This window comes from Myxocyprinus asiaticus, chromosome 11, assembly GCF_019703515.2.
Source record: "Myxocyprinus asiaticus isolate MX2 ecotype Aquarium Trade chromosome 11, UBuf_Myxa_2, whole genome shotgun sequence".
Lineage (NCBI taxonomy): Eukaryota > Metazoa > Chordata > Actinopteri > Cypriniformes > Catostomidae > Myxocyprinus > Myxocyprinus asiaticus.
Genome location: NC_059354.1, coordinates 22,307,082 through 22,595,439, shown reverse-complemented (window position 1 = coordinate 22,595,439; position 288,358 = coordinate 22,307,082). Strand labels below are relative to the sequence as shown.

At 39.1% G+C, this 288,358-nt stretch overlaps 5 protein-coding genes across 18 annotated transcripts; 3 read left to right on the top strand and 2 right to left on the bottom strand.

Annotated features, from left to right (window-relative positions):
• Nucleotides 1–35,215: 35,215 nt before the first annotated feature.
• LOC127447939 (transcription factor Sox-1a-like) lies at nt 35,216–37,054 on the bottom strand. The gene has a single exon (XM_051710180.1). The coding sequence runs from the start codon at nt 36,820–36,822 to the stop codon at nt 35,803–35,805; it is 1,020 nt and encodes a 339-aa protein (XP_051566140.1). The 5' UTR covers nt 36,823–37,054; the 3' UTR covers nt 35,216–35,802.
• A 104,008-nt stretch (nt 37,055–141,062) lies between these two features.
• LOC127448378 (rho guanine nucleotide exchange factor 7-like) lies at nt 141,063–176,023 on the bottom strand. 5 transcript variants are annotated; one of them, XM_051710852.1, is made up of 22 exons: nt 175,540–176,023; nt 170,969–171,052; nt 164,949–165,033; nt 158,832–158,965; nt 157,864–158,065; nt 157,678–157,766; nt 157,432–157,526; nt 157,084–157,179; nt 155,053–155,175; nt 154,825–154,963; nt 150,370–150,429; nt 150,063–150,209; nt 148,551–148,637; nt 148,304–148,382; nt 148,022–148,161; nt 147,440–147,661; nt 147,215–147,308; nt 147,046–147,135; nt 145,429–145,599; nt 143,648–143,747; nt 143,438–143,492; nt 141,063–142,330 (listed from the first exon to the last, which is right to left on the bottom strand). In XM_051710852.1, exons 1-22 carry the CDS (start codon nt 175,702–175,704, stop codon nt 142,208–142,210), a joined length of 2,580 nt encoding a protein of 859 aa, XP_051566812.1. In that variant the 5' UTR covers nt 175,705–176,023; the 3' UTR covers nt 141,063–142,207. The 5 variants fall into 5 exon arrangements, with proteins under 5 accessions (XP_051566812.1, XP_051566808.1, XP_051566811.1 ...); XM_051710850.1 differs by lacking the exon at nt 145,429–145,599 and adding an exon at nt 169,311–169,565 and having other exon boundaries at nt 141,068–142,330; nt 175,540–175,558; XM_051710848.1 differs by lacking the exon at nt 145,429–145,599 and having other exon boundaries at nt 141,065–142,330; nt 175,540–176,018.
• A 4,100-nt stretch (nt 176,024–180,123) lies between these two features.
• On the top strand, nt 180,124–202,453 carry LOC127448439 (AF4/FMR2 family member 2-like). Of its 6 annotated transcripts, none has more exons than XM_051710954.1 (18): nt 180,124–180,340; nt 187,778–187,855; nt 187,940–188,021; nt 188,852–188,909; nt 189,482–189,533; nt 190,148–190,185; nt 190,551–190,740; nt 192,875–194,920; nt 195,602–195,717; nt 196,148–196,307; nt 197,757–197,890; nt 198,000–198,063; nt 199,418–199,554; nt 199,647–199,718; nt 199,815–199,908; nt 200,332–200,381; nt 200,482–200,675; nt 201,394–202,453. In XM_051710954.1, exons 1-18 carry the CDS (start codon nt 180,272–180,274, stop codon nt 201,513–201,515), a joined length of 3,756 nt encoding a protein of 1,251 aa, XP_051566914.1. In that variant the 5' UTR covers nt 180,124–180,271; the 3' UTR covers nt 201,516–202,453. The 6 variants fall into 6 exon arrangements, with proteins under 6 accessions (XP_051566914.1, XP_051566915.1, XP_051566917.1 ...); XM_051710955.1 differs by having other exon boundaries at nt 180,125–180,340; nt 187,988–188,021; XM_051710957.1 differs by having other exon boundaries at nt 180,248–180,290; nt 187,988–188,021.
• A 6,364-nt stretch (nt 202,454–208,817) lies between these two features.
• Nucleotides 208,818–237,733, top strand: LOC127448102 (M-phase phosphoprotein 8-like). Of its 2 annotated transcripts, none has more exons than XM_051710397.1 (14): nt 208,818–209,248; nt 219,763–219,912; nt 224,487–225,521; nt 228,693–228,774; nt 228,878–229,354; nt 231,392–231,514; nt 232,592–232,680; nt 233,168–233,308; nt 233,471–233,557; nt 233,665–233,819; nt 234,472–234,629; nt 234,739–234,863; nt 234,980–235,063; nt 236,314–237,733. In XM_051710397.1, exons 1-14 carry the CDS (start codon nt 209,150–209,152, stop codon nt 236,353–236,355), a joined length of 2,847 nt encoding a protein of 948 aa, XP_051566357.1. In that variant the 5' UTR covers nt 208,818–209,149; the 3' UTR covers nt 236,356–237,733. The 2 variants fall into 2 exon arrangements, with proteins under 2 accessions (XP_051566357.1, XP_051566356.1); XM_051710396.1 differs by having other exon boundaries at nt 208,819–209,248; nt 224,484–225,521.
• Nucleotides 237,734–241,429: 3,696 nt separating this feature from the next.
• LOC127448212 (zinc finger MYM-type protein 2-like) lies at nt 241,430–273,785 on the top strand. 4 transcript variants are annotated; one of them, XM_051710580.1, is made up of 23 exons: nt 241,430–241,507; nt 243,969–244,809; nt 246,093–246,381; nt 246,555–246,720; nt 248,260–248,472; nt 249,080–249,227; nt 249,580–249,695; nt 250,192–250,314; nt 250,414–250,564; nt 250,815–250,987; nt 253,163–253,328; nt 253,438–253,469; nt 253,610–253,739; nt 253,839–253,966; nt 256,067–256,229; nt 259,650–259,784; nt 260,060–260,169; nt 260,362–260,551; nt 261,714–261,856; nt 262,761–262,875; nt 265,397–265,639; nt 267,692–267,827; nt 272,619–273,785. In XM_051710580.1, exons 2-23 carry the CDS (start codon nt 243,984–243,986, stop codon nt 272,803–272,805), a joined length of 4,083 nt encoding a protein of 1,360 aa, XP_051566540.1. In that variant the 5' UTR covers nt 241,430–241,507; nt 243,969–243,983; the 3' UTR covers nt 272,806–273,785. The 4 variants fall into 4 exon arrangements, with proteins under 4 accessions (XP_051566540.1, XP_051566542.1, XP_051566541.1 ...); XM_051710581.1 differs by lacking the exon at nt 241,430–241,507 and adding an exon at nt 242,269–242,692 and having other exon boundaries at nt 261,726–261,856; XM_051710578.1 differs by lacking the exon at nt 241,430–241,507 and adding an exon at nt 242,274–242,692.
• Nucleotides 273,786–288,358: the final 14,573 nt, after the last annotated feature.

The window sequence follows — 288,358 nt, the reverse complement described above, 5'->3', positions numbered from 1 at the left end:
GACATGGCAGCAATTATCGATCATGAAAACGATGATCGATGATGATAATGCATGATGTGACTTTTCACTTAATTTGAAATTCACTGACAATTACCTGACAATTAAATACAAATGTGTCAAAGAGGGAGCTTATTTTAAATTTTGAGATTGATTACGTTGTGGTTTTGATTGTCAGAGATGTCTCATAGCAGCCAAACTGATAAACAATAATCAAAAGAGAGTGTAAATAACCGTGTTTTGAACACCTTTCTCTGCAAAACGTTTGCTAAACACGATTTATTATCCTTTAATGTAAGAATTTTGACTCGTTAATGGATATTATTTAATATAAGTGAATGTTTGTCACTGACTGTAAACTGCCCTGCTCTGAGCGCCGACATGTTTGCGTGATGTAACACACCTGCATCTTAACAAAATGGGAGTTGAAGATTTCCGCTTGAGTTTCCAAGTTAGAAGTCTGACATAATGTGTCATTCCGTTGCACTTTACCCAATTAAAAGGTAGAAATTCCGACTCTGTGAATGGAATGGAGCGCTTCATGAATCATCACAGCAACAACAATATGGAGCATCGCGGCTTTCCCCACAGGAGCGAACACTTGGGGAGACACACACGCACACCAGGCATGTGGCAATGGACTCAATGTGCTGAAGCAGCACATATACAGCAGGCGAGTGTTTCAAACAGATAGATAAAGTGCAGCTAAATGGATCAGAAAGCAGTGTCTTCAAAACTGAACTTCAAGTTAACATGCATATTAAAAACGCAATGGTTATGGCGTCTCCTTTTTAAGCCAACAGCGATTTGAAAATAGACGGTTCAGATATTCACTAAAAAACTGGTCCGCACTTACTAAGATTACTACAGTAACCTGAAGGAAGAACAGACAGACGTGCGTTGTGCACATTCTTTCATTGAGTTGGGCAGCAAATCTTCACATAATGACAAAATATGATGCAAGTTATTTTGATTATGCAATCTTTTGTACATTTTGTAACAGATTATTTTATAACAGCCTATAAAAATGAAAAGATGATACACTGGAAATACAAGACGCAATGCAGCCAAAGACATTTGTCAGACATGTGATAACTGTAAATATAGGAGTTATGTACATGTCATTGCCCTTCGAGTACTCGACGAGTAATTAGTCAAGAGTACTCGAGTAGACAAAATGAAACCAACATGTCCATCCCTAGTCTGTGCAGCCACTCAATTGAACAGAAGTCATGAGTCAAGCACATTGAATGATGTGTACCTTTGAGGAATTCTTTTCAGTGCCCTTATAAATTAATAAATAGCATGTGCAGGCCCCTTCCCTTTTTTATTTGCAGCCTTATCTGTTTCACTAAGTTCACTAATCTGAGTTCACTAATTACACAGCGTCTACGGTTTCAGCAGGCGTGTTTGATATGAGTTTATCAGAGCTGTCCGTCAAGCAATTAAGGTCAGTGTTCAGCACTCTCTCAATAGCACAGTCACGGCCTCAGCAAGCCGGGAACGGATCAGACCAGCACAGATCAGGTGAGGGCTCTGGGGCTAGGTTTCCACTACCGCCATCCCACCATGACAATGCACAATGGCTGTGATCAACATTGTACCTACATGACTGTTCACCCTGAGTGACCCGTCCTAATGGGCTATTAATGCTTGTTAGAAATGACACTGAACTCAGATAGATCAGCAAGTGGAAAATTAAAACTATGATCTAAATTATCTCAATGAAATTCTCCTGCTATTGTAAAATGATCCCTGAGCTTAACTGGCACTTGGCCAGGTCACACAAAGTCCCTGAAGCATTTAGATGACGTGTGGGGGTGGTACAAGGCTGTACAATTTATTATCGTCTTTGATTCAGTAAAATGTTGAACACCACAGTGTGGCAGGACACAGCATCTGTTTTTCTTTTATAATAACTGAAGAATTTGTTCCATTCGGCTTAATTTCATCTTGGGTAAGGCTGTTGAAGAATTAGCTGAACAGTCAGATAATGCGACTATGTGGTCAGACAGTAATAAATTGAAACGCGAGTAGGTCATTCGCTCTGCGGTGGTGTGGATTGCCTGAGCAGTTTCACTGCATTAGGAGTGGTCACATTTAATACAGCTGTACGTGTGTGTTTGTTGCTTCGTGTTGTCTGTGTCATGCTGTGTTGAACACAAGATTAACTGGGTGACACTGTGAAGCTGAGTATCGTCAAATGCAATGGAGTCCTCTTTCAAAACAAGACTTCTTCCTCTACTCTCCCTCCTCTCTGACTACAGAGAGTCAGTAATATGTCAAAAGATCTGCTGAGTCATCCAGACAGTACTGATGACATCTCATACACTTTTCTTTTTTTGTGTGTAACCAAACAGGAATCATGGAAAGCAATTAATTCATACTGTGATTCACTAATTACAATGAATGGCCCATTGGGGGCACTAAAATGTTTGGATTAAAGGTGCACTCAGTAATTTTTTTTCTTCATTTGAAAAGTTTTACTTAAGAAATGAATAGTAATTTTGAAATATATGTATAAAATCATGACCAATTATGTGATATAAAGAGATCAGACATATCAATAGCCTTATAAAAGCTCTTTTATTCTACACAGGGCAGGGGCGCCTCATGGGGACTGCCATGTTAGGATCTCATGACCAGCTGAATACTACTTGCTTAATCTCAGTAACTGCCCTGTTACTGGACACTTTCATTAATGGAATAAATAAATCTTGGCTTACTGTGCATAGTGAATTTCTACAATGGTATTGGTAACTGAAAACTACTGTGTTTGAATGATGCAGCATCCATAATGGAACATGTTACTAAAAATAGTTGTTTTGAAAAGGAATCTGAAATAAGTTTAATAAGTATACAAATAAATGCATTTAAAAATTTTCAACCATATTTTGTATGCCTATGTCACTGAGACTACTTGACCCACCCCTAACAGAATTCATACCAGCGGTCTCCAGCATGAGGGTCGGATGCACATACAAGGTGGCTATAAAGGGCATGGCCTCTAGCCTCGGTCGCTAGTGCATCACTTAAGGCCAGGAGAGTGAGGTTTACACACTGCACAGATATCATGTACCAGCTGGCTACCGTAACACCCACATATGAAATGTGAATACCTATGGTGCCTGTTTTCCTAGATGCCAGACTCACAGCACACAGCAATAAGAATTAAACTTCAGTTAGTAAGATGACTTTATGGTAGGCATGTCATGTTACACCTGACTTTTTACATGTATGCCTACTTTCCATATTTACTGCTCATGAAATATTCAGCAGTAAATATCTGCTTTATTCATATATTTTAGCATATAAAATGTTGTCTTGAATTTGACTATTTGGCTGGTCCAGAGAGGACACAACAGCCCTGACATGCCCAGAAAACATTTGGGTGGTACTGTGTGAAACGAGGGTGTGGCTGCACAATTAGTATAGAGAGCAGACTAAGCAGTAACATTGTAAAGGAACTCTTTGAACACCTACTTTGCATCATTACCGGTCATCACACCTAACTCTGTCACCCTGACCATATACCTCAGTTCCCCTGAACTTACTGTGGATTTGGAATAGGAGGAGGACCAGGACATTCAAAAACATGCCCACCTGGAATTCAGAGGGGGAAAAAAAGAGAACTGCAGCCAGTATAAACAGCAACCTGAATTGCAAGTAAAAAAAAGCAAATACGTAGGGGGCGTATTGAAAGGAAGGCTAATATGCAGAAACAACAGGCAATGAAGGCAATATCTCATCATGGCCTAAGAGCACATGGTGGGACTCTTAAATGAGTCTTGATTGTACTGAGCAATTTGGAACTCAGCAGAGCACTCAATTAAGGCAAGCGATTAACAGTGGATCTGACTTGTCCTGCTCCCTGTGATGTCACGGTTCTTGGAGTGTGGCAGCCATAGCAGGTGTCTGATTTGACCAAAGCATTGGCCAGCAGCTTATACCATTAATAAAGCCCAAGACTTGGCTTATCAACACTGCAGTACACTCCATTTTATGCCATTTTCTCCACATGTGGCTTTCCTTTCTCCTGTTTTGCTTTTAAATAAAGTCCTAAGAGAACTCATACTTAAAACCAACATGCCTCCTGAATTAATTTTGTGGTAGACATTTCTATGTAGTGCTGAATGGTAGAATAATCTTACTTCATTTTGAGGAGACCTTTTCAAAAACATAAAATGTGCTATGATTTAGTCTCCATTGGCCATTTTTGAGAAGATTAAACTCTAAAGTTTGTCCAAAAATACAGCATTGTTGGGGAAGCTACTTTGGAACTGCAGTTTTCCAGGCTACAAGTTTCTCATAACTTAAAGTATTTAAACTACAGTCATGCTGCTCTTTTTAAAAGGTAGTTAGCAGCAGCAGAAAGAACTAACAAAGTTATTAACAAACAGTAGTTAACTACATTAAATCTATTTATACACTGATGGACAAGAGTTTGGAATAATATACAGATTTTGCTCTTATGGAAAGAAATTGGTACTTTTGTTCACCAAAGTGGTATTCAACTGATCACAATGTATAGTCAGGACAATAATAACATAGTAATAAATGATATTTTTAGTAATAAATTACTATTACAATTTGAAAAAAAAAAACTTAAACTACTTCAAAGAGTTCTCATCAAAAAATGCTCCACGTGCAGCAATGACAGCTTTGCAGATCCATGGCATTCTAGCTGTCAGTTTGTTCAGATACTCAGGTGACATTTCACCCCACACTTCCTGTAGCACTTGCCATAGATGTGGCTGTCTTATCTGGCACTTCTCATGCATCTTAGAGTCTAGCTGATCCCACAAAAGCTCAATGGGTTTAAAATCCATAACACTCTTTTCCAATTATCTGTTGTCCAATGTCTGTCTTTCTTTGCCCACTCTAACCTTTTCTTTTTGTTTTTCTGTTTCAAAAGTGGCTTTTTCTTTGCAATTCTTCCCATAAGGCCTGCACCCCTGAGTCTTCTCTTTACTGTTGTACATGAAACTGGTGTTGAGCAGGTAGAATTCAATGAAGCTGTCAGCGGAGGACATGTGAGGTGTATATTTCTCAAACTAGAGACTTTGATGTACTTATCCTCTTGTTTAGTTGTACATCTGGGCCTTCCACATCTCTTTCCTTGTTAGAGCCAGTTGTCCTTTGTCTTTGAAGACTGTAGTGTAGACCTTTGTATGAAATCTTCTTTTTGGCAATTTCAAGCATTGTTTAGCCCTCATTCCTCAAAACAATGATTGACTGATGAGTTTCTAGAGAAAGCTGTTTCTTTGTTGCCATTTTTGACCTAATATTGACCTTAAGACATGCCAGTCTATTGCATACTGTGGCAACTAAAAAAACAAAAACAAAAAACAAACACAAAGACAACGTTAAGCTTCATTTAACGAACCAAATAACTTTCAACTGTGTTTGATATAATGGCAAGTGATTTTCTTGTACCAAATTAGCAATTTAGCATGATTACTCAAGGATAAGGTGTTGGAGTGATGGCTGCTGGAAGTGGGGCCAGTCTAGATTTGATCAAAAATGACATTTTGACAGTAGTGATGGTGCTGTTTTTTACATCAGTAATGTCCTGACTATACTTTGTGATCAGTTGAATGCCACTTTTGGCCGCCAGTGTACTTACAGTGTAAGAAAATATTTTAAAATATATAAAAATTAGACTATATTATTTAATTGGGCAATCAGAAATGTAATTTGGGTGACATTAAATTAAACTTATTTAGATTGAATATAAACTAAAAAAGCTAGAAAACACTATTTTATCAGACTGATCTCAGTGAATTTGAAAATTGCACAACAGTTCTTCAGCACAACTTGGTCTTAGCTTACCAAAATTTTAATTACTGCCCCCACTGGCTGAAGCAGGAAGTGTTTTTGAAGAGAAGGGCTTGCGTGAGCTCCAGTTTCAGGGTGAAATGTCCACAGAGATGTAATGCAGTAAAAAAGGAAAACGTCATGGTTACTTGCGTAACCTCCATTCCCTGACAGAGGGAACGAGACGTTGTGTTGATGTAGTGACACTAGGGGTCACTCTTGGGAGCCCGAGACACCTCTGGTCTTTGATAAAAGGCCAATGAAAATTGGTGAGTGGTATTTGCACGCCACTCCCCTGGACATACGGGTATAAAAGTAGCTGGTATGCAACCACGCATTCAGGTTTTATGCTGAGGAGCCGAGACAAGGTCCGGCCATTTCAGCGGGTAGTTCAGCATTGTGGCAGGAGGGACACAACGTCTCGTTCACTCTATCAGGGAACGGAGGTTACCCAAGTAACCATGACGTTCTCTATCTGTCACTCACTCGACGTTGTGTCGATGTAGTGACACTAGGGGTCCCTATACAAAACACCGCAACTGGCTAAACTGTGGAGTTTACCGCCACATGTGGAGCACCAACCCCAGAACAGGGCTCTTAGTTAGCATGTGTACTGGGCCGGCATCGAGTCTCTCCGAAGACTCGACTGCCACAGGGCTCGGAGGAAGTCAACCAGGGAACATAGTTTGTGAACACTACTGGGAATTAATGGTGCACGTCTTCAGCTCAGAGGAGGTGAAAAGTGCTATGTGCAAGCAATATACCCGGCCGGCTATCCCGGGCTTATCCGTTTGTATTGCGTGCCACTACCCTGAATGAAACCGGTTCCACCCGGAGGTTATAGAACCTCGCAAGGTGTTGGGTGTTGCCCAGCCTGCTGCTCCGCAAATGTCTGTTAGAGAGGCACCCCTGGCCAGGGCCCAGGAGGCCGCTACTCCCCTGGTAGAATAGGCTCATAGCCCTACCGGGGGCGGCATGTCCTGGGTGTGATATGCCATAGCTATGGCATCAATGAGCCAGTGGGTGATCCTCTGCTTGGAGACAGCGCTTCCTTTCTGCTGTGCACCAAAGCAGACAAAGAGCTGCTCAGGGATCTTAAAGTTCTGCATGCGATCCAAATAGGTGCGTAAAGCGCGCACCGGACACAGCAACAACAGGGCTGGGTCTGCCTCCTCCTGGGGCAGCGCTCGCAGGTTCACCACCTGGTCCCTAAAAGGGGTCGTGGGAACCTTGGGCACATAGCCTGGTTGGGGTCTCAAGATCACGTGAGAGTAGCCCGGACCGAACTCCAGGCACGTTTCTCTGACAGAGAACGCTTGCAGGTCTCCTACCCTCTTGATGGAAGTGAGCGCAGTCAGGAGGGCAGTCTTCAAGGAGAGTGCCTTAAGCTCAGCTGACTGCAAAGGCTCAAAGGGGGCTCTCTGTAGACCCTGAAGAACTACAGAGAGGTCCCATGAGGGAACGAGGCACGGTCTGGTGGGGTTCAGTCTCCTGGCGCCTCTCAGGAACCTGATGATCAGTTCGTGCTTCCCTAAGGACTTACCGTCCACTGTGTTGTGGTGTGCTGCTATAGCAGCAACGTACACCTTCAAGGTGGAAGGGGACAGCCGCCCTTCCAACCTCTCCTGCAGGAAGGAAAGCACTGATCCAACTGTGCATGTCTGGGAGTCTTCCCGTCGGGAAGAACACCACTTTGCTACAGACGCCACTTAAAGGCATACAGGCGCCTTGTAGAGGGGGCCCTAGCCTGAGTGATCGTGTCTACCACCATGGGTGGTAGACCGCTTAGGTCTTCCACGTCCCATCCAGGGGCCAGACATGGAGATTCCAGAGGTCTGGTCACGGGTGCCAGATGGTGCCCCGTCCCTGAGAAAGAAGGTCCTTCCTCAGGGGAATTCGCCAGGAGGGGGGGGCTGTTGTGAGGAACGTGAGGTCCAAGAATCACATCTGGGTGGGCCAGTAAGGTGCTACCAGGATGACCTGCTCCTCGTCCTCCCTGACCTTGCACAGAGTCTGTGCAAGTAGGCTCACTGGGGGAAACGCATATTTGCGCAGGCCAGGGGGCCAGCTGTGTGACAGCACGTCTATGCTGAGAGGTGCATCGGTCAGGGCGTACCAGAGCGGGCAGTGGGAGGATTCTTGGGAGGCGGACAGGTCTACCTGTGCCTGTCCGAATCAACTCCAGATCAGCTGGACCACCTGAGGGTGGAGTTTCCACTCTCCCCTGAGGGTAACCTGCAGTGGCAGCGTGTCCGCTGCAGTGTTGAGGTCGCCTGGGATGTGAGTGGCTCGCATGATGGCGGGCAAGTTGTGACATACAACGAAAGCGCAGACCACCTTGGCGGTTGACATATTCTACCGTTGCCATGTTGTCTGTCCGAACTAACATGTGCTTGCCCTGGATCAACGGCTGGAACCTCTGCAGGGCGAGCAGAATTGCCAGCAACTCGAGGCAGTTGATGTGCCAACGCAGCCGCAGGCCCGTCCATAAGCCGGCGGCTGCGTGCCCATTGCAAACAGCGCCTCAGCCCGTTTTGGAGGCATCTGTCATGACCACGACGTGCCTGGAGACCTGCTCTAGGGGAACACCTGCCCGTAGAAATGTGAGGTCGGTCCAAGGGCCAAAGAGGTGGTGACAGACTGGCGTGATGACCACGTGATGTGTTCCGCGGCGCCATTTACATCTCGGGACTCAAGTCTGAAGCCAGTGCTGAAGTGGTCTCATATGCATCAACCCGAGTGGGGTGACCACCGCTGAGGATGCCATATGCCCCAGGAACCTCTGAAAAAGTTTCAGTGGAACCGCTGTTTTCTGTTTGAATGCCTTCAAACAGGTCAGCACCGACTGTACGCGCTCATTCGTGAGGCGCGCCGTCAAAGAGACTGAGTCCAACTCCAAACCGAGAAAAGAGATGCTCTGATGCTTCCCAGTTGACCCGAAGCCCTAATCAGCTGAGGTGCAAGAGCATCAAGTCCCTGTGTGCACACAACATATCCCAAGAGTGAGCTAGGATTAGCCAGTCGTCGAGATAGTTGAGAATGTGAATGCCCACCTCCCTTAACGGGGCAAGAGCTGCCTCTGCGACCTTCGTGAAGATGCGAGGGGACAAGGACAGGCCGAAAGGGAGGACCTTGTACTGATACGCCTGACCCTCGAATGCAAACCAGAGGAAGGGTCTGTGTCAAGGTAGAATCGAGACGTGAAAGTACGCGTTCTTCAGGTCTACCGCTGCGAACCAATCTTGATGCCAGATGCTCGCCAGAATGCATTTTTGCATCAGCATCTTGAACGGGAGTCTGTGTAAAGCCCAGTTCAGTACTCGCAGGTCCAAGATTGGCCGCAACCCACCGCCTTTTTCGGTACGATGAAGTAGGGGCTGTAAAACCCCTTCATCTTGACCGGAAGAACAGGTTCTATTGCACCCTTCCATAGGAGGGTGGCGATATCCGTGTGCAAGATAGCAGCGTTTTCGTCCTTCACCAAGGTGAAGTGGATACCGCTGAACCTGGGTGGATGCCTGGCGAACTGAAACGCGTAGCCGAGTCGGACGGTCCGGATCAGCCGTCGCGTCGGATTGGAAAGCGCAAGCCACGCATCCAAGTTCCGCGCAAGGGTGGGGTCTTGCGGCGGGGTGGAGCTCGAGGTGCTGCACCATGTCGTGGCCGTGCTGAGTCTAGGGGCATCGAAGCACTTACCTGGCTACTTGTGACCACGGAACAGACTGGGACGGGGGAGGAAGAGGCCTGTCCTCGCAACCCACGGAGACTGTCACATCGGGGGTGGATGTGTGCCACAGCTGGGCACGCAGGGGCGGGGAGACCACCGCTGGAGCGCCAATCCTGTAAGGGTAAAAAGGTGGACGGTGGTCGTGATGACAGCCGTGCACACTGGATATGTGACCCAGGGAACAAGGAAACCGCTCTTGCTGAACTCTTGGGTACTGCAGCCACTTGGGCATGCAGCACAATTAAATGCAAAGGTAACAAAAGATTCTCCTCCTGGTCCTCGACCGGGGAATGGAGTGGTCTGCTTACCAGCTCCCAAGAGTGACCCCTAGTGTCACTACATCGACACAACGTCGAGTGAGTGACAGATAGGGAACATATTTTATCCCCTAACTCAAACCCTAAACCTAATGGAGTAAAAATGTAATCTTAGAGGGAAAATGGAACTTCTGCATCATGCTTGTGACTGATTATGCGTACTGCGTAGACAATTACACTGATTATGCAAAGGTGGGACAAGAACCCTAGTCTAAGATGCTGCTCACATGATGCACTATTGGTCGCGGCATAGGAAAAGGCAATCAAATTCAAACTGATGCAGAAATGTCTGATGAGAGATGCCGCTTGTCAGTTACTCGGCAGAGTTGGGTTGATGTCAGGGTACTGGAACATTCAGTAGGAACATGTTGACTTCCTGTGTGATCATGTTGATTGTATAGAACTTAAAATATAGTGTTGATACAAAATATAGAGAAAAATGGCAGCAACAAACTAAATGGCTTAAAAAAAGAAGCCTGGAACTAATGGCAAAGTCCCTTTAATGCTGTGCATGTGCTCAAGTGAAATAGCGAATCATAGTGTATATGTGAACTAGTTCATTCACATTAACCATCTGAACAAACAGACTCATAATTATATTTAGAGTTCTCAATATTTTATCTGAAAGAACCGATTCATTTACTGTATGATTTCAATGTGATCACACAGGAGTTCGGCATGTTGTTTCCGACACTTCCGGTACCCTAGTATCGGCCACATTATGGTGACTCTATGACAAGCGGCATCTGCATTGGCTCCAATGTGTTTATCTTCCCTGTGGCCCGTTATGTCAGCAGTGTGGGAGACCCTGAATCGGATGCCACATTCAAACCAGAAAGTTATCTAGTTTCCGCGTTCAGTGACAACCGTGATTCAGAGGTTGCATTTTCCCTTTAACATTACATTTTCACTACACTGACTGTTATGTTTTGGTTTGGGGTTTGGGTTGGGGAGTCTAGAAAATATGCATTCCTTTTCACTGTATTACATCCTGTATAGCTGAAAACAACTCACTTTACAACTTGCTTTTGCCTACCCTCCATGGACATTACATCCAGAAAATAGGGCTCACATGTTCCCATACACCCAACAACACTTACTGCTTTGGCCATTGTGGGCAGTGTTTCGAATTTCGGTAAGTATACCAATTTTAGCTAAAGAAAAGTCAACCTACTGTTTTCAATTTCACTGTGAGATCAGTCTGATGATTTGGATTTCCCAGCACCACACATGAGAGAGAGAATGGTTTCGGTTAACACGTTTGATTTCTGCCTCAGTTCCATTGCTGCGATCACAATATAATGTGGCAAATGTAGTATTTTGTGATGCTACAGCGCTTCTCATTGGAATATGTAGCTTGTTACTGAATAAGATACACTATTGTGAAAATAGCTTAACTACTGCCATGCTACTGAAAATGTAGTTAAAGGAATGTGCCGGTTTCAGTACAAGTTAAGCTCAATCTACAGCATTTGTAACAATGTTGATTACCACAAAAATGAATTTCAACACGTTCCTCCTTTTCTTTAAAAAAAAAAAAAAAAAAAAGAAGCAAAAATCAAGGTTACAATGAGGCACTTACAATGAAAGTGAATGTGGCCAATTTCTGGAGGGTTTAAACACAGAAATGTGATGCTTATAATTTTATAAAAGCACTTATATTAATTCTTCTGTTAAAACTTGTGTATTATTCGAGCTTAAAGTTGGTTAAATTGATATTTTTACAGTCATTTTGGGGTTTTAGGGTTTGTTGACATTACATCATTGTGGTAACCAAGTTGTAAAATTGGCTTGTAAAAGTGATTTTATAACACCAAAATAATGTTTACACGCATATTGTTTATGTCTTGTGGCTACACTTTTTAAACAGTGTATTTTAATGTTAAAAATTGGCCCCATTCACTTCCATTGTAAGTGCCTCACTGTACCTCGATTTTTGCTTTTTTTTAAAGGTGCAGTATGTAAGATTCAGAAACCCTGGCCGTTAAGTGAACCGCATTGACCAAAACAATGACATAACGTACAAAGAGACAACGTGATCCACCGACATCATGCTGACAGATGAGGTAGCATAATTAAAATTACACAGTTATGATGTTTTACTACAAACTTTGAGACTGTATATTATATTTGACTCTCCAGTGCTGGAACAGGGCTAAAACAAAGTGTGGATATAGGTCTAGCTATGCAAGACTGTAGTTTGAAGTAATCACTTTTCTTTGCATGATACATTGACTGCATTTATATGATAGCCAATGTCGGCGTTAGCTAGCTAGCCAGCTTTATCAATAGCTGTTAGCTAAATTTGGTGGATGATGATAGTAGCTGTTTATAAAAGACTGTACATTATAAATATGTTGACACAATTCAGTATTGATGTGATTCCATCACAACTGTAATTTTGATATATCGATGCGCTATTGTTTTATAATAATAGAATGTATATATTTTCTGTACAACCAAGTTACATTACACTAATCAATGGAGCTTTTTGCATTATCTTGAACATTGTCTAGCATTCATTTCATGTATTATTGTAGTTTACCTTGCTGAATAATTACAGATTAACATTGACATTAACCTGACTTTTAGTATAAAGAGAAGATCATTGAAATTATTTGAAAGAAATGCCCTGCCGATGTTCACTCTAGTTTTTGCTCGACCATGATCACGTTCCCGCTTAGCCAGATGGGATTCAGTAGAAAATTTTTTATTTTTTTTTTGACTTACTTGGAGTTTGTGTAGGAGTCGGTGTTGTGCTAGGAGCCGGATGTTTGCTGGATTCCAACGTTACATAGTGTTGCAGACTGTCTGTTGACGCTGTTGAATAGCGGAAGAGAAGCTACTGTCTGAGGCAAGGCTCTTGGGAGCGTGCATAAACGTCACATCCTTTGGATTTTCCCGGCAAAAGCGACCCGCTAATTTCGCATGAAAATCAGTCTACAGGCTTTAATAGGCAACCTAGGAAGTCCGGGATGGGCTAATTTTTTAAGCTGCATTACAAGCCATTCACACATTGGCAAACATTTTTTTTTTACATATTGCACTTTAAAGAAAAGGAGGAACGAGTCGAAATAAATTTTTTGGTAATCAGCATTAAGCCACAAATGCTGTCGATTGAGCTTAACTTGTATTGATCCCGGAACATTCCTTTAAGTTACTAGCATCACTGCTTTTATTTGGTTACTTCCAAACACTGAAAGCCAGTGTACCAAGATTAACTTTCGTTAGTCAAGTATAGATATTTCTGTTTAGTGGTTAGTGATATAACATAGTAAAAACTAATGTAAGCATTAGAAACATACAGTATGTTTCTTTTCCAGTTTATGAGAAAATAAGCTCTATGACAGCTGAGCATATAAATACAACGGTGCTCATTTCTCCTTTTGTGTGAGCAGCCTTAAAATCGTGTGTGTAAGTGTGTGTCGGTCGGTCGCTGAGAGTCAACCAGTGCGCACTACCTCCTTCAAATGTCTTCCCAGTCAATGGAAAAACAAAGGTCAGGACTCTGGAAATGTCACTCAGTCCCTGGCTTGGCACTTAGAGGTCCAAGGGAACCCGGAGGGGGGGCTTGGCCAGGCTGCATGTTCCGGGGGGACAGAATAATGTGTCACACGGCTGCCGCTGCTTCCTCTTCCCCTGGTGGTTGGGGGCAGGCAGAGAGGCACGGTGGGAGCTCATTGTTACACTGCCTTTTCCATCAACTGCCAGGAGAGCAGGGAGCCATGCTAAATGGGCACTCTAAAATACTGCACGCCAGGGAGTTGGCCCTCTCAAAAATATACAGTATACCTAGCAATCGGAAAGGCTAGATTTAAAGCTTTATTTAATCACAAAAATGACATTTATACATTATGCGTAATAGTGCTTCTTACGCCCTCATTTTAATTTGCGTATCATATGTGCTTGTTTGTCAACAGTGATGATACAGCAGTGTGGGTGTAGGCATGCATACTGTTCCGTTACTGAGAACCAGTGTTGTATAAAGTATGCATAGATACCTTCATGAAAATTGACTCAAGTAAAAGTTAAAGTAGCTCAAGAGAAAAATACTTAAGTAAAAGTATTAAAGTAACTGGTTTTAAATATACTTAAGTATCAAAAGTACAAGTAAATTGAATAAATTACGGGACAGCTAATTAAACCCATAGCAATTTATTAGATTGGCGGTGCTCATCATTTACTCACCCTCATGACATCCCAGATGTGTATTACTTTCTTTAATCTGCTGAACACAAATTAAGATTTTTAGAAGAATATGGTGACCAGAAATTTGAAGCTCCAAAAAGGAGATATAGGCAACATTAAAGTAATCCATATGACTCCAGTGATTTAATAAAAGTCTTCTGAAGAGATCCAATTGGTTTAGGGTGAGAACAGACCAAAATATAACTCCCTTTTCACTGTACATGTTGCTATTGCAGTTTTCAGACACAATCATGATTTCAAGCTCGATTACACTTCCTGGTGCTTGATGCATACTCAGAGCGCTAGATGGCACTGTAGGAAGTGTAATCAAGCTTGAAATCATGATTGCCAAGAAGACTGCTGTCAAGATTTATAGTGGAAAAGGAGTTTTGGTCTTTTCTCACCCAAAGCCAGCTGGATCACTTCAAAAGACAGTGATTAAACCACTGGAGTCCTATGGATTACTTTATGCACCCTTAATTTGCTTTTCGGAGCTTCAAATGTCTGGCCACCATACCCTTCCATTGAAAGGACCTACAGAACAGAGATATTCTTCTAAAAAAAAAAAAACATTGTGTGTGTTCTGCAGAACAAAGAAAGTCATACATATCTGGGATGGGATGAGGGTGTGAAAATTATGAGAGAATTTTCATTTTTGAGTGAACTATACCTTTAATGAAGTGTTCAAGTCACGTCAGAATTATATTATTTATGAAATTAGTGTACATGAACACAACCACAAAGTCGTAAATCCAGTGAGATTGTCTTGGAGTGCAGATTTTCTGAGATGGGGGCATGTCAATTTAAGAAGCATGGCAAAAAAAAATCAAGCAAACTGGTGACTATGCAGTTTAGATTGAAAGAGCACCTATTATGGTTTTTCAAATATTATTTCATGTAGTGTGTTATATAGCTGTTTGTGAATGTAAGAAAGTCTGCAAATGTTCAAAAATCAAAGTGCACGAAATATGGAGTTATTGACACCCAAAAAAAGAACCGATTCTGAACACCTGAAACGAGTCATTAGTAATTCCAGACTTACTTCCTGTACTAACCTATGTAATTTGGTAATAAAAAACCCACCTCTGGTCTGTTTACATGTACAGCCAGTGCACGCTGTTGGCCTGTTAGCTGTTAGCCTCTGCTAACCGGCTAACTCACGTTATTGTCAAACAACATATAAACTTACTACTGAGAATCGTCCTGTTCTATAAAACAAAATTAGGCACGTTTAAAAACCATAAAAGGTGTACTTGAATGTATTTTTGTCCTATTGATGAAGAATAATGCTTGCCAGAAAATAAGACTCATTTAGCTCGTTTATATGAGGTGACAGTCTTGTGCAACAAAATAACATTTTCCATCAGTATATGTGGCCACACAAGAATGATCAAATAAGACACCTACAGTGGCGAATTCTCAGGGCCAGCAATGCCTTCTCTGCTGGCATAACATGTCTAATAAATACATATTTTTTCATCCTTTCATTCTCATTCACCTTTTTGCCTATTTATTTTCAATCGCTTTCCACTCCTAATTCATCTAAAAACGAATAGCAAACAATGAATAGTTTATCCAGTCAGAATTTATTCCTTGATCCTTGCAAGTGAAGCGTGAGGACCGGTTCACAAATCGCATGTCCAATGCGAGCGCTTTAGCCGAAGCAGAGTCTGAGCTCCACCTCGTTAAGCCTTCAGAATTTCTACAGAATCCCTCAACAGTCCAAGTGAATAGGCACCTAAAGTCATATTGTCAGATTCATCAGCCAATCAGATTGATTTATTTGTTCTTTGTGGGTGTGGTCTTTAGGATATGTCCCAGTCGAGGCCTTCAAGCTGGCCTTGAGTGACGCAATCACGCTTTAAGTGATGTACATAATTTGAAAACGAAGAGCGCGAGATCTAGCTGGCGAGTCGGCTGTCATTACTGCCGCCATTGTCATTGAGAAAGAGATCCTTATGGATTTAAAATCCTGAGATGTAAACAGGAAAGGAGGGCTGATTTTCACTTCAGGTGAATTGGTAAGTGCTTTTTGCATTGCTATAGCAACATCAGGAGTGTTCTAAATGTAAATTAGGCTGGCTGGAGCAGTCAGTGTCAGTTTAAGTTTTGAAAAGTAACCACGTACCCTTACAAAACAAAAATTATTGCAAGCAACATTTAGATTGCAAATATTATTAGATGGCTTTTTCCTGGTATTAGACCTTCTTGGTTTTGGCTTTCGTGCATGGACGTGTTTTAAAAATGTCAGTTGGTATTATTATTTGGCTGCGATATAATGTATGATGTCCATAGGCATAGGGTGTCTTATTAATTGTGAAACAGTGTTTTCTTAATGGCATGAATCGCACTGAAGGCCAAGACTTAAAATGCATGGGCCGCCACTGCACACCTAATATGCCGTGTGCTTGTGAATACATGTACATGTCATTGCATTGGTGCTGAAAAAGCTTCCTGCTTTTTCAGAAAGTGAAAAAGAGGAAAAATTGCAAAACGGGCCCATTCTGTCCAACTAAAATCACTTGAACTTACAATTGAAATGACAAAATCTGAATTTGTAAGTACCAACTTCCCAGGAGGACTTAAGCGCAGTTTAAACCACAACATAACTGAAATAGTCCTTATATTGGCTATGTGTTAAACATATGGATTAGACATAACATTGGGAGGGACAGTCCATAACAAATTGCAACACTGAAGGAGGGACATGAGCCATTTTTGGTGACCAGAACAGAGACTTGTGGAGTGGGCTCTTTTCATTTGATCCAATAAGCAACCACCCAGAACACCCTAGTAACTGCATAGCAATGTGCTAAAAACAACAGTTAAAACAACTTAACAACAGCATAGCAACAACCTGACAACCTCTTAGACACCCTAGCAACTGCAGAGCAATGTGCTACAAACACAGAAAACAACAGCATAGTAACAACAATATACAGCAGCATTGTGCTAAAACATACAGCAAATCACCTTGACAACTGCATAGCATGCCCCAGCAATCAACCAGAACACCCTAGTAACCACATACTGTAGCATCAATGTGCTAAAAAGCAAAGAGAGCACTTTAACAACCACCCAGAACACCCTAGTTTATAAAATAGATATTGTTGGACATTTCCATGGGCGCTGGTAATTATTCATACATATTGAGATATTATTTTTAAGTAAATTGTAGCATTTGATTACATTATGTTTTGTAATTTCTCATACATTCTTTATATAACATCCATCCCTTGCACACTTTTGGCCTCTAGCAGGTGAGGCTTTTCAGACAGATAAACAGCAGCACCGGCACCGTGAGCGAGAGTGTTACTGTAGCGCTGCTGGCAATAACAGGCAGACGATGACGATGAAGTGAAGAACCCAGGTACAGTTTATTTACATGAAGCATGAAAACCAAAAACATGACTACAAAACATAAACATGGACTTGACTTGACTTGACTTGACTTGACTTCCAAACAACGTTAAATAAACACAATACCTGACAATGTACAATGGCAAACATGAGGCTAAAATACATGGACAAGGGATAAACATGACAATGATAACCAATGACAAGACAGAACTGATAACAAGGTAACAAGACAATAAACCAATGAAAGCAAGACACATGAACATGGAGGGAAACATGAAATCACATGACATAGCAGGAAAACAGGAAATAACATGACATGGAACACGTGACTATAAAACAGGAACTAAACTTCCAAAATAAAAGACATTAACACAAAACATGAACAAAAATGCATAAAACCATGACAGTTACACACTAGGCCAGTTTATTTTTAACAAGAGGGGAGAACGGTTACGGAATTTAACGCAGGAGTACAATACCAAACTGATGCGTATTGATAGAAGAGCCCATCTTTGCGCGATGGTGCGAGGAACCGGACGGCACGAAAAAGATTATGTTCAGTGAAAAGTCAAAAGAAGATCGCAATGTATGTAATTGTAACTATATCAGATATTATTAATAAAACACAGGAACTCTTTGCGTGGGCATTTTTTGTCCCTATATTTTGAATTTCGGGGATATTTTTGTCAATTTCTAAGGCCCCGAGTCTCCGTTACTTTCCGATACTATTGGCATTGTATCTTTCTAAGGTATTTAAAAAGTTTGTTTTGGACATATAGTAGCAAGTAAACAAGACATCCCCACATATTTGTCAAACTACAATGTGTTAATGTTTGACACAGTTAAAACATTGCTTACCTTAAAAACAAGTGAAGTTTAATCAGTGGTTAAACGTGTTCAGATGGTTCCCTCATACCTGAATGAACGGCTCCTTTCCAGAATAAAATGAAATATGCAGAAAACCACAGTATTACAGTTCTTGTGTAATGACAGGGCAGAAAGTCTTGGAGGAACTAGAGAAGAGAGGACAACGGCGGAAGTTTATGCATGCTTCTGTGCTCCTGATGCTGTGCCCTGCATGCTTCCATTGTGCCGCGCTAATAACTTGCCGATTTCTGACATTAAGGAGTTTGGAATCGAATGGAGGAATGGCGCTGGATGTGATTACTCTTGAGATAAGTGTACGAAAAAATTACTGTAGGCAGTCCAGCATTTTGAATGCATTGCCAGTTTCAAGTTGGGACAACTTATTGACTCTAGAAAACTCGTATAAGATGGTACAGTTTGTTCACAGGATCACAGTACATCGGGTAGAGTACTTCTGCATCATAGCATTGTTTGTGGAAATGTAACTTCAGCTCATCCCACTGCCCTAGTACATTCACAGAGCAGTCATGTATGGAGAGCCATCTAGTGCCTGAAAGCTGCACTAGCATCAGTGGCGTTTCACCAGGATTGATTAACTGGTAAATTTTGTCATATTCTCTGCACCTCAGTGCACTGTGAGAAAACCAGTTGTGCGAGTGTGAAATTAAAAACTCGAGGTTGCGAGGCAGTGTTTCAATGGCTTTGCTGGCACAAAGTTGAATGGAATGACACACGCACTTAAGCAGTTGTAGTTTCTCATTCTTTTTGAGAAGGTGAGTATAAACTGAGTTTTTCCTTCCAACCATGACACAACAGCCATCGGTTCCGATGCCTACACACTTCTTGAAATCAAGACCGATGCTGTCGAGAAACTGAGTCAGTGTTGTTGCAATTGCTTCTGCCATTTCTCCCTGCATATCCACTAAGCCCAAAAATTTTGAAACAATTTTGTTCAATGAGACACTGTTGTACTACTGCACACAGCTGCTTTACCGCAGTGACGTCTGTGCTCTTGTCGATTACCAGTGAATACTGAGACTCTCCGATATCTTTTAGCAAGTCTTTGAACATGCAGGGGGCTATGACATTGCTGATAAGTACATTTTGTACAATGGATGCTCAAGTCCTTTACAAAGGCTGAACTGCACCCAACTGCTGTGTGGCAAGCAATCTGAAGCTCAGCATTTTGATTCTGAATTGTGGTAGAAGGTTTTGACACAGTAAAACCGATGTCTGTTAGACATGCTGAGGAACATGGCTTGGCATCCCTCTTGTGTTTATCTGTGCTTGCATGTTGCAGGAGGTCTGCATGGTGAGCACGAATCTCCGCTTTACAGTACCTGCCAAGGGCGTAGATTCCGGGGGGGATGGGGAGGAGGTAACCCCCAATAATCAAAACAATTAAGTACAACCCCTCCCCCCCCCCCCACCCCCCAATATTTATACCATGATCAATGGAAACATGTAAATGCTTCATGCTGCAACCCCCCAGTGTTCAAGCCAAACCTACGCCCTTGGTACCTGCACATAGCTTTACTTTGTTCACCCACCACTTGACCTATCCAGTCATCCTATTAAGTTGTTTATCCTTTTCCCAGTCTGTGTTGTACTTTTTGCCATACTTGGCCCACTTTGTTTGTGGCATTGTTTGTGAAAATGTACATCTGCCTATCTATGTCTACTATACTAACTATCATCGCTTGGATACAACGTGATTTTTGTCCAATGAGGGGGAGGAGGGGGCGGGATAGGTCCACGTGGTGATTTGTGGGAGGGTGAATTACACTATAGCCTGATATTATTGTGAGGCTGTTAGCAGACAGTGTCAGTCAATGCATTGGAGAAAACAGTGACCATAAATGTAAAAAAAAAAACAAGTCGCTTGTCAGATTTTCCTAACAAGCAACGATATTTTTTAAAACAAGCCCAAAACACCACAACCCGTAATTTTTTCAAGCGACTTAAAAAAAGAAGAAGCCCAAAGTTGCGTATTATAAGCGGACTTGGCAACTCTGGTTATCTGGCACGCTTTGCTTGAGATTTGTGATTTTGATTCAGTTTCATGATTCGCAAAATGAATAATTCAGAATGCTTTTTGAATATTTTTGATCGGTTCAAAGGAATCCAATGTAAAAGATTCGACTCAAATGATTCTTTCATGAATCAGACATCACTATCACCGATCTGCATGCAATTTACACTTACGACTATGTTATTTTTTGTGGTGTTCAGTCGCAAATGTAATGAAAGGGTCTGGAGAAATTTATCGGAGTAAAAGTATCAATTTTCTCTTCAAAATGTAGTAAAGTAAAAGTCCAAAGAAATATTTATACTCAAGTACAAATTAAGTACAGTACAACAACTTAAGTACAGTAATGAAGTATTTGTACTTCATTACTATACACCTCTGCTGAGAACACTTGAGCGAACAAATTAATTCCGAACAGGAGGCGAAAGAAGCATTTCAACTCTCTATTCAGAGTCCCTGGATGTCATGCTGCATTTTCCTAATATTCAAAACACTATATTGCACTATGAACTTGCAAAAGCTTGCATACTAATAAGAAAGCACACTTTCTCTAACAGAATTCTCAGCTTTAAGTTTAAAAGGAGCCTACTTTCACTCCATACACACTTTCCATATAGTGTTAGAAGTCTAGTGTTAAAGGATTGTACTGTGAACCAGAGGAAAGTATACACCTCAATTTCCCATACAGTTACAATATGTTCCACTGTCATTATTTACCTTATTTACCTTATTTATTCATTTTGATTCAGAACAATGAAATGAGAATGAAAATACTCACTGTACTCACACTATACAACAAAGAGTGGAAACAAGTGAGAGACAGAGAGAAACAGAGAAGGGAGTGAGGGAGCGAGAAGATAGTTGATCAGATGATTATTTCAGCGGAGGAGGATAAGTGGGTGAAATGGAGCCTTGTTTGTCGCTGCGCTGCGGGTGATCAAGGTGAAGAAGGAGAAAAGGGGCAGCCACACCCCCAAGCACACCTGAGATTGCGTTACCTGCCGTCTCTCAAGCGTCATACTGGGAGCGTGGAAACCCGAGTGCAGCCACGAGAAGAAATCTGGCCGTCTGTCAAGTGCCTTTGTTTGCAGTTCTTCGAACAGGCCGGATCTGGTTTCTCTGCTCCAGAAACAGGGAACCTAACCAGGGAAACAGCAGAAGACCTCTGAGTTGAGCTACTCTCATACTGTCAACTCCAACTACTAATTTCCCAGGCTAAACCATATGTCACTACAGAATAGATTTTTAAAACAAATTGGAATAAATTGGCCTAAAATATCTCAATTTATTTTGCCGGTATCAAGGTCAGTGTCATCTTATTTTTTGACAGGTTGACTGCAGCTTGTAATGGCCACGTATTCAATTATATGTGGCCATTGCACACTTTTTTAACATAATGTAATGATAATGATGGATGGAGACATATTGCAGATATTACATTTTGGCATTTTATGCACCACTGTAAAGAATAGGGGCAACTATTCACAAATCTCAATCTGTGAGTAAGCAGTGCTTTTGAATTACTATGATTTACTGTTGATAAATATCTCAAGTTTTGAACACACATGGAGACAATGATGTCAGTTCATGGTCATATTGAATTCAGAGAGACTTTAAATAATTTAAATATTTAATCTTCTGCAGTCATTCCCGAGGCACGGAGAAGACGTTTGAAGGAGATAAAATGAAATTATGCAAGATATTTTATTGTTGTGAAATTCATGCAGTTGAAATGAAGATATTTCATTTTCTTTCTTATTCACTCAGATTGAGTGTTTTAAATGGAACATTGAGTGTTTTCTAAGATGTGGATGAGAAAAATCGATTTCCTTTAAAAAAAGGAAAATTCTCTCATCATATACTCACCCTCCTGGCATCCCAGATGTGTACGACTTTCTTTCTTCTGCAGAACACAAATTAAGATTTTAGAAGAATATCTCAACTCTGTAGGTCCATACAATGCAAGTGAATGGTTGCCAAAATGTGAAGCTCCAAAATCACATAAAGGTAGCATAAAAGTAATCCATATGAGTCCAGTGGTTTAATCCATAACATCTAAAGCAATATGATAGGTGTGTGTGAGAAACAGATCAATATTTAAGTCATTGTTTATCATAAATTCTACTCCCTGCCTAGTAGGGGGCGATATGCATGAAGAATGTGAATCACCAAAAACAGAAGGAGAAAGTGAAAGTGATCTGTTTCTCACCCAGACCTATCATATCGCTTCAGAAGATATGGATTAAACCACCAGAGTCGTCTGGAAAAAGTTTATGTTGCCCTTATGTGGATTTTGGAGGTTTAAAATGTTGGCATTGTATTGTATGGACCTACAGAGCTTAAATATTCTTCTAAAAATCTTCATTTGTGTTCTGCAGAAGACAGAAAGTCATACACATCTGGGATGGCTTGAGGGTGAGTTAAAAATGAGAGAATTTTCTTTTTTGTGTGAACTAAACCTTTAAGGATATTGTAGGACAAAAGAAAGATGACAAGTTTGGGATTGAAAAAGGAAGTAATTGATTAGAGAAAAGGTGCTGAGATGAGAGCGAGAGAACCAACTAGAGAATAAGAGGTAGTGGAGAGCAACGGAAATTAAGCATCTGATGTAATAGGACACTGTAAGTAGGCAAGTGAAAGCCTCCTCCTTTCCTCCTTTGGGGATAATTGTTGTTTAGATATACTTTTACCCGTATCTCACTCTCAGGTCGAGTTTATACAACTTGTTATTGTGGCTTCTCTTTGCATTTTCTCCCTCTTTTCTTTCTCCCTTTTCCTCCTTTTCTTTATATTTTCTTGCTAGGGGAAAATCTGAAAGGCTTGCTCACTGGTGCCAGCAACAGTTAATCCTTTACCAAAGCACCTTAACGATGCTGGGAATTCTGCAGATGCTAAATAAACAACGGGAACAACCATGCACTTAACACCAGCTCACGCTGGCAAGACTGCCTCTTTCTTCAGATGCTCATTTTTTTTTATAAGTAGTTCAAAACAATCTGCTGTTGTGTGATAACTGAGTGTTTCTCTTGAGTGAGCTGGGAGCAGGGCCACGCTGGGTTCAGCAGCACTACCTTTAATCTCATTATGGCCGTTCAACTGAGATTACATAAAATAAATCAGAAAATATGGAAGGAGGAAATAAGATGTTTCTTCACAGTAGTTGACGAAAAGTGTCAAGGACTGATGACCATCACTAAACAAATCAGGGTTTTATGTGCATTTTCTGTTTTATCGCAGTCATAACTCTCATGTAAATTATCCACAAGTAATAGTAATTATATAATTATTTTAAAAAATATGAAATATTTGTTTGCTTAGAGGGTATTTATCTACATAAACACATCATTGCTTCTGTAAAATAAACAATTATTTATTTTATTTTATGTCATTATGTAGTACTGCTACTGCTGGTAATGATGATAAATCCATTGCTTTAAAAAAAAAAAAAAGGAACATGTTTGCAACTGTCTTACAGTTAAGATACTAAGATGAGGGATTATAATGTGATCAAATGCACCTATGAGTTTTTTCTGTGCTTTTTGTAACCTGAAATGCAACCATCAATCAGTCATGTTGTTTTGAGATCAATACGATTTAGTGAACTCTCACTCATGTAGATTGGGTTAGAGAAAGAAACTGTAGGAACAGGTGTAGTTTCAATACACTGCTCATTATCCTTGAGTGATGACCTTCAGTGGCATACTGTACTCCTCTGTAATCATCCTTCACTCTCCATCTCTTTCTCTAAATGCTAACTGGAGCCTTTCAAAGCAGCCACTGAAAGGCAAAATTGGCCTATTGAAGAAGTTTATTAGAAATTGATCTACACTTTTCAACTCACACAGGAGCCTGAAGACTTCAAAAACTTGTAAGGACATGACACGATCACAGCTCAGTCGCATTAATGCTTTCTTTGAGGAGTCACCTTTCGAACGACAGGTCAGAGTACTGAGATATGAAAAGACATAAAGCACATACATGTACATAGTTTATTACAGTAATGAACTGATTGATTCTGCTGCCCAACAGGTTATCTGGCAATGTAATTGAGGTTTATACGTATTTGTGCGCTAAGACATTTATATTCCGTTATTGGAGCTGTACAGTATTTATGAATATTCTATATGTTAATCTAACTGCATGGTCAAGGTTATCTTATGAGGTGGTCTGATGCTAGTCAAAGTTTTACCTGCACCCAAAGACATTTTCTCCAGCTCTAATCTTTGGGGAGCAAAAAAGGGGTGGTGCGGGAGCAAGGGACAGATAAAAGGGATCACAAGACTTCATCTGTGCCTGTACGAAAAAAGAGAAAATGAGGAGAAGAACAGCTCCAGCTTCTCCGACTGGGATGAAACTTTCTCAACTGAAAGAAATCTACATGTCTTTTATATATATATTTGCCTCTTGGTAGAGCGCTTCACATAACTCTGTACTGTATATATATATATATATATATCAATAAAAACAACTCTCTACCAAGCATTCCTTTTTTTTTTTTTTTCAAACCTTTTTCAGTACTGATTGGGGTGGGTGATAGTGTGTGTGTTTTAACTTCCTATTTGTGATACGTTTTTAGAAAGAACCTGCTTATTTTAGATCAAAAGGTGGCAATGCTCAAAAGACAAGAAATTATGTTTTGATACAAACTGACCCCAGTTTCAGTTATTTGTCCCAAAGGGCATCGATGTGTCATTATTTAAGGTCATTGTTACAAATGGGCCCTCTTTAGCTACGATTTTGGTCCTCATTTAGAGATATATTTCAGTTACCCTCGTAAAAAGAATCATGTGTCCATGACATCAGTGTTGTAATCTAGTCCATCTAAATGGCAGTGTCTGTTGATCACTCACTGTAAGGGGTGTCAAAGGTCAGCATTAGTAAAAGCTATCAGTGACATCCAGAGGAAACCGAGTTGCTGTTTCTTATGGTCACCTTCTGACCCCTCATTAACCTAATCTTCATGACTCAAAATAATCACCTGCATGCATAAAACCAATCCTCATATGTATGTGCTTGTCTGTCTTTTTGATTGAGAGAGAAAAAAATGCCACTGGATTTTTATTGCATTTTTGTTTGCATTGCATACACTAAAAGATTTCTCGCCTAACAGTCTAAAAGGATTGGCTTTCTCAGCTGTCTCAGGTATTGGCTCTTTGCCTGAGAGAGAAATAACAGATTTTTCCTCAGCCCTGTAGAGAAACACAGCCACATTAGCAACAGAGGAACCACAGCAGTTCAAAACTGCCCCACTCTCGTATTAAGCATATTAAGTCTATCAGCCATAAAGTCATCACTGTGTTTATCTATGGTCACTCTTTACAGAAACGGCATTCCTTTCATTTTTGTTCTAGCCACATTAGGTGCTCACTGAAATAGAGACCAGCATGTGCATGAATCATTGTAGTAATGGCTCATAATATTCAGCTCTCACTGAGTTTTTTAACAGTGCATGTGTGTGTGTGTGTGTGTGTGTGTGGTACTAGTGTGGAGAGATTACTGGTAAATGATTATAAAGATGAAGTACTGTTTATAATTTCTGAAGTACTTAATAAAGAGTGGATATGAAAAGGCATACTTTTATATTTATACGTTACAAATATAAGAAAAGGGCTTGCTCACTTACTTTCGACTCCTAAAAGTTTTTTTTTATAAATAACCATGTGGTTCATGTTTCGACACACGCAAGAGTCTTTTTCAGAACAATCCTTGGAACTTTGCAATGTCTATTTTAATATAGCATCCTATGGTTCCCACAGGTGCTCGCAAAATTGCTATTAATGGCTCCACCCTATCTAACGTCCTAGGATGGGTACATACTGTAAATACATCAGAAACAGTTTGAGCATGCTTACATACATATGGACCCAATTTATACACAAATATACATAATAATCAACACCCATAAAATATAAAAAACATCACTCTATGAGGCCAGGTGGCAGCATCCTACCCTTACCTCATACCTGCATTGAAAATACCGATATATTGACGATACAAATAAAGGCAACAAAACATCAACCCCACATCCTCCCATGACTGAATATCTTAAAGAAATGGTTTGATGTCATTAGTACAGTCATTATATTCATTCATTAAATCTAAGAGCAGTCTGAATTCACAGTATGAATATAAAAAGCTGAATACTGATTCATTATTAGAGCCATTTGATTCAAATCCAAATTGTCCTGTGTTGCTTCAAATATAATTACTCATATATACTAATAAATACACACCATTCATTTTAAATCCTGTGCTGACTTACCTCGATTTTCTTTTCTTGTGGTAGGAGAACTTAAAAGATAGGAATGGTTTTATGTTGTACACTCTCATCCAAACACATGTACAACACAAGCTTGACATGTTCCTTCACATAAAATTAAAGTTATTAAAAGTTACAAATAAATAAAGTAACAATTAAATAAAATCATTACATTATTTAGGCTGCTAGTTACTGATTTGCTTGGGGTCTGAGCCACTCTCGAAATGCATTTTTAAGAACACGAGGAAAGTAACCAGTAGGGTTATTAAACCTTTGTATATGAACTCGGGGAGTTCATCTATACAAGTTTTGAAACAATTATAGGGGAAAAGCAGCTTACTATTCACAATATGAGTGTGACTGTCCAATCATATAGAAGGACGGCATGTATTGATCCTCTTTTTATCCTAATATTTAATACAGTTGATTTCAAAAGGAATAGATCTTTTGGTGCATACGTTTTGTGTACAACGGACATGTGAGGCACAAACTCATTTTTGATAACTTTAAACATGAGAACATGTGTCTGAGTCATACTGAGGAGGATCTCATTTAAGCTCGGTGTAGAGCCCCAGCCTTCATCTGTGACAGACAGGCCATGTCCTCAGCAGGAAGCGAGGATGGTGCAATGAAGCTACTATAGACACGCATAAGCTTTTGCAGTGTTGGAAAAGAACAAAAAAACGATGCATCCAGTTTCTGTGTATTCTGCCAGAAACCTATGTATGCTTGAAAGTGAGTGTCTGTAATGCATGTAATCAGACACTAGTAAGAATAGGGAAGAGTGAGAGACACAGGGACAATGAAATAGAAAGAGGGGGCAAAGAAGTATTTATAAGCCTGACAAAAGAGGACACAATCAGGAAGTTGCTGAGAGCACCGAGTGCAATGAAAACGTGGCAAAAAGCCCCATCCCATTACAATGTAATTTCAGCCTAGCACAGTCTTTAAGTAATAACACTCAGTGGGGTGTGTCATTATCACCCCTAACCCTGCTGCCCCCAATCCGTCACGCAGTCCTCAGGGCAGGTACTCCATCTGTCAGTGACTGTCCACGAGGACAGTGTCCACTTCAACAGCTTTTGCCTGCACTGCTGTACACACTTCCATATCCTTGCCTGTCTTTATTAAAAAAAAAGGGCCCAGACAGCCAAGACCAACAAAATCAATGACCAATCCATAAACATCAACTTCTTTTATTGTTGTTTCTTTCTGTCTCTCGCTCCCTCTTTCAGATGTAAAAGCAACACAATCAGGCACAGTCAAAGTTTATCCCATCACAAAATACAGAGGCACAGTTGGACTCCAGCAGCGGTAAAACACAAACAATTCTCAGACCTATTTACTGACCCCTGCTGTGAGGAAGGGCACCTTGTGAGATGGGTCAAACTAGAAGCGAGGAAAAAGTAATTTACAGTTAAAGTTGTCATTCTTTTATATAGATTATTTTGTTTTGAGACTGCAAAAATGGGAGAAAACTAAAATAACAAAAACCAAAAGGCTGATCATTTATGAATGGCTAGGCTTGTAAAAGGGCACAGATAATTCATAAAAAATATATACTATTAATTTATGTCTTTCGTTTTACTAAAATAGCCATTATACACACATTGATATGTCTATTATGCCAATTTTGTTTGAATCTGTTTAGTTCAAGACATTAGCTTTGACAAGCAGGCCTAATATAAATTAGCCTATAAAATACGTGCTGAAAAAACTGGAAAACGCAGGTTGTCCAATTTACTAAATTATATTATTTGTGATCTACACAGCAAAATTTTGTTTCTCTTCTAAGCTTGTTTTCTTTGCTTTCAGTTAATGTAATTCTCTAAAATGAGCACTCTGCAAGATTAAATTATGTAGGGTGAATTTGAACCAATCAATTATGTTCCGTAAAATGCTTGTTAAATTTACTTAAATACAGTTAGCTAATGCAACACAATTATTTTCACATTTTGTCCTAATTAAACTTAAATGAACTTAATGTCATTGCAGTCAATCAACTTGAATTTGAACTTAAATGGAAGTTCACTTAATCCATTTGTGTTGGGATTACATGAATACTTATTGTTGATATAACTTAAACTTGGCATATAAATATAAAACAGTAATGTGACAAAAATATTGTGTGAAACTAAAGAAATTAATCATGTTAGGGACACAGAAATTAGGTTACTTAATTGGGTCATTATAAGTAACTATTCCATTGTGTTTAAATTACAAAACAAATGATGTTTTCTGACAAAGAATTAATGAACTAAACCAAGCATAAAACATATGCTGCTGTAACTCCGATGTACATGATTAAATCTCATAAAATCAAATATTTTTTTCAGTGTGTTTTCTTCAACAGCCTGAAGCACAAAGAATTTTTAATTCAAACAAGTTGCCAATAAAGGTCAGCTCTAAGTGAAGGTTAATATCTAAGTATAAAGATACAAAAAAGAAAATAAGAGAATATTTTAAAAGATCTTTCGCTGGTGAAATAGCCAAACAGAGAGGATATACAGGTCGCATGATCAGACCTGGAAAGCTCAAAAACTTTAGTAGCACGGCGAAGTCTCATTTATCTCTCAAGTGGTAGACTATGTTACAGATCGGGCTATTGTTTCTGATATGAAATATCAACTTCTGTGGGAAAATATTAAAACTCCCTTCCTGTTCATATAGACTTATACTTACAGTACCGCTGCATTTGAAGTGAATGAAGAGTGTATTGGGAGAACAGTAGCATTGCAGCTGTGCTGAGCTGTGAAATTCGCCAAACAATTGGGATCACTGTTCATCTTCCTCTCGCCTTTCCCCTCAATTAGCATAGTCCGTTGAGGTTGATTGACTACCATAGCCAGGCCACATAAGTGCTTTTGTCCCCTAATCACACAAGGACAGCAGGGGTGACAGGACACAGGTGAGGCCAAGATTGTAATAGATTTATAGCATATTTATAAGGCAAAGCATGGGAAAGGAAACACATTTCATGACTAAATCTCAGAGATCTTTGCCATTTGTATAATTCAAGCCAAAATGCTGATCTACAACAATATGGTAAGGCTACTTCTGAATTCCAAAACCCAGACAAAAAGACTCAACGGGGCAATCCAGGGCACAGGAGAAATTGATTGTGAATGGGAGTTTGAGCCCTGCTGATCTCAATTAGCCCTTGTTGACTCTGTGGAGGATTAAATTAGCTGCATAAAGTGCCACTGAGCCCTCACTAAATCTGCGCCTAAATGTTGGCAGGACATAGCCTGCACATGAGCAAACGGTATATTTTGATGTCCAGTAATAAAATATGCTGTTGGAAACAATGAGATAGACGTCCAGAAGAGGAGCACAATCTTAAGCCAAAGAAGACCTGTTAATGTAACTGTGAGAATGTGTAGTTCACGAAGATCAACGGAGCTACCAGTGAGTCAAAATAAGGAGTTATTAAACTTCTGAGAGGCAAGAAGCGGCGAAAATAGGCAGATGCGTTCCCGCGCCATGATTATTTTTCGCGCCTGTCGCTTTGCTGTAATGAACGCGGCGCGGCCGACTGTTGGCGCACTGATTACCGGTCCTTGGGGATTCTGTGTTTTTCCTGAGTAATTGATAGTTAGACTCCGCTCTAATTAAATACGCTGTCTGGTTCATTGATGTAGATTTTTCGCACCAGGCAGATGGAAATGAATTGGACGCAGTGAGGAGAGCAGGCCTTTACGTTTTAAGAATCATCGTTAACACTGAACCCCCCCCAACACATTTTATATTGCCAATCATAAGACACTACTAGTCACAACTGGACTATTCTGAATGCATATGGCATTCTACATTGTAAAAATGAACAATAGAATATATGTGTTTCAAGACGAGCTGTCCAGTCTTTTTGACGTTTTAGTTTACTGTCCTGTAGAGACTGTGCATCGTTAATCGACCATCGGAAAGTTTCTCCTCCCTTCTCTTTGGTTTTTAAGAGAGAGGACATTTAAGGCCTCAAAGGTGTTCTTTTCTCACCAAATCCCTGGCCGCTTCCCGGGAAGTTTTTGTGTGGTCTGTCGGCTTGTCATGCTCTGCCACTATACTCTGAAGTGTTGCCCCGATTTCCCGCACACCTGCGTGGCTGCCCGGTCCCTTCAGGAATTCGCTGGGGCTTGTAATCAGCTTTGTGGAGCCATTGAGTGCACGGCTCAGTGAAACTTCCCAACCTCACAACGCGCTGGACCGCTGAATTGGCGTCACAGCGTGGGGCGCCTCTCCAAGCACCGGGCCTGCCAAAGTCCAGCAGAGTCTCTCACAATCATCCTTACACAGACCTCTCTGCCGAACACGAGGGCGAGAGAGAGAGAGTTAAGGGACAAAGGGTAACAATCAATAAATGTATTAATCAACAACCACATTGCCACATAACAGTTAAGTGCGTTGAAAGTTAATTTAGCATAAATAAAGCGGTCTTGACCAGGGTCAGTAAAAAGGGGGATCAGGACAGAAATGCCACCAAAAATGAATGAATAAATAGATAAATAAATATGCCAAAAATAACCTCGTAATGAATTATTCTTTTTTATTATTTCTTTTTTATTTTTTTTATTTTTTTTTTACATCTGATAAAGTTATTCATATTATATTATAGTCCCAGCTATACAGAAGCCTATTATGGCATAAAATATGAGTTGATGTTGATTGAATTTGTTGGGAAGAGGTAATGCATTTTCATTGTGCAACTCTAGGCCTACAGGCCACACAGTGACCCACGGTGGAGGAGACACTCTGCACATACAGAGAGCATCCATGGACCATCATTGCATCCTAGGACAACAAACCAGGGCTGCCTATCCCAAAAGCATCGTAAACTTATGTTGATCGTAGAGACCATTGGTGCCAATGGTTTCTACGATCAATGTAAGCTTACAATTAATTTATAAAAAAAATGTATTTATCACACATTTGCAGTGAATTTTTTTTTTTTTTCCATGTATCCCAGCTAAGCTGGGGTCAGAGTGCAGGGTCAGCCATGATATGGCACCACTGGAGCAGATAGGGTCAAGGGCCTTGCTCAAGGGCCCAACAGTGGCATCTTGGCAGTGCTGGGGCTTGAACCCCCAACCTTCTGATCAGTAACCCAGAGCCTTAACTGCTGAGCCACCACTGCCCCCTGATGCTTGGGACACTTGGGACACTTGGGATGCTTCCCAAACGACACTTTTGGGAAACACAGCCCAGTTCTCTAAAAACATGGATGTGATTCAGTGGCGTAACTTGGATCTTGTGGGCCCCAGTACAAAGAAACTGTCGGGCCCCCTCCTTGGGGGTCCTTGGTCGTTTTTCATCACCCCTCGGGCCCGCAGTCATTTTGATGGTTTCTTTTGGTTGACCGTTGAGGGGCCCCTCTCAACCTGGGCCCTAGGGCAGCTGCCTACCTGCCCTCCCTTTAGTTACACCCCTGATGGGATTGCAGTGATGGGATTGCAGATTGTGGTGGTGCCTGCCACAATGACCCTGGATACCCAGACTAAGAGGGGGAGGGGTGGAATATTAATTGTTTTATACAATTCTATATCTGTAATGTTATTCCCCTGTGTTTTGTATTTGATGTTTGGGTTACTTTCCCCTCTTTTTTAACCCTGAAATTGTCATAGACTTACTCAAACTGTATAGCCAATATTTCCTTTACTTTCTCAGTCTTCTACTGTTTAAATTATGTGTATTATTGTTATTAAATGCAAATAAAAATAAATACAAATCTCAATGTTGAGAATTTTTTTAATGAATTGATTAAATTGATGTCAGCGAATGAGACAGTTTGTTGTAAATGGTTAGAAAAAAAAAAAAATGCCCTCATAAAGGTAAAAAAAAATGCCCAGGGGCAAATATTGCCCCTTAATAAATAAGGTAATTTCTGACACTGGTCTCGACTTTTTAAAGAGCAGTCGAGAGAAAATGAGAGAAAACATGTGAAAAGCGATCCCATGTGTTAGTTCTCATTAGTTGACTGAATTAGTCTTCCGCTTGCTACAACTTCTTCCGAGCAATAATGACGCAGTTGAGACACATCTTAGCAACTCAAATTCATGACTGAACATGCGACAAAAAGAAAAAAAGGCGCCCATAGCGTTAGTTAGGTCTGTGTTTGCGAATGTTGGTCATGGTGCTAAACAAATGATTCCTAATTAGCTGAAAGACAGCACAATTTTGGTCAATAAAAGTTTGAACAAAGTTGCTTTTTTCGTTGCGTTCTGCATTCATGCTTAAATTACTGCTCTGTAATCGCAGGCTGCACAAAGTACGGCGCAGCATCTCGCCTCTTGGAAGGGCGCAGGATTAAGAGGCAGCAAGATTGTTAAACATGTCAACGTGTAATTGCACGATAAGGCCCTCGCGAGGAATTTATTGGCCCAGTTGCTATTTCTATTCCTCCCTAATCTCGTTCAGCACATTCGTTCCGTGCAATCTGTCTCCGTAATCTTCTGTGACAGAGCAGCGACCAATAGCAGCGTACCGGGTTTTTTGGAGAAGGGAGAAAATATGCAGAGGCGTGATAAAGTGATGCTAATTATCCCCATTTAGGACAGCGAGTGCAAGAGATCAGGAGTTTTCGTACGAGCCAGCAGTGCTGATGGCTTCCCAGCACGGAATATATCGGTGGCTACAAGATAAGGGTAACGCACGATGAGACGATTTATTGGTTCGAGTCCACCACCCCTCCCACCTCTAGTTCCATTTCATCCTTTTCACCAATCCTACCCCGCGTGCTCTCCCCTCTGTTGGCTCGGTAGTAAATTATTTTGGTTAAATTTACCAGAACGCCTCTCTTTAACCTGCCAAGTGCCGTGACTTGGTTCTGCTCTCTATTTTCGGCGCTAATCCGTGGAGTTTTTCATCAGCAGATAAATACAAATTGCTTCTGAGTGGACATCCTCATATATATACCAACAGAAACGTGAAAGGGAAAGTGTAGGATCAGGATTATGGACAGTTTAATGCAAGATGATTTATTGATTTATTTTAAGAAACAAACAACTGAAAAAAAAAAAAAAAACCTGATTACTAACCTAGCATTAATTAATTGATTATTAAATAATGCATTTTAAATAAATAAAATTTTCAAAATACATTTATTTGTTTTAAATAAAATTATTACATAAATGGTCATGCAATTGAGATCATTCAGTTTATTAAGTGTATATCACATATATAATACTCCTGTTATGCTTAATATTTATTTCAAGTGTAGCCTAGGAAGTGGCAATTGTCGACTTGAAGGCCTCACGTGTGCATCCCCATAAGAAAAAAAGAAAGTCTGGTGCCATAGAGGGTTGCGTCTTTGCACTCCTGACACTTGTTGCTAAACCTGACCCTGAGAGACTGCAGGCAATTGTAATAACCTTTGACTCTCTGTGGACTCAGAGGTCAGCGTATTTGCTGGCTGATCGGTTGTGATCGGAATCAGAGGCAGAAGTGGAGGAAATGCCTCTGATTCCGATCACATCACACTTAAACCATGTAATTACGACAAATTCTTCACGGGGAATCAGATATATAAAAATGTGCAATTTACATACAGTCTGAGGCTACAGAGTTATTGCACTACAAACAGAACAAGACAAAGTTCGTTAGTAAATTAAGCCGAGAACTTGTTTTGATTAATCGGTGCCTAAACCCTTATTTTATATGAATCGTTCAAAGATGACTTGTTTATATATTTACAGTAAATGGTCTTGGTAGCATCTCGTGTGTGGCCTAATAAACCTCTTACGTTAGATTTCTACACGCAGCTTTACTCTTTTACACGGGTGAATATTTTCCCTCACGTTTAACGAATGGTGTTTTTACAAAACCAAATCTACTTTGTATACAAGCTTTATACAAACATTGAAGCATTAATGCCCAAATGAACTCATTCAGGGTAAATTTAGGTTTGTATGAGGTAAAAATGGCAGCTAAATTAACTGTCAATTGTTTGTTTGATTTTAGGGCACGAAACGTGTGTAAAGAATTATGGTGTATTTTCGTGTTTCAATCTAATTGTGAATTTTAAGTAAACAAACAACAACGCAAAAGGCATGGGCCAGTCATGAACATGAATCGCAACTCTATAGCTATCTTTAGTAACTGAACGTTGAAAATTTGAAAGGTTTAATTCTGACTTCAACAATGTTAATCTAACATTTGTAATAAATGTGTACTATTCTTAAAAGCTATTGTTTTGAATGATTATTACATTAATCGACGTACCCAGACGACAGCTGTGTTCAAATAAAAATGCTTTACAAATCATAATCTAATGATAAACGCATGACACGCAAAATGTCTAATATTCAGCACACTTCAAATCAACATTAAAGGCCTATGTTAAATTATTTAACCACACACAAAAAAATGCATATATTGTCAGACATTTTTTAAAATTGTTTAAATTAATTAAAATTATAAGATTAAATGTTTTCTATTTAAAAAAAAAACATTAAAAAGCAATAATTAAAAGCAAAATAGAGTATTAATATAAAGTTTGCCGATTAATAGTTTGCATACAATCAAAAAAGATTAAATGTTCACTGCGTAGCTTGAGAAATCAAAAGACACATTAATATGAAAATCTGATGAATTAGGTGACAAGACTAACACCAAAAGTTTGGCAGAGTAACTTTTTCTTCAATTTTATTTAGACCATGAATCAACGCAATGTTATAAGAACTGGCAGGGATGCATGTCATCAATTATATACAGCAGCAGTGACGTGCCAGTCTTTTGAAATATTAAAACTTATTCACAATTTACAAGAAATATTACAACATAAATCTGGTACATTAATTCACGTATACAAAGGTTTTGGTAAATGTAATAAGTAGGAAACTCTTTATGGGCTCTCAAAACATTTCATTGAGTTATTCACGCTAGACCTTTGTTATTATCAACTCAAAATTCAATTTGCACAGAAAATTCAATAATTAAAGAATAACAGTATGTCGCATATGTCTTGGCATGGCCAGAAACGTTGTCAGATTCATTTGTAAAGACGTCATAATTAAACAATGTTTCACTGAATGTGGTCTATTTTTTTTTTTTTTTTTTTGTTTGTATTTTTTATTAGATTTCAAAGTTTTCTCCGAACTGCAATCGAACCAATATTTACCTTTAATTTACAAGAACATCATAAAACATTCTGTACAAAAGTAGTTAAATGACAATCTAAAAAAGAGGTAACTATTTTTGGTGGAGTGTTTCTGAATGCGCTTTACCAATCACTTCTCTTTCTTTAGCTGTTTCAGATATGCGTCAATGGGACAGTTCCGTTTACTCCAGCAGTTGTGCTCTGATAGTGCTGCGGTAAGGCATGCAGTCTGCTCTGCACAGACGGATCACCGGACTCCCCGGTCGGTAAATACATGCTAATCATTTCTCTCAAGTCTCCGGTGCAGTGGCCTCGAGAGTGAGTGTTAACCGGAGGGCTTATATTCGGTTCGGACTTCACAAGCGAACTCAGCGTACCGATTGCGGCAGAAGAAGCGACACTGGAGTTTTGATGCTGCGTGTACGATATCCCACCGTAGCCAGACGGAGAGGCGCTCATGTAGCTCTGGGAGTTGGAGATGGGGCTGTACTGAAGGGCAGTCATGTCATAGCGGTGCATGGGCTGAGGGTTGTGCGGGTGATGGTGATGGGCATGGTGATGATGTGACCCACTACCTGGGTGCTGGCTGTACGCTAGCTGTGCCTCCTGCATCATCGCAGCCGCTGCTGCTGCGGCGGCAACCTGGCCGGAGTATGTACCATTCGCCCAGCCGTTCATGTGTGCGTAACCAGCGCTGGCCGATCCTCCGTGACACCCAGGACTCTCCAACCTCTGGCCGACCCCTGCAGGACTCATCCCGACACCGAGACCCCCACCACCCGCACTGCCGAGCAAGCCGCCGGCCAGCGAGTACTTGTCCTTTTTAAGCAGGGTCTTGGTTTTGCGCCTCGGTCTGTATTTGTAATCCGGGTGTTCTTTCATGTGCATCGCTCTCAAGCGCTTTGCCTCGTCGATAAAGGGCCGTTTTTCTGCCTCTGACATCACCTTCCACTCTGCACCGAGTCTTTTGCTAATTTCAGAGTTGTGCATTTTGGGGTTCTCCTGAGCCATTTTTCTGCGCTGGCCCCGGGACCACACCATAAAAGCGTTCATGGGTCTTTTTACGCGGTCTTGGTTGGCTTTGCTCCCCGAAATCGGACCAGTTTGACCCGGATTTGTGTTCGTTTGGTGTCCCTGGGAATGAAGGTCCGTTTCCATCATCATGCTATACATTCAAGTGGCTTAAAACTTCTCAGCTAACAGAGAAAAAGCATGAACTTTCGGCGCTCTACAGTCAACTTGAAGCAGCTGCTTCACAAGCCAATGAAGCTCCGGTTGAAATGTGGAATTCAGTTTAATCCAAACCGTTTGCTGTTAGTTACTGTGTCTCTTTTTGCTTCCGCAGCCTTTTGAGTGTCGTCTCCGACTGCCGTTTCCCATCCACATTAATTGAACGTGCATTTGAGTTACTTTTCCTATAGTGGAGTTGAAGAGTTTGTTACAGCAGCGGCCATATGATGCGTTTTGACAGCGATTAAAATGAGCGAGCGGCCAATGGCGTTCCAGTTAGGAGAGATTTGCATGGAGTTCGGTCCGGTGACGTAGACAACTAGGAAAGAACTAGTAGGCGGGGTGCATGAATGGTCAACACCACCCCCTCTAAAGTAGAGTAAATACTGAGGTAGCAGTTTGGGGCTCTTCAATGGTTGCAATAAATGAACAACAGGCCAAATGGTAGATTTGATCCATTTAGATGACATTACAAGATACAAGATCTAATTCTTTATAATAACTGTAATAGCTTCACCGCTCTTTTGCCAAGTCTTTGGTTTACGGCAGCTAACTTGCCTCTATACAGTTGACTGCAACCTGTATGCATGTGAATAAAAACTGCTCAAGAAGGGAAAAACGGTCAAGATGAATCTTTCACAAAGAAATTTTGTTTTGTAAAATAGGCCTATCAAAAAGTCAAATGGGAGCTTCTCGTAGTGTTTCACATCATATTCTATTGCATCTCATGAATTTCCTTGCTACAGATAAAAACACACTTGACACAAAGACTTTTAGAATGAGTTGCTATTTGACTGAACATATAAAACAAGACATTTTGAGAATAAACGACACTACAACATGTTTCTTAAATCTAGAATAGTTACTGCCGTCTGGTGGTGCACTGCTATGATTTGTTGCGCGTAAATAAGGTGGTTTTAAATTGGCATGACAACGCTGAACAACTTCAAAGAAACTCTGAATTATCTCTAAATAAAAGTCTATATTGTGAATGGAAGGTAGACATGAAGCCCAGTCTGGAAAATCTGAGTTTGTGTTAATTATTTTAACTAAAGGAGGGATAATAATTACACAACTTGATGTCCAATTGCACGACCATCCATCCCCGATAAAAACATAACAAGCTGAAGGACTAGACACCTGCACCAACATTTGAATATTTGAACATTTAATAAGATCTGCTTATGTCTGGTCTCATTATATGCAGTTATTTGTGGTGACTGGAAATGGTGGCCAGCATCTAACAAGACCGATGCAACATAAAGAAAAAGATTTTAACAAGATGAGAAGGGCTTGTCATATAAGTAACAATAACACATGCTTTCTCTGTAATGTCTAGCCACGAATCTACAATAATGCTGCTAAAATATTTCAATTGTTTCATTATTTCTGTTATAAGGCTTACAATATTTTTAATTCTATGTTTTACATTCAAAATAAATCTTAACATTTCACTAAAATATCAAAGGCTTCAGACAGCAATATTTTTTGTTTTAAAATTTCCCACACCAAAGTGATGGTGACCAACCACCACGAGCACCACCAGCCACAAAAAATAATAATAACTATAATAATAGAAAATTAACCTTATATATATATATATATATAATGACAATTAACCTATGTATCGAGTGTATGTCAGCCTTAACCATTGTTTTAATTTCAATTCGTTCATTTTATCAGTTTAATTGTAAAGATTTGGTAGATTTCATTATGTTTAACTTTTATTTTTATAGATTATGTTAAAAAACGTTATTTTATATATTTTAAATGTCATTCATATTAGAGCACTAATCCGCATTGTGACCCTCCTGAAACAACGTACCTTGTCAGATCTCATTTTGCATTATTGCCGCGCTCTTCAGAGAGCCTTTGTTTTGCACGCGCTGGGGGCAATAGGTCACTGTTTGCGCACGTGCGAGATTTAGGGTTACAGCAGCGACCCAAAACACACTATTGTAGTCAAAAATAATACAGAGCTGTCATTTTTATTTGTAAAAGAACGAAAAGTGAAAATGAAATGAAAGGCAGTAAATAGAGAAAAATAAATCCAGGTCTACAGAGCAAAATTAAGCTTTATGTTTAAAAAGGTTAAGTGACAATTTTGTGAAAAGTGTTTTGCAATTCAAATGTGGACGAAAACGTTAAAACTACAATAAGATTTCCCTTAACACCAGTCCTCAACATTAAAAATAAATACAAATAAGCCCTTATCGGTCTCTCATATATAGTATGCTAAAGCTTCAGTAAAATCTGAGTCTATTCAAATGATGTGTGTGAAGAGTGCAGACAGTTTAACAGTTATCTGTCAGGTGTTTGCGATGAAAATACAGCAATTTTTCTGCTGTCGGGAATAGGGGGAGGGAATGAGGGGTTTGGAAATATATTGTTTAGGATAAAAAAATAAATTAAAAAAAATTGCAATTGATTATTAAATCAATCGATGTCATAAAAAGGAAAACGTTTAACTTTTCAGTGTTTTTAGTCCAGACACTGTAGCCCTTGACTATGAGCTTTCAAAATGTGTTTAACGGTTTGTTACTAGAAAATTAAAGCTTCTTAATCTTTGTTGTTGTTGTTGGCTTGTTTAACTAAATTTGGTGAAGTCGTTAATATGGATCTACTTGATATAACAGGGGCTGTGCAAATTACATATCATATTGATTATTATATTACTCGATCTGTTCATCCGAGCTGATTTAAAATTGTCACATGACCAAGCTTATTTTTTTATTTTTTTTTTTACAGAAAAAAAACCCCAAAAAACTTTAATTTGAACGTTTAAACACCATATTCACGCTGGTTTAAATGTCTAAATTAGAAAATTGTATATGTATATATATATATATATATATATATATATATATATATATATATATATATATATATATATATATATAATTAGTCTGAATTTTATGAAATACATATCTAATATAAACATTTAACATTGAAACTTTATTACAAAAATAAATTACGGATCGGTTAGCTGATGTGTACTTGAAGTCTGTCTCTAAAAAGTAGAGTACGTTAAAAGGGATTATAAGGCTTAGCGGGTTAAACTGGCTGGCAATGCATCCCCCAAGAGCGCTTAGTGCTGTAAACATGAACGCGTGTTATTGATTTTAGACAACTGTTTCTGAGTCATTCATAATATATAAAAAGAAAGAAAGAAAAAAAAAACATTGTAAAACTACACTTTACCGACACTGACAACAACCTTAGTATTTCTATAGAAACCGCAGATGTTCACGTTAATTTCTCTTATCAGAATATATAGTTACAGACAGTACATATATACCGATCATGTAACTCAGCAGAACTAATGACAATCACAGTTTTCCGTTAACAGGCTTTATGGCGCTTCAACGTATCGAACCTTTTCCTTAATCCGTCAATCCGGCGATGTCATTGTCTCAAGTCAATATATAGAAGTAAATTTGAGACAATTAATGTTGCAACGTTTAAAATACCCATAAGTGAGGCTTTCCCCCAAACACAATACATAACCATCTATTTTTTATGCTATAGCTATGAACTTACGTTCCGCGGTCCCTCATTTGCAGTGATGTAAAATCGTCCTAATCCGTTCTACCGCTGTCCTAACAAGCCAAAGCCACTCGCCAGACCGCCATCCTTGCTAAATATTTACACTTAGTGTGCCAAGGCCAGCCATACCCAGCTCCCAGTCACACCACTCACTACACACTGAGGAGAGAGACAAGAAAATGAAATTTATTATAGACTAAAGACAATTTCAAGTTATTGTTTCTCCCGGCGAAAGGGTTCCTTCTCACATAATAAAGCCCCCTTTGTGTGACGCGGAACAATACAAAACAAGTATTCTAATAAATAGCCACTTTTTTTGTTCCCTCTCGAGGATGAATGGAATTGAGCAGTTGGGTTTGAAAGCAGCTGCTCGCGCATTCAGGAGAAGAAGGCGGAGCCCTGGCGCGAGGCGTCTCTTCTCCTTGGAAACGAACTTGAAGAACGGACCCGACAGCATCACCTTTTTTCCTCACTGCATGCTTTTCAAAATCAAATTTCTTGAGGGTAACTGTAGACTTTAATGGGCATCATGCAGATTTCAGAGCTTATATACATTTTTGTTACATCCAGGGCTGATGATAACCAAGTCGCCAAATATGCATTCAATATGACCACAGGCACAACTTTCACTATGTAAAAATAGGGTACACACTCCATCACTGAATGATATGAGCCACAGACACATTTTCAACAGCCTTAAAAGCTTTCGGACTGGAGGTTCTGAGACTCAGCAGCACAGCTTGCCACCACATGGTTGTGACAGGCTTTCAGAGAGTGGAAAGCTGTTATGTAGTAGTTTAGATGAACACATTGAGAGACATCATTGTCATATGATGGCGCATATTTACATTACTTTGGTCATGTAATGGCCTGTACTCTCGATGCATATTTTCAGTCACTCCCCAAAAAGACAAGAAAAGCTAAGGCTAACACATACATACATGAGCATGCTGCATGTGCAAGATAACATCTAAATTACTCTTCCACAAACTCACTTGAAAACATTGTCTTACTACTCCTAAACCTGAAGTCTTGAGGGACTTGGAAATATGTATGTAAAAGAATCGTGGTCTTGGGGTGAGAAACGAGGAATCGGGAATGGTGAAATTCAACTCAAATGGTATGTTTAATTATGAATTAGAACAAAAACACTCTCTCGCAAAACACTCTCATGCCACACAGGCTCAGCGGGTGTGTGTGCGGGTCTCCTTTCTCCTCTACTGGCATCTGGCTCGCTTTTAACTCCATCTCCACTCCACTGCAATGACAAACAGCTGTTAGAGACAATCATTGACAGGCGATGATCCTTACCATTCTCATCTCCAGATCTTGCTCTCCATTCCCAAGCCTGCGCTCGACCACGCCCCCACTACCTCTCCCCAGGTACTCTCCCCATTCCTAGAGAGGAGGTCCACAACAGCCATCTGTGCCCCCGGCCTGTGAATCACCTCGAACTAAAATGGCTGAAGAGCCAGATACCAACAGATTATCCGTGCATTGGTATCCTTCATGTGATGGAGCCACTGGAGCGGGGCATGGTCCAAACAGAGGGTGAAAGCCCGTCCCAGGAGCTAATACCGAAGAGTGAGGACCGCCCACTTGATGGCCAGACACTCCTGCTTAATGGTGCTGTACCTTGTCTCTCTCGCCAAGAGCTTCCGAATGATGTACAACACCGGGCGCTCCTCCCCCTCGACCTGCTGGGACAACACGGCTCCCAACCCTCTGTCCAACACGTCGGTCTGTAAAACAAAAGGGAGAGAGGAATCAGAAGCATGTAACAACAGCCCACCACAAAGCACAGCTTTCACTTGCATAAAAGCCTGTTGGCATAGCTCCGTCCACTGGACCAGGTCTTGGGCTCCCTTTCTAGTGAAATCAGTCAGTGGGTTGGTGACGTCCGAATAATTAGGCACAAACCTTCTATAGTAGCCAGCCAGCCCCATGAACTGTCTCACCTCCTTTTTGGTCTTGGGTCTTGGGCAGGCCGCAATCGCTGCGGTCTTATCAATTTGGGGACGCACCTGCCCTTGACCCAAGTGAAACCCCAGATCCTGTACCTCCACCCGTCCAATTGCGCACTTTTTGGGGTTTGCCATGAGTCCCGCCCGCCGCAGCGACCTCAGAACCACCCTCAGATGCTGCATGTGCTGCTACCAATCATTACTATATATAAAGATGTCATCCAGATAGGCAGTGGCGTACGTGGAATGTGGTCTGAGGACTCGGTCCATAAGGCGCTGAAATGTAGCCGGGGCCCCAAACAAATCAAACAGAAGGGTCACGAATTGGTGTAAGCCAAACATTGTGGAGAAGTCTGTTTTCTCATGGGACATTGGTGTTAAGGGGATCTGCCAATATCCCTTTGTCAAATCCAGTGTCGAATAAAAATGAGCCACGCCCAACCGATCAAGCAGTTCATCAATACGAGGCATTGGATACGTGTCAAATTTAGACACCGCGTTGACCTTTCTATTATCCACACAGAACCGGACCGAGCCATCGCTCTTCAGAACCAGTGCCACCGGGCTGGCCCAGTCACTGTGGGACTCTTCTATTACCCTCACATTGAGCATGGCCTTTAATTCTTCCTGAACCACCTTTTTTTTGTGTTCGGGTAATCGGTAGGGACAACTGCATACCACTACCCCTGGGTTTGTTTCGATATGGTGTTCTATGAAGTTCGTACAACTGGGAAGGGGCGAGAACACATCTGAGAATTCTCTTTGCAACTGAGCCATGTCCGTGAGTTGCGATGGTGAGAGGTGGACCTCGATTTGCTTTTACATTCACCTCTAGCCCAAGCTCCTCCCTCTCCAGAACCACCATCGCCAAGGACAAGGGGATTGCCTCCCTCCAAGTTTTTAAGAGGTTGAGGTGGTAAATTTGTCGTGCTCCACTCCATCCGTTAGTTTAACCACATAATTGATTTCCCCGTCTCGCCGTGTGACCTCAAAAGGCCCTTGCCACTTTGCGAGTAATTTAGAGCTTGATGTGGGTAGTAATACAAGGACTTAATCTCCCTGTGTAAATTCCCATAGCCAAGCTCCCCTGTTATACAGCCGGGACTGACATTCTTGAGTCTGTAGCAAATTCTCCTGTGTTAATTGCCCCAATGTGTGGAGTTTTGCTCTCAGGTCAAGAACATATTGAATTTCGTTTTTGCTGTTTGAAGGTCTCTCCTCCCAATTTTCCCTCATGACATCTAAGACACCGTGAGGTTTATAACCATACAATAATTCAAACAGAGAGAACCCCATAGAGGCTTGCGGGACCTCTTGAACTGTGAATAACAGGGGTTCAAGCCACATATCCCAATTTCGAGCATCTTCGTGCACAAACTTCCGAATCATGTTGTTTGATTAAACCGTTCGACCAAGCCATCCGCTTGCGGGTACTACATGCTTGTCCGAATCGATTTAATTCATACAGCTCGTGTAGTCTACGTGACATGAAAGTAGTACTCTGATCAGTGAGGATTTCTTTCTGAATCCCCACTCGGGAGATAATTCTGAAGAGTGCCTCCACAACACTACATGCTGAAATGATGCGCAAAGGCACTGCTTCCTGACATCTTGTTGCATTGTCCACCAGAACCAACACAAAGCGATGTCTGTGTGCCGTCCACTTTAATGGCCTGACGAGGTCCATACCAATTCTTTCGAAGGGGACCTCGATCAAAGGGAGTGGGCGCAATGGCACTCTTGGGATGGCCAGCGAATTCACCAGCTGACATTCACGGCATGCCACACACCACCTGCGAACATTCCCATTAATGTCCGGCCAATAAAAAGGGGCCATTAGACGGTTTAGTGTTTTTTCTCACCCTAAGTGACCTGCCATTGGATTATGAAGGCTCTGCCTCCCCAGCCAGCGCATCACAAATCCCACACTGAGATGCTTTGTTACAGGACCCATCTGCACAAATTTCCCTTAATAAAGTGGTAAACACTGGCCAATTTGTACTCAGGATTAGCGGATGGGTGAGGCGGGGACTAACCACCACCTTGACACTACGCTTTTGCCCCCGGAATTGAATCGTTATGGTCACTACCGGATAATCGTGATATCCCCATGCACACACCTTACCTCCACCTTGTGGCTTGCACCCAAAGCCTTGTCTTGAACCAGGCATTGATGGATGGAGATATGGCTGCAACCTGAATCCACCAAGGCCTAGTATGTACCCCCCCTCCCCCAATACTCACAGGTATGCGATACGTCCCAGCTCGATCGGGGCAGCTTGTGGCATGTCAGGGAGCCGGACCACGGTCCCCACCTCCATCAGCGGGCATTGGTCCTGGAAATGTCCAGGCTCCCCGCAGCACCAGCGAACTGGCCCAGATTCCACGCCCACAACGTGGCGGTGGATCTGTCGACCAGTGAGTGAGAGTGGAGAGGGGCAGGGAGAGGGACAGGATGAACTGGCAGGCTGCGCAGACTCCGCAGCCGGGGAGCCGGTTTCGGAGCCACGCCCGCCGGTCCTCCATTTGGGCCCAGAGGAGTTCCTGGAATCGCTCTTCCTGAGCCAGGAGGGCTTGGTGGTGAGTTTTCTGAATCTCCGCAAGGGCATGGATGAGTTCACCCACTGGGGAGGACTCCATGGCGACCCTCTTCCTCCTTTTTACCGGGTTTCGGCACCAGTGTAAAAAAATTGGGTTCTTGGGGTGAGAAAGGAGGAATCGGGAACGGTGAAATTAAACTCAAATGGTATGTTTATTTATGAATTAGAACAAAAACACTCTCTCGCAACACTCTCATGCCACACAGGTTCAGCGGGTGTGTGTGTGGGTCTCTCTCCTCTACTGGCATCTGGCTTGCTTTTAACTCCGTCTCCACTCTCACTGCAATGGCAAACAGCTGTTAAAGACAATCACTGACAGGTGATTATCCTTACTGTTCTCATCTCCCGATCTCATTCTCCATACACAAGCTGGCGCTCGACCACGCCCCCACTACCACAATGTAATAGCATCTTTTACAGGTAGGTTCTCCCTAAACTCGGAGTGAAATTACATACTTGTCTGACTTCTTTAGGGATGTGATCATTGATTGAGGGGGCTCAAAATAGTCTAGACATTATCAAATGCCTCATGACAGTGAAGGGTCTTTCAGAGTCCTGCAAGACTACTACAAGACACGCCCACTACAAGACAGGCATACTACAAATAACCAGCGAAAAGCTCAAGTCTTGCACCAGTTGGATGTCACATTCATTCACTGTTTGTAGTGTTTATTTGGAGTTCCCCAGCAGCCTTATACCTACACCTATCCTTACCCTTAAACCTAACCACAAAGATTAAAAAATGAAAAGTTGTAAAATTATTAATTATACCGCAACTTAAAAGTTCAAATGAATAGAATCATACCGACGTATCAGTAGGTGGTGACAGTGAGGTGAAATTAGATGAAAATTAAGAGAAGTTAGTGGTATGCTAAGCTAATAGGCTAACTGGAGAAAATAGAACAGATGTTTAATTTCACCATTTATATCTTCAGTTTAATAATATATATCACATGTAATTTAAAGTTTTTAAAAGTAATTAAGTTTTTCTTTGTTATATTTACACAGTCATAACAACATGAGTAATACAGTGATTGCATAAGATTTTAAAAGCTCTTTCTGGCAATAGAATTGCTATATGATCCAAGGGGGGCATTACTAGTGATAGGCGTGTGTAGTGAGTGTTCTTTTGTGGATACATTTGTCATGATACAATGAAAAAAAAAGTCACTTGAAAATATCTCAAGGCAACATATCTAGCAATCAGTATGATTTCAGTATGAAAATCAAATCATCATGCTCAGACTCTGAGTAACACAGTTCCTTATTTTACTTTTGATAAAATTTGATTTTGCACACAAAGTACTTTATTCTTCCCTCATGTATGGAACATTGGAATGACTGAAACATATAAGAGGAACAATATAAATGTAAGCCTACTGTATACAGATTTAACTAAACAACCAAAGCAAAAGACAATGAATATATTGAATGCCATTAAACTCTAGCACATAATGAATAGTGTTATAAAAAAGTAGTTACATTCTAACAGGCAGCGATTCGTTTTCTCCATTGCTAACTGTTTTATATGTGCCGAAATGCATGGTAGAGGAAGACACAATCCAATGCCATGGTGTTTGCGGTGTCTTCACGGAACCATTATCCCCAAACAGAGACTTGTTGAGCCCCATCAGAATTGTACTGTTGAGCACGACTCATCACTGCACAGTTCATTAATCTCTCACCATGGCTTTTCTGGCTGCCAGTGGTTAAACACCCCTCTCTGAGTATAGCTCTCCTTCACCAGGATACCGCTGTGTTAATTTCCTCTCTCTATTAGCACTGCACGGTTAATCAGGTTTCCTCTCCCCAGTGGTGGCATGAGCAGGAGAGCCGTGAGCAGGTGTCAAGCCTGTCTGTGTTGCTTACAGCAGCAATCTGTCTCCCAACTTTGCCACTGCAGGATAATGGAGGACTCATATGCAGCTGATTGTGCCACTGCTTTTGTGTCCAATCTGTTGCATTAAACACTTGGCAGACATAATTACAAATAATCCTGTCTTGTTTCCCTTTGCCACAGCTCTTTCCAGGCTCTCTCTCTCACTCTCTCCTCTGTAAACAAACACAGTAACCCTTCACAAGCAGGCCTAATTAGTATATGTCGATATCACTCCACTGGATGGAATTATTTGCTTGTTTTTAGGCAATTACACTCTTTACAGTCTCATTACAAGGATTACTTTGAATGAAGTCACATATGTTTGGAGACATTTAGTTTAATCAAATGTTCACTCAATTCATCAATTTTTTATCAGGGTTTTATTCACTCCCAAGGTAAACTTTCTGTGGTGCACCTTTTAAAATGGTTTCATGCTTAAGATGCTGAAACCATTAGTTTAAAAAAACAGGTTATGCTGAAGCCAAAAAAAAAAAAAAAAAAAAAAGAACATAAATCATAATAGTTTACATAACTGAAATAATAGATTCACATTTAGAACTAATTAAAAAAAAACATTTAGGGATGCAGTACATGGTGAAAATCACATTTGATGGCCAGGCATAACTACATTGGTCTGTTTACTGATTCATTTGGTGGTGCCGAGAAAAGCTCCCTTGCGCCCTGTTGATTTATGTATCATTAGCATAAATGCAAAATATATTAAAAGGCATTACGCATTTCGGCATAACCCTTTGTACTGAGATGAAACAGCAGTCACAACACCGCTTTGAAGGCTCCCCATATCTCTGTCCAGAGCTGTCTGCTGCCTGGTATGTTTAAAGACACAAAAAGAGAGATGAGGCCATGGGACCAAAAGGGAAGAAAAAATTGTGGGGTCAAATCTAAAAGCATTCAGGGGCTTTTAAGTCCGAAAATGTCCATCCTGTACTCTACAAGCCCACCATCACAAATATCAACTTTATAAGTCTTGTTTGTCTTAACTTACCCAATATTTCAAATTAAAGATAAAATGTCATTGGATAAGTTGGATGTCTCAAATGAAGAGGACAAAAACAGAATTTTCTTTCTGATACAGTTAGAACACTTGAAAAAGAATGTCTCAAAGAGTTTCAGTTGAAGGGACATATTTACCCCTTCCACTTTGGCCATTTGATGTGCTGAATATATTCACTTGCAACTGTTATAATCAAAAGGTAATCAAAGTATTTGTAATCATGTGCATTTATTCATGTTATGTTTATAATTATGAATGTTACAGGTCATTTGTGTATTTGGTCTCTGAGTCTTCTTGGGTAACTGAGGGTCTGACCCATAGGAATGCATTAACAGTGCTTACTCATCTAGCCTGGCTCCACGAAAATATATGTGTCTTTGTATTAATTAATTCATTAATCAAATTATGATCAAATTAACCATGAGTTGAATTGTGTTTGAGTTTTAGGTCACTAATGTACCACATGTACTTGTTGGCACATATGCATTCTTAGCATTTGTAACTAAAAGTTATTTCAGTTTAAGTTTGATCTGTTGTGTGTGTGGATGAATTGTTCTATCTTAATATTTTATTACAGCTGTAATATAACACCCTGTTTACACCGGATGTGAATGGTGCATCCCGTCAAATGCATATACAGTAGATCACATTATAATTAGTGAAGCTTACTACACTGGAAGAGTCTGCTGTGGCGCGGCGTGTCAACAATAAACAGATGTCCCAGTGTAGACAGCTTCAAGCCGTTGCATTGTGTCAACAGACATGCCCAGTGTAGACAGGATGTAAGGGCGTACTCACACTAGGCCCGGTTGCCTTGTACCATGCCCAAGCATGATTGTCCCCACTCTTCCGCTGGCCTGCACTCACATTTGCACTTAACGTTCCGGGCCTGAGCATGCTTACGTCATTACGATACGACTTTTTGTTTTGAAGAAAACAGGAAGAAAAGTGCTCTTGCACAGCACAATGGAGTCCATCATTCTAACATTACTTACTTTGTGGCTTATTTGGAGTCATTTGGGGCACGGTGACACATGGCCCTCTTACATGCCTAATTGTCGACAGCATCGTACCACTGGAATTTATCCTTTTCGTCTGATGAGCAGCCAGATTTACTTTCAGATACTGACCCTGCAGTTTTTTTAACTTGTCACGACATTGCTCAGTGGATCTTTGGTATCCATGAGCACAAAGATAGTCGCGAATTTTACCAAATATCTCAGAGTTCTTGTGTGTTGTATCCAGTTGTTATTGTATACTCTCATTGGCCCAAATTTACAGTAAACACTGCACCTATGCCGTAGACCAAAGTGATCCCTTTGCCCAGTCGCATCATTGACATCATGTTTCATCGTGGTTAGCGATCACACTACATGCGTACCATGCCTGAGCCCACCTCTTCAAGTGGGCCAAGGCACGGTTCAGCGTACCGTTCCCGGGCATGGTACAGAGCGATCACACTAGTCAAATTGGGGGTCAAACGTGCTCAGGCACGGTACAGATCGCCTAGTGTGAGTACACCCTAAGTTAGTTTCAGGTTAGAACTTCAACTCATTCCTGTTCTCTCTTTTGCCTTTGGAAGAACTTTGTATTCAGTAAACTCTACAGATTGAAACTCGACTTTGACTTGTGGTTTCACTGTTCATATTGGTCTCTCTAATGGGTCATGCTGTATTCACCTGTGCAAAATTGTTAAATTTCCCTAGCTTTCTAAATTTCTGCCAGTTGTTCTCACACTATTCTAATAGCTTTTTGTCTTCATGGAAAAATTTTCTAACTGAATTATTGAAGGTCCTTGCTGAAACGTCTGCATTAAATTCACATAAAATGTAAGATTTATACAAAGTGCAAGATTCATTTACTACATGACAAATAATGAAAGCATGACTCTAGACTCTTCTTTATTCCTAATATTTTTAGCAAAAACAGGAATATTTAAAAAGAAAAGTTAACTTCGCTAACCCAAAAAAAATGCTACAGTGTTTCTCACTGAACATGTTAAGGTATTGCTAAAGATAATTTCATTAAAAGTCAGAGGATGTTCACTCAGAAGCCAATCATCCATTATGCAAGAAAATCTATCCATCACACACGGAGCTTATATACCCATTATCCAGACATCGATGGGGTGTTTTTCTTATTTTCATTTTTTACCCATCAATTACAGCAAGATTTTAAGCATTGTTCCACTCCTCAATTAGCCGCAACACCTTTTCCTTTGATTGATCCATAATGAATGTAATGGTTTTAACAGACCACAGACAGATCACTTAGAGGAGCTCTGCTAATGGCAGTGGCAGCTCCGGGGCTGGAGTGATGTCAGTTTCTCCAAGCCCTAGCTAATTAGACACTGTGTCGCTCATTACCCAGGTAATAAGCCCTAACGCTAATGGGTATCAGGCAAGACCCCCAAACACTAGAGAAAGGCAGAGAGAGGAGGGCGTGAGGGAGGGAAAGAAGATGAGGGGGATGTTAACATGGAAAGGGGGTGTGAGAGAGTGAGAGAGAAAGAAAGATGGAGACATGAACATTTAAGCAAAGAAAAATTGAGAGAATTACTGTGATGGAGAAAAGAGTGAAAGATGAACATCTTAGAGTGCTAATGTATTTCTATGCTGATGCCTTTTAATGTAGTAGACCACTCCTAATGGTCAAGAGTAAACATGTCATTTTAAATACAAGGTAAAGGCACAATGGTTGCTATGCACTGGATGAAGGGCTGTTGGAGGGGGGAGTGTTGGGGGAGGAAGGGAAAGAAGGGAAAGCCAGAGCTGGCATTAGAGAGTCAGAGCGATGGTTTCCTTGTTAACCACTTTCCCACTTAGGCCTTGTTAGCACTAGAGTTCTCAGCTGTACCTATTATTGGCGGCGGACGCTATGCTTGACTTTCTGAGAATTACACAGACACACAGTGCTCCAATGGATTAAGCCACAGCAGCCTTCAACTCAGGAGAAATAGCTCCTACTGTTTATGAATCATGTGATGGTAAATTAAAGATCCTTTACACAACTGTACACCAGTCAGGAGATTTAATAAACTTGTCAGAATATGTAATTATTTTGCTCTATTTAATTACATAAATAGCTTTATTTACACACAGGACACACAATATTTTTTCGTCATTAATTTAAAAGTTTCACTTATATTGATCGAAACTGTAGAAAGGGGGCAGGATATTATTGGGAAGATATATAGAGAGAGGTAATGGTACCACACAGTGCAGGCTAAATTCAAACCTGCCTTACATGCATGAGCACCACAGCTCAACATCTTCTAGGCCATGCCTCTGACAAGTTAATCACTTTTCTTAGGCAATCCTGCATGATGGAAATAGCCAGAAGTAAAACAAAAATGGTCATTTAAATTATTATGATGTTGTCACCATTTTTTATATTTTAAGCTGACAGATAAATGAACACTTAAGTGCACTGCATGCATGTTTTTAGAATATTATTTTAAAAACTGATTCTTTAGTTCATTTGTTCTCTTATTGGGGGCAACACTATTGCTTTCTAAATGTTGCTAAATGTGTATTTATGCTTGTCTAATTATTGTTAAGAACAGCCAGTTTCTGTAAGCTGTCCCAAGGGTTCCTGAGCGCATTGAAAGCTAGTTCCAGATCTAGTCAGTTTCCTTAGAATTTACTATTCTTTCTAACAGTGGTTGGTGTTTTATTGGAGGTATTAAGCTTTGAAGTTGTATTAAGCTTAAAGTGGTTTGAAATTTATTTTCTTGTCATTTGGTTAAAATAATTTTGTATCAGCAAATTGCATTTGCTGTAAATGCCAGATTCCACAGCATTCAGGCTCAACAACAAAAATTTTGCTTTTTACCAATTCTTTGAGACAATTTTTATTAGACAAATTTCAACATTCTCTGTATGCCATTTTAATCTGTCATGAGGTTAAACTGTAACAAAACATCAGTATTACAGAATTTGCAACTTGAAATGAGATCATTGTAGCATTGTAGCTGAATATGAAGTGTCTCAGTTAATCATCATCAGCCTTAGCTGATGTCAGCTTAGTCCGTCAAGTGCATTTGCAGTCTTTGAAAGTGTGATCAGAGTGGTCCTATGCAAGTACTGAAATGAAGTTCATTTTCAAAGAGGGAGGGGACATAATCCCCCATTTCATCTCCTCATGGGGTCATGGCTCACACCTCTCCTAATAACCTTAATCTTATTACACACACAGGCAGAAAAAGTTATCCTTCAATATATGAGGATTTTCAGCATGAGACTAATGCGGCTTATAATTCATTTATTACTGCACCCAGCTAAATGAAAAATAACAGTGAAATACCCTTCCTGAACTCATAACAGACTCTGACTTTTATCAATAAATTTCATTACTTCAAATAACTATTTAGACATTAAATAATTATAAGATTGAATTATTTCAATTTAATCTTCTAGTCTAGTCAGTCAACCTTTCACCGTGTTTTGGCCTGGAGAAAAAGTACAAAGACCAGCTGAGTCTCTATATAGTTTTATTATTATTATTTATAAATTGCATTTGGGAAAACATTTAATGAATTTAATCTTTAGCTAAGAAGAAAATGTCTCAACTAAAGTCTGATCCATTCATGACAGCAATGAAAACTGCACACCCTGGTACACCAAAGGTCTCTTAAAGAGCACCTAATTAACAGTAACAATCAAACTCTGAGGATCCAAACTGTGAGTGAAGGCATTAGTGACAGGGATACACTGGAATTGTGACTGTGTGTGAAATGGCTATTTAACATGCCCATGAGCTGAGCAGCGGGGTCTGAACACTGTGTAATCTCATTTAACCCTCACTACACAACACTAATTAGAGCTGACACGCTAACAACACACAGGCTAAAAAGCCTCTCAGCGAAAAAGTTAACACCAGCCAATGACCCAGCACGCTTCCCCTCGCTCTGCCCCAAACCTCTGCTCTCCCTGGGGAGGAGGCACAATTTTAGCCCAAGGATAGCAGGGAGTAGCCCGTCCCTTAGCAGGGGCCTCCCTAGAGCCAAATTAAAGCTCTTTGGTCCCTTCTCCCCCTTTTTTGGGAGAAAGGGTCAATGTGTACCCCACCATGTTTAGAGTGCGTGAATGTGTGTGTGTAACCATCCAGTGGGTGAGTTCTGAGCACCTCCTTCCTCTCTTGGCTCCCAGCGTTTCAAATGAGGTCACCATTGTAAAGGAGGTCTGAGTGGATCAAAGCTCCCTATCTACACCTGTCCTTTTCTTCCCTCCTTGCTCTCTATCTTTTCTCTCACTTCTCATTTATGTCTTGAAGTTTCCTATTGACTAGTAGCTTCTAAGAAGCCCCCTGATGCCCTGAGATGCCTGGTTCTCTAAAATGCCCCCACTAAATTTTTGCTTACGGCTATATTTTCTGCCACTTGGCTGAGGTTTAAATTGTTAGAGAGAAAAAGCCACCCACTAATTCACTTATATTCGATTACCCACTCTGGGTTTTTAAAATTCATTTTTTTTTTTTTTAAATGAAGCAGGCATTGACAGAAGTGATGAGATGGCCTCTGTTGCAGATAAGGCCTCTAATCAGCATATTTCACTTTGCTGTGCGTTTTTAAAATTGTGAGGGTTTGGAACGACAGAAATGCACATCCAATATCAGCCCACACTGAGGGACAATAATGCACTATTTTAATGCAAATCAAGGGACCCATTAATGTTTAAATTTATTTCAGTCCTATCCAGCAAACTAACACATTTATTTCCTGCAAACCCAGATAATTGCTTTGCTACTAAATGTATATTCCATTAACTAAGGTGAACATTGTTTATTATATTATTTTTTGTTTTTGTTTGTTTGGTTGTTTGGTTAAGATAATGCAATTTAAGAGTGAATGACATTCAGACCATTACACATGATGAGGAAATAAATGTAAAAAAAAAAATAAAAAAAGGACAAAACTTTCATAAATCCTGTATAAATGTAAAGTAAATAAAAGTTCAGCCATAATATGAGTGCACAGCTTTGTAAAACGCAAGATTACTTATTAACAATCCCTTATTTATGCAGTTATGACACCATAGCATTAGAATCTTTTCTTTAACTTAAAGCAGACATAAAATTATGTATACTACAGTGTCCACTATCCATCTCTTTGTCATAAAAGAATCCTGAATTATAGTACTGCCTGCTAGCACAAAGCCAATCATATAGACGGCATTCACAACCAATATGTCTGTAAGGACAACAGAGAATGAGGAAGAGTCTGCTAATTTAATAAACTGTTGAAAAAAACCCACACAAAAAATAGTTCTAACCTGTTGCAGTTTGTTTGTAAAAGGAGAGAGACGGATGAAGAGGGTCAGCTTTTATGAATTGATGTTAGATCATATGCTATTAAAGAGAAGTTGTGTTAAGTGATGTCTCTCTTTGGGCAATCATTTATCAAAGTGACTGAATATTTCAAACTGAATATATCTACTGTCAACCAAAGATAAACAGACTGCATTGTGTAGCCAGTTTAACCATAAAGATCTTAGGGAAACACAAGAAATCACTGAAACCTACGGAGCAGCTGTGGTTGATGCAGTGCTTAATGTTAAAGCTCTATGTTGTTAACCTTACAATTACATAAAAAAAAATAAAATAAAATAAAAAAATAACATCCATTTCTGAATGGGTATAAGCAAATGTACAAACATATATACATTAATAATCTAAATGGCACATACCACAGACCTCTATTGTTTTATTAAAGCTTATTATACAATTATTATATAATTGAGAGTACTACTATGATGTATATTTACTTAATGTAAATAATATATAATTTTTGCATGTTGTGGTTATGAGAATACCATAAAAAAACATGCTTTTTCATATTGCAGTAATGGAAATTGGGGGTAAAATGTGCATAACTGTCATGAAAATAATGTCACAATGGCCCTAGTAGTAGGCTTGATTTCTATATGCAAAATCTAACCTTTTATTTGTTGATTTTTGATTTTGGTGTCAAATAGGACAAGGACAGGTTTCATGAGAATCACCCATTTATAATTAACACAATTATACTGTATAAAATACTAAAAAATGCCCCTGTTATGCATAACTAATCAGTGATGGAAATAATTTATCTTTTCTCTCACTACCTCTCTCCCACACATACACACACAATTATTACAACAACACAAAAGATCCCCGACTAGGTCATTTTACAACAAATGACAGCCAGGAGGATAGCCCAAAATAGTTTGGCTGCATCAGCAAACCACTGTGGGCTCATATTGCCTATTCCCCTTCCACCTACTGACACAATGGAGCAGGCAGAACCCTCCAGAGAGAGACAGAGCAATAGAGAGATGCAGAGTGAGTGAGAGATAGAAAGAGAAGAGGGAACAAAAACATGCTCTCCTCCAATCCAGAATACTTGGAGCAAACATGTTCACTCAACAACAACATTGGAGCCATTACACATAGAATCTGTATTCTTCCTTCAGTTCTGCACACATATTCTATATCATTCTGCAATTATGAAAGGGGAGAGCAGTTTAATTAGCTTCTCTGCCTCCGCCTCTAACAAGGATTTAATTAACAAGGAGGATGGCATAATTAGCTGGAGATTGGCTCATGATGCTCACACAACACTTTTTGTTGACATTGTACGCTTAACCTCCAAAACACTCCTCCTACACACACATGTATATGCATACACACAACACATGAGTATATTTGTACTTTATTTTTATATGCTTACATGGCCACTAGCACCCTTCTCTCAAGCCATTATTCCCTCTCTCCAGGGCTTTCTCCACATTTGCCCTCTCCATTTTTACCTGCAAGCCTAGGAAATACACTTTTGGATTTACATAACTATATATTGTCTCTCTTCTTTAATCCTGTGTAAGGTGCTTTCTCTCATTGACTTCACACTCCACACATACACACACTCACAAACACACAAACAGATATTATCACTCACAAAGCCATGCATACACATACACACAGACACACACACCCTGCCCCTGGTGACAGCGTAATGGATAGGATGTCTGCGGAGGCGACTGTCAAACCTGACCACCCTAATCAGAGCATCAGAGAGGAAGATAAAGGAGAAAATAATGAGTGTCGGGTCGGGCCTTTCAAAGAGCAACAAAAGAGCCCAGGATCAGATAGACCAAAACAATGTTGAGAGCAGGAGGAGAGGAGACAAGATGAGACGAGACGAGATGAGACATCATTCAAAACATTTGTGAATTAAAGATTTTAACCCATTTAATGCAAAGTTGAAGCCATTATAAACAACACTGTAAGTCTTTTACACAGTAGGGCTGAGAGTGCAATGCTGTTATGTCTGTTTAGCAGGGGACTTACCTGGAGCTTTTTAACTGTCAGGGAATGTTACACATGTGGTTTGGACCTTTAGCACTGAACTTTTACTAGTGTGACATGCATTTCATCCATGTCATCATTACAGTAACATTAAAAAAAGAGGTAGACCAACATATCGGTTTTACAAATTAATCGGTGCCAATAGTTTATTTTTGGAACTATCATTTATAAGCTAAAATCTATGCTGAAACATGGCAATAGTATTATTTTATTCCTATTTTATTTACTATTACTCATCAATAAACCTTATCTGGTGAAGTACTGTATATACAGTATATAAAACTCTTCATCTGGTGAATATATAGGCTATAAAATGGTAAATACAATAACTTTCTGCTTATTTTTGGGGTTTTGATTGCACAATAAACTGCTTTTGGGATTTTATTATTTTGGGTAGCTCAGCGAGTAAAGACACTGACTACTACACCTGGAGTCGCGAGTTTGAATCCAGGGCATGTTGAGTGACTCCAGGCAGGTCTCATAAGTAACCAAATTGGCCTGGTTGCCACAGGGAGGGTAGAGTCACATGGGGTAACCTCCTCGTGGTCGCTATAATGTGGTTCGCTCTCGGTGAGGCACGTGGTGAGTTGTGCTTGGCTGCCGCGGAGAATAGCGTGAAGCCTCCACACGTGCTATGTCTCCACGGTAACGCGCTCAACAAGCCACGTGATAAGATGCACGGATTGATGGTCTCAGACGCGGAGGCAACTGAGATTCGTCCTCCACCACCTGGATGGAGGCAAGTCATTGCGCCACCACGAGGACTTAGAGCGCATTGGGAATTGGGCATTCCAAATTGGGAAGAAAAAGAGGAGAGAAAAAAAAAAGAATAGTGTCATCTGTGAGAACAATGTATATCTCAGACCATCTCAGGAAGCAATGTCATTAGGGCTAAAGGTAAATTGTCATATGTGTCATAATTCAGTACAACCTCAGAAATGGTTCTTGTTGAACAACAAGTTTTTCTTCTATGCTTATCTACTCTTTAGCCTCCATTTGAAGGTTGCAAAATTATCATTATGATAATAATAGCCTGGTATTATATGTTATATTTTATTCTAAAATAACATTGTTGAAGTAGCAATGAAACGTAAAATTGGCTGGTAAAATTTGGCAATCACCCGCCACTGTGGGTGGTGGGTAAAAAAAAGTTAATTTCATTCCCTGGTTATAGGCCTTTTCCACAAACTTAGTTATCAGTATCGCAAAATCCACTGTCGGTCGACCTCTAATTAAAATGCTGCTTCTATCTAGCTGTTGTTTACTGTCAATTCACCTGTAGCCACAAGAAACTCAATGGATGGCTGCTCGACCTAAATATAACATCCACATCAAATATAGATAACTTGACTGATATGTTATTATTTTCACATAATATTGGTTTGATCAAATATCCTAGTCAGCTCAGTCCACATGTATTTCGCTATCCCTAACAATTTTACAGCCTTGTGGAGCCTAATTATCAGCCTCACTCTAATTATTGCTGTCTCATTTAGTTTAAGTAAAAACAATCATTAGAAATACCCCAAACTGAACAAACAACCGAAAGAGCCACAAAATAACACCATCACTCTTCACTTGTGGTGACAACCTAAGGAAGTATTGAAAAGACCATGACATTTAGGGAAAATCAGCCCTGTGATAACTGCATTCTTTAAAGAAATATATAACATGTGGGTACATAAAATATCAAAGATGATCCATTTATTAGCTTTAAAGTATTTTGGCAGCTTGGCCCAAGTTCACAAGGTCCACTGTGGCACAATCATAGCCTTTTTATACCAAAAAGGCTCAGAGGCGGGTTCCTGGGCGGTACAAATTCTTAAACTATTCCGTACGTTTCCATCAAAGAAAATTCTGTTCCGGGGTGGAAAAACTGGTTCTGCACTGGCCCCAAAAACTTGCTGGTCTCTATGCAGGAATTGATTACATCAGAGGGCGGACGGCGGGAGAATGTTTCGTCACCAGGTAAAGTTTTCCAAACAAAAACAGTAGCTACCGTCTGTAGCAAGAAGTACTTCTTTACAAAAATAAAAAAACATACAAAAATATCAGACATCAAAAGCGTTCAGGAAACACAGAGGAAATTACCTCTCTATTTGCAATATGGTTATCTACAGAGATCCAAGATAAACACGAGATCGCAAAGGGAAAAAGATATGTCAAGAAATGATGCACACCGGTGTGGTGCCGAATTTTGACTCTCTAGTATCCTTATGTTTAGGGGAAGGTGTAGGGATGGGCTTTAAGGGTAAGGAATGAGCTAGGGTTAGGGGTGGGCTTTGTTGACAAAGGCCAATCAGGTAGCGGGGGGTCAATATCTGGTGGGCAGTCAATGGGACGATTGACTAAATCATTAACAAATGGAAAAAACTTAAAAGAGAGTCCAGGGACTGTAAGAAGAAACTAAGCAAAAGCGGCAGTGGATGGAGCAATGATGTCTTGGACACCGACCAGCCAGCTAACTAACCAAGTTCACTGAATTGAGTCAGTCACGCTTGAGACAAACACAGAATCACCGGTGTCCTCTGTAGCTGATCTTGGTAAGTTATTACATTTGCCAACTTTGTTAGCTTTCCTTACATTCTTTTCATCTTATTTTGTGCATTGCTTTGTTCAGTAAGGGGGCTTCCCAATTAGGTAGGAAGATCACTGTTAAGTAAACTGGTGGGATTCTCAATAAAGATGTAAACATAATATTGTATGCTAGGGAAAAAATCAAAATATAACCATCTGCTACATTAATGCTAATAACGACTCCACTGTTACAGTTTAAAATACTTAGGAAGTTAAAGGGTTAGTTCTCCCCAAAATGAAAATTCTCACATCATTTACTCACCCTCATGATATCCCAGGTGTGTATGACTTTCTTTCTTCAGTAGAACACAACTGAAGAAAAATAAAACAATATCTTAGCTCAGTAGGTCCTTAAAATGCAAGTGGATGGTGATCCTACTTTGAATCTTCAAAAAGAACAGACAGTCAGCATAAACGTCATCCATACGACTCCAGTGGTTAAATTAATGTCTTCTAAAGTGACATGATCACTTTTGGTCAGATCAATATTGAAGTACTTTTTAACTCTAAATCATCTCTTCCGGTCAGCAGCGGTATGCGCGTGACGTAATCGCGTTGGCATGTGGTACACTCACGAAAGAGCAGCACTGTTTACAACTGAGTAGGAGGAACGCCATCCAGAAGCTTTGTTGGGTTTGGTTTAGATCTGTATTTGTATCTGCTTCTTTACTAATAATGGTGCATTTGTGTGCTTATCCTGGATATCTCCACCGAGAGGAGAATGTGAGATTACGTCCGTAACATGGCAACGTGAATATGTCACAAGAGAAACCAACTAAACTCCACCCTCTTGTGAAGCTTACCAGAAGCGATGGATTATAGTTAAAAAGTACTTAAATATTGATAATTATTTGCACAAAAAGCAATCGTATCACTTTAGAAGACATTAATTTAACCATCATATGGATGACATTTATGCTGACTGTGATTTTTGGAGCTTCAAAAGTGAAATCACCATCCACTTGCATTTTAAGGGCCTACTGAGCTAGGATAGTTTTCTAATTTTCTTCAAATGTGCTCTGCTGAAGAAAGAAAGTCATACGCACCTGGGATATCATGAGGGTGAGAAAAAGATGAGAGCATTTTAATTTTGGGGTGAACTATCCCTTTAACCACATTTAAAAAATCATACAAATTAATGTACCTACGTTACCAGTCGTCCTGAGCATAGATGTCAACTCTAGCGATCTTGTTGAGCAATGTAATAATGTTGCATTTCTCTGTATGTTTAAATGTCCCTAACATGAGTAAACAGGTGTAAAAACTGTACACAAACACTGTGATGCATCACGCTGGTTTGTAGGTAGGTAAGGCAGTCAAATAAAACTACCACATAGCCACGTAACCTGTTACGTTATCATTCGGTTCTCAAGTCAGTCAAAAAGCATGCCCGGTTTGCAATAGGCTCCGGATTGCCCTGGCCGTGAACCTACCGAGGAGAGGCTCAGCACGAGAACCATCGCCATTTCAGTGGAAAAAGGCTACCAGTTGATTCTGGAGGCATGTGAACCATTACAGTAATGAAAACTAAAAACATAAGTACTGTACATAATTTACAAAATGCTGTATACATTTAAATATTTCCAAGTTACACAGATTTTTCCAAATCCAGCTTGTAAAATCATGCAAGTAGATGGAAATCATCTAGGAGATATGTGTATGATTGTGGTGGAGATGTGGTGGGAATGACTGGATGAAATGAGTAAGTGGTGGCCAGTGGCCGTGTGAACTCCAGATGAACAGTAGAGCTCCACTGTAAGCTGAGCTGACAGAAAATAGCCCCTAATTAATTACATGACAGCCAGCACTATCATATTGAGCCACCTGCTTAATAACACACAAAAATTAAAGGGAATATATACCGCCCCTTCCCTTCTTCCATTCATATTTAATAACCTGATCATCTCCCCTGGGAGCTTCCAGCTCAGTGGAGAAGAGAGACTATTTGGGGGTACATTGTGGCACACCTGGACAGGTAGAATTCACATTGGCAATGATACAGGGTTATTAGTTTCATGATTTATTTTCATTTAATAAGAGGAGAGGAGAGGAGAGGAGAAATGAGAAAGGAGAAAGGAGAAAGAAGGAGAGGGCATGAAATTAGAAAGCTGCACACAAAAAGCAGGCAAACTCCTTGGCAATTCCTCCTCTGTAAGAGATGGGTCATTATCAGATAGATTTCAGAGACAGTTCTCACGTTATTGTTCAGATAGACAGTAAGCACCCTACAACAGCCTGGGAATGGGATACACAACACCACCTCTATCATCCATGAGAAAACATTGAGAAACTCAAGACAATAAATCAGCTTTATTTAGAGATACAAACAGCCTTTCACAGAGAAATCAAATGCAGAAGATCATTATTGTCTCAACCATGACCGTATCAATACCACTGGCCGTTATGGTATGTACATACCTTAGAGACTATACACTGTAAATATATTCCTCTGTGTTCTTTTCTTCCCAGAGAATATTCTATAAATCAGAAAAAAGTGAAATATTCGCAATATTTTTGGGGGTTTATTACAAGTGTTACAGCAGTAATACAGACAATTCCATTTAGTTAAAACTCCTTGGATCTGCGTTAACATACGAAAATATGCACCTAAAACTCTTTGAAGGTCAACTGACCATGTATCTGTGATATTTCTGTGACCACATTTATTTTCTGTGGTGCACAAAAATCTCACAAAAGTGGCTCCAGGTTATAAAAACAGACTCTGAAATCAATATAGCTGGCAGAGTATTTAATTTGAATAGGCATTTATCTGGATCTTACTTAGGAGAATCCATCTCTAGGGGATTTCTGTAATGCTGACATCCTTATGTTTGGGTTTAAAACATGTCATATCCTTTGTTCAATCACTGGATATATGTGTCACAAGACAAGGTTAAAAAACAACATGCACACACACATACAAAGATTCTGGGGAGGCTCGAGTCCACCCCCTCTCAGCTTAAAAATCCACATAATCCCATCAAATCACATATTCACACCCCCACTATACTCAGAGAGGTGAGGAAACATTTGTTTTCCTCCTAATTCTGTCTTTGTCATTTCATTCTTTCTTATATCCACACAGTAGACGCAGCAGATTTGTGAATACGTGGGCATCAGAGAAAACAGTGTTGATACCTGATCAGCCCAACAGCAAAGAAGTGACACTTAATCCTGACGTCAGGCTGTTGACCCTTAGCAGTCACCTCACTAATTCAACATAAATAGTTAATGAACGCCTGCATACACACATCTTATGTAACCAAACTTAACAAATAAGAGGGGAGAAGCACTCAAGAGAAAACTAGTTGAAATTAGGGGCCATTTTTTCCTGTCTTTGCTCTTGTGTGCACACTTCATCACTGTCCAGCTTTCTCTCTGAGGATTCAAAAATATCAGTACATTTCTCCCAGAGCTCCACTCTTGGGGTGTTTTTAATAGTCTTTTCGTTGGAAGTTGTGCCTATTGTTTCACAATTCTTTAGTCTATAATCAACTCTCTCTCTATATAGGAGAGACTGCGGCTATCACACTTTTTACTACAGTGAATATTTCTCAGGGTAGATTTATTTAAATCAGTTTCTGAATAGCCACAAACTTTAAAGTCTTGACTACAAAAAAGCTTTGAACATTTTCACCGTTCTTGGGATACATTTCACTGAACACATGTTGACCTTTTGGTGCATGTTGTCTCATTATATGGTGTAGGTTTCATGTGAACACTGGGCAGTGATCTACACTTCTCTTTAAATCTGCACCTGCATTAAACAGCCTATTGTAGTCTTTTTAGCACATTTTAACAAGTAAAACAATAATAATAATCTGTAAAAATCTGCCTTCATAATAGTTGACCCTTCCCTTAATGTATACCAGTGTGGTTTGATTATGTTCGTTACTTAGCTAAGAGCTATCGCACAAATATGGTGATAGTGAAAATGTACTTTGGAGTGTACAATTCACAAAAAATATTAGAATGTAAAAGGTTTTGAAGTAGGGGTTTGAAATTCAACATCGAGAACCTCTGCTAGAGAAAACTGGACTTTAGCCTTAGTGACAGCTTACCCGTGTGACAACAAGCCCTGGTCACCCCTTTACAGAACCATCAACAGAATATAAACATAGCAAAAAGGAACATGACAAACTCATGGAATGGCATAAAACACATGGCACAGATGGGAAATAAATCATACAAGACATGAGCAGATGAGACCCAGAGGGGTACACTGCATTTTTGACTGGTTCCCATATCTTAACAAACCCCTTCACATTGTCATGTAAAGCATATGACAGTTTTCCCAAAGGACAGTTATCACTAATATCAACTTGTCTAAGCCTTTCACTAAACCAGCTGCATGCTCCAGTTTATCCTTATTTATCAGTACCAACACAGAGTCTAAGATCTCACAGAAGACTGATGGAACTGATACATTTTCTGAAAGTAGCACTGTAGGTCAGACCAGTCTCACTCTGTTTCACCTCTGAACTATTTTATGAGTGTGCCATTCCAGGCCACTGATTCTGGCCCGTGCTCTGATGACTAATTGATTGGTGTTAATCTGCAGCTAAATTAAATATTCAGTTAATTCAGGGAAAGGCACATAGGGCTTGATGGGTCATGTGACCCTAGAAGTCATGTGATAGGGCTGCGTGAGAGAACTCATTAGCTGGCCTGATGAGCAGCGGGCTGCTGGCTCGTTAACCTGTGCAGGATTGGTTTCACTCGCAAGCTGGCCTGGTCACAATCCTGAACAGAGAGGGGAACAATACACTTTTTATTTTTTCTTGCTATTGGCCCCGCAGTTACAGCTAAACGCTCAAAACATTTCAACAACAGCAAATTATAAGTTGCTTGTCTTCTCAGCTCCATCTTACTATTACATGGCCACTGTCCATACACTCAAATGCACGCATAAACACACACACACACACACACACACACACACACACACTTCCCCCACCATTTCATCTGCAGAAATGGACCCTGTGTTCTGCAGCACGCGTAAAAGTGCACTCCAGTCTTTCAAAAACACCTTCACTTTGCTCTCAGCGGCAAAGCCTTTGAACTGCTCCTTTAAAAAATGCTGCCCTTGTAGCCATGAATAATATTTGCCAGGTGTTAGAGAGAGTGAGTGAGAGACAGAAAGAGAGAGACAGCAAGGGAAGAGCTGTCTAAGGTCCTGGTGCTTGAGGTGGAGGGAGTAAGAGGCCTGCTTATTAGTCCACATTTATTGGTTCCTTGACGCAGACATGCACACAAACATGCTCACTGGTATGCACAAACAAGATGAAAGGCTTGGCTTTTCCCTATACCTTTAATTTAGAGTTAAAAAGGGAGGGTGTAGGGTGCAGGTGAATCAGATATATAAATATAGAGGAAACCAGATGAAGGCTTTCTCCTCATGCATTACTCTGTAAGGACAATGTAATCAGAATTTAAATTTTTCCACCGCTTTTCTCCTGATCGTTATTACCAACCCTACAGGCACATCAATAATCCAGCACCTGGAAAGATGCCAGCTTAAATTGCCAGACCAGTGTCGACCACACTACGCTAAAGAGAAAGTGTCAGAACTTCAAGCATTCGTGTGCTGTTTTAAAAGTACACAAAACTACTGACTATAATGCTTCATAAACGGATAACACAAGACTTGAATGAGAATTTAATTAGAAATAACATTCACTGTCGGCTTGCTTGGGACTTGGTCAATTGTCTCAACTGGTAATAACTGAAATGCGGAAATTTAAAAATAGCTTGTACAAGATCACACGGGAGGTCAGCATGTTGTTTCCTACACTTCCGGTACCCTTTGATTGCCCACATTTTGCCAAGTCAGTGACATCGCCATCTCCTACGAGTTAAAATTGGCTCCAGTGTGTTTACCTTCCCCTGTGGCACAATCAGAAGTGTAATGTATTGCGTCAGCAGTTTGTGAAACCCAGATTTGGATACCGTGTTAAACCAGGAAGTTATCGTAGTCGCATAATCAGTGATGAGTGTGATTCGGAGGTCGCATTTTCCCCTCTAACATTACATTTTTACTACATTTATGGTTAGGTTTAGTTGTGGGGTTTGGGTTGGGGAATACATTTGATAAAGCATGCATTACTCTTCCCTGTATTAGTGCCTGTAGAGCTGAAAACAACTCGCTTCACAACTTGCTTTTGGTGACCCTACATGGAACTTACACCCAGAAAATTAACGACCCCTTACTGCTTTCGCCACTGGGGGCAGTATTTAGAATTTCGGTACGCACAGACCGACTTTAGCTAAAGAAAAGTCAACCTCCTGTTTCCGATTTCACTGTGAGATCAGTCTGGACATTTTTTCCCATAGAAACCACCTAATAAACAAACAGAATTTTGAATCAATATAATATAAGCATACAATTTTAGCTAGCCTCCTATCCAACATTTTATTTCAAGAAAGTAAACACCAGTGAACAAATTTGGTTCCTCATTCCACATATTTTGTACATCAATAACCTGTAATAAGCTTCTTTCATTCCAAACCCTGATGTTTTCTTTCTTTTGTGGTACACTAAAATGATTTTCCTACTAAAATCATGGTTGAGGGTTTGGGTAAGGGGTAGACTTTATGATTAGGTTTAGGTTTGGCTTAGGGTTAAAATTAGGAAAATCATATTAACACAGTTCGTTGGTTAATTTACTTTTACTTTTCTCTCAACCAGGTTGGACTTTGTAGATGCTTATAATTATGACGTGAGAAACAAAGACAGAACCAAGAAGGAAACTAAGAAAAAGAAAGGAAGACAAAGAGGGAGAAAATATGATGTCTATACTATTCTATAGCTCTCTGCTCTGCTCCCCATCACCCCCCTGCTTTCTCCCATCTATTGTGCGACTGGGCAGTATTGAAACTCACCTCTCCTCTCATGCTTGCTCAAGGTGTCTCTCATGAGCTAAACACTAATTGAGAGCTCTGGCAGTTTGAATGTGAATACTGAGAGCAACGTTTGAATGTCGTATGTCCTTGGGTTCAGGCTCATGAAGAGTAAGCGAAGGGCTGTGAAAGGCTGCATCTGTGCGTGTTCTCAGGTTGACAGTTTCAACCCACACACTCTCTCAGTCATGTGTCCTTGACTAAACTTCCATTATATGCTGCCGTGACCCCATAATGAGTTTGATGCCCCTGCACTACTGTGAACCTTAATATAGTCTCTGATGGGCTGAGAATGCCACAGTCTGCTCACTGCCCCATTCTAATGTAACACAAGTACCTCCAGAGTCCAAGGTGAGGAGTTATGTTCTCTATTACTAACATATTTCTACAACAACACATGACACCCATGTTTAGCAGGTGAAGCAGTGGAGCAGAGGTGCTGGCCTCTGTGAGCACACTCATGCTAACACATTGAAGACCCTGTGAATTATCGATCTAGATGAGCAACTATTTTGTCTTGAGTCCTGAGGAGCAAATTCGCTTGCACGAAACATACAATTGCAAACACATGAGCACGTAGCAGTACAATCGCTGCTATACATTAGAATGGAGATACTGTGCTATTCTACAGGTCAGTGGTGCAGTGATAAATGCTGGGCGCACACATCTCTCAGCCATTGTTACCTACACAATAAGACGCTGTGCTGAGCTCTGCCATAGAGAAGCTTGAGGTAATTTAATCCATTGTGAATACCGATAATGACAATGTTTATTTCAGATGGAGACATCAGTATTGACTGTAACTCAGTACAAAATTGCCATGCACCACAGGCCACACCAAATAGAGCTGCCATCCAGCTATGCAGAAGAGAAGAGTGTGTGTGTTTGCAAGTGATTGCATTTGCAAATTCTGTCTATGTAATTTTACCGTCTAACAACAGATCTCCTGCAAGACTTGAAAAGGTATCTAAATTTAGCTGTCTATTTGTATATCCTTATGGATGTACAGCAAACCAGATGAAGCTTAAATGCACGCAAGTTTTTCAAGAATTGAATGCTGTCTCATAAGTGTTATTTATAACTGACTTTCAAGAGAGAAAGCCCTATCATATACTGCTCTCTATATACACACAACTGTCTGCATTAAGGGATTTTACTACAGCCACAGAACAGAGTTAAGCGAATAAAAATGAAAATTACTGCCTTAGATAATGGACAGATGAAATAGAGACCTTAATTCCATTACACTGAAGACAGAGCTTGTAAATCACCCTTGCTGACTGAGGAGAGCACTTGATACTATGCAGCAAAAGGTACACACACATATCCAAAAAAATAAACCATATCATTAATAGAACTATAAACACCAGGGCTTTGAATGGGTCCTCAACAACCTTGATTTAAAACAGGAACACTATGTGACAAAAATGTGTGTTAGAGGACATGCTATTATTTTTCCTCTCTAACACTTAGGCACAATCTTGTGCCCCCCAACCCCCATTTCACTATCCCATTACCCACAACCCCTCCTCACTCCTCTGAGAGATGCACCTGAATAGGAATAGCATGTTCTTTAGATTTGCATCTGCTGTTAGGCACTCACTGCATCACAGGCTCTGAAAGCTCCCTGAATGGAGCTTCTTCACTGAGCTGCACAACTTGTTCTGCAAGGCTAATTAAAGCCCAACAATTAGCCATGTAGGAATCAGGACAATTGTTTCCTCACTGACATTTGTAACTGATAAAGTTGAAGAGATCTCATTTGAAATGCGACAACCAAAATCTTACTTCGTTTGCCGGTTTGCAGATACAGCTGAACTTTGGCCATTCACTCCCAGCCCTCACAGTGATACCTAATAAGCATAAAATCAGATAAGACAGGGAGCATGAGGAAACAAGTGAGGGCGTTGAGCTGGAACACAACAGGACAGATGTCTTACTCAGCTGGTTCAAAGGGAAGCAAAAGAACACAGGGGCTGCTAATGTGATTTAGTTTGAATTCATGCAGGTTAAAGGTTACAGTTAGACTACTGGGCAGCAGCAAAACAGATGACAACTGTGAAACTAACCATGACAGATGGGAATTAAAGTGACTGCCTGAACTCAGAGAACTCATGTCAAGAGTCATTTCCTCTTGTCTTGCAAACACTTATCACAATCTTTGAGAGAAATAGGATTAAAAACTGACATTTGTTTTATTTAGTCATTTTGATTTAGTTTTATTTAATAGTTAAAGTGGTGCTTTTGGATTTTGTATGCTTTTATTATGCAGAGTAATTTCAAAGATTCAATTTCAAAGGTTACAGATTTGATGTTGTTAGAAATATATAGAGATAAATGTGACTATACCGTATACTGACAATTCCTCTAAATCAAATTTAGAGTTTAAGTAGATTGTGACTTCTAAAAGACAGCCATTGTATCCCACTGTAGTTTTACTGATTGTTTTCTTGTCAAATCCTGGCAACATAAGTACTTGATGAGAAACAAATGCAATACATCAGCCTTTCAGACCAATTAGTTTAGTTTTGTCAGATCAGAAAGCCATCAGTCACAGCAACAAAACTTCACAACAATGTCAAACAAATCACAAATTATATCTGGGTTTAGAATTCTATAACTAAAATTTTTTTTTCAAAAAGCAAAAAGTTTTTCACCTTAGCAAACATAGATTTAAAATACAAACAAATAAACATATTCAACCCTATACATACTTGTCAAATTCAGGCATTTTTACCACCAAACATACATTTAGAACTTGCACTTAATCTTTTGAACACAAATTCTAGATGGGACATCCGTACCGTTCAAATGATGAATTATTGGGATATTTAGAAAATAACTGTTGAGAGTAAGGATAAAAAATGTTTCAAGTTGCACCTTACTGACAGAAATAGCTTTTGCTTTGTGTGTTTACTCTATTTGCACTCTCTCTGGTTTTATTATTGCACACTGCTTTTTAAAATAAAAATTGCATTTGTTTTGGATTTAAAAAGCAAAATGGAGGAGTAAAGGAGGATAAGGAACAAGCATTAAGGGTTAATTGATATTAAAAGCAGATTTTAATAATTTAGACAGACCGGGTAATTGTTAAAGAGATTGAGAGTAAAATAGAGGTCCTCAGAATGGGTTAAACTTGAGTCTTAAGCTTTTATGCTATTATCCTTAGTTAAATTGAAAATGAAATTAGCAGAGCAAGTACCACTTTAAATTGGACTAATTCCTCTGGTCTTGTCACAGCTGTATTCCAAAATATGTGTTTTTGTCCTTTTCCATCTAGCACACTGTTATTAATTTTTCTAATTTGAATCTTCGCCTTTTCACCAACTGACACCTGGGGCTGCTGATGGGGCGCCTCTGTCAGACTTCTTTCAAATTTGTACCCCTCCTTGTTCCCTCTCTCACCCTCCCTCTCACATGAACATACTGTATGTACCATATTCAATCTATTACACCATTTTCAGCCCTCTATCTTCATCCTTTTCCTCTCTACATTTGCCTCATCTCTTTCTATCAGCTGCTCAACATCTACCCCTTTCAGCATAAACCACACAACACTGTTCAGCCAACAAGCACATATGAATAAAAACTAAACTGCATAACTGTAGGATCACAGGAAAGGGCTTTTAGGTCTTATCCTTTCAAATAATATTTTCTATGTTTTTCTACTATTTTCCCTCCTCAGTTTTTCAAGTGCTTCTCATGTTGCACAATTGTGATTAACCTAAAGCGTGCTTATTGACTGGCTGTCCATTACCCTGTTCCCCAGGTGCTGGCTCTGATACACTGTGTCCTTAGACCAGGTTTATAGGATTAGGACTGACAGCTTATTCTGTTTGCTCACTGAGTCTGGATACATTCACCTTTACCTCTTGTTGTTTCTCTGTATGTAACTGAAACAATCAATTTGATTAAGGGCGTCTTAGTCTAAACAAGGATCGGATGGGACATCTGTCACCCCTACTGCTATGACTTAAACCAGTACAGACAGTGATGTTTGATTCATTGAAGCCCAGATCATTGATCCCTCTCACACAGGATTTAGAGCCGTAATTACCCCGATTGGAATAATATCCAGTCAATAGTCAATAATAGACCTCAGTCATCAATATTGCCACAAGGGTTGGCTGTACTGTGCTCAGAGATAGCATGAGACATAATTAAGCCGATTCATCTGTACTCTCGTTCCTTTCATCCTTTAAAGACATATTAGATTCAACTGCCTAAGCTTTAGAGAAATATTGGGTAAATGTTGTTTGCTGTGAGTGGACATTTATCAATAAGTGGGATAAAATTGTTTAATGCATCTATTGTGTGACTAAGCAGAGTCGAAATTTTAGCACAAGTAGTGGGGTTAAAAACCGTTAAGTATTGCAACGGCAAGTATGATTCTAGTGAGAATGAACCCAAGCCACTAACAGGTTCAAGGTGTTTTAATATTAATTTAAAGAGGATGTATAATATCATTAAGATAATTTCTGCAGGTGGAAAGTTAGTACTGGCTGAATTGGTCAATGTTTACAAATTGATGGGGTAAAGGCTAACTTGACCTGCTGACTGTATTGTATTGTGCTCTTACATGTGGAAGATACTTTCAGAGTACATTAAGTGATTTACAGTAAGCAAATCTGCCAATCTGAATCTCAGACCAACAAGGTCTTAAACTATTGCTGACACTGACAATACACTCCTTTCAATGACCCGTCTCATTCTCCTCCTTTGAAAACAGCATGTCATTGCCGAGGTTGTTGTGTTAGAAGAAACCTCCTCTATATTCAAAGGAGGTCATTTATCTGTCTCCAAAACAATTTATTTTTCAAACCATAAGAGATGTGAGATTAGTTTATGTATTTTGAATTTCCTGGCCAAGCCATTTGTGAAATTTTAAGCATTTTCTGAAGATATTCCTAGGATATATTATAACAAAATAGAATGCGCTCATTTAGTACACATATTCCACATTGAATGTGACTGGTGGACCAGAGCTTAGACAAAAACATCATGGCATCTAGATCTGGGTTTAACCCTAATCAAAGCCACACATCCATCTTCCTGGTTTTGCTGTTAGCAAACTGGGGTCAGAAATTGCTAATACACTTTAAATAGCTGTTATCTATAAAGCATTTGACTAAACAGTAATTTATTGTCTAATAAAAAAAAGGATACTTGTTGCCTCTAAAATATTTATATTTCTCTCAGCTTAATTTAGATCTAAATCTACCAGTGATGTGCACAGACCTTTAAGGGGCAGGGGCAAAAGGACGTGGACAGAGTGTGAAGAGTAATCTGTCATCAATAGTTGAGTTGAAAATGTTTTTTGAAAAACATTAAATCAAATGTTTTTAAATAAAAAAACATTTGATTTAAAATGTGGATGGACTATTAGCTAAAGCAATTTATTTCCTTCCAAAAAAACAAATGTGTAATTTGAACAGAACTTACAGTATCATCAATAGTCATTACCCAAAATCAGGGAAGATTTACTACGCAGGAAACTTTGTCACATTGTCAAGAAATATACAGCTTTAGACCAATAAACACTTTTTTAAAGCTATTGAATCAAATATATTCAATTAATAACCTCTTTTTTTTCAATTGTGCTAAAATATTTTTTTGCAATAAAGACGCTTAGTTGACATTTCAATACATAGATTGTTCTTCCAATAAGCTAGGCCTGGGCTGATCAGCTCAGTGAACCAGAAAAGGCATTTGGAGTTTCAAAAAGTGCTAATTAAATTCACTATCTGAACAAAAGTGTTGCAACTGCTTTGAGAGTGCTATACTCAATTGACTTACATAATTTTAATTAATGAATCTACTTAATGTTCAGTTTGCTATTTCCAAATGACTTGCATTAAGATAAACATTGCTTTTCAACTAAATTTTAATTACATGTGAAACCATGCCATTTAAGTATGACATTAAAGTATAATGCAAGGTCAGCACTATGGTGTTGCATTGATGATTACCATGTAAATTAATGATTTACAGGAAAACCATATAAAAAGTGGGATGAAATTAGACAGGGTAAGCACAAAGTTTTAAGGTTAGGGACATATGCACTCCTGTTAAAACTGAAAATTTTAAATAGCTTTAAGGAACATTTCTAAAATCTTTGACATTTCAGATTGAAGTAGATGGAGAATTCGTGGAATTTGTTTAATGAAAGTTGGTAGAACCTTGTACTGTCCTTACCCTTCAGTATAGTAATTGTGAATAGATGGAAGGCTTTTGTCACCAAAGCCAAAAGCATTTCACATTTCTTACCCTCCTACATGCCACATATGGAGAAAAAACTGCTAATTTTATTGCAACATGCAATTTTATACACCCTAACACAATGTAATACACCAGCAGGAATAAAATCGACGGGGTGCCATGTATTCACATGTATATTAATTTTTTATAGAGGGCTCTCACTGTATTCTTTTAAGCACGGAAATCTGGTATTGTAGGGGGCTTCTCTTTCCATCTGTAATTTTCTATAGAATCTATCTAGATGTTTTGCCCTGCATTACAATGTAATTATGTATTTTGACCTTGTTTGCTGCCTTAAACAGGAATTTAACTATACAGGAATAATAAAGTTACTATACAGTAGCAGCATATCTCCTGAGCTGATGTCCAGCATCTATAAGCTTTCTCTTTCTCTGTCGGTCAACATAATAGAAAAAAAAATTATTAATCCTATAACTGGGAGGAGGATATCAGGTTGCATTGAGTTTGACCAATTCTCATTTTTAAGATGTGATTACCTTCCGCAATTTGTTTTTCTTTTTTCTCGTCTATTTCTCTGCTTAAAAAATAAATTAATAAATAAATAAATGATTTTGTTATTTCAATATGCTCAAACAGTACTTCCACTGGTGGGGGAGGGGGACCTTCAAGCAGTACTGATACAAAAAATAGAAGTAACTAAAATAAAATAATAAAGTGAAACAGATCTCCAGCAAAAAGGGGGAGCAACTGAAAAGCTTAATTTAAGCCTAAGGAAGTCCCTCCAATAAATCAAATAATGTGTATTTGTTTGTGTGTTTATTTGAGTGCCAGAGCCCTTGTGTCAGTTGTAGTGTGTGTGAGAGAAATGTGGTGGTGCGGAACAGTGAGCTGAGAGTACTTACTGTCAAATGGAGGATGAGAGGGGCGTGAAACACTGTCCTGTCCCTTTAACCTCTGACCCCAGTTGAGACGAGGTTTGAAGTACAGGAAATAGGAATAACCTCTGACACGCACAAACACACTCACACTCACACACACACACACACACACACACACACACACAGAGAGAGAGAGAGAGAGAGAGAGAGAGACCCACACAAAGAGATTTTATAAATAAAATTGTAGCAATAAAGCTAAATCAAGAGAAAAGAGAACTACTGCTTTGAAATCATTTGAGCGATGTAATAATCCTGAGAGCAAAATCCTCCAGACCTCAGGAAGTTTATCAATTACAGAGGAGCATCTCATATAGCTCACATCCTCAAAGCTATGATCAAACAGACTATCACACAACAAAGGAAAATAAAGGATGGATTACTTTTCCCCAGCTTTTCCTAATTCCCTGTCAGCTTTTACTAAAGGTCCTGCAATGCTAATCTCTTGAGCTACAGAAGGAAAATGTCACTTCAATGTCCTCTTTATCTGGAATTACACAGATACTGGAAAAACTTCCCATCAGATGAGTCCATCTCCTCCATAGGGATGAAGTCACAGCTGCCTGCCTCTATATCTAAGAGGAAGATAGCGCCTTGACTGGACAACTGGCAATCAAAACGGGCCCCGACTCACTACAGCATATTACCACACCCTTTCTTTGCCTCACCCCACTCGCTCTCTCTTTCTCTCCCTTCCTTGGCTAATTCCAATTCTGTCTCTTGTCAGAGAAAAGACTCATGTCAGATAGCACAAACTTGCTGGACATATCATCAGATGTCTGTCCTGATTCAGGAAAGTCTCATTCAATTTCCCAGCATAGAGTGAGACAACATGTTCCTAGAGCAGTCGGGAAAACGATGATGGTGCAACAAACGCATACACACACCAAAATAGAGCTCTTGGGTTTTGAGATGGTGCAAGGTTGTTCTTTTTCTTTTTTGGCCAGTTCTTTCTTTATCATAGTCACATCTTAACTTATAACCGAGTCGTCATTATCACGTCTGTCAGCCTTGTTTAACCTCTCCTGATCTCCCATGATTCCCTGCTGGATGACAGACATGATTGCTTGCCTTCTGTCTGCCTGCTGATAGGAACTGAGCGATTAGCCTGCCTTCTACAGCTAGACAATGATGCATTGGAGTCAGCAGTCTGGACTTCATATTAATGAGAGGGGTTGTGGGACTTTGATAAGACTGGGCAATGGTGCAATTTGCAAAATTTGGGGGTAGTGGTGGTGGGGGTGTGTGGGGGGGGTGCAGGGAAGGAGGATAAGAGGGGTACGGGTATGCTGTAACAGCAACATTTAACAATTAGCTCAGGCAATCACTGCTAAACAAGGATGCAACCAAATGTTCAATATTGTGTGTGTGTTTGGGGGAGGGGCAAATGTACAAGTTGAATTTGTCATTATAAAACCAATGTTGGTGGAATGCTGATTTCAAATGTTGTGAGGGAAACATCCCTCTTAAAGGAATTTTCCAAGTTTAATACAAGTTAAGCTCAATCGACAGCATTTGTGGCATACATGTTATGGATTACCACAAAAATGTATTTTGACTTGCACCTCCTTTTCTTTAAAAAAAGAAGGTTACAGACAGTGAAGCACTTACAAAGGAAGTGAATGGGGCCAATTTTTGAACATTAAAATACTCACTGTTTCAAAAGTACAGCCATAAGACATAAACAATATGCATGTAAATGTAATTTTTGTGTGATGAAATCACTTATCTGTGTAAAGTTATAGCCAATTTTACAACTTCATTGCCATGACAATGTAATGTCAACAAACCCTAAAACCCTGAAAATGACTGTAAAAATGACAATTTAAACAACTTTACAGCTCAAATAATATACAAGTTTTAACATAAGTGCTTTTATAAAATTATAAGCTTCACATTTCTACCTTTAAACTCTCCAAAAATTGCGGTATGAAGAGAAGTTAATATCACGTTTTTCTAAGGTCACTTGACTCACCTCCCTCTTCTTTTTTTCTAACTTAATCATGGCTTGCTGGGAAGTCAGATGGCAATTTATGGTACCAATCAAGCTCATTCCATGATACTAATAATATAGATATCTCAGTCCATAATTTTTTATACATTCAACTTATCTTTTAGGTGCTGGAATAAGTGAATTAGAATTTTGAACTTTTGAATTTGAATTCCTACATTTGAAAAATTGAAGCCATTTGCTATGTGCAAATTATCATTATATGTTTATTATGAAATTAATACAGATGGAAAAAATGTAAATTCATCTGATTTAGTTTCTGTTTGTCTGATTGGCATACCGTTGAAAACGGATGGTTACAAATGATCCCTCTCAAGTTACAAATTTAGAGAATTAAAGTTAACTGCACACAATTTTAAAAAATGCTGTCTGTACACAGCCTATTTGTTATAGCAACTATTTTTTATATGGTTAAAAAGGGGACAAGGAATTGGTGAACACCCCACCCACCCACAAGCCTAACAAGCCCCTCCATCCCTCCGCCCACCCATCAGCAGGGCTGCATGCCAATAATTTCTCCTTACATTTGAGTGGGCTCCAGTTAAACTCAGGCACTAATGGGGGTGCTCCTTTGTCTCTCCCTGGGAGCTCAACTGCCGTCGCCACGGAGAAAGGCCTCGGCTTCAGTTACCAGAGAAACGGAGTGCTACCCTGGTCTCCATGGTAAAGAACAGAGCATTTTGTCACAGACCTCTTTACAAACCCTGCACAGGCTTTAACAGTTTGGCCACAATCAGGACAAAATGTATGTCTATACCACAAGGCCTATATGTTATAGGGTAACCTGCCACATGAATTTATTTGGTCCCAGAGCAACAGCACACTTTACAGCATGGCCAAATCTGTATCCTCAGGGCATGTGATATTTAACTAGATTAGAGAATGAAACTAAATCAATTAGCACCAAATATAAAAACAAAGAAAACAAACTAACTTCTTGATAAATACACAAATTAAAAACATTCTTAGAAACAGTGACATGGAATTATTTTAGATATAATTAGTTAGAATTAGCAAGGTAGTCAATTATAAATTAACAGAAAGCAAGTTACATTTTATTATATATATATATATATATATATATATATATATATATATATATATATATATATATACACACACACACATATATATATACACACACACATATATATATACATATATATATATATATATATATATATATATATATATATATATATATATATATATATATTCTGAAGGACGCTCAGATGTGTTTAGTTTATCAAACATTCGTTATCACACCTCGTTTTCAAATTTCTGTCTCAGTTTCCTCCAAAGTAACACACACATGCACTCACTCTCTATTTCTCACTTGAAAAGAGATGAGAGGTGAATGAATTGAGGTGGAGAGGGAGAAGAGGAAAGGGGGAAACTCTGAGAGGCAGCTATTCTCTGGGAGAGAAAACACGGGCGCCGGTAGCCTCCATTTCACTTCAATCACGGCGAAGGAAACAGGGAAATTACAGCGCACACAAAGACACTGGCGCCGTAATTTCAGGATAGACAAGCCCTGCAATAAAATTACCCAAATTACCGGCGTGTACTGAAAGTGTTGCTCGCGGCTAATCTTCTAGTGTCAGCAGCATCAGCAGCCCCTCCATCACGAGCGTCCCCGCGAGCCCTGATCCCGTTTATATCCGCGCGCCTGTCATTACCGCAAGCGCGCGATGCCTGACTTGAGCCAGGTGCTCTCGAGAGTAAGTGACAACTGATGCACATTTCATTCAAGATATTTAAACAATTAGCCTTTAATTTCACAGAAATCATTGGGTAGCTAAAATTTAATAGATAGAAAGAGGGGAATAAAGCGAGCATTAAAGAAATGTACAAAACTCAAACTCCTGTTGATCTGATTTAATTGTAGCAAAGCAAAACAATTTAGAAGGAAAAAAAATCAATATTAAAGTTTGGAATTTTTCATTTCTTTTTTTTATTTCTTCTTTTTTTTCTATACTGGGACTAAACAAAATGTCAAAATCAGCAATATAGTAACCTAGGAAAAGGAGATATTTGTTTTAGCAAATACTAATATTTAAACAACCTATCATTATTGCTTTAAAATGTCTTTAAAATTGATGGTATATCCGGAGAGGTATAAACAAGTAAATATCCCATAAAAATCACTTGTTATATATCATCTTGTAATATCTACTATATATACACACACATGCCATTTGCATAAATTATCTATCTTTTTTTAATTAGATGTCTATTTAGCCAGAAAGAGCCAAAACTTTATAGGTAATAAATGTTTATTTATCTGACCACTCCAAATCAAAGGCATACTTTTTTCCCTTTTCTTTTCTTTTTTTAAACTGCCATAAAACTTTTCATGGGAAATCTTTTTTACATGTGCCATGTTGTGTTCTTCTCCCCATAATCTTCTCCCGTCGCTACATCTAAGATATAAATCATATGGCAACAAAAGAAGATTTTCTGCCTTTCTGTTATTGGTAAGATGGCACCACAGCTGGCGTGGGAATTCCAGCCCCAGGTCATGATTACTGTACAGATTTCAGCTCTAACCTAAAAACATCAGCCAATCTCACAAGTGCACACTGGAGCTGGAAACAGGAGGGGATCATCACACATATCAGTTTTTAATTACTTTCAACAATCAAAAGTTCTAGAAAAGCCTGAAACTATTTGTTGTCGAATCCAGCCTTCTCCTCTTTTAATAGAACAAAGATGTTTGTTTTTTCTGTGTAAGATTCTGAAAACAAAACTTTCTACTCCTCTTGTGTGAGAGTATGTGAGAAAGAAAATCTTTCTATTACTTCTGAAATAAATAAATAAATAAAATAAAATAAAATAAATGTTGGTACTCCAAAAATATTAATGATAGCTTTGTGAGATAATCACTTCAAACAGTTTTTCAAAATGTATAATTGTAGTTTCATTTATGTTTAATGTAGTGCAGAAGATGGTTTCTGGAACAAAAACACAGAAAAAAAACTGTTCTTGAACTTTCATTCAAGTAGCACTGGAAAATACTGACTTTCATCACTTTCATTTTTATTTGCAAAGACAAAAATGACTAAATGAATCGTATTTTATTTTCCAATATAAAAGGATTATCATTTGAGATGGCGATTTGCCAGATCATGGATCTGATTACAAGACAGAAGTTTTTTCAAGCCAGTTGTTCTTTTGGAAGATTCACTCATTTTTCACACTCCTCTGAATCTCTGTATGCCACAACTCTGAAACAATAAGAGACAAGATGAATATTGCTAAGGATACCCCCTTCCATCACCATAACCTCACAGCTTTCACCACTGTAAGAGAAACCTCCAAAACAATGGAGCACTTTTGAGCACTTCCTGTTGTGGACCAGGATACGTTCCAGCTCCCCACGAGCAGAGTGTCTGCTAAAGTTTCTCTGACAGACCACACAAAGGCAGAAGCCACAAACACACATTTCACTGCCTCCATCACCTCCCGAGCATCTTATCATGCTGTTCTACAGAGTATCTGCTGAAAACAAGCTGCCTTTATCACTTAACAGCTTAACAAGTGGATTTACCCTTCATTACAACATTTTCAATCTAATTATTCAAAAATCGACAAAACTGGAAACAAATATACCTATTAAATTACCTAAAGTACCTAATGGAGTAATTTAAAGACAGAATGCTAATTCTAACAATTCTTCAAGAAATTTGGGGTTCGCCTCTAAAGAGTTATTTGGTGGACTGAATTCTGTGGGAACCCAGTGATTGCGCATTGTGTTAAAGAGTACATTATTGCCTGTAACACTGCATGGTATTCCTTGCAGTAACATCTCACCTATTCTGTGGTCATGGTGGGAGCACTGCTACCATGGGTTCACAGTAACATAGTAATTTATAGTACGGTTAGTGTGTTGTGTGGTGTTAGCTGGGTGTGACAAAAAGGGTGGGTAATTGGATTGTGTGTGTGTGTGTACTGCTCATGCTCAAGGCCTCGCTGGCTGGCTGCAGACGGGATGCATTTGTTGGGAAAGATAGGGAGGAGCTGCTCTTAGAGAGCTAATCACCAGAAAGGGGAGAGACCATGACACACACTGTGATTGACACACAATGGCCGTGGATTCTCTCGCTCTGCTCCACTCATCTCCTCTCGCTCTTTCTAAAGAAAAGAAAGAATGAAGAGACAGCGGGGGGGGGGGGGGGGGGTTTGGAGGTTGGAAGGCTGTACGGAGGGAAAAGAAGCAGAGAACGAGAGGGAGAGGTGAAATCAGTCCATCAAACCTGTAACTTAACCCGGGTAAAGAACCAATGTAGACGGTGTAGGTAAACACAGACTCATTCACAGGCATGTGCACAAATGGTCATAAACACTGCAAAGGCCAGGATTCGAGAGGACTATTTCCCATCAGCTGTTTAAACAGACCCTTACACCAGCCTATTGATGGGATTCTGCTTTGATACTGTGGTAGGCAGATAATGTTCTCAGACTGACACACACACACTGTCTCTCTGACACAGTAGCAGTACAAAAGCAGGGCCAAAACAAACTGCCTCTATCCATCAACATGTTTACATGAGCAATTAAATATTGAGGTTGTTAATCGCTGGTATATACTTCTGTTGTACGCTTTATTTCAACTTCATTTTTAAGAATCTAGTTTAACAGCGGAATACCTGGTGAAGAACTACACCACCCATGATCCTGAAGAGAAATGCTCCACCAATCAAAGAATCAACAAAGCGCGCCAAACAGTCACCACAACGACCACCCATTCGCATGATGTACTGTGAATGACACAATCGAGTCAGTCTTCCTACACTCTCAATGCACTTACAGTATATGTTTATACATTGGTGAATATTATGCAATAAAATTACAATATATGGTCTCTACACTTTTAATAAACAACTTTAATATTATTTATATTATTTTCCATTATTGCATCATTCACTATGCTACACAGGATTGTAGTTTATAACTTCATTAAAGACAGCAAGTTCACTGTCTTGTACCTTTTGTCTTTTTGTCAGATTTCCCAATACTTTTTGCTCCAAATCAAAGTTTGTAATGATATGATTCACCACAGAGGTGGTTGGTTTGGTTTATGGCTTATAGAACTCTCTTATGAAGGATTTTATGAAATCCCTTTGGAAGAAATGAATGAGAAAAATATTTCTGGAACTAAAACAGCTGAAAAAGTGGGCAGGCACTGTTGCGCTCTTAAAGTTTAAAATGTTTGATTAAAGTGTATACATGCTGAACAAAGCCAAAACAATCGCATCATTTAGTCTGTTAGTTCAGCATCACAAAAAATCCAGCCTGATCTCATGAAATGTATGTGAACATGACAAAATTTTTGCAATTCAAAATTTACGTGCTATGTAACACGTTTCGTGTTGGAAAAAGTGTATATACGTAGCAGGGTCTGTAATACAAGTATTAAAATGTATCGTTTTTCAAAACATACATTAGAGTAAACGTGTGTGGATATCATAAAATAGCAGGTTTTGAATAATAGAGAGAAAAATAAGTATTTATAAAATCATTATCAGCCATTAAAGTCATGATTTGAGTGAAAGTGAATAAAACATGCAGTTGTTGTAGCGCCTCTAGTGTTCATTTCACCTGGAAACTGCAGGGAATTGTACCAGGAGACAAGTATTACAAGTTTTGCAAAAATATATACAAGTATATACAGTCATGTTTTCACTATGAGACCAGGTTGCAAAAAACAGACTGGTATTATCTCTGTTGTACTACAGCATTAACATGACATTTTAAAAAGACGAATTATTGATTTAGCCTGCCTGAAATCAAAATGTACCTTGTTGAATTGAGCAGCATACCAACAATAGTCTGATCATGACTGGCTGCTCCGTATTGACTTTGGATAACGTGACTCCAATCCCAACATTATGTGTCATTCACCACATTACACATTATGTAAAAAGATATACTGGCTTCCCAGTTTTGTTTGCATGCTCCAGGCAGATGCTCAGTCAACCTCTGACTGTCAGGTCTAATTTCTCACAGCATTTGAAATATGACTGATTTAAACCGTATTAAATGCATTTTGACCAAACACTTTCAGCAAATGGACAGGACACCTCCGCAGAGTCTCGGAACTCTATAATTTCTCCATCTGTAGAGTGCATGTGTTTGCATTGGGAGGATCACAGACACATGGGAAATGATTGGATAATGATATAGAAAGGGGAAAAAACACCTCTAGATCTCTCTCATCTTCATTGTATTGTATAGGACAGAGCGAGGTAAGAGTCAGTCTGATGAAGATTATGAGGTCCTGAACAGGTGCCTGTTGTTGTGCCCTATTTCAGTAATGTACTCTAAAGTGGGCTCCAAAGTGACTAGGCTGAAAGGTGTCTCACCCCCTGTGATCCAAATTACTGAGAGCACTGATGAAGGCAAAAGTCTAACAAAGAACACTGTGCTGCAGAAACACAGATATTTAGTCTAGCTGATATCAAGCTGACTATCATAAATATCATTGCATGGACACACACGCACACAAACATTTTCTGACAGGGCTTAGAAGAAAGAAACACTTGGTCAATGAGAAAAATGTCTTCACCTTTTATTCTATTTTGTATTTTTTTTTTAACTGACGTAGACCTGCATGCATTGTAGCTACCTACAATCAGACTGTACAGTAAAGTTTTACTGGCAAACAGCCCAAATACATATTCAACCCCAATATCTTGTCCTCCTGTCCATCTGAACATTTGCTGAAGACACGCTGCCCTGATCAACAGTTTCGTTTAACAATGGGAAAGGACAATCTTCCTATTCTCAAATAATGGCTGTTGTAGGCAGAAGTGCATATAATGGACTAAAGCCTAATTTATACAATGGAAGAAGCTGAACTTTTTTCTCTTAAACGAACTAAAGCACCCTAAGCAAACAAATCCTGCAATTATACTACTGTACAGTACATGCAATGTCATTTTAAAATAATTTGTTTAGGACACAAAATAAAGAAATGTCTAAAGCACACCCACGATTATTACCTCCTAGGTAAAGAATTTCAGCCCTGTGCACAAACAGGAGAAATCACTAAACGAACCCGAGTGATCTCACTGTGAATTTGGCATAAGTAGGTTGAAAGTTCTACAGCTAGAAATCAGTCTGTGCTTACCAAAATTCAAACCACTCTCCCCAGTGGTCAAAGTAGGACTTTTTTTTTTTTTTTAAATGAATGGGCTTGTGTGAGCTCCAGTTTCCAGGTGAAGTGTCGACAGAGGGGTGCCAAATATGAGTTGTAAAGCGTGTTATTTTAAGATGTAAATAAGGAATGCATACTTTATTAACCATAACCACTAACCCAAACCCCAACTCTTAATCTAACTATCAGTGGAGTAAAAATGCAACCTCCAAATTACTTTTCATGTGAGATCAGATCCCGCGTTTCTGAGGCTGGCGACAACTCAGTAGCGCCACAAGAAAAAGTTCAAACACATTTGAACTGATGCAAAAATGTCTGATGGGAGATGCCATTTGTCAGTTTTTTTGTCATTTTGCAGAATGGGGTCAGAGACAGTTTAGCAGAGATGGACCACTACTATTAAAATAAATGGGATAAATTGGACCGCCCAACAGATGTAGAAAAGGAAGTCCCGCCTTACAGGTAAAAGAGCCAAACACTTTTTAGATACAGACATCACCTGCCAGTCAACTCAAGAACATGCATGCGCATTAGCTGAACCAGCCTGAAAAATAGTGTTTTTCTTAGCATGAATTGAGCTAAAGAAGCCAAATTTATGATACCATTGTTGTCAGATTTGACTGCTGATTTGAAATATGTTCTTTGATCATATTCTTGACAAACCTTTTTCTGAGATTTCAGTATTTTCCCATTCAAGTAGATAGGAGCTGCACTTTTATGTCGCTTGTTTACATTGAAAATAGCTGCCCAGCCTGCCAGGGAGCTTTCCAAAGATCGCGGCCAATTGGACTGACTTGCCTTGAAAGCCACTTTGATGGGGTTGATGTCAGGGTACTGGAACATTCAGTTGCAACATGTCGACTTCCCGTGTGATCATGCCGAATGAACAACTGAGCAGAACAAAACAGTCAGTGCATTTCGTCATAATTTTTAGGCAAATTAGAAGAAGCCTGTTCACCCAGTAAGAATAAATTAGCCTTAACACAGACACTACACATTTATTCTTTTAGCAGACACAGACCAAATGGCACATCATCCAAAGTGACTTACAGTGAACTCAAGGTATACTACTGGCTGTATACAGCACAGCTAGCAGGATCATTTTGCATGTTTCCTGGGATAAAACTCATGACCTTGACACTGCTAATGCCATACTTTACAAGATAAGCTACAGAAACTCTAGCTCAGGTGAACACATAACACATGATGTTATAGACACAAAACATGAAACCATGCCACACAGACATACAAACACAAAGAGACAGAGTTCAACAGTTTATATGAAATGTGTATAGGTATATGAAGTGCTTCTTTAGTCTTGTGTTTTTGGGTCCAATGGTTATTAACTGCTTAGGGCACAAAGCTGTGGGGTTACAGAGCTCCCCCTGTTGATCAGCTCTTATAGTACACCGGCTTCTTGAAATTTGCTGACAAACTGTACATTACTTTGGAAGTAAAACACATTCAATGTGAACATGAGTTCTACATTTAGAGAGCTTGCAGTCAATAACAGCCAGACTTAGATTTTACTCAGAATTTCCTCTTTATGCTTTCCTCTAAGAGAGCAGGTGAACATTCATGTCACTACCCTTCAGCCAGAAGGAAACACAGATGTCAATCTATTTTCCTTTAAGATACCCTGAAGTCTCTCTCTCTCTCTCTCCTTCTTTCTGTCTGTCCTCTCTCTCTCTCTCTCTCTCTCTCTCTCTCTCATCTCTCTCTCTCTCTCTCTTTCTGTCTTTTATTAACTCTGTGAGCTAATTAACCTGGTTGCTCTGTAGTAATGAGTTCTCTCTGGTGGCAGGCAAGCTCTGAAAGGGGAGGCGCAGGCTAGCGATCCTCTCTGGCCACATCATCAGGACATTGTCAGGCCAAACAATGGGCTTATCTGCCTGCTTTTCAACAAAGCCCCCACCCCCCCACCCTCCCGATTAACAGGGAGAAACGTTGAGATGGAGAAAAGGGCATGTCCTTGCACAGGCCCAATAAATGTCAAGGAAAAGGCCAGGGGAGCATCCATACCCTATATACATTAGAAACTAGAACAAAGAACACAGGTCAGGATTAAGGTGGGCCAAGCGAAGGACAAAAATGGCTTTGGATATACGTACTTCGGTAATGACACAAAACAGAGGTTAGGGCCATGACAATTGTTTTAGCAGCACTGGGACAACTCTGACATTATTCATTTTACTCTCCAAAATTAAATAAAAATGTAGAAAACTTCCCTGCTCTAAAAATCATTTATGATTATTTATATTTAGTAGCACTTACTTCTTGGAAAAAAATACAAATGGAAAATGATACAGGGGATATCAACAGTCAATGTGTGAGTGAGTGGAAGTGGAAAAAAATAAAGTAAGTGACAGAGCAACGATGACAGAGCAACGATGACCTAACCAGTGGCGTGAGTTTTGGGCAGGACTATCTGTTTGTCCAAACATTAGGTGTGACAAATGGAGTCTTTTAAACATGAAAACCTTTTTGAAAACAGTATTTATATCTGCAATATTGTCTGATGGCACTTACAGGCAGAGAAATTACACGTCACCTTTAAGAAATAATATAAACTAGTGTGCTAACATGGAAGGTAGAGGCTTAAAATTTGTGCCTGAGTGAATTTAAATGAAAAACAGTCTAAACATAGTGAAGAGCAATTCCCAAAATTCCACATTTTTTGAATGTTCTGCTTCTGTATGACTAACTTGAATCAATTTGCAAAGCAATATTTCAAATAAGAACCTTGAGGCAACAAGTGTCCAGAGGCCTCTCGGTTCTTTTCTTCTCTCCTTGCATTTCTTCGTGAGGTAAGAATAGAGCAATGAGAGGGTATGAGGTCTAGAGATTCACCTCATTTCCTCTATCCAATTCATAAGTGGCCACTTAGCACTGTGTACAAGGGTACCAAGTTTCGAGGGGGAGAAGGGAGAAAAAGAGAGGCAGCGAGAATCAGAGAGATGAGAGGAGCAGAAAAGTGGTGGAAATGAAGAAGTCAGGACGAGAAGTGAGAGAAAAATAGAAGAGGATGAGAAGATCAGTTTTAAAATTTTCCATTCCCATCTTAAATTGAAGCAGAGTTTAGAAGGATTTTGAGAACCAAAAGTATGGTTTGGAGGGAGTGGAGACAAGAGAATTGGGGCGGTTGAGGGTGTTGGGGGGGGGTTGGGTGCATTTTGATAGGCTCAGTTTAATACCTCTATCTGCTGGGAAATAAATGTGTCTGTCTCTATGCAGCAGGGCCACCCACAGGACTACAACCCAAACAAAGATGCTTCTGTTGGGGCCTCCTGCTACCATAGAACCCCTTGAGTGGCTGGACGTACACAAGAAACCTGCAAGGCCCATTCATTCATCCTTTCACACACACAAATATGTGTTAACACAATGCATGCACACATATACACACACACATTACACAGCACTGCTAATTAATCCAGAGATTACCAAACCAATTACAACCACACTCCATCTAATTTGAATTTATTTAAAGCATTTTCCAATTAGGCATTACACACTCATTTAAAAAGACCACCATGCATCAGGAACAGCTAACATAGAAAAAGAGGAGTGTACACACAGTGGCAAATTCTCAAGTTCAGCAAAGACTTCTCTGCTGGCCTAACATGCCAAATAAATAAATATTTTTCATCCTTTCATTCTCAATCACCTTTTTGCCTATGTATTTTTAATCGCTTTCCACTCTTAATTAATCTACAAACAAATAGAGAAAAATGAAAAGTTTATCCAGTCAGAATTTATTCCATGATGCTTACAAGCGAAGTGTGACAGCTGTTTCACAAAGCGTGAGTCTGAGCTCCCCTCAGGCCTTCAGAATTTCCACAGAATCCCTCAACAATGCAAATGAATGAGCAACTAAAGTCAGATTGTCAGATTCATCAGCTAATCAGATTGATTTATTTGTTCTTGGTGGGTGTGATCTTTAGGATATGTCCCAGTTGAGGCCTTCTAACTGGCCTTGAGTGACACAATCACGCTTTAAGTGATGTACGTAATTTGAAAGCGAAGAGCGTGAGATCTTGCTGACGAGTCGGCTCGGCTGTCACTGCCACATCACCATTGAGAAAGAGATTCTTATGGATTTAAAAACACGAGATGTTCTGCATGATTGTGTGATTGCTTAATTTATTTAACAGGAAAAGAGGACTGATTTTCACTTCAAGTAAATTGGTAAGTGCTTTTTGCATTGTTATAGCAACATCAGGAGTTTTCTAAGTGTAAATATGGCTGCTTGAGCATTCAGTGTCTGATCAAGTTTTGAAAAGTAGTGCTGCATTCCATTCAACTTGGAAAGTTGGATTTTCCAACTTCCTACTAGGAAAAGTGCAATGGAATGCATCTTGAAGTCAGAATTACAACTTGTAGGCTCTTGCAGGAATTCTCAACTCCGATTTCGCTGAGATGCAGGGGCATGATGTCACACAAACATGTGGACACTCAGGGAGATATACAAAGTAAGTGATAAACATTCACTTTATTAAGTAATATCGATAAATGAGTTTGTTTCCACATTACATGATATTAAAGCTTGTTTAACAAACGCCTGCTGCAGAAACAGGTGTATAAAACATTATAATCTCTTTTGATAATCGTATACCTGTAGCACAAATGCTAGCGCTGCAGCATTGTTTATCAGTTGGGTTGCTAGGAGACATCTCTAATGAGAGTCAAACCCCTGCTAAGCTAACGGAAGCGTTGCAGTTCCGAATATCGGGGAACTGAATGCATTTATGGTCGGAGATATCAAGTAGGAATATCCCACATCCAACTTGAATGGAACGCAGCATTACCGTGTACCCTGATGAAACAAAATTTATTGCAAGCAACATTTAAATCGCAAATATTACTAGATAGATTTTTCCAGGTATTATAGACCTCCTTGGTAGATTCATATGAAAAATTATGTTTGACATTCATTTCACAAAACAGTCATGCTGCAGTTAAAATTAGACTTGCTTGAGCATTAAGTGTCGTTTCAAGTTCTGGCTTTCGTGCGTGGACGTGTTTTTAAAATGTCAGTTGGTATTATTAGTTGACTGCCACATAATGTACGTTAGGCATATGGCATCTTATTCATTGTGAAACTGTGTTTTCTTAATGGCATGAATCGCACTGAAGGCCTAGACTTAAAATGCACGGCCCGCGGCTGTGTACACATATGTATGTAACCGTGAATATATCTGTGAACACTTCAAATGGCCACCTCCCAAATTCTTTCGCCCTTCTTGAACCCAAATTCACTAACCGAATAAAGTGAAAAACAGCACCAGAGAACCACCAACATTTTTGTCACACTCTAGTCCCTAATGAAAAACAAAACACAGCGTAGCTGGTCACTAACCTATTTTGTGTTTTGAATGCTGGTCCCAAACATGGGATGCTGGTGTGCTGGTGTTCCAACAAAAACTTTTTGACAATCTTAACCAGCAAGGATTCCTTGGTTAACCAGCTTTATGAGAAAAACATACTGGTCGAACAATTGAACAACATTCTGGTCAACGAATTCAGCACCAAATCAGTTCTAAGGTCAATGACATGACGCTCATTTTTATTGTCTGGATTCAAGTTATTCAAAAACACATTAAAAATGCAATTCACACCAAAAATTACTTTAATACACCTCTACGATGATGAACATTTTTTAAATTTCTGAGTTCAAATTAATTTTGATATTTTTTCTGGGGCTTGAAATCATAAATGTCTATGTGTTGTAACCATCCGAAGACAGTAAAAATGAATGAATAAATAAATAAATAAATAAATAGAAGTCTCTTTAAAAGCTTAAAATCTTGAAAAAACAAATGTTAGCATAAGTAACATTTACAAGTAAGTAACAAGTAGTTTAGAATAATATTTTATTATTATTTCTTTAAAAAAAAAAAGCAGTGTATCAATTTTATTTAAAAATATTATTATTTAAAAATATTATTAATATCTGAACATTTTTAACCAACATGCAGGTAACCCCTGTGAAGTGTATGTTTTTCTGCATAGAACTGTTGTAACGTGCGGTTATTTGTAGGGCTGCACAATTAATCGAAAAACTAATCGCAATTATGATTACAGCTGCCACGATTATGTAATCGTGAAAACTGACGATTGCAGTGTTCAATTCAATGGTTTCTATTTACAGTGTGTTTTGCAGTGGTTGAGTATTCTAATCAATCGCTAACATGTCCGATGAGCAATGATACGGCAATGGCCAATCAGAGCCGCTTAGATTAGTTCTCCATCCTATCAGTAATGACAATTGATCCTAATGCGCAAGTTTTAAACCATATGAATGCCCAGATTCTTACTTTATGTTCCACCTGACACTTGAAAAGAAACTGTAGAACAAGAACGAAAAGCACTTTGGAATTATTTTGGATCATTGCATATTGCACCGCTCGCTTTAAACGTAGATATTAAATACACTGCAAATGAGAAACACGACAAAACTAAAACGATCCCGTTCTAATCAAGTCATATGCGGTGTAAATAATTGATTTATTATGCTGATTAGACAGCTTTGTTTTTAATGAGAGCATTCGCGAGAGAGCAGAACTCTGTGCGGAACGTCACTGAGCTCGTGTCGAAATGCAGGTCTCAAACAGTGTAAACCTGCAGTGAGTGACAGCAGTCATTGTAATGGGAAAGTTTGTTGCATTGCTCGATTTCTGTGTACAGTTTATTAAAAATGTAATAACAGTTTTGTTTTGTCATGTTAGTAAGTAGGCCAATGTGAATTTGATTTGTACAAAATAGCAATAAAGTAATTCAGCTGAACTGTTCTAAGTTTGTTTTGGAGGTGTAGCCAACATAAAGAATATTGCATGAATAGCATTTTTCAGGAATCACCGTCATTGTTATCACATCTGCTCTAATAAGACCCATTTGCCACGCAGCTGGTATTGATAGATTTAACATTTTCACAAATCGCACAAACTCCGATCACAAATGATTTTTAATTTCCAAAGTGCAACCACTGAGGCCAAAAATGATCTAACGATGATCTTACATGAACAAGATCACCATTGAAGATCTAACGGGATGAATGGTCCCCTGTCTTGCCACCAAAGGGCTTACTGAACGCAGTAACTTGGTCGATTTAAATCGGCTGTTAATAAGTCTGAATATTGAATATGTCATATTATTTACTGTACATGGACTAATAATTTAAGCAGTAATTTTGCAAATTTAATTTAATCTATACCATAGATATCCATTTAAAATAATTTTATTTGGCCTAACGTTAACAAACATTATTACAATATTTAATGCTTAAAAGATGCTTAAAAGAATCTGGAACACATATCATATCCACCATTGAAATCTGCTAATCTGAAGAACCGCATGGTTGCTTTGTGATGTCATGGTAATTTAATATTTGAATCAACATTAATAATCGCGATTACAATATCAAGGGCAATAATCGACAATTATAATTTTTGCTATAATTGTGCAGCCCTAGTTATTTGGGTTCCTATCACCTTCCTGCCAGCTTGGACCAGTCTGGCCATTCTCCTCTGACCTCTGTCTTTCACAAGCTGTTTTTGCCCACATAACTGCTGTCGCTGGATCTCTTTACACTCTAGAGATTGTTGTGCATGAAAATCCCAGGAGATCAGCAGTTACAGAAATTCTCAAACCAGCCCGTCTGTCACCAACAATCATGCCACGGTCCAAACCACTGAGATCACATTTTTTTCCCCATTCTGATGGTTGATGTCAACATTAACTGAAGCTCCCGACCCGTATCTGCATGATTTTATACATTTCACTGCTGCCACACGATTTGGCTGATTAGATAATCGCATGAATAAGTTGATGTACAGGTGTACCTAATAAAGTGGCTGGTGAGTGTACAGTTGTGCTTAAAAGTTTGCATACCCTTGGAGAATTGGTAATATATGTACCATTTTTAAAGAAAACATGAGTGAGCAGGCAAAACACATTATGTTGGTCTCATCACTCCAAATTACAGTGTGCCAGAAGCTGTGAGGCGTGTCAAGGGGTTGTTGGGCATATTGTAACCAGGCTTTTTTGTGGCATTGGCGCAGTAAAATTTTCTTTCAATGAGCATGCAGCTCATTTTTGTTCAAGTATCTTCGTATTGTGCTCCTTGAAACAACCACACCATCTTTTTCCAGAGCAGCCTGTATTTCTCCTGAGGTTACCTGTGGGTTTTTCTTTGTATCCCGAACAATTCTTCTGGCAGTTGTGGCTGAAATCTTTCTTGGTCTACCTGACCTTGGCTTGGTATCAAGAGATCCCCGAATTTTCCACTTCTTAATAAGTGATTGAACAGTACTGACTGGCATTTTCAAGGCTTTGGATATCTTTTTATATCATTTTCCATCTTTATAAAGTTCCATTACCTTGTTACGCAGGTCTTTTGACAGTTCTTTTCTGCTCCCCATGGCTCAGTATCTAGCCTGCTCAGTGCATCCACGTGAGAGCTAACAAACTCATTGACTATTTATACACAGACACTAATTGCAATTTAAAAAGCCACAGGTGTGGGAAATTAACCTTTAATTGCCATTTAAACCTGTGTGTGTCACCTTGTGTGTCTGTAACATGGCCAAATATTCAAGGGTATGTAAACTTTTGATCAGTGGCATTTGGGTGATTTTTGTTATCATTATGATATAAAAAGGAGCCAAACAACTATGTGATAATAAATGGCTTCATATGATCACTATCCTTAAAGACATGCATAATCAGTCATATTTTCAAAATCAATGCCAAAATTTCACAATTTCTGCCAGGGTATGCAAACTTTTGAGCACAACTGTATATTCAAGGTGCAAGGAATCTATTTTAATAATTTTACTTGATGCTAACATCACTTTTTTTTTTTTTTTGTAGAAAATTCTATAAATGTTCTTTAAAATCTTTTTACCCCTACTATTTTATCCAAAAGACTTTTCTATAAAATTGTTTGAACATCCTTAAACAGTTGTCATAAACAATAAGTTGCTTTATGATGGTCCTACTATGAGAGTTATGTTTGCAACCAATAGTTGAGTATTTCTGCATCAGTAGCAGTTCATGCAAGAGATGGTAGAATTGTCAATACCGCTAAAGAATCTAACACTATGACAGGCATGTCAGTGTACACGACAATTCAAGACAAATCTATCAAATCAAATACCTGTCATAAAACTACTCTGTTCGTCTCCCTCTACCCACTACGGCTGTCTCCTCCACATTTGCCTCTCTCTCTCCTACATGCACTCACTTATAACCACTCTCTCTCTTCACCTATCTGAGACTGAGTCTGTCTCTGAGGGATTGTTGTTCAGTGCATGTCAAGCTAAATTGAAAAGATGATGCACGGAGCCATGGGGTAAACACAGAAGCCTTTTGATCTGAAGAGTCCACTGTTAAATAAATAGCGAAGTGTGCGCTCTGTGCCACACAGCCCCTCTGGGCTTCATTAGTCTCCAATTACAGGTTCATTCATCTGTGAAATGCAGAAATGCAACAGCTGTATAAACCACTTATGAAGGGGCAATTTGCTTGCTATCCACAACACTGATGTTATCAGGCCCTAATATGGCACTGTATGTATCATTACATAATGTTAGCAGGGTTGTCTACAGCAATTCTGTTAATTAACTCTAGGTCTAGCTGTAGGTCTGCCTGTGATTCGGGGGCTTAAGATTCCAGGCTACAGTTTTAACTGTAGGTGCAGCCTCTCATCAACACTCATGCACAAAGAAACAGACCACACACACGGATGCGTGCACACATAGCTGATATACATGAAGTGTGTTTCAAAGTCTGAGACTACATTGAAAATCTGGGATTCACAATGTAACTTACACCCTGGAGATTTTGACAATTTCAAAACAATTGTCGAACATAAAATGAATAAGACATTTTTAAGATTCTTCATGTTTAGGTCACTAATCAAATAAGTAAATTTGTGGGACTTACCATGTTAACTCCCTTGTGCAAAAAGTCAGAATTTCTCGTGGAGTACATACCAGCCCGAGAGCATTCTGCTATTAAAGGAATAGTTCACTCAAAAATGAAAATGCCAGCACTTTGACAGTCCAAAAGTCACATTTACTTACAGTAAATAAAAGTAATCCACACAACTCCAGTCGATCAATGAATGTCTTCTGAAGCAAATTGATACGTAAGCATGTCGGCGAGTTCACGCAAGAATTCGGAAGTGGTGCTTATTTACAACAGAAGAACGAACGTCATGCGAGAGTTCAGCCATTTCAGAAAACATCAGAGTCCTGGACGGAAATGCCAATTTAAAGTTAAAAACGTTTTAATTATTGACTTGTTTCTTACATAAACCGATCACTTACATAAACCAGTTACTTTTATGCTGCCTAAATGTGACCTTTGGACTATCAAAGTGCTGGCACCCGTTTACTTGCATTATAAGGACCTGACAGAGCTCTATTTTTTTCTAAAAATCTTCATTTGGGTTTTGCTGAAGAAAGACAGTCATACACATCTGGGATGGGATCAGGATATGTGAATAATGAAGGAATTTCCATTTTTGGGTGAACTTTTCCTTTATAGAAATAGGGAGATATACCAAATACTATGAAGTTCTGAAATATATGTAAATTTTTCAATTAACTTTTCATTCAAATTCTTATACTGATCAAATAATTTGCAATGATTTTTATTAAATTAGAAAAAATTTAAAATAGAAGCATTTTTACCAGCAATCACTAGAAAAGACTTTTGGACCCCACTGTATGTATGGCTACATGTACATAAAACAATGTAACTATCAATCAACTGATCTGCTTTGGACAAGCTGAGAAGCTGCTATTGATAGAGCAAAGAAAGAGGGGAAATTATAGAATAAAAGAAAGACTGAAGGCTTGAGATATGAAAAATGAAAGGAAAACAAAAGTGGGGGATTGTGCAAAGAAATTGTGGAAAAAGCAAATATCTGTGAGGGAATGTTGAATGTGAGAGGGAAAGAACAATGAGAGAACAAAAAGGAATGGGGGAAGGGATAGCACACGGCATAACTGGCCTTCTTTACTCCAACAAGCATAAGTGGCATTCTGATTATAGTGCTCACACATGCATAAATATAAACACACACACACACCCACACACACACACACACACAGTGCATCCCTTCGGACTGAGGCACAATGGCTTCATGAAAGTCATCAGCCCCCTCCCCCTAAAAGCGTCCCTCCACCTCCTCTCTGGAGTCTGTTTCATCATTTTAATTAATTTCTAATCAGGCGACAGTAAACTAATCAAGGTCTGAATAAAAACAGGGGCGGCTGTTTTTGAGTGAGGAGGCACCACAGAGTCTTGACTCTGGCTGCATACTGAACACTACAGCCGTATCATACAGGAGACACAGATTTCTCTCCAGGACCGAGAATTTAATTGGTGCTGAGGGATCTAAAAATTCCAGTTAATTGATTAAATCTGTACATGCAAAATCCGCAATCTGAAATTAGCTAAACCGGAATGTAAAATAGGCCTAATGCAGTCTATGCTTTAAATAATAATATATATATATATATATATATATATATATATATATATATATATATATATATATATGTATATAATAATAATAATAATAATAATAATAATAATAATAATACTGTCTTAGAATATTTACTAAGATATTAGACAAATGGAGTAAAAAAAATAAAAAAATAAATAAAAAAAAAAAAAAACATTAGCCTAAATCTTATCAAAATCACATGAAATTTTACCTGTTTACTTTTCTGTTATGCCATTTACCACCAAATGTTGACATTTTTACTGTTTATATGTTTTATAATTCTATAAACATATTTATATGTATATATACATATCTAAAATTAGATCTAAATTTTTCTTTTACTTTCTAATCTTAATTCAACTTTTAACTTCTTATCTTAATATTTACAATTCTCTTAATATTCAACATCTCTTTTTATTTTCTCTGCAGTTTGGAGAAACAACATTTAATTGCCTGTAATCACTGCTACAAACTCATACATTTAATAAAATAAACATTGACTTCACATATTACTTTCACTATTCCTTGCCCTTTGTTTACACTGAAGTCTTCTCATTTGAGGTACAGAACAGACAACGGATGTTTCATCACCCATTTAGATTTTTGCAGTATATCTAAATCAAATTTAATCTATCCCCTGTCCTCTCCCTGTGTTTAAAAAAAAAGAAAAAAAAAAAAAAAAAAGGATGTTGAGACAAACTTTAAAAAAGGCCTGATTATCTATCAGAAAAACGAAAAACACCACAAGCCAAGAGGACCCACTTGCTAACAGCCAACCTGAGGGAGGGGGGATAGTGGATTAAACATGGAAATCTCTAATCTCTCTCAGGCCTGTAGGATTATTCTGCTCTCTCTCAGTGTGAGCGGACATATTTACACATGGTGAGTATATTTAGACTCTAAATTCCCCTGCTGCCTCTTCTACCCACTGGCTGGCACTGGGAGAAGCAGGGGAAGGATGCCAAGCATGGGATAATAATACAGAGAGAGAGAGAGGGATAGAGAGAGGGACAGTTCCCCCTCAAGCAGAAAGCAGAGGGAGAGGATTAGGCCTCTCATCTCCCGGTGCATCATCCACTCCCTCCACCGATGGTGTTTTATGATATCCAGCAGCACAGAGGGATGATCCCATTACACACCAATGAACAGTCCGACCAATACACAACCACAGCAACCACATTACACAATTACAGCATACTACACGCCAATACTCCGCCATTTCTGCCAATAAATACTACAATAAATAACCCCTCCGATCAACAATTACTGCATGTTTATGAAGTATACACCAAAAGGTCAAGTAATACCCTTACAGTACAAGGAGTTTTCTAGACATCAACACATAACACTTTAAGTACACAGTTGAGTTCTCATAGCAATGCTTAAACCATTACAATCTGTCCAGTTGAGTCCAAAGAAAGCACTTCTCAAGGAAGAGTGACTGAACAGTGATCCTCTTCAGGATCAAACAGCCTTATATTTATTTTATTTTCAAAGCCCTAATGATACTAGCCACTGAAATAGAGCTATTTAAAAGGGAAAGTTTACACAAAAATGGAAATTCTGTCATCATTTACTCGTACTTTTGTTGTTCCAAACCCTTACACCTTTCTTTTCGAGCGTGTGGCCCAATTTTTATAACTGGGCGTACTTTTAACGCGCAGTATGCGCCTGTAATTATTTGCACTAATAAGTGGGTCCACAAGGTAGCAACACTCACGTTAAGCCGTTGCTGTCACGAAGAAGCACTAGAAGATGATGTAATCACTGCTAAACAACAGGAGACAAAGGTGAAAATAACAACAGCGGATGTGCACATCAAGAACGCATGTGTGAAGTGGTCAGGAGATACCAGCATTTGTATAATTCGAGTCTGGAGGACTATAAAGACATCTTTATGGGGATAAACTCATGAAGAGAAATAGTCCGGTATCTCATAGCAGTCGTAGCGCGCATGCGCCAAGGGCTTGTGAATGTGCACACAGTCAAATGAAGTTCTGTATATTTTAAAAGGTGAGCGTTCATCTGTATGCAGATGCTATGCGTTCGAGTCAAAATCGATGTATATTTTGGACTTAACATCCTGCTTAACAAGTCTTTTTGTGTTCCAGTCATACGGTTTGAAACAACAAGGTGAGTAAATTTTGACATAGTTTAAATTTTTGGATATACTATCCCTTTAATATTTACTGTATATGAACTATTTAACTATCACCCAATCATTCATGTTCCCTTTGAATTAGATAAAACTAAACATACCATCACACAGATAATGTTCACGCGTTTACAATTAAAAGCACAAATCCAGTCATTTATGGCACTGGTGATTAAACAGGAAGTGAAAATAGGATGCTGGTTTTCTAAAAGATGGGCTCAAAGCAGGCAGAGATGACTTAAATGTGGGTGGAGACGAGGAGGAGTCATTAAAGCTTCACTACTGCTGCACCTGTCATCTCTAACACAGGTGTAACTTTGCCTGGCTGGTCTCCTCTAGCTTTCTCCATGCTAAATACTTTCAGATGGAGCCTTAGGTAACTGTTGACCTTACACATGAACTAGAGAGACATCACATCACAGCTTTACATCCATCTGCCATAGATGAAAAAAAAAGTGACTGATGAGAGTGTCTGACTTTGATGTATGAACAGAGGGGGCCAGAGCGACTGTGAATGACAGCTGCAATGGTCATTAGGGAACTTAGACTCGGGAAGAAAAAGCGACAGGTCACCTGCTTCATTTCCAGCTCAAAGTGGACAAGAGAAAAAAAAAATGCTAACAACTGATTAAGAATTTCTCTTCACTGTTAAAGGGATAGTTCAAATGATTAAATGATTTCATATGTCATGCTGTGACAACATGAATGAGATTTGAGATCTGTGGCAGAGGAGAAAATTGGAAAAGTTAATAACTTTAATTTCAGTCTTTTCCTCACAAGCTATCATGCGGTCAGATTACTTGTAATATAAAATGCTGTTTTATCATAATAAGCCGCTTTCTGGTGTCCATGTAAACATAGTCAGTGATTACCATTCATTGTCAGTGCATCAAAAAAAAAAGGACAGTCGACATTGTGCAAAACTTCTTTTGTTTTCTACAGAAAAAGAAAATCATACCGGTTTGGATAGGTATGAATGTGAGTAAATGATGACACAGATTGATCATACAGGTCAGTTAATGCTTCCTCTCTCAGCTCTAATGATGAAAGACTTGCAGCGGCTTTTCTTAGGAGAACAGCCAATGGTGGGCAGCCAGGACTCTCTCAATCTTAAAATGCCAAGTAATGCCAAGATCTGAATTTGGTGATGATTGATTAGAAGGTCTGAATAAATAAAAAGAGTGCTCATGTGAGCACTGCACTTTTAAAGGTAAGAAATGTAGATTGTAAGCATGTGTTTGAGGGAGTTGAAGAGGAGAAGGGGGCATCTTGTAACCAACATGCGGGGGCAGAAGCTGAACACCCCTAATCATGCCTCCAGCACTGAGAGGAATATGGGAAGCTGACCAAGGAAATCCTGTTCTTAAGATTGGCAAGCGTAGAATCGGCATTCGAGTCTAAAAAATAAATAAATAAAAAAAATAAGGGGATTTGGGATTTTACCAAAACACTAAACCCAGGAGGAATGGTGTTTGTTTCATTTTTCCTTTATTCTTTTGAGTCATTCCCCTTTTCCAGTGAGAGGGCCTGTAGGGCCTGATGTGTGCTATGGAGGTGAGCATGTGTCAGATTCCGTTCAGAGGATGGTGCAAAGAGCCACAGGAAACAGCACTCAAACGATTTTACAGTCTGAGTCCAAAGAAAGCACATCTCAATGAAAAGTCATGCGTCTATTCAGGATCAAACAGCCTTAATTATTTTTCATATTCACACTAACAGCCCCAACAATACCCCTGCCACTAAATATATCATTTCCTCAGGCAAAGATTACATGTTGCTTTAGCTGAGGTATCAAATTACCTAATAAAGACATGTGATACAGAAAGAAAACAGCACCTCCTATGCTCAAATAAGCAACAAATTAATTAAGAGTTTTGTGTGGATGGGGGGGAAAAATCGTAAATGGCTGAGTCACTCTTGCATATTACCGCAACATAATTGCATATTATTGCATCAAAAAATTCTTGTTTTGTTGGCACATCACATATAAAGCCATCTGAGGTGGCACCATGAGGTTTTGGCAACGCTTGAAAAAAGAAAACACTAAATAGTCAAATAGTTACACTAAATTGTGCTAACAAAATCAGACCGTACAGTTTGTATACCCTTAATAAAATACATTCACAAACCAACATCTGAAGTAATGTGATTAATTATTAGCGGGACACACTTGGGTTAACTGAGTGACTTGGACGTTAGGTTCTACGGAGCGGCTCAGTATATCAATCGACTCTGTGCACATTAACCCAAAACAAAGAACTGTTTGGATCATTTACATCCACATTTGCTTTTCTATTAACTTTATAAATGGGAAATTAATTAAAAATACCACTTGCTTTTCTGACTAAGTCAGCATGAATGTCTGGTGAATTTCCAGAGTAGCAATAAAACAGAAAATTGAGTCGAAAAAGCCTATTCAAGAGTTAGATTGCATTTCCTCATTTTTTTCTGGTTTGGGGCGAGTATTGTGTTAATACGTGCATTTCTTTGTATTATTTTGTCTGTATTCAGTCGCTACAAAATCTTAATCAGTCATTGTGCCATTTACCCGCATAATGCTTATACTGTTCCAGCTACTTCAATTAAGGTCATCTTTATGAGTCAATTTTCAATAAAGTTTGCAAATAATTAATTTCTTATCTACACACTGATAAATATAGTACAGGAAATAGGGAAGTATTTAGTACATTTAGTATCTCACATTTTGTGCATAAACTTTCTATAAAAATAATAATAATAATAATAATTGGGTTATTATTATATATAAACGTTAAGGGAATGTTTCGTGTTCAGTACAAGTTAAGCTCAATCGACAGCATTTGTGACAATGTTGATTATCAGAAAAAAATATCTACTCGTCACTAAAATCACATTATCACATACAATGTTTACATTTTGTGGCTATACTTTTGAAACAGGATGTGTCAAAAAAAAAAGCAAAATTGCAGTTACAGTAAGGTACTTATACAGTGGAAGTGAATGGGGCCAGTACATAAACATTAAATGACATGTCCTGTTTCAAAAGTATAGCCACAAAACTTAAACATTGAATGTGATAATGTGATTTTAGTGTGATAAATCGCTTACTAATCTTATCTGTGTAAAGTTATATCTAAAATGAAAACTTTGTTGCCATTGCGACGAAACGCTGGTAAATCCTGTAAACGATTCTATCACATCTCAATCATGTAGAACAAAGATATTATCACACAAAAATCATTAACACGTACAATGTTTACGTATTGTAGCTATATTTCTGAAACTATGAATTTTAATGACGAGTCAAATTTATGGTAATCAGCATTATGCCAAAAATTGCTGTCGATTGAGATTAATTTGTATTGAATCCAGAACATTCATTTAAAGAATTTAAAGGACTACACATAATGTCAGAAAAAGAGTGGCGTGCACTCTAGATAAGTGTTGTATGTTTGTAAATATGAAGGCACAGTCATCATAAAGGATTACAACATTACTATTATTTGGGGGTAATTGTTGCATCCCCAATAACTGATTCCCAATTACATTAATAGCATGAATACAAATGAAAATAAGTGAAACCCACTGACTGTCATTAATTCCTCTTAATATCTCTGTGCAGTCCGGGATCAGACAGCCATGAGCAGCAGTATATATCAAGCCAGAGCGGATAAACTGGAATTGACACTAATAGCTTTGTAAAAACATGCATTGACTGTAAGCATCAGAGTATTTTAGATCAATCCTAGTACTCCCCTGATCTGCCTTTTAAGGTGAAGGCCTGAGAGATTGACACCACTCTCCAGTGATGCAGCAGGACTGAGCGATATCACAGCTCCAAGCCACCTGTCAATCTTCCATCTACCTCCCTGCGGACTCCCCACCCACCAAAGCCAAATTGCAGCTGGCCGTGCAAGCGAGTGTGCATGCGAGTGTGCCGGGGGGCTCGAGGGACAGCTCACAAAAGAGCGGAGAGCTGACCAGCGCTCAGGTGAAATTGAATTGGAAATCTTCCATGGCTTGTTAGCATATGAAAGGAGTGTGTGGCTTTAGACAAAGACTCCTCTTCTCATGCAGAAAATCAGTCTCTCCTGGGGCCTGGCTATTGTTCATCTCTGCAGTACAGGTGTCCCTTCAATAGTCCTTAATCAAAAGTGTCAAAATAAAGTTAGGAGTTATCTTCCCACTGCTGTCTGTTGGTCTGCGTGTGCACGCCTGCACACGTGCACGCGTGGAAGACCAGAAACTGGCATGCTGTGTGAAAGGATGCATGCTTGCAACTTTGAGCAATGTGGATAAATGGAGATATTCAGGCATGTATCACAAAGCTTTATGCACTTATCTGCGTGTCTATTGATATCCACCTTGTGGAAATGCTTGCCAGTGTTGGACCCTGAGGCTGACAAATCGTAATTGGTTTACAGGATAGAGAGAAGCAGAAGTGTCCTTACACTCAAAAAAATATCCGAAAGAAAGCTTCAATACAGCATCACTTCTGTGTGCAACCTTCCACAGGGGCCATGGCACCCTGTATGTGTTTTTTCTCTTAACAGGGACACCAGGAATTGGTGGAGTATATTGAGGCTGTAACACAATAAAGAAAAATGGAGAGCACTGGCCCCCATATCTCTTTCAGTTTCTGTCGCTGTCTCTCTCTCTCTCTCTCTCTCTCTCTCTCTCTCACACACACATACACACACGTACACAGGCCCTGACAAGTCTGTACTGTATGTGTGAGATAATAAAGCATAGATTAAACAAACTTCTGGTAAATACAGCAACCTTCTCTCTGAAACAGAGCCATTGTCCATGTATGGTCCACAAAATGTGAGATAGCAGCAACCATTCAACGGACCCTCAGTACACATATCACACAAATATGAGCAGAATCCTTTTAAAACTATATGTTATTATAGCTAATGTTGATTAATGTTAGAGATTTAACCATTTAATTACTGCGACTCCAATAAGACCTCTCATCTAAATCATCTCTAGACATGCTGCTGTTAAACAGGATCTCCCTTGGGCCCACCATTCCAAAGCCGTTTCATTCCCCTGGGCATCCCCATGCAAACATTGGGTTGATTAAAAATCACTTAATAGAACAGAAAATAAAGCCGTCTCATCAGCTTGACGGTTCCGTGGAGACTCAAGGGAGATCAGCCCTAAATAACACAGTCCCATAAGAATCCAACGCATATGCATCAAGAAATGATCAGATGGTCATGTTGATTTCAGCACTCAATGGTTAAACTTTCTGTTATTTTCTAAGAAGGGTATTTACACTTGGTCACTTCATGCAATTTTACTGATCGGATAGATATCTGATCATGAAACGACAAAGTGGAAATGCCCTTCAAGGCTCATTTGAGATGGATAGCAATATGAACACTGAAACTTTACTCCTCCCAAACAAAACTACATTAAAATGTAGATGTTTGGGAGTCCAAAGATGAAAAAGAAAATTCAGCATATACTGTAACAGCTGTTGCCTTTTGTACCAAGATCATCGAAAAAACTTGTTTTAGTTTTTTTTACAAGTCATATGAAGTGACATTAGGATAATCAGAAATGAACTCTGTTATATTTGTATATAGCAAGAGAATAGTAAATCGAAAAGCTATTCAATTTACATTTAGTCATTTAGTGTGTGTTTTGCAGAGATACATTTAAAGGCCAAGTGTAAATGGAATGTGCATACCCAATCAGATCAAGCAATCCGATCAAGACTCTAAGCAGCTCTAGGTTATCAGGAAAACAGAAAGAGGGACTCTGAATGTTATATGGAAAAGTTATTTGTTTCCAGGAGTTAAAACAGAATACCAGTATGCTTATGTGCAGAGGTGCTTTACAAGATTAAAGAAATAGTTCATCCAAAAATAAAAATTCTCTCATCATTTACTCACCCTCATGCCATCCCAGATGTGCATGACTTTCTTTTTTCTGCAGAACACAAATGAAGATTTCTAGGAGAATATTTCAGCTCTGTAGGTCCATACAATGGAATGTAGGTCCATTCAGTGCAAGTGAATGGTGATCAAAGCTTTAAAAAAAAACAAAAAAACTCACTTTTAAAAAAATCCATCCCCCCACTTTTTGAGAAATAATTCTTACATTTTAATATGTTTATTTTGCTTAATTGTGGTGCAGGGGAACCAAGTGCAGCCGTTCGCCTAATACGTAGCCTTTAAGACCCAGCAGAAGCCTGTGCCAGCTAGTTGCTTCAGGAGTGGGTGGAACTAACTCAAAAGCGGTAATCCTATTGGCTAGCGCTCACGTCACGTCCACATTTTGATTCAGCAAATCAGTTCAGGTGAACGCAGACAACATGTTTAATATGAATTATCCATACAGCCTGCCAGGCATTAGAGCGCCAGACACTGAGATGTTGACAATATACAGTCTAACTAAGACAAGAGCTTGGTGCCCCCTCACAAAAAAAGAGGTGCATGATGCCCTTGTCTTTGACTATTGTAAGTTAATGTTGTTAAACAGATGAAAACATTATACATTTTGGTAACTTTTAGCGGGTTTTTAATCTCGGACCTCTTTATTTCACTCTTTCTCAGACATTTGGGATTTCTTTTATTAGGGTCATGTGTGGGACAGTAAACTTATGTCATAGTATACATCTAAACAATGATCACATATTCTCAAAATTCTTTAAAACTATCATATTGTGAAGGGAGGCTGATGAGATTTATAAACTCATCCCTCCCACCCCCGGCTTTGTGACAAGTGTGTCAGCCTGTGATGGCATAAACAGGTGGAGGTGGAGGTGGAGCCATGCAGCTGGGGATGACAGGAGAAAAACTAACAGTCCATCACTAACAGATGGCAGAACCCTCCCAAACATTCAACAACATCCCTTTTCTGAGCAAGGCAGACACCTCTTAAAAAAAAAAAGAAAAAACAGATGTTTTACGATTTAAACTTACCTTTAAAAGTCCCTTTTGAGTACAAATTATAATAAACTGTGAATGTGTATATATATCATTTCTTTAACAATCTAGAATTTACTACATTTGTAGTAGAGAGGTTGTGCACTGCTTATTCAGACTACCCGGTGACAGTGGCAAAATCATGTGAAATGTGAAATCAATTTTTTCTGAAGAGTTTGAATAGGAAGTATCTAATCTTTTTCAATCTGAGCCAATTTGAGTTCTAGATCCAATACATATTCAATCCACATCTATGCGAGCGAAGTATGAGCCATTAGATAAAGATTCACACATCTTTAAAATCACTCATTGTTGTGCAGCTGAAGAAAATACCAATTGTCATGTCAGAGCCAACTTGTAGTAGTTAATACATGTGCTCCTGACACATTAAGCTGTGGTGCTCGTGTAGCTGATGCAGTTTCGAATCCAGTCTGTGTCCTGTTGCCCTTCCCCCTCTTTCTCTCTCTGCCCATAATTACCTGTAGTTCTCCAGAATATATCTAATATAAGTAACAAAAGCCCAAATAATAATAGTAATAATAAAAAAATCTTATGTCATCGTTCGGTGACAGCAGTGCTTGTTTATTTTATTTTTGGCCACTTTTTGATTATACTACCTGAAGAGGATAGGAAATTATGGGCAGAAGAAGGGGAACAAGACGTAGGCCTAAGGTATGGTTCTTTTACACACATGAATGTGTGAGCATTCGCAGCATAAAATTGAAACTCAGCATAAAGGCCTGTAATATGAACACAGCCTCAGTGAGCCTAGACATCTTACACAAGACTCAGGGGGACACATCCAAACAAAAATGGGATCAAGGGGGCATGACAAAAACAGAGGTGCCAGTAATCCCTCTAGCAGCTATATTGGATCAACCCTAATCTGTCTGAAGATGAAGAGTCTACAGTACCTCAGTGAGATTAGATCTAAGAAGCCTCACAATGTTACCTTCAACCTCTGACTCCAAAGCCTCAAGGGCTCCGTCTCAGCCTTCTAAGTGAAACTGACCTCAGTCTAACTGACACAGACTGTCAAACCAGAGACTGCAAGCACTGGCAGCACACAACAGGTGCCGATTTCTCTGTATCAGAAGTTGAAATCCTCCATATTATCCGAGTGTCTTACAACAGCTTTCCATTCTTGGTCTCATAACTCTCATCATAATTGGTGGTTCGTTACATGACTTTAAAATAAAGCAAAAATGAACTGCACTTCCAATCTCATCAAGGGCCCTTTGAATTCTAAAAGTCTCATTATTCTATAAGATGAAGCAAAAAGTAATGCAGAAAAAATATTAAGTTTGAGAGTGACCTCTGCATCCTGCAGTCAAAAGCCATTGGACAAGCTGATGTAATCTTTTGCTTACAGAACCAGACACACTAAAAAGTTTAATTATATGCCATTACAAAGTGGCAGACTTCAAGTTATTAGACGATCATTTAAAAAGATCAAATGCCAAAGCTGCAAAACATCATTAAGAGGACAACAAGTTAAAAGCCACATGAGCAGAAACATTTTTCAAAGAGGCTGCTGGAGGAGGAGGGTGAAATGTATTTGACTCTGCTTGATTATTCTCATGTCAGAATGACATTGGAAATGACAACATCACTGGCTGACACAGAGAGATGGACAGCTCTGACGGCACCACAACAGTCAACAGTCGATGAGTTCACCCTCTCCTTCAAAACCAACATGACTGACAGGAAACATGCAGCAATGTTGTTCCATTCACTGAGCTCACAATAGAACATGAACAATAGAATGAAACTAATGGAGAAAAACAGCAAAGAAAGAAAGAAAAAAGAAAGAACAAAATTGTCAAAAAGCAACTCTAATGTACTTGATTGAAACCAAGGTAAAAGACAAGACAGTAACTGCACAATGCGACAAGGTTACTGCTGATGTTTATTATACGTAGACAAGACACACTTACTTGCGGATGCGTGGAAAAGCAGAACCTTAAATAACGGTCATTAGTAGTTCACTGACCCTCGAATGACATGTATTTCTGAGAATGAGGCAAAGATGCTCGGTTCAAACTCTGAGTCAGTCAAGGTGACACCCTTTCTCATGAGGCAAAGCATGTTCAGATGGAGGGAGAGATATTGCATGCTGTTGAAAAACAAGGAGAAAAGAAAGCAATCAGAGACTAGATGAGTGTGTGCCATGACAGGATCTCCCCAGGGTCAGCAAACAATATCACCTCCCACACAAAAACACTCTTGGGGTCAGCAGAAAATACACCAGCCTGGAAAACAGAAGAGGAGGGTGGGAGAAACTGAGTGAAAGTTGAGCACAGGAGAAAACGAGAATGTACAGTAGGCATTTAGAATTGAGATGGATAAGGAAGCAGTTGACAGAGCAGACAACAAACAACAGTCTATAAACCGCAAGTCATTTGTCACATTTCCAATGGAGAGTTGCACAGGGGTTCCATGGAGTTCTGTGATTTTCAACTTGTGCAACTAGACAGTATATGTTTGTCTGGTCGGATATGATGTATTCCAACTGAAAACTATGTGCGCAAAGTGAAAATTGTCCAAATTTTGTCAGACTTTACACCAGGGTTCTTGGATAACTTTCTTGCAGGTGCCAGATTATCCAAATTAAAACTTGACGGGGGGCAAACATTTTTTCTATATTTATCTTCACTAGCACTTTTATTGTAAGTAACATGTTAACATAAAAAACAAAACTAAACACCATTAATACTGTGTTTTTCCATTAAAATATTCAGAGTAGGGCTGCAACTAATGATTATTTTGATAATCGATTAATCTAAGGATTATTAAAATGATTATTCAACTATTTGCCCATTATCGCAACGATTAATCATTAGCTCTTAACCGATTATTCAGCTTGTGCCCTGACTTAAAAGGTTGTATTAAACATGCTTACTAACAATAAAAGGACAAAATCATCTTTTAAACATACCTCTAAATAACATTCACTGAATTAAAGGGGAAAAAAAATACATTTTATTAAGTTTAATTCAATAAAGAAATTCACTGCAAAAAATCCTATTGTTATCAAGTGTTTTTTTCTTTTTTTCCATTTAAAATGATCTAAAAATCCTTAAAACAAGATACATTTACTTGAGAAGCAACTTATAAGATATTTAGACTTTAAGAGAATGTATCTTAAATATAAGTGTATTTTGGCACTGACGATGAAATAAAGAACCAAAGTGCAAATGGATTAACAAATGAAATCCAAAAACCCTAACTACAAACGTAAACAAAAAACATGAACTTGACATAAACTTGAATACACAACTAAAATACATTCAACAAACATCAATACCTGACAATAGACCATGGAAAACATGAGGGTTAAATACATGACATGGGAGAACACATGACAAAGATAACCAATAAACACAAAGAACTCTAAACAAGATAACAAGATAATCAACCAATGAAAACAAGATACATGAACATGGAGGGAAACATGACATCACATGACAAGGGAACCACATGACATGAAACAGGAACTAGAAATTTCAAAATAAAAGACATGAAAAACACAAACCAACAAAATACACATGACGTGTATTTTTTCACTTGGTTACACTTCTGCGAGTGCAGTAAAGACAAAATATACTTATATTCAAGATCTATTCTCTAAAAGCCTAAATATCTTATATGCTGCTTCTCAGGAGAATGCATCTTTTTTAAAGGATTTTTAGATATTTTAAATATTTATATTTTTAATATTCATTTTCAGATAACAATTTTTTCTTCTGCAGTATAGCTGCTAAAGAAAATGTATGTTGTTTTAAATGAGTTTTAGATATTTATATTGGAAAACAAGCCAAAACAAAAACTTATTTTGTTGCAGTGTATAATGGGGCGAAGACTACCCTCTCTCACCTTTCTGTTCACTTCAATCCATCTTTAACTCACAAAAAAACAAACTTTCTTATTAATAAAGCTGCGTATTGCCAATTTTCTTCACGATAAGAAATGCACAGTGACACATCCAGTATATTATGATTCAATAAGTCATGAGCCATCACGTTATAATCTAGCTGCATTAAGCCTGCGCGCTCGAGGGATGAGCATCCCGCGACAGAGTGTGCATCAGCCAGGTGCAGTTTCAATCTCTCCCCCTTAGATCAGAACACTTCGAGCAACTCATAGAAGAGGTGCTGAATGCACAGAGAAATGCCAGTTTCGGAGTTTGTAGTTATTTACATGACCTGCTTCTGTATTATTTGAACTTTAATAAAGCTATAACGCATTAAATATAACTGTATTAAAGATGTAAGGCCGGGGTGTTTCCTTTAAAGACGCTCGACATGCAAGTTTTGCTCCAGCTCCAGTTATTCCACAACGAGAGTGCTTCTGTTTTTACTTATTTTGTATTTTTGCATTATAATTCCCTTATACCGTGGGACCTGCATCACCTGAAGCTGTGAAAGTTTAGAGTGTATCTGGACTGTGGGCTGTGTTTTCTTCCTCTCCTCCGTCAGGCGCAAATTGCAGTGCTGCTCTCACGTGTCATCATTAGCATTTAATGTGATCTCATGTTACATTAAATGAGATCAAACGACTATTCGACAATGACATTTTTTGTAGACTATTTTTACTGTCGACATTGTCAATAACATCGACTAATCGTTTCAGCCCTAATTCAGAGGTATTCAATTAAAATTTTATCATGTCTGGCAATAAGTTCTTAAGTTCTGGCTAAAGAAAAAATATGACTTAATAACCTTAACCAACAAATAGATTTTGATCCACTTAAAAAAATAAAAACATAATGATCATTTTAACATATCAGGGCACTTGATTTACTAAATATGAAAATGGCGATGAACATTGAGAAATGCCATATCTTTGACAATATTATCCCACATAAGAAAACCCACATAAGAAATGGCCATCAAATATAGATTAAATTTAAAACTTAAAAAAAGAGAAAATTACTATTCTTCCTCTCTTTATTATCCTCCCATTCAATGATGGGAAAATTAGCCTTTCCTTGTCTTGCAGATATAGTTTATTTGCACACAGGAGCCAGTGCAGGAGAGATATTTGAGCAGATAATCATTAAATGGAGAACAAACTGATTTGATGATGTTCGGGATTGAGAACGCTGACTCACATCTACAGTATATACAGTATATATAGAGCAAAAACACAGTCAGGATATATGCATGTGAGCAGGTTCAGTTGCGCTTCATTAACTTTTTTAATGAGCTCTACAGACCATGAACAGATGAGACCAGCCCGTTTAACACGTGAATCATGGAGAATAAAAGTGACGTTTTCTGTGCATTTTCTTTGAAGGTTTGCTTTTCATCATCGATTGCTCTTTTGTTGAATATGATAGTGCATATGAGCTGACGCCACTTGTAACAACTTCTGTGATAATATATTTTTACGTCTATAGTACCACAGCTAAGCAATTTGCATACATGCATTTCAAATATATTGCATAAACACATTCAAATATGCTTAAATGTGCTGGTTCATGTTTTGTAAAGCAGTGTCACTGAACGATGGCCAAAGAAACGTAAACAAGCGCGCTCTGGTCTGAATCTGTGCTCTGAAGACAGCCGAACTTGCTACCGAATGCTGAGTTTTGCACAGAGAGTGTTCTGATGATCGGATTGCAAGGCGATTTTATCAAAATTAGACGGAGGGCCAGATATAAATGATTGGTGGGCTGCATTTGGCCCACGGGCCACCAAATAGCCCTGCTTTACACTAAATGCCTGCTACCTTTGTAGAATTGACAGTTCTACCATAAATAAAGCATAAAATAAAATAAAACATAAGTGTTTTTTAAACGAATCAGTTTGAGTCAATGATTCAACAACCCACTCATAGCATAGCAAAGGGATAGTTCACCCAAAAATTAAAATTCTCTTATCATTTTCTCGCCCTCATGCCATCATAGATGTGAATGACTTTCTTTCATCTGATGAACACAAACAAAGATATTTAGAAGAATATCTCAGCTCTGTAAGTCCATACAATGCAAGTGAATGGGTGGCAAAATTTTAAAGCTCCAAAAAACACATAAGGGCAACATAAAAGTACTCCAGACGACTGTGGTGGTTACATCCATGTCTCCTGAAGCAATATTATGAGAAACAGATCAATATTTAAGTCCTTTTTCCTTCACTTTCTCCTTCTGTTTTTGGTGATTCACATTCTTCGTGCATATTGCCCCTACTGGACAGGGAGGAGAATTTATGATAAAAAATGACTTAAATATTGATCTGTTTCTCACACACACCTATAACGTCCTGTCTGAACACATGGAGTCATAAGGATTACTTTTATGCTACCTTTATGTGGATTTTGGAGCTTCAAAATGTTGGCACCCATTCACTTGCATTTTATGGACATACAGAGCTGAAATATTCTTCTAAAAATCTTCATTTATGTTCTGCAGAAGAAAGAAAGTCATACACTGGGATGCCAGGAGGGTGAGCAAATCATGAGAGAATTTTTTTGGGGTGAACTATCCCTTTAAAAGATGGTCATTTGCCTGCAAATTTAATAGGCAGAAATGGTCACTGTACAAATCAGTGAACGAATCATTGAAGAAATCTGAACAAATCGTTTTGGTGAACAAATTCAAAAGATTCTCAGCAATGGAATAAATACAAATCCCCATCACTAGCTCTCTGCACTGCTCTCATACTCTGGCTTGGAACGCAGTGAACAAAAGCAGAGTGAAACAAACAGTGAAGCATCCCTGTGCTTTTATACTTATTATCAGCACGTCAGAGGTTGCAGTCAGTGAAAAGTCAGCTTGGGAGGACTGAAGGAAATGGAGGGACATGAGAAAGAGTAGAGATGAACAGGTGGGATGAAGAGGGCAGAGAAAATGAACTTCAGACATGGAGAGAAAGAGAGACAGGTGTGCTTGGGAGAATAACATGACATAATGATGGAGCCATGGACCGATGGAGGGAAACGCTGGATAAAGGAGGAGAGAGTGATGTGAGATGGGTAGAAAGCTGATTTTCATCAAGATGGGCATGACTGTAAATGAGAGGCTCCTCTAGGGATTGTGACTAATTAAAGTGTCCTCTTTTAAAGGGACCGAGATCAGACTGACAGGCAGCTGTTGGGAAATGCTCAGTGTCAGTGGAAACATCCCATTATGCATTGCTTTCACAGAGCATCCAAGCCGACCCCTAATTACAGTCTGGCCCAGTCAATGTCACTTAGATTCACGGGCAGCAACATTAAAGTGCCTTACATTCAGACAAATGCACATACAGTACATACACCAATCAGCCACAACATTAAAACCACCTGCCTAATATTGCGTAGGTCCCCCTCGTATCACCAAAACAGTGCCAACCCACACAACGCACAACTATGTTATTCTTCTCACCACAATTGTACAGAACGGTTATCTGAGTTACCGTAGACTTTGTCAGTTCGAACCAGTCTGGCCATTCTCTGTTGACCTCTCTCATCAACAAGGCATTTCCATCCGCAGAACTGCCCCTCACTGGATGTTTTTTGTTATTGGCACCATTCAGATTAAATTCTAGAGACTGTTGTGCGTGAATATCCCAGGAGATCAACAGTTACAGAAATATTCAAACCAGCCCGTCTGGCACCAACGATCATCAATGCGATTATCTAATCAGCCAATCATGTGGCAGCAGTGCAGTGCATAAAATCATGAATATACGGGTCAGGAGCTTCAGTTAATGTTCACATTAACCATCAGAATGGGGAAAAATCTCAGTGATTTGGACTGTAGCATGATTGTTGGTGCCAGATGGGCTGGTTTGAATATTTCTGTAACTGCTGATCTCCTGGGATTTTCATGCACAACAGTCTCTAGAATTTACTCCGAATGGTTACAAAAACAAACAACATCCAGTGAGGGGCAGTTCTGCAGACAGAAATGCCTTCTTGATGAGAGAGGTCAACAGAGAAAGGCCAGACTGGTTCGAACTGACAAAGTCTATGGTAACTCGGATAACCGCTCTGTACAATTGTGGTGAGAAGAATAGCATCTCAGAATGCTATTCTGAGATGTGGGTTGGCGCTGTTTTGGTGGCACGAGGGGGACCTACACAATATTAGGCAGGTGGTTTGAAGGTTGTGGCTGATCGGTGTATATATGTGCACTATAAAATCAGAGTCACTCAACTGCTGGGAAATCAATTTAAAAATTGCCACAGCTACACAAACAGACACCAGTGTATAAACACACAGTGTTGTTATGATATGTTATGGTTCTTCATCTCTTTCTGCTGACCTCTGTGTAGAGTGAGTTCAAAAGGACCCACACACAATCTAGCACAATCTAGAGGGGAATTGGATAATCTCTGAGCTGACCCAAACCACGCTGACCCCCAGCTCTCTGTGCTCTCTGTCATTGGGGTGAGCTTTCAGGGCATCCAATCCTGACCCCTCAATGTCACCTCACTCCCTCTCCTGTCTGGTCTGTGCCCAAATCTCCATAAGATCCCGTCGGAGTCTATAAAATACACAAACCATCTCTAGTGCCTTCCTAAATGCTCAAATAAGCAGAAAACGGCCTGTGTTTGGAGGGCCACACACACGTTCGAACACACAGAAAAGTTATTACTGTCTTTTATCTAAACACACACTCATAGACATTCATACACACCTTCTGTTAGTATGCAATCAACAACATCAAATCCATTTGCATGCCTGTTCAATAATCAACGTGCATGAGAAGACTTTATGATCAGCATGCTAATTCTTCCTGAAGCCTTGTCGTCCTTCACTGTATCAAGCAGAAATGTTTTGTCAGACATTTCACAAACACTGTTACAAACGTATCAGACCACACATATATGGAGCCATGAATATTCAAAAGGCTTTAACAGATGGTTTCCCCACATATACAGTAGCATATAGTATGGTTAGATTTGCATAATGCTGTTTAATTTCGACATTTGCATGGGCAAGTAAACAGCTTGATGTTGTATCCAAGTACTGTAAGTAGATACAGTGTTGTTTTCCAAAATCACTCTGATTCAGACTATTTCCACAGTAGTAGCCAAGAGGTCCATTTGCAAAACTTGAAAAAACATGAGAGCCTGAAAAAAGTACCTGTCACTCAGTTGCATCGTGAAACCCTTCAAGCAGTAGAGCTGTGCAACTCAACACAAAGTCAACCAACCAGAAGCTCCCTCTGTTCTTGCATGCCTGCCTTTTTTTGTTGTTGTTGTTGATTTTCTCCCCTTTTCTCCCCAATTTGGAATGCCCGATTCCCAATGCGCTCCAAGTTCTCATGGTGGCGTAGTGATTCACCTCAATCCGGGTGGCGGAGGACAAATCTCAGTTGCCTCTGCATCTGAGACCGTCAATCCACGCATCTTATTACGTGGCTTGTTGAGCGCATTACCGCAGAGATGTAGTGCGTGTGGAGGCTTCACACTATTCTCCACGGCATCCACACACAACTCACAATGCCCCCCACCGAGAGCGGGAACCACATTATAGCGACCATGAGTAGGTTACCCCATGTGATTCTACCCTCACTAGCAACCAGGCCAATTTGGTTCCTTAGGAGTCCTGGCTGGAGTCACTCAGCACGCCCTGGATTCGAACTTGTGACTCCAGGGGTGGTAGTCAGCGTCTTTACTCGCTGAGCTACCCAGGCCCCCTGCATGCCTGCCTTTAATAATCTGAATGAATGGTGGGCTGGTAATAAAATGGAATAGGCGCATTATGGGGAGATACAGTAACCTCGTAGGTCAGAGCGCTAATATGTTTTCTGCGCTGTTCTACATATTCAACAAACCTCATAAAATGAAAGAGAGATGGAAGATAAAGGGCTGAGCACAGCCAGTTGAGTATTCATCCCATCATTAATGGTACCGCCTTTGAATGCAAGCTTTCACACAGAAAGATGGATCCTCTCAAAAATCTGGCGAAAACTAATTCCATTAAAAAAAATATATATTACAGAATTGAATCCATGTCCCGCTCTGAGGTCATAACTGCCATTCACCTCTCCATGGTTACTGTTTGTCTGTGTGTTGAGGTAATTATGGGCTGTTTAGACGAGACCCCCGTGTTTGTGTAGCAGGCCTCAGTCTCCGCATCTGCATGTTACCAAGACTACCCCTGCTGCTTTGTCTCACCATGACCTGTATAATGAGTGTCACATTAGCAACACAACAAATCAAAACCCACAGCTGTCAGCCATATTGTGTCATCCTCTTCTAATTAATATGATAAGTAATGCTTATTAGACGAGTCTGCTTCTTTATCGCTTTTCAATTTGTGAAAATTTGGGCAAGGCTAGAAAATAGGGGAAGCAGGGGTTTAGGAAAAAGAGCGTCAATGTGAGCTGATGTTTTACACCATCCATTACATTCTACAAACACACATATGACAAATTAAACAGAAACGCACCAGCATTAGTGCTCATTCAGTGCCTTCCTTCAATGAAAACTTCCCATTTCCTGTAAATTGGGAATTTTTTTTTTTTCATCCAGCAGGAAAAGTTGCTTGAGCTAATCGTGGCTAATTTTTCTGGATGACATCCTGATGTCTTTGAGGAGATGGAAATGTAATCACTGGCCTGTGTCACCTCCACGATGACACCCAAACCTTTGCTCCTCGAAAGAGACTGGAGAGCAAGCCCCAGCTGACAGCGACACATAAGCTTATGAGAGAAAGTGATTAAGCAAACGCTGCTAATCAGTGGAACATTCATTTGGTTTCCTGAACCAGTGCTCAATCCCGGCTCACCCTTAATTGGCCTATTCTCTGGTAAATAAGATGAGTTTGCATCCCACTTTAGCAATTGCCAAAATCACATCTCTCATTCACACACATACACACATTTACACAGTAAACATACAAACGCTTTTATACATGGACTGGATCTACATGCACCGAGAGGATATACTGTATACACCCTCAAAGAGAGACTGACAGAGAGAGAGAGCTTCTGGTGGCAGGGACACATTAATGTAAAAATGAAAGGTAAACTAATTTTCCTAATTTAAAAAGTTTTACTTCTAAAGAAATTAATTGTAATTTTGAAACATATGTATAAAATCATGAGCACTTGCATGAGATGAAGACCTTAGAAAAGCTGTTTTATTCCCCATGGAAAGGGTCCACTCATGGAAGCTGCCATGTTAGGATCACATGACCAGCCAAATACTACTCATCTAATATCAGTATCTGCTCTGTTATTGGACACTTTCACTCATGGATTAAATTAATCATGGCTGACTGTCATTAGTGAATTTCTACAATGGCATCGGTAAATAAAAGTTATTGCGCTTAAATGATGCTGCGTCCACACCCCTAGGTGTCAGTGTACCTCCAAGACAACATATTAAAAAAATTACTGAGTGCACCTTTAATGTATTTAATGTCAAATAAATGTAATGATTAATGTAACAAAAAGAGGACCATTGAAAATAGCGATATTTGCACAAACAACAGGGAGAAAATATGATCTGAGCTAAGGAGAACTGAAAATAAGGCCTTCTTGAAATTAGATTTCAGTTGGCTATGGTTTATATTATATTCTATAATGGAGTGAACTGTAAATTCTGTTCCAGCACAAATGCACCACCTACAACCAGAAAAGAGAACTGCACTCTGCTTTTCTTGTTCACATCTTTGTCTTCCAACTTTTAAAAATCCTCACGCTCCAACTAGAAATGAACTTTCCTTGCTGAACATTAAGTCAATTTACAAACAAAGAAACAGTATTTGGTTTAATATTGTTTAAAAAGTAAAAAAAAAAAAAGAAAAAAGTTTGTTTTCTACTTTTAATAAAGCCTTTTAGCTGCAAGTGAGGAAAATGTTCAATGCAGTAATTAAACTCTGCGCTTAACCAGTTTTGAGATAAACAAATAAATGAAGTGCAAATCACCAAATCCTGTAAATTGCACTGTCTGTGCTCCGCTTACAGAAATTGCACATACGCAAGTGTCACTCAATTTAGGAGAACAGCACTTATGTCGAAATAGACGCCATTACAGGCCTCTCCATGTAGCACCATTGACTCAAAGCATCCTCTCTGACAGGTTTGTGTGTGTGCATTTGTGTTTGTGTGGATGCATGTATTCCCTCTGACAGGTGAAGTGATGGCAGTACACACCTTCCCACTCACTGTCAACAGCCCTCGGCATTCAAGAGCACACTAAACACCATTAGAGATAAAACATACGTAAATATTAGTGCAGAGAGTGTGAGTATATGTAGGGTGCCCACTGCCCAGTGCACTGAACTAAAACAAAACATAGGCAGACTGTAAGACCCACACAAGTGTCCCCAGAACACTGTCACAAAATTTTATAAGCAGGTCAGGGGCAACCTTCAACCTCACCTACAAAGAGCATTTAAAATCAAATAATACTTATTAAACAGCATTGGTTAAGGTATCATTTAAGGTATTCATTTCATGTATCTTATTTCATCAGCGGGAAAATATTAAAGCACATTTTTGAATAATAATGGAAATGTCACAGACATCAGGCTCAAAAATCTGACTGTGAATTACAGACTGATTTCTAAATTATTGATTGATTGTACTCTGGTTACTCTGGTTTCCTTGGTGAATTTGCACATTTTCTATCTGATCAAGTAGTTAATGTAGATAGAGCTTTAATTGTTGGTTATTTCAACATTCACATATGAAAATGACACACTGGGATTAGCATTTATTAATATTCTCAACTCTCTTGGAGTCAGACAAAATGTGACAGAACCAACTCATCGCCATAATCATACACTAGATTTAATTCTGTCATACTGAGTTTATATTGATACTATAGAAATTCTACCGCAGAGGCGTTGACATCTCAGAAGACCTTGTCTCTTGTTTGTTGCAATCAGCTAATGTCACTCAATCTACACAACACTATTGTTCAGGTAGAACTATTCTTTCAACCACTAAAGATAGCTTCAGAATTGTCTCATATTCAGTAAGCCAAAAAGTCTAGAAGAACTTGATGAAATAACAGAAAATATAAATACAGTCTTCTCTAGCACTCTTGATAGTGTCGCCCCCCTTCGATTAAAAGAAAATTAAAGAAAAAAAGCCTCGCACTGTGGTACAATGATCACACTCATGCTCTCAAGAGAGCAGCTCGGAAAATGGAGTGCAAGTGGAAGAATACAAAATTAGAGGTATTTCACGGTGCATGGAAGGATAGTGTCTGTAGCTACAGACAGGCACTAAAAGCTGCCAGGTCAGCATATTTTAGCAAACTCATAGAAAATAACCAAAACAATCCTAGGTGTTTATTCAGTACTTTGGCTAAATTGGTTAGGAATAAAGCATTGACTGAACCAGATATTCCGTCGCAGCACAATAGTAATGACTTCATGAATTTCTTTACTGATAAAATTGAAATAATCAGAAATAAAATTGAATAGAAATATTGATTCATTTACATAACATTTATATGTTTTGCTTTTCTTTGTTTAATAGATGAATCAATAAAAAATGTTATCACAAAAAAAGTAGAGCTACAGCCCTGAATAAACCCTACCTGATCTATATGTATAAGAGATGTCATAACTTTACTTAATCGGTTAGCCAAAATTTTTGACAATATTTTAACATCTAGCTGGATCAGGTAAATTGGTCGGTAACTCTTATACCCGCTTTGATCTTTTGTCCATTTCAAGAATCAGACTGATCCGGGCTTGTGTCATTGTTGGCGGAAACTTTCCATTCTTTAATGATTTTGTATAAACTCCTAGCAAGAGTGGAGCCAGTTCTCTAGCATAAGATCTAAAAAATTCAGCAGCAAAGCCGTCTGGCCCCGGAGCCTGTAGGCAAGGCTTTAATTACCTCACCAAGCTCCTCCAAGGTTATCTCAGAATCAATTCTAATGGTTCCACAAAGTTTCTAATATCCTCTTCAGTAGACGAAGATGTGGAACTATAAAGATCAAGATAGAATTCTTTAAAAGCCTTATTAATATTTCACCACTAGCAGATTTCACTGAGGGAATGGTAGAAAAAGACTCTCTCTGCTTTATATATCGACTCAAAGTATGACTGTCTTGCACTGAATAGCCAAAACTCCACCTTCCACGACAAAATAGTATTAGATAGATATTTTATTTGTCCTCAAAGAGGAAATTTGTTTACACCGTGGGTGCATAGAAAGCATAAACACAACAACACCATACATATTAACCATCAAAACAATAAAAATAAAAAAAAAGATTATAACTGTATTTCAATCGGGTCAATTCTCTGAGGCCATTAGACGACATTCGGCACTTCAGCTCTGCCTCAGCACTTTTAATATTCCCTTCCAATTCCACGAGTTCTATGGATTTTTTGGTGAAAGTGGCATACTGTTTAATCCGGCCCCTAAGAACTGCCTTAAGTGCCTCCCAAGCCATGCCCACAGAGGATACTGAGGACCAGTTGGTCTCCATATAGACATTGATTTCAGACTTTAGTATTTGTTGGAATTAAGGATTTTGCAAGAGGGATACATTAAAAAGACAACTATATGATTTCTTTTTCTTCATATTTGGCAACACCTCTAAACACTCCAGGGCGTGATCTAAGACTAAAATGTTTCCAATTGAGCAATCAACGACAGATGAAATGAGGGACTTAGATATAAAAAAAAAAAAAAATCTATTCCAGAGTAAATCTTATGGAATGATGAAAAAAATGTACAGTCCCTTCCAGATGGGTACAAAAGCCTCCAAATATCTGTAAGACCAAGATTTTTACACATCCTGTGAAGTGTCAATGTTGCTCTAGGGGGCTTTCACACTTTTGCTTCACTGTGATCAAAGACTGAGTCCATCAAAAGATTAAAGTCTCCTCCTAATATTATATCATGAGGGGTGCCAGCAGCTTGCATCATCCCTTCAAGATCTATAATAAAGCCCTTATCATCGACGTTAGGTGCATAAATATTAGCCAAAATAAGACTTTGTCCCTGAATTTCAGCTAAAACAATAATGACTCTTCCTAATTTATCTTTACTCTGTTTGAGACATTTGAATTGTAGATGTTTACTTATCAGTGTAATGACTCCCCTGCTCTTACTCGAGCCAGCACTATGAAAAAAATGCCCACCCCATATCTTTCCAATTTTTTTAGCTTCCTGCGGAGAAAGGTGCGTTTCTTGAAGAAACACTACATCATATGTCTTATGCTTAAGAAGAGAAATAACCTTCTTTCTTTTTATGGAGTGCCCCAACCCATTCACATTCCACGTGGAGAGAGACAATCCACTCATTACTGAAATTTTGGTATATAAGAAAAAATGTATTGTGTGTCAAAGACAAGATTATAAAGACCACATTCCAACATTAGTGTAACAATCAAACCCCAAACATCCCTTAGAAAAAAAAAAAAACAGAAAAAAGAAAAACGTGCGCATTAACCCCCGCGCACAACAGTGCCAACTGGAGTTCATCTCTCCAAACTCAAACAGTCCATATACGCCAATGAGAACCCCCACGACAACTTTACCGTCGGATTACTCAAGTCCGGTGTTTCTACACACATTTTGTAAAACAGAATTACACAGCAAAAGATAATCTATAAAACAAACTCCAGCAAACAGGCAGAATAAACACAAAGAGCATGTAGATTCATCCATAAAACTGTCCTGAAGGTGTGTTATTCTACAAAATAAACTCCAGCCACTAGGCGGAACCGGCACAAAAAGAACGCGCAGGTTCCTCGAACTGTCAAGCGGATGTTCAGTGAGCCGGCCCATTCAGATGCAACATGAGTGTAAGCAAATTACTTACTCACTCCAATGACTTTGCCAGAAATACTCCACAAAATAAACTCCAGCCGACAGGCGGAATAAGCACAAAGAGCATGTAGATTCATCCACAAAACCGTCCCGAAGGTGTGTTGCTCTACAAAATAAACTCCAGCCACTAGGCGGAACCAGCACAAAAAGAGCATGCAGAATCTTCAAACAGTCAACCGAATGTTCAGTGAGCCGGTCCACCCGGCCGCAACGTGAGCACCACAACATGACCCACTCACTCCATTGACTTTATGAAGGACATTGCTTGCTGTGGGCATGTGAATGTTTTTTGGCCATCCTTAGCATCTATTCTCAATTTGGCCGGGAATATCAGTGCAAAAGCGACCTTCCGTTGATGTAAACGTTTCTTGCATTCCTTGAATCGATCACTTTTCTCTCTTGTCAAGTTCACAAAGTCTGGGAATAAGAAAATGCTGTGGTTCTTCCAAGAAAGTCTTCCTTTACTCCTCGCCTCACGAAACACAAGATCTTTATCGGATGATCTCAGAAATTTGGCCAGAATTGATCTGGGCCTGTCTCCCTGTGAGCTTGCTCGATTTCCAGCTTATGACCTGCTATGTCGAGCAGACTCAGAAAGAGCCCGTCCAGGAATTCCACCATATTCTGTCCCTCAAATCCCTCCGGGACTCCAAGGATACCGACGTTATTCCGCTGGCAACGATTTTCCATGTCCTCCAACTTCTCCCAGACACGCTCCAAATCTACCTTGGTCGCTTGCGGATTAGCAGATAATTCCCTCTCCGCCGACTCCAGATAATCGATCCATTTCTCGTCATCCCCCACTCTTGTGACCACATCAGTAAATTTCGACTCCATGGCAGTGATCGATCAACGTATCACAGCAAGATCCTCCAAGTCAGCAAAGACCTTTGTCAGCATTGCCGACATGTTCAACATCTCTCGCTGTATTTCCCACATCTCTCTGACCAAATCAACTCCCTGGTCCGCGGCCTGCTCAGGGGTGTCAGCCTGAGCATGTAAGTGTCTTTTAATGTCTCCAGAGCCCGAGGAGTGTATCAAATCTCACCGGTTTATGTCATTAAAAGGTATTAAAACTAGCAAAGTGCACAGAGCTCGCTGTTCACACGTCCGATCCCCACATGGCATCACGCAACTCCCCTCAGAACCTCTTCTTAACATTATTAACTCCTCGCTATCCTTAGGACATGTCCCAAGAAGCTTTAAAATGGCAGTTATCAAACCGCTTATTAAGAAGCCACAGCTTGATCCTAGAGAATTGGCAAATTACAGACCAATTTCAAATCTACCATTTATGCTGAAAATACTAGAAAAGGTAGTGTCCTCCAAACTATATTCATTTCTACAGAGAAATGAAATATATGATCAATTTCAGTCAGGATTTAGGATACATCACAGTACAGAGACTGCACTCATCAGAGTTCCAAATGACTTGCTCTTATCATCTGATCGTGGCTGCATTTCTTTTCTAGTGCTTTTAGGTCTTAGTGCTGCCTTTGACACGATAATCATGACATTCTCTTGAATAGGCTGGAGAATGTTGACATTAGTGTACTTGCATTAGCATGGTTTAGGTCCTATTTATCAGACAGCTACCACTTTGTTTGTGTAAACGAGGAATTGTCAAATCAAACAAAAGTATGGAGGGATCAGTTTTAGGACCTCTGCTTTTCTCCTTATTCATGTTTCCCCTGGGAGATATTATCAGGAATCATGGAATATGTTTCCACTGTTATGCAGACGATACCCAACTTTATATTTCTTCTAAACCCAACGAAAATTCACAATTCTCCAAATTAGCAGTGTATCAATTAAATCAAAATTGGATGGCCAGAAATGTTCTTCTACTCAATTCCGACAAAACAGAGGTACTAATGATTGGACCAAAAACCTCTAAAAATAAGCCGCTAAAATATAATTTGACTCTCAATGGATGTACTCTTACGTTGTCTTCTTCAGCAAAGAAATTAGGTGTTATATTTGATACCAATCTGTCCTTTGAAAATCTAATTTCCAATGTTTGTAGAACAGCATTCTTCCACCTGAGAAATATTGCTAAATTATGACACATGCTCTCTGTTGCTGATGCTGAAAAATTAATTCATGACATTAAGACTAGATTATTGTAATGCATTACTGGGAGGATGTCCAGCAAGTTCAATAAATAAACTTCAATAAACTTCAAAAAATGCAGCTGCCAGAGTGCTGACTAGAACTAAGAAATAAGATCCTATTAGCCCAATTTTATTGTCATTACATTGGCTACCTGTTAAATTTTGTGTGTTTTTTAAAATTCTGTTAACTACATACAAAGCTTTGAATGGTCCAGCTCCACAGTACTAAAGTGTCCTTCTAACATGCTATATTCTGTCACGTTCATTACGATCACAGAATTCTGGCTTGCTAATAATTCCAAGAATATCAAAATCCACAAAAGGAGGTAGATCCTTTTCATATTTGGCTCCTAAACTATGGAATAGTCTCTCTAACACTGTTCGGGACACAGACACACTCACTCAGTTTAAGATTAAACTAAAGACTCATCTATTTATCCAGGCATACACCTAATTTACCCTTCAACTCACAATTAGTCTACTTTAGTTAGGTCTGCCAGAACCAGAAACATACATCATGATCTATAACTCTGCATAAAATTGAATGGCATCTACGCAAATATTATTCTATTTATTCATATCCCAAGGTTACCAGAGCCTGCCAGATCCAGCTCCGTTCCTGCTTGGTGTCGGACTCCACTGCTACGTGTTGCTGAGAGATGACGACAAACTACAGCCGGTGCTAGCCAGACATCACATCAGTTTTTTTTTACTTCAGAGGATGAACTGATGCCAACTACAACTGTAAGACATCGGATACTTCATATGCCACTGCCTGAACTTGACTTAGGATGGACCCCACCGAACTTCACAGAATGACCTGCAGGTTGAACTGCGATGCACCTCATCATTAATCTCTGCCTTCATCACCTTTGTCTATGGATGGACTACACTCTTGAAATGGAATACATAGATTATCATTTAATTGCCAACAAAAGCCTTCATCAGCCAACTAACAAAGGACAATGCATCTATGTAAATTTCTACTGTTAATCCAGGATGGACTTCAAAGCCATTTTTCATTAATCTTAAAGTTCATAAAAAGTATTTTATTTTTAAAACACTGGACCTTAACGCTTACTTAATTTACAAATTTAAAACCATGACTTGCACTGCAACTAATATTAGCATTATATTCATGTTGTTTAGCTAGAGGGGAACTGGCCCCCACAGTGAGTCTGGTTTCTCCCAAGATTATTTTTCTCCATTAACCAGCATCTTATGGAGTTTTGTGTTCCTTGCCACAGTCGCTTTCAGCTTGCTCACAGGGGTTCTAAATACAATTATTAATTAATTATTTAATTTCTATACACATTTTACAATCATATTTAATTAAACTACACAATGCTCACTGTAAGACATTATAATATTAGTTTCATTTTTTGTTTTGTTTTTGTTAATGCTTGATTTCCTGTAAAGCTGCTTTGAAATGATGTGTGTTGTGAAAAGTGCGATACAAATAAAAATGGCTTGACTTTTGATAGGGGATTAGTGATAATGTGAATGAACAGAAGACACAGACTTCAAAGGTGCAGTATGTAAGATTCAGAAACCCTTGTTATTAATGACACCTGTGGCTGTTAAGTGAACTGCAGCCAGCTACCTGTTGCTCGTGCACACACTCCATAGGGACTCGAGCGAGTGAGCATCGACCAAAACAATGACATAACTTGCAAAGAGACTGAACGTGATTCACCGGCATCATGCTGACAGATGAGGTATCATAATTAAAATTACACAGTTATGATGTTTTACTACAAACTTTGAGACTGTATATTATATTTGACTATCCAGTGCTGGAACAGGGCTAAAACAAAGTGTGGATATAGGTCTGACTATGCGAGACTGTAGTTTGAAGTAATCACTTTTCTTTGCATGATACATTGACTGCATTTATACGATAGCCTATGTCGGCGTCAGCTAGCTAGCCAGCTTTATCAATAGCTGTATCAAACAACTGTAATTTTGATATATCGATGCGCTATTGTTTTATAATAATAGAATGTATATATTTTCTGTACAACCAAGCTACTTTACACTAATGAATGGGTCTTTTTGCATTATCTTGAACATTGTCTAGCATTCATTTCATGGGTTATTGTAGTTTAGCTAAAATTACACAGATCAATCCTTATGGCACTATATTTTACATGCTTTGCATTTATGTAAGCTTACCTGTCTAATAAGAAGAATGCCAATTCAGGGTCAGTTTTGATCCCCAAAACCGAACAAAGTTCCCTCCAGGAATCAAATGCCCTGCCGATGTTCACTCTAGTTTTTGCTCGACCATGATCACGTTCCCGCTTAGCCAGATGGACTGTCACTTGCAGGGCTTAATCGTGCCTCCTCGGAGCTTATTCGGGGCCAGCAGCCAATGGCTTTTGGCCTGCCAATTACCCTTGGGCCAAAGAAGGCCATCTGGGGATTGAGGCATGGCCGAAGACAAAGGCGGAGTTTAGCGAGACACTCGTGCTGCGTTTCATTCAAGTCGGATGTGGGTTATTCCTACTCGAATTCTCCGAACTCTGACCATAAAGGAATTCCATTGCCAGATGCTTGGAAAATGACATTTAAACAACCAAAACTGCAACACGCCTGTTACCATAACAGATGCTTAACTGTTTCCTAGCAACCCAACTGATAAACAATGCTACTATGCTACCATTTGTTCTACAGGTGTACGATCATCAAAAGGGAGTTTAATTTACTGTGTTTTGTATACCAGTCTCTGCAAACTAGGGCTGCATCCAATTATTATTTTGATAATAAATTAATCTAACAATTATTAGAAAGATGATTAGACTATTCTGTGATTATTGCAACGATTCATTATTAGCTTAACTGATTATTCAGCTTGTGCCCTGACTTTTGACTTTTGAGGTTGCATTAAACGTGCTCACTAACAATAAAGAGGCCAAAATTATCTTTTAAAAATACCTCTAAATTACATTCACTGCAAAAAATCCTCTTGTTATCAAGTGTTTTTGTCTTGTTTTCCATTTAAAATAGTCTAATAATCCTTAAAACAAGATACATTTACTTGAGAAGCAACATACAGGTGCATCTCAATAAATTAGAATGTCGTGGAAAAGTTCATTTATTTCAGTAATTCAACTCAAATTGTGAAACTCGTGTATTAAATAAATTCAGTGCACACAGACTGAAGTAGTTTAAGTCTTTGGTTCTTTTAATTGTGATGATTTTGGCTCACATTTAACAAAAACCCACCAATTCACTATCTCAAAAAATTAGAATACATCATAAGACCAATTAAAAAAAACATTTTTAGTGAATTGTTGGCCTTCTGGAAAGTATGTTCATTTACTGTATATGTACTCAATACTTGGTAGGGGCTCCTTTTGCTTTAAATACTGCCTCAATTCGGCGTGGCATGGAGGTGATCAGTTTGTGGCACTGCTGAGGTGGTATGGAAGCCCAGGTTTCTTTGACAGTGGCCTTCAGCTCATCTGCATTTTTTGGTCTCTTGTTTCTCATTTTCCTCTTGACAATACCCCATAGATTCTCTATGGGGTTCAGGTCTGGTGAGTTTGCTGGCCAGTCAAGCACACCAACACCATGGTCATTTAACCAACTTTTGGTGCTTTTGGCAGTGTGGGCAGGTGCCAAATCCTGCTGGAAAATGAAATCAGCATCTTTAAAAAGCTGGTCAGCAGAAGGAAGCATGAAGTGCTCCAAAATTTCTTGGTAAACGGGTGCAGTGACATTGGTTTTCAAAAAACACAATGGACCAACACCAGCAGATGACATTGCACCCCAAATCATCACAGACTGTGGAAACTTAACACTGGACTTCAAGCAACTTGGGCTATGAGCTTCTCCACCCTTCCTCCAGACTCTTCCAAATGAAATACAAAACTTGCTCTCATCTGAAAAGAGGACTTTGGACCACTGGGCAACAGTCCAGTTCTTCTTCTCCTTAGCCCAGGTAAGACGCCTCTGATGTTGTCTGTGGTTCAGGAGTGGCTTAACAAGAGGAATACGACAACTGTAGCCAAATTCCTTGACACGTCTGTGTGTGGTGGCTCTTGATGCCTTGACCCCAGCCTCAGTCCATTCCTTGTGAAGTTCACCCAAATTCTTGAATCGATTTTGCTTGACAATCCTCATAAAGCTGCGGTTCTCTCAGTTGGTTGTGCATCTTTTTCTTCCACACTTTTTCCTTCCACTCAACTTTCTGTTAACATGCTTGGATACAGCACTCTGTGAACAGCCAGCTTCTTTGGCAATGAATGTTTGTGGCTTACCCTCATTGTGAAGGGTGTCAATGATTGTCTTCTGGACAACTGTCAGATCAGCAGTCTTCCCCATGATTGTGTAGCCTAGTAAACCAAACTGAGAGACCATTTTGAAGGCTCAGGAAACCTTTGCAGGTGTTTTGAGTTGATTAGCTGATTGGATGTCACCATATTCTAATTTTTTGAGATAGTGAATTGGTGGGTTTTTGTTAAATGTGAGCCAAAATCATCACAATTAAAAGAACCAAAGACTTAAACTACTTCAGTCTGTGTGCATTGAATTTATTTAATACACGAGTCACAATTTGAGTTGAATTACTGAAATAAATGAACTTTTCCACGACATTCTAATTTATTGAGATGCACCTATAGGTCTGAGTAGTTCAATACCAACCCGATCTCACGAAAATTCATACATATTTTACGAGCTGGCTATTTCATATGATTCTATACGATTTCATTCGTATGAATTTGTAAGATTTCATTCATATGAATTCATACAATTTCATCACATGCAAATGCCCGGATGTGTAATGTGGAAGTAAGGTGTCAAGGACATGCTTATTAATATTATGCCCTTACCCAAACCCCTTATCTAAACCTAACTGATCAGTAGAGTGTGTAAACATGACAGGAAGCTGTTATGTGTGACAGAAGTAATTGTCGCGTATTAGATGAAAACGATGTCCAGTGACGTCACTGGCTGTAGTGAAGGTCATACAAATTCATATGAGTGCAGTCGTACGATGTCATACGAATTAGCCAATTTTAGAACAGTCGTACGAATCCTCACAATTTCGCTGTGAGCGTGTTGTCAATATCGATGCCCGTCACTTTAATCCTGTTCTGGGCGCATTTGTTCAGTTTCCAGCCAATCGCTTATGATTCACATGTATTTCCATGCATGTATTTCCACATTATTTTCATGCTGAGAAGACAAACTCTGGACATATTTGCCAAAGTGATCAGTACCTTTGGACCGGACAGCTCCCATAACAAAGCATAAAATAATGAGTGACGTTAGTTAAGATGATCGTAAAAGCTTAAGTTGCAACATTATCGGGAAACCCAGCCTAGGACTATTTGAATCATCCATTGGAGGGAGGAAGAAGAGAAGGAGGAAGAGAGAGAATGAATCATTCGTTGCACACTCTCACCCTAATATATTTTAACTATTTATTTTGGCCTATTTAAGTTTTAAACTGCAGGGTCACATTATTCACATATGTCTTCTAAGCTATTCTGTTCAATAAGAACATATCTTTCTGTTGCCATTACAATTATGCTTATCAAAAAAAGGCCAATAAAACGTTATACTGTATTATGTGTCATGCAAATTTAGATCTATCTTTAGACCTAATTTAGACCTATCACATCGCAAGCACAGACTGCAGACTACCTAGTTTTTTTCCACACATTTTTATCCTCTGAAACCGTGTACAATGGCTTTCTGATGATCAAAATATATTAATATAATTCATTAAATGTCCCTTTGTATCTGATAAACTGTGAAAGATGCGAGAACAACACATGTAGTAATTTATGGACTTAAGAGCAGTTCATGGCTCTAGTTAATTTACAAATGTTTTTACATGCTACTTAGATAACGATGCTTTTGGGAAATGTGCTGTAAGTGCAATTTAAGTGCTACTAACATTCAATTTAGAGCTTTGGGAAACCCAGCCCAAGCTTCATCCATGTCGAGCGGGACTGCGCAGACTTCTATCTGTTTTTTCTCCTGAATAAATTAAATTCCTACATAACCGCTGTAGTGTCCGGATCCCAATAATAACTTTGTGCTGATGTGCCAAAAGATGACAAAGGATTTCTTTGTTGCTAAATCTTAAACTAAAGTATGATTTGACTAAATCATCCACATCCATTTCTTGCATTGGTGAAGCTGCTGGCTCGGCGTTCTATTTTTGTAATAATGACGTGCTGTTTCTCGTAATTTTGACTTTATTCTCAAAATACTACGACTTTAATCTCATAATGCACCAACTTTATTCTCAAAATATTATGACTTTAATCTCGTAGTGCTACGACTTTATTCTCAAAATTTCACGGCTTTATTCTCGTAATTTTTACTTTATTCTCAAAATATTATGACTTTATTCTCCAAATCTTAGATTTAAAAATGTTTTCCCATGGCACTTATACACCGTCGTACACTCTTGTTCCTACTTTCACGTATAAAAAAAATATCTATATATGACCGATTTATATTTGTACTCATATATAAATATTATAAATGTATATATACATATAATTATAATTTTATGTATAAAATAATTTGCATATGACCATTATTACTGAATGCACAAATATTTAATGAGACACTCTTAATCTGAAAAGTGTTAAAATTAACAATCACTGAAAGTGATAAATTATGTCATCATATACATGTGTCCACTGATCACTGATTGCATTGTGATATTATTAATAAAAAAGCCATATGCTTCACAACAATTTGAAGGCACTAGAAGAAAAAGAGGGAATATGGAATGTGTGGTTAAAATAGATAAACCTATAACCTATTGTGCTATATGCCATAGGAGAAAGTGCTACTACACCCCATCCAATACTGACTGAGCAACAAGAGAAGAGACAAATTAGGGAAGCAATTCCCACAAACTGGCCAATAATGCTATCACATCACATCAGAAAGTCAGCAGACCTCCACTAATTCTCTCCCTAAATACAAAAAGACAGACAAAAGGAGATAAATGTTAAAGAGGCTATGGTCATAAATTGTCTCTCTTCTGTACACACACTGTCGATAGAACTGCAAGGTCTTGACGCTAATCACCAGTGGTAGATAAAACTGTGAGGGTTAATGGTCCATATGGCCCAGCAGCACATGAAGAATCAAGATTGCAGTCAGGCCTCTGTATCACTGCCCTCAACAAATCTATTGCTTGCTCTCTCAGTTTTGGAGAACAGAGGACTTGTAAGGTGGGGGCAATCGATTCAAGCAGAGAACACTCTTTTACTACCCAACATTTAAAGCTGCAAAACTTATTGTAAAGTCAGTGGTTGAAAGGGAGGGAGTCTCGCCCTTTTGTACCCTTGTCACCTTCATTCCAGATTTATAACGCTCTATTACAAAAGTGTGCATCGAGGCCCTATTCAATTAGCCTATCAAATCTTTTATGGTCAGATTGTGAATGGGTTATCAGAGCTGGAGATAAGAGAATTTACAGTGCACATAATAATTCACAACAAAGGGGTTTGTAAATGCTGCATTACTGCCCATGCTCCCAATTCTTCACAGGCCTTTATTAAAAAACAAATAACCTTTCCAAATAAAATCATGCATAATATGCTTTATAACAAAGCAGTCAGCATGTTGTGTTGTGACATAACAATTGTACAACAAAATACAAATTTGACCTTATAACTTTTGAAGAGCATATTAGAATAAGGGGAAATACTTAACAATAAGGTTCTATTAAATGGATAATTAAATGCATTAAGGATCATGAACTAACAATGAACACTATATTTTTTACAGCATTTATTAATTTTGGTTACTGTTAATTTAATAAAATGCAATTTTTCATTTTTAGTTCACATTAATTTGTTCAGAATGCATTTACTAATTTTACAAATGTATCAGTTAATGTTAAAATGAACATTAACCAAGATGAATAATTTCTTAAAAAGTATTCATGGTTAGTTCATTCATGTTAACTCATGTTAATGATTACAACCTTATTGTAATGTGTTGACAGATAAGGTCTTCTTACAGTGAATCAGCTCATACTTACAGTACAAAAATATGTAGGCTATATACTGTACACAGTATAGAGAATGAATACAGTATATACAGTATATGGCCTAAATATCCTTGAAGAAATTTTACAGCACAAATACAAGCAAGAACACACACACACACATCAGACCAGTTTTGACATTCACATTCATACCACAGACCCGCGTGTCTCAATTCTGAATGACAAATAGATTGTGACGACTAGAAAATAGCACTCAATTTCCTTTTCACTAATGCAGCCAATACACTGTACCCTGGATCAATGGTGATGCGCCGTGAGACGCTGACCATTACTGTGATTGAATCTCCACTTTGACACTCAAATATGGAAGAGAATCTGGAACTTTAAGTATACTGCATCTTTTAGGCTGAGGAGATGAATTAATACAGTCTCTATGCTAAGAAAAATGGTCCAGCTCTATATAGTGGATCCATCTCTGCTAATGTGCATCATGTCTAAAAAATACACATGCTAAGTAAAGGAGTGAGCCGGCAGTCAGAGCTGATGTCAATTTTAAAAGAAGTAAAAGCATATACAAACACTCATACCGAAACGTGTGGATGACCTGTGACCCTGCAATGCTGCATATACTGTACAGTGAGTGTGCATGTGTGTGTGATTTTGTTAAGACAGAGGCAAATGTGCAGATATTTAAAAAAACTTCAAATAAAAAATGACTGTGCCATTTACCTGAGAGGGAGTGGTTGACATTTGGACATCTGTCAATCAAATATTCAATAGCAGAGCTCAGTAGTGGGCATGGGACCAGTGTTGTCATGGATACGGGGGTAGGTAAAAATGTGCAGCCTGCTAGGTCATTCCTTTGACTGCAGTGTTTGTAGAGGCCCTGCACCCTCATCCAGGTAGCAGCCAGGGGCATGTTCCCATGCCAACGCCCATCTATTTGTGAAATGTAAAACCAGGTAGCAAGAAACAGATGATTCTGTCCTTTCACCCAAGTCTGTGTCACATCCTGCTCAGTGTTTTCCTTTTCAATACTACTGTGAGTGTGTGATGAGAAAGCCAAGTCTCAGACACAGATGAAAAGGAAGGTGGGCAGGGAACAATTGCACAAATAATGGTGAGAGAATTTCCTCTCACTCTAATGCTATCGTTGAATACCCATGCTACATAGTTAAACATGTATTAAGATTATTCTACTCATAAACAAAATATGTTTTCTCTCTCTCTCTCTCTCTCTCCCTGATGGTTTGTCCATTTTCTTGGCACAACATTTCCCTCTCAGTTTAATTTGTCTATTTAATAATGTGATTATCGTTTTCTGTTCAATTTAATCTAATATATTCAAATAGTGAAATAAATCTAATCTTAATTAACCACAATAACGACATTTGCTATTTTAGTGATATGTCATGAGCTGGTGTTATTTATGTGTTGAACAAAACAAGTGGGGGAAAAGGCTTTCAAGTGTTTGAGCTGAGGTTATCCAAGACTGTTACGTTTTTTACAACTGAAAAATATAACTAACTCAAATATGTATTTTCTCCATTTTAAGACCAAATAAAAATGAAACCGTTTTAAAGCGAGGATCGCCCGCGCGCACAGTGTGGCTCAGAAAGGATGTCTTGTGCGCCCTCTAGAGGTTCAATGCAGCTACTCCATATGACCAATTACAGGAACACAACCTCACACTCTTGTGTCAATTTGACATTATAGAATTTATGTTAGTTTGCTGATAAGTGTCTTTTAATTACATACGCGCCTGAAATTACATTTACCATTGTTCTTTCATAGTTACCATAGTTTAACTGCGGTATTTGTAGTAGGCCCATATTAGGCCTAACAACAGGCATGGTTTATCATTATCATGGTTTTTTATATCAGTGTAACAATGGTCTCTATAAGGCTCAACGCATTTAGAAACTACAACTGCCATGGTGCTAACAAAGGTTAAGTAGATTCCCTCACTTTCTCACTAATAGACCTTTTTCACAGACTGTGATGACGCGTTTCCGCCTTATTTATCAGCGTAAATCTCAAGTTTCTTTTATTTATATTATACATTTTTTAAATATTGAGTGTGCATTTATAACACTATGCTTTGTGTTATATTGCCCTGGAATTAGTTTTAAAAAATGAATTACCACAGCTGCTGAGAGACTGGCAGGAAATTTGACATCTTCTCCCATATTACTGTCTTAATCCACCACTCTCTATTTTTTATTTTATTTTTTATTTCTGGAAAGTCATTCAAATTTCTTGTGGGTAAGTTAAAATAATATTTGCTGTAGTTTCCCATTCACCGCTGTCGCAGTTTACCCTGCAATCGTTTACTTCCAAGTTTAAACCCCGGAGTGTGAAAAAAAGGTCTACTGGTTATTTAGTAGGCTATAACATTTCCGCTACAATAGCATAGTTACAAAGTGAATAAGGAAGAAAATTCTCTCGTGTCTAAATATTAAGACAAACATTTAAACTTGAAACCAGTCTTTCTAAATTCAAGTAGTGAGATTTTCACTTACTCTACTTTTTTTTCCCTGAACTCACTTCAATTCAAGTAAAGCTCTATCAACGGCATTTATGTTGTGTTATGAATTATGGTGATATCCACAAAAAATAATTTCGACTCATTCTTCATTTAAGAAGGCACTTATGGTAGTAAACTGGGCTTGTCCACAAAACGTTAAAATACACTGTTTGAAAATGATAACCACCAGAAAGTAATCCACATTTTCCCTGCACACGGAAGTGTTACACGATTCGACTGTTTTGTATTTCTGGTCTCCAGTGTTTTCACTCGCCTCGGCGTAAATTCTTAGCAGGTTGTGTAATGTTTAAGGTATTACACTTGCATAAAATGGTCAAAAAACATGCTGATACTTCACAGAGTCGAGATTACCGTTTTTTCCACTGTCTACTGGAGTCTAGTCATGCTAACACGGATCTACAGATTTCCTGAGCAATCACTAGGCGGCGCCATGATGATTCTAATTGCCTGTTTTGTATTTCTGGTCTCCAGACGGCAAGTAAAAACTGCCAAAACAAGCGATCCAGAGAACAACAACCATTTAATCAGCGGTGTCAAACTCAGTTCCTGGAGGGCCGCGGCCCTTCAGAGTTTAGTTCCAGCCCTGCTCCAAAATGCCTCCTTGTAATCTTCAAGCACTTCTGAAGACCTTGATTAAGTGCTTCAGGTGTGTTTAATTAGGGTTGGAGCTAAACTCTGTGGCCCTCCAGGAACCGAGTTTGACACCCCTGATTTAAGTGTTACATAATGTAAAAATTAATTTCAGGCTCAACTTGTGCAGTTGTTGGCTGTCATAACAGCTCAGAATAATTAATGATATCAACGTAACTAACCTCGGACCATCGCTTCATGTCATACACACTCAGGTGAGGTAGAATGTTTAAAGTTATATCCAGTATTTCAACTTCGTTGTCGTGGTGACGTAACTTTGATTCTGTAACCTAGGTAACTTTCGCACGATGTCTGCGAGAATACCAAGAATGGAGGTGTTGTATTGTTTACATTAAGCAGATTAAGGATTTTGCGAGACCTTGATTTAAATCAGAAGTCGAACTAAACATTTGTCTCCTTCCTGTTGTCTGCATGCCTGTAGCATGATGTCCAAGGATGAAAAACAGCCAGAAACTGTTTAAATAAAAAACATGATCATGTTATCCACCTTATTTTGCAATGTGGAAGTAAGCAGCAGCTGCATTTCTGGCGTTGACCACAGTGAAAATAACTAGAAAGTTATAATACCACAGTTAGTGATCTGGGCTTATAAACTATCACACAACCACAGCAGAGTTATGTACCAATGTCGGATAATTTTCTAACGTCAGCATTTATAGTAAAAGAGTAAGTAAATCATTCAGTTGTTGCTGTGTGTTGTATTGAAGAGATGGTAATAAAATCTGCTTCATTCTTTACCGAGATTGTGACGATGCAGTCTTTCTTGTCTCCATGTAAACCTCCGTTCATATGTACCTTAATAACCTCCGATGATGCCTTTATTTATTTCCAAAGGCGATGTTTCATAAGCCATGCTGAATGCGAGATCTGCGTGTCTGTTTACTATACACCACTAAGAAAGAGAGAATGCTTTGACAAGAACAGAGAGAATAATGCATTTATTATTTTGTGAAAATGAAGCAGGTGTAAAGAAAGTTGAAGCAGCATTTTCCCTGCATCTTTCTCCTCTCTGCTGTTTGTGTTAATTTATGGAGGACTGCCCGTGTCAGTGCCTGATTTCATTCATTCTGCCAGTGCAACAGTGTGTGAAGAAACAATGACAAAATAAAAGGTAAAACTATATGAGTTTACCAATAAATAATAATAAACCTATGAGTTTATGAAAATCGTAATTAATGATAATAATATGTTGACATTTATTGCCGGCCTGTAATATAAAGCAGCATAATGTAGTATATTTATTTAGTTAAAATAGCTGGAAGTGGCTTATACTGGAAGTGGTCCACATTCAAGGTTGATAATGGCGCTGCCCTAGTTTTGCTGAAAAATAAAGTGTATACTAGGGATACACCGATCTGATACCTGGATCGGTATTGGCTCCGATACTGAAGCTTTTAGACGGATCGGGTATCGGTTCGACGAGCACGATCCAAATCCGATAGTGTTAGTCATATTCGTTACTGTCATGCTCCAAAAATGACATAAAAGAACCATTAAAACACCAATAAAGCAGTTCATATGACTCGTGCATTTTATTAAAAAACACTTGAAGACGTGCGATAGCTCTGTGAATCACAAAAGGCAGTGTTTAATAAGTAAATATAAAGTATGCGCAGCACCAGCGCATACTGTTTACACACACACTCGCGGCTATTTTTAGCCTTCAAAGAGGTGCTCAATATTTGAGCGCTACTCAAGAACAGCATCTCAGATGTAGATGCTCAATAGTTCGGTTCACTTAGGGTATGTTCAGACTGCAGGCAAATCGGATTTTTTCTCAAATCAGATCTTTTCAGGCAGACTGTCCGCACTATTAATTGCAAGTGATCAAATCAGATTTGCTTGTTCAGACATAACCAACCTATCTGCATGGGTTGCTTTGGTAATGATGTAAGGCTGGCACCAGAATGTCTACAACCAAAAGGCGCCATTTCCGGTAAAAGTCAAAGAACTCTGCGAGAATCAACGTCATAGAACTCTCTCACAAAAGCTGAAATCTACACCTGAATATCACCACGTGTGATAAAGTGAAAATCGCCTTTTGCTGAATTCTACACCTGAATATCACTACAGTGTGATGAATTGCAAATCACCTTGCTGCCCCCCCTTCTCTCTCCCCTTCTCCCCTTCAACAGCTCTGGACCAACACAAAGACATAAGATTTATATGTAAAAAATATAACAAATAACATGAAAACAAAGAATGCAACTGTATGTGTTTGATATCATTTAAGAGGTCTCTGTGCGACTGGTATAGTGGTCTCTTTCCCATGTTGATAAAACTAATGGTAACAAAGTTATAAGGTCTTTGCCAAATACTGCATAATTCTGGAGGTGTCTCCCCCTCCTTGACCAACAATTGAAATTATCTCCTGTATGTTAACAAGGTTAAACCCCAGGAAGTCAAGAACCCATTCACCCCCAAATCAAAGGATAATACCGTTTGGTACACAATGTTTATTCTGTCTGGATATTTAAGGAAAGTTGGCATGAAGCTCTGGGAATCTGTATGCAGATCTCCCATGCTGTACCGCTGCATGTAGTTTTGTCAGGTATGTTTCTTTGACTTGTCTTTTATTTTTAGTAATGCTTGTTTATTCTGATCATGTGAAATTGGCTTTGATTTGAATTTCTGCAACCGCGTTTTATATCCTACCTGACAAATAAATTGTTATTATTTGATTTGTTCTGAATTCCTCTGAAATCATTACTGGAGCTTTAATATAGGAGGAAGCCATTTAAAGACTCTCAGTTTGAATTTAAACCACTCAGGACAACCAGGTAGGACAACCACCTAGGACAGCCGGGTAGGATTTGAATTTCAATAGACCAGGGTAGACTATACTGGAGCTTTAATATATGAGAAACCACTCAGGACAACCGGGTAGGAGAAAGCCATTTAAAGACTCTGTCACTGCTCACCGCCCGTCTTTGCAAGTTGTATGTATGTGACTAAGCGGCAATATCGTCTGGTTATGAGAAAAGCCAAACCAGACGATATTAGTTAACCCTACAACCACTGACTAAAACGGAACTGGCTAACCATTTTCGGGAGGTTTACATAATTTAATAACGGCCGGTGTAAGTCTCCAAAGATCAAAAGGACAATGAATAGAAGAGGATTTAGAGTAATCAATAACCTAAAAATGTTAAATTAAAAGAATGATCAGAAATTAATTTGAGCTTAAATATAAATTAGAGGTCAACTTAAAATTGGAGTCAGATTAATATAAAATTGGAGTCAGATAAAGACAGAACAACGCAGAGACCTTCAAGGGCAATTTATTGAAGTTCCGCTCCGGAACGGATATGAAAATTATCCATAAAGATATCCTCTTTTTTTACAATGACGTAGGCATACCCACGTGACAATGCTTTCAAAACAGATGCGGGAAAAATGGAGGCGCATCATCTCGCTCTTCAAATAAGTGCCCTGTCCAGTCGCGGTGCAGAACTCCTCCGTCGCACAAGAAAAACTCAGCGATGGAGGAGACCGGTAAATATTGTGATGTTCCGTGCTGCAGTCACCGATTTTTGACGTCATCGTTGTGTCGCATTAAGAGTGACGCAAAAGACCATTTGAAATCCGATTTGAGCAGCCAGAGTGTCTAGACTGAGATGCAACTTTAAAAATCAGATTTCAGTCGCATTTGAAACCACCTCCCTATGTGGTTTGAATCAGATTCGGAAAAATCAGATTTCATGTGGTTTTTTGCTGTCCAGACTATCAAAAACTCATCTGGATACAATCTGGATATGCAAAAAATCGGATTTTTAGTGGCAGTCTGAAAAAGGCCTTATAATATGCATTTAGAACGGCACTGGATGTTCATTTTACCAGAATTTCAATAAGAAGCGAATTAAACTACTGTGAACTTGCCTACAAAAAGACACATACAGGACTTCCTGGAGAGTTCAGAATGTCAAAATAAAAGCGTGAGGGTTTAAAAAGTGCACGATTTAAATATATTACTGTTGTATTTAAAATTTAAATTAGAAGTCAATAATAATAATAATAAATTATTATTATTATTGTCATCATTATTATTTGTTTACAATTTATAACAATATTTAAGTTGAATGGGTTCCAAAAAATAACTGTGTGTATGAAAAGCGGACTGATGTCTTACAACTAAATTGAACAAAAAAGAGATCTGAATCTTTTGAAGTCCAGATCTAAGTAAAAAAATAAATAAATAAATAAAACATGAAAACTGGAATTACTGTTAATTTTGCTGCTGTATTATCCAGTATATTAGTTAAAAATAAAGTGTTTCTTAATAAGCTATATATTTATATTGAAATAATGTGTAGTGAGAGGTTTGTTTCTTTACATATTAAAGATTACTCCCAATTAGTTCCACACAATAATGTAAAGATATTCAAAACTGATTATGCAAAAAAACAACACTGGGATTGGATCGGGATCGGTATTGGCCAATACTGAGATTTCCGGTATCGGAATCGGATTGGAAGAGAAAAAGTGGTATTGGTGCATAATGTATACTGGTGCCACCCTCAGGATGGAATTATGTTGGTGACCAATTACTAGAAGTTCATCCACCTACAACATTAGTCCCACAGCAAAAATGACGATTTAGACAACTTTACAGGTAAAATAATACAAAATTCATTCACCCCCACCGTTTAATTCCATTTAAGTGCCTTACTCTAACCCTGATCTTTCCTTCTTTTCTACTATTCTATTGTCTCATTAGGCAACAATTGCTATTGACTAAACTTAACTTGTATTAAAACCGGAAGATTCCTTTAAGAGTTTTGCTACATTAAAGGTGCAAAAAGTAATTTTTTCCTAATTAAAAAAGCTGTACTCCTTAAGAAATTAATTGTAATTTTGAAACATATGTAGGAAAACATGACCACTCACATTAAAATGAAGACTCCAGTCATATCAGTAACCTTATAAAAGCTGTTTTATTTTACATGTAGAGGGTCCGCACATGGGGGCTGCCATGTTAGATTCACATGACCAGCTGAATACTACTCGCTTAATCTCAGTAACAATCCTGTTATTTGACACTTTCACTCACTGATTAAAGTAATCATGGCTGACTGTGAATTGTGAATTTTTACAATGGCATCAGTAACTGAAATCTATTGCGTCTGAATGATGCTGCATCCACACCACTAGGTGTCAGTGTAAGTCTAAGACAACTTGAACAAGAACTTAGTGCACCTTTAATCACACAAAAGTGAGTTTAAAAAAATTCATTTAATGTTGTTAAAGGGACAGTTCACCGAAAATGAAAATTCTCTCATCGTTTACTCACCCTTATGCCATCTCTGATGTGTAAAACTTTCTTTTTCTGCAGAACACAAACAAAGCTTTTTAGAAGAATATTTCAGCTCTGTAGGTTCATGCAATGCAAGTGAATTGTGAACTCTGAAGGTCCAAAAAAGCACATAAAGGCAGCATAAAAGTAATCCATAAGACTCCAGTGGTTAAATTCATGTCTTGAGAAGTGATATGATAGGTGTGGGTGAGAAACATATCAATATTTAATTACTTTTTTCTATACATCTCCACTTTCACTTCCACATTCTTTTTTTTTTTTTTTTTTTGGCGATTTGCATTCTTTGTGCATATTGCCACCTACTGGTCAGGGCTGGTCAAAGGTGGAAATTTATAGTAAAAAGGACTTAAATATTGATCTGTTTTTCATCCACATCTATCATATCACGTCTGATGACATTAATTGTACCACTGAGTTGTATGGATTACTTTTATGTTGCCTTTATTTGCTTTTTGGACCTTAAGAGTTTTGGCCACCATTCACTTGCATTGTATGGACCTACAGAACTGAAATATTCTTCTGAATATCTTTAACATTTGTGTTTTGCAGCAGAAATTAAGTCATACATATCTGGGAAGGCATGATGAGTAAATGATAAAAGAATTTTCATTTTTGGGTGAACTATACCTTTAAAGTGTTGACAAAGTTCCAAGTTGAATGCAAGTTTTACAGTATGAATTTTAAATGAAGCAACGCTGCCATCTGCTGTTGTGTGTTGACATAGATTACTGACTGACTCAATCGCATCAGTATGTGATTCTGACTCGTTGTTTTAATTGTTTAAATCGTCTTTCACTGTCTGTTTGTTACATGAAGTACCATGCATTCCGAATCCAAAACTTTAATTAATATTCGAGAAAACAACTCATGGATAATCGGCTGGCTGACAGCAGTTCTGTCCCCTCGTGGACGTGTTTTTCGAAGCGTCAAATGAGGGTGATAACATGTAGCCTAGTTTCTAACTTGTATCTACGTAAACAACGATAGATAAATTGTGCAATGGCTGTACACTCTGAAGATAACACACCAAAACGAGTTTTCCGCTTTTCCTCCCTGGTTTGCTATAGTATCCTGACGTTTTGCTCGTGTCGATCAGTTTACATGCAGTCAGAAATATTTTTGTATTTGCATACTTCAAAACGAGACGAGTGGGCGAAGTGCAGACGCCGGTAGACGATCTTCTGTTTGAAGGGTTGTTGTGCGCGCCCCTCTCCGCTCAATGCTTCTGCGTCATTAAAGGGGTAACATTGCTGCTTTTGATTAGATAACTTGATTAACCAAATTAGATCATTTAAGATGTGTTCTTATAATGATAATACGTATCTGTCAAAAAGTTGTTAAAATATTTTGGAAACTCAATTTAATAGCTTTTTGGAGGCAGAAATGCTTTTGAGACAAAGAGACAAAACTCACAATACTTTACACCACAAGTACTCAAACAGGCGTAAACACTCACGTGCTGTTGAAAGCCGGTGATTTATTTGAGTGTCATCATGTTGCAGCATCACCAAACTTCTATGCGGACATTCCCACATTAGTTCTCCAGGAACACAAAAAAAACAAAAAACATCAGATATTCCAGCTTTCGAGTTTTACTTTAAGTCTTCATCGTACCAATTGCATGACAGTTGAGGACTGTGCTTGATAAAGGTTCATGCCACTAGAATGTTTAATGTTGAGTCCTTTTTTGGGGGGTGGGGGGGTATGGGATAACTGCAGGTAACATCATATTAAAAGCAAGCCACAAAAAAAAAAATGTCAACATTTTATTTGTATTATTTTATGTATTAACTTTCAGATAGCTAGTGAAAAATGTAACATCCAAGTGACATGACAGACATCCAGGTCCAGTGAAAGAGCAAGCACGAAATGTGCAGATGCGTGGCTGGTGGTTCCTCTAGATGTTTTCTACCCATTGAAAGCAATGCCAGTCCTTCATAAGTGGGTAGACACTTGTTTTTCTAGTCAGTGACAAATCCTGTCATGGTTCACAATCTAGTGCTGAGGTTCAAGCTCCTACTCAAATCGCTGCAAGCGCAATCCTCTGGAGTGCACAACTCTTCATGTGCATACCCTCCTACTTTTGAGTTATCCGATACTTTTTCCAAGAGAGAACTGTTTGAAGAGTTTGTGAGTAGAATCCAACACTGTTCTCAAGAAGCACAGAATACAGATCTTTGCTCAGAGAAGAAAATAGAAGGGAAGGTATGCGAAAAGATGAAGCAAATGTAAAATCCAGCAGATCAAAACAGATAAAAAGTTAGAGGCCTTTGAAAAATGGTTGAAATTAGACATAAATTGTAAAAATAAGTGAGAGGAAAGTAAAAGAATTATCGAAGGATGAAGAAAATGAAAAAATTAGGAGAGCTCAGAGGACCATGTCAGTAGCATGAGAGAGACAGACAGAGAGAGAGAGAGAAATTGATGGTTACCAGAAGCACCCACTGTGCAGACTGCAAATGAAGAGTCCAGAACCAATTCTTCCTTCCCCTTATTCACAGAGCCTTAGTCCTGTACTGCCTTATAGCCTTTCCACAGCATGAATATATTACTAGCCACACAATGACGTTGCTTATTGTTTATGAATTACTGGCCTGCCAGACAACAAAGGCTATTTTCATAAGAAAACTCTAATTCATTTCAGTTCCTATTTGATTAGAGGCAGAAGAAAAGAAGCCCTTCGGTCATAGACCCCAGAGGACTGTTTTTATTCAGTCTGTATGAATAGGGCTTTATTGCTCTTCTTTTCAAAAGCTGATGGGGAAAAGCTTTTAGAGTTAAACATTGACGAAAAATTATTGGGCGGCTGTTTTTGTGTAATAACAAACCCCTTCAAAAGGACACTGTGCTCTTATCCTTCCACCACTCACTCACTCTTTTCTCTTTCTTTTTTGGCAAATTGTAAAGCCTAGAAATTAATGACAGACAGTAGCAAAAAGAGAGACCAGCACAGCCACAATGCATGTCAAATCTGAATGATCACAGGCTAGTGAATAGACCAAGGGAGAGAAAGGAAAAGACAGGGACTTAGACAAGCGTGTGTGTGTGTGTGTGTGTGTGTGTGTGTGTGTAGACTGGTCAAAAGCGAATTGATTCAATGTCCACAGTGTCCCTTTTGCATAGGATTTCAAAGACAGGTAGTGTTTTAACTGTTAGTTACCACAGAGAGGGTATCTGGTTTGCTGCACTTCAGAGGTGATCAGTTTAGTCCCAAACAAGGCTAAACTTGGACATGGTCAGCATACCAAAGGGATGTGTATATACAAATATGCATGAATGTCATTATTTATTTATTTCGTTTGAAGCATCTTTCAGTGACAAATGCCAATTTTTTTACTTTAGAATTGTATTTTTATCTACTTATTACAGTAAGGTAGTGCAAGTTGTTTTTTTCCATAATACCAAAACATCACTGAAAGCGACCATCTTCCAAACTCAATAAGCTGTAAAAAGGGAGATCAGCAGAGAACAAATATGAAAAGGCCAACCTGGCATTTATCTACAGGTTTTATCTAAAGGATAAATCAGGGCCTCCTTTTATCAGGAGTGCATTATGCTCCTTTGTATTTATGCAGGAATATTTAACAGGAGACAAAAGGTGACTTTCTCCTTATTCATCTGCAAACAAGGCAATGCTGGCATTCTGAAAAGCCTGACATTTGAGCTTTTTGCCAACACCAGCAAAATTATATTCTTTCCATTGTAAATCAATGAAGTAGAATCATCGCCCACAAAGGGACTAGATTGGCTTGTCACTGTAATAGGACCTGGCGCATACACAACCTTTACCCAGAGCCGTTGTATGCAGGCGAAAGACAAGGGCATAAAGTTGCCCTTGTCATCATGCCCTTCCCCTTGACAGATTATAGAAACTTTAAGCTTAAACTCCTGAGAAATGTTTCTTACAGGTCTGTTCATTCATTCACACAGTATCATCTATCACATTGTTCATTTAGTAAATAAATGTCACAGCTGAATCTCTGTATTCAAAGAAGGAACTGGCTACATTCTAATTAAAAAAATGTACATAAGTTTAAGTATATATAGTTTTACCATGTATCATTTTAAAATCTCACCTTGTACACATTTTGAATAATTGGCATTGCCCAACTGATGCCACTCAGGTATAGACACAACTAGCAAAGAATGCTTTTTATTTACAGAATAAATTTAGTCACATGGATCTGGGATGAGGTAAAGAACACTCCATAATAAATATCCTGTGTGAGTTCAGATGAGGCTATTCTTCAAGTGTTCTGTAAGAGTAACAGTCCATTACAGTAAGAATTCAAAGACAGTTAAGCCCATAAATAAGAGTTTGGCATTTGCTTTGGTCAAAGAAGTCTTTACAGTCATAAAGTCTGTGTGGTTGTTTGTTTGTATTTACAGGTATGACAGGTATGCAGAAGGTCCTGTCACAGCCTGGCAATGGCACCTAAAACAAGTTATGTACCCAGCATAACAACACATAAGCATACACCTATGACCTTAATGTTGTGTTCCTCATTCAACATACAATGTGACTGTTGCTAAAAACAAACGTACCCACAGTTCAATTATTCTTTAAGTATCAAAATTTGAGTAATTTGTAAACAACAATTAAAAATAATGAAAACTTCACATCATTGAAATATTCACAGATTCAGTATCTTAATTTGAGTATATCGTGATAAAATTTCTCATTAAAACTGAAATGTAACCATAAAAGAGGATTTAAAATTACCTTTTTTCAAATGTAATTTGTTGAAATACAGGTCAAGCCGTAAGATGGTCACAATCTCAACATCAGTTACATGTGAAAAGTGAGGTACTACCTGTCTCACACCTTAACACCAGGTGAAAGACAAACTTGCAGAAAGGTGATGCCCTTCCTCCAAGACAGACACAGGAAACACTCATGGCAAAAGTCTTTCATGGATGCGAAGACTTCAAAGCAACAGTCTGATGTCATGACTGTTCAAATATAAATTAGTGGTTGTCAGATTTTTCTAAATTCCATAAACTAGAACATAGTTTAAAAGCACCTGCTTGGTGGAGATGCATAGAGTACGTTTGATCGTTGAAATGAGCCAGTTAAGGTAACTACAGACTCATACCCACTACTGTATTACAACATATGTGTTGCTTTTAAGGAAAGAAAACATATGTGATATGCTGAACTGGGTGAAATAATTTTTAACTACTAGTGTAACAGAACAAAAAAGTGTAAACTGGCCACACTGATATCATAAGTTGGTCTCATCCCAGGACGGGTCGTTCATTTTGTTTAGGATTTTTCGAACTATCCTCTCCAGATCTTTCCGGGCTCTCTGTTCTTCTTCCAGAGATCTCTTCATTTTTTTTTTGTCCTGTTGGTTGGGTAAAGTCAAGAAACCACTTGAAATGAAACACAACTGAAGCAAAACATTTCAAGGATTGTTTGTCGGTTTAAGGAAGTGACTTCTTTGTCCCTTGAACATTTCTGGCTAGTTGACAAACTTATTTAAAACAACAGTGGGAGGCACTTAATATGATTGTAATAAAATGTCATTATTAAAATGTGGACCATGTTGTTCGGTGGCTGGATGCTCCCTGGAACTAACGGAAATTAATGCGTTTAGATCTCTGAAAAAAAACAAAATGCTATGACACGAGATGGCTGGATACGTGCAGTACCAACAACTGTAGCACACGTCTTATCTCTGGTAGGTGAATGACATTTTTGCCAACTAATAGTAAGTGTGATAGGTATCATTTAGCTGGCTAGTTAGTCAAGAGTATTTCTTTTTTGGGCTCTAAAATTTACTATAGATCGCTCCCTGAATGAAGCTGCGCAAGTCATTTACATTTAGTCATTAAGCAGATGCTTTTATCCAAAGTGACTTACAAATAAGCAACATAAGCAATCTGTCACACAAGTCAACAATATCAGTAGTATTGCACTGCCAAGACCTCCGCAAAAGAAAGAGACACTAATTTTATTTTTTTTTTATAATAAAAAAACAACCTTACTCTGTCTGAAAGTCACGCGCTTACAGCGTTAACAGCTTCACTGATTTTAATACGAGTGATCCAATATTCCCGACCTTTCTGCTGAGGAAATAATTGTGAGCATCTAAACTACAATACACTTTCATTTCATCTCTTGCGTAGACACGCTCAGTATCCACAACACATCTGGATAAGTCACTTCAGGTAAAAGTTTCATGTTCGAGAAAATTTGTTGACTCAGAGTCTTATTCGAAGGATCCAGTAATGACCTCCTCATTGTTAATTTTCAGTTTTTGCACATATCTTGTTTGTTCTTTATTAGCTAGACTCAAAGTTAATTTTGACAGTTCTGGGTTATAAAAATACCAGAAATGCTTCAGAGCAAGACATTCGCAGTAGCGTTCTAATTCCTTTATTATTATAATGTTATTACGTCAGTAAGCGTCATTCATAACCTTCTCAGACCCATGATCAAAGACACTCACCTGTTTAAGTTCTTGTACCTCATTTCTCAGAGCATAAACAACATCCACAAGGCTCCTAGGAAACACATTGAACATTCAAGATGTCAATAAATAGTGTAAAATAGCATTTTGAAACTTAAAGCTGTTTTATGCTCCATCATTTTACAAAGAACCATCCTATTACACTTACAATGAACCCTTTTCTAAAAGTAGACAAATATGCAGTCTTACTTCTCCCCGAGCAGACTTTGACCATTACTCTTCAACTCGTCTACACTGAACTTCTCCTCCCCAGGAACTATCAGTGCTGGACCGACATCTTTCCACTGCCCTGTTCCAAGAGAAAAGTCCCGCAGATTGGTTTTAGGATGTTTACTTCAGTTGGACTCACTGATTAGGATATATACAAGACCAGAGTGCCTCAAAAGATGATTTGTACTGGATCAAACTTACACAAGACTGAGCGTGAGACAAGAGTTAGTCATGCAGAGAGGGATCATCCAAAACAAAAAGAAAAAAAAAAAAAGCTTTTGAAAAAAGGACCATAAAAGGTTGTCTTAAGTGTGCAAGCTGAAATTTCCTTAACCACAAAATAATAAGAAAAGGAAACTGTAAATGTAGATGTGGATTTCTGTTTAAACAAAGTAATACTCACTAATATTATTAAAGTAATATTTAATACATGAAAATAATAAACAAACAAACTTGCAAATATCACACTTATTCTGTAATGAGAGATTAATTCCTTAAAGGACAGTAAATATACTGTACAAAACAACCTAAGATTTATTCAAAACTTATATTACAACGTGTGCCATCTTGTCATATATTTGACTCTGCAAATAACAAACACAATAATGTCTTAATTTCAAACCACGTAAACATCACTGATGTATCTCAGTTTAACAGGTTTTCAGAATATCTGTATGACACGACCGACAAAAGGGTAGTAAATATTCATGTTTTCTTCTTGTTCATTTTTAAACCACAGAATAGAACTTGGTCACAAGGAATCACATAACAAGAGGGATTATACTCTTTGTCATCACTGAACTAATTGGCAAGTCGGTTTTCTTATTTGTCTCAAACACTTCATACATAGTAGAGTAAAAAGCATCAAACACTGAGGCTTTTACAGAGTCTCTAATGAGTGGTGAAGAACTACTAACATCCACACATCAGATACAAACGTATTCGAATAGAATTTGAACGAACATTTAATTACTTTTTTTAAACTTCCATACTTTTCACCATAAACACTAACACCACTATAAACTTACATGTTAGATCCAAGCATACAAAGTCAAAATTCATTCAAAATACATATACAAATAAAAAATAAATACATTTATATCACACAATTATGAACAAAAAGTCCCAAGTAATACTGTCTGCAGTGTTATCTGAGTACCATAAGCATGGATTTCCCAACTCCTTACATCAACAGAGTGGCAATCTAATGTTCACATTCAGTAAACACAGTCCAAGTTTTAATGCTGCACATTTCAGATGACTGACAATACTCTAATATTTACAGACACGTTAAAGAGATTTTAAAATCTTTTTTTCCATTTACAGCAGGACCTGTCCTTGTTGCCTTCAGAGTGCATTGTACCTTCAACAACATTAAAAATTAAATACATCTGGGAATGAGGGCAGAAAGAGAGATCACCATTTTTAAAGGACACTTAAATAAATACTTAATGCAAGGCAAGAAAAAATTATAATAGAAGGTATAAAGGGAGGGTGGGGGTGTGTGGGGGATTTAAGATGTCAAGGCAACAGGGAACTGCTTTGGGAAAGTGCATATATCTGTAAAACATTATGACGTGCAGATTTATACAAGACCATGTGTAAACACTGACATATAAAATACAAATGACAAGAATAAATATGAATTAGAGTGACAGATCATTAAATAAATAAATAGGTTTAAAATAAATAAATAGTCATTTCAAATAAGAGGAGTGAGGGGGCGGTTTAGTTTTGGTGGGAGATGTAGGAGCTCTTACGGGATACAGAGCCCATCCTGTAACTGTGGGCCGTCCATATACTGTCATAGTCAGAGTCCTCTGAGAGATCCGAGGTGCCCTCCGGCTTTGAGATACTGCTACGGCGGCCCAGAGAGTCCACGCTGGATTGATCCAAAACGTGGTTATGCATGAGGTCAGTCCCTTGCCATGCTGAAGAGAGTGTCCATTTCCAGATGATGAGAGGGGGTCAAATCATATGAATGAAGGGACGGGGGGAGGATATGGAAGGGGATAAAACAAAGGGGCCGACCAAAAAATGTGCATGGGTGGTCCAACCGCATAGATGAGAGTGCAAGAGTACCAATAATAACCAAGACAGCAAAAATAAGTTTAAACAACGGATGAGTCAAAATGTAAATGACAAAATTGTGATAAAGGGGCAGATTGGGGGCGGGGGGGCGTTCATGATAAATAAATAAATTAAATATGATGAGGAAGAAAGAGTATATTGTTAAAAGAGATCCAAGAATGTTGTTGAGCTAAACAGACTTGAGTTTTTATAGAAATGCTAAGGATGGGAATCAAGAATCATTAATATCACAAAGACAATAAATACACAATACGTCTTTCTATTGCATTATCTTTGATGGCTGCAAGCAACAACGAACATATATTGCAACCAGTGTAATCTGATTCGTGAATGAACGACTACGTGGTGCTTTAAAATGAAATGAATAAAGAGAATCACAAATCATTTTCAAACTTTTGAATGAATCTAACGATTCCCTCATTTACTGAATCAGGCTTACTACTTACTGAACTGCAAGTCTTTACTTTTGTCTTGTCACACCGAAAGGGATAGTTCACCCAAAACTGAAAATTCTCTCATCATTTACTCACTCTCATGCTATTCCAGATGTGTATGACTTTCTTTCTTCTGCTGAACTCAAATGAAGATTTGTAGTAGAATATTTCAGCTCTTTCGGTCCATACAATTCAAGTGAATGGTGATCAAAATGTTGAAGCTCCAAAAAGGTTGGTGAGAAACAGATCAAAATTAAAGTCCTTTTTTTACTATAAATTCTCCTCCCTGCCCAGTAGGTGGTGATATGCACGAAGAATGGGAATTGCCAAAACAAAAGAAGAATGTGAAAGTGGAGATTTATGGTGAAAAAGGACTTAAATATTAATCGGTTTCTTACCCACACCTATCATATCGCTTCTGAAAATACTGTATGGATTTAACTGATGGAGTCGTATGGATTACATTTATGCTGCCTTTATGTGCTTTTTGGACCATCAAAGTTCTGGCCACCATTCACTTGCAGTACCTAAAGAGCTGATATATTCCCCTAAAAATCTTCATTTGTCTTCTGCAGAAGATAGAAAGTCATACACATTTGGGATGGTATGAGGGCGATTAAATGATGAGAGAATTTTCATTTTTGGGTTAACTAACCCTTGAGCAACTGTCCAGCATGAAGATAAAAGTTCTGTTTTAATAAATAGTACATACAAAAAATCTGGAATCATTAAGTGGAATCCATATTGTTAAGTCCTTGAGATTCCCAGCCCTAACAATTGCTGAAAAATATAATACATAGAAAAGTAGATAAGAATGGGTTCTGTCTTAGAGGAAAAGAAGAGGAGACTTACTTGAGTTCAGAGTCTGTCTGGTTTTGGCACTCGTGCAGTAAGCCTCAATCACTTTCAAAATCTGAGCATCCTCCTCCAGAGCTACAGTACCTGCAGATGTTAGAGGTTCAGAAACATGATCCTCCAAAATCTCTTGATATAAATAAGAACGTCCAACAAGCTGACTTACTCTTCCTCAGTGCAAACTCTTCATCGGATGGCTTCCTCTCTGGCTTTCTTTTAGGCAGCAGCTTTTTCATAGTCTTGGGACTTTTACTGAGGTCCTGAAAGAGAAGGAGGGATGGAGAGGATGTGATAGGGATGAAGAGTTAGTTACAGAGTTGTGTAATATTACATTTCCATAACTTTTGTCATTGAAAGTCCAATATTCAGCACAATTAATTCCACAATGTACCTCTTTATAGCAGAGAGCAGCTGAGGGTCTCAGTGGGGGTGCTGGACGCAGGCAGCTCAGGCTCCAGGGTTTCTGGGTTTTGGGAGGCTCCAGGGGGCCCCACATCATGGTGCTGTGAGGGGCCCCATGAGAGGAGGGGTGTGGGAGGGTGTGGTAGGCAGGAGCGACTGTCAGGCCACGGCTTTCTGCATGTCTGGATGGTGTCAGAGTGTGAGAAGGGAGCTAGAGAGAGACACCGAGAGAGACAGAAATGTGAATCTTACAAAAATACTGTATGTCCGGATCATATTCCATACCAAAATCAAAAAACTTTTTTATTTTTTTTTATTTTGTACCAATATGATTTATACATTGACATTATTTATAAAGGCAGCACAACAAATAATACCATGATTTATAAATCCTATATATAATCTCTTTGTTTTCTTGTGATTTTAGGTGAAATCTTTTGACCTGGACATTGCCTGGCTTTGGCAGGCTTTGTGTGATTTTGTTTTTTTCAGGCTGCTTAAAATGAAACAGATACTTAAATACTAAATAATAGGTCGTTTTCTAAGATGTAATGTTAAACAGGACACTTACTGTGTGGCAGGGGACAGTGAGTGGTTTCATGCTGGGAGCCGCCATGGTGGTGTGCTTGGTCTGTCGGTTGAGGTGCTCGAGCCAGTCCTGTAGATCCTGTTTGTTATAGCAGATCACCAGATGCCTCTCAAACATGGTGCCTGCATGGATGAACACACACACACACATACACACACACACACACACACACAGTCAATGAATGACTTTGCCACAAAGCCACTGAACAATCCAATACACTTTTTTGTGTGACAGTCCCAAAAAAATGTGCCAGTTTATGCTTACCCGAGAGCTCAAAAGAATTTTGATGGCTTTCACAGTCTTCTAATGGGGTCATCGTCATCCCACTCAAAGGTAGCTTGCCCTGGAAGAAACAAAGCACACATTTTCTCTTTGTGCTTAAGTCGCGAGGGTCATTTTAATGTGCGTGTTGAAAAGCAAAGCTTGAGTGGATTTTAGGGGGTGTTGGAGTGGGACAGTGAGATTTATTTAGGCATGTTGTAATCGGTTCTGACATCAGTTGGTTTCTGACCTGGTAGATGAAGCCACTCATCCTTGGACTGGCAGACAGGATGAGCAGCACATGAGGGAACAGCATAAGATAACGCTCATGCCTCTCCTAGAGAAAAAAAATAATGCACCACACCCATTATAAGTCTAGCACTGAAATCTCACAGACAAAACTATGACCATTTATCTCAATATTAATTACTTCTCTCAATATTAATTAGCAACATGTCTTTTATTAATGTTCTATTTATTTTTCTTTCAATACTGTTGATTTAGCTGGTTCCATAGCTTTTTAATAAAAATAATTATGATATGCAGGAAATGTCAAAATATAAAAAATAAAATAAAATATTTTTTTATTACAGTTTGTGCATAAAAAGATTAAACCACTGCATAATTACATCCCTACTTACTTTAATCCTGCTAAAGGCTTGTTGGTAAAGTGGGTGTAATTTCACTGTATACTTAAACAAGTTCTTTAAGTTCACTTTATCAGAACCCCTCAACCAAGGGGAGCCTTCAAGGTTAGCCAATCAAAGCATAAACCTCGGCGATACACTGGCGAGGATACCAGAGGCCATTCTTTTTGAATGAATGTTAATGGAGGTCAGTGCACTGAATAAACTGCTTTTGTGGAAAAACAGCTTATCACTTAGCCTGTCTGCTAATCTTCAACATATTTAATACTAAACAATCCTTTTGGGATGGACTATGTGTAGATTTTACTACAATAAAATTGTTATGGAGGTCATGGACAATTTTACAATAGGTAGGTGTCAGTTGACGGCTCTCCCCATTCGTTTGTATGGTATCCGCAAATGGTGACTTACTGTTGAAACACGCTAGTTTACCATTATGCTCTCTCCTATGGCAAACCTGCAGAGTTTGGTATCTCAGAATAAAAGAATCTCTGACTTTATCACCAATTACAAAATGGAAACTTCCGGTCCTGGGGGTGTATTACAGAAAACTTCCTATCTTAAGTTTTAAGTTAAGATCTGATCGGTTAAGTTAGGATTTTTCACAAATTCATATTACAGAAGCAGACCCTAACTGTATTTAAGATATGATAATGCACTTAGGAAATGTTGTTCAGTTATAGCTTTTTTCCTAAATGAGATCCTAACTGAAATTGCCATGGTAACAAAGCAAATAAGATAGGATTCCAAAGTTAGGATGTTTCTGTAATATGACCCCTGGATGCTGATTATTCAAAACAGATATCAAGCAGTGTCAAAATACATAATAATTTGCTATTGAGCGAAACACCTGTTGACTGCACAACATCCACAGTGGATTGCTGCTTGAGTTATGTTTGTTCCTATATCTTCTAACAAAAGGATGGCATTTAATGTACTTGCTTCATAAAATATCATTTTATTGTGCTTGAAAATGTTTGTCCTTTATGGTTTTATTATGTAGTGATTGTTTTATAAAAGCAATAAAGCACCCAAGCCCATGCTATACAGTGAATATAGTCACAGCTAAAGAGGTTGCACCATGGCTGTTCAGGTGAGATCTGGAGCTGTCTCACCTCACAGCCGAGGTTCTGGACCATGGCCTGGCTCATATACAGCACAGAACCCAGGGTCTTGATGTCCTCCCCCTCCCAGAGCCGAATCGTCTCAGTCAGGATCTGCAGCTCGAGCTCCTTGCGTTTCCGCACCTCCTGACATTGTGCCTGTAACCATGGAAACACAACACGTTAACAAGTCTGGTTGCCATGGGAATGATCCACACCTAACTGCAGCAGCAAAGCCACGGGACACCAGACAGTCAGCTCAAGCATGTTAAATAGGCAGAGTACAGCCCTCACTTTAAAATAAAGGACAAAGACTCACAGAGAGATTCTTGAATGCCGTCATACACTTCTGGATTTCTGTTCTGTCTGGATGAACCTCCTGAAGAGAAAAGAATGCAGAATAAAATGAATGCCATTAAAATGCCATCAATCATAAAAACCTAAAGAAAATTAACAACTGTGATTGACCGGTTTCTGTGTAAGCCTAAAAGTGAAAGACTCTTGTGATTGTGCCTGGCTGGTTAGTGCAGCTGTTACTATGGCTACAGTCGGTGTCCGCATGGTGCTTGGCCATGTATTGCACTTAATCTTTAATTTTCAATGTGAAACCGGGGCTACACTCAAAACTCAAAAATATGACGAAGGGATTCAATCTACAAGACTCATATACACCAAAAAAAAGGGCATACAAAAGTCATATCAAGGTTCAACACATCCTACAAATGGGACAGGATGTTCCACTAGTCGTCCAACAACCAACTAGTGAGCTTACTTTTAGATAATTTTGAGACTTTTGAGATACATTTAGCTGTGGTGCATTTAAAGGGATGAATTGAGAGATGCAACTTCTCGGAACATTTAAGCCTGCTGACAGCGTACTGTGCTTTTGCGTGTGGTTAATTTCAGCGCAGTAAACTTTGAGAAGTTGCCTCTCCATTCATCACTCAATTTCAGTCACTATTGAACTTTAAATCGCCTGCTGTAAGCAATGTTCCCATTATTTTGCACAGTCCACAAGTTTATTTTTGAGGTGTTGTGGAGAGATAAAAGAACAGTTTTTTATGGAGCCTGTTGCTGATCCTTTATGGTGAGGTGTCTGACAGACAAGGGATTGCATTATTAATATGATCACTACTCCACATCAAAACACTTCGGATTTGTTCGTCAGGATTTGGCACTACTGAACTGTCGCTCTCTAACGGACAAAGTGTCAATTCTCAATGAATTCATCACTGATAAAAAACTGGATATGCTACTGCTAACTGAAACCTGGCAAACACCTAATGACTTTCTACAACTAAATATGCCTACTCCCCAGGGATACAAATATTTGTCTAAACACGACCTCACGGAAAGGGGGGCGGACTAGCTGCTGTTTGTCGAGATGGCATGAGAGCGGATTTGACTGAATTTCATAATGTCACGTCTTTTGAATATCTGGCTCTCAAGATTGTTGGTGAAAGTCCTCTCATTGTGTTATTGATTTATCGACCTCCAAAGTATCAGCCTCACTTTTTCTCTGAACTTAATGAAATACTCACTCTTGCCTGTGCTATGTCTCCCCATGTTATACTGCTCGGTGATTTCAATATCCCTGCTCTTACTGACTGTTCAAATACAACTGAACTCATGAATGTTCTTGAATGCTTCAATTTAACACAGCATGTGAATTTTTCTACCCATACCCATGGTCATATACTTGACTTAGTTTGTACATCAGGTCTTAATATTTCTACAACTGATACACAAATTGGCATATTGGATCACAAACTTATAGAATTTTCATTTAATTTTCCTCGCTGTAAGTCATACAAGAAAACAGTGGTATCTTATCGCAACCTAAAAGCAGTCGACCCCTCATCATTCTCCACCTCTGTTTGTGCACCCTTACTTTCTGACTCTTCAAAACTACCCTGTCCTTCAAACATCCTCTAAAATTATAATTCAGCTATCTCAGCTGCTCTTGAAGAGCACGCCCCCATCAAGACAAAGCTGGTGCCCTCTTCTCGCTCATCACCTTGGTTTACTCCTGAACTGCGGGAATTGAAGAGAGCGGGTCATCGTCTTGAATGACTCTGTAGAAAAACAGGCCTCACTGTTCATTCCTTAGCTCTTATAGAACATCAGCTGAAGTACAGAGCAGCACTCAACACTGCACGTTCAATGTACTTCTCCTATATCATCCAAAAAGCAGAGCCCTCTTTGCTATGGTGAACAAGCTAATTCACCCGCCGTCTCAGGACTCACACAGCTCTGATTAACTTTGTGACTCATTTCTGCACTTCTTTCAAAATAAAATTGTTTCCATTTACCAAACATTCACATCAACCATTTCTGAAGATCCTCTGCACAAATGTCTGTCTGAACACCCTATCCACCCTTTCTCCTCCTTCACTCCCACAAGCCCATCATCAGTCAGTGATCTAATTTTACATTCCAACATCATCCTGTCAGTCATTTCGGCACCTATTTCGCATATGATAAACACATCTCTTGCATCTGCCATTGTTCCTACTGATCTTAAAATTGCTGCTGTTACACCAGTCCTTAAAGGTCCCAACTTAGATCCATCTTCCCTCTGCAACTATCGTCCTATTTCTAACCTGCCTTTTATATCTAAACTTCTGGAAAAAGTTGTAGCCTCCCAGTTACAATCACATCTTGCAGCTAATAATCTCTATGACCCTTTCCAATCTGGTTTCTGCCTATTCCACAGCACTGAAGCTGCTCTCTTGAAGGTTATTAATGATCTCCTCCTCTCTGCTGACTCTGGATTTCTCAGTATTCTGATCTTGCTTGACCTGAGCTCTGCTTTTGACACTGTATGCCACAAAACACTCCTTTCCTGACTTTCAGATATTGGTATTACTGGCACTGCTCTATCCTGGTTTTCTTCCTACCTCACTAACAGACAATATTTCATCTCGATTAAGAAAACCAAATCCCCTACTGCTCCTCTCACTCAGGGTATCCCCCAGGGTTCTGTACTGGATCCACTACTGTTCATAATTTACGTTCTCCCACTAGGTCAGATCATTCGTTGTCATGGTCTCAGTTATCACTGCTATACTGATGACATCCAGATTTATACATCCGCACATTCTGATGAAACTTATGCCATCAGCTCATTAACTGCCTGTATCAATGATGTAAAAATTTGGTTAAACAGTAATTTCCTCAAATTCAATGCTGACAAAACTGAGATCATGATTTCTGGGCCACAAACACTTATAAGAAATATTGACATTTGTGTCAATATTGATGGAAATCTGACCAAACCCTCTAAAACCATTAAGAATCTGGGAATCACTTTCAATCCATCTCTTACTTTTGAAGCCCACATCAGAACCATCACTAAAACTGCTTTCTTCCATCTACGTCACACTGCACAACTTCACCCCATTCTCAGTTTGAAGGATGCAGAATCACTAGTTCATGCTTTCATAACATCACATCTCAACTACTGTTACTGGCCAACCAGCTAAAACTATTGCCTGATTACTATACATCCAAAACTCTGCAGCTAGAGTTCTCACTAACACCAAGCATTCTGCATGCATTACTCCCATCTTGCTTAGTCTTCACTGGCTGCCTGTCTCAGGCCGTATTAAGTTTAAAATTTTTCTCCTGACATGCAAAGCTCTCAATGATCTGGCACCTCGTTATGTATGTGATCTACTGCATCCATACACACCAGCATGCACTCTTCGTTCTTCTGATTCCAAATTGTTGCCTATCCCCAGATTTCATCTATCCACTTTTGGTGGGAGATCCTTAAGTGTAACTGCAACTAAACTGTGGAACTCTCTACGTCAGAGCCTCCGTGACATCTCTTCTATTTCTATCTTTTAATCTCAGCTTAAAACACATCTTTTCTCATTCTCCATTACTGACTGATGTTTTCTTTCCCCCTTTGTAATTGAGCTTGTAACTTCTGTTGAAATATATATTAATTTACTTTGTCCTGTTAAATGTATATGGGGTGTAAAGTGTCCTTGAGCTTGTGGAAAGGCGCTATATAAATAAAACGTATTATTATTGTTTCAGAAGTTAAAAAAAAAAAAAGGAAAAAAAAAAAAACATTGGATGCCATGAATTACATGTTGCGCACTCACAATAATTTTACAGTTATGCACTTTTAAATGTGGAGCGAGGATCGCCCTGTGACTCCAACCCAAAGACTTTTCAGCAAGTCAGGTCAATTGTGCTTCTTTACCTCAGATTACGCTAAAAAACATTTATTTTTTTCCCGGCTTGTAAAGCTTATGCGCATGCACGTTCTCAAGTTTATTGACCGCCGATGTCTGTATCTAAAAGCTGATTGGCTCTTTTACCTGTAAGATGGGACTTCCTTTTCTACATCCGTTGACCGTTGGGCGTTTCAATTTCTCCCATTAATTTTAATAGAAGTGACCCACCTCTGCTAAGCAGTCTCTACTCCAAGCGCTCCGGTTACATTTAGGCACCTGAGATGCGCCTAAGCGGTGTTGTGCCCTATACTGGAGTGTCTCTTATTATATACCTCCAATTTATTTGTTGTGGATTTTGGTTTCCCATTGCATTTCTGTGCTTAGTGTCTATATATCCCTAAGAAACGTGTCCACTAACACATAAATAATTATGATATGATGTGACCTTTTTTTGCCTCAGCAAACAACATGTTGCATAAAAAGAAAATTTGCAGATAATCATAAACCGGTTAACTGCTATTTTTTTCTCAGATAGTAATCAAAAGCTCACTGTAGCATGCCTAGTCAGTGTGAACGCCCCTTACCTCCATGTGTCTCTCCAGTTCTTTTAGCAATGTGGGATATTTGTCCAGTCTCATGAAGGGCTTGCTGAGGCCAGAGGTCAGAGTCAGAATACCTGGAATGGTTGCGCCTCTCCCCTCCATGAACTCCCCAAGTTCCTCACTGCCAGTACAGGAGGAGGAGACCAGTTATCGTCTACCAAGCCAATGGAGAGGCTGACTGTGAAATAAGGACACAGTAAGGCAGCGTACCTGTGCTCAGTGAGAATACCGACTGCTGAGGGGTGGTTGGAGCAGTACGACACATATAGAGACCTCATCTGGGGCATGAGATTCAGGAAAAACCATCCCACCTTCTGCTGCAGCTCTGGAAGTCTTATTCACAGAACACAGAGGACGAATTATTGCAAGACAAGAACCATTTTGATATTGCTTTAACAGTCTGGTAAGGGTTTGTATCCCTAATCCTAAATATTAAACTAATTAATTTTAAAGTATACTGGTAAGTAATGGCAAACAAATGGCGTGTTAAGAAATCAGCTTTAAAGTTTGAAAATTACATTGACAGAATTACATTGCTTTCAAAATATTGCTGATAAAATATAGATGATGACAAAGACATCTTTGTAATATTTGCATACCGAGTTTCAATCAATTTTCTTTCTTACACCTATTTGTAAACTCAATTGAGATTGGTCTTTTCTTGAATCTATTTAACCATCTATGGGTTCTTTTAAACTGCACAGTGACTAGGTGTTGATTTTTGTGTGCAGCTGACTGAAAACAAGGCTGACATGAGAGTGGCAAAGTGGCTCTGAGACACCCTTTTTTATACACAGAACCTAAGGGGGTATTTAAACTTGGTCACTTCATGTGTTTTCACTGATCTTATTGCTATCCGGTTGGATATACACATTCCATTTACACTTAGCCACAAAAATGCGTCTCCAGCTCTCAGCAAAACAATCTTTTATTCCCGCACTATGTGCAAATAATGTGATGCTCACTTCCTTTATTATTCTAATGCTGGGCTGTGAATTTTTAAGATGTATTATTTGATTATAAGTGACTTTGCCCCACCCGTGATTGCATGTGTGTGCACATGTTCTTTTGCTGCCTTCCACTACTGCTAATTCCTTCAGGAAATGCAAATGTATTGCTCTTTCACATCTCTGTGAATTGTGCTGCAATCTTTATGACACAGGCAATACAATATCACTAAAGGCTAATTTATCCTTACTGGACGAACAGGCTCCGCTTAGTTCTCCTACAAATGATGACGAAATGCAGTGACGTTTTTGTTCTGCCAGTGACGTTTTCGTTCTGTTCGTTTGGTGACATTTCTCCTGTTCGTGCACATCTCTGAAATTCTTGACCCATGAGAACTCGGCTGGTCGAAGAGCACTGATAATTGGTTAAAACTATTCATGGGTGTGGTTTGGACGTGACATTTTTATTTACAATCGCGCGTGCCAGTTGAGGAGTTGTTACCTAGATTACTGTTGTTTTAATGGATAACTTTGAAGCCTGTCTCTCAGATATTGCGTGGAAGTATCCTTTTTACATGCTTTGTAACAAACTCTACAAAGACAGCACGGGCACGACAAATGAGTGGAGAGTGATGAGTTTTTAAAAGTGAAAGGGGTCATGACAAGTTTAATAAAGCAAATAAGCGACACAGCACTAAAAGTGGCAGTCCATGGAGAGAAAAACCTTCATTATTGGCTTTAATTGTGTCTGGAACAGTACGTTAAACACTGTGACATCACCCTAAACAAACTACTTTTAAAACGACGCTGCGCGTAGTATAAACACCGGTTTCATTCGCCTAGAGTGCTTTAGTTCGTCCAGGAGAAAACAGTTTGGCTTCTTCCAAAGTATAAACCAGTCTTTATTGGTAAACAGTACTTTTTACGACATTTAGCTTAGAACGTAGCTTTACGAAATTTATTTAGAAACTGCAAATTTGTTGCATGTCTGCGGATGAAATATGGAAATAAGATGCATACAAGTTACATATTTTAGCATTATTTACAAAGCTTGTTGTCCATTTTCCAAACTTAATAGAGATTTATAGAGAAGTGGCATTTACCACTAGAGGTCAGTGTAAACATTAGAAACCTCTGGACCTCACATTTACTTTGCTGCCCTGATCTATTTTCATCATCTAGAAGTCGATACACTTGATTGCATCTCGGTTTGGTTAAGTGCTTTGGCCCTCTTGTCATAAATTAGTCAGGGGCCAGGAATCACATGGCTGTTCATGGCTAGAATGAAACATACTTGGTGCAGTCCTCCAGCGATTGGACCAAAGTCTGCTGGAAAGTGCTGATTTCCTCCAGGTTCCCGAGGATGACACTGACGTCTGATGTGCTTAGTCTGATGAACAATAATGAGAAGTACAAAGAAACATTGGGAAATATCAGTCAATGTTCAACAATCAATATTACGTTTGACAAATTACATTTGAGCATCGTTCACTGCTCTAGGAGTTCTCTATGTGCCCTTTGTTATGTTGTAGAACAGTGCAATAATGTGGAAGAAAATTATTTTTAATTTTAGTAAAAATAGTTTCTCTATCAATATTTGTTGGTCATATGTTCTTGGCAGGAAAAAAGGAAGGCTTTTTACTTCTCTGTCATCTGAAGTGGTCTCAGGTAGTTGGACAAAAGGTTTTGGAGGTCCTTTGAATACTCTGTTTCAGTTTCTAAAATGTTCTGTAGCACCTACAAATAAACAAACAGGTGCCATTTTCAGGAAAACATTCGATTTTACACAATTTAGTCATTTAAACGTGTCCACATGTTCATTCACAAACCAACTGATGCCCAAAACCTCGCACACAATGAAAAAAAAAAAAGCTAAAATTTTGCTTACCAAATTGTAGTAGGTCTTACTGATGGCTGTGGTATCAAAACCTTTGGGAGGGCTTTTAAGAGCTCCAGATTTAGGGGACACTGGTTTATCTGTAAGGACACAATGTACGCTTTAATAACATTAAATTCCACTGTGGATCAAGAGACAGTTGTTATGTTTTTATTCTGACTGTGGCCAGACACATACCAAAACCTTTGATCTCTTTGACATAATTGCTTGGAAACCAGCCTGTCTTGCCGTTGCAAGTTCCTTCCCACCAACCCCCTTCTTCTGTGCGAGTGACATTGATGATGTCACCCTTGTTGAAAGAAAGCTCATCCTCATTAGTGTGCTGGAAGTTGAAGCGAGCTTTTACCACTAACTGAGTGTTGCTGTTCTCCGTCATATCCTACAGCACGAGAGTTGATAAGTGACAAATTGCAAGTGTATGTGAGATTTAAGGCTTGTGCTGTAAATACTGTTGAAGATACAAAATAATTAATTGTTTCATAAAATGCTTATTGGACTTCTTGAAACAAGAAACAAGTGCTCAAGCTGACTTGTCTTATATACACACACACTACTGGTCAAAAGTTTTGAAACACTCATTCTTTATTATAATTTGTTTTTTCACATTTTAGAATAATAGTAAAGTCATCAAAACTATGGAATAACATAAATGGATCTATGGGAATTATGTTGTGACTAAACAAAACACAAAATAAATCAAAACTGTGTTATATTTTAGCATCTTCAAAGTAGTCACCCTTTGCCTAGAATTTGCAGACATGTACTCTTGACATTTTCTCAACCAACTTCTTGAGGTATCACCCTGGGATGCTTTTTAAACAGTATTGAAGGAGTTCCAATCTATGTTAGGCACTTACTGGCTGCTTTTCTTTATTATTTGGTCCAAGTCATCAATTTCAAAAACTTTTTTTTTTAATTAAATGTTAGTTTTATAATAAAATAAATTAATATGGTGGCACAAATATATTTTTGCCTACAAAACTAATTTCAAACATTTAAGCATACGCCTTCAGATCAAAAGATTTTTAGGATCATGAGAAACATTTCTGTCAAGTGTTTCAAAACTGTTGACCGGTAGTGTATATATTCAGATATTTAGTTTTATAGATCTACTGAGATTGGGGTCTCACTTCTATGCTACTTACCAGGCTGCGGAACTGGTTAAGGAGTAATTTAGAAGATCGACCCAGTGAGGACTGGGAGGCCAAAGATTCGAAGGACTTGATCCGGTGGGCGGACGAGTGACGCATACATACAGAGTCACTGCCAATGCCAATATCTACACCAACACAAACAGAAAACACAGAGGATTGTAATAATATCCCACAAAATAAGAACAATACATTATGAACATACACACATGAATCTGTGCAAAACATTGTGATGATGGGATTTTAAAATTTAGTTTAAAAAAAAACAAAACAATTATGAATAAAATGTGGAATTCACAATGGGATAATTTTAGATGCTACCCAATTTGATGACATTTCTATGGGAAGTGTTCCTTATTGATACGTAGACTTTTTTGCCATTCACTGATAAAAAGTATGTTTTGATTGTTCTCTCGAATCCATAAACTCTGGCATTCAGTATTCTGGCAAGAAATTTCAATACTCCCAACAATGAATTTATCTGGCTATACTGTTTGTTTTTAACAGACAAATAGTAATTTTTGAAATGGTTACAACTAGAGCTATCAATAGATTAAAAAATTGATTTAATTCAAATTAATTACATGATGTGCACAATTAATTGCATATATCAATATTTACTGAAAAAGACCCCCCAAATACATATAATTCAGTATATATTAATTTATATTTTTTGCGACCTAACCAGTGTTCTGGTTCGGGACATGGAGTTGGTGAACAGCACTCGAAGTCTCTGTTCCACTCCTCCCTCAAGAAGTGAGTTTGTTATGGGGGCCTGGGTAGCTCAGCGAGTATTGACGCTGACTACCACCCCTGGAGTCACAAGTTCGAATCCAGGGTGTACTGAATGACTCCAGCCAGGTCTGCTAAGCAATCAAATTGACCCGGTTGCTAGGGAGGGTAGAGTCACATGGGGTTACCTCTTCGTGGTCGCGATTAGTGGTTCTCGCTCTCAGTGGGGTGCATGGAAAGTTGTGCATGGATCACGGAGAATAGCATGAGTCTCCACATGCTGTGAGTCTCTGCAGTGTCATGCACAGTGAGCCACGCAATAAGATGCGCGGATTGACGGTCTCAGAAGTGGAGGCAACTGAGACTTGTTCTCCGCCACCCAGATTAAGGTGAGTAACCGCGCCACCATGAGGACCTAGTAAGTAGTGTGAATTGGGCATTACAATTTGGGGAGAAAAGGTGATAAAAACAATTAAATAAGAAATGAGTTTGTTTTCCGCCCCTCCAGCCAAGAGGACTCGAAAGGGGAATCAAACCATAAGTTTTGTGTTACATGGTTCATACACAAACGATTTAATGGGAGTGTTGGCACCAGTTTCCCCAGTGCCTCTCAGTTTGCATCTCCCCTCTCCACCCACAGGGTCAGAAAAGAGAGAGGAGGCAGCCATTTGGATTATTTACATGATGGTGCCACAAATGACCGCCTCAGTGTGGAGCTCTCCAATTCTTTTGCTGATTTTGTTTGTTTGTCCCGTATTTAGTCTTTTTTTTTTTTTTTTTTTAAATCAGTTTTACCAGGGACAAATTGCTGAACATTCGGCAGCACATACTGGACAATCTTTTCCCAGTTTTTAACTATTCTGACGTTTTGCTGGACATTTTAGTTGGAGGAGCAGCGGTGTTGTTTAAGCGCTAAGAGACGCAAGCGAGGGAAGCGAGTAAAGCTCAAACAGCATGGCTTTTGAACAGTGCTGCTGAGTATTCATCTAGCGAATCTATGCTCTCTTCCTAACAAAACGGACAAACTACTTCTCACCAATACAAACAAGGACTTTTCAAACTCTGCTGCCTTGTGCTTCATAGACACCTGGCTGAGTGAAGCCATTCCGGACAGCGCATTACATCTGCCAGGCTTCCAGCTGTTCAGAGCGGATCACATCGCGGAGTTATCTGAGAAAACGAGAAGTGGTGGAACATGCTTTTACATTAATGAAAGTTGGTGTACAGATGTAACAATGTTAAAGAATATGTGCTGTCCTAATTTGGAAATGCTCTTTATTAACTGTAAGCCTTTCTACTCGTCGCGGGAGTTTTCTAAGTTTATTCTGTTTATATTCCTCCACAAGCACGTGTGAGCGCAGCGCTGCAACAGCTGGCTGATCAGACATGGAACAACAATATCCGGACACACTTATTATTATTCTCAGCTATTTTAACAGAGCCAATCTCACCTGAGAACTGCCCAAATACAGACAGCACATTACATGCCCCACCAGAGACAGAAATATACTGGATCACTGCTATACAACAATAAAGGATGCATATCGCTCTGTCCCTAGAGCAGCTTTGGGACACTCTGATCACTGTCTGGTTCATCTTCTTCCAACCTACAGACAGAAACTTAAATCAGCTAAGCCTGTAGTAAGGACTGTAAAGAGAAGGACCAATGAAGCAGAGCTGGAACTACAAACCTGCTTTGACTGCACTGACTGGAGTGTTTTTGAAGCTGCAGACACCAGTCTGAACAAGCTCACAGATACCATCATATATCAGTTTCTGTGAGGATATGTGCATTCCCACTAGGACTTATTTAACGTTCAATGATGACAAACCATGGTTTACAGCAAAACTCAGGCAGCTTCATCAGGCCAAAGAGGATGCTCACAGAAGTGGGAATAAAATATTGTACAAGGAGATTAGAGTTGCTAAGAGAAGCTACTCTGAGAAGCTGAAAAACAAGTTTTCAGCTAACGACCCTGCATCAGTGTGGAGAGGCCTGAAAGACATTACCAACTATAAGACACCACCATCCAACTCTGTAGGGAATCAAGGACTGGCTGATGACCTGAATGTGTTTTACTGTAGATCTGAAAAGCCCAGTCTCACACCCATATCCAATCTGACCTTCTCTTCACACAAACATCAACACCTCCTGTAACCCCCCTCCTGCTACTCAACCTGCACTTAGGATCTGTGAATATGTCTGCCGGGTCTTCGGAAAACAGAAGACATTTCACCCGTCTGTTTAAAAGCCTGTGCTTACCAGCTGGCCCCTATATTCACACAGATCTTCAACAGATCACTAGAGCAGTGTGAAGTTCCCTGCTGCTTCAAATGCTCCAGCATCATCCCTGTCCCAAAGAAACCCAAGATCTAAGGACTTAATGACTACAGACCCGTCACTCTGACGTCTGTGGTCATGAAGTCATTTGAGAGACTGGTGTTGGCCCACCTAAAGGACATCACTGGACCCTTTCTGGAACCCCTTCAATTTGCTTATCGTGCAAACAGGTCTGTGGATGATGCAGTCAACATGGGATTGCATCATATCCTGCAACATCTGGACAGGCAACTGAGACTTGTCCTCCGCCACCCGGATTGAGGTGAGCAACCGCACCACCATGAGGTCCTACTAAGTAGTGGGAATTGAGCATTCCAAATTGGGAGAAAAGGGGGTAAAAAATAATTAAAAATAATTAAAAAAGATTTGCCTATTAGGGAATAGCTTATGAATTTTTGACGGTGCTTTTCAGACTTTCATTGGCACCGAGAGTCTTCAGCAAGTGTGTGGAGGCAGCGCTAACACCGCTGAGATTAACGGGTCTCAGGGTGTCTGATTATCTAGACGATCTACTGCTGTGCGTGCCGTCGCTGCAAGAAGAGATAGATACGAGAACGCTGGTGTCTCAATTAGCAAATCTTGGATTCAAAATAAATGAGACAAAGAGCTGTCTGATGCCCTCACAGGAAATAATTTATCTGGGTCTCAGATTGAACTCTGTTCAGAGGAACACATCGGATTGATTCGCAGTTGTTTGTCCCTTTATCAGAAAGGGAAAAAAAGTTTCATTCAGGTTATGTCTATGCCTACTGAGTCTGATGGCCTCAACGGTGTCAGTCATTCCTTTGGGACTACTGCGAATGAGAGTTTCAGCATTGGATTGCAGCGCAGCACTTGTGTCCTCGCCGTCACTTAAATCGCAGGCTAAGAGTGATGTCAGAGGGGATGCTCGCTCTCCGTCACTGGAAAATCCCTGCTTTCCTTCACGGGGGAACCCCTTTGGGGGCAGTCTCTCTGAGGAAAGTGGTGATGTGTCACTCACAGGTTGGGGCACGGTGTGCAAAGGCAGAATAGTGAATGGGGTTTGGCACGCTTCACTACAGAACACGCACATAAGCTTTCTGGAGTTACTGACAGTGCTTCTAGCATTGAAGCACTTTGTACAGTTCCTTCAAGGCCACAATGTCCTAGTCAGATCAGACAACACGACAACATTGGCATACATACAGACAGGGGGGCACACATTCACAGCAGCTACACAGCCTGGCACAAAAGTTGATTGTGTGGAGTGGTGCACGCTTTCATTACGGGCGACGCACGTTCCAGGAGTGATGAATATGGGGCGGATCTCCGGTCCAGGGGGAATCCTCTTTACGGAGAATAAAGACTTCACAGGTGGTGAGTCAGCTGTAGGAGAGATACGGGTGAGCTGCCGAAGATCTCTTCGCATCGCAAAAAAATGCTCATTGCCCTCTGTTCTTCTCTCTGGTGAGAGCACCTCACCTCTCTAGCACATCCTTGGCCAAACACGCTACTTTACGCATTTCCTCTACTAAGTCTGATCATTCCAACTCTAAAAAGAGTAAGAGAATATGGTCACTCTGTCACAAGCGCAGGAGGAAATATTTCACCCCGCCCCGGACCGAGTAGCTCTTTGGGCCTGGCCTGTGAGGCGAAATTTTAGTGTCATGGGTTTACCCCCCAGGGTGATTGAAACGATTTAGAGTGTTGAGAGCTGCTTCAATGCGCTCCGCATATAATCGGAAATGGGCTGTGTTTGAGCAGTGGTGTGCGCACAGACACATTGTTCCATTTTTATGTTCAGTGGCAGATGTATTGTGTTTTCTGCAGGAACTTTTAGATAAAGGCAGGGCCTTTTCTACCATCAAGGTTTATCTTGCTGCCATATCGGCTTGTCATGTGGGAATAGACTAGAATACAATGGGTCAACACCCGCTTGTTTGCAGGTTTATGAGGGGTGCAAGACATTTGAACAGGGTGTCAAAACCAATGGTTCCGTCATGGGATCTACAGTATCTGTGGTCCTGAACACGCTTTCTCAGCCTCCTTTTGAGCCAGTTGAAAGTATAGAATTAAAGCTCCTTTCGCTAAAGGCAGCTTTATTATTGGCCTTAACAACTGCAAAGTGGGTTAGTGAACTACATGCTTTGTCAGTTCATCATTCTTGCATGCGCTTTGCGATGGGTTTATCGAGAGTGTCTCTTAAAACGAATCCAGCCTCTGTGCCTAAGTTGAGCGACTCTGCGCTCAGCTGTAAACCGGTGGATTTGCTAACTTTTCACCCACCGCCTTTTCCTGTGTCCAATTCGTACTCTATGTTTGTATGTGGAAAGAATGAATGCATTGAAGAAGAGAAATCAGCTTTTTGTTTCTTGGGCCGATTCTTGTAAGGGCAGATCCATATCACGACAGTCTCATTGGGTAGTAGAGGCTATTATATTAAGTTATAATAGTCTGGGGCTGCGACCTACAGAGGGCTTGAGAACTCATTCTACCAGAGGCATGGCTACCTTGTGGGTGCTGTTTAAAGGCATTTCAGTCCAGCACATTTGTGCAGCTGCGAGTTGGGCATCACCTCACACTTTTGTTCGATTTTATAGACTGAATGTCACAGAGCACACCCTCCCCCCCCCTTGCAAATTGATTTGGTGGGTGTACATTGGACACTACAAGTCAGTTGACAGTCTGCTTCAGACAGCATATCTGCAATATGGGAGTTGGCTATATCCCATAGTTAGATACCAAACGAATGTTAGAAAGAGAACTTTAGGTTACTCACGTAACAGGTTGTCTGATAACAGGAGTGAGGTATCTCACCACACTTCCCTCCTTGCAGTTGCACAGAGAAGAGATATGTGGAGAATGAAGTAGGCACCTATGACAGTGGTTTATATAGGCAGGTGGGACTCCCTCATCACTGCTGTGATTGGTCTGTCAACTGACAGACTGGGTGTTATTGGGGCTTCCAGGATTGGCCACGCCCAAGGCGTTACCCATATTGAGATACCTCACTCCTGTTATCAGAGAACCGGGGTTACACGAGTAACTAAAAGTTTCTAAATGAAAGACACACTTACCTGCAGTCACTTTATTGAGGGCTACCAGTGTACTGAGGACCTTGCTGAAGTTGTGGCCCTGAAGCAGGTCACCAACCTCAAATGGCTACAGAGAGAGAAAAACATTATATAACACCATTTATATAGACCAAAAGCAGGTCAGTAGAAGACAGTTGCAGAACCATAAAGCAATATATGCCTAGTCTATTTCTTAAAGGGAAATTACACCAGTTAGTGCTTCATAAACCTTACAAACTTGATACGACAGACATGTAACAAAACCAACTTAATACTAAATACACGGTTCTCACACCTTTTGACCAATTCATTTTCATGGCTTTTTCAGCCATTCATGATTACTAGATAAGAATTTTCTGGATTAGGATCATTTTATAGAGACTGCACTCACAAAAAGCATCGATAAAATATTTCAGCTGTTCAGCATAACTAGAACTATTTATATCCACGACAGAAATCCCCATGATGTTTTATGATTTTACTAATTTCCATGACTTTTCCAAGCCTGAGAAATCTTTGACATTTCTAGGTTTTCTATTATTTTGGGAAGTGGGAACCCTGTAATTATCATATAAATGTATTATAAAATAATCAATAATCACCTCTCTCTAGAAAATCCTCAGTCATTTGTTGTATAAGCGTACTGGGATATCGTGAGCAATTAATTGTGGCATCTGGCCTCTTAAAACACTGAGCAGGTGGTATGGTTAGCTAGATGTCACTGATGTCTCTTTGGTCATAAAGTAAGAAATCTGATTAGTTCAGCCTTCTAGATTGTATGTCCTGTGTTACTCTTTTTTGCAGTATTAGAGTCATTTAATTGAAAGTTACATGTAGATCTGTGAATGGAAAGTGGCTGCTGCAGCCATGTGCATGTGAACTTCAGTGGAAGTAAAATATAAGCTTCCACTTTACGTTCTGCTCTGATTACAGATTAAGCCCTGAGAGAAGAAAAGGGAACTTTGTGTGTGTGTGTGTGTGTGTGTGTGTGGACAATGTGCCTTCATGAGCATTTCCCTTTCAAGTAAAAACCTGCTTCCATTTCAATGATAAACCACAGCACTGTATAAATATGTCTGGTTGCAAATGATGCCCTAGTTCTACAGCTAATAAGGTAAATATTCCCTCTTTTATTGTTTCTTGCACCAACAAAAAGGCTCTCTCTCAGATGTAAAGAAAAGATTGTTAACATAAATATGAATGCCTAACTAAAGAATGTAAAGATCCTGCACCATCACCCTAAAATATTTTGTAAAGCTAAATTTTTGTGAATTTTATTCTTTTATTGCAAACCAGAAAACCTAGGCTATATAGTAATTTAATGCTGTCACTCATTGTGCCACTTTCGTTTTAAAAAGGAGATTAAACGCATGTTCAAGGTTCAATACAAGTCAAGCCACAAGGCTGGTCCTAGGATGCAATCTTTCGTGGGGCACTTTTTTGTTTAGTGGGGCAACATTGATTGTTTTGATGTCAGTCAGGGTGGAGGCATCAGACGTTTTTGGGGGGCTAGAGGCAAATCTAGGGGGCAATACCCCCCATAGCTCAATCAACAACATTTACGGAATAAAGCTGTTAAGCCTACCACAAAAAATTATTTCGACCCCAGTTTATTAAAAAGAGGTTGCAGTAAAGCACTTCAGAAGCACAATCTGAAATACGGAATCACAGCAAAAATGTATTTTTTTCATCAAATTTGCACATTTCACCATGTAGCCAAGTTAGAAATCACAGCTGAAAGAACTCAAAACTTCACTGAGAAGGAGAATCTGAAGAGGTTCAGTTGTTCATAACAGAGTGAACTGGACACTGAGAAGATTAGTGAAAAGTCCTGTAAACTACAAATTAAAGGGATGTTCACCCCAAAATGAAAATTCTCTCATCATTTACTCACCCTCATTTCATCCCAGATGTGCATGACTCTTTCTTCTGCAGAACAGAATTTTCATTTTTGGGTGAACTATCCCTTTATGTGTAAGGGAATAAGTGCAAGAAAAACATACAAATGGCAGACCAAAACATAAAATGTCAGATGTTCAAATCAACTATTTTAATCAGAGGTATCCGTGTCATTCACGGTAACCTGTACGTGATGTGACCTAAAACATGGGATGAGGTTTGTCATCTGGGCATGTGCACACAAATCATGGGCCAGAGTGGTAGACACTCCTGAGGGAGAACAGCAATATTAAAACATCCTTGCAACATCTGTGACAAAGGGCTCACAGTGACACTCTTTCACGCAATGCCAAAAATAATACGTTTTTACAAACAGCTCGTTCCAATTCCAAAATTTAGTAGTACACACTGTGGTGGTGGTGGTGACAATAACACTGAACCCCAGCAGCTGGCCTATTATAATATTCAGCTGTGCCCGGACATGACAGAACCCCTTTCCTTTAGTCAGGGACCTCACTAGACGTGGCAAAATAAGCTTGTGAGAGTATGTTTCAGTAGGGCCTTGGGCCAGGCCAACGCGAACCAAACACCACTTAACAGGTCAGAGATAAACAAATTACACAGACAGAGGTGTACAAGCATACATGGTAGTATAAGGGCTAGGCCTGTCGCCATTATTAAATAACCGTCTGATCGCGGTAATTTGATCTAACCGCAGTTATTTGAGACAACTGCGATTATTGGGCATTCAAATTCCAATCCCATTTTAATGCCCAAATAAGGGAATTTTAAGCAAATATACTGTATGCCATGAACGGCACGTTTGTGTCATTCAGTTGAACTCAGAGTCCAAGCATCACTGAGCCACACCACAGCGGTCAACCAGCTTCTGTCCCGAGGAGGGCTTGCAGAGATCTTATAGTACTGAGATAACAACCTTTACGGTTATATCATTGGAGAGAGCGTAACGGCTGTAACGGTCAACTAGCATTTTACGACAGTTTGCTGATGCTCTACAAAGAATGGAGAGAGACGTAAATTGACACCTTCCAGTCATAAAATAATCTGTGACTTCTCTTATAAAACAGAAAGTTTATTAAGGCTGCAACTAACTATTATTTTGATAAGGCTTCAAAACTCCCTGTCAGAAGGGCTTTGAGCGCTTGAAGCACTCTGATGCGCGTGCTGTCAAAAGATGCCCATGCCAAACTCCCGCAAAAATATAAACAAACAAGTATAAACTTTGATGGTGAACGCAAAGCGCTCCGGTTTCACTTTAAACGATTGTGTAATGGCAAATGTTTCTGGTTCAAACACGCAGTGTTAATGACATGCAGTGACTATAAATTATATTTTATTTTTTATTCAACAAAATGATCAAATATGAGTTCAAAAACAAGTGTCAATGTAAAATTGACCAAAACTAAAGTTGACCAAAAAGAGACATATTTTAAGTATTTAGAAATATTTTGACATTTAAAACATTATTTTTCATGTCATTCATAAGTTTTTAAAAGCCTTAAAAGGAAATCATAGTTCATTCCTATTTTGTTATTTGATTTATATATTTGAAGTTAAATATGAAAAAATGACTTCTTAAGATGTATTAAGCACACAAGCAGAAAAAATATTAAAAAAAAATATGACAATTTATATGACAATTAATCGTGAAAGCCCTTAATGAGACAATTAATCGTCACAGCCCTAAAACAGACAATTAATCGTCATAATCGCAAATATTTGTTTGACAATTAATCATCAGCCAAGCGAGGAAGAAAAAAAGATTTTATTTATAATGCAGAACTTTTAAATTTAAAAACTGAACTACACCGGGGACTCTTATTTTGAAATGTTTGCGCTTCACAGCTTCCAGCTACTATAACGTATTACAATAAAACAATTTAAAGTAAACATTGTCATATTTCATCAACATTATATCATCATCATCAATAGGTGATTATTAGTGATCGCTTGTCAAATTTCCGATATGGCTTAATAACTGCGAACTGTTCTGCAACAGCTGGAAACTCTCACAAGCCCCCGCATGCTTGGAGAAAATACAACAGTTTTCACTCTGAAGGACGCAGCGCATGCATTTATTTAATTAAATCATATTCTTTTGAAGTTTGATAATCACATTAGATCATATCACGATTCCTGTCTTTCCGCCTCCAAATTTAAGACCTCTTTATATGATCATTAAGACTTATGTTGTATCATTCAAGATATTTAAGACTTTTTATGACCATGAATATTGGAAAAATGAATTTAAAAGTTTTTAAGACTTTTTAATGATCCACGGGAACCCTGCTAAAGCCACACAATACAGACGTGGACGTGGATACTGACCCATGACCCGAGTATATGACATAACAAAAACATTGGCTAAAATAATCTACTCTGTTTTTGTTAAACAAGCACCATTTAAGCACAAGGAACAACTTTCTTGGTATACATATCACTTACAGTTGAAAAGAGCCACCTGACACGCAGTTCACCGGTATTCTTTTAAATCCAGCATTTTGAATGTGACGTCGCCTCAGCTCCCGAGGAATTATGGGATTGTAAAGTGTCCAGTATTTCTCGCTTCCTGTTTTATGAATACTGAGGATTCGGACATACTACTCCATTGGCATAGTGTTTTTGGCATACTATTTAGTAGGGAAGTATGGATATTCAGAAGCAGCTTATGTTTCCAGGTTTCCCATGACCATCGGAAGCCTGTGTAGAAATGTGCGGAGAGACTGATCATGGCATAAAACAAATCTAGAATTGTTTAAAGTGTAATAGATATGTAAACAAATCCTGAGATGACTGCATGAACAGAAACAAACCTATTCAGCTATATAGAGTCCTTTCACTACCTTAAGCATCACGGGCTGAACAAACATTTACATCCCTAGATCAAGATGCAGAATCAATCTCAGCTTTAGAACCACCCTGGAAAAGCACACACAGCATTTATCTAAAAGGCAGAGTGATGATATCTGCTGAACTGAAGATTTCTAAATGAAAAAGGTATCCTTTCCAAAGATACTGCGAGTATATTTTTATATAACTCTTTTGTTGACATAATGCGGCTATCAAGAGCTCCATATGTGATGTGGGTCTCGACCCCACCACTTCTGGAAACACTTGACAATACATGAGCTTTGAACCATCTGTTCCTTAATAAATGCGCATAGTTCATATCCCGCTAGTCCTTTGTATGTCATTTTGTGTACGTCTGTGTACAAACTGGCATTTTTAATTGATCGAACCATTACTATACATAATCAGTATAAGCCAACACACAATTCAAGAGTTTCTATGCTTTCTGGTAATACTTTGGGGGAAATCCTTAAGGACAGTATGCCAGTGTATAGTGAAATGTCAGTTTGTTAAGTATCTTTCTTAATTCTCCCTCAAAATCATTATTTTCCGATACCTCCGTTTCATCAACCTTACAGCAGTACGTGTGGATTAAATGAAGAAATGAGCTTCATCATTGTACAATGTTTAGATGGGTGTGACCTTCACAATAGTTGAACAAAACATAAAAAAGACAGCTGAACAACACTTCTAAAAGGTGAAATTAGTTCAACTTTAAGACCAGGCGGTTGGCTGATGGGATGTCTCTCTATAATAACAATTATTTTACAGTTAAATACACTGAGATTTTGAGAAGAGTCGCGTTTTATTTAAGCAGAAACCAATGCCCGAGACCACAGAGGGCTTGACACCACAGCTCTCAAACCTTGAAGACTCAAATGAGACAGAAGACAAACTGTACATGAATGGACAAAGCAGCGCCATTCATCCTGAAGATGATGCAGCCCGCTGTATCGACCACGTTAATGCTGGTCTCCACAAACTCGTCGCTAAAATGTACATTAACATTAATGTTGATTAGCTAGCGCCACATAAAAGATAGCAATATTTTTCAGAGCATCAAGTCTTTTGTCCATAGTACAACACTCGATCTGCCGAGTGCGATCTCTCTCAAATAGATTGGTCCACAGTTGTGACTACTTACGACTATCTATTGCACGTCTCTTTTGTTGCTTGTTTTCATCGTGGCGCCAATGCAGCAACACCACTGCAACATACTGGAATGTCAATTGATAATAAATGTATACACTTACCTCGACGCGGAACACTGCGCAACCCTTGAGAAACTGTGTGATATTGCTCAAGCTCTCGCTGTCATTCTTGGGATCTTGGAAGATCTGCGAGAAAAAAGAGAAGTTGCAAAAGCTCAAGATCGTCCTTCACTTTGCTGAAAGCTTTTTAATTTTTCGAGAAAGTAATAGCTTGTATATCCAGCATGAGAGTCCACGGGCTGGCTGTGACTGACTAGAACCACACACATCGGAACTAAACAGATCTATAGCACTGTGGAAGTGGGCATCAGGAGAAGGAAATGACGTTAGCAGATGAGCGCCGAACACAATGGGGTAAACGGGAGACGATCAACACCGGTCGACAAGTGATTCATGAATCAGACCCGGAATTCTGAGAGATGAAAGAGAAGACCACAAATCAAACTGACAATCCCAAAACAGATAAAATATGTTTAGATACAGTATCTTTTTAATATAGGCTATCACATTTTGGGCATATCACATGTTGACGTTTGTATATGAAAAAAGGCATTTTCCTTCATCAGTGTCATAAATTATCATGTCAAAAAAAAATGTCAGCAACTGAATTCTCTGATAGCAGACGTACATCACCCAGGGTCTATTTGATGTGTGTGTTTACATCTGGAAGATGTATTTTTTAGGTTGTTTGCTCATCTGCAACACGTCTATAAGACGTTTCCTCTCAGATGTCAATAAGACATTCAGCAGATGTTTTGGAGACATTTATGATTTAAAATGTTTGTACATCTGATCTTTTTAAGATGTTTAGCAGATGTAAATTAGAAAGTGATGCTTTCCTTTCCACCCAGATAGTGCAAGTACATCTCTGAGATGTCTGTTTTAGATCTTTTCATCTGGAAAGCATCACAATCTAATTAACATCTGCTAAACATCTTAAAAAGATCAGATGTACAAAAATTTAAAATCATAAATATCTCAAAAACATCAGCTGAATGTCTTATTGACATCTGAGAGGAAACGTCTTATAGACGTGTTGCAGATGAGCAAACAACCTAAAAAATACGTCTTCCAGATGTAAACACACACATCAAATAGACATCTGGGTGATGTTTGTGTGCTATCAGGGCAGATGAAAATATCTAAAACAGAAATCTTGGAGACGTACGTGGGCTGTGTGTGTTTGTTCCACATTGCTGCATCAAGGCGGTACATGTTAATTTTGTGAACTAAACATACACTAAAGTAAATGCATGGATTGGTTGGCCACTTCAGTAAGTCGTGGTTAGGCAGAATGTGATAAAAAAAAAAAAAAAATCATTCATTTGAGATACAAAAAGCTGGTAACTAATCTAGGAACAACAGTTCCTGTCCACTGGAGGAGTCTGATGCGAGACAGATCTGCCCTTTACCTGCAAGTTGTCATATTGGCATTTTCATGCAATTCTAATGTACAGAGCACTGGTCAAAAGATAATACTGTTTAATTATTGTTTATTTCAGATTTTGATAGTTAAAAATATTGATACAGGTTTTTGGCTCAAATCAATAATTATATCAATCAATTTAATGTTTTATTTTAAATTGATTTTATTTTTAACTCGTAATCTTTAATCAAAATGTAATAACTCGATCTTCCGGCGAAATGACAGACTTCTTTCTGGTGATGTATGCAGGACTTCTCCAATCATTTAGTCTGCTTAAACCCTGCTGCTTTCTTATAACTACCACAACCCAAGGAGCATACTCAGCAGGGTTTCTCTGAAAACAGTGAATTGGGGTGCGAGAGAGGAGCGGACTATCTCATCTGGCTGACGTAATGGCAGTCACACTATACGAATGCAATGCAAAATTTCTGACAATTACAGAACTTCGTCGGAGGCTAAAGATCATTGCAAAGGCTATTAATTGGCCGTCGGTGAGCATACCACACTAAACATTGTAAGATTGCCGAATTTGCCCTATGATGACAGATAAACATTTAGGATTCCCAAAATTTGTCTCAGACAGCAGAATCATGGCCAAAATCGTACAGTGTGCACCAGGCTTTAAAGTTAATAAAGTTTTAATTATTGATTTGTTTCTTACACCAACCTATCAGTTTGCTTCTGAGGACATTAATTGATCAACTGAAGTCACATGAATTACTTCTATGCTGCCTAAATATGCCTTTTGGACTGTCAAACAGCCAGCAGCCTGATGGCACCCATTTACATGCATTGTATGGACACACAGAGCTGAAATGGGCTTATAAAATTCTTAATTTCGGTTCTGCTGATGAATGAAAGTCATACACATCTGGGATGACTTAAAGGTAAGTTAACCATGAGAGAATTTTCATTTTGGGGTGAACTAACCCTTTAAGCCCAAAGTATACTTCAGTTTTTACTTGTATGCTAGCGTATGCATACAGCCGAATGCTCTAGCCTTTCAAAGTATACTCGATTTGACTGTGTGCGCAATCACAGGCGGTCGACGCTTGCACACTATGACTGCTATGTGATACAGGACTATTTCTCTTCAGGAGTTCAGACCTGTAAAGGTGACTTCATTCAGACTCAGGTTATACAAATACAGTTATCTCCTGACCTCACACATGCATTCTTGACATGCACATCCACTGTTGTTGTTTCAACCATTGTCTCCTGTTGTGCATCGGCATTTACTTTGTCTTCATGAAAGCAACAGCCCAACTGTGAGTGTTGTCACCTTGTGGACCCACTAATTAGTGCAAATAATTTCAAGCGCATGTGCAGTCTATGCGTACAGAGTATGCGCAGTTAGAAAAATCGGGCTGCGTGAGGGGAACCCTCTCCATGTAGAAAAAAGCAGTTAGGTTACTGATATGACTGGAGCCTTCATCTCATGCGAGTGCTCATGAGTTTATGTATATGTTTCAAAATTACAATTAATTGCTTTAGGAGTAAAACTTTAATGAGGAAAGAAATTACTTAATGAATGCGCAGAGCAACAGTCATTCAACAGTTTCACTAAATAATACATTCGATTTCGGTTTGTTTCTCACCGAACCTTAATGTATCCTTTCATAACAATCATGAGCCTCATGGAATAATTTATTACACTTCTGAATTATACTTTTGCATGCTTTTGAACCTGAGGTGGTCACCATAAACAACCATTGTATGACATCACTTAGCACAACATTTTTTCATATGGGGTTATAACAAAACAGGGGTGAGTAAACAATGACTGAATTTTCATTTTTGGGTGAACTAACCCTTTAACTCCTTCAAAGTTTGGCTCTGTTGCACTCTTACACCATGGACAGTCCTAATAGAAGCATGATGCTGCTGCCCACACTGTCTAAAAAAGGCCAAGTGCACTAATCTTTGTCCTCTTTAAATATGCAAACCTTAACTGTTTTCCACAGTGTTCCACTATTGGTGTTTTTTTAGCCCTCTTGATTCATTTTTGCAGTTGTAACAGCGAGAGTGTAAAGTTTTTAGTAAGCAAACCCGATGGAGCTTCAGGTTATTGTTGTCATAGACTGTTAGTCATCGCATCCAGAGCTGACCCTGAAGATGACTAATTCCTTAAAACCCCTCCCTCTGCATACACCACACCAAGAGGGAGAGACTCCATTCATTATTTAGGGATAAGACGAACTACACACTCTTTAGAAAACACACAGGCTATCATCAAACCTGAGTTACCATTGTACAGCCCTTAGTTAGGAACAGTAGAACATTTCTCACTATTCTGTACCCTCTGTGACCCCCTACAGGTATGATAAAATCTCTGTGCTCCTTAATAACTGTGCATTTACCCATAGGCGTACTATGCAGTGGAGAAAATATATGTATATTATTGTTTTCACTCTGATATCATACATTGTTTTTACTCTTAGTTATTGTGTGCTTTAATTTGATTACATTTTCATTACATCTCTTTAATTATTTAGTTGAGCTTTTTTCCCTCAGAAAGGAACTAGTTGTAAGTCATTCGGTATGCCTATTGCATTACATTGGAGAGAGACAGAGGCTCATGTTGAGGAAATAAAAAAACACTGTTTCTTTAAATGAGAGCGCCTCTTCTTTTTGTCTATTTACTGCCTATGGCGGCCCATGCCCAAGTGCAAGCAATGTAAGAAAGGATGCTTGACTACACTTGATAATACCTAACAGATGTTTGCTATTCATACACAGCCTTGTAATGCGATTTGCATGCGCTTATCCTCAGGTTTCCATAACGTAATCTAACTAGGTTATCATTTACATCTTACCTACCTATATCGGTGAATGCATGATTTTTGTGATATATTTTATTCTCGCCGATATTACACGAAGTATATGACATGAGTCAAACATAAACATTCAGTTAAAAAAAAATCTCACAATAAATTTTAATCGAAGACTGGCTGTTTTATATTGAGCAACAGCAGCAATAACGCACACTGAACCCCTCTGCCGACCTGCTGCTGTATGAACTGAATACATATCGCCTATGTTGGGGATTAAACCGCTGTTCTGACCTACAACATATTCATTGTAAAGACAGACCACTTGTCTAAGAAAAGTGTACACATATTGCTGTGTAGTGTGAGCATTACACGAAAAACAAACGCGGTGCGTCAAAGGGAAGATGCGCGCTTACTTTATCGGTAGTGCCTGGACGCAGCCGTTCCAGTAACCTGCACAGGACGACCCCATCCTTTAACGAGGACTGCAGAAATCCTTCGGGGTCCGAAATAGTCTTTTTCGGCGATTCCAAAACCCCGAGCGTAATGAGCCAAGTAACCGTTTGTTCCGCCGGATTCATGGCCAAACCAGCGAGGTCGATGCTCTCAGTATTATGTTTGGAATTTAAAAATGAGGCTTTCTGTTACGAACCAGTCGTGGAACTGGGAACCATTTTCTCTAAAACCACTTATTTCAGGGACGGCGCAGTATATGGTATTTTGGAAATGAGTAATGCTATCGCTTCGTTCGCTCCCATTTCCTTTATTACAACAAGCTGTCAAACGCCTTTCACTGCAATAGTCTAAACCTGCATCGTCTGCCACTTTACATCTTCCGGCAGATGACATCACAGCAGAGAGCCTTATGTGACCAGTCGCCTTCGCATACCGCTTTGCGTTGACTTAGTAGATCCACCTGATCTTTGCATGACTTTTTTTTTTTTTTTTTTCATGCTTTTGGTTAAAATCACAAAAACACATTATGAGATACTGTTGTTTTATACAAAGCGATGGGAAAATGGAATAAGAAATATCCTCATCATTTCTCCCGTTATTCAAACTAGGTTTGTGAATGTGTGTGTGTGTGTGTGTGTGTGTGTTATATATATATATATATATATATATATATATATATATATATATATATATATATATATATATATATATAATTATTATTATTATTATTATTATTTATCAGATTGGTGCAGTTCTTTTGCGGTACGCAGGATGGCGGTCTTTAACATAAGATTTGAAACTGACATTGCTGGTCATAGGAATGTGTGCAAGAAAGTCATAAATTCAGTGTTTTCCTTCAGTCTGTTATCTTTTGATTTCTTATCTCTTTTTAAATAGCATGCCTAGTTTGATCTTCATTAGGCCTAAAGAGAAATGCTATGTGTGTCTTAAAACTAGGATGCATGATTATTATGATTGTTGTTAAGCAAGCTCTGAGTAATGCCAGAGACTACTTAGCCCGAGACGGAGCACTTGTATTAAAATGAATGAGCGAAATTGGAACTCCCAATATGGCGGATGAAGAAAAGGAAGCCCTGCCTTACAGATCAAAGAACCAAACATATTTTAGATGCAGATATCACTCAGAGATCTTCTATAATGCAATAACAGCCTCTGCATTTTTAACATAGGAGGGAGCGTAACAGTCAACTAGCCTGTTACAACAGTAAGTCACCATTTGCGATACCATACAATACAAATGAAAGGGGAGAGCCGTAAACTGACACCTACCTGTCACGAAATTGTATGTGCCGTCTCTTATAAAACAACAATTTTATGGTTAACTCCACCCATAGTTCATTCCAAAATTATTGTTTAGTGTAAAACATGTTAGATTAGTGGCCAGATGATCAATTCATTAAGTGAAGAGCTGTTTCCTCAAAAAAGCAGTTTATTCAGTGTACTGAAGCATCTCCTCCACAGACATCCTTAAAAAAAAAAACTGCCTCTTGTCTCCTTGCCAATGGGACTGCCATGTTATGCATTGCTTTGCTCACATTGTAGGCAGGCTATATATCTCCTGTTTGTCAACTCGAGAACGTGCATGCGCAATTGTTGGTCAAGCCTGAAAAATTTTGTGATCTGAGCTAAAGAAGCACAATTTATGATACCATTGTTGTCAGATTTCACTGCTGATTTGAAATATGTTTTTTGATTGTAATCTTGGCCAACCCTTTTTGGAGATTTCAGTCTTTCCCCATTCAAGTAGATAGCAGCTACACTTTCAAATCTTTAGAAATCATAGAAAATAGCTGCCCGGGAGCATTTCCAAGATGGCCGCCGAGTGGACTGACTTGCCTTGAAAGGACTTTGGTGATGAATTTAATAGTAAACTGGCCCATTCAGTGTAACAAAATATAATCGAGATTAACATAAGAGAATTTGATAGAATTGAAGCAGCACTATCTCAAGGGTAATTGTTATGGAAAGACAGCCTAAACCATAACTTGTCCTTCCTTCAGTTTACCTCTCATATCTTCTCCCACCTGGATCCTCTGCCAAGCTACCTAGAGGAATCTGAGTTCCCAATGGGTCACCATGGATACCGGTGGAGGTTCAGGGCCTGTCTCCAGAGTGAATGGAGGAGAGGACCAACCCCTCTGTGGCTGGGAGGGTAGAACGTTGTGTCTTAACAGGCCTGCCATGGGACCACCCACAATCCCCCAGACCCATCATCCCTAGTTGCTGTAACCAAGGATGCCCCTGCTATGATTCTCTATGACACTCTCTATGTGGACACTCTCCCTTTTTTAATTTCTTAAAACCCATATTTTAAGTTTCAGTTTCTCATTGCAGTACTTCTGTCTCTGGATTACTTGCCTACTCTGGACCTTGGTCACAAAAGTGTTCTTACTGCTTGTCTTTTCCTCTGTAAAAATAACGATAAACGTCTGTCTTTTAAAAAACTTTACTTTTATTGTAAAATACGATGGTGTTTTATGGTGGAACACCATCTGTGGATTGAGTATTACTTATAATAATAGGAAAATTGAAATGAGAGTATGTATTGTTGAGAGTATGTACAGTATATCATTAGGGTACTGCACTGAATGTTCATGCTTCACTAAAGTGTGTGTCAAAGATGCAAAGAGAAGACTGTGCATGTTTATTGCAATGAATTACTATTTTATGACTCTTAATTTAACACACTGCTCGTTTGCTCTCTTTTGTGCAGAAGAGATACTAACTCTGTGACACAAGATCGTATTTTGATAGCACAAAAACACCTCAGATACACATTTATGCCTGATTAAACCATCAAACACAAACATGTCCTTTTGCCATATGTCTTCTAATTTCTTACTTGGAAGTATCATTTGTACAGCTTACTTTGGATTCAAATCAGCTTCACTGATTTATTTTAGTCAGATTTCTCTCCTTCTGCTGTAATGATTTTTTTTCTTGTACACTGCATGCTCTAATACTTTTCTTAATTAGATTTTAGTATCTCTATCTTTCACACACACACACACACACACACACACACACACACACACACACACACACACACACACCAACAAACGGTGGCTCTCCCTCACTTGCTGCTTGCTTTTTCTCAGTTTCAATCTATTTTTTATTATTTCTTCCTCCAGGTGTGGCTGTCACTTTATGAGGGTGAGTAATGATTGAGAGGTCATTATAAGCAGCACATGCTCTTTTTGAGTAATGAAACCATGTTGGTGAGAGAGATGAATCAGTAGCACATCTAGGACAGTCCTGTCACTCCACCATGCATATATAGACAACATCTGTTTTCATAACCACTGAACACAGCAGACCCACACTCATGTAATGTTGCTGTCATTTTCATTAAAGCTAAGGACTGGAGTTTTTATATTTAATGTTTGTAGGTTATGGTTTTGTTTTGTTGTATTCTTTTGTGCTTGTGCCTTGAAGGGGCCACAGATAATCTTTGTAGGCACAAGTTTTAGTATGATGGAGATGGCTTAAGTAATATACACTATAAACAGGCCTGGAAACCAAGGAGTCAACTTATGATCCACACACCAAGTGCAAACCTAATACACCATTTTTTGTAAAAAAAAAAAAAAAAAAAGATGGGAGATGTACAGAGAAAGATTTCAATGTCTCCTTATGATACCATAGTTTTGGACAGGGGAGTCAGGTGCTAGAAAAAGTAACATCACTCACCCCAGGCACTTACATATGCCACACTGAACTGATGTTCCCCTCTTTAGCCTGGCTATGAGTTAATGAAAAATCAGTTCACAGACAGGGAAAGTGTGTCTTCCTAAGCATCACCATAAATCGTATCCTGGCTCTCATGATGCGTTTATATGTTTAATGCATTAGTATTCTGTTTGTCAATGCTGTTTTCATTCTGGCATTTCACTGCGATGTTTGAAGCATTGAGTCAGGGAGATGTCCAACAACAGCCCTGGGATTGTGCAATGCATATGCTGAGTAACAAGTTTATTTCTCTCTCGCTCGGCTCATATTCAGTCGTGTCTGGAAACTCCTACGATTTCAGTGGAAAAATACATAAAAAAAAAAAAATATATATATATATATATATATATATATATATATATATATATATATATATATATATATATATATATATATATTTCATCCTCCACTGTCTTCACAGATATAAGCTTAATTTGCAGTGTTGGCATTGTGAACATATCATCAATTATTTTAAGTGATCCAGGTCTCCATTATACCCTAACCCATCATGCAGTAAGTGTTGGGCATATGGGGGAAATAGACAAAATGTTGATATATCAAAAAACAAAAAGGGTTCAGAGTAGGCTATATTGTAATGATAGATAGATAGATAGATAGATAGATAGATAGATAGATAGATAGATAGATAGATATGGAATTCATGCTTCAGCTTATCGGTGACTCTTTTCCCCTCCTCCCTTCATGCTTACGCACGACTGTCTCCACGAGCATCCTCGCTCATCGCCGTCATAGTGCTCTGACGCGATGTTAAGGTGACAACGCTGAACCGTCGGTAGATCCTCAGCCTCCGCCCATTGCGTGCTTCCACAGAAACACCGACCGTTCCTCTGATGCGTGACCTGTTGACGCTCCCTCTCGTGCGGTTCGCGGCGCTGTGCTTTTGTACCTGCTAAAATGGACAACTAAACAATCGACTTCAACATGCCTACCATTTATGGAAGTAAGGGAAAACTTGCAAGTGTTTGTTTCATGCTTCAGCACGCATCCCAGGTTAGTGAAATATTAAACCTAATGAATTTAGTCTGTTTTTAAGGCAGAGACAAGAATAGATAGATAGATAGATAGATAGATTGCTATTAATAATAATATCACTTTGTGCCAGCGCAATCAAAAGAATAATCAAATAAGAGTTCTATTTAGGAGAATCTTGCTCTGCCATTTCTCTGTGTACACACTGGCAGCACATCTGAGGTGTAATGCTTTCTGGTTTTGTCAGTTGAGCTGTTTTCCGGTGTGAGAACCTTAGAGCTCAACTTTGGTGTTTTCAGTTTTGCAGTGTGGCGCGCCCACCGTTGATTAGGTGGTTCGAAAAATTCAAATTCAAAATTTCAAAATGACACTTCCTCTTCTGTCACAGTGAGCTTCTTCACTTCATCAAGGCGATTATCACCTGCCTCTCCTGTTGTTACATCATGTCTATCGCTGCACCTTAGTATCCCGGTTTGAACTTCTCCACCGAGACCCGATGGCATCAAGGGGATTTTGCGCGTTGACTGACTAAGGCTCGCTTTAATAATATTTAGGACTCACATGTGAGAATAGTAAAAAATTAAAAGGGGGGAAACAAACTACCTGGGTGAAGACTGACCATGAGATGAAGATCATATTATGCTCACGCAAAAGTATTGACTGAAGCAGTTGAGGGCACAAGGACTCAATTTATGTGAGTAAGGTTAAATTCGCTCAGTTAAGTTTGGGAATTACTATCTCTCACACACATTCACAATTTCATTAGCTTCACAGATTACTCATTCTCAGTCATTCTGAGGATAGTGAAGCAGGTGCTGTGGAGAGTGTTTGTATGTAAAACAACAAGGGATTCATCGAAAAATGCATGATAATTTCCCACACCTGCTTGTTAGTCAGACCCTAGACTGAGAGTTTTGAGAGCTTTTTATGTGTGCTTTAGTACAGACATGTGCATGTGTGCAGGCAGCCACAATGGATCACCTGCATATGCAGATGATGGCTGTGCAGCATTTATTCAGCTGCAATGTATTTATAAGCTTTGATCACAAATATGATGCTTATAACAGGTGATATGTCACAAATATTGGTAAGACATGATTGCTCTGGTATTTTCCAGGGCACTGCACACAAAACTGAGATAACTTTCTTTTCTTGTAGTTTCAGTATTTATGTGATCTCTCTATAGAACATATAAAACGTTTTTCAAGTCTATTCTTGTACATGAACAGCTACTGGATTGTCTTAAAATGTCACGCATACTAAATAATTATGTTGGCTTGAAAAAGCTAACATACTGTTATTCTAAAGAAAAAGGGTGAAGCGTTTTTTCCAAAATCCCTAAACCAGACCAAAATTATCAATTGTAACTCCTAGAGCATTCTAGCTATATCCACCAAACTCGGCATAGACCTACAGACTGTTCTGACTGAGACAGAATTTTCAGATGGGCCAAGACTATTCAAATTGTCAAATAATTCAAACATTTAAATATGTCTATCTTTTTTTAAACTTTCAGGACAAGCTTTGTCACATTTGTCATATTTGACCACTAGGATGGATAACTGACTGTTTTCCCAGGTAAGTGATTTCCTACAGTGCTCACGCAAAAGTCTCCGTGGTCTTTTTCTTCTCATTGTAACATTTGCAGGAATGAGGCGAGAGAAGGAGGATCTATGTGCAGGCTTTTGATAAAGAACTCAAAGAAATAAACAAAGAACTCACAACTCAACCACGGAACAAACCATTACATCCATGAAAGGAAAACAACTGACCAAGATAGAGAGAACACGAGGGCAACATATACACAAGAACTAACAAGGTTAACAAGACACAGATAGGATCAAAACTGGAGAACTGGTGAGGCTCGTGGACAGGCTCGGGGAACCGGACAGGCTCGTCGACAGCCTCGGGGAACCGGACAGCTCGGGGAACTGGAGAGGCTCGTGGACAGCTTCGGGGAACCGGACAGCTCGGGGAACTGGAGAGGCTCGTGGACAGCCTTGGGGACAGAGAAGAATTCAGATGCTGGCTCTGGGACGGACGAAGCTTCAGTTGCTGGCTCTGGGACGGACAAGGCTTTAGGCTCTGGCTCTGGGACATACAGCCTCAGGGAACCGGACAGGCTCATGGACAGCCTCAGGGAACTGGACAGGCTCGTGGACAGCCTCGGGGAACTGGACAGGTTCTTGGACAGCCTCGGGGAACTGGACAGGTTCTTGGACAGCCTTGGGGAACTGGACAGCCTCAGGGAAATGGACAGGCTCGTGGACAGGCTCGGGGAACCGGACAGGCTCGTGGACAGGCTCAGAAAACCGGACAGGCATGTCGTCAACCTCGGGGAACTGGACAGGCTCGTCGACAGCCTCGGGGAACCGGACAGGCTCTCGGAACCGGACAGGCTCGTCGACAGCCTCGGGGAACCGGACAGGCTCGTCGACAGCCTCGGGGAACCGGACAGGCTCGTCGACAGCCTCGGGGAACCGGACAGGCTCTCAGAACTGGACAGGCTCGTCGACAGCCTTGGGGAGCTGGACAGGCTCATCGACAGCCTTGGGGAGCTGGACAGGCTCATCGACAGCCTTGGGGAGCTGGACAGGCTCGTCAACAGCCTTGGGGAGCTAAACAGGCTCGTCGACAGCCTTGGGGAGCTGGACAGGCTCGTCGACAGCCTTGGGGAGCTGGACAGGCTCATCGACAGCCTCGGGGACAGAGAAGAATTCAGATGCTGGCTCTGGGATGGACGAAGCTTCAGTTGCTGGCTCTGGGACGGACAAGGCTTTAGGCTCTGGCTCTGGGACATACGAGGTTTTAGGCGCTGGTTCTGGGACGGACGAGGCTTCAGGCGCTGGGACGGACGAGGCTTAAGGTGCTGGCTCATTGACCGTGGCAGGCATGGGCACTGGATCGTTGACCGTGGCAGGTGTAGGCGCTGGCTTGTTGACTGTGGCAGGCGTGGGCACTGGCTCATTGACCGTGACAGGCATGGGCACTGGATCGTTGACCGTGGCAGGTGTAGGCGCTGGCTTGTTGACTGTGGCAGGCGTGGGTGCTGGCTCGTTGACCATGGCAGGCGTGGGCGCTGGCTCATTTACCGTGGCAGGCGTGGGCGCTGCCAGCATCATGGGATTACTGATTGAGGCGAGTCACTATGCCACCACGAGGACTTAGAGTGCATTGGGAATTGGGCATTCCAAATTGGGGAGAAAAGGGGAGAAGAAAAAAATAAAGAACTCAAAACTCAACCAGAGAACAAACCATTTTTCCATGAAAGGAAAACACTGACCAAGACAGAGAGAACAGGAGGGCAATATATACACAAAAACAACACGTTTAACAAGACACAGCTGTGATCAATCAAGGGGAACACAGAGAACAGAGACACAACAAAAACAAAAACCAATCTTCAAACTAAAAGTCTTTATCCTTCTAGTGACCTCTAGTGGCCGCTAGGGAGAATGTCCCCAGTGTTACACTGATTCACACTCATATAATAAAATAAATATTTTATGTGCAATCATTTATTTTATTTGTTAAGCTGTCAGTCAGTAATCATTGCAAGATAAACCACTTCAAGCTTATATCCTTATATCAGGTGACTGTACAGTATATTTTCTCTTGTTTCTCCATACAAAAATGTATAGTTTTGGCAAACCTCTGTGGCACTTGCTGCAAATTCGCCACTCATAATTTCACCATTTGCCATAGAAGTGTTTGCCAGTAGTGGCAAATTGTCCCTTATTGCCAAAGGTTTGCTGCAGGTTCTACACTACGGGTGATGAGCTGTAAATTTTTGGCAATAATTTGCCGAAAATCGCAAGCTCATTTCCATTTGAAAGTAATCAGTTGCAAATTTGCAGCAAGTTTGCTTTGTAAAGGTCAGTATTTAACCTTAGTTGCAGGTTTTCCAACAGCACATCAGTTCATATCAGCACTTTTAGTTTGTTAGCTAATGGAATATTCAAATCAAATAAGTAACTCTGACCCAGACTGTGGACAAAATTTCTTTTTTGGAATCTCTATGTTTATGCCTAACTACACAAAGGCTTTTTGTTTGTTTGTTTTTTTTTAAACACCATTGACTCCCCTCGTACTGCAAGAGACACTCACCCTGACACTTTAACGACACATTAATATTGTAAGATCATCTGGTCATCTGCAAAACAGGGGAGGGGTATTAGCATTTCTCTTAGTTTTGGATTTGTGGAATTCAGCTGAATAGGAACAAATTGAATGTTTATAAACAGTATTTTGCAATTAACCTCTTATGGTTTTGATATTAATGACACTGCTTGATCATTTACTGAATTAGGTGGGAAGAGAATAGCCCTGATAAGTAATCTAGGCGCTATTCAAATGAACAATAATTCATGTTTGAGGTCCATTAAGAACAGATTAAGTTATAGTGACAGAACTGATGTGATATGCAGCAGTTGTAGTTGATTTTTGGAGGGAAAACACTTAGTAATGCAGATTCAAATCTGCGGTTTAGTCAGCAGTTCTACAGATTTCTGATTGTGCTGTAAGCTATATTAAGATATAAATTCACAATTTAATTGGTTTATATTCAAGTAATTTGATGTCTAAACACACAGAACATATATGTTTGTTTGTTTTTCAGAAAGGGAGAGTACAATCTTTAATATCAAACTAAAAGCATACATGAATGCTTTCATTTCAATGACATGATCAGCTCAAATTGGTCAGAATTTGTGTGTTCACATGGGCTGAATATTTTATTCATTTAGTCAGTTGGAGTCTTCAGTATGAGAAAGCCAAAGTTTTAAATAGCCATGTGGGTGTACATTGTGCTGTTTGATGTGTGGGCTCATCTCAGTACAGTATGGTGCTGTGTTTTTCATATCTGTCTGTTACTATGAGTCTGAACTTTGTGTAGGCCTACCAACACTTGCACAGAAGTGCAAGTCTTCCCAGGGCTGGTGTTGTGGTCTTAGGTATATTTAGAAAAAGCACAGGTTTCTTTGCAAGCATGAGTGCGTGTATGTCTTAGAGCTTTTTCAAAACTGTAATTAGCATCTTCATTAAACCCTGCTGAAAAGCCCAGCTTAGACCCGCATGAATTTCTATCTAAAACACAACATGTGCTGGTCTTTTCACCAGGGTGTGCAAGATATTTTGATGGGAAGAGAGGTTCATCATTTACATTCAAATAATTAATGGCATCGTGTTTGATGCATCACCTCATCACAGAAAAGATCATTGGTCTTGTTTATGGCACCTTTTAGATTTAATATGAGAGTGAATAGGGTGAGTTTTTTTTGCATTGAAATGTGTTGGAGACTAAGCTCTTGTCTTCTCAAAGCATTTAAAGAGTCTGCAGACAGAGAAGAGAGAGAAAGGGAGAGTGAGAGAGATAGAGACAGCAGAGGCAGTCGCAGGTTCACCTGGGAAGCCTTGTTGTTGGAAGAGAGAAATGAGCCCTTAGTGACTGATGTGGCGAGAGAGAGATTGAAGCAGGTGGATGAATGGAAAGGGAGAAGAGCTATGCTCTGGAGGGAGGAGTGTGTTTTTAAGAGGGGTATTGCTATAGGTTAGGAAGAATAATCAAGAGAATTATAGTGAGAGAAAATGAGTTCTTTACCATTTTTGAGCCCATTGGAAAAAAAAATGGCTCTGTCCAATATACTAAATATTTATTTTCTAAAAACATAATCTTGACAGTATGATATTGTTCAGTAGTTGACTTAGCTATAGTAGTTTAGGTGCTCATGGTGGAAAATATTCTAGTTTGGAAGTGCAAGACCACTGTTGTTTATTGAGACTTGACATGTGCTGTAGCTGACCCTTTGGTTTCTTGCCCTGTAATTAACTTTTTAGGCTTTGTTTCAAAGATTGCAATGTCTGGTAATAAAGGTAATGTCTGCAAAGCACACATATAATATAATATACATTGCTTTTATATCTGAGAAATCTGGTTCATGTATGTACAGTGTTTATGGTTATTTAATTTTGTATTATTACAGGTGAAGAAGGAAACCTCTGATTTATGTGCTTGTAATTATCTATATAACTGTTTAATTAATGACACAGTGCTGTCACAGTTTTCTTCTGCCATAATTAAATGTCAATCTAGGAGCCACCTGCAGCATTACATTTTACCATGTAATCTATCAAACACTTACTATACATCTGTTTCCCTGATGACTGTTATTAAATGTTTCACAAACTGTTTTGTGTTCAGCACACACACACACACGCACACATGCATGCACTCTCTCTCTCTCTCTCTCTCTCACACACACACACACACACACACACACACACACACAGCTAAAAGAATAGATTACACAATAACGTGTTTTACTGAGTAATTCACTTAATCACACTCATTATGAGAAACACCAGAACTTCCACAAACCCACAGATAAATACTGTAAGTTCTTCTTTATGGAGATCATGAACTCCTCTGCATAATGTTATTCCAGTGATTAGCAATGCTTCTTTAGGAATACTTTTGCAAGAACCACTACCATCATGGGAAAAATGCAGTATTAAATAAATCCAAAACCCTTGTTCAATGTAAAATATTCCTTATTAGATTAAAAACATTAGCTTAATGGAAAATAGCATCTATGAGATGATTTGTGGTGAGGAGCTGTTGCTGAATCTCTATGTTTCTATCTGTTTGGAAAAAGAGCATTTATTTGCATTTACATGTATTCATTTAGCAGACACTTTTATCAGACGCAACATACAAATTAGGAATGCAGCAAAAGCGATTCATCCTAAAGAGGCAATAACATGAGAAGTGCGGCAATACACAAGTTTCAAATTGCTCAGAAGTATAAGTAGGGAGGAAGGTGAGAGACAGTGTGGTGAAAGAATGGATTGAGAATGTTTTTTTTTCTTTAGAAAGAAAGAAGACAATCACATAAAAAGCATAATAGCATAAAGCATTCCAAAGCATTCTCTTGTTTCAGTTATTTCGTCTTTGTGATAAACTAGAGGTAAAAATTCCCCATTATCTTAGAATGTTATCTGGCAGCACCAGTACATTTCCTGTGATCAATCACTGCAACTTTAACATTTACATAACATTTATGCATTAGGCAGATACTTTTATCCAGACATATTCAAGATATACATTTCATCAGGATAGCGTTTAGCATATATACCACATTTATTTGATTTTTACGACATTGTGATACAGAGTTCCACATTGATGAATAAATAAATTTCTAGATCCCTCAACCAAAAAAAGAAAAGAAAAAAAACTTTGCAAATCCTCTAGATGTAATGAACTCCAATGGCCAAAACTCAAATTAATAATATGAGTCATCTGTCAGACACATTGTAGGTCACATTAGTTAAACCTTATGTCAGCAGATATCTCTGTCTGTTGCATCATGACAACTCCTACTGCCACTCAATTTTAAAGCACTTATTCCAAATCTTTAAATCACTTTGACTTTAAGGCTTTGTCTTCTCATCTCTCCCTAGGACATGACCCAGTCCTGGCCTTACCAGCAGCCCACAGGAGAAGGGAGCACTCAGCACTTCCTGTATTCACACTCCAAGGTATGCAAAGGGTTTATTACAGACTGAAACAAGCACAATAAATTCGCCTGTATAGAGCACAACTTCCGTTCTGTCTCTGTGCAGTTTGTGTGTCGATGGAGGCTGATTTGGTTTATTCTGATTCTGTCACAGGAGGGAAAACAGGACAATTTGCGGCAAAGACATGGTAAACATGCTACACTCATGTACAGAGATGAACCATGTGTTTGGAGCTCTAGTATGTGTCTGTGTGTGTGCGCGTGTGTGTTTGTATCGCGATTGGGTCAAATGTGAAATTTAAGAATTGGCTGTCTTTAAGCCTACAAGTTGGATTGTGAATTGAATTGGCCATCCCATGCCCTTCAAGACTGAAGAAGTTGAACTGGAATTGGAATGACAGGATGAGGTATTTACTGAATTGCAATTCAAAGAAACTGAACAAATTTTGTTTGTTCAACCATATAGACAAGAACAGAAAACCTCTTAGGTGTTCTGTTTATGGTTTACATCTTGTATGCATGATCTTCACCATGCGTAATAATTGAAAGTGCCATTTCAAACAGTGATAATTAATGTCATCTAATTTATCCCAAATATTCAGTGTATGATAACATATTCATGGGTAATTCATCCAAAGTTTTTTAAAATAATTTTCATTAAAAACTACACTTACAGCAGTCAAATGAATGTCTTTGAAATTCATTCCACTTTAGTTCTACTTCCTTTAATTCAAATTACAATTACAATTCTGCATCCCTGTTTGCTACCTTAGTTCTAATTTAAACCAAGTGCAAAAATAGAATTAAAATGTCTCAATTCAGTTCTAAATGGCACATGACCCTGGTGTCTCTGTGTGTGCAATGAAAAATTTCCTTGTAATTTATTTCTTGATGTTTATTCAGAAATATTGGTGTGTGGTTTATACAGCTGTATATTTTTAGTTGTGCTTTTATATAGCTGTGTTTTATACATTCTTTTCCTAATGTGTTTGTATTTCTCTTCCTCTGTCTCTCTCAGTGAGGGATGGTGTCTCTGTAAGGATGCCCTCACGCCCATACGTGGCCCCTCACAAATCGTAAGTGGAACGCACTGCACCTGATCTGTCCACTGTCACCAAACACCAGGTTGTGCCTGAGCAGCTTCTGTGAGATTTATTACACCATAAACAATAAACTTTATAGATTCAGTGTTGAACAACTACTGGATACATTTTAGTGTGTTTAATTAGAATGGGGTTCCTGGAATTTTACTGCTTTTGGGCCAACTGCTGTTGAGTACAGGCCTCATACAGAGGGTTCGACCGAACCGCCATACAAACTTCCCTGACCTCATAAACTTTATTTTCTAGTGTTTTCTAGAGTTATTATCTAATTACAGAATGGGTTAACTCAGTGAGAGAGAGGCCGGAAGCACACTACCAACAAATAACAGCACTGTTCAACATTAGAGCACTGTGTTTATTGGTGTTTTTTCCTTGAAGCTTGTAATGTGATACAATCTCATATGGCTAGACACATTTAACACAAACACACACACTGACAGATGTGCTGCAGATTGACAGACTGAATAAATAATTCTGTCAAGTCAGTGTGACACGCTCTCATGTTCAAGGGTTTCATGCTGACCGCTCTCCCTTTGCCCTCCCAGCATGCTCGCTGATGACCTGAAGCTCAGCAGTGATGAAGATGACAGGGACGAGGTAGGACTCCTCTTAACATTATTCCAGGAAAGGCAAAAGCAGTTTGAGGCCACATTATGTGTTGATTCACATGCACAGTCATTAGAAGATGACAGAAGAATAGTGCTATTACAAAGTTAGATGCACCATTTAATTTACCTAAAACCTAAGCTTACCTAAAATTTTAACCACATTCTTTTGCTACTTTGCAAGCACTGGTGTTTTCTTTAGGAATTGCAAATCTAGTTTTTGATTAAAACTCCTTTCACATCACTAAATTTAGTAAAATATGCCATTCTTCTCTGTGCAGTGCTCAATCCATGTCTTTGTTTATGACCAAGTATGTGCTGCTGAATTTGACATTGAGAGGTTTGCTGAGATTGAGAACTTTGATTGATTTAGACTGTTAAACCGAGAGCACCAGCTCCTTGTGCATGCATATATCCCACTCAACCCAGGACTCCAGGTTTATGAGTCATAACAGCCTTAGTCATAAAAGACACCAGACTCGTGACCTGTCTGTCTACTGCAGAACAGTGCCTGGGATCAATGGTTATTTTGCTTTGCTCAAGATTGCTAAAAACAATCAAAAACAACTTAAAAAAGCTCTCTTTTTTACTCAATCTGTTACACAGGGAAGTGAGCAAACAACTTCCTGGGCGGATAATGACCGGTAGGTTTGTGCTTGTGATGTCTTGTCTGCTTTGTAATGTATGTTTGTAACTGTACCAGCTCTCAGTATTGTCCCTATGCCTGTGAGCATGTGCAATACATATTGAAGAGGTCAGAATATGTGGAATGTGACAGCAGGATGATAGAACAGCCTCTGTTTCTTTTGGCCTTTCAACTTGTTCAACCCCCAAACACACACACACATACACACATACATATTCACCACTGGTAGGCCAAGCATTTTGTCAATGTTTATTCTGCCTGCTCATTTGTCTTTTGGACAACATGATAGGTGAGCTTGTTTTGCTGTCTGTGTATTTGCTTGGAAGATAATCCCATCTTTTATGCATATGTACTGACTGACAGCTTGTCAGGCCTGCAGAGGCACACACACACACATGGCGGAAGGGTGAGACATTCTAGCTCAGGGTCTTCAGGATCAGACTCCTCCAGTGATTGGGAAAGCAACAGCCAGCGATCACGTAGCCCAAGCCCAAGAACGCACGCCCAGTGCAGGACACCAACCCAACAGCAGACCCCAAACTGCAGTACAGAGGTAAACAGTAAAATTTTTGCTTTCATACTATTGCCCCTCTTTCTCTCTCTTTTTCAGCAGTTGTTTTTAGCAGATAAGGTAAAGAGGGATGGTGGGGGTGGAGACAGGAATGTGGAGGAGGGCCACAGGGCAGAGGGCCACTGGGACTTTAGAATTTGGGTGTCATGTCAACATGTGGCATCCCAGATGACTAACTGGATAGGAAGTACTACATATCTACATTCATTATGGCACAGAAACCAGAACACAAAACAGCACTGGAAAAAAAATCCTAATAATCCGATAACTGTACAAGGGAAAAAAATAGCGATCCTTGAAAGATTTCCTACTGTGACATTGTTTTGGGATGTTTTCACATGCTAAAAAATTTGCTTCATGTGGTAACATCTAAATGAACTGGTTTTATTCAATTCCAAAATCTGTTATTTAATGTAAATAAACCTGACAAATTACTTTACACCAGCACAAGTCATTTGTATGGGTTTGATCAAGTTGAATTAGGTCCTTGAAGTAACAATTGCATGGTTACCACTTTTTTTCTGTGTGGCAAAAGTAAGATTTCAGCAAATGGTTAGATATATTTAAATGTGCTTAACTTTGTATGAAGTATAAACACAAATTAGTTCAATTAATACCAAAGCAAATATAGTTACTTTTTCATTTAACTGTTTAAAACTTATTAATTTTCTTTACTCATTTTTAAAAATTCATATTCCTCATTCATTTTAATTAAATACTTCTAATAATTTTTAAAGCAAAATATGCACACTTTTGAAAGAATAGCCTACTCAATTCAAGTTGATAAAAAAAAAAAAATTGTTTGTGTGTGTGTAAAACAGGCCTTTATGTTTTGAGTGTGGAGATTTTTATACTAATCAGAGGGAGAGATTTAAAGCTCCAGTAGCAGAGAGCTACACCATAAATGAATGAAGGTGTCTGTGTGACATTGCTGGCTCTATTACTGAACATGCCATCCATTTGGAACCTGTGGAGAAAGTAGGAGAGAACACCATGTGTTTTTCATCTACGTGTAGTCATGTAGTGTCTCTGAGGAGGACGGCTTGGAAACGCCACACGGTTCCAGGTGGGGGGGGGGGGGTTGAAGGGAGGGACTGTGGGAAAAGGGCACAAGAGATGTAGTGTCTTTGCTGGAAAGAGAGAGAGAGGGGAAGGGGGAATGTTTGAGTGGGGAAGTAAAAGTTTAAATTAGCTCTGGTCAACTGGAGGCGAGCAGCGAAAGCACAGTCTGCCATGGAGCTTAAATACTGTATGCCTTCAAGTAAGTATTACCTCTACCTTAAATGTTTTGTATTGTCTACATTATTTATGTTGTTAAATATCTTAAACCTTGTTTATTTTTAAGGAATCTCTCTCTCTCTCTCTCTCTCTCTCTCTCTCTTGCTCTTTCTCTTTTGCTCTTTCTCTCTTGCTCTCTCTTTCACCCCCTCTTTTCCTTTTCCTGTCTCTCCCACTGACACACTGGCCTGTTTACATAACTAGCCTTGTTTCTTATTACTGTAATTAATTCTATCCTTTTCAGCTTTTCCCTAATGTATTGGTTTCTCCTGACTACATTTTTGAGTAAATAGAAGCAGATATGTGTTGTTTACTCTTCTGCACAAATATCGTGTTTACTTTACACCAGTATGTCCAAGAATTTGCAAAGGCTTGAAGTTCTGCAATTCACTTAATATGAATCTATAACTGCATTGCTACTGTTTTGTTTTTAATGTGACCTTTACTGTTAAAATTGCCAGCCACAAACATACATTTTCTTTGCTTAAGGTGTTATGTAATAGGGTTTATAAGAAATACATTTACTGTATTTAATAACATAGTTATTACACTTGTAACTGTGGCTATACTGCTTTACTATATACTATATACTGTCATCCTCACAGGTCAAGAGCAGCTTCACTGATCATCATAATCTAGTCAAAAATGTTTTGTTATTCAGACCCCTCTGAAATTAATTGGTCACAGTATTTTATCAAATGACACTGCTTTTTTTTTTTCAGTGTTAATTAACAGGTTCATTGTAATCTCAAATTATTTGTCACCAATTTTAATATTTTAATTTCAATGTTCATTTCTCTGTCATATACTAATTTCATTTCTCTGTATCTGTTTCCAGGTGGAGAGTCCACCGTCCACACAATGGCAGCTGGACAGGTGGCTTGAGAAATTCCCTAAAGAGCCTCATTCAACTGACCACGATCCCGGAGGAGGACACCGCCTGAGTGCAAAATCTTGCAGAGGACCATCTCCGGGAAGATACTGGGGAAGAGACCCTGAGTCAAGACAGGCTTACAGTCCAAGCGAAAGTCCAGTACCTAGTCCAAGATTTGACTATAGCCCCAGGAACAGTCCTTGCCCTAGCCCTGATTATAGTCCATGCCCCAGTCCAGGAATTAGCTTTGTGCCAAGCCCAGTGCCAAGTGTGTGCCCAAGTCCAGGAGACAGCCTCAGAACGAGTCGTAGTCCCAGCCCTTTACCTCTGAACCCTCCCAGAAGCCCCAGTCCAAATCTCTCATGCACCCCAGTACAGAGACAACCCTGCAGTACATATCCTCAGGTTCAGCATCCTCAACAGGCAAGTCCTAGGCATATTGCACAGCCAGCAGTTGTCTCTGATCCAGCACATCGTCCCAAAGTCAGGCCATGGGTGCCTCCGGACCATAGCACTGTCAAGAGGAAAGAGTCTAAACCCAAAGACTCTAGATCCAGAGACTCAAGACCTGGTCCTCCCCAACAGCTTAATTCCAAACACAGCACAACAGCAAAGTCACACAAAGACCTCACACACAAGTCTGAAGCCAAAAGCTCTGAATCCACTAGCAAGCAAAGGTATAACCAAGCTTCTAACCCAGTTCCAAAGCATCAATCCAAGCTCAACTCTAGACCAAGCCTTAGCCCAAAACAACAAGCCAGACACTCTATAACTGACCATAGTATTGAACATAATCACAGAAACGGTGAACCTACAGGAGTATCAATCCACAGTTCAACCTCCAAATTGGGGAATTCATCCCATTTCAGTACCTCTAAGAGCTCTGAACATGGTCCAACATTAAAATCCAGGGACTCATCCCAAAGCGACGTGACAGGTCGATCTAGTCACAGCAACAACCCCAGCTCGAAGTCTAAATCTTTCCCTGATCCCAAACTATCCGGCTCTAAACCAAGCTCCCGACTGAGTGCCAGTCCGAAGCCTAGGGTCAAACTCCCAGAAGACGTCCCAGAGCCCAGAACTGGGCATTCTCAAAAAGAGCCAAAGTCCAGAGAGAGAGAACGGGAGGTCAACAGCCGAGGCAAGGCCCAGGGAGTGACCCTGGTGCCGACCGGCAAGGAGCAGAAGCAAAGGAGACTGGCGGAGGAGCAGCTAATAAGGCGACGCTGGGTTCGGGGTTCTGAGGAAGAGGAAGACGAGGAAGATAGGAGAATCGAGGAAGGGGAAAGAGAGAGGAAAAGGAGAAGGAGGAGGGAGCAGGAAGCTCAATGGCAGGCAGTGCAGCCAAAGCAAAGACCTCATACAAACAGCGAGCATCACCCTCAAGTGGAATTCAACCAACTCAACTTTGAGGAGCAGAGGAGGACGAAGAGAAGGCAGAGTAAAGAGGACATTTCTTCACATCCTAATGTGACAGACTCTAGCCCTTCTCCTCCACTCTCTCCACCCTCTCCTACTCCTGTCATCCAGCCCAAACATCCATCCTCTTCCTCTTCTTCATCCTCATCCTCATCATCTTCATCATCTTCCTCTGAGACAGACTCTGAGTCTAGTCCACCCCGGAACATTGCCAAAGTCCCTGCAGATTCAACATCAAACCAAAAAAAGAGGGGGCACAAAAAACAGGGCACAAGTACAGGTGCTCACCCCCACAGGCCGAGCTCAGGCACCACAGAGGCAGATAAACGAGGTCGGCGGAAACACAAACTCTACACGCTGGTTCCTTTCGGCCGTTCTGAAAATTCCCCCACTGTCTCGCATCGAGGCCTGAGAAATCTAGTAGTGAGGATAGACCTCTCGCTCCTGGGCAGAGTTCCTAATGCAAATGAGATTATAGAGAGACGGTCCTCGTCTTCATCTTCATCATCAGGAAAGTCAAAAGAAAAGACATCGATGAGGCATCTGCACCACTCTGAGCAACTGCTGGGAGATGGCAGAAGTAAAAGAAAAGTGAGCAGAAACAGGAAACATCTTCACATTCAATTCAACAGTTTAATATTTAAAGGAATAGTTCACACAAAAATGTAAATTCTGTCATTATTTATTCACCCTCATCATTCCAAACCAGTTTGGTCATTCCAAACCAGTGTGCTTACTTTTTTTTTTTTTTTTTAGAAGAACACAAAGGTAGAAATCTTTTAATAAATACTGTATGTAGCTCTTGTCCATACATCGTTAGTTCATAGTGACCACGTTTGACAAGTTGGTTGGTTCTCATGTGTGTAGTGACTGAACACAAGGCTCCATTTTTTTAATCTGGATGCGAATGCGAACTAGATATGATTTTTAGCGGAGGGAAGATTTACAGTGTTTTTGTTACTCAAAGCTATCGTATGTATTTAGAAAACTTGGTATGCAGTGCATGAGTTGGAGCTGGAGCTGACAGACATGGCCACAATGAACTGTAATTGTATGAAGAGAGCAGCATGAAATTTCTACTTTTTTTTTTCACAGAAAAAGTACCAGCATATGGGTTTTCAACAGCATGACATGAGTAAATACTGACAGAATTTTTATTTTTGGGTGAACTATTCATTTAAATTTAATCAAATATGTATTGTGTGTATATATATATATATATATATTTGTATGTTGCATGCATGAAAGTTTTTGGTGTTTTTGCTGTATCAGGCTGAGAATGGAGAGGCTCAAAGAGAGACTAAGAGAACTCACTCTCATACAGACAAGCTTCCTGTGGCAATGAGTAGAGTGACTGAGGAAACCAGCTCTGACAACAAACAAAATGGGTATATTTGCACATAAAAATGTTATTTGTTTGCCACAAGGAATTTTTTTGCGCTTCATTGCTTTCTCTTAGTGCACATAATTTTGGAAAAATTCAATTAACTTTTTGTTATATCTTGTTCTGACAGTATCTTTTGTGTGAAGAGTATTTTTTCAGTGTGGAAGATTTAATTGATTCAGAAATTCAGAACATGTACTTTCAATATATAATAACACATTAACAGTTATCCACTATCATTTACCACCATTAAAATCGTGCTATTCTACAATGCTACAATGGCACTTTGATGAGCATCATGGGGGAAAAATTTGTATGGTTATAGTGACAAAAATATAAACAATTCAGCGCTGTTATTCTTGTCCACTGGGCCGTAAGATGATGTTTACAGTATGGCCCTGTGGATGATGCTCTTTTTATTGCCATGTATGCAGATATCAGGAAGATTGCTTTTACACCAAGAGGCCAGTGTCCCCATTGTCTCCTCCACCTGACGTATTGGAGCTTTCAAAGCCCTCAGTGAATGCTCAGCATGCAGAGAAGTACCACACACTCACAGAAAAAGACAGAGATGCTACAACACAGAAAACACAGGTATGTAAAATACAGCACACAAAAATGAATATTTGATTTCTCTTTCTTTCTTTCTTTTTCTTTCTTTCCTTCATTCTTTCTAAACTCAAAATGTTGTTGAGCTTCACAAAATGGGAAGTGGCTATAAGAAAATAGCTAAAGCATTTAAAATATCCATTTCCACCATCATGGCAATAATTAAGAAGAGCCAATCAACTGGAGATGTTACAAATCGGCCTGAAAGAGGATGTATGGCGATATTGTCCCACGCACGGTGAGGGGAATGGTTCGAATAGCCAAATGGGACCGGGTTCTATGGTCAGACGAAAAAAAAATAGAGCTTTTTGGCAGCAAACACCAGAGATGAGTTTGCCGCACAGAGAGGTAGCCATATGGAAAATACCTCATGCCCACAGTTAAAAATGGTGGTGGATCTTTAATGTTGTGGGGCTGTTTTTATGCCAAAGGTCCTGGACATCTTGTTTGGATACAGGGCATCATGGACTCAAAATACCAACAGATAAAAAAATCAAAACATGACTGCCTCAGCCAGAAAGCTTAAAATGGGCTGTGGTTGGATATTCCAGCAGGACAATGATCCAAAACACACATCAAAATCAACACAAAAATAGTTAACTGACCACAAATTCAAGGTTCTGTCATGGCCATCCCAGTCTCCTGACCTGAACCCCAAAGAAAACTTGTGTGGTGAACTGAAGGAGTGTCCACCAGCGTGGACCTCTGAATTTGAAGGATCTGGAGAGATTCTGTATGGAGGAATGGTCTCAGATCACTTGCCATGTGTTCTCCAACCTCATTAGCCATCATAGAAGACTCAGAGCTGTTATCTTGGCAAAGGGAGGCTGGACAAAGTATTGAATAAAATGGTGCCAATAATTGTGCCACACATATATTTGACAAAAAATTTTGTTTTTTGATAAAACTTGTGTTGTGTTTGGAATTGTTTGATATGTATTTGAGGATAGATTTTTGTGAATATTTTGAATGAAAGACCAAAAGGATAAACAATAAGGATATATTTTTTCACAGTCTTCTTTTCTCATATTTACCAAGGGTGCCAATATTTTTGGCCACCACTGTAAGTGAACCTCAAGAAACATATTAAAATAATTAAAAAAGGCATGTCATGACCCCTTTAAGATGGCAGGGTTTAGGAAAGATGGGACATGTCTAATTCATTTGCTAATTCTGGTCGAAGTTCCAGAATGGTAAATCACTTACAACACCTTTAATTTTATTAATTCATATTAGTTTATTACCAAGACTCTTGCATATTCATTACACTCTTCTGACAGTCTGTCGTGCTTGGTTTTTTCATATATAACCCCACTATCTGAAAGACATGGGCTTGTTCATGACTGATTTCATTTTACGAATGCCTTTGGTAACACTTATATTTACCCAAATCCTTTTATTGTTATATGCATGAATTTACCATTGCCGTCACAGGTCCAGAAGATGCAGCCCAAGGTAGAGGTGGAGTGTGTGGGGGTATCAGAACACCCACAGCCTCTCTCTGGCTCCCGAGTTCCTCCCCCAAACCTTCCTCTTCACAACAGAGGAACTGTGCCTATCAGTGACATGTGAGTTCATGTCTGTTAATGCCTTTGTTTTGTTTATTGATATTCAGATCTTTATATTGAATACCTTCCCAGGAGTTTCACTTTATCTCTCCTTCCTTCCCATTACTAGCTCTCATCATGCTGAGTACTACATGCATGAGGCCAAGAGGTTGAAACATCGAGCAGATGCAATGGTATTACAGCATTATTAACTCAAACCTTACACATTTCATATTGCCACTAGACAAAGACTTTCAGAGAGATGGTTTTGTTTTTAGATTTGAAGATCCAACCACTTGTCATAGTATTCAGTGGCCCCCAAAAAACTGGACAATTAAGCTGTACTTAAAATATCTTTGCATTAAACAACAAAATATATAGTATAATCACACTTTTCTAGCAAAACATTTTGCCAAAAGAAGCTCTTTTATTATTATAAAACAATAGATACAGTGTGCTCCATTTTCGTGACTGCGCTAGGTGCGTCGCTAAGTGCGACAACTGTACATCTTATCCAATTTTCGGCTGTCTCCTGGACTTGGGCACACACTTGACATTGGGCTTGACACAAAGCTAATTCCTGGAAAGAGGCATGGACTATATTCAGAGCCAGGGCGAGGACTGTTCCTGGGGCTATAGTAAAATCTTGGCAAGTGGGGTTGGATTGTTTGCGTTATCTGTGGGTGTATTGTATGTTACAGTAATGAAGTAGTGCAACACGCAATTTGTTATTTTCCTGAGAAATAGGTCTTTGCACCAATACGTCTGAAAGCACGTCTAATCTCGGTGACTAACAGAGCAAGGGATGCATTGCATACAGCCCATTTACACTACACTGTCTTCATTTATATTGATGTTGCTTGACCAAATATATTGCTTAATGGAATATATAATAGGATGCAGACGGTGCGATAAACGGAGAAGAACTTTAGCATTAAAATGCACTTAACCCAGCCCATTAGCGCCTTGCATGTGCATTTTCGGCAACCCACTAGTGCCTAGACTTAGCGTATGCTTGCGCTACATGGCCATGCCCGCTGACTTTACACATAAGACGAATCACATAGCTCTGCTCTTAAGCCATAGCACTCTTAAAATAGGTCCCAGTATGTTGTTCAAAATCAAGACCAAAACATTTGGACACTTTCTGGTTGTCAAACGTGTGGAACATGTCCATATTTACTGTGATGAACTACACATTTGGTTACTGTGCTAGGATACCACCTGTGTGAAGCTGTGGGGAACTGACTTCATAAATCCACCAATATGAGCTTGAGATCAGTTGGTTAAATTTTTTTTTAAAACATTAGCCTCTGAAAAGTGAAGTTAGTTCTGAGAAAACCTCTAGCATAATTAGTTTGCAGATGTCACTTAATTTGATATTTTACTATCTAATGCAATGACATTCAGACATTTTGTGTGAGTTAAGTGACCAAAGTATACTTTTTAAAGCCACTGTACAAATAAACTGTATTTCCTCTATACAGTGTCTGTTGCATCCAGTGCTCTCTTCTGCTCTTTTGCCCTTCTGTTCCTGCCTTTTCTCAGGTGGATAAGTTAGGGAAAGCTGTGAATTATGTGGATGCTGCTTTGTCCTTTATGGAGTGTGGTAAAGCCATGGAAGAGGGACCACTAGAGTCCAAGTCCCCCTACACCATGTATGCTGAAACTGTGGAGCTCATAAGGTGTGTAAGAGTTTTGTCTCTTTTTTCCTCCTTTCACTCTCTGTCCATCTGAGACCCACTGTATTGATTTTAATGTTCTCTGTGTTGGTTAGATACGCTATGAGACTGAAGAGTCACGCAGGCCCTGGAGCCAGTCAGGAGGACAAGCAGCTGGCGGTACTGTGGTAAATACAACACTGCTAAGATCTGTAGCTGTCATTTTGAATATTTTCTGCATTTTGATCTGTGTACAAAAGACAAAGTTTGTTTCTGGATTTCAGTTTCCGCTGTCTTGCTCTCCTTTATTGGCAAATGTTCAGACTTAAGAAGGACCATGCTCTGAAATACTCTAAAGTCCTGCTAGACTTCTTCAAGGTATGTGTATGTGTTTGAGCATGTGTATGAGGGAGAGAAAATTTTATAATCAAGATACAATACACAAAAGCAGAGGTCATCACCTTGTTAGCATTTGACAGACAGTTTGGTTATAAACGCATCAGGACGACTGGGTGTTGAGCTTGTCCTCTGAACCCTAAGATTGCATTCAATTAAGTATCACCGATAAGCCTTAAAAGTGACTATTCAGACAGAAAGCATTTTATCAGCCATTATAATTTATATGAATATTTTTCTCTCAGTCCTGAGAATAAGTTTTGCCACAGACACATTTGTCCGTTGTATGTTCAGTACATTTTGATGACTCCTGCACAAAAGGCAACCAATACCAAGACAATACTGTGTGTTAAAAGAACAAATCTGTCCTGTTTAAAGATGTATATATTCCTTCTATTTTTACAGAGTTCTCCAAAAGCACCTCACAAACCCCCTCCCTGGAACGATGCTGGAAAGTAAGATTTAATTATGTGTGGATCTTTAACACACAGGCACTGTGTGAGTGAAATTATGTTGTGTTTGAGTGTCAATACATCTGTATTTGTGCTTCTACAGGGGAGCTGTACCTAGTGCCTCTATTTGCTCTGTCAACATAATGGGATCTCACACAGGCAGCTCACCGAGCAATGTAATCAGCATTCCCCAGCGAATCCACCAGATGGCAGCAAACCACCTCAATATCACCAACAGTGTACTGTACAGTTATGAGTACTGGGAGGTGGCTGATACCCTGGCCAAGGAAAATAAGGGTGAGTGCTCAGGGTTTCAGAGGAAGAGATGCAATGCTGTGTGGGAAAACTGTGTGCCTCTCCTTCATCTCCTCAGGGCCCCATTATAATAGTTCTGGAATGTCATCTTTCTCTCAGTATGATATAAATTATGTAATGTTAAAGGAATGGTTCACACAAAAATGAAAATTCTCTCATCATTTACTCACCCTCATGGCGTCCAAGATGTGTATGATTTTCTTTCTTCTGCTGATCACAAACAAATATTTTCAGAAGAATATTTCAGCTCTGTAGGTCCATACCATGCAAGTGAATGGTGACCAAAACGTTGAAGCTCCAAAAGCACATAAAGGTAGCAAAAAAGTAATCCATACGACTCCATTGTTTTAACCCATGTCTTCTGAAGTGATCCAAGCAGTTTTTAGTGAGAAAAGACCAAAACCTTTTTCACTTTAAATCTTGACAAATCTTTATAAATCATGAGTAAATCATGAGAGAATTTTCTTTTTTGGGTGAACTGTTCCTACAATGTTTCATTTTACCCGAGAAATATTTGGACACTATTCCACCACAAGAAGGTTCCATACTTCGTTTTTTATTAGAACACATCAAGCAATTTGTCAAATTTGTTTTGAATTGAATATTATACTTTATTTACAGTATGCAATAATTCATTTCTGTATACAACTCACAAATACTATGTACATCAGGCAAATGCATTCTTTCTTTCTCTCACCAGAATTTTTTAACTATCTGAACACACTGACTGGACCCTTGACTCTGCATAGCAGCATGGCCCATATCGTCCAGTATACCAGACAAGGGCTCCAGTGGATCCGGATCAGCGCTAATCTATCATAATACCATGTACAGACACACTCAAACTTCACAAATCACTTGTGAAAGCAAATTCCTAAAGCCAGATTACCAAATAATACTACAGTTACCTGCACTCTGTGACCAAGATGTCGGATCTAGGGTTAAGACAAGTTAAGGTCAGACAGTGCTAAAGCAAAGTGCCCCCCTCATATTCATGAGAGGCATCATGCCAGGACTGGGTATTGAGGAGTGGACATCCATGATTTACCCTACCAAGCATTAAGTGTGGGAATATCCACACCATGTCAGAAATAATAACGTTTTCCTTGGTCATGCAGTTCTTAGCACTTCTTTAGAAATCCTTAACTTACTGGAACTGTAAAAAGTTAAAATTGTCAGCTGATTCCTCAAATGCTGCTTCTCCCTAATGTGCCACAATTTTGTATTAGAAATAATAAGAATTCATTTTTTGAAGTAGTCTGTATTCATTGTTGAAGCCATCTTTACTGGATTGATATGATTTTTTATAACAAGGTGTTGCATCAAGCTAATAATCGTTTTAAATGAGCCTTTCATCATTTATTTTCTGACAATCAGTGCATACATGAAGTCTCTTTAAAGCACTGTGGATGTTATTAATGTTCTGCTGACTTTTTTTATGAAGTTCTTTGTGCAATAAGTCAGTTTTTTTTTATTTATTTTTTTTTTTTTTTAACACGTGAGTGTCATGTAGATGTTTTGGTGCTGTTTTTCAATAATCATCATAAAGTTATGTACTCAGTCTATGCAAGACTATTTATTAAATTGTTGTAAAGTTTGAACTGTAAGACAGAAAAGAGCTAAATCGGCCCTTTTTTAATTAAAGTGTTTTTACAAAGTATTGTGGTGGTGCTGGTGGTAATGTTAATGATGTTGATGATCATATACCTTATTTACGCTAGCGCCATCTTTGATTTTTAATGGGAATGACAACGAGGCTCCTTAGATCACATCTGATTTTCCACAACTCATGTTTTCTGGATTTGTATATATATATATATATACTGAATGTTCCTGGACAGATATTTTATCAACGTTTTGTCCGCAGAATGATCTTTAAACTGAAAAAAAAAAAAAAACATTTTTTTAATATATATATATATATATGAGCTCATAATTATAATCTATTGATATTAAATGATTTTACATTAGGATCAATAATTAATATCAATATTATATCAATAACTATGATATTTTGTACATTTTTGTAAGGGAAAGTTAGATATTAAAGAATGCCAATTAGATCATATTTTGTGTATTTAAATGTGGCTATTTACAGTAATAGGCTTTATGTGTGGATCCCTAAACATCTTTTAATGAAATGCACCTGGATACTTAAACAAATATATCTTAAAGGTGTAGTTCACCTCAAAAATGAAAATCCTATCATCATTTTCTCAGCCTTACGTTGTTTGAAACCTGTATGACTTTCTTTTATATGTGGAACAAAAAACAAAAAAGCCGTAAAAGGAGATGTTAGGTGGAATGTTAGCCTCAGTCACCATTCATTTTCATTGCATCTTTTTTTCAGATTTGAAAGTCAATAGTCACTGAGACTGTCAGTCTCTAACATTCTACCTAAAATCTTTTGTCTTACACGGAAGAAAGTTGTATGTGTTTGGAACATCATGAGGGTGTATAAATGGTCAATTATAACATAATGTTTGTTTGAACTATCCCTTTAACTACCATCATTTTGCAGACCGGACACCTCCAAGTGGGAGGGACTTGTGCAGAGATGATCTTTCTTTAATTTGACATGTTCTTTGCATCTTTGGCATTGTGATTAAAGCCGTGAATTTGTAGATACCCTATGCTGAATCCACATGATATGCTGAAATATACAAAGGAAGGTACATTGTCATCATGGAATTGTATCAATTTTGATCATATTTTTATATTTAAGCATTAAAGTCAAAATCTTGAGCAAACATAAAGGCATAAATGTGCACCATGATGGTCTTATAGTTAGTACACATGTGGAGTGAAAAACTGACCACCATTTACCAATGTTATATTTTAAAGGTATAGTTCACCAAAAAATGTAAACTCTATCATTTAGCCACTCTTAGGTTGTTCTAAACCTGTATGACATTCCATGGAACATAAAAGGTGATGTAAAGCAAAATGTTACCTGCAGTTGTTGTTCACCATTGTATAATTTTCCATACAATAAAAGTGCATTGTGACTGAGGCTGTCAGTCCCCAGTAATATTTTGTCTAACAGCTTCTGTTTATGTATTCATGCAAGAAAGAAAGTCAAATGGGTTTGGAACATCATAAGGGTGAGTAAATGATTGGTCATTTTTTGGTGAACATTAAATCTCTTAATGTTATTATTTTCTTTGACAAGGTAATGTGCACAATTGTAAAGCAACATTTTCCCAGATGGCTGAATAGTGTTTTGTACTCAGACCTCATGTTAATTTCTAGTAATTTAGTATCATTATTTAACAGAATTTTGTATATAGACATTTTTTTTTTAATGTTTTTGTAATTTCTACCCATCTGTGGATGACAGCATTTAACAAATGTTAACAATCAAATATTAACAATATTTTTAAACCTCCTGTTAAAGTTTACATTGAGTTTCTTATGTTTGTACACTTTCCACCTATTTACAATATAAACATTAACTAAATAACACAATAAGCAGCTTTCATGTATGTTCGATTTATTTAGTGTAAACAGTATAAACATTATCCACAACCAACTACAATATCCTGATATATATAGCTGGAACTTTGATCCCATACTATATCCCTGAATCTATGACCAGCAGCGATAGGTGCAGATAGGCAGCATCTCCTTTTCCAAAGATCGCTTCGAGGAAAATGTCCCGGACCAATGCTTTTGATGACTGAGAAAGACAGGGAAACCATGTAAGTACCAGTAAAATGTGATGAAAATAAGCAAGTACCTGTAAAAATGTGTACTCCATATAAAACACATGACAATGAAAATTACATTATTGGTTGAACCCTAAAGATGTTTAAGATTGTCTGTAGTCTTCAGTCTGTGTGTGTGTGTGAGAGAGAGAGAGAGAGAGAGAGATATCAGAGAGATCAGAGAGATGTGTATTACTTTCTTCTGCAGAACACAAATGAAGATTTTTAGATGAATATCTCAGCTCTGTAGGTCCACACAATGCAAGTGAATAGTGCCCAGAACTAAGAAGGTCATCAAAGAGGCATAAAAGTAATCCATAAGACTTCAGTGGTTAAATCCATATCTTCTGAAGCAATATGATAAGTGTGGGTGAGAAACAGATCAATAATTATGTCATTTTTTACTATCAATCTCCACTTTTGACCAGCCCCAACAAAAAAGGTGGCTGAAAATGTGTAAGTGAAAGTGTCCCAGTCAGTAAATTTCCTTTGGCAAAGCTTTGACCCAAATAAAAAGCTGAAATGTGGCCCTGCTCAAAAAGTGGACAACAGCCCAAATCTGGTACAGATATTTTTTGCCAGAACTGAACCAAAACAGTGCCATAACTCCACCAGTAGAAAGCCAAATTAGTAAAGCATGTGTGGCCCATGCATGGGCCTTAAAGGTATTTGAAGAAAAAATAACATGTTAAACATTACAGAAGTGTGTTGATGTTGGTAGTAACATTGGAAGTGGTTAGAATTGTCTAATGCATGATGTGAGCATACTTACAATCATTTTTATTTTTCATTTAAGATAATGTTAAACATAACACATGAAAAGTGTATTAAAGATGGAAATCATATTAGAACAATCTCACCCATGGGCAATATCTCTTTTACTCATTCTGGTAGGAAGATAATAGATTTAGATAAAAGTAATAGAATTAGCCACACATGGCTCTCGGCTATGCTGTCATCTAGGCCATATACCTTTATGCCAGTTGTGACCCAAGAGAAAATTTCCTCCAATTCTAAAGCTTTGGAAAAACATATATGGTGAAAATTTGGCCCACATGTGTTTAGCCATGCCAGATCTAGGCCAGGTGTAAAAAAAAAATGACTTAAATATTGATCTGGTTATCTCCCACACCTATCATATATATTCAGAAGAAATGGATTTAACCAGTGGAGTCTTATATGGATTACTTTTATACTCCCTTTTGGGCCTTAAAAGTTCTGGTCACCATTCACTTTCTTTGTGAGAACCAGCAGAGCTGAAATTTTCTTTTAAAAATCTTCGATTGTGTTCAGCAGAAGAAAGAAGTCATACACATCTGGGATGGCATGCGGGTAAGTAAATGATGAGAGAATTTTCATTTTTGGGGTGAAATATATCTTTAACTTACATTGGCAGTTCGCTGCAACGACTCAATTCATCATGACACCGCCGCCCGAGATCAAATCGGACCATTTCCATCGAAGTATAAGCAGGGCTCGAGTTGAAGGGGGATATGAGGGCATGACATCCCCCATGTTGCAAGAAATATGAAAAAGCATCCCCCTTGTAAAACCACCATCCACCCTTACCAACCCCTTTAGATTAATTGTGTCATGTATTACTTAGAACTACAATCATGCAAGTAAAATATTTATACGTCTGATATATAACAGACTTTAAATAACGGCGATTTGCCGGTAATAATATATGATACTATATTATAGCCTATATATTTTGTTTTTCTTTTTAAAAAATAGAACAGAATGTAAGGTATGACAAGTTTGCACGTTTTTAACTCAAACAATTTTCAGGGTTTCGCCCATAAAACGCTTTTGTGTGTAGAACAACTTTTCTACACCACTGTTCAAGCATCCTTCATAGAAACAGACCAAACTTTCTTTACTAGTTCAGTTATTGGAGTAGAAAAAACGTGTGTCTGTGACAGTGGGCGAACGATCTAGAAAAAACCCTTTTCATGATCATAATGTGGATTCTTTTCACGATTCATCATAAAATACATTAACAGAGGGTAACAGGTGCATATTATGGCCATGTGTCCTAAGCGTCAATGATAAAGTGATGCTCATTTTTGTCCACATCTATGACATAACAAATATATGAAAAAAATGCAATTCACACAAATCATTTACTTGAATACACCTCTTCTATGACGAGCATATTTTAAATTTCTGAGTTTTACGTCATACTGATATTTTTTCTAGGGCTTAAATTAAAAAATATCATGTGGTGTCCAGAGACAGTTAAAAAAAAAAAAGAAAAAAAAAAGAAGGTCAAAGTCTCATTAAAAGCTGAAATTCATGAAAAACAAGAAGCAAGGGAATGTAATGGCAGAAGAGGTGTGGTATGTTGGATAAATCTAAATAGACTTAGCTGTGTATTGCACATTAATTCAAGGTGCAAAGAAAGTATTATTATACTTTTTACTTGATGGTTACACCATATGACACTTTGAAAGTTTTAAATATTTTTGTAAAAAATGCTATAAAGGTTTGTTTTTTTTTAAATGTGTGAATCCAAAATGGACACAAAGATTAGATTTCTGAGAACTTGACACAAGTATTCTTAACTATATTTTTTAAAAGATTTCTTATTTTAACACCTTGGACAACCTTATCTGTCAATGACCCATAAGTATTAAACAATCCTTAATAGGCGTTTCTCAATCTGTGGGTGTTTTCAAATCGGGATGGGTGTTTTACAACTATTCAGAATCAGAATCAGAATCAGCTTTATTGCCAAGTATGCTTACACATACAAGGAATTTGTCATGGTGACAGGAGCTTCCAGTGTACAACAATACAAAAACAATACAAAAACAGCAGCAAGACATAGATAATAATACAAAATAATTATACACATACGTACAGACACACACATACATACACACATACACATGGGTAGTGCAAATCTAATACAAATCTGTTATGTACAGTGCAAATGTTTTTTTTTTTTTTTTTTTCAGAGGAATGAAATGGCAGAATAGGTTAGATGTGTTGGATAAATATAAGAAAGACTAAACTGTGTTTTGCACATAGTTATTGCTCAATGGGGCAGTTTAACTGTTCATGAGATGGATAGCCTGAGGGAAAAACTGTTCCTGTGACTGACGGTTCTGGTGCTCAGAGCTCTGAACAGTTCAAAAAGGTAGTGGGCAGGGTGAGTGGGGTCCAGAGTGATTTTTCCAGCCTTTTTCCTCACTCTGGAAGTGTATAGTTCTTGAAGGGGGGGCAGGGGGCAACCAATAATCCGCTCAACAGTCCGAACTGTCCTTTGTAGTCTTCTGATGTCCGATTTCGTAGCTGAACCAAACCAGACAGTTATTGAAGTGCAGAGGACAGACTCAATGACCGCTGAGTAGAACTGTATCAGCAGCGCCTGTGGCAGGTTGAACATCCTCAGCTGGCAAAGGAAGTACAACCTCTGCTGGGCCTTTTTCACAATGAAGTCAGTGTGTGTCTCCCACTTCAGGTCCTGTGAGATGGTAGTGCCCAGGATCCTGAATGACTCCACTGCTGCCACAGTGCTGTTTAGAATGGTGAGCGGGGTCAATGTTGAGGTGTTCTTCCTAAAGTTCACAATCATCTCCACCGTTTTGAGCGTGTTCAGCTCAAGGTTGTTTTGACTATTCAATGGCTGTCTCGTTTGGAAGGCTGCGTCCTCCGGAGGTCACATTTGTCGGCCGCATACGTCATTGAGGCTGTCTCGTTTCAGAAAAGCGAGTAGAACACTTCGAATGCGACATTCTTTCATGGGAATGAGGTGTGTCCTTCGTGGGCACTCACAACCCACAATTCTTTGCTTCACCGGAAATGTCTAAAAAAAATTACGCCAATTTTCCCGTAAATATGATGTTCAAACACAAGAAATGTTAATTCCCAAGTTGAAGTACCTCAGTAGATGGGTGCAGAGTATATAATATGTATAATTATATTAATATATAATTAAAATAAAGTATTAGATTAAAAGTACACCTGTAAAATCTATTTTCTTTTCTCTTTACATCATTATAACTCTCCTAAAATATACCTCATGCATTTCCTTCCAGAGGGACTTTGTTCCCTTCTCACTCAAAGCGCTCGCGCTTGTTAAAGAGTGGCGTGCTGTCATAGCAACCATGTTACTTTCAGTTTCCGTTTGTCCTACGAAGGCCGTATGGTTTAAAGGAGATTTGTTTAAATGAGGACACTGGGTATACTGCAGCCTTCAAAGGACGCGTCCTACCTAGCACGCAGCCTTCCAAACGAGACATAGCCAGTGAAAGTAGACAAATCGTGTAAAGAGTTTGAAAAAAACCCCATCTCGGTTTGAAAACGCCCACTGATTAGAAAACGCCTATTTTTGTTCTGCAGTGACAAGTCTCTTTCCTTGTGGAGATAAAGTACATCAGTCAGACGTGTTCATCCGTATGTGCGGCCCATTTGAAGCTTTAGTCCCACCCACTTGAAGCTGGCTCTGACCTCCGTTTATAACCCTAACCCTTTACACACTCGGAATTTATTTAGTTGTCTTCTCGCCTATGATATATTTAGCTGTGGGAGACGATAACATTATAGTCAGATCAACTGTCAGGCGTCATCGCACGCGCGCGCGCACACAGATCCTGTTGTAGTACTACTATCTGCGCTGGTGCTGTAGCTGTGCGTGCGCGCGTGTGTGTTTGTGGAGTAGTTAAGTAACTGCGTGGCCTTAACACTGTATGCACACATATATCAGTCTATAGCGTAACGATTCGCAATTTTAAAGCGTAAATGGCCTCCGGAGCCGAGAGACCGGAGCTTGGAGACAGCGAACAGGATGAAGAAGATGTCTATGAAGTGGAGAGGATTATTGACGTGAGGGTGGTGGAGGTGAGAGACTGTGTGTGTGGCTCGCGCTTTGGATGCCATCTTGTTAGCGATGTAGCTATCGCGTAGTTAAGTAAATATCGGAGATGCGCGTTGAACGAATAGAGTTAAGCCTAAGGAATCGTTGACATTTAAATTTCAGGCCTTGTTTTACCCAAAACATCAACTCCCGCCAGCGCGGAAAGGTTGTAAACCCTCATTGTAACTTTCTGACGGTTAACTCGCCGATGCTCCTGGAGACAAATTGACTTTCAAAGGCGTTGTGCTGTTGTTGTTTACTCCGCACAAAAACGTACAATCCAGCTAAACTACTCCTTTAAACACCGGACTAAATGTACCCACGCCCAAGCGAATGCCTTTTACAAGATAAGATGTGTTTTGTTTTGTTAGGAAGAAAACTCTTGACAGCAGCGACAGTCATTGGTTTTAATCCACCGGTTGTTTAAATTTATTTCAGACTCTGAGGGACAGATTAATCCCTTATGTCCTGTTAGTCCTTCATGCATGGTCGTGCTGACAGGAACACATAACAATGAGTCAGCATTTTAGTGATTAAGGCTATGCAAATCTTTTGGCCTTAATATGATAAAACAATGATAGTGTTATTTGGGCAATATGAAGTTGCAGTATCAGACCTTGTACATTCATACTGTACTATGGGATGCCATGTTAGGCTGGTCTATGTTCTGGAGCTGTGTGTTGTTTAGTTGAAAGGAGGGTTGGATCTGTTCCGAGCCCGTGTTTCCCTCTTCCTGTCTGGGTGCTTTATGCAAAGGCCTCTTGGGCTCTCATAAACAGAGAGAAAGCTATCACATTACAGCCAGTCCACTGACATCACCATCAAGTCTTGGGATCCTGGGTTGACCAAGCAGTTGTGAAATGCTGAACGAATGAATTCTTGGAGTCTGTGTCCTACTTTAAAAATCTAGGCTGTTTTCCTGCGGTACAGTATTCCAGCTGTGTTACTGCGGAAGAATGACAGATCCCTGTCAGTGCCAGTTTCCTTGTGTTTATTCTGGTGAGAATACATACAGCAGTGCCTAATCTGGAAATATCACAATGGCATGTGTTTGTGAAACCTGTGTGTCAGTACTGGAAAGACATGTGTTATGTGGCAACAAAAGGTTATTAAACATATCGAAGATGGAAAATAAGTACTTGTGAAGGAATATAGATAAGGGTGTGGAGCGAGCAAAGTGAGAAAGTGTCGGAGAGCAAATAGTGACGGAAGAATATAATAGACAAATAGATATCCTATTTATGTGAATAACAGCTCCACTCTTGCAGCTGGAAATCCTGTTGGTTGAGATCAATGAGCAAAGCTAAAGTGTATTGAGGAGGACAGATAACATGCATGTAAAATCCAATAGTATTCTAGTCAGTGCCCTTTTGTGTATTTGCAGTAATGCACAAGGTCACTGAGTATGTTAGTGTTTGTGTGTAAAAGGAGCTTCCACACTGTGGCTTTAAAATGCAAGTGAATTCAAGGCCAGCGAAAATACAAGCTTTGTTGACATACTAGAATATGTCTTAGTTTATTTCTTATATGCAGAGAAAAATTGTGAAAATGAGCTGCTCTGAGAGCCAGTTAGACAGAGCTGAATGCAGCATTGTGTGAATTTGAGCAACAAAACAGATTTTTCAAAATGTATAGAAATGGGAACGTCTCCGGTACTCATGTAACCTTTTTTCCCTGAGATGAAGGGAACGAGACATTGCATTTGAACGTTATGGAGAAAATCCCTTTTCCACGACCTAGTTGAAGCCCTTGTATCATAACGCCAATCTTGTGATTGGCAATGATGTTTGAGCTCTGCCCTTTTAGGCGCGCATTTGCCCTATATAAGTGGGCGCTCAAAAATAAATTCTTCAGAATTTCTGACTGAGGGACAAAAACGCATTGCTCGTTACTCGAAACTCTGACGTAGTAGTGCGGCCAAGTTTTGCAATGTCTCATTCCCTTCATCTCAGGGAACCAAGGTTACATGAGTAACCTGAGACGCTCCCTATCGATTCAGTTCACTCAACATTGCATTTGAACGCTATGGGGAACGGAGTTCCATCACGCCGCACTACATAGCATCATACCCTAGATGTACCAGGGTAGAAACACTTAGAAGAATGTGAATATAAGGTCACAGCCCTTCGGGCAGTGACTTGTATGTCTTCAAGTGTGTATGAAATGAATAACCCCACATGGTGAAAACCAGATGGAAAGTTAGTCTTAATCTGAGGATCTATATGAGTTATGTAATACACACAGAATAATTAACCCCTTCATAACCAGAGGTAGGGAGGGAGGTTTTATTCTATTGGAAGTGCTTGTAACTTCTAGTGGGTGTAAATTGGATAGCGGCCTACCCAGGCGGCTGTATTAAAATTGTAACAGGTAGCCCGCCTGAAGAAGGAGCTCGGGCTCACCCGCTGGGTGAAGGAATAGTAGCTCTCTAAACAGAGAGGACTCGCGAGCGATGGACGCCACGTATAGGTTACATAACCTCACTAACGTGTTCTGCGAAGACCATCCTGCTGCAAAGCATATATCTTGTATGGATAAACCATTTGTCCTTGCTCATGAGGAAGCCATACCTCTAGTTGAATGCGCCTTTACGCCATTAGGGCATCTAATGCCCTGTGACTCATAAGCGAGGGCGATCGCATCAACGATCCAGTGAGAGAGCCTTTGTTTGGAGACGGACATGCCTTTTGTGTGTCCTCCATAACAAACAAAGAGCTGATCTGACAGTCTAAACTGGTGAGTGCACTCCACATACGTGTGCAACGCCCGCATGGGGCATAATAAATGCGCTAACTGCTCATCATCCGAATAAGACGGTGGAGAAGAGAACGCTTGTAGGTGCACTATCTGAGCCCTGAAGGGTGTGGAAAGCACCTTAGGCACATAGCCTTTTTTTGGGTTTGATGGTGGCTTTTGAAAGCCCCAGACCGAATTCCAAACATGAACTGTCAACCAACAGTGCCTGTATATTAGGGGTGGGGAAAAAATCGATTCTTAGATGCATCGCGACGTGGACAATTCTGAATCGATTCACAAATGTCAAAAATAGATTTCCTAATGTTAATTGATAATGTAATGTTGACGGAACACAGAAGGTGGAACTTGGAAGTGCAGCGCCCAGACAGTCTGTGACTCTGTGGCGTGCACATAACAGAGACACAAGATGGCTGAGCGAGAAATCCGACCGGCACCCTCTGCATTAAAAGCTAGCGTATGGAAGCACTTTGGCTTCTATGAAGTTGAAGGGAAAAAGGACCTGGACAAGAGCCACACTATATGCAAGTTGTGTCAAACTAAACTAAAATATTTTGGAAACATGAGAAACCATATTACACGTTTCCACCCGGAGGAGAAAGAAAAACACCCGGTTGTAGTTGCTGCCAACCAGAGGACCACAGAGCAAGCGATGTCAAAGCTTCCACCCAACTCGGAAATGGCGAAGCGAATTACAATCTCTATCACAACTTTTATTGCCAAGGATTTGCGCCTGTATTCAGTCGTTGAGAACCAGGGCTATGTTGCGCACTTTGGAGCTGAGATACAACGTCCCATTTCGAAGATATTTTACTGACACAGCGATCCCCACACTCTACAACGAGAGCTGCTTTCTGTATTGTTTAGCTTTGACATCAATATGCTGTAAACAGATCTGGAAGTAAACCTAGAGTCTTAAGTAGGTTTACTGTACTGCCCTCCACAGAGTGTATCAATGCAGCCATTTACAAAAAGTGACTCAACATTTTGACTCTCCTCTCTGCAGATGTTCATTTAGTGCCCAAGATCTTTTTTGTATGAAAGTTGTTTTTGATTGTGGTATACAGCAAATTCTATCCTCAGGATTTTGTTTGAAGTGAGAAGTCTTGGACTCTTTATTATTTATTTGTGAATAAGGGCAGCTTTTTATGTTAGTTATTCAGAATATGCTGAAGTCCACAAGCATTATTTTTGTATGAGAGCTGCTGGTACAGAATTCTATATTTTTGTATGAAAGCCATTTGTGATTTTGGTACAGCAAAATGTTTTGGGTTTTTTTGTCTGAAGGATTATATTGCTCATTGCACATAACAGGAGGATGTTGGTTAGAAGTCTAATATTTTATATGTTAGTGATTCAGAATATGCTGAAGTCTGTATTAATTCACTACAAGTATGCTGCTACAGGCACACTTTTCTTTTCCTGTTGGTTCTTTGCAGTGCTGGGATATATGCTGGCAAATGTAACCTTCCAGTTGACTTGCCACATCGCTTCCATTTGTTTTATTAATAAAAGATATTGGAAGTAAATTCATTATGGATCATTACAAATACTTAGCTTTAAAAGTACCAAGTAGTCACACAGTGAGAAAAAAAAAATCCTGTATAGAAAAAAAAGACGCATCAAGATGCATCGATAATCACTTTATCATTGCTTCACAGCCCTCTGAATCATAATCGAATTGTGAGATGCCTAGAGATTCCCACCCCTACTGTATATCACCAACCTGTTTTACTGAGGCCAGAGCCAACAGCAGTGCAGTCTTTAAAGAGGGCACGCACAACTCTACGGATTCAAATGGTTCGAACGGGGGCTCGTGAGTGCCCTCAGCACTAGATTTAAGTCCCATGTTGGAACCGTTGCAGGGCGAGGGTGGTTCAAGCGCCTCACTCCCCTTAGGAACTTTATGATCAGATCATGTCTGCCTATAGAGGAACCAGCCTCTGGGGAGTAAATTGCCGATATGGTCCCTACATAGACCTTAAGCATTGACGGCGTAAGACCTGCGTCCAACCTCTCTTGAAGGAATGTAAGGATCTCCGTTATAGAGCAATTCACTGGGTCTTTGTTGCGTGAAGAACATTAATCCGCAAACACATGCCATTTTAGTGCATAGAAGTGTCTTGTAGATGGCACTCTAGCTTGCAAAATGGTGTTCCATATAGACTGAGCCAATTCCGGCTTGTGCGCTGTGCTCCATTCAGGGGACATACATGTAGGTTCCACAGCACCGGCTGGGGATGTCAAATCTTGCCCTACACTTGAGAGAGCAGATTCCACCTCAGCAATATTTTCCATGGAGGGCTGCCTAATATCTCCATCGTTTCCGGAAACCATGTCTGGTTGGGCCATTTTGGCGCAACCAACAGAACCGTTTCCTTGTCCTCTCGGACTTTGCTGATGACAGAGTGGAGGAGGGATCAGGGGAAATGCATATTTAGGTTTTGTCGGCCACTTTTGGGCCAAGGTGTCCACTCCCAGCGGGGCTGGGGATATGGAGTACCTTCCGCTTTGCCAAACATTTCCCAAATCCTCAGAATCATCTGAGGATGAATTCTCCATTCCCCTGCCATCGGTTCCTTGTGCAACAGCATGTCCGCTCCGCAGTTCAGACATCCCGGAACACGTCACGTGCAGGGAGAGGAGATGGCGATGCGCCAGGCTCATCATTGGTAGCGATCGAGTGCTGCCCTGGCGATTTATGTACGCTACCAATGACATATTGTCTGACCGAATCAGATGATGATTCACTATGTCAGAATGGAGAACTTTCATCGCTAAGAAGACGGCTAGCATTTCCAAGCAGTTGATGTGCCACACCCGTTTCACCTGTCCAAGTGCCAGAAGCCTGGCGTCCATCACACAGCGCACCCCAACCCTTGTTGGACTCATCCGTGGTGACCACTTTTCGTCTGAAAACCTGATCCAGCATCACACCCTGCTGATAAAGGTTTGGAGCTGTCCATGGTGCTAGAGCAGTCAGGCAGTGGCGAGTCATGGTGACACACACGTGACCCCGATGCCAGGCGTGACTCGGTACATGGTGTTTGAGCCAGCACTGGAGAGGTCTTGTGTAAAAGACCTAATGGTATGACTACCGTGGCTACCGCCATAAAACCCAGCATTTTCTAAAAAGACTTCAGTGGAAATTGAACACTGGTGAATGGTCTGGACGCGCTTGCTCGTAAGGTGTGCATACATGCTTATGTAGTTGAATCGAACCCCAAAAAAGGAGATTTGCTGGCTGGGAGAAAGTGTACTTTTCACCCAGTTGACATTGAGACCCAGACTGTTCAAATGGTGAAGTATCAAGTCCCTGTACTTGCATAGCAGAGCCTCTGTTCGGGCCAGTAATAGCCAATTGTCAAGGTAATTCAGAATGCACACACCGTTCATCTTTAAAGGGGCAAGTGCCTCAACACATTTCGTGAATGTGCGCGGGGCCAGAGGCAATCCGAAGGGAAGGACTTTGAATTGAAATGTCATCCCTTCGAACGCAAATCTCAAGAACAGCCTGTGATGCGGTACAATTTGAATATGAATGTACGCGTCCTTTAGATCTGTTGATGCAAACCAGTCCTGTGGGCAGATGTGCGATAAGATCAGTTTCTGAGTTAACATTTGAATGGGTGTTTTGCAAGCATGCTGTTCAAGTGTCTTAGATCTAAATTCGGCCGAAGCCTGCTGCCTTTCTTCAGAAAGAAAAGGTAGCAGCTGTAAAACCCTTTGTGGGCATGGCAGCTCGGAACAATCTCTATTGCATCTTTTGCGAGATTGTGAATTTCTGCACATAATACAGGCACGTCCCATTATGGAACCATCGAGGACAAAATGCTGTTGAAGGTAGGTGGTCTGTGTGCGAATTGGATCTAATACTGTGTTTGATCATTTTTAGCACCCAATCTGACTTGTTCGTGAGCACCCGCCACGCGTTCACGTAACGGGATTGCGGGCGCATTATATTTGAAACGAATTGTGATAGCACGCACTGTGTGTGAAATGGGGAAGCAAGGCAAATTCTCAAGAATAGCCTGAGCCGGGGGGCCTGGGTAGCTCAGAGAGTATTGACACTGACTACCACCCCTGGAGTCGCAAGTTCGAATCCAGGGTGTGCTGAGTGACTCCAGCCAGGTCTCTTAGGGAGGGTAGAGTCGCATGGGGTGCGTGGTAAGTTGTGCGTGGATCGCGGAGAGTAGCATAAGCCTCCACAAGCTGGGAGTCTCCGTGGTGTTATGCACAACGAGCCTCTTGACAAGATGCGTGGATTCACTGTCTCAGAAGAGGAAGCAACCTAGTGACCCTAGAGCGGAGCGTCTTGAGTCCTCACAGTAAGGGCAGTCAGTCCCCATGAGAGCTGCTTCAGCGTGGGTGCAGCCCAGGCAGCGAATTCAGCTCTCATGTTGGTCTGACAGAGCGATGTCGCTCACAGGAACACTTGTGATACGACATCTTTAAAAAGACACGTACACACAAGCGGCTCTTTTATGTGTGTTTTACGCCACTTGGACAGAATTATATTATATATAATGAAAGGATACAACTCTTGCCTGGATGCTGCAGGAAGTGGGTAGATATCTCACTGAGCGTAGAACCCGATCTGGGTTCTAGGCAGAGAGACTTCTTCGCCGGAACACTAGAGGGGGCGGGTGAATCTTCGCTGCAGGCACCGGACTCAAGCGAAGAACGTCCTGATGCGTCTGTAGGGAATCCCGTCCGCTGAAGGGTGTCTGTCGACGGCAAAGAGAGGGATGATCAAGATGAGATGAAATGTCATAGTCAAGACAGGACAATGTCGGTCTTGAAGGAAGAAATTCTGAACAAATTATGTTTGAGGACCCGCTTATATAAGGCAAATGCTCGCCTGAAGGGGCGGAGCTAAAACATCATTGCCAATCACAAGATTGCTGTTATGATACAATGGCTTCAACTAGGTCATGGAAAATGCAATGTCGAGTGAACCGAATCGATAGGGAACCTTCCCATCCATCTCTGTCAGATTATTGCCCCATACTAATGCATTTTGTTAACTGCCTTTTTTATTTTTACAAATTTTTTATTTTTATTTTATTTTTTTATATTTTTTACAAAAGTAAGAATTTCTCTCTTCTGAGGAACACAAAATTAGATTTTTGGCAGAATGTTAGTCACAGTCACTATTCACTGTCACTGCATCTTTTCTTCCATAAAATAAAAGTGGATTTAGACTGAAATTAACATTCTCTCTAACATCTCCTTTTGAGTTCCACAGAAGATAGAAAGTCAGACAGGTTTGGAACAACATAAAGGCAAGTAATGATGACAGAATTTTGGTAACACTTTACAATAAGGTTCCATTCATTAACATTAGATAATGCATTAGCTATCATGAACTAAAAATGAACAGTATTTTACAGCATTTATCAAACTTGGCTAACGTTAGTTACTAAAAAAAAAGAATTTGTCATTGTTAGTTCATAGTGCTTGAACTAATGTTAACATATACAAATTTATATAAAAGTGGTGTTATTGTTAGTTCATGTTAACTGATGTAGTTAACTAACGTTAACAAATGGAACCTTTTTGTAAAGGGTTACCACATTTTCATTTTTGGGTAAATAGTCTTTTTGAGAGTACAAGTCAGTTCTCACCAGTTGCATTAAAAACGGCAGTTTAATATTAATAAAAATTCATTGAAAATGTTAACAGATAAAATCCTGAGAGAACCTAGCTGCTAAATCAGTTATGTTGTATATTAAAGATAGATCATGTTTTCATTGTGTGTAATTTATTAATGTTATAGTATTAATATTATTATAATGCATATTGTTATATTCTTATTGACTGATTCACAAGGCAGAGAAAATACCTCAGATACATTAGATAGAGCTCTAGATAGATGAGAGATGTAACAGGTGCTTAAGTCTGTTTTAAGTGTTTCTCTTCACTCTACAGATGGTATTTTACACAAAGCATTTTTGCAATTTCTGCTTTTCTTGCTGTATTATGAGGGAGCGCCATGATGTGACGAGATAAAATGAGATCTCTCCAACATTGCACCCTTGCGATGAAGACCACTTTGTTGATTATAAAGAGGAAGGAAAATTCTCTTTAAATTGCCCGTTCAAAATACCACTTGTCCCAGACAAGCGTTAATGTCGAGCCCTGTTTAAAGATATAGTTCACCCAAAAAAATTTAATTCTGTCATTGCGCAGGCCTACTCAGCCTCATGTTATTCCAAACCTGTATGATTTTCTTCTGTGGAATGCAAAAAGTGTTGTTAGACAAAATGTTGGCATCAATCACCCTTTACTTTCAGTGTATGAAAAAAAAATTGGAATGACAGTGAATGGTGACTAAGGCTAACATTCAGCCTAACATCTCCTTTTGTATTCGAAGGAAGAAAGAAAGTCATACAACGTTGGAGCAACATGAGGGTGTTGGCAGAATTTTCTTCTATTCTTTTTTTTTTTTTGTGTGTGAACTCTCTCTTTAATACGCCTTTTGAATGAAAAACAATTTGTAACTGTGTTCAAGTGATCTCCATTCATACTGACTGCAACATGAGACAGTGATGGCTGTGAGCCAGTAACAGTCATGTTGAGATCAACTGACAGCCTGTGCTATTGTGCTTACTGGTCTACTGAGCTTTGGCAGACCACACACAGACAATCATGTCTTTAACTCCCTGGTTAACCTAAAAACAATAATTAACTGGTTCTTTCTGCTGCTTGTTCCTGCAGAAAAGGTAGTTGTACAGGAAAATAGCTCTCTGATCTAAGCGACGGCACTATAGGCTAAATATGTGGGAATCTTCCCTTGTGATATCTCTTTCTTTAGGAGGCAGAGAAGGTTTACATACAACAACCATAAAAGTAGTTTGAGTTTTGCTTGTCAGTGTTGTGAAACCAGCAGATGGAATTCCTTGTGAAAGAGGAAAGAGAACTCATCCACTCTGTCAATTCAGATTATAACATATTATTTGGCTTTGATCTTCGGCTATTATTAATCCTCCAGTGAGAATCACAGGAAATAAGAGGAGCAGGCAATCAGCGGTGTTCGTTACTTAGCAACACAGTGGATAATGAACTTTCCTTTTGAAACCAACCTGTGGCGCTTGGGATGTGTCTGCCAATCATTTATTACTGCCTTAATGCCTACTATAAACATCACCCTTCTCTTCTTCACGTGAACAGCATAGCACTAGTGATAATGTGAGATAGATGTCTGACACTATACAGGCTACAAACAGAAAAGGTTTTTCAAGATAATTTACTGTTTGTTCTGGTATCCTCTCCTTAATCTACAAATGTGTTTTTAAAGTAACAGTACATTATCATGAATACATAAAGTATTTGTTACCAGGTAGATACTTTACAAGCTGTTTTACTACAGGCAGCTTTCCAAGATTGCAACCTCAATGATTGAATGTTTGGTGATAGTTCACCCAAAAATTACAATTCTGTCATCATTTACTCACCCTGATTTCGTTCCAAACCCTTATAACTTTCTTCCATGGAACACACAAGATGTTAGGCAGAATGTTAGGGACTGAAAGCCTCAGTCACCGTTCACTCTCTTTTCATCTTTATTTTGTTTTTGTTTTTACATACAATGACAGTGAATGATGCCTGAGTCTAAACATTCAGCCAGACATCTACATTTTTTGGTGAACTATCCCTTTAACAAACATTATTGTCTCTGCTTTTGGAGAATGTAGAAGGACCAATGGCAGGCCACGACTTATGACCTCTACGTTGTTTTTAGGGAGAGGTGCTGTACCGGGTGAGATGGAAGAACTATTCATCAGACGATGACACCTGGGAGCCGGAAGCACACCTGGACGACTGCAGGGAGGTGTTGCTGGCTTATAAGAAGGCCCTGTCTGAGAACAAGCCAAAAAAAGACCCTGCCATGGTAAGACTCTTAAGATGTGTTAACTCGTGCAGTACTAGCAGCCAGAGCAGCATACTATTAAGAATCATTTAGATGGGGGGCCTAGGTAGCTCAGTGGTAAAATACGCTGGCTACCACCCCTGGAGTTCGCTAGTTCGAATCCCAGGGCGTGCTGAGTGACTCCAGCCAGGTCTCCTAAGCAACCAAATTGGCCCGGTTGCTAGGGAGGGTAGAGTCACATGGGGTAACCTCCTCATGGTCGCTATAATGTGGTTTGTTCTTGGTGGGGCGCATGGTGAATTGAGCGTGGTTGCCGCGGTGGATGGCGTGAAGCCTCCTCACGCGCTATGTCTCCGCGCTATGTCATCTTATCATGTGGCTCAACAAGCCACATGATAAGATGCGCGGGTTGACTGTCTCAGACGCGGAGGCAACTGGGATTCGTCCTCCGCCACTCGGACTGAGGCGAATCACTATGCGACCACGAGGACTTAGAGCGCATTGGGAATTGGGCATTCCAAATTGGGAGAAAAAGGGGAAAAATCCCCCCCCCCCCAAAAAAAAAGAATAATTTAGATGGTAGTTTTTCTAAGATAAAAGCCTTAAAGGTGCACTTAGCAATTTTTTGTTGATGTTGTGCTGGGATCTCTTCGCATCACCTGAAATTGCCCACTGATGGTATGTGTCCACTGCCACGTGGTGAGCAAAGCTAAGCGGGAGTTTTTAATTCATTCCAAGGAGAATCAACCTCTCGATTGAAAACGCCTGCTGAACTTTGCTCACCACATGCCACTGAAATGGACACGTACAGTCACTGTCATCTGATTCGGTGTCAAAATAGAAACTGCGCGAGAGAGACCCAGCGTGTGTGTAATAGAGACTGAACGGTACCCAGAGAAAATGATAGTTTTGAGATTTGAAACTTCAGCCATTTAAACTTCAGAATTCAGTTTGTTTTATATCTGTATGTGTACTGTCTAAGAATGCATTGGCAATGCACACTTAAGTTTTATCTTGCCAATAAAGCTTGATACGAATTGAATCTGTCCATTTGATCCTACTTTAAAAATAGCCACTGGAAAATGCCATAAGATTTTGCCCAACTTTTAGTTACAGCATGGCCATTGATTTTATGTATATATATATATACATATACACACACAGTTGTGCTCAAAAATTTGCATACCCTGGCAGAAATTGTGAAATTTTGGCATTGATTTTGAAGATATGTCTGATCATTTATTTAAGGATAGTGATCATATCAAGCCATTTATTATCACGTAGTTGTTTGGCTCCTTTTTAAATCATAATGATAACAGAAATCACCCAAATGGCCCTGATCAAAAGTTTACACACCCTTGAATGTTTGGCCTTGTTACAGACACACAAGATGACACACACAGGTTTAAATGGCAATTAAAGGTTAATTTCCCTCACCTGTGGCTTTTTAAATTGCAGTTAGTGTCTGTGTATAAATAGTCAATGAGTTTGTTAGCTCTCACGTGGATGCACTGAGCAGGCTACATACTGAGCCATGGGGAGCAGAAAAGAACTGTCAAAAGACCTGCGTAACAAGGTAATGGAACTTTATAAAGATGGAAAAGGATATAAAAAGATATCCAAAGCCTTTAAAATGCCAGTCAGTACTGTTCAGTCACTTATTAAGAAGTGGAAAATTCGGGGATCTCTTGATACCAAGCCAAGGTCAGGTAGACCAAGACAGATTTCAGCCTCAACTGCCAGAAGAATTGTTCGGGATACAAAGAAAAACCCACAGGTAACCTCAGGAGAAATACAGGCTGCTCTGGAAAAAGACGGTGTGGTTGTTTCAAGGAGCATTTGAGTGATTTCTGTTACCATTATTATTTAAAAAGGAGCCAAAAACTGTGTGATGCTAAATGGCTTCATATGATCACTATCCTTAAATAAAAGATGCATGATCAGTCATATTTTCAAAATCAATGCCAAAATTTCACAATTTCTGCCAGGGTATGCATTTTGCATACCCTTGGAGAATTGGTAATATATGTACCATTTTTAAAGAAAACATGATTGAGCAGGCAAAACACATTTCTTTTATTTCTTATGGGATTCATATTCAACTGTAGGTTATAACAGAATGGCACAATCATAAAACAAAACATGGCAACAAAGAAAAAAAATGAAATGACCCCTGTTCAAAAGTCTGCATACCCTTAGTTCTTAATACTGTGTATTGGCCCCTTTAGCATCAATGACAGCGTGCATTCTTTTGTAATAGTTGTCTATGAGGCCCCAAATTCTTGCAGGTGGTATAGCTGCCCATTCGTCTTGGCAAAATACCTCCAGGTCATGCAAAGGCATTGGTCGTCTTGCATGAACCACACATTTGAGATCTCCCCAGAGTGGCTCGATGATATTAAGGTCAGGAGACTGTGATGGCCACTCCAGAACCTTCACCTTTTTCTGCTGTAACCACTGGAGGATCAACTTGGCCTTGTGCTTAGGGTCTTTGTCGTGCTGGAAAGTCCAAGAGCGTCCCATGCGCAGCTTTCGTGCAGAAGAATGCAAATTGTCTGCCAGTATTTTCTGATAACATGCTGCATTCACTTTGCCATCAGTTTTCACAAGATTCTCCATGCCTTTAGAGCTCACACACCCCCAAAACATCAGTGAGCCACCAACATGATTCACAGTAGGGATGGTATTTTTTTCATTATAGGCCTTGTTGACCCCTCTCCAAACATAGTGCTTATGGTTGTGACCATAAAGCTCTATTTTGGTTTCGTCACTCCAAATTACAGTGTGCCAGAAGCTGTGAGGCATGTCAAGGTGTTGTCAGGCATATTGTAACTGGGCTTTTTTGTGGCATTGGCGCAGTAAAGGCTTCTTTCTGGCAACTCGACCATGCAGCTCATTTTTGTTCAAGTATCGTCATATTGTGCTCCTTGAAACAACCACACCGTCTTTTTCCAGAGCAGCCTGTATTTCTCCTGAGGTTACCTGTGGGTTTTTCTTTTTATCATGAACAATTCTTCTGGCAGTTGTTGCTGAAATTTTTCTTGGTCTACCTGACCTTGGCTTGGTATCAAGGGATCCCCGAATTTTCAGCACTGACTGGCATTTTAAAGGCTTTGGATATCTTTTTATATCCTTTTCCATCTTTATAAAGTTCCATTACCTTGTTACGCAGGTCTTTTGACAGTTCTTTTCTGCTCCCCATGGCTCAGTATCTAGCGTGCTCAGTGCATCCACATGAGAGCTAACAAACTCATTGACTATTTATATACAGACACTAATTGCAATTTTAAAAGCCACAGGTGTGGGAAATTAACCTTTAATTGCCATTTCAACCTGTATGTGTCACCTTGTGTGTCTGTAACAAGGCCAAACATTCAAGGGTATGTAAACTTTTGATCAGGGCCATTTGGGTGATTTCTGTTATCATTATGATTTAAAAAGGAGCCAAACAACTATGTGATAATAAATGGCTTCATATGATCACTATCCTTAAATAAAAGACAGTTTTTTTGCATGATCAGTCATATTTTCAAAATCAATGCCAAAATTTCACAATTTCTGCCAGGGTGTGCAAACTTTCGAGCACAACTGTATGTGTGTGTGTATGTATGTATATATATATATATATATATATATATATATATATATATATATATATATATATATATACACACACTTTTATCGAAGATTTATTCCTGTAAAAATCTAATTAACTAAAAAAAACTTTTGTTTTTACATGTATATATTTAAATAGTTAAATGTTTAAATAAAATAAATGCTGACTAACTAGTTTCTTGCAAGTTCAATAAATTAAGTATATTTATAATTATATTAAAGCTAAAGTGTGTAACTTTTTATGTGTTAAAATACTTTCCCATCCAACCTTAATATGCCGAGAAAACTAAGTAAGCCATTCATTGGTTAATTTTCTTAAAAACTGTAAGAACTTTGTTTCTGTGGCGCTATGAAAATCCTCTCTTTGTCAGGGGTGGGACTATCTCTTTGTTTGACCAATGGCATATGGGGGGCGTTTTCGGAAAGCTGTTTTCAAAAAGTATATTTTTGCAATTCTATTTTGTGCTGCAAGTGGCACAGAAATTACATACTTCACCTTTAATGTTTGTTTTAATGCACCATGTACCACGATTAATCGTGATTAATTACAGAAAACTGTGCAACGAATCAGTTACAGTTTTTGAATTCGATTCACAGCCCTACTATTTATTTCTTTTGGAGTGCACCTTTAAATGGTTAATAAAAAAATTCTGCCATTATTTTGTTACCCTCATGTTGTTCCAAATCCATTTTATTTCCTTTTTTTTTCTATGGAACACAAAAGATCTTCAGCCTCATTCACCATTCACTTTTATTATATGGAAAAAAGATTAAATGGAAGTGAATGGTGGTTGAACATTCTGCCTAAAAATTCCTTTCGTGTTCCACAGAAAAAAGTAAGTCAATGGTTTTGGAACAACATAAGGTTGAGGAAAAAACAACTGAATATTTATTTTAGGTGAACTATCCCTTTAAATGGAATTAGTGTCATGAATGCAGTATCTGGTTTACTTAATGATTTGTGCTCTTCTATATAGAAGCTACCCATGAAGAGTGATTTGTTTGATGCTGACTCAGAGAGTGACAGTGATAAGGAGAAACCCCTAGAATCACCTATTAAGAAGAAGAAGAAGAAAAAGAAGAAAGTGGAGGAATCAGAAGATGAGATGCCCATGAAGGAAAAGAAGAAAAAGAAAAAGAAGGATAAATGGAAGGAGGACAGACCTCTGCCAGCACCTGAATCAGATGAAGCGGAGGAGAGCAGGAATCCTTCCCCTGTACCTCCAAAAAAAGAAACGAAGAAGAGGCTCATTGAATCAGATGAAGATGATGATTCCCCAGTTACTATTAAGAAACAAAAGAAAAGCGACAAGGCTAAAGATGGAATAAAGCAGAAGAAAGAGTTTGCGGAGGACCGAAAGAAAAAGAAAGTCAAGTCCAAAAAAGAGATTGAATCCTCAGATGAAGAGGGTGACAAGAGTGATGTGCCCTCTGAGTCCCATACGGATGATACGACGAACACGGAAACCCCTAATGATTCCTCGAAAATGACGACGGCAAAAGCCATGGACAAATTTGCACGAAGTGAGAGTGGGGTGGATCCCAAGCAGGTCAAGCACAAGAAGGGGAAGTCTGATATAAAGCTGCAAGGTTTCAAAGACCTAGTTCATGAGAAGAAGCCTAAAAAAGAGGTCTCAACTGGCACACTCAAAGAGAGCGGTTTAAACAAGCTCAAGAGCCCCACTGGTGGCAAGAGCACCAGCAAGTCTTCTCGCAGTGAAGAGGAGCCCGACTCCAGCGACACGGGGGCAGCAACATCCGCACCCAAGACAAAGGTCAAAAGCAAAGGGCAGGAAACGGCCCCACCTTCTCAGAGGCTGTCATCTGCATCTTTTTTCTCTTCCTCTACAGCCTCAGTGGACCCCAGCAAGCCCAAAGAGGAGGAGCCAAAAGAAGATGGTGGGGAGAAGGGGGGTTCCTCCACTAACCTGTTTGAAAAGTTCCTGCTGAATTGTGAGGCAAAAGACCGTGTTCCGAGGAGACAAGCGGAACAGAACAAGAATGCAACTCCAAAGGTACAGATGTCTTTAAAGCAGTGGTATAGACCCATTTTACTTGGCACTTTAATTCTAAGGTAGTATACTACACAAAGACTTATATCATTGGTAGCAGATTATTTTGCTAAAACAAGCACCATAATTACTATTGTTCATTCTTGGGGTTAGGGATTAGAGGTCGACCGATAGTGGATTTTACCGATACCGATAACTAAGTTGGGCAGTACCTTGCCGATAACAGATTAATCAACCGATAGTTTTTAAAATTGATACTGAATGAAAAAATAACACTCAAATTAAAATAGTGCTGAACTTTATTACAAAAATAAACAGTACTGACTGAACCGTGAAAATGTATTGTACTTTTTTTAAATGAAATAAATATATAAATATTTATGCATACAAACTAATATTCGAATCTTAAAGTCAGCTGATTTGAAACGTTTGTTTCCTTAGTCTACAAGAGGGTGCAATAAATACATAAACCATTCAGCACCATTATGTTATTGCATAGAACATTTCTATACTGGCTGTTAAGAAAGAGCATTTCATTTTCAACTAATGTGCATAAAATAATAAGTTTTAGTCAGCCCATATTCTCAAATGTTAAGTCAAAAGTAAAACGAGGGGGGAAAATGCTTTAATAGACAGTTCAGAATCAGATTTGACTTTATTGCCAAGTAAGTTTTCATATACAAGGAATTTGCTTTGGTGTTTGATGCATACAATAACAATAAACATAGTAAGATAAATAATAAACTGTATTTAAGATGCAATATATAGAGAAAAAGTAAATTGACTGGTTTTTAATAAAGGAGCTGTACAGTTGTGACGACACAATGGCCATAGACCTCCACCAACTGTAAGGGGCTGTTCATACCAAATGCTTTTGCAACCATTTGTTTTTCTATGTAAACGTGCGCTAGACGAACGTATTTGTTTCCCTTTGTTTTGGTTTATTCAGCGTCTCTTGCAGGTGTGCTGTTTTTTTAAATGGTGTTACACTTGCACTGATTCCTACTACTCCAGACTCTAGTTTCATAATAACAGCGAAATGCCACATTGTTTTTATTTAGTACAGTTTTATGTAGAGTAGCAATATTCACAGATAGCAGTGGTATTCGGCTGAATTCGGTGGTGAAGCGGCTCAGGCTATGAGCCCAGGCCAGGGGCAGTTCAAACAGATGGAACACAACAGACTGGAACAGAACGTGAGGATGTCGAGACACACATTTCCAAGTTGAACATCTTTCCTGACAAAGCATTTAAACAACTCATTGCTTAATCTGAGAAACGCTTATAAGAGAGCAAGACGCAATGGCCAAAGACCTCCACCAAATGTAAGGGGCTGTTCAAACCAAACGCTTTTGCAACCATCCATTTGATTTTCTGTGGAAATGCACACTAGACGAACGTCTTAGTTTTTGTTTATTCAGCGTCTCGTGCAGGAGCGCTGTTTTTTAGATGATGTGTCTAATTTAAAACAACTTTAAAAGCATATTTAGGCACCTGCTTTCTATTCAACTGTATTTGTTGCGCTGTGTCTAGCCTTTTTTAGCCCAAGAATATGATCGATCTGAAGTCATCTTATTACAACAAGGATAAATTGTTTTTTCTGATTTGTTTATATGTTTCTCTCGGCTGTATGAAGATCAATTTGCTTTCTCACTAGCTTTATATATGCAACTTAGCTGGCTAACGAATGCATAAACGTGACCATCTGGATATAAACTAATGCAAATAGATGGTAGCAATCGTGACATTTAAACATTTGGGTAGGACTTACGTGTATTTTTGTCACATTGTTCTAACCATTTGAGGTTAGCGTTTTCTAAGCAAACATACTGCTGTTCTCTACTGATGCAGCATCTAGTCAACAAATTAATTACTTTGTAATGATATGACAACATGTACTGTAGTGTACTGTATACATACCTTTTCGTTGTTGATGTTTCAAATCCGCATTTGAAGTGTTCCACTCCATGCAGAGTGTAGTCTCACTTGTCAAAACAAACACCATAAGGCATCAGTGAAGTGATAGTTTTTATTTCACCTCTAGAGGCCGCTCTCATACTGTATAACGACAGCGGACCCTTCCCATCCGCTCCAGCACCGGACACAACGAGGAAAAACTATCTGTGTGGATAACCATTTTTGCAATGGATATGATACATCAAATCAATCATACCTCAAATTACTTTTCTAAGATGTCAGGTTGATGTCTTTTGCTTGGCGGGTGATAAAATGGATGAAAAATCCCCTAGACATACATTGAATTAGGGATCTTAGCCATATCTATGTACCAGAATATCATAGACCCCCTTTACATCTTGTATTAAGATGCATCTCGGGTGATACGATCACATGTGGTCAGGTGAGACACATCACTCTTCCCTTAAATGCTTCTGCTGTGACCAGTTGTGATCAGATTTGGAGGGGAGGGACTCTGTTTCATGACAACACACCAATCACTATATCAGTGTTTTACTGCATGGCATTAAAAGCACAACAAAGTCAGAAAAGACAAAGAACTATTTGCTTACTAGTTTTTCCCAGATGAAACTGAAATTTAATCTAAGAAAAGCAACATTTCGGGCAGAATTGTCCGATATTTTAGTGGATTACCTGTATTAACCTGAGCTGCAGATGTTCGTGCTTCTCATAAGTGTCTGTACATGTTTATATCAGACACACTGAAGAAGATCCATGAAGTTCTCATGCTTGTGTGTGTATCCGCTTTTTTACATTTTCCGATTGGACAGTTATTTCCTTTTAAAGCTGCTCATAACTGACAAAGTTTAAACTCTTGTTTTAGTGCAGCATATGATTGACAGGTGAGGGGTGGCACTTCAGTGCTGTTGGGGAAGCATTCAGGACAGATAAGTGTTTACACCTCAAATGCGATGCAGTCACGTGCGTTTTTGACCACATTTATTTATGTGGTTTTTGTGTTCTGAACACAAAACGTTTTAGACCCAGTTTAGATTTAGCGCTGACCACATGTGATTGGATCACCAAAAACGCATCTTAATACCAGGTGTAAATGGGGTCATAGAGACACAGGGCCAGTTAGCAATATTCAGGCAACCTGTCCAAAACATCTAGCTTCATGGTGTTGTACACAGACAGGCACTTCAGAAAATGTTAAAATGTAATATTTTGACTTTTTTGTTTAAACTTGTTCTACAGGCTGCAGGGAAAAATGACAAGAAATCCAAATTCTCAAAGCAGTCTCCTGCACGAAAACCTGATACAGAGAAGGCAAAAGAGAGTAAGATATTTTATTTGCTTATTTTGGCAAGAAAATACCATTGTAGCTCTTTTTTGTTAGAAAACGTAACATTAATGTTTACATTCTTGTATTTCACTCCCAGTGCCACGACCCGGTCAGAGTCCCGTCTCCATGGAGACAGATGAGAAACAGGGGACATCTGAGACAGATAAAAGTGAAAGATCTGATGGGCCACCTCCCAAGTCAAAAGAGGAATTACTACGAGAGCAGAGAGAGGAAGAGCAAAGGAAGAGGAAAGAGAAGTTGGAAGAAGAAGAGAGGAAGAGGAAAGAAAGGATTGAAGAAGAGGAGAGAAAGAAGAAAGAAAGAATAGAGGAAGCCCAACGGGAGAGAAAAGCACGGATGGAGGAGGCACAGAGACTTGCAGAGGAAGCCCGGCAAGAACGCCTGGAAAGGAAGACCATGACTGAGCCAATGGCATCTCCTGACTCCACAGAAGAATCCAGATGGAAGGATAAGAGGAGGAGAAGGAGGGAGGATAGTGAATCACGGGTCTTCACTGCCTGCGATGACAATCAGGACTCTCAGGAGCCCATGGAGCGCTCAGACAAAACTCCTGGTTTGTACTTATAAGTTCAGAGGGTCTTATGGGTGTATTTTTTTCATGGTTCACCATTTCTGGTGTTACTTCCAGATTTATAGAAGCTGAAGTGTGCAGTTTACCTACAAGCATCACTAAATGAAATAGCAAAAATAATAGTTGTTTCAAACAGGGTTCCCAAACACTCCCCCTGTCTTTCATTAGTCAACCAGACAGCAGATAGTCCTGTCCCAAACTCACGCCATTGGTTTTGCCAATTTTGCTATGACAGGACAGTTGGGATACTCAGACAAACTGCATGAATGTTTTAATAGTGCCACAGTGCTATCCAGTGGCTTAGATATAGTACTTATAATATATATTTAAGGAATAGTTCATCCAAAAATGATAATTCTTTTATCTTTTACTCACCCTTATGCTGTCTCAAAGTTTTATGACTTTCATTCTCCTGCGGAACACAAACGAAAATATTTTGATGGAGATATGTGAATACATCCATACAATGCAAGTCAATGAGGTCCAACACTTTAAAACTCCAAAAAGTACATAAAGGAAATCCATATGACTCGAGTCATTTAATCCATGTCTTCAAAAGCGATACGATCGGTTTTGGGTGAGAACAGACCAAAATGGTAAGCCCTGAAGCTCGATTACACTTTGCGCTTGATGCATGCACAGAGATGGGCAGAGATTTATAGTGGGAAAAAAGTTACATTTTGGTCTGTCACCTAAAACCGATTATATAGCTTCTGAAGACATAGATTAACCACTAAAGTTGGATTGCCTTTATGCTGCTTTTATGTACTTTTTGGAGCTAGAATTGTTGGTCCCCATTAATTTGCATTGTACGTATACACAGATCAGCCACAACATTAAAACCACCTGCTTAATATTGTGTAGGTCCCCCTCGTGCTGCCAAAACAGTGCCAACCCGCATCTAAGAATAGCATTCTTAGATGATATTCTTCTCACCACAATTGTACTGTGCAGTTATCTGAGTTACCATAGACTTTGTCAGTTCTAACTAGTCTGGCTATTCTCTGTTGACCTCTTTTATCAACAAGGCATTTCCGTCCACAGAACTGCCACTCACTGGATGTTTTTTGTTTTTGGCAGCATTCTGAGTAAATTCTAGAGACTGTTGTGTGTGAAAATCCCAGGAGATCAGCAGTTATAGAAATATTCAAACCAGCCCATTTGGCACCAACAATCATCCATGCGATTATCTAATCAGCCAATCGTGTGGCAGCAGTACAGTGCATAAAATCAAGCAGATACGGGTCAGGAGCTTCAATTAATGTTCACATTAATCATCAGAATGGGGAAAAATTGTGATCTCAGTGATTTCGACCGTGGCATTATTGTTGGTGCCAGATGGGCTGGTTTGAGTATTTCTGTAACTGCTGATCTCCTGGGATTTGCACGCAAAACAGTCTCTAAAATATTCTCTGAATGGTGCCAAAAACAAAAAACATCCAGTGAGCGGCAGTTCCGTGGACGGAAATGCCTTGTTGATGTGAGACGTCAACAGAGAATGGCCAGACTGGTTCAAACTGACAAAGTCTATGGTAACTCAGATAACCGCACTTTACAGCTGTGTTGAGAAGAATAGCATCTGACAATGCTATTCTGAGATGCGGGTTGGTACTGTTTTGGCGGCACGTGGGGGACCTACACAATATTAGGCAGGTGGTTTTAATGTTTTGGCTGATCGGTGTAAATTAACATCATATATCCATCATAATAGGATCTTCAGTTGAAAGAAAGTCATACAAGTTTGAGACCACACAAGGGTGAGTGAATGATGAGAGAATTATAATTTTGGGTAGAACTATTCCTTTAAGATAGTATAGAAGAATGTATTTTAACATTTAAAACATTACACACTTCAGATTTAAGTTGTTGGATGTTTTTGTGAAGCATAGATCAGACACATATTCTGTAAAAAGGATATGCTTTAGGTTATTACAACATTGTGTCAAGCTTAGTAGGCCCTTGGTCAAGCACCGGCTGTTTAACTCTTTTGTGTAATGTCCCTGTGTCTCTGTGTGACAGACAGGGGACCGCCTTCTCTAAATCTTGGGGTGGAGCTCAAGCTGGACTGGATGACACTGGAGGACTTTCAGAAACACTTGAATGGAGAGGATGAAAATCTCTCTCCACTAGCCCTAACTCCCAGTGAGTGTAAAACAATAGCACAACTCCCTTCTTAAGGGCTTACTTAAAGGTGCAGTATGTAAGATTCAGAAACCCTTGTTAATAATGACACCTGTGGCCATTAAGTGAACTGCAGCCAGCTACCTGTTGCTCGTGCTCGCGCTCGTGCACACACTCCATAGGGACGTGAGCGAGCGAGCATCCAAAAAAATGACATAACATAGAAAGAGACTGAACGTGATTCACCGACATCATGCTGACAGATGAGGTAGCATAATTAAAATTACACAGTTATGATTGTTTTACTACAAACTTTGAGACTAATCTAAAACTATTTATCAGCTAACATAGCATACTGATACACACATACAGCTTCATACTACCGAACTATACTAGACAGTTTACTGTTGCGCTGCACTGTTATGTTGCACTATTGTATGTTTTGTATGTCATACGTGGTACTACGATCAAGAAACCATCATATTTGCTTAAATTTATCCTGTATACCTGACTTTTAGTATAAAGAGAAGATCGTTGAAATTATTTGAAAGAAATGCCCTGCCTATGTTCACTGTAGTTTTCGTTCGACCACAATCACGTTCCCACTTAGCCAGATGGGATTCATTAGATAAATGTTTTTTGTTTTGTTTTTTGTAGTTTGTGTAGGAGTCGGTGTTGTTCTGGGAGCCGGATGTTTGCTGGATTCCATCTCTAAGATAACGTTACCTAGTGTTGCAGTTTGTTGTCGCTGTTGAATAGCGGAAGAGAAGCTACTGTCTGAGGCAAGGCTCTCGGGAGCGCGCATAAATGTCACATCCTTTGGATTTTCCCGGCAAAACCGACCTGCTCCCTTTGCATGAAAATCAGTCTACAGGCTTTAATAGGCAACCTAGGAAGTCTGGGAAGGGCTCATTTTTTAAGTTGTGTTACAAGCCGTTCACACATTGACCAAAAAAAGGCTAATATACATGAAAATTGTTACATATTGCACCTTTTAGTAAAATGATCCATTTATTAAAACATTCTTTTTTTTATTTTTTTTTATTTTTTTTATACAATTTTCCTGTCCTCTTCTCGCCATTTTTATCTCACTTTCAGCTGAGCTGCGAGAAGCAGTGAAAAATGGGAATTACCTGGCGGTGAAGCGTGCACTTAGTTCTAAAGAGGACTACAATCTGGACCAGGAGGTATGTTCCATATTGTTTTCTCTGTCTGTGTCTGCATCTCTCCCGAATTTAATACCCCAGAGAAACTGGGTCATGTTGCAGTTGTTTCATCCCTGAGTTAAACATAATTACTCATTGAGCAGAGAAATTCTTTCTAAGTCAAATGTTCTGTTTCTTTCTCTTGCTGTACTTGTCTTTGCTCTTATTGGGGAGAAGGAAATAGCTGCAGGCGTTGCTCCAAAAAGTGGTGGAAGCTCCAAACCGTCATTAAAGATATAGGGAGCCCCTTACCTAACCCCTTCTCTAACCTTAACCATGATCCCCTTTTGGAGTTGGCGCAACCCCATTTTGTAGTAACCATGCCCCTTTAGTAGTAACTCCGCCCTCTTTTGGAGATTCCGCCACCATTTGTAGGTCTTGGGCCTGCAGCTACTGTATACCTACTTGTAATTGGGAGGATGGCATGTGAACGTCTTTGAATGTTTTGTGCATGTGCTGGCACCTGCAGGACTCTAGTGGAATGTCTTTAACGCTGCTGGCTGCTGCAGGAGGTCAGGATGACATCCTCAGGCTGCTTATTAAGAAAGGAGTGAAGGTCAACGCCAGGCAGAAGAACGGCACCACTGCCCTGATGCATGCTGCAGACAAGGTACTGAACAACATAACACTCTTATCCAGGAACTCCCATCGTAGCTGTTTTACCTCACAGTTTTCATTTCCACAACTTATATAAGAGTATTAGCAGATTAATATAGGATTACAATATTTGTCTTGATATAGTAAACATTAATTTTCATCCTGTTTGATGCAGAACTTTTTGACAACAGTAGCCGTTCTTCTGGAGGCCGGAGCTTCTGTAAATGCCCAAACTCTGGGTGGAGAGACAGCTCTCATGAAGGTGAGAACATTAGAGATTTGAAGATTGTTGTTTAAAGATTTATTTTGATCTTTTTTTTTCTTATTGTAATGAATATTTATATTGAGCCCTGTATTGTTCTTTCTAAGGCTTGTAAGAGGGGCAATGCAGAGGTTGTGCGCCTCCTGCTGGAATATGGGGCTGACTGCAACATACTGTCTAAACACAAGAACACTGCCTTGTATTATGCCAAAGTTAGCAACAACTTGATGGTGTATGATCTCATCAAAGACCACATGCAAACGTGAGTGCATCATTGCATCAGTCAACATCCAGAATTTTTTTTTTTTTTAAATACAAATAAAAAAAAGAAAGACAGGATAAGTATATTACTTAAAGGATAATGTACATTCAGCCAGTTGTTATAGCAAAATAAACCCCGAAAGTGTGATCAGATTTATTTTGCGATAACAACCTGCTGACTATACATTATCCCGCTTATTACATGGCTACTAAATAAATAAATAAATACATGGACATAAAATATTGATATGTGTTGAAATTATTTGAGAAGAAATAAATCCCTGAATAGCTTAAATCCACCTCCAGTTTGTATTAGAGTTCTGTTGGTGTTTATTTTGTGAAAATGATTGTCTGACTGCTCATTATCCAGCCTATTACTACTTGCCAAATAAACAAATAATTTGATATGAAACAATGATTTGAGTTGAAATTATTTTATTAGCTTACTTGTAGAGATCATGCAGTGCTCCGAGAAACAGGAAAGACGGCTCGCAATACCCGGATGAGCGGTCTGATACGTGGATGTGCGGTTGTTACTTCGAAATATCAGACCACTAGATGCCGCTATTGACCAAACAGAATAGAGTATTCCATAGAGCCGTGTAATAATATGAAAGTAAGATGCATTTTGATATTGAAAATATCTCTCTCAGGTTATCAACTGTGGCAGAGGAGACAATCAGAGCTTACTTTGAAACACGACTGGCCCTGCTGGAACCTGTGTTTCCTCTGGCCTGCCACAGACTGTGTGAGGGACCAGACTTTTCACTAGAGTTCAACTACAAACCCCCTCAGCACACACCCGGAGAAGGTGAGATACTTGCTTGCATACATGCATTTCAGCTGCAGTTTTTATCAATGATAACTTAATGGTTTTCCTTGGTTAATGTAATTTGTAATTTTTGTGTTTTCTGTCTCAGGATCTGGCATCCTGCTGTTTATCTTCCATGCAAACTTCCTTAATGAGATCACAGCTAGGCTATGCGGGCCCTGTAGTGTCCATGCTGTCGTCCTGAATGACAAGTTTCAGCTGCCCATCTTCTTGGTAAGACACTGATTTTGAAATGGACTTTTTCAAATGTTTGATTTCTTTGAACAGTTGATTGTTTGCATGTACAATAACTGCAGCTTTTCACACTCTGTGTGCTGCTCCCCCTGCAGGACAGCCATTTCATCTACTCTTTCAGTCCTGTTCAAGGAGCCAACAAACTGTTCATCCGTCTGGCAGAGTCCCCTACAGCTAAGGTAAGAAGCAGGACTATCACACAATGCTTAAATGCGATGTTGTAGATCAAGGCTTTTCAAACTGGGATCCGTAGACCCATAGCGTCCCCTTGTGAAAAGTTTAGGAGAAAATACATTACAAAATGTATTTCAGGGGCTATAAAGTTAGCTTTAAATTAATTATAAGATAAATGAAATATGTCTAATAAGTTAATTTTGTTTTCTTTCCTTAACCTTCCTATTGTCTTAGGGTCATTTTTGACCCGGGACAGGTAAAGAATACATTATAAATACTGCATAGTTTTTGGCACAGGAAACAAAAGTTGTGAATTTGTCAAGACCATAAAAACAAATAAAAAATAATTTATTTTTGTATACAATTGTTTAAGAGAAATAACAATTTCACAAATTGTTCCTTCTATTGTCTTAACGGGTCAATCCTGATCTGTATGGAAAGAACCAGTTTCGACCTTTCATCTTAGGACTTTCCGGATGTTATACAGGTTCAAATTGTTTTTTGTACATCTTTTAATCAAATTTGACCTAAACATATTTCAAATTTTCTCAAATTCAGCCCCTAGCCCAATACTGTTTTCTAGCTTCCCCACCTGTTTCACTGGGTACTGCATCTTTCCCACAAATTGCATACTTTCCTCTAAACCAGGGTTGTGCACACATGCACATGTCAACACAAACACACACAGAGTATTTTTGACAGTTTTGAACAGGCTATATGTAGTAAAATACGTTTACTATCATGATTATTTATAAAGCCCTGGCAATGTGAAAAGAACATTGGATGTTATTTTCTACGAAAACATTAGATGGCAGAAACATTTGTTACAGCACCTTCCTAAACCCCTGTAACACTACAACAAATTGTTTGAAATTAGTGGGAAGGAATGGATTTATTGCAATGGACATGCAAAATTTGTCCATTTTGACTGCATGAAAAGGCAGTAGAGATTCATTTGTGAAATAGGTATATCCTGAAAACTAAAATTGTAATTCTAAAATGTACACTGTTGTTTTTTCACAAGCAGAATGAATCAGAAATTGTTGTAATATAGTTAAGATATTATAAAATGCCAAAAGTGATTAAAATAAATTTATCTCCCACCTTTATTGTTTAAGTGATGCACTAATGCAAATATAAATATTTGGGCTTGACCCTGTTCTGATCTGCAAAATAATAGCAATTTGTAGCTGAGCAAGCTTGACCATAATTAAAACTTCTTTACCAGGAAACATTTTTTTCTTTATTTCCACAGGTTAAACTCCTCATTTGTGCATATAGAGTCCAGCTACAATGATGCTACAATGATGATGTCCTCCTTCCAAGTTGAAGGTTACTGCAGAAGCTCCACCTCTCCAAGAACTGAGACTTTTCCTACACGTGTAAACCAATAGTAACATGACACATGCCGAGCAGAAGACAGTTTAAGTTTAGAAACGGTTTTGTTTTACTATGCGAAAAGATAAGACTGAGAGACTCTAGTATTAACAAGTCTGTAACAACAAATGCCAGTGTGACTTTAAATACATGCTTGGTTAAGCGTTGCAAGTGTTTTAATGAGTTGCTGGAGGTTCTCTGATTTTGTCCAACATGTTTTGGAGTAAAACTGCATCACTTGTGAGGTCAGCATGAAATGTGGCAAATTGGGCCTGTACCTAAGGGTCATTTGTAAATATTGTTTGTAAAGTGTTCCTTTTATTTTATTTTATTTTTTTATTTTAAATAGAATAATTTATCACTCCAGATTCACATACTGTTCTGTTTTATGTTTTGTACATTTAACCCGGGCAAACACTTGTCTGGTGTGCTTTTGTCTGTGTTGCTTGTGCAGAGTGATAGAGTAAGTGTGAGACTTTGACTGAGTGAGTGAATGAAAGAATGAACAGTTCTTGCTCCCCACCTGTTGCTTTGTGCTTGTAGGACCATGACAAGACTGGACCTAAGTGTGACTTTGATTACCAGATAGGTACGCTCTAAACATGCAATTTTCCATATTTTTTCAGAGAATGTTATTATTTTTTTAGAAAGCAGATAGTAATGGAGTGAATCCTAAATTTGACAAAGTAAAGCCATTACCATAGTAGGAATGTATGATTATATGGGTTCTGGACTGTTTTAAGGGCTAGTGTGTGTTTGTATTGAGAGGTGGAGCCACACAGCTTGAAGCCATCCAACTAGGGGCTGATCTATGGAGCATGTTTCTTAAATGCTGATTTTGGATGAGAAAGGATCCTGACTTTTTATCATCCTTGTTGTACCATTTGTATTGTTGGTTCATGTTGCAGGTTGTACATCAGCTCAGTATAGTTTCTTTTAGCAGATTTCACATTACAGAGATCAGTTATGGCATAACCATTCAATATCATAACATAAGCACATAAGCTCAGGTCACATTGATCACACAGGTCACATGAGTGTAGTTTTCATAAACTACATAAAATCATTTATGACTGAACTAAGAGTGAGATTTGGGCTCATCAAGAGTGGGCTCATCCTGTTCTCTCTGGATAGACCATGCTTTGAACCATGGTGAAGAGTTATTTTATTCTTCTGTTTTTCATGGCCTACCTCTCTTTGTCCCTTCATTGTACTATTAATGAATGAGAGAATGATTGCTCATTGATTCACGTCCTCTTTGGACTACAGTAAATAAACTACATATATTTCCTAACAATCAAAAATTTTTGTCTTCTCTCTTTAATTGTAAATATATGAGGACTTTAACATATCCATTTTATTAGAAATAAACAGCTTTTCTGGTGCAGAATATAGAATTTCACCCCACATTCAAGTCAAGTAATTTTTATTTGTATAGCGCCTTTAATTATAGACATATTTTCAAAGTGGCTTGACAGAAAATCACGTTGTAATGTTTTAAAGTCCTCATTGAACAGCTTTGTTGAAAAAAAGCTTCTTTGGAAAAACATGCTTTAATATTTTTGTCTTAAGCCCACAGTAAACAAGCCATAAGATGGTAGGATATTGGATATTAGTTAATGGAGGGAAAACTCTATAAGCTGTTTAGTTATTGTGAGAAAGTAGGCTTAGCTGGGGAAGCCAGTTCCCCTCTGGAAACATTCAGAATGTAGACAGTATTTCAGAATTAATGCATGATTTGTTCATCTGGGAAAGATGGCTCTTACGAAATACACTAGAGATGGTAATTCAGTTATAGAAAAAAAGTTTCTTTATCTTTAGTTGAGCTGCAGGTGTGAATAAGCCTGAAACTGCTCTTGAAATATAGTGTATATAGTTTACCTTGTAGACTTTTTATCAAAAGCATCTTTTTTTAACTAACCGTGAGATACTTTCTCTTGGCAATTGTTACATATCATTAAGGTGCACAACATAAGACAAACCGGTAATCCATGTATAACCAGCAAAGAACCTTTTAATCTTAAAAATATTAATGTGTGATGATTACCATTGGCTGTAAGTTGTGTTTGAAGAAAAGGACTTAAATATTGATCTGTTTCTCGCACACCTATCATATCGCTTTGACAAAAGCCACTGGAGTCATATGGATTACTATTATGCTGCCTTTATGTGTTTTTTGGTGCTCCAAAATGTTGGTACCCACTCACTTGCATTGTATGAACCTACAGAGCTGAAATATTCTTCTAAAAATCTTTGTGCTCTGAAAAAGAAAGTCATACACACCTAGGATGGCATGAGGGTGAGTAAATGATGAGATTTTCATTTTTGGGTGAACAACAGTGTTCCTTTAAACACTACAGTATTACATTTTGCTATGGCCACATGGGTATATATTACCATGTTATTGGCCTAGAAGAAAATAAAGTGCTTAAAACTGGGTCTAAATCACAGTCAGAGAGTAGTGGTGACTAACTGCCTACATCTCAAGACAAAGACAACAGGATGGACAAACAAAATGGGCTTGGTTGGCTTTAGCAGCAATGCAGAAAACACCAAACTGTTCTTTGGAAGAAAGAATGTGAAGTGGGCTTTAACTGCTGATGTTCATCATCTGTAAGCATTCTGTGCAAACTTTAACATTTAAATAAAATTCCACACATTTCTGACCAAATAAGCAACAGCAATACCTTGGTTTCTCATCTATGATACGAAAACACAAAAGCATGAGCTGGACTAAGAGATGAAGTTAGTTCTGGCATGGCGTTAGTTTTGTTTGCGTCATACAAACTTGTGTAACTCCCTATTACATGTGAAATTACAACTTCTTCTTTGGATTTATTGCTGGTTGGCAAAGCAGTTTAGGCGCATTTCTGCCACCTACTGGGATGGAGTGTAAGGTATTGATGAAGAAGGAAATAAAGAGATGGAAAAGAGAAGGGGGAAAAAGAAGAAAAAACACCTATCTGAAATCTAAATGTTTAATCTGAATATCATATTATTTCCCAAGGACTTGATGTTATATTCTTTTAATCAGACCTGTTGTCTTTAGGTAATCTAATAATATAATACAGCCTTAGTCACATTTGAATTGTTATTCAATAAGTTCTGTAATGTTAAACTATTTATCCCTTGGATATGGCTTTAACATCTCTGAGCTGAGATCTTTCTCTTTTTTTTTCTCCCCCTTTTTCCCCCAATTTGGAATGCCCAATTCCCAGTGCGCTCTAAGTCCTCATGGAGGCGTAGTGACTCGCCTCAATCCGGGTGGCGGAGGACGAATCTCAGTTGCCTCCGTGTCTGAGACCGTCAATCCGCGTATCTTATCACGTGGCTTGTTGAGTGCGTTACCATGGAGACATAGCGCGTGTGGAGGCTTCACAATATTCTCCGCAGCATCCACGCACAACTCACCACATGCTCCACCGAGAGCGAACCACATTATAGCGACCACAAGGAGGTTACACCATGTGACTCTACCCTCCCTAGCAACCAGGCCAATTTGGTCGCTTAGGAGACCTGGCTGGAGGCACTCAGCACACGCTGGATTCAAACTTGTGACTCCAGGGGTAAGCTGAGACCTTTCTTTGTAATAACCTATGCATTCTAATAGAACATGTTCAACAGTTTCCGGTAATCCACAATTATTGCACAGTCCATTGTTATGCTTTCCTATATTAAATAGTGAATGGTTCAATGCAGTGTGTCCTATATAGAGTCATGAAATTACTGTGTCATCCCTTCTTCTGCCACAAACTACTCTCTCATTTCCTACCTCATTTTTAATTCCATATAGATGTCTTCCCTTTCTCTCCTGGGTCCACATTTCTTTCCACCTCCTTTTTTGAAATTACAACTGAAATAATCTCTTTGTTTTGTCAAAATAAAAGTCTACTCAAATCTGAATTGATTTTTCTGCATAACTCGGACAGTATAGTGTCGCAATTAGAGCACACAGGTAAATCTGCTTTAGATACTGTGGTCATGTATAGACTGAAATTCAGGAATAGAGATAATTATCGTCTGTGTTATGTGGCACAGCGTATTTTAATGGTTCACCACAATCTCAATCCATATTTCTCTTTCATTGAAACCACAAGTGTGCTTTTGGTTAGTGTTGTGAATGTTGTGCTCTTTGGGATATTTTGAATCGGGTCCCCTCTATTTATACACCCTTTAAACAAGTTAATCTATCAAAAGAGGTAGACAGGACACCCTTTTCATTAAACAACTAGATGCTTTGAAAGTTACTTTAAATTATATGGCTCGTGCATGAAATTATTACAGAAAGCGTTCCTAAAATTTAACTTTGACCCTTATGCAATGCAGTTCTGTCGCCATATTTTAGCACCTTTCAGTGGCTGTGCTGCCTCGTGCATACCTCTCATTCACTTGGTTATTTCAATGCAGACTGTTGACAGGGTTGTGTAAACAGCAACGCTTCGGCATATATAACTAGAGCTATTGACTTTGACTTGTACTGCTTGATTGAAGTGTGCAAGCAACTAAAGCTCAATCTAGGAAGAATAAGGGAAAAGTTACAGTTCACTGAACCGATAAAATTCAGTAGCATTCAACAACTCTAAAGTAGAAAACAAATATTTTCACTTTGCTGTATTTTGTCGTTATTGTTGCTGATAACGTAAAACATGAACAGCCATTATTTGTCAAAGCGTTAACATACATGTATCTAAAGTATTATAGTTGAATTCGGTATAGTTTTGTTTAATCAAACCAGGTTTTAAGCTAAAAGCTGATTGGACCACATCTTGCATGACCTCATCGGACGGTCATATAGTTCTATAATTCAAACTTCATCAAGAACATGACGAAAGATATCTGAAATGTTACGTTACAACCTTCTGATCACAAACAACCGGTCTAAAAAATTGCATAGTTTAATTGTTGCTTAAGTAGTGTGCGCGCGCACTACACACCACGTGCGTAGCGAAGAGCTTGCTGCTGGCAGTATCCTCCTCCCACGCGCTTGGAACGTCATAACGTTTTCACGCATGCGCGACAGGATTTATGTCAAGGCACAAAAGTGGCGCTCTATCGTCTCCAGCTCTACTCCGGTAAGAATTTCTGTGGCGTTTTGATGTTGAACTGTGCTTAATTGGCCAAAGTTTTCACAACTATGTCTGCAGCGGAGCTCGAGCCGAGGAAATCGTTGGGGTCACCTGTTTTAGTGCATGGGGGTAATTTAACGAAGGGAGAGGCATGCAATTTTACCCCGCCTGAGATTTTCCCTCTCTCCGCCGTGGCAGGGTGCTGTTGCATATGCTCTCGCGCATTGTTTCGCTCGCGCTCTCTCTAATGGCGGACATGAGGCAGTGCTACACTCTGACTGAAGGGGGCAAAATTATTTCTCAGTTAGCAAATATTAATTGTTTTGATACTAATTAGAAGTTGTATGTTTATTTTTACGCGTCCTTAGTTAAACAGATAAGCTTGGAATATTTTTTTTAAATATTTGTGGCTGTAGACGTTACAGTTGATGTTTCTTTACTGTGCAGCGCCCCCGCAGGTCACCACTTGTATTGCCTTTTGATTGCCTAAGGTAAACGCGCTGGGGTAACTTCAATTAAACGTTCACTCAAGTGTAATAGCAGCAAGAAAACTTCTTTCTCATAGTAATCTGAAATGGGACCATTAGCAGAGCTGAAAATAGATATGTGTCTGCCACAAACAGAGCTAGAAGTGTGTTCAGTGTCTGAGAGCAAGAGTCGAAATTGTTAGCAATGTGGTGTATATTATTCAAATGTGTTGCCCTTAGTTTAGATAACTGTTTAGCATATAATTGGAGTCAAATTTAGCTTCCCTCCAATTTTGATGCGAGGGATTACTCGTGAAAGAATAACTTCTGACCATTTTTTTTCACTACAATAACAATGGCGCAGTCTCGGAGGCTCTCCTCCCTCCAGTTCGCCGCTAATCCAATGGCTGCATGCGCCAGAGAGGCCAGGGGTGGGAACAGGATCGACACATGGGCCGGGGGCATTGCGCGAAAACCGCTAAGCATTTCTCACGCAGAGAAGCAGTTAGCCTAGATTGTGATGGTCATGCGTAGTAACTTTGCGCACCCGGTGGCCCTTGAATTTCCCAAATATAATTAAAGTCTATGAACGAGAGCTTGTTGACGTCGTCACCCGGTTACCTTGACAGCGCAAGGATCGTGGTCGGGTGTTGGTGCGTGCGTGGAAACGGAGGGTCCAGAGTCAAGGGCACGGCCCAGGGGTCCCCGGTACGGGCGAATAATGGTAGGAGTCTCCCCAGAATGACTTCATCACACTCTTAATTGAACACAGTTGATGCGCGAGGATTGAGAATCAAAGCTTCGTAGGGCCATGCAACGACGATGCATTTTAGTGACCCATTGAAATAAACATTTGAGTTGTCGTGAACGTATCCATTAGCTCAGAATGCAGATTTGGCAAGCGCATATGCATGTGATTATATCACGTCTCTGTGGTGGATCAGTCTGTGGCCCCAGCAACACTGCTTATAGTTTTCTCTCTGTCTCCAGCATCCTGATCATGACGTTAGCTTGCAAGGAAAGCCCAAAGATTCAAATTCTGGGCAGTATTTCTTGTATGTACTGTTTGGTACCAACTCCTCGTTAGGAGTCTTTTTTGGTGTTGCATCCGTTCAGTGTCATAGCTGAAAATGGGTTGATATACACAACTCTCATAGCTCTGCATTGCAGTCCAGAGGAATTGAAGTTGAACCAAAAGTCTTTGCATTTGGATGAGATCTGTGTCTGCTATGACAATCATTTATTGTAAGTTTGTATTCCTCCAGATTGTGTGTGCTCATGGTTGAGAGACTGAGCTCGGATGCAGTGTACATTTCTGTCATCACTCTTTTTCTGGAGGGACCAAAAGATGGTGTTGTGATTTGATTCATTTTGCACCAGATAGACTAGCAATTTCTTTATACAATGTAAACGTAATTTGTACATGTGCATTGATTTAATTTGGATGGACTACGCAGTTAGATGGTGTTTGTTGAGCTCTGCACCACCAAGAGCCTAAATGGGTCACATATTGATGAGGCCTTGTCCGGTTTCATCTCTGCAATAAGAATCGCTGTTCATTTATCTGGCCTTTTGCTTGAGCAAGGGATGTTGGTTGTTTAGTGATGATAGTTTCATGCATAGCTGGTTGGTGAGAATTTTTATTTCTTTGTTCATGCATGGAATGACGTCAATTGTATGTCTTTGTAATTTGATCTTGAGGTAATCCCTTGATAATTTCTTAACCACATTGAAGAGTCTCTCTCTTCAAGGATTTCTTAATGGGCTCATAATTAGCATGTGAGACAGCGTAAAGTCATCAGGAGACAGAATACAAATTTGCTGGTTGTAGCAAAATGGGTTGGATTGTTCACCAAATTAGCACATTTCTGAAATGTCAGCAGGGATTTGAAAAGTATTAGGCCTATTTACCAACATGGTAATATATATATTTAATGCTCAGTTATGTGGCTTTTGGCTTCCTGAGGTAATTGTCCCTCTCATTATGTTTTTGGCTACAGGTGGTTGCCTAAGCAATGGATGGAGATTTGGAAGCCAGGGCAGATGTTGAGGAGGCAGGTAAAGTCACAGGGGAGGAGGAGGAGGGTCAAATGGAAACCACACCCAAAACTGAACAGAGTCCATCTGCAGAAGAGCAGGTGACAGCACCAGACGGCATACCCAAAGCCTCGGAAGACAATGATGACGATGTAGTATTAGTTGAAGAGCCTCCTGCTCACTCTCAAGGGAGAGTACAGACCGCCAGCCCCTCCGAATCTCACACACCTGCAGAAACCCTCACTGCTGCCAAAGACTGTAAAGAGCCGGCTACAACGGCAACTGCTGCCTCTAAGCCTCCCAGTCCTCCCTCCTCTGCAGCTGCCACCTCAGCCGTAACTACGACATCCAAAAGCCAGAGTGAGCCAATCGTCATAGATGATGAGGAGGATTCAGGTGCCGTCTCTTCCTCCTTGCTGCCCCCTGAGGCCGAGGGTGCATTGAGCAGCACAGAACCTGACTCTGAAATCAAGATCGCTAGCGTTACCACATTGGGAGCAGACTCTTCAGCAGTTGCCATGGCAACGTCAACAGGAACGCCACTGTACGCTCAGGAGGATATAAACCTCATGATTACAAATGTCACGTCGCTAAAGGGCGATGGTGGGGTGCCAGCTTCTGGGTTGGAGAATTCAGAGGGAGCTGAGAATGGATTGCTGATCAGTAGTGCATTCAGCCTGAATCCAGAGGCCCAGCAGAACCAGGGTGCAGCCAGCAGACCTTCACCAACGTTCAACCCAGGACGCGTTAATGCTGCCAGCCAGCCTGTGCAGAATGGAGAAACAGGGACTCACCAGAGATCTGGTAATACATCCACACACCGTTGCTGTGTCATCCTCTTCACGAAGCACATTCTGAAGGCACAGATTTGCTTTTACTTGTTTTAATAATACCATACTAATGAGACAATAACTAGGCACACACAGAATCTGTGCCTTCAGAACTCTGCAAAAAGATAAATTTCCATAGAACTGGAATAACTGTCATTTATAGTTCTAAACATCCCCCTTGCGTGTTTATGAAGTATCTTGGCTAATTTGATCATGCTTTCTGCCACCAATAGGAGTATAGTGCTCTCAGCTCAGTTGAGCACTATTCGGCAGAATTCCCCTCCAAATCAGTGCAAAAAATGTGGGAAAAGTTCCACACATTCTGTGTTGGCCAAGCAATATCAAATTTTTACTATGCTATAACTTAATCTTCAATCATTGAGTTTTTGTAGCTGCCTTAAAGGAATGTTCTGGGTTCGATACAAGTTAAGTTCAGTCGACAGCATTTGTGGCATAACATTGATTACCACAAAAAATAATTTTGACTTGTCCATCCTTTAAAAAATAAAGCAAAAATCGAGGTTACAGTGAGGCACTTACAATGGAAGTTAATGGGGCCAATAAAAGCGAATGTGGCCAATTTTGGGGGAATTTAAAGGCAGAAATCTCAGGCTTATCATTTTACAAAAGCACTTACATTAATTCTTCTGTTAAAACTCATGCATTATTTGAGCTTAAAGTTGTTTAAATTGTAATTTGTACAGTCATTTTAGGGTTTGTTGACATCGTCATGCATCAAATTTGTAAAATTGTCTATAACTTTACACAGAAAAGGTTAGTAAGTGATTTTATCACACTAACATCATTTTAACACAAATATTGTTTACATCTTGTGGCTGTAATTTTGAAACTGTGTGTATTTTAACATTCAAAAATTGGCCTCCATTCACTTCCATTGTAAGTGCCTCACTGGAACACAGATTTGTGCTTTTTTTTTTTTTAAGAAAAGGAGGGACGAGTCAAAATTAATTTTTGTGGTAATCAATATTATGCCACAAATGCTGTCGATTGAGCTTAAATTGTATTGAACCCAGAACATCATAAGCCTTGTTTATACTTCTGCCTGGTACCACGGCACATCCTGTGCACACAGCTCTCTGCGGCCCAAGGCATTTATACTTTATGCTATGACGTCACTATGTGTGCGCAAACTCTCACAGACAAACAGCTGCGTTAAGTATAAACCAGGCTTTAAGCAGAGCTCTATTATCCGTCAAACATGCAGTGCACAGATTTATGAATAATTTTCCCCCTCAGATTCATGGATCTCCCAGTCGGCCTCTTTTCCACGTAACCAGAAGCAGCCTGGAGTGGACTCTCCATCTCCTGCAGCACCTCTCCCCAAACCGCCCTGCCAGTCCTCCTCAGGATCCCAGCAGCCCCAACGCACTATGAAAGTCACATGCGCCAACTGTAAGAAACCTTTGAAGAAAGGCCAGACTGCTTACCAGCGCAAGGGCTCGTCCCACCTGTTTTGCTCAACTTCCTGCCTATCTGCCTTCTCCCACAAGCCCACTCCCAAGAAGAGCTGCACCATGTGCAAGAAGTACGAGTATTTTAAATGTGTTAGAGAGAGTTGAATTGTATCTGGAAGTCATGAACACTTAACCTCTCTTGATTTAGCTCATGTTCAGGTTTTTATAGAAGTACAGTGAATGATACTCTAAATGTAAAAGAGAAACAAACAACATTGTCTTTTGTGCTTTTTCCCCAAATCAGAGACATTACAAATATGAAAGGAGGCACCATTGTGGCCCAGGTAGACTCCAGTGAATCATTTCATGAGTTCTGTAGCACTGGCTGCCTGGCAGCTTATGAAAACAAACAGAATCCTCAGAAGAACCAACTCAAAACTAAGTGCACTGTCTGTGGAAAGCTCACTGAGGTGAGAGAAGTTGCATTCTACTATACCTTTGGATTTAATTGGTCATAGTCAGAATGAGATTGTGAAGAATTCTCAGTAGATTTAACATTACTATGTTGGAATAGAGGGCTGTATGTGTTACATAACAACATGCACATGCAGACATTGGCATATGTTTGTACAGAATTCAGATACATAAGTTGTACTTGACACATGACAAAGGACATTAGACACCTTCACTGAAAAACCCTTTTCAATTATTCTCTATTAACCTGAACAAACAAAAGAAAGGTAGCCCTGACTAATCACCTTAATTGATCATTAACATTATATAATGCTTAGCAGATCTGTAGTTTTTGAACATTCAAATATGAATATACATGAAAATATATTAATCATGATATAACTTTGTAAAAATGCTGTTAAGCATTATATAACGTATGGAACCATTATGCAATGGTTGTAAATATTATTAATCAGTGTTGTAATCTGTTTACAATATTATGTTCTATGAGGTGCACATGAACTACCTTACATTTTTATTAGATATGTCTGTATGCTGTATTTTGAAGGTGAAGGATTTGCTTATGAATATTTAATTATCTTATGTGGCATTCGCCCTGTAGACTTAACTAATGAAAGCAGAATTGATGATAGCTGAAAGGCAGACATTATGAAGCAGGTGGTAATAAATGGTGTATTAACGAATCCTACTAAACTACTACTAGTAATCTGTTATTCTGTGAATATTAATTAAGCTGCACGACTGGATGCTTCCAAAAGGTTACCAAGCAACGTCTGCATGACTCAATTAATATTCATGCACTATAACTTAATTTTGCATCATGTTACAAAGTAGCAAACTTCTGCTTGCTTTCTCTGTTGACTTAGATCCAAAAGCTCAAAGTAGCCAAGCTACGCAGTAAGCAAGCGACGTAGTGCAGTAGAACTAGTTCACTCCCATTATAATCAGCAAAGCTGTTACACACTGCAAGGTTGACACAACGTGCATTAGGGTTTTTTTATTCTGTTGGTTATATATGTATAAGTTTGAGTTTTGAACGGGGATCAGATGATGCTCACATCGATGCAGCCAAATAATTTTCCAAATTCACATTCTGTAATTTTCACTTGCAAATGCTTGCACTGCAGAGCCCTGGGATTGAATAAGGAAATGAGGAAAGATGGTCAAGATCAGCTCATGTGTGTATTACAGTCTGTAAAATGAGTTCTTCAGTTTACAACTAGATGGAAAATATAATAATTTTCACCCACATTTTCTTTGGTGGCCAGTGTACAATATAATTTTCACGCATTATCACCATTGTAATATATGTATCCAAGCCTTCAGCCATGTAGCCATGGTTAATGTCCTTGACAGTATTTGTGGTGTATCCATGGCAATCACCTTGAAAATAGAATAAGAGACTGTTAAACCAATTTTGTAGCCAATCTTTGATCATCTATAATATGATAATTTCTAACTGTTCGACGATCATAATATAAAATGCATCCTATTATGTGTTCTTTTTTTACAACGCCCAATCCCCAACTTTCCAGATTCGTCATGAAGTGAGCTTTAAGAACGTAACCCACAAGATCTGCAGTGATGCGTGCTTTAACCGTTACCGTATGGCTAATGGGCTTGTCATGAACTGCTGCGAACAGTGTGGGAACTACCTGCCCAGTCGTGCCACAGCAAACCACTTTTTACTCATCGATGGTCAGCAAAAACGCTTTTGCTGTCAAAACTGCATCAGGGATTATAAACAGGTCAGTTATTTTGTTTTAATTGCTTGAAAGGTTTTCGGTGATAGGATATACTCCCTAAAAAAATAACTGCCTCTATATTAAGAGAAAAATGCTCAGATAAACTCAGTATTAAAGAGAGACTTTTAAAATTACATAAAATTACATTTGTCATTATTTTCCCACATGCACAACCTGTATTACTTTCTTTTCTTCTGTGAAACAAAAGGAGATGTTAGGCAGACTGTTAGCCTCAGTCACCATTCACTTTCATTTTCCATACAATGAATGTGTATAGTGAGTCTGTAAGTCCCTAACATTCTGCCTCGCATCTCCTTCTGTGTTCCACAGAAGAAAGTCATGTTTGGAACAACATGAGGGTGAGCTATTTTTGTGTGATCTATTCCCTTAATTCTGAGAGTCATACTTTTAGCTGTCTGACATTCCAAATAGGAAACCACTACAAAGTGAAGCTTCACATTATACAGAGCTGTCATGCTCTGCCTGTCCTATTTGTAGGTTTGCCCTGAGTAGCACATGAATACACAGCAATGTGTTTAAATGGTAAGATATGTGCCCAGTAGTTTTGATCATGTTTTTATTGAGTCTCTGAATTATTGTCTTCCCACAGACTCATGGGAAGTTGGTGCAGTGTGTTGGTTGTAAGGTGATGTGCAGATCTTTTGATGCCACTCAGTGTATTGGGTCAAATGGAGCCATGGAAACTTACTGCTCTACAGCTTGTATGACCAAGAGCAAATTTGCAACTGCTGCACAGAGTGAGTAGATAATGATAACCTAGAGCTGATGCTGCCACTCTTACTGCATGGGTGCAAAATGGCCTACAATTTGTGTTGTTTTATTACTCAAGGTTTGATGCGGTTTTCATAACTTCTGTTGTTTATGCAGATATTGTCTTTTTTTGTACTGGAACATATACGTCGCATATTGTTTTACCACATTTAACTTGTATTGTTTATTCACATGCTCAACAGCCCATCTGATTGCTACTTTTAAGATGTGTACCCAAAAAGGAACTATTTATGGTTTCAAACACTGAGTCAGAGATTTGAGGTTTAGAAGGAATAAGTATAAATGTAAACTCATGTTTGTCCTTATTTGTTTTTGTAGATGCTGAGCCCGTATGTCACTTCTGTAAGAGAAATGCATTACCTCAATATCAGGCAACTCTACCTGAAGGGAAGGTTTTGAGCTTCTGCAGTTCACAATGTGTCACTAAGTTCCAGGTACTGTAGATTAACCCTTGTTTTTATACATATATGCATGCATCTGGTAAAGGTGATGTGTATAATTTTTTGCAACATTAAAACACATTTCTCTTATCCCAGTTAAATATGCAGAGATAATTACAAGTAAGCCATTTGTAGGATGATTAATTCATAGTAAAACATTGTGGCTTTTTCATGATTGTTGTTTGCTTGAGCATCCTGACATAACAATATTGACTCAACTAATGTCGTGAGTTTGGGCTGGGACTATCAGTTTGCATGACCAGTGGTAGATAGGGAGAGTGTGAGCTTTTAAAAAAAAAATTCTGTTTGGTGTTGCAAGTGGCACAGAAATGACATACTTCACCTTTCAATATCAGCAAAGAACTGAAGTTATTACATGCTTCAGTAAATACAAGTTATTTCCAAGTCTTAAGAACGGAATGGTAATGTTCTATTAGTGTTTTTTTTGTTGTTGTTGTTTTTTTTTCACCCAACTTTTGCTTTTGTTCAGAATGCTACGATCCAAACATCAGCCAACGGGCAGCCTCCTGCTTCAGCTTCTGAAAGTATTCAGCTGAAATGTAACTACTGCCGTGGTTCCTTCAGCCTGAAGCCAGAGATTCTGGAGTGGGAGGTGAGAGACACGTTTCTAGAAATCCCAGTGTTTCTAAAGATGTGAACCTTTAAGATCTTTAGTGCTGTAAGAATGAGTTGTGATCTCTGTTCTCTTCAGGATAGAGTATATCAGTTCTGCAGTAAGGCCTGTTGTGAGGACTACAAGAAGCTCCATTGCATAGTGACGTTCTGTGAGTTCTGTCAGGAGGAGAAGACTCTTCATGAGACTGTGAAGTTCTCTGGGGTGAAGAGACCCTTCTGTAGTGAAGGTCATTATTCTGTCTCTCAGTCTGTCTGTATTGACCAGCACATTGTCCTGTGATTAAATCTATTGCTGTTCACATCATGATGTGTTGTGATTATATCTTTATGGTATGAGGATGATAATTGTGACATATTGAATCATTGACATTTTATTTTAATAGATAAATGTATTACATTATTTATGACAATGGTATGGTGTATTTCGGGTGCTTGTGTTTTAGCTGTTTGTGTGTCACCCTCACATTTCCTCTGCAGGTTGCAAGTTACTGTTCAAGCAGGATTTCGCCAGACGTCTGGGGCTGAAGTGTGTCACTTGCAACCATTGCACCCAGATGTGTAAGAAATCTGTAACCAAACAGATAGACGGAGTCAGCAGGGACTTCTGCAGCGAAACATGTTCTAAGAAGTTTCATGACTGGTACTACAAGGTACGGTGATCTTCCTGCCGGATTCATTTGTCTCACTCAGAATAAAATGAGAGCAAATGTTTCAAATCAAAAATTGTTCTGAGTAGAATTTAGCAAAGTGAAATATTTTCAAAAGGATTTACAAAATATTCTGTGTAATGTGTAAATAAGCTGCGCTATTGAAACCATCTACTAGAGGTTGGTGGTAAGATTCTGATGAAGAACTAAATGGGGAAGTGCAAAAACCTGAGTGAGCACATGTACAGGTGCATCTCAATAAATTAGAATGTCGTGGAAAAGTTCATTTATTTCAGTAATTCAACTCAAATTGTGAAACTCGTGTATTAAATAAATTCAATGCACACAGACTGAAGTAGTTTAAGTCTTTGGTTCTTTTAATTGTGATGATTTTGGCTCACATTTAACAAAAACCCACCAATTCACTATCTCAGAAAATTAGAATATGGTGACATCCAATCAGCTAATCAACTCAAAACACCTGCAAAGGTTTCCTGAGCCTTCAAAATGGTCTCTCAGTTTGGTTCACTAGGCTACACAATCATGGGGAAGACTGCTGATCTGACAGTTGTCCAGAAGACAATCATTGACACCCTTCACAAGGAGGGTAAGCCACAAACATTCATTGCCAAAGAAGCTGGCTGTTCACAGAGTGCTGTATCCAAGCATGTTAACAGAAAGTTGAGTGTGGAAGAAAAAGATGCACAACCAACCGAGAGAACCGCAGCCTTATGAGGATTGTCAAGCAAAATCGATTCAAGAATTTGGGTGAACTTCACAAGGAATGGACTGAGGCTGGGGTCAAGGCATCAAGAGCCACCACGCACAGACGTGTCAAGGAATTTGGCTACAGTATTCCTCTTGTTAAGCCACTCCTGAACCACAGACAACGTCAAAGGCATCTTACCTGGGCTAAGGAGAAGAAGAACTGGACTGTTGCCCAGTGTTCCAAAGTCCTCTTTTCAGATGAGAGCAAGTTTTGTATTTCATTTGGAAACCAAGGTCCTAGAGTCTGGAGGAAGGGTGGAGAAGCTCATAGCCCAAGTTGCTTGAAGTCCAGTGTTAAGTTTCCACAGTCTGTGATGATTTGGGGTGCAATGTCATCTGCTGGTGTTGGTCCATTGTGTTCTTTGAAAACCAAAGTCACTGCACTCGTTTACCAATAAATTTTGGAGCACTTCATGCTTCCTTCTGCTGACCAGCTTTTTAAAGATGCTGATTTCATTTTCCAGCAGGATTTGGCACCTGCCCACACTGCCAAAAGCACCAAAAGTTGGTTAAATGACCATGGTGTTGGTGTGCTTGACTGGCCAGCAAACTCACCAGACCTGAACCCCATAGAGAATCTATGGGGTATTGTCAAGAGGAAAATGAGAAACAAGAGACCAAAAAATGCAGATGAGCTGAAGGCCACTGTCAAAGAAACCTGGGCTTCCATACCACCTCAGCAGTGCCACAAACTGATCACCTCCATGCCACGCCGAATTGAGGCAGTAATTAAAGCAAAAGGAGCCCCTACCAAGTATTGAGTACATATACAGTAAATGAACATACTTTCCAGAAGGCCAACAATTCACTAAAAATGTTTTTTTTATTGGTCTTATGATGTATTCTAATTTTTTGAGATAGTGTATTGGTGGGTTTTTGTTAAATGTGAGCCAAAATCATCACAATTAAAAGAACCAAAGACTTAAACTACTTCAGTCTGTGTGCATTGAATTTATTTAATACACGAGTTTCACAATTCGAGTTGAATTACTGAAATAAATGAACTTTTCCACGACATTCTAATTTATTGAGATGCACCTGTATGTCACCTGGATGTCTGTGGAACTGGAAAGCATTGCATTCTATTACAAACATAATGTTTATAAACAAACATCTGATAAACATCTTAAAGATAGCTCATTTAAATGCATTCAGAATCGTAAATGTTGTGAAAACATCTGCTGAATGGTGTTCTATAATTTGACATGGTGAAAAATAGCTACTTCCAGATGAAAATGTCCACATTAAATCATGTTTGTCTGCTATCAAGGATGATGTTTTGGTGGGTGTGGGGAATCATTGTATCAGAGATCACTGTTTAAATTATTTTAAATATAATGTTGTAAATTATCTTGTTAAAAAACTCTGCACTAATTTCAAATACCTGTATTTCTCTGCTGTGTCCACTAGGCGGCACGCTGTGACTGCTGTAAGGTGCAGGGGAACCTGACAGAGTCTGTGCAGTGGCGTGCAGAGATGAAGCACTTCTGCGATCAGCAGTGTCTCCTTCGCTTCTACTGCCAACAGAATGAACCCAACATGGCCACACAGCGAGGCCCTGAAAACACAGCTTTCGGTAAAATCGTAAAACCTCACATCTGGATATATACAGTATGTGTCTGGTAACCGTACATGCTGAATCATACTACCACGTTTTAAAATGAAATCATGTGGTCCATTTGTAGGGCTTGGAGGACCAACCCAAGCATCTAAGATGGTGAGAGTGCAATCAATTTTGACTATGTGAATGATGTTGATTAGTCAGAGATAAGGAGCTAAAATTGCAGAAAAACCTTAACAGAATAAATTGTAGTTATTTCATTGTTCTTGAAGTGACTATTTCAATTGTTTACTCAGGGGCCTGTATCACATACTGGTGGAGGGATTCTAAAAGATGTGAAAAATAAAGCTGTGCTCTGTAAGCCCCTCACCATGACAAAGGCCACGTACTGTAAACCCCACATGCAGAGCAAACCACTGCAAACAGGTAAGCACTTTCCACCCTGTCACAATAAAGTTACAAATATACACCCTTTATAGAAAAGGTGTAGGCTGATGATGGGCTGCTTTCTCTGCATCTCCTCAGATGAGGCTGACCTGGAACGCACTGGAAAGGAGTATGTTCCTGTTCCAATCCCTGTTCCCGTTTACGTCCCAGTACCCATGAACCTCTATGCTCAGGTCACGCCCACACCTATTGCAATACCTGTACCGGTAAGAGATCCCTTAATTACCACTATCTCAAAATATAAAAAAGTAATCGCATAGGCTACGTTCACTCTGCAGGAGAATTCGGTTGTCAGTTTGTAGCTAAATACACTCCCAGTGTATCACTCACAGTTTGGTTATAAACAAGAGTATATAACTAGTGGTGAGATTCTATAACCGATTAACTGAACTTGGAATTTCAGTCAACTTATGCTGTGTAAATGGAAGAACAGTGGACGTAAACTGGACACTCTCATCTATATACACAGTTACATTTGTTATTCATGGCTATAGCGAGATTAGAAAGGGGACTGACTTCAGTTACTTGCTTATACAAACATTCAACCCTCTCCTGAGCTCCAGTGAACAGGACAGTGCGAGAAACTCACCTGTTTGTAAATATGGTTGTCAGTCCCAAACATTAGCTGTGTGAGTGTAGCCAATGTTTTTATTTGAAGCAGAATGTTTTTCTCTGGGAATTTTTTAAAAATTTTTTTTTTTTTTTTTTTTGGGGCTCCACTTCCAGATGAGTTTATGTACTGTTGCTCATTAGCCGCTTTTCCACTATCGGGCCAGTGTGACCCAGGGCCATAAACTGGTCAGCCAGGGCCTATAACTTCTGACCTTGAGCCACGAAATTCAAATCACTCTGCATTCCCACCATCGGACCAAAAGCCCTGCAATACGCCGCCCTGGTGCAAATGTCACGCACCCCGCCCATTTCACAAGCCAAACCAAATGCATGTTATCTAGTTATCTAGAATACCAAGTTTATATTTTATGTATACGTTAGCAAGCTAACAAAATAAGTTAACATTGACAACTCGCCCACTTTAATTGCCATGGTGTCCTGTGTAGTCTCTCCACTAACAGCGGGACGATGTCCCAGCACACCGTCCACGATCTCGAACCATGGAAATTTCTTCTTTTGGGCACCGCTTTGTCCATTGTGCATCTTAATGGATTTGTAATGTGTTCGCAATTTTTTTTCACCAAGATGCAGGTGCGTGATGTCATAAACATGTCGGCACCCAGAGAGATGTACAAAGTTGGTGATGAATGTTCAATTTTATTAAATTATATCGATCACTGAGTCAAAGTTCCTACATTACAAGATAATAAAGCTTGTTTAATAAATGCTTGCAGAGACAGGTGTACAAAACACGGTAAATTAAACTTTTTGATGATCGTACACCTGTAGTACAAATGCTAGTTTAGCAGCATTGTTTATCAGTTGGGTTGCTAGGAGACGTCTCTGGTGACAGTCAAACCCCTGTTAAGCTAACGGGAGCATTGCAGTTTTGGTTGTTTAAAAGTCATTTTCAGAGTATCTGGCAATAGAATTCCTTTATGGTCTGAGATCGGAGAATATCCCACATCCGTCTTGGAATATCCCATATCTGAATTGAATGGAATGCAGCATGAGTATCTCACTAAACTGCACCTGTGACATTGACCCGCCCTCAATCCCCAGTTGGCCTACTTTTCCCACCAAGGGTAATCGGTGGGCCAAAGGTCATTGGCCGTTGGACCCGAGGAGGCCCGATTAAGCCCCGAAAGTGACAGTGGGAACACAACTGGCCCTGGCATGCACTAGCCCAATAGAGGAAACGCAGCTATTGTATTCTGTTGCAGTTTACCATGCCATGCCAATACATAGTTTAATTTAGGTTATATATATATATATATATATATATGTGTGTGTGTGTGTGTGTATATATAATATATATATATCATTTTTAGAATGCAATGCCAGATGGATCCAGGTGGAAAAATTCAAGCTTGTCTTACAGGCCTCTGCTTGGTTTAAAAGTGCTCAATGATTATAACTTCACTGCTGTTCACATTCTGAAGCAGTTTTGTTGACCCTTCTGAGTTATGAGGGCACTTGTTGGCAGCCTATTTTTTTTAATCAGTTGTTTTGTAATGATTTTACTCTTTCCAAATGAAAGCCACTTTAACTAAAGAAACTGTGATTAACATGGTAAAATAGAAATAGAACTTAAAGTCTAAAAAGTTGCTGACCCCTTTCATACAGTGAAGACTGCATGCCTTAACAAATAGAGATGTCTCTCACTGCTCTGTGCCTCATCCTGGTGTATTCAGGTGCCTGTGCCAGTGTTTCTGCCCACCACACTGCAGAACGCTGAGCAGATTGTGAAGGCTATCAATGAGCTCAAGACCGAAGTCCCCTCTGACCCTCTGGAAGCTGATCTGGCAGCCATAGCTGAAGTGATTGCAAGAGACGAGGATGAGAAACCAGACTGCGGTAAGAACCTGTTGGGAACCATCCACTTGAAGCATACTGAAGTAGGGCTGCTTGTATCACCGTGACAACCGCCCCACAGCAGTGGTAAAGTGCCACCGGCGGTTATGCGCGTGACTTACATAACTTACCTAAAAGACCTTACGAAAACTTGGGGGAAAAAATGGAAATAATGTCATTTAATGAGTATAATAAAGTATAAGATCTTTAGTAACTGTTTTGGAGTATTTATCAATTTTCCGTGTTTTAGAGATTTCTTGATTTTGCGTATTGTTCTGGTAACGGTGTGTCCACAAGATATGCATTTAGCGCACAACTCAAGACAAACAATACTCCCTCTACAAGTTCAGCTGTTCAAGCTTTGTTGTGCATTCACTTCATTGCAGATGTAAGTTGTAATGACATGGTTCGTACAAGGTGCTTAAAGTGCTTGAAGTACTTTAATTTGGCTTTTTTAATTTAAGACCTTGAAAACCTTAAAAATATATTTTTTTTACTAAGAGGTGCATAAAAAGTGCTTGAATTGTAAGGAACTTCATTTACATTACAGAAATAATTAAATAACTTGAATGTTACAGAAAGACGTACCCCCACTGCTACTACCAAACACCATATGCCCCTTCTCCCGCTTTTCGCTCTCACAGACACTGTTTACGTCAAGTATCAAAGAGAATAAAGAATTTATTTGATGAATATGTTATTGCATTCCTCTTTGTGTGTGTTATTCAGAACCGGGTCCAAAGAAATACCGGAGGAATTTCATCACTTTTGTTGCCGTTAACGGTTCTCAAACAGCCATTCTCCCGCTGGTGCGGACGGAACACACATGGGGGAATTCACTAAGGATGAATTGCGCATGGTTAAATGCACTATTTATTAGCACGCACTCTCTGTGCTGGTTTAGCTCCCCATTCACTAAAGGAATTATGCAGATCAAGCAACAGCGCAAACGGGCCCACAAAATCTATGCTAAACAAACTGCACACATTCTGATCTTGCAGGCCGATTCTGAGCGCTATTCAGCAGAGGACACAGTTGACCACCTTGATATGACACACTCTGCCGGGACTGAACAACATTAATCCACTGTTGTGATCCAGACACACACATCATCTCTTTAACGTGTAGAGAGTGTGCTCAACTGCACCGCACATCTAAATACATGACATGTTATAATGCTCTTCTGCTAAAATAATCGATAATAGATGTACACAAACATCTAATTTAATTTGGTTTACTGCCTTGTTTTATTTGGTGGTAATAGCGTGAATTTTTGTGAATGAAGCGCAATTCACAATGAGCCTAATTCACATATAAAGGAGGTGTGTTTGCGCAGAAAGGAATGACAGTGACTTAATTTAAATATTGAAGATGCAGTGCAATTTCAGCACTGATTGTGCCTGCTAAAATAGATTGCGTGTGGTTAGTGAATAGGACGCAGGTATTTGCAATGAAATGCCACGTGCAAAAGTGCCACAACTGTTTAGTGAATTCACCCCACAGTGTTTCTGGAAGCGCTATTCAGCTTTGTGTGCCGTTGCTGAATTTACATTAAGAAACATGCAGTGAGAACAGTGTAGTGCTATTTGCGAACAAATGACTCCTATGAGCCAGTTCTTTGTAGAGAATAAAAAACATACAGGGCCAGATTAATCACATCCAAGGGGGCACCAGGTGACTGCAACTGTTTAATTGCCTTTGGTCCGGCAAGCTCACTATACAGTGCAGCGCGTTGAATTTTTTATTTAATGTTTGAATCAAGTTTTTAGTATCATTATCATCAGGTTTAAAAAAGATGGAGACCGCTGCTGAAGTGCCGCATAGTCACGTGGCACCTGATACATTTCGCCACGCTGTTCAGTATGGGCCTATTACAAACTAATATTATTAGTTGAGGATTTAAAAAAATGTTTTATAGATACTGCTGTGGCGTATTTCCATTCACAAGTACAAATCTCTGCAACATGCAGTTTTAATTTAAAATTATTACTCCAGAGTAAAAGTGTCTGAAATGGGATATATAAAACATTCTGAGGTTTGAATGCATATCATTGGGGGATTCGGTTTTCTCTGTCAAGCATCCCCTACTGGAAAGAATGCTTTGTGTCTTACAACATTTGCAGTTTTGGTCAGTTCCTCACGTAAAGCTGTTGTATGAAAACATGGCTCATGAGTCATATGAACTACTTTTTAAGGTTCCAATTATTCACTTATTTTGAAAAACAAAATGCATTTTAAGGCTGCACACTTATGAGTTATGTTGTAATAAGTGGTATTTTATAAATATTAATTAAATGAATAAATGTATATTTTTATTTAAAATGAACAAATGAAGAATTTGTGATGAATGACATCTCTTGCATAGTCCTTGAAAACAAATAAAAATGTGCTTGAATAGTCCTTGAATTTCACTTTGAAGCAGCTGTACAAACCTTGTCATAATATATTTATTCTGTTGATGGCTTGTATATCTCATAAATACAGTATATTATGTGTTTGAAAATGGGTGATTATAAAAGCGCTTCACTAGGGATCGGCGCTTTCATCTCTCGACACGCAGTTTAGATGAAAAAAATCCTCACAATACTAAGACTGGATCATTTGAATAAACAAGGTTTTATTCAAGATTTTTCTTCTAAAACATTTTCAGTGCATGGTAATATCTTGCACTGTTGTTTTTCTCGTCGTATTTTCGTCAACGTTTGAAATAAAATTTTAAAAATTATTCTCATAATCACATCTTTGTAAATGGAATCAAATAACTTAAACATTTTTGTGTGTAAGTTTGTTGACGAGATTAACACCATGTTCTGGATGTGTATTGAGTGCGGCTGGAAACAAAAAGCGTCTAACTTCTAGCAAAGGTAGGACTGAACAATTTAATTATTGTCCAGCAGTTTACTGACATTTAGTCGTGTTGAATATTGGAGTTTAACAGTATTAACAGAATTTGGATTATTTTTTGTCCTTGACATGTACATGTTACTGATTTATAAGATTGGCTATATAGTCCAATACCAGACAGAAATGTAAAACCAATGCAATAAGGTTTTTTGTTTTGTTTTTGTATTTAGTGATATTATGCAAAGAGTTTAATTTTTATTTTGTGTTCAGTGACGCACTTTTTAAAGTTTGAGCACAATAAACACGTAATTTGCACGCGCTCCCTCCCCTGCCCTTCAACTACCCTATAACACTGTTCACCGGCGGTGATTGGCCCTTAACCATCACGATTGTAAAAAATTGCCACCGCAATAGCCCTATACTGAAGCAAGATTCTGCTTAGGATTTGTTCTTGTTCTTTCTTGAACCTGTTTATACTAGATTATCCTAAACTCACATGGATTTTTCCTGTATTTTGCCAATAGCACCATTGGCAAAAAACCTAAAATCAAATTCCCCTTCTTCTTTTTTTTCCCCTAGACATAAAGTGTGAAAAAAGCTGTAAGGAAGTGAAGATGGAAAGCATAAAACTTGAAAATGGCAGTGACAGCTCAGAAGAGGAGGAGGAAGACAAGTATGAGCCAGATTTGGACCTGGAGAAGGACTTTCCACTAGGTACAGTACCACCAAATGAACACAAATCCTTTTATTGACCTGTTATAATATTCTGTCAAGTAACCGTGTTGTTGACCATTCTGACAGCCTCCTTTTAACTTATTGGATTGGCCCTAGATAATATTATGGGTGTCTGTTTTACCTTTTTTTTTTTTTTTTTTTTTTTTTTTACCTACTAAATCATTTTCTTCTGTTCAACTCTCCAAACATATAAATGCCGTGTCCAAATAACATGATTGTATCTAGTAAAGACCCATCACTCTGGTCTGTTCCAGCATCTGAGCCCATCCTGGTCGAGTGCCTCGATGCAGACATGCTCTTCTCATTGCCTCCAGTCCTGACTGAGGAGAAAGAGAAGATGCCTCAAATCAGAACCAGGAGGAGGGTACTGTACAGAATTACCTCAATAACTGTACATCCAATGCTGTCCTGTGATTAGAAAACCATTTGCTGTTCACATGCTGATATACAGTGATTGCTGAGGTTCTATATGAGGCTAATTGGGTCATAACCTGTCATGAAGGATGATCATTAAATGCTAATGTATGCTAATGTTTCTGACTTACTGTCATTGTAGGGTCAGAAGAGGCGGGCAGTAGAGGAAGAGTCTTCCTCCTCTTTATCCTCATTACCAGCAGTAGAGTCTCTAACAGCAGACAGCTCCTTCCCCTTGAGCTCCAGGTATGGCTTAAATGCATGGAGGAGATGGGCCACGTCTGCAGCCTCACAGTCCAGCGAGTCCAAAGGAAAGGAAAGCCAGAAACAAGGTATTTATCATAAATTATCTTTCACAAATGCACACTTTTTAAAGGGTTAGTTCACCCAAAAAAGAAAATTATCTCAGCATTTACTCACCCTCATGCCATTGAAAATGTATGGCTTCTGCAGAACACAAAGATTTTTAGAAGAATATCTCTGCTCTGTAGATCCGTTCAATGCAAGTGTATGGTGGCCAGGCATTTTGAAGCTTTAAAAAGCAGATTAAGTCATCATAAGCATAATCCATCAAACTCCAGTGGTTAAATCAATGTCTTTTTGAATTTATCCAATCAGTTTTGGGTGAAAACGGACCAAAATGTAAATCCCATTTCACTGTACATCTTGACTGCAGTCTCCTTAGTAATCATGATTTCAAGCTTGGTTGCACTTCCTATAGCACCATCTAGTGCTTTGTGCATGTGTGAAGCACTAAGAAGTGTAATCGAGCTTGAAATCATGATGGTGCCTAGAGACTGCAATGGCAAGATGCACAGTGAAAATGTTGTATTATTTTGGTCTGTTCTCACTCAAAACCAACTGGATCAGTTCAGAAGACATTGATTAAACCACTGGAGTCTTATGGATTACTTTTAAGATCTGGTCACCATTCACTTGCATTGTATGGACCTACAAAGCTGAGATATTCTTCTAAAAATGTGTGTTCTGCTTAAGAATGTCATGCACATATTAGATGGCATGAGGGTGAGTAAATGACGAGGGAATTTTCATTTTAAACTATCCCTTTAACTTAGGTTTTTAGTTTTGATTTTTTTTATTGTAATGCCAGATGAATGCAGATGAAACAAGCTTTATACAGGCTTCTGCTTGGTTTAAAGGTGCTCAATGATTATAACTTCAATGCTGTTCACATTCTGAAACAGTTTTGTTGACTATTCTGAGTTATGAGGGCACTTGTTACTAAATTACTTTTTCATACTACAATTGTTACATTTTTACACTTTGTTAATTTCAGGTTTATTTTTAAAAAATGTTTTACATTATTATAAAATGTAATTTATTTTATTGCAACCATCTTAAATAATAACAGAATCACACTATTGTAAATCTGTCTTTTTGTGCCTGGTTTAAACTTCAAGATGAGCACTCTTAATGTCACAAATCTCCTCACTGATATTGGTTAAAGTATTTTTGTGTTTCTCCTAACACCAGTTTGTTTAAAAGGCAGTCTCCTGTTGCTGAGCCCAGAAGAGCTGAATCAGTCTTTATCTTGCTTTGTGAAAGAGGTGCATCGACCCAACGGGGAGTGCTATGCTCCAGACAGCATCCTCTACCTCTGCCTCAGCATCCAGAAGGTGAGACTGCCCACACAACACAAGGCTGTGCATGCCTGTTGCATTTGCCCATTAAAGCTGTAAATAAGGATCCTTAGACTGTAGAGACTCTTGTAAAAGTTGGGTAACATTCTCATTTAAGACCACAATTAGTTGGTTCAGATGTGTTTTATTAGTTGGAAATAAACTCTATAGGAAATTAGATATTCAGGAGCAAGCACGAGCACCCTTGATCTAAACGGTGTCCAGTGATTATAACATTTGCTGTTCACATCCTGAAACATTGTGTTGATGCTGTTACTATGAGGACACCTCAGAGTGCTCATTAGAGAGATGGGCCCGGTTACCTTTTATTAAAGGCACATGTGGTGGCCCCCAAAAATATTTGGACACTTAAGTCACACTTAAAAATATATGAATGTTATTACATCAGATAACAAAATATCAATGTCTTCTACAAATAAATGATGGTAGAACTTTCCTCTGAACTAATTACATAATACTTTTTTGTTTTGTTTTTTTTTATTTTTTATTTTAGTGGATGTATGAAGTTCACACAGATGTCCTAGCAGATTAACCTAGCATTGTGCTGTAGTTCATCACATTAGCTATGTACATGCTCCACCAACATTTGTCAATCACAAAATGTCACAATGCTTTTTCTCTTCTTTTTGAACTCTATCTATATGTTTATCATTTCAAGCCTTCAAACAAATTTATCTTGTGAAATGTTTTGCTTGATGTTTTTTTTTATTTTATTTTTTATTATTATTATTAAAACGCATTGATATTTTGTTGTATAATGCAAATACAGTCAAACAGAAGCGTCCATACCATTATTTATTTATTTATTTATTTATTTTATTTTATTTTTATTTTTTGACCACTGTACGTTGTATTGCAATGCTTCTTTGTTGTTTTGTAGCATTTGCAGGACAAGGGGAGGACAGATGACCTCTTCGGTGACCCACAATATGACCTGTTCAGAGAAGAACTGAACAAGCTCCTTAAAGACTGGCAACCCACTGTTCTTCCTGATGGTAAAAGCACTAGTACATTTGAAGACAGAATAAATGCATGATTGTAATGTCCAGTGATTATAACTATTGCTGTTCACATCCTGAAAAGTGGTGTTGACTCAATCTAACTATGAGGGCATTTCTCAAAATTAATTGATTGATACATAGTTTAAGATAGGGGTGTGCAGCGATGCCATTATCTGTATTTGTCACTATGACAAAATTATCTGTATTCTGTTCTGTGTTCAGATAGAACCGGGTGTGGACGTGGCTTAAACCTGAAGTGTCTCAAAACTATTTTTAAAATGTAACTCTATATAAAATATGCCTCAGACATATTTAGATAGTAGTAGTAGTAGTAGTAGTAGTAGTAGTATTGTTGTTGTATTAGTATTATTAGTATTATTTAATTATATTATTGATATAGTCTGTATTTTTTCTCACCAGATGAAGCTGGATATGTTGGCTACATTAACTGGAATGTGTTTTTAGCTTTGGTTTCTCCTGGTATTTCTGAAATTAATATCTACTGAAACAGAATTTTCGTTTATGTCTGTGCAGTGTGCAAGTATAACAATGTTATTTTGGGGGCACTAGGTGTCAAGCAATTGTGAAATTCCAAGCTCACATTTTGCAGCGAATATTAAATACAAATGCAAACATTGAATGTTTTATGATAGGCTATACTTGGCTTATTTTGTGTGCACATACTTCAACATAATGTGGAGGACATAATTATTTAGTTAAATTACATTTAATTAGAATTAGTGAAATGCAGTGGAATAAATGGCAAGAGCGAGTTTTGGTTTCTCCGCAATCCTCCATGTGCAGGAATATTCTGAATAGATTTATTATAAGTATTTAAACCTCTATGGAGCAATTAAACTGTTTGGGAATAAAGGCTAAACCACGCAATTACCTTAATTGGTGATGTGGATATAAATGTGGCCAGCTTTAAGAGACACACAGATTAGCTCCAACCTCGTACTCAGGTTTGTTTATGGACCCTTACGTGTGAATTGTGTGCAACAGTTGGTGTTAATGTGTTAACAGACATTTTAAGAAGAGGAAAATGTGTATGATATAGTATCTTAGTTAATGTTACTCTTGACAAAGATTAGATTTCTGAGATGCGCACAATTAACAGAGACTGAAACGGAGTCAAGACTGCGGCCATCTGATGAACTTGAAATCACACCATGTGTATTTTCATTCATAAGGTTTACACTTATATGTTTATTTAAAATATTGCTTAATACCTGTGCTCATTGGATGATCAGTCTTCAGAATATTGTTTCTATTATTTGGATTAATTCATTATTCGTTTTGAAGTCATTATTTGTGCCTTTCCGAATAAGGTATTCGGCTTCAGGCACATCCCTAGTTTAAGATATCAGTGATTTTGATTGAGAGATTGTTTTTATTTAGTGGTGCACCAATCAGAAAATTTAAGGCCGATACAGATCACTGATATTTTAACACTTATCGGCTGATACTGATCCAATCACCGAATTTTATTTTTTTTTTTAAGTGCCCCCTGCCACACTTTTACAAGTTATATGTGAGTGCCTCACACTGTAAAATAAAATACAATTGACATAGATTCAAATAAATGTTAGTATTTCAGAATGGACAACTTATGAATGGTTCTGTCACTATCAAAGATCATTGTGACATATTGGCAACCAGTAAACACCATGAGAGCATCACACACAGAGAGTTGCATTCAAAAATAAGAGAGATGCGTATATCCATTTCAAGCTCCAAAACCGCTCCAGTGAGAAATCTTTAGTGTCTATGACTTGTTTTCCATCTTTTGGTGTTTTGTTGTAACACAAATCACTTATAATTAAGCAACTTCATGAAGACACAGTGCCATTAACTGTTATTAGTGGTTTTGAGACAAACCAAAATTTCTGATTTAAATCGGGGTTCTTTTAAAATAGCACTGGAATGAGTGACTGATGAGAGATTGCAGATGTTGGAGTGAGTGAAATTGAGATCGCGCATAATTGCCTAAACTTACTTTATCTACTCCCTATACCCTATATATAACTGTTGCAACTCACCTTACATCACGTATATTCATATTTGTATTTGCATCTTTATTTATTGCTTAATTGTTTTACATCCTCTCTGTCTCTAACTGTACAGCGAGTCAGAATGACTACCGCAATTGGGCACCTTACAATTCATACACATTTTAAAAACAAACCGGCATACTCATCTGAATTACAGCAAGTCTGCAAGTTTGAATTTGCGAGTACTTAGTTATTTCTCAATATCTCACCCTCCAGTAGCTGCAGTGTCGTGCTTTGAGGGCTGAGCAAGTGCTCATTCATTAGAGTAGCAATTTGTGTGATTTCATGCATGCTGATATTAAAAAATATTAGCCCTGAATCTAGGCATGATCGCAATCACAAATTTAAGACGAATATCGGCAGATCGATCGGTGTGTCCCTAGTTTTATTGGTAATATAGCTTGCACAATCTGTCATCATCTGTGTTGATACAGAATTAAGTCTCTGTTTTTTGTGTTGAGGTTCTCGTTGGGGGCGTGTTGAGGAGCAGTGTCTGTGGAGCAGTGGGCAGCTGGGGGAGCAGACGCCCTCCGTCCTGCTGAGATCTCTCCTCTATCTCAACACCAAATACTTTGGCCTCCGCACCACCGAACAGCACTTACGCCTCTCGTTTGGAAATGTCTATGGCCTCAACAGTTCCAAACCACACAGCCATGATACCACCGTCTGCATACGCATACCCTCCATCTCACATGAGCAGCATGGTGTGTTTAAAAGAATCTGAAACATTGACACTGAGCTGAAGGCCTCATTATGCTGAAGCGTAATTGATATTCTTTAAATAAAAGGTATTGTTCAGGACATTTACTCACCTTCATGTTTTTCCAACTCTATATGACTGAACAAAACGGAGATGATGGGCAGAACGACAATCTAAATCTCACCATTCACTTATTTTATGGGAATAGAAAAAAAACAATATAATAAAGTGAATGGTGACTGAGGCTGACAATCCCAAACTTTTTAGTTAACATCTCCTTTTGTGTTCCACGGAAGAAAGTCATATGTGTTTGGAACCACTAGAGGGTGAGTAAATTAAGTCAGAATTTTCATTTTTGTGTGAACAATACCTTTAAATTTAAACAATTTGTATATTTGCATATATTATTGTCAGTATTGCTGTTATTCTACAACATTTTTATATTTTCAGTTTATATATATATATATATATATATATATATATATATATATATATATATATATATACACACACACTACTAGTCAAAGGTTTTGAAACACTCATTCTTTATTATAATATTTTTTCACATTTTAGAATAATAGTAAAGTCATAAACTATGGAATAACATAAATGGAACTATGGGAATTATGTTGTGACTAAACAAAATACAAAATAAATCAAAACTGTTATATTTTAGCATCTTCAAAGTGGCCATACTTTGCCTAGAATTTGCAGACATGTACTCTTGACATTTTCTCAAACAACTTTTCGAGGTATCACCCTGGGATGCTTTTTAAACAGTATTGAAGGAGTTCCCATCTATGTTGGGCACTTATTGGCTGCTTTTCTTTATTATTTGGTCTAAGTCATCAATTTCTAAAATGTTTTTTTTATTATTATTAAATTTTAGTTTTATAATTAAATTAATATGGTGGCACAATTATATTTTTGTCTACAAAACTAATTTCAAATATTTAAGCATACGCCTTCAGATCAAAAGATTTTTAAGATCATGAGAAACATTTCAGTCAAGTGTTTCAAAACTTTTAACCAGTAGTGTATATACACACACACACCGATCAGCCGCAACATTAAAACCACCTGCCTAATATTGTGTAGGTCCCCCTCGTGCTGCCAAAACAACGCCAACCCGCATCTCAGAATAGCATTCTGAGATACTATTTTTCTCACCACAATCTGAACCAGAGTGGTTATCTGAGTTACCGTAAAGTTTGAACCAGTCTGGCCAATCTTGATTGACCTCTCTCATCAACAAGGCATTTACGTCCACAGAACTGCCGCTTACTGGATTTTTTGTTTGGCACCATTCGGAGTAAATTTTAGAGACTGTTGTGTGTGAAAATCCCAAGAGATCAGCAGTTACAGAAATACTCAAATCAGCCCGTCTGGCACCAACAATCATGCCACGGTCCAAATCACTGAGATCACATTTTTCCCCATTCTGATGGTTGATGTGAATATTAACTGACGCTCCTGACCCGTATCTGCATGATTTTATACACTGCACTGCTGCCACACGATTGGCCGATTAGATAATCTTGTGGATAATTGTTGGTGCCAGATGGGCTGGTTTGAGTATTTCTGTAACTGCTGATCTCCTGGGATTTTCACACACAACAGTCTCTAGAATTTACTTAAAATGGTGCCAAAAACAAAAAACATCCAGTGAAGGGCAGTTCTGCGGATGGAAATGCCTTGTTGATGAGAGAGGTCAACAGAGAATGGCCAGACTGGTTCGAAGTCAGTTCTGTACAATTATGGTGAGAAGAATATCATCTCAGAATGCTATTCTGAGATGTGGGTTGGTGCTGTTTTGGCAGCACGTGGGGGACCTACACAATATTAGGCAGGTGGTTTTAATGTTGTGGCTGATCGGTATCGGAGATATATATATAATATATATACACACACACACACACACACACACACACACACACAATTTATGTATTTATTTATTTGCACATAGCAGTAGATTTTTAATTGTGCATCTGTTCGATGAATAATGAAAGTTCTTTCTTATTGCATCTGTTGCTGAAACATGTCTCGTTTTACATAGAGCAATCAGGAAGTAAGAGGAGGCGTAAAGACAACTGTGACTCAAATTTTGAGGCGGATGGTGGTTCAGAAGGACCTGTTCACTGTCCTGTTAAGAAACATGAGTGCCGACTGTATGAGCTTTACCTTTCAAAGTGGTGAGTCACATTTAACAGGTTTTGTCATGCATTGACTCCACAGAAAAAGGATAAGTTGACAGCAGTTGAAACCTGCTGTCCATGACCCTTTCAGTACAGACCTGAGACCCATTTTTAAGTCTCAACTTCCCAGTTGAGAACCACAGTGTCCAGTGATTATAACATTTGCTGTTCACATCCTGAAACAAGGTGCTGATGGTGTTAATATGAGGACACCTCAGAGTGCTCAAAGCTTGACTTATTTTTAATGAAGAAAAGTTAAATGTACTGTACAACATGAAGACATTTTGAGTAACACTGGTGAAGGATAACTCATAAATAAAAAAAAATTTAATAAAATGAATAGCTTTGGCTTTGAAATTACAAGGAAGCCATTGTAAAATAGCCATTATACAAACAGATAGTTTAGACTCTAAATTCTGATTGGATGAGCCGTAGTTGTACACCTGTAACTGCACATTCTATATTAATACAGTTATACAGCTATATTAAGTTGCTTGCAAATGTACAAAGCCTACAGGGGTAGTCTATTGAACTATAATTATACTATAACCAGGGTTCCCACATTCACGAAAAACCTGGGAATATCAGGGAATTTTTTAATTGTGTCATCAAAATTAATAAAATCTCAAAACTCATGGAAATTTCAAAAGTGAATATACACTATATTGCCAAAAGTATTCGCTCACCCATCCAAATAATTGAATTCAGGTGTTCCAGTCACTTCCATGGCCACAGGTGTATAAAATGAAGCACCTAGGCATGCAGACTGCTTCTACAAACATTTGTGAAAGAATGGGCCGCTCTCAGGAGCTCAGTGAATTCCAGTGTGGTACTGTGAAAGGATGCCACCTGTGCAACAAGTCCAGTCGTGAAATTTCCTCGCTACTAAATATTCCACAGTCAACTGTCAGTGGTATTATAACAAAGTGGAAGCGATTGGGAATGACAGCAACTCAGTCACGAAGTGGTAGGCCACGTAAAATGACAGAGCGGGGTCAGCGGATGCTGAGGCGCATAGTGCGCAGAGGTCGCCAACTTTCTGCAGAGTCAATCGCTACAGACCTCCAAAGTTCATGTGGCCTTAAGATTAGCTCAAGAACAGTGCGTAGAGAGCTTCATGGAATGGGTTTCCATGGCCGAGCAGCTGCATCCAAGCCATACATCACCAAGTGCAATGCAAAGCGTCGGATGCAGTGGTGTAAAGCACGCCGCCACTGGACTCTAGAGCAGTGGAGACGCGTTCTCTGGAGTGACGAATCACGCTTCTCCATCTGGCAATCTGATGGACGAGTCTGGGTTTGGCAGTTGCCAGGAGAACGGTACTTGTCTGACTGCATTGTGCCAACTGTGAAGTTTGGTGGAGGGGGGATTATGGTGTGGGGTTGTTTTTCAGGAGCTGGGCTTGGCCCCTTAGTTCCAGTGAAAGGAACTCTGAATGCTTCAGCGTACCAAGAGATTTTGGACAATTCCATGCTCCCAACTTTGTGGGAACAGTTTGGGGATGGTCCCTTCCTGTTCCAACATGACTGTGCACCAGTGCACAAAGCAAGGTCCATAAAGACATGGATGAGCGAGTTTGGTGTGGAAGAACTTGACTGGCCTGCACAGAGTCCTGACCTCAACCCGATAGAGCACCTTTGGGATGAATTAGAGCGAAGACTGCGAGCCAGGCCTTCTCGTCCAACATCAGTGTCTGACCTCACAAATGCGCTTCTGGAAGAATGGTCAAAAATTCCCATAAACACACTCCTAAACCTTGTGGAAAGCCTTCCCAGAAGAGTTGAAGCTGTTATAGCTGCAAAGGGTGGGCCGACGTCATATTAAACCCTATGGATTAAGAATGGGATGTCACTTAAGTTCATATGCGTCTAAAGGCAGATGAGCGAATACTTTTGGCAATATAGTGTATATGTTTCTAGTTTTTCCTCCGCTTTAAAATATTTAATGTGTGGACGCTCAGGACGCTTGATGCAAATCTCGTCATCAGCAGAGTGCTCGAGCACTGAACGCACGCAGCCTGATTTTTCTAACCACGTGTCTTTGAATGCGCAGAATACGCATGCGCCTGGAATTAATTGCGCAAATTAGTGGATCCACAAGGTGGCAATCCTCACATTTGAGCCATTGCTGTCACGAAGAAATGCTAGATGTAATCGCCGGTAAATAACAGTAGACGTAGGTAAAAACAACAACAGTTGTAGCACACATACGCCAACCGCCTGTGTATGCGCACACTGTCAAATGGAGTATGCTTTGACAGGCTCGCATTCGACTTCGCAGATGCTGAGATGGTGAGATGTCAAAATCAAAGTATACTTTGGGCTTAAGCCATTGTGATCTTCGATTTGTCAGTGAATCATTTTTGTGACTGTTCTTTTAAATTAATCAAACTGGTTCACAAATTGCTCTAAATGATTCATTTACGAACCTGTCTGAATCAAAATGATTTTAAAATCTGTATACAGTAATCACAAATGCCTGAAAATGTCATGGACATTTTTTGGTCAAAAAGGGTAGGAACCACTGTATAACTGTATTACTTGACGGAAGAATTTTTTTCTGATTATCATTAAAATAATTTACTTTATTGGACATTATTGTCTTTTATAATTGCCGCTGGCAACAAGTTGCTGTGTTGCTTGGAAGCCATAAGTGGTGTACAGTGATACTAGGGGTCCTTTCGTATTCGAATGACGTCAAAGTTCGGTTCATTTGGATGATGTGAACGCTGTTCGCTGTCCGCACCAGAGTCCATTTGATAAGGTGGTCTGGGGTACGGTTCATGTGAACTCTAGTACGGTTTGCTGCTGATATGAACGCGATCATACCAGATTGCAGAAGTGAAACGCTTGTGATGTAAATTCACGCCTTTGCAGGCTACCGATCGCAATTATTATGATATAATGCATTTCTCATACCTGCTTGTCTACAAATAAAGAGAGCTGCTCACATTCTTCACATCTGTTGCAGTGCATTCACGGGCTCATGGCAGAGAAACAAAAACATTCATCACATCATGGCACATTCAATGCTTCTGCGGCAGACAAACACAGGTGTCGTTCTGTGCATAAAGTTTTGGTGATAAATCCAAAGAATAATAACACCACGAAGCTGATGTCTTCTTGTGTTGTTGCCTAGTTATAGTGATAAGTGGCAGCTGTTTGTTCTCAAGTTGATGACGCAATCGGACTGCGGTTTGGACTAGAGCCCGACCGATAAGTGATTTTTGAGACCGAAACCGATTTTAGAGAGGGGAAATTTTACCGATTACCAATTTTTGAGCTGGAATGAAAACGGACCTTTTCTATGTGGATTTTTCACCGATTTTGACTATGCAAATGTACTCAAAAGGCTGCTTTCTTAAATATTTGATATTATTATTATTATTATTATACATTGTCAACAAATTCTAGAAATGAACACTGAGAAAATAAAGAATAAATAAAAATACAATAAATAGCTTAATAAACATCAGTACTCTTTAGTATCAGTCAAATGCTGACCATTAAAACAAAGAATAAATAAAAATAAAATAAATAGCTTAAACATCAGTATTACTGTTTAGTATCAGTCAAATGCTGACCATATTAATACTGCCGAGACAAGAGATAAACAGCGGCAGCAGTGTTACACCGTATTCTGCTATGCATGTTCAGGGGAAACTTTCAACGGACTTTTAAATATTACATTTTGTAAATGCAACAACTGGAATCGTTTGGTTGAAGTGGGTACCAAACTGTGAATGCTGAACAAAACAGTTTGGTGAATACATGTTTACTCCATAGCTTTCACTCAGCTGAGAACAATGAAAGTAGCTACGTGATTAGCTAGTTAGCTATAAGCTCGTTGTCACGGAGAGTAAAAGACGGACGTTGTTTATTTTACTTTCCAGCATTGTGTTTCACCAACTAGGTAATAACATAGCATGAAATCAACACTCATCAGACACAATCCACCACAGCACCGTTGTCTGCTGAGCTGCAAAAAGATGCTCTGATGTTTACCTTTCAATCTGCTACATTACTGACTGCACTGATGAACTATAGCTGCAAAACATACATGAGTGACATGGTTGTCAGGGACAGGGTTAATGTTATATTAGTTATATTGAAAAGGGAAAATGATGGGGTCATTGTTTATTAACTTTCCAGTATGTATTTCACAAACTAGTTAGCAACTTACCATGAAGAGACAGCTTAACTCTGCTCTGTCTGCAGAGCCACCTTCAGCTCAGAGTCAGCACTGTAAACAATGGAGTCGGAGCGCGCTCTGCTGGACAAACTATGCTATGACACCAATTCTAAAACATTGTTTTCTGCATTATATGTTCTGAAAATAAGTTCATATCGGTGCATATTGGTAAGCATATTCGCCGATATCGATATATTGGTCCAGCACTAGTTTGGACCAAAATTATATGATGTGAACAGAGACCAGCAGGGGGAGGGTGTAGGAAACCAACTCAAGTTCAGTCCAAGCAATTGAGCAAAGTGTGAAAGCACCCATTCTAACAAACTATATTACTTGGCAGAAGAATTGTTTGTGATTCAATGATAACTTAAATCGTTTTTATGAATGATTTGTGTCTTATTGTTGTTGCTGCTGATTACAGAAGCAATAAGCCACTCAAAGCTGTCACAATTTTAATACAACCTCGAATGGCTTATTTCTTTACTCAACTGCACTTTAATAGATATAACATTGCCATTTAGTATGTTCATGTAAAATAACCCTGTGTGACCTGACTGCTGGATCTTTGACATCCCTACTCTGTTCCTCTCTCCCCAGCCCAGAGTCTGTGAGGCAGAGGACAGACTTTTTTTACATGACGCCAGAGGTCTCTGCTTCCTCAGACAGTCCACTATGGTTCAGCTCAACTCCTCTAGAGAAAAGTGCACTGGCTAGGCTCCTGATTCGAGTGCTGCTGATCAGAGATATATATAAAGAGAACCAGTTTGAGGAGGAGGGCGTTTAAAGGCCGATGCACTTAGAACTTCTTACTGTGCTATCATTTTACCCAGTGCATCACAAGCCAGCTGCTTTCCAAGTCACACCCTGCCACTCTCCCTTTAAACACATCCCAGTACAGTTATGAGCTATGAGATGATGTCAAGCTGAACATTGGTGGGATTATGCTGATTCGGTTCAGTCTTCCCAGAGGACCCTGAATGGAGTGGATGGTCTCCAGAAACGCGACCTGCGGAATGCTGCTTTCTTCTCTTTTTGGGGGGGGGGGCTGTTTGATTTTGTTCATTTAAATTTATTGGAAACTTTTGTTCATGTAGCATTACTTGTGTGGCCACTGTGGTCTGTAAATATTAGTAGTCTGTTAGCAGACAGGTGCAAAGACACAGGACTAGTGTTCCTATAAGTAAAGTCATGGGAATTCAGGACAATTATTTACTTCATCCCAAAATTGGACCCAACAAAGCCTTCTAAAGATGAAATTTATTTATTACCGTTGGTTGGTGTCTGTTAAAGAGAGTCTGAGATTTTCTAACAGCAGAGCAAGGGGTGTGTTGGACGCTGTGCAATGTTCCAATTTCTCTTGCCTTCCATAAGAGCATTAAAACCTACTGCAGCCCTCGACCTCTTCTTTGTGTGTGTGGTGTGTGATTGTGAGTGTTTGTGTATGTGTGGGTGTTTTTTTCTCTCCCTTTTCTTGTTGATTTAGAGTGGATTGGATAGGAATTGGTCCTTCGCAGCCAATACGTATCTGGTATTGAAACTTTAAGTGTGAAACTATTCCTCTCAACAATCAAGTATATAAAATTTTACTTTGAATTTTATCCTCAGTGTTGTACTGAGTACACGATTAAGCAGAGACATATTGTCAATGTCTTAACTTCATAGGATTTGCTCTGTACCCTTCCTGGAGTAGAGAGAATTTTGAAGGATGTGTGCATGCACAAAGGCGATTCCGTCTTTTGATAATTAAACATTACGTTTAAAACACTTGGCTTATGCAAGAGTAAAAGTGATTTATTTATGAGGTGGAAATCAGTGGGTTTTGTTTTCATGTTTTTTACTATTATTTTCTTTGACATTTTCTACCAATAAATTACAAACTCATTTCTTGGTCTTAAGATCTTTTTAAGGTCCTGTTTTTTTCCCGTTTTCTGTCTAAGCAGTATATCAGGCAAATGAAATGTGGACGTAAATATTGCAATTTGCAGTTCTGTCATTCTGTTTTTAGCCCACGCCATCTTGTTGGCTTGGAAGGGATCGAAATTAATAGCTTTCTGTAATGGAGTAAAGCTGTTTTTCCTTGATTCTGTTTCTCATTAGCGAGGCTTGCTAAGAAAAGTATTACTTGCAGTACATTGTTGTTTGTACTTTGGGTAAATTGTGCCGCATTACTCTCATAACTAGCTGCTCGTGCTACAGGCTTGAATTATATCTCACATCATGTAGCTTGATTTGGAGAGGTGTGCCATGACTTTTCTATGATATTGAATGTATGGTCTTCTCCTGGCAGACAGTAAACCACAAAAAAAAAAAAAAAAAAAAAAAAGTTAGACTTACACATTTGAAGGATATATATTTAGGGGGCAGAAAATCATAGAGACTTAATGCAGTGCTCTTTTGACTTGAGGCTTTAAGCAATTATATTGTGGTGTGGTTCCATTACTATCCATCACACCTTTTGCGTCATGCTAATAGTAGAAGACCTTTGTTATGAACAGTCACATGACAAACATACTTTAATAGAGTATTGTCTCAGGGGGGCCTGGGTAGCTCAGCAAGTAAAGATGCTAACTGCCACACCTGGTGTTGCAAGTTCGAATCCAGGGCCTGCTGAGTGACTCCAGTCAGGCTTCCTAAGCAACCAATTGGCCCAGTTGCTAGGGTGGGTAGAGTCACGTTGGGTTAACCTCCTCGAGGTTGCCATAATGTGGTTCTTGCTCTTAGTGGGGCACGTGGTAAGTTGTGCGTGGATGTCGCGGAGAATAGTGTGAGCCTCCACACGCACTAGGTCTCCACGGTAACGTGCAACAAGTCACATGATAAGATGCGCGGATTGACGGTCTCAGACATGGAGGCAACTGAGATTCGTCCTCCACCACCCGGATTGAGGTGAGTCTCTATGCTATCAGGAGTACTTAGAGTGCATTGGGAATTGCCAAATTGGGGAGAAAAGGGGAGGGGAAAAAATAGAGTATTGTCTCAAAGTTGAGCCAAGTCTGCTGTCATGATGTAAGGTTGGACTGTATTTATCTGGGGCATACAGTGTAAGCCAGACAAGTGATGAGCTCACTTGGTAACACTGGACATCTTCTCTTCCCAAACAAACACAGGGCTCACAAACCAAGCCCCTTCATGGATTTAACAACACAGAAGGTTGTCACAGAAAATAATCATGTGACAGGAGAATGTGGTGGAATGTGAGCTTTTATGACAGGATGTTTAATTGCCATTTGAAAATGTATCATCTAAAGGGGCTTTTCCACTGCACGGTACGGCTCGACTCGACTCTGCTCCCGGATACCTAGTACTTTTTTTAGTACCACCTCGGTCGAGGTTCCAAGCAAGCCGAGCCGATACTAAATGTGATGTCAAAACCCTACAGATCACTGATTGGTCAGAGAGAATCGTCACTACCAGCATCACTGGATTTGCCACATGGGACATCAACCCCCTAGTTTTAAAGTTAGCAACAGCGATAGCAGTACCATTTGTTCACGCAACTTTCGAATTGTAAAAAGAAATGGCTGTGCGCAAAACCACGCCGAACAAAAGAATTATAAATTCTATTCACTGCTATATTGAAAGCACTAGAACAAGACATTATTTGTATTACTCATACAGTTGAGTGTTTATCACTGTCTAACCACCATTTTTTCCAATAACAGTTAAGCATTTGGGCAATGAGGACAAGTTTGTTAAGCAAGCAGAATTTTAGCTCATTCATCCATTATGCAGATCTTCAGCTGTGCAAGCATACAGGGCCATTGTTGCCGAATTTTGCACTTTATAATGCCTCGCACATTCTCAATTGGAGACCGGTTAGGACTGCAGGCAGGCCAGTCTAGCACCTGCACTCTCTGCTTACGCAGCCAGGCACTTGTAATAAACATAGTATGTTGACGTTGTCCTTCAGCTAAATGCAGGGCCGTCCCTGGAAAAGATGGCGTCTGGATGGAAGTATATGTTGCTCCAAAATTTTACATATCTTTCTGCAAAGGTTTACAGAAGGATGCCCAAGCCATGATCTCTATTACAGATGCATGACGGTTAGAAGACAGTGACCATTGATTGTGTGCATTCATAAGTGGTTTTCGGCCTTGCCCTTTTTGTGCCGAGATTTGACCGGATTCCTTGAATGTTTTAACTATATTGTGCAGTAGAGGGTGAAATGCCCAAAATCCTTCCAATTTGTTTTTGGGGAACATTGTTCTCAAACTGCTGGATTATTTATTTGCTGATGCATCTGTTAGCAAATTGGCAAGCCTTGACCTGTCCTTGCTCTGGAAGGATGAGGGTTTTTTTTTTTTTTTTTTTTGGAGGCTCCTTATATACTATAAAACGATTTCCTTGCCTCTTAAACATCTCATGTTTCACGTCAGATTGTAGATTGAAGATAATTTGAAATTGGTTTCAAATTGATTTGAAATGAGATTCATAAGGAAAAACATCAAAAACACAAAGTGTGCTGTTGTAGTGCTTTCAATATAGCACAGGGTAAATATAATTAACAAATCACTCCTTTTTGTTTTTATTAGCATTTTCCATTCCTTCCCAAATTGAGGTTGTATTAGTGATTAAATTGTGGCACCATTACAGTCATAGCGCACCATGCTACATATGTTAGCTCAACAGTCGACAGCCAAGATAATGCTATTGTACCTACTTGGATATTTTTCAAAATCCTTGAATCAAGATTAAAGTTTCTAAATGTAACATTCGGAGCATTCGGGCTTTAGAATATTCTGCCTTGGGTGTCTGTAAATTTTCTATTTGTCGAATATCCCATAGACAGACGGAACGTTCAGAGTCTGGATTGGAATGTTCACAAATTTAAACACCAACTGTCAAACAGTTAAATGTAAACATACAAGATTGCTGCTGATTTCGGCTAATTGTTTTCTGGTTCAAGTAAGAAGCAATCTAGATGGAGAACACCAACCAATTTACGTGTTAGTTGGAGTAAAAATGCGTTCGGGTTCAACTTGTCCAGTTTTTGGCTGTCATAATAACTCGAAGTAGTTAATGAGAGCAACGTAACCAAAGGTTTTTCGAGGCAAGTCAGTCCACTCGGCGGTCATTTTTGGAAATACCATCAGCTATTTTCTATGGATACACGCAGCATGAAAGTATTATCTACTTGAATGGGGACAGACTGAAATCCAGAACGGCAGGTCAAGATTCTAATAAAATAACATTTCAAATAAGCAGTACAATCTAATAACGATGGTATCATAAATTGTGCTTCTATACCTCAGATCAAGCTATAAAAAAAACTATTTTTCAGGCTTGTCTAGCTAATGTACATGCGCTTTTTGGAGTTGACTGACAGATGATGTCCTTATCTAAAAGATGATTGGCTCTTACAGGTGTAAGGCGGAACTTCCTTTTCTATATCCACCATATTGGGTGTTCTAATTTCTCCCATTCATTTTAATAAAAGTGCTTAATCTCTGGCTAAATAGTCTCTGATGTAACTCACCTCGGATCATCGCTTCATGTCATCTACCCACTCTTTTAACTCTGACACGTGAACTAGCACTGTCAAAAGACGCTCTTGCACAAAATTTTGTTTTTTTAGGCAATTTTTACAGATTTAATACGCTAAACATCAGATTATCCGCTAAGAACAATACACCCAATACAAGTGGAAACACCGGAAAACGACAAGAAAAAAAAGATGGATAGATCTGTCTCGCTTTTAAAAACTTGGAACCTGCTAGTAACACCATAGCTACCAACAACAACAGCTTAGCAACTGCCTAACAACCACATAGAACACCATAGATACCACTCAGAATACGTAGGCATTGCTTCACAAATACGGGGAAAACTGGCAACATACACAACAATGGAAAAATGCAAATCTCATTGTGTAACCAAATTTTGCACGGGCAAGGACAACTCCAAATGTCTTTGGTTAGCACTGGACTGTGAATGTGATTCTGATCTTTAAACGTACATAACCTTGACTGAAATTTGCTGCAAAGTTGCCGCAAATTTCCGGCTCATTATTTTCATATGCAAATAACCTTGCGATTTGCCGCAAATGTTTGCCAGAAGTTTGCAGCTCTTCACCGGTAGTGGTGCATGTGCAGCTAATGAACGGCGAATTTAAGTTTACCAGAACTCTAAATTTTTGTGGGGCAAGTATTCAAGCTACACATGGCATACCTTTAAAACTACAAAATGCCCAAGATTTCAAACCACTTATCTTTTAAACCTCAAATCTCTCCTCAAAACTGTGTAAGATTTCAAACTACAAAAGACATACATAATATTGAAAGTAAAAATGTCTCATCTAACTGCCCAATTTTCAAACTAAAGGCTTATAACCTTCATACATCAAATTTCTCTTCAAACAAGCTTTGACTTTAAGCTGTTTAGAATGTTTTATCGACAATTGACAACAGTCAAAATTTGCCTTAAAGGAATATCCCGGGTTCAATACAAGTTAAGCTCAATTGACAGCATGTGTCACATCATTTTGATGACCATAACAATTTATTTTGACTCATCCCTCCTTTTCTTTAAAAAAAAAAAAGCAAAACTCTGGGTTCCAGTGATGCACTTCCTGTTTTGTTAAAATACTCACTTTTTCAAAAGTGTAGCCACAATGCATTAGGATATGCATGTAAACATGATGTTAGTGTGATAAAATCACTTAACTAACTTTTTCTGTGTAAAGTTATAGCCAATTTTACAACTTTGTCGCCATGACGATTTAATGTCAAGAAACCCTAAAATGACTGTAAAAATGTAAATTTAAACAACTTTACAGCTCAAATAATACATGAGTTTTAACAGAATTAATGTAAGTGTTTTTATAAAATTATAAACTTCACATGTCTTCCTTTAAACCCTCAAAAAATTGTCCCCATTAACTTCCATTGTAAGTGCCTCACTGTAACCTTGATTTCTGCTTTTTTTAAGGAAAAGGAGGAACGAGTCGAAATTAATTTTTGTGGTAATCAACATTATGCCACAAATGCTGTCGATTGAGCTTAACTTGTATTGAACCCAGAACATTCCTTTAATACACAAATGTTTCTTTTCTAGTTCAATAAATGCTAGAATGACCAGAACTATGTAATTACAGAATCACTGGATTAAGGGCATATTTGCTATGGAAAACATAATTTGAGCTCTTTTCAAACACTTCTGATGTGTTTTTCAGCACGTGTTTGTGTCCTGAAGCCTCTCACAGTACATCCAGTTGGGGGCGTCCTACATTTTCTGGTGTTGCAGGTGAAATTAAACAAGGCTGGGATGGGATAGAGACATGAAATTCTTTCAAATTTGGGCTTGAGTTTTGTTTCCAGATAAATGCTCATCACTCTCCACATGGGCACAACTCTGATCCCTGCTTCAGCAGTACTGGAATGTGGTCAGTCTGTTTTTTCCGTGTTTGAGTGACGCAAAAGCACTCCGAGGTTACCTCACCAATGTGACAGTGCTTGTGAACTTTGGCACCTCCCTGCATTTTTGAGTGTTATGTGTGTGTATGTGGATGATTTCTCTGTACTGCACAGGCACATATCTGTTTATGAACAAGGGAGAAATTATACTGTGAAAATCAGTTCAAAGAGAGATAAATCAGTGGTTTGTACAAAAAGAACAGGCTGTTTTATGAAGGCACGTGCAGGTATGACAAATGCCCTTTTTTGAAGAGGCAGCTTTTTTCTTTCTTTTCTATCAGTTGGAGTTGGCCAGACTCCAGTTACTTGTCCCATTGAGCTAAAGCTAAAACGACCACCAGCGCACACACAGCCGAGCGAGCGTGAGGGCGGGCGGATGTAAAAACATTTTTTCACCCTCGTGGGTTTTTTGTTTGGGCTCAATCCCCAGTCCTTTCAGAGGACATAAAGGAAGTGCTGCCCTCAGCAGGGTCATCTGGGATAGAGCCGCGGCACAGGCGAGAGGCAGACTATAGGTGGCGATTAGGCCCTCTAATGTGTGATGAATCCTTTTACAATCACATGATATGAACTAATGTCACCATTTAATTATAAAACAACAGGGACCTGGCTGAGGGAGGAGGAGGGGCAGTTTGTGATGCACCAGCTGCACTAAAGTCTGGGTTATTATCGTTAACGAAAAATAATTGGAAAAAAATAATAAATAAATAAAAATAAAAAGTTCCATTAAATGTAATTTAAAATAATACTAATATAATTTGAGAAATTAAGCAAATATATATGTTCATGACTTCAATACAAACCAAAATAAAATAAAAATGATCACAATTTAAGTTTAGTTTTTGAAACACAATATACTATAACATGTGAAACCTTTACAACCTTCATTAAATATGAAAATGCCACTCGACAGCAATAATACTAGATGGAACAGATTGAAAACTAAAACTAAACTACATTCAAAGGACAAATTGAAAATAAATGACAACTACATTTCTCACCATTTTGTTTTTGCATAGGTTATGAAAGAGCCATAAAAGCATTGAGAAATGATTAATGCTAAAAAAAAAGAAAATCAGCGATCAGTTAAGTGATGATAGTGTCTTGAATGTTGAAGCTGCTCTATTACAAGCTTGCCTGTTCATGTAACATGTACAGTATAATGTTACTTGTCAATCAGAAATACTCTCTTAATACTCTTGGGCACCTGTTGTCCCATTCAGCTTGTCTTGTAGGACTTATTTGCAACACTTGTCTCCAATATATGACGTTAAATTTAGGATGACCTATCTCTGTTTAGGAACTAACACAAAGTACTGGGAGTGTGGCCTGTGAGCATAAGCAGAACAACAGATCTCTACTTACACTTTGTTAAACAAATTGTGGATAAAACCTAACCAGTAAATTAAGTTTTGTTTTGGCTGTTATTTGTTCCAATGCTAATATAAGGATCACCCAACCTGTTGGAGTCACTATCATTGGTATTTTGCTATTAGAGACTAACCCTGATTAACTAACCCTGAAAACCCTAAAACCATGGGCAGAATGCCCCCAAATATCAAAACAAGCAAGTACAAAATGTTATTTAATTACATGTTTAGGATATGTAAAATGTTAGCTATGCAATTAATCTTAGCAAGACAAAGGAGTCTGCCATTTTATTTCAAAAACTGTTAAAAAATGTAATTCCCATCACTGTCATTTCCACCATAGAATTCTATTAAACACACAACAGAATTTCAGTTGTAATGGAAACAACACTGGTGAGAATTTTCAGTGCCCAAAGTTGAAGAAACACACATAAACTGTGTGATCTGTGTGCTCTTCTATTATCTTGACACATGTGACACATACAGTATGACAATATGTGATTAACATTTTCACAGAAATATGATTTCTCTCTTCCAATTTCATGAAAGAAACAAAGATTATGAATTCAAATCCATTATGAAAACATTAAAACAACACTTATTTACTGCACATACACCTAGAACCTGGCTGAATGTGAAAAGGGGCCCCAAACATATTGAGTGGCTCTCCTGATATAAACAACAGGGCCTGGTGGTATTCGGGCAGAGAGGCTGCATAAATTTCCAAGGTGATTAAAGGCTATAAATAACTGCCTGTGTTTTCAGTTCGGGCATGGTGAAGTCAAGCCCTACACACAGACACTGCCCTTCACAGATAGCAGTGCAACCAATCTAATGATACCCCTCAAACACTGGACTTGACAACTATTGCCTATCACCTTCTCTTCGGTGCCTGGCTCCACGCTCTATTTCCCACAATCCTGTTCTACAAGCAATCCATTTTGTTTTATGGAATTGTTTTGTTCTCCTTATAACAATCACTGTCTTTCTTCTTTTTATTATTTATATATGTTTATGTATTTATTATTTTTTTAAACAACACTTAAAATGAATTCTGTGTTCATTGTAACCTTGGCAGGAAGTTTGCCTGTTTGAAATTGACATTGTCTCTCTAATCCTTTGCCCCTAAAATAACCCAACACCCTTGTCCTCTCACAGATAACTAGCCACAGAGCACAAGAAAGCCAATGGTGCTGCTTCAACTGCTATATGTATGCGGCCGTTCCCACACACAGCACATGCTGACTAAATGTAATAAGTGTCAGTTCAGATGAATCAGTGCGGTGAGAATTAAAGATGCCAATGTGAGGTCTCTGAACTTGAACTCACTGTCAGATATTAAGTTGTTTTTGTTTTACCTGGTAGTGTTGGGATCCACCTCCCTTCAACATCCCCTGCTTTCACTGTAGTCCCTTTGACATAGATTCTGTTCAGGACCATTAAGCTTTTCACCTTATGAAATTGTATGGCTAAGTGTGTGAAGACAACTTAATGTATTCTCACAGGATCTTTATTTGTTCTGATCTGATATTAATAGTTTTTTGATGAATGTGAATTTAGTGCTTCAAGGGATAGTTCATCTACAAATTCAAATGACTGAATTTTTTAGTTTAGGGGTGAACCTTTAATGTGTATTTTGCATGCCCAGATATTCAAAACGTATAACAGATAAAGTTATTCATCATGTTTCCCATAGTAATGATCCTTATGATCTTCCATCACTCCTCTTAAGCTCTGGGAACAGACTGGCACACATTCTTATCCCACTTTTGGACCAGGCGCCTTCGATCCAGGATTTCCTCTGACCCTATTAAACCAAGCCAAAACCCTCTTAGTTTTGAGCACTCCTGTCATTTTTGCTAGTATTAAATGTGAAATGGCCAAGGACTATACAGATTTATTTTAACCCAACCACCTGGCATTGTCTTTAAATTGTTTAACTTGGGTCAAACGTTTTGGGTAGCCTTCCACAAGCTTCTCACAATAAGTTGTTGGAATTTTGGCCCATTCCTCCAGACAGAACTGGTGTAAATGTGTCAGGTTTGTAGGCCTCCTTGCTCGCACACACTTTTTCAGTTCTGCTCACAAATTTTCTGTTGGATTGAGGTCAGGTCTTTGTGATGGCCACTCCTATACCTTGACTTTGTTGTCCTTAAGCCATTTTGCCACAACTTTGGAGGTATGCTTGGGGTCATTGTCCATTTGGAAGACCCATTTGCCACCGAGCTTTAACTTCCTGGCTGATGTCTTGAGAAGTTGCTGTCAATATATCCACATAATTTGCCTTCCTCATTATGCCATCTATTTTGTGAAGTGCACCAGTCTCTCCTGCAGCAAAGCACCCCCACAACATGATGCTGCCACCCCCATGCTTCTCGATTGGGATGGTGTTCTTCGGCTTGCAAGCCTCACCCTTTTTCCTTCAAACATAACAATGGTCATTATGGCCAAACAGTTATATTTTTGTTTCATTAGACCGGAGGACATTTCTCCAAAAAGTAAGATCTTTGTCCCCATGTGCATTTGAAAACTGTAATCTGTTTTTTTATGGTGGCTTTGGAGCAGTGGCTTCTTCATTGCTGAGCAGCCTTTCAGGTTATGTCGATATAGGACTCGTTTTTACTGTGGATATAGATACTTGTCTACTTATTTCCTCCAGCGTCTTCACAAGGTCCTTTGCTGTGGTTCTGGGATTAATTTGCACTTTTTGCACCAAACTACATTCATCTCTTGGAGACAGAATGCGTCTCCTTCCTGAGCTGCGTGGTCCCATGGTGTTTATACTTGCGTACTATTGTTTGTACATATGAACTTGGTATCTACAGACATTTGGAAATTGCTCAGATTTCAGCTGGAAGTTATTTAAAGAATTTCAGCTCCTACTTACGTAAACCCAACAACAGGGCAAGTATTACTGAGTGTCTTAATTAGGATTAGGATTTTTATGTATATATGTTATTGTTGTTATTTGTGTGTACTGCAGTCTTGGGGAAACTGATCTGAAAATATAGCTAAGCTACAAGCTCCTCGGAATTTAAAGAATCCATTAAATCACTTGTCGAGCCCAGTTGTCTTTCCTGTTTTGGCATTTTTCCCATTGAAACAGGAACTTTGGGTGGGACATTTCAAAGGGCTTAAAAAAATATGTGTAGTACAAGATGAGTCAGCATTTTTTTTTTTTGGTCTATTTTCCCTAAAGATATATGCTTATTTCTGCTAAAAGAGAATTTTGTCAACTTTAAGAAGTACACTATTGCTCTATATGGGTAATAGACATGGAATAAAAGCCACAAAACTACCATTGATCTATTTGGGTGTTTAAAGTGCTTTAAAGGTGCTCTTTGTTTTTGCAATTTTTCCACAAAAGTTTTACCTTTAAAATCAATGTATAGTATATTCACATGAGATGAAGACTCCATTCAGCGACTCAAGCATTAAACTTTAATGTTAATGACAACATTGTGCTTAAAATATAATATCCTTCTGACATTCGCTCTCTCCCATTAAATGTCTTTAAGAAGTTTTTCTGCTCTGTATTTAGTTTTGATGTGTGAAACAGAAGCAAGTGCTAATCAGCAAGATGATTTGACAGAATTGTAGTTACACAACATGTTAATTATTCAAATTCCATTAAAGCTGCACTATATAATTTTGGGCTCTCTTTAGACATCTGTGGTTAAAACCTAAAATTGCAAGTAACTGGCAAAGTAACATTTTATGTCAGTTGCAGGGGTGTAGCTAGGTAGTGGCCATGGGTGGCCAGTGCCACCCCTGATTGAAGCTTGGCCACCCCTCTGGCCACCCCTGTTGTGCAAAGCACTTTTGACAACACTGACAAACAGGTGAATTTTTTGCCACTGTATGATGCAAACAGTCTGCGCTATTCAGGATGAACAGCTGCAAACCGCCCACAAGGCACAAACCTCTGTGTGTAGAGGTGTGACGTCATATCACTTCCATTGATCATTTCAGTCTCATCATGTCTCCAAACACATGCTGTGTGACCTGCTGTATGTGTTCTGAGGAAAGAGCTGAAGAAGTTCTTGGAGGTTTCGTCTCATCTGGCCAAAACTCTCAAATGCTCATTCACTCCAACGCCAAATGTATTGCGGTCACGGATCCAAAAATAATAAGCGTGAATCAAAAAATAATAAGTGCAAAAATAAATAAAAAATGCAGATCAAAATAATAAGCACAGGTCAAAAAATAACAAGCATGAATCAAAAATATATAAACACATTTAAAATGTGCTGCAAAAAAAAAAAAAAAAAAAAAAATTCAAGCAAAGTCATCAGAATTGCAAACAAAATTGGTTATATTACTGTTTTTTGTGCTCTCTGACAATTTTGCTCATATTTTAATTTTTAATTTTTTTATTTTTTTGTATGCTTACATTGTATTTTTCTTTACTTTTGTCTCCAAGTTCTGCGCTTGGTTTTCCAAAACTTGTGAGTAGAGTTTCATGTAAATCAGGGGGCGTCTTGCATCCCCACTGGTCCAATAGTTCTTGATCGAAAGCTCCTCCTCTAGCCAATCATTCGAAGAGGGGAGCTGATGTCACTCCAGTGCAACTCCGACGTTTTTTTTGCTGCTCAATATTATATTATTTGTGGTTGATAGATACGCTGCTTGTGTCTGTTTTGAGTATTTTCTGCCAGCTCTAGGAAACAATGTGCTGTCCGAGTATGCTATAATCATAGTCCATTAACACATGTATCGAGTCAGCTGAATTTAGTTAGCAGAGTCTTTAGTTTAGGCATTATTTAAGACTCACTTGTTTGTAGGTTATTGGCTGCATATAAAAAAAAACAAGGCTGAGTTGGTGTGGATGTTTGATGCATGTTTTTACTAGCTGTACCAACGTAGTCACAAGTTCAGAATCCAACATGATCCGCTTTTCCACAAAATAAAATCCAGATCCCGACACCAAGGCCTATAACAATACTGATGAATTTAGAAATGCTTACATATAATTGGAATTGTTTTTTTTTATTATATCAAAAATCAAAAAGGTGTGCATTACTGCTGGCACCTACATGCACACTTTGGAGTTGGTTGTATGCCTGTAAGTCATTTGCTTCAAATGTTACTGAAGCTGTATAGTCTATGTTATGGAAATGTTTGTAAATGTTTTAGATTTTTATGCTCCTATGTTGCTGTATCTTTAGAGACGGTCCCTAAATTTGCTACTATTTATGAATCAAGAACGTCCAACATCAAGCCAACTTTATTGCATTATTTATTGACGTGGGGATGCTTGGTCACTTGTTTCTGACTTCAATGCATTATCGTGGAAAAAGAAACTACATGTATCCATGCCAACAATGCCAATGTAGGATCAATACATAATGGCACATTCAGCAACATGGAATAGTGGATCAAGTTGGGTTCTGAACTCGTGACTACATTAGTACAGCTAGTAAAAACATGCATCAAACATCGACACCAACCCAGCCTTGTTTTTTTTTAGATATGCAAGCAATACATTTTTTGTATCAATACTTTTGTATGGCATTGGAAATAAATTGATAACTTTAAATTCTTTGTGTACATTTGTGATCTATAAATACTGTAGAATTTACAGAATTTCTGTCTGTAGAATTTGCTTTTGGTACAGCATGTCACAGTCAGTAGTGAATTTTTTGGCCACCCCAATAAAATCATTGGGTCTTACCTGGCCACCCCTGAAAAAATGTTCTGGCTACGCCCCTGGTCAGTTGTGTTTTGGCACTGCTCTTCTGCATGGATGAATCTCATGGTTTAAGGTTACTTGGACTTTTCTAAAAGGGCAATGGATCGTGACAACAGCTTGTGTATTTCTGTAACTGGGGATAAAGAAATGAGACAACAACGGCACACACACACACTTATGGAAACTAGAAACTGCAGCAATGTTATAAAAAACGTAAAAAACATGAATATTAGTAAACATGTTACATAACTCTACCAGAAAACATAGCCTGTTAAACAAATTGTGATCAATAAACACAATATCCCCCAATTAATGTTTAATGTTAATATTAAACATATCCAAGCATTATAGTATGTTATACCATGGGTATGTTGAATGCTTGATTCTGATGGGTTAACAGACGTTCTAAGGTGTGCAATTATTTTACAGTAAACACACGGCTATGAAGCAATATCAGGTTTTGACCACACATAACGATTCCATATCACTTCACCAAATTATTTGAGTTATTCCAAAGAGCAGTACAGGCTACCACAGCAAAATAACCAAATAAAACAAATACACTGGCTATGTGCATTGGGTAAGGATGACAAACAATGTTTATATTATCCAAAATGTATTTCAGTTTCAGTCAAAAACCCACTCTCTCTCTCGTTCTCGTCTCACCCACACTAACACTTATACATAATAAAACACATAGATACACACACACATACAGTATCGAGTCACAACCAACAAACAGCCTTAATGTAAACACACCCCACGACTTGATTAATACAACAGTTTCTATAACTTTTCTCCCCAGTTTGGCGCTCAATGCGCTCTAAGTCCTCGTGGTGGCGTAGTGACTTGCCTCAATCCGGGTGGTGGAGGACGAATCTCAGTTGCCTCGCGCATCTTATCACGTGGCTTGTTGAGCGTGTTACCGCGGAGACCTAGCGCGTGTGGAGGCTCACGCTATTCTCCGCGGCATCCACATACAACTCACCACGCGCCCCACCGAGAGCGAGAACCACATTATAGTGACCACGAGGAGGTTAACCCAACGTGACCCTACCCACCCTAGCAACCGGGCCAATTGGTTGCTAAGGAAGCCTGATTGGAGTCACTCAGCATGCCCTGGATTCGAACTTGCGACTCCAGGTGTGGTAGCCAGCGTCTTTACTTGCCCCCCAAAATATATTTTAATATCTGTGGAAAGCACCCTCGCACTCCCCCTCCCTCTCTTTCGCTCTCAGACACTCTCTCTCTCTCTCTCACACACTCACACACACACACACACACACACACACGAGCAACAGAGCCTTCATATCAGCGTGCCTCTGTGACTCACTGGTTGTAAACAGTTGTTTAGCAATGGAAAAGCTATATACAAAAATGTCGACACTCGCTGCTGCTGAGAAGTATACTTTAACTTACATCTTGACGATTTGAAGTGATGTTACAGCTGATGACAGCTGATGTTACAGCTGATATATATATATATATATATATATTTTTATATATATTTTGTCTTAAACTTGGACTTACACTGACACCTAGGGGTGTGGATGCAGCATAATTTAAGCAATATAGATTTTAGTTACCAATACCATTGTAGAAATTCACTAATGACAGTCAGCCATGATTTATTTAATCCATGAGTGAAAGTGCCCAGTAACAAGGTGGTAACTGAGATTAAGCAAATAGTATTCAGCTGGTCATGTGATTCTAACATGGCAGCCCCCACGAGGGCCCTCTCCATGTAGAATAAAACAACTTTTTATAAGGTTACTGATATAACTTGAGTCTTCATCACATGTGAGTGGTCATGATTGTAAACATACCGTATATTTCAGAATTCAATTCATTTCTTTAGGAATA

Coding starts and splice junctions, on each gene's coding strand:
- LOC127448212 (XM_051710580.1), top strand. CDS start 243,984: ATGGATGGAGATTTGGAAGCCAGGGCAGATGTTGAGGAGGCAGGTAAA. Junction 250,565..250,814: donor GAGACCCTTCTGTAGTGAAG/GTCATTATTCTG, acceptor TTTCCTCTGCAG/GTTGCAAGTTACTGTTCAAG. Junction 253,967..256,066: donor CTATTGCAATACCTGTACCG/GTAAGAGATCCC, acceptor TGGTGTATTCAG/GTGCCTGTGCCAGTGTTTCT.
- LOC127448439 (XM_051710954.1), top strand. CDS start 180,272: ATGCCTACCATTTATGGAAGTAAGGGAAAACTTGCAAGTGTTTGTTTC. Junction 187,856..187,939: donor TCCTGTATTCACACTCCAAG/GTATGCAAAGGG, acceptor GTCTCTGTGCAG/TTTGTGTGTCGATGGAGGCT. Junction 190,186..190,550: donor TCCTGGGCGGATAATGACCG/GTAGGTTTGTGC, acceptor ACTGACTGACAG/CTTGTCAGGCCTGCAGAGGC.
- LOC127448378 (XM_051710852.1), bottom strand. CDS start 175,704: ATGAATCCGGCGGAACAAACGGTTACTTGGCTCATTACGCTCGGGGTT. Junction 158,066..158,831: donor TTAACCAGTTCCGCAGCCTG/GTAAGTAGCATA, acceptor CTCGTGCTGTAG/GATATGACGGAGAACAGCAA. Junction 148,383..148,550: donor TGAGTGGCTTCATCTACCAG/GTCAGAAACCAA, acceptor TGTTTCTTCCAG/GGCAAGCTACCTTTGAGTGG.
- LOC127447939 (XM_051710180.1), bottom strand. CDS start 36,822: ATGTATAGCATGATGATGGAAACGGACCTTCATTCCCAGGGACACCAA.
- LOC127448102 (XM_051710396.1), top strand. CDS start 209,150: ATGGCCTCCGGAGCCGAGAGACCGGAGCTTGGAGACAGCGAACAGGAT. Junction 233,309..233,470: donor TGATGCATGCTGCAGACAAG/GTACTGAACAAC, acceptor TGTTTGATGCAG/AACTTTTTGACAACAGTAGC. Junction 234,864..234,979: donor TTCAGCTGCCCATCTTCTTG/GTAAGACACTGA, acceptor CTCCCCCTGCAG/GACAGCCATTTCATCTACTC.